A 276,780-nucleotide genomic window follows, 5' to 3' on the forward strand; every position below is an offset into this window, starting at 1 on the left:
GGGAAGTTCAAATATATAATTCAACTTAAATATCTTATATAATTAAGTATAACAGTTTTGTCATCCTATTTCATATGATTTCCCAAATACCAACGTTTCTACATAATTTTAATTTCTTTTGCTTTCAAATTAGAGACTATGATGCCTTCTTCTGCCTAATTATACATGTATAATATATAAATTATTAGACTATAATTTGCACAGAGTAGGTGCACAGAGAACATTAAGGTTCAAAACTACAAATTGACATGGCAATTTGTTCTTGCAAATAATATACAACTTGTGTCAAAGGAGGAAAAAATGCACACAGTATTTCACTAAATAACAATTATCTAGGAAATGTTGAGTTGTTATTATTCTGTATTAGTTCTACTTGCATTCATGTTAAATGAATAAAGCTGAATTAAAAGGTGACATTTGGGCTCTTTCCTAAAATAATGTGATTTCTCAGTCTTTAAATACATTTCCTTGGCTCATGTTTTCATCTAGGCAACTCCACTACTTTAATGTTATTTAAAATTAAATTTGTTCTTTGGTTCGTTACAATGCTTAGCAAGTTAATAAGTTTATAAATCATAATTAACTACAACTTTCTGTTCGGTTGCCCTTCTGAATTGCTTTCTTTTTGACTTTTTTTTTTTGTTTTTTTCTTTTCCCTATGTAATTTGCTGCATGCATACTTTATTTTAAAGATGGGTAGACTTCATTTTTATGGTGATGGGTTTGGCTTAACTGGAAATGTGTAACCATGTCACGAGTGAAACACACGTGAATGTGCGAATGCACATGTTTGCACATGTGTGAAGATAAATGTGTACATAAATGCTTAACTGACTTCCAGGGAGCATCAGTTCTCTACCACTTGCTGGGTGCAATTCTTGAAACATGTTGATTCCAGTATTCCATCAGGGACTCCTTATTTCTGTACAATAAAGGGAAGTCAAATAAAGTATAATGAATTTTCAAACACTTCAGAAAAGCTTTAAAATGTTCAAAGAGAGAGCCAAAAAGCCTCACTCATTAGGATTCTACTTGGGGAATGTGGGTGAGCTTCATTAGAGTGTGGAACCACAGGGGGCAGAAAGGATTCTTGCAAATGCCTTTTTCTTCATTGTATCGTATCACACATCTTCCCTAGTGGCTTATTTAGAATGAACTGTGATTTTAGCAAGACAGGGTGCAGAGGTAAGTGGTAATAATTAAGGGAGCATAGGCTTAACTGTGAAATTCTTTCCCACCGCCCTGGCCAACTGCACCCTCACAAGCATTCCTGGTCACCTGTACGTCAATGTACACACGTGCTTATCCATGTTATTCTTAACCTAAGACATTTAGATTTTCCTCCCAAACCTCTACCTTTTCCTCTCCTAGTTGTCACAGGTTTCTTTGTTGTCTTCTTTTCACTCTCATGCAAATATTGTAAGTTTTATACCAATGCCAAAAAATTTTAACAATTTTATATGTTGTCAAATGCGTGTAGTTGACTTCAGGCTGTCTTTGCTGTTCTCTTATATTTCTCACAAGCACTGTTTTCCCCTCTGTAAGATATGAGGACAGATGCCCCTTCTTCCCTCCAGCCTTTTCTCTAGTTGCTAAGTCTCAAATTCAGTTCTTGGTTGATTGAGCAGCCTGGTCTGGGGCATTTCCATAGCATGAGGTCATCCTCTATAGTGATCTCTTAATTGATGCCACTACAAATCCACAGCCTCCAGCATTCCCTTCGACCCTGCAGAGCTGAAGGTCACACATCTCCCACCTCTGGATGACCAGGCCAGTTCAGTACCCAGAACAGCTCCTTCTGTGCCTACATTCACAGATAAAGACCTTTAAAATAAAATGTACTATGCTGACCCTTTTTGGCCCTGAAAGAACTCCACTAGATTTTACCTTCTCTCTTTGATCTTTGGTCTGGTAGAGTTGGTTTTTGCCCTAATAACTCCGCACGTAGATATTCACCTTCGAAACCCTTATCACCGAGAATTCACTCGAATACTCTAACTTTCCCACTCCACACTTTCCTTGTGATATAGAACCCCTTCTTGTCTGCATATTATAAAATACACCTGCAACTGAATCCCTGATGATACCAATTATAAAACTGGCTCAAAATATTTTTTGTGCAAAGTGGAAGCCATTCAACATTGTAGACCCAGGGAATCATCAGATAAATGGTGTTATAGATGAGTAGGAAATAACACAAACCCAACACTTACCTGTCTGGAAAATTATTTCTTCTGAAGTAGTCTATTATGCTAACACTGAGGTAGAGAGTACCTGCATTCCGATACTAACTCTCTCTCGAATCTTAAATAAATAATTTTAAATACATCTCACTTCATTGAAATTTAATTTTCACATTTTTAAAAGAAGGAAACTTTTTTTTTTTTAAATAGAATTTCTTAGCTCTTATGTGATATGGAGGACCTGCCATCTTCCATTGCCAAGGCATGGTGCAGCATAGGGAAGCATTCATCAGCATTTGTATAACCCACCACATCACATCTCAAGGTTGATGTGAGACTTGGAGATAATGAAGTATAAAGTGCTTACAAACATAATAGATGTTCAATAGATTTTAGTTTTATCACACACAAACACATAATCTATTTGTATTAATAAAGCACATCATAAATTAAATGCCTACATAAAGTCATCATAGAACACATTAAATATCCATTTTTTACTATATTGATTTTTAAATAGCATTACAACTTTTTCTTCCCTCTAGAGACAGGATGGAGGAGGTAACTTCTTTGAAGCCTGTATTAGGTAGGTTACATTACGTTATGCTAAGAAAGTGCCCCCAAATCTCAATAGTTTGTGATAGCCAAGGATTATCATCATCCAGTTTACATGACTCTCGTGTGTTGGATGTGGCATGCATGCTATTTTTATGCTAGGACTCAAGCTGAGAGAGAAGTTTCTATTGGGAATATTGTCATGCTTATGGCTGAGGGTCCATGCACCTTGGGACTACACGATGGTGAAGTTTCTGCTGAAATGCGCTTATGTCCTTTCTGCTCATATTCCATTCCCTATGCAAGTCACTTGGTTAAACAAGAAGTCAGTAAGGCCAAAATATTTCACCCTTCCAAAGCAAACATAATAGATATTTGAGAGTCTCATTTCAAAGAAAGCAGACACCTTGAAGGATTAGAGAAGAGAATTAAAACCTGCACAAACATCTACTAGATGAAAAGCATTTGGCACCAAATACCAATATCCTGGTCCCTACTCGGTCATTAACTTGGTGTGTAATTTTTTTTTCTCTTTCTTTCTTTTTTTTTTTTGAGATGGAGTTTTGCTTTTGTTGCCCAAGCTGGAGTGTAATGGTGCGATCTTGGTTCACTGCAACCTCTGCCTCCTGGGTTCAAGAGATTCTCCAGTCTCAGCCTCCTGAATATAGGCACATGCCACCACGCTTGGCTAATTTTTTGCATATTTAGTAGAAACGGGGCTTCACCATTTTAGCCAGACTGGTCTCGAACTCCTGACCTCAGAAGATCTGCCTGAGTTGGCCTCCCAGAGTGCTGGGATTACAGGCGTGAGCCCTTGCACTCGGCACTTGGTGTGTACTTTTAAGCAGTTTACTTAATCTTTTAACCTTAAATGATTGAGACCATTTTTATTTAACATAGAAATGCTACTAGTCTCCTTGTCTACTTTCTGGAATTGGTAAGGGAAGACACTAAGTAACAAAAGTGTCAAAGTGTTTTACAAATCAAACAAAACCTAAATAAACAAAAGTCCAGTGGGATCCAAGTATCAGATGCCACCAGATTTATTCACCTGACAGACCAGGGATTAGTCTAGACAGGTAGATGTGCTATGCTACAATCTGGCAATATCTGTAATATGGAGCAGAAAACAGGTACAGATTTGCTTCATTATTTGTACCTTGAAAGAGTTATAATTTACACTATTACTTTCAAAGAGATGTTCAAATATGGAGAAGGAATACTCTTAGATAAAAAGTCTGCTCTTTCTTGATCAGTCTTCAGACTTTGATGTGAACTGGACATATTATAACAGGGGTCTAATTATGAGGGCTTTTGTACTCTGCACACTGCACAATAATTCTTCTTTAAACAATGATGGTAACAAATCTTGAATAGCTATCAGTCCCCAAAATTTAATCTCTATATATTAGAATGATGGAGAACTATCACTTAAATATAAAACGCTTCCCTACTCTCTTCTTGAATGGAATGCGAGACCGACGGCCAGGAGTCAGAACTCCTTCATTGGAGGCCTGTATTAGTTTGCAGACAAACTACCAAAAACAATACGTCGAATTACCATTAACTGTAGGGCTTAGAACAAGAGAAATTTATTGTGTCATAGTTTCAGAGAAGACTGATCAAGATGTTAGCCAGGCCATGCTCCTTGTGAAGGGCTTAGGGAAGAACCTGCTCCAGGCATCTCTCCGAATTTCTGGTAGTTTCTTGGCTTATGGAAACTCAACTCCATTTTCTCATGGTGTTCTCCCTGTAAGTATTTCTGTCTCTGTGTCCCAATTTTTTTTAACTGTTACTTTAAGTTCAAGAGTACCCATGTTCAGGTTTGTTACATAGGTAAACTTGTGTCATGGGGGTTTGTTGTACAGATTATTTCATCACCCAGGGATTAAGCCCAGTACCCATTAGTTACTTTTCCTGATCCTCTCCCTCCTCCCACCCTCCAGTTGGCCCCAGTGTATGTGGTTCTCCTCTATGTGTCCATGAGTTCTCATCATTTAGCTCTCTCCTACAAGTGAGAACATGCAGTATTTGGTTTTCTGTTCCTGTGTTAATTTTCTAAGACTAAAGGCCTCCAGTTCCATCCATGTCCTTGCAAATGACATGATCTCATTCTGTTTTTATGGTGGCATAGTATTCCATGGTATATATGTGCCACATTTTCTTCATCCAGTCTATCACTGATGGGCATGTAGGTTGATTCCATGTCTTTGCTATTGTGAATATTGCTGCAATGAACGTGCATGTGCATGTGTTTTCATGATAGAACAATTTATATTCCTTTGGGTTTATAGCCAGTAATGGGATTGCTGGGTTGAATGGTACTTTTTTCGTTAAGTCTTTGATGATTTGCCTTACTGTCTTCCACAACGGTTGAACTAATTTACCCTCTCACCAATAGCGTATAAGTGTTTCCTTTTCTCTACAACCTCGCCAGCATGTTACTTTTGACTTTTCGGTAATAGCCATTCTGATTGGTGTGAGATGGTATCTCGTAGTTTTGATTTGCAGGTATCTAAGGATAGTAGTCATAGTGGATTAGGGCCCACCCTAATAACTTCATCTTAACCGGTTATATGTGCAATGACCTTATTTCCAAATAAGGCCGCATTCTCAGGTACTGGAAGTTAGGACTGCAACATATGAATTTCTGGGGATACAGTTCAACCCATAACAAGGCCTAACCTAACATACGGTGTTGTTTTAATTAAATTGTTTTGCTCTCTGTCCTTCAACAGTAGATCTTTAACTGGACACCTTTTCACCAGAAAATGTCAAAAGCACCCCTGTCTTCAAGATTCTAAGACCTTGAGATGCTAGACCCTAAATTAATTTTGTCAATAATAAAATTAACATATGGGACCAAAAATACATGACCTGCTTATTTCAGTATTGACAAGAGTTATTGTTCTCCCCCAGAAAGCCTTTGACCTAGGGGAAGAACTGTAAAATGACCAAGTTTAAGGAACCTTTCATGGTCATCTAAAGGAAACTTCCTTCCTATCGTGTTGTTGTTTTTTGTTTTTTTGTTTTTTTGATGGAGTCTCGCTCTGTCACCCAGTGCAGTGGTGCAATCTCAGCTCACTGAAACCTCTGCCTCCTGGGTTCAAGTGATTCTCCTGCCTCAGCCTCCTGAGTAGCTGAGATTACAAGCACATGCCGCCACTCCCATCTAATTTTTGTATTTTTAGTAGAGACATGATTTCAAATGTTAGCCAGGCTGGTCTCGAACTCCTGACCTCAAGTGATCTGCCTGCCCTGACCTCCCAAAGTGTTGGATTACAGGTGTGAGCCACTGTGCCCGGCATCAAGTGGTTTTTCTTATCTTTGCATAAATGCTTCCAGTAGCAGGAAACTCCTCTAAGTCTGTCTTCTTCATGTTAGGGCACTTGGGCTGGTCAGACCTGCTTTCTGGTGTTGGGCTAGTTGCACTCACACATAGGTTCAAATTTAACCTTCTGTGACTAGGCTGAGCTGATACCATCTATTTACGGTCAATGTCAGTCCCCTTCCCTGCTCATGATCCTTATTTTGACACCCTCAGGATAACTGTTTGAAGCTATAGCTCCCAGAGAGAGGAAGACAGCTTGAATGTTCCTGGCTCCTCTTTTTTTAACTTCTAATTTAGGTTCAGGGATTCATGTGGAGGTTTGTTATACAGGTAAATTCATGTCATGGGGGTTTGTTGTACAGATTATTTCCTTAGGCAGATACTAAGCCTATTACTCAATAGTTATTTTTTCTGCTCCTTTCCCTCCTCCCACTCTTCACCCTCAAGTAGGCCCCAGTGTCTGCTGTTCATTTCTTTGTATCCATGAGTTCTCATAATTTAGCTCTTACTTGTAAGTGAGAACATGTGGTATTTGATTTTTTTTTTTTTCTTGCTGCATTAGTTTGCTAAGGATAATGGCTTCCAGTTCCATCCCTGTTCTGGCAAAAGACATGGTCTTGTTCTCTTTTTACGACTGCATAATATTCCATGGTGTATATGTACTACATTTACTTTATTCAGTCTTCCATTGATGGGCATGTAGGTTGATTTTTGGCTCTTTTATTCTTCAGCATAAATTCCAGGTTCTTTAGCTCTTCATCTGAATCACACAAAAGCAAAAATCATGGCCCAAGCAATCCAGTGTTTGAACCACTCATTGAATCAACAGGAAACCAGAGTTAGAAATATCTATGAGATAAACATTAAGCTGTGCCACTTTTACCATAGCAGCTAAAGTGATTTAAAGAAAAAAAGACCTTTGTACTACATTTAAGACAGATTGTGTCAAGCTTAGAAACAATTAATATGTATGGATACCTATCACATCATTATTCAAACCCACACATTCACAAGAAAAATAGAAAAATTCCTGTTAGAAATTTACATATATAAATTTGAAAAGTTCCGCCGGACATGGTGGCTCACGCCTGTAATCCCAGCACTTTGGGAGGCCAAGGCAGGTGGATCACGAGGTCAGGAGATCCAGACTATCCTAGTTAATATGGTGAAACCCCATCTCTACTAAAAATACAAAAAAAAATTAGCTGGGCATGGTGGCGGGCGCCTGTAGTCCCAGCTACTCGGGAGGTTGAGACAGGAGAATGGTGTGACCCTGGAAGGCAGAGCTTGCACTGAGCCGAGATCACACCCTGCACTCCAGCCTGGGCGACAGAGCAAGATTTTGTCTAAAAAAAAACAAAACGAAAAGTTCCTTTCTAAACTCTGCTATGATTTATACAACCACATTTTGATAATTTGAATTATGTATTAAACACATATTCTAAATATACTTGTCATTATAATATGCTCTACACAACAATGTGCCATATTTCTTGCTAAGAATTCATCATATATATATGGTACATTCAAATGTATCAAGAAATGTATTTACATTTATTTGTAAAAAAATTAATGAAGCATCTGTGAATAAGATTTTAATTTACTGTTACCTGAAACTTAAAAAAAAAAACAACTTAAAACCTGATTTATAAATTTATCAAGATGCTAAAATTAGATTTTTTTCAGAATGGAAGAGAAAAAAAATTAACATTTTTCTACTTTTTATTCCTAGCACAAAGCACAATTTACTAAAGACATCAATATAAATATGCCATTGCAGTGACCTACAAAATAAAAGCAGTCAGGATCCAGCCTAGACAACGTACCAGGAAAAATTGTGTGTGTGTTTGTGTGTTTGTGTGTGTGTGTGCGTGTGTATGTGTGCATTCTATGAAATTGACCATGATAGCTTCAAGAAAACACAGAGAGGTGAGACAAAAGAGAGATTACCAGAGAATAAAAACATAGAGTACAAAGAATGCTAATTGGAGTATTATTTAAAACACCATCTTCTAAAATCTCAATGAATCCTAATGAATCAGAGGATTTATTTGAGCCTAATAATGGCTAAATACTTAGAGATTAGCATACAAAAAAATTAAAGGGTCCATCTTCAGCTTAAAAGTCAGGAAATAAGAAGCATTGCATGTCAGGACAGTGGAGAACTTGAAAATGTGTTCTGATTTCACCAACATATTTAACTCTCTCCAAAGCTGAGTCTTTGTTTCATAGTCAAGTCATTAGATTCCACCCTTGGCAATATTTTCTCAGCTCCTAGCTCTGCATTCTGTTATTTATTTCCCTTTCTGCCACATAGAAATGGGGACTTAATAAAAGCATATTTTATTTCCAATCTGCTATTTCATGGTTCTTGCCCTGATAATCATTACTTTTCTTTATTGCAAAACAATTTCTTTCTTAAAAGACATGCATCTCGAATGACCATATTTATATGCTGGCTGTTCCCTAAACGATAGCAAATGTCCCTTTATCTTTACCAGTTCTCTGTGGGTTGGGGACCAAGGTGGATTGAGTGATTGATGGGCTTTATTGGTGAGGGAGGCCCCTAGCTTGACTCCCTTAGGCCAGAACTGAACAGCATAAGCAAAGTGGAGGGTTGATAAATTACTCAAATATTTTTGCCCAAGTTACCCTTGAAGCTCCACAACCCTAAACAGATCTGAGGAGAGAGGAAAAATACTGATGATTCCACAGAACCCAAATCAAGTTCATAGTCCCATTCCCCTCTGAAGCAGAATAAAGCCCTCCTTTGCCATCTCCCATGGAAAACGCTTGTGGTGAATATCAGGAAACTTGGGATCAAGTCTAGATTCTGCTATAAAACCCCCATAACATCACTTTGTACTTTAGTTTCCCCACGTGTAAAATGTGACTTCAGTTTTTCATTTGATCGCTGCCAAATTAATGACAATCATGTCAGCCTGCTTTCATGAATGAATGTATGTATAAGGGAAACGAGAACAGAAAGATTTAATAATCTGTCCTCAGGTCATATAGATAGCATGTGACTGAGCCAAAGTTCCAAACAATTTTGGGGGCCCCCAGTACATAATACTGTCTCTCTAGGGATTTTGACCGAGAAATGTTGCACCAAAAGGTTGGAAGTGAAAAGAGGAAGACTTCTGCCCGCCCACGTCATGAAATTCTCTTCTCTAAATTTTTCCTTTTGTATTATTCCTTGAACAATCCTTAATTCACGCGGTCTATGCACATAGTATAATAGTTTAACTTACGTTCAACTTCTTTTCCTTTTATTTGTCCTGGTGCACCCTTACCTGGTCATCCAGTGACATCTTACCTACATTATCACTGCTGTGTTCTTAAACTTTCCATCCAAGCAGATGGAACTTTCCTTCCACACAGATGGAACATAACCAGAGACAGCCAAAATACAAACAGAATCACATCTCAAGAATTGCCCATGGGAAGAAGATGGAAGTCACATCAGATCATCTTGGAATTACATTTCATTCCCCTATATTTTTTATTCCTATGGACGTAAACACGCAAATATAGGTTAGGAACCCCACTTAAGAGAAGCCTCGAGTTTTTATATATTTTTTCACATCTCTGGCCAAACCTTCTCCTGATCACCTTACCTTGTAATCAACCAGGAGTCTCTCTCCCTTTTTACAACATGCAATGAATCCCAAAGCAGGAAAAACAACCACAGAAATAACTATGAACTGTGATTCCTCTTATGTTCTGTCGGCAAGGCTAAAGTACAAAGCTCTATACCTTGCTTAGAGTTATAACAACAAGAAGGCCTAGAAAGCCTGGATCCCCACTTTGAAAATTAAGACCTATCTACGTCAAGTACATTATTACATCTAGTTAAGAATACTTCCCTGGCTGGGCACAGTGGCTCACGCCTGTAATCTCAACACTTTGGGAGGCTGAGGTGGCCAGATCACTTGAGGTCAGGGGTTCATGACCAGCCTGGCCAACATAGTGAAACCCTGTCTCTACTAACAATACAAAAATTAGCCAGGCGTGGTGGTGCACGCCTGTAATCCCAGCTACTCAGGAGGCCTAGGCAGGGGAATGGCTTGAACCTGGGAGGCGGAGGTTGCAGTAAGCCAAGATTGTGCCACTGCACTCCAGCCTGGGGGACAGAGCAAGACTCCATCTCAAACAAACAAACAAACAAACAAAGAATACTTCCCTAATTAAAGAAAGTAATTCTGGCTCCTGTGATAACATTGAATTAGCAAGCTATCCAGCCCGTCAAACTTACTTCTTTCACTGAGTTGCAACTTTCCATGAGTAACCTTGCTCTGCCTCACACCCAGTGCCCTTAGAATTCTAAGAGTCATCTTACCTTTACTGTATCAGCATATAGCAAATATATTCAACGATAAGGATAAATGGTGAGGGAAGGAGGAACTCGCACCCTCCTCCCCTCACTATTTATTATTTTCCAAACAGCCTCAAGGAGCCTCAAGGAGCCACACACTTTAAGACCCTTACTTGACATATTGTTCTAGTCATCTTCAAGTTGCCATATTGTCACCAGAATGGTCTCCTTAAAAATATATCTGTAGAATGATGCTTACCAAAGTCTGAAAAGGGGTAGAGGGATGAAGAGAGGTAGGTTAATGAGTACAAACATAGAGTTAGATAAAAGCAATAAGTTCTAGTGTTTGATGGCACTGTAGGGTGACTCTAGTTAACAAAGTTATGTTACATATTTAAAAACAGCTAGACGTGAAGATTTAAAATGTTCCCAACACCAATAAATGATAAACATTCAAGGTGATAGATGCGCTAAACTTCCTGATTTGACCATTACACATTGTACGCATGTATCAAAATATCACATGTACCCCATACAAATATATAATTATTGTATATCAATAAATTTGTTTTGACTATGATTATTTTCCTTGCTTGTTTGCAAACTCCAAGTGGATAGTTCACCTACCCAGCCTTATCCTTGTCATTCACCAATTGGTACCCTCTACCCCGAGACCAAGTCCCTGAAAGTAGCCTCTCAGCTCTATGCTGCCTTCTACTTGCCAGCCTATGCTATTGCAATTGCAGCAACCCGGCATGGCTTCCCTGCTTTATCCAGGGAGTCTCCAGCTTTCAGCTCATGCCATCTCCTTTGTGAGGTGAGATTTATTATATTATGAGATTATATTATATGTATTATATAATATATATTATTTATATTATATATTATATAAATTATATATAAATATATTATGTATAATTTATATATTTATATTATATATTATATAAATTATATATAAATATATTATGTATAATTTATATATTTATATATAATATAATAATATATTATATATTTATATATAATTAATAATATAATAATAATATATTTATTTATACATAATATGTATTATATATAATATAAATTATATATAATATAAATTATATATAAATATATAATATAAATTATACATAATATATTTATATATTATATGTCATATATGATATTTAATATATATTTAAATATTATATATGCATTTTATATAAAACATCAGATAAAATGGCATACTTGTAACCTTTCCATGTACTCTAACACGGCACCTCTACCATCACATTGAATTTATTTGTACAGGATTTGGTTTCCTCCATTATACTGTGGTTTTCTTGGCATCATGCCTCATCTTACTTTGTATCTTTAGTGTCCAACACAGGGTCTGGTATTTAGAAAGTATCAAATAAATATTTGTGGAATAAACCAACAAGCACAACTCATTTGCCTCATTTCCTGTCATCTGCCTCGGAACAACCCTTTCAGATATGCTAAAGAATTATTTTCATTGTCTTAGATTCTGCAATAATTCAGACATCCTGTCTATAACACTTATTAATCATAATAACTTTGAAATAATTTCTCTGTGCAAATATTCAGGGGCTCATCCATAACTAAGTGAAATATAGCCTGAAATAATCAATCATTATTTTCTAAACCAAAGACCCTGTAATTAAGGAGTCTATCAATGTGCCAACAACTTATGGGACTAGAAATTAATTTTTGTTTGTTAAAGGACCTTAAAGACAATGTAATATGAGTCCATTGTGAAATGGATTAATAAATTGCTTGTCTCATTTCACTTGTTCGTTTCTATTTAAATTCTGCAAGAAAGAAGAAAAGTTGTGTAGTTTTATTTCTTTAAAAATTTGACATGATGCACACTTTGTTGCAAATCAGACGAACCGTCATTGTATTTGTCAACTGTGTGGAAGGAGGAAGTGAACACCTGCACACTATGTCCCATTATACAGATAATTTCTTTCTGCGCTTTGCTGAGTTTATTCTTTAATGAAGATGCACTAAGTGCCCTCTTATACGGCATGCACACATTGCTATTGCTTTTGTGGAGATGATACAAGTTGAAGCCTGGAGACTGGGTCTCAGTTACCCTAGGCTTCTCATTTAGTAACAGGCATCATCAGAATCAGAACTCAGGTTTATCTGACTCCAGGTCCCATGTCCATTCTTTCACACCTTCAGTCATTATGCATTTGATTCTAAGGCCCTATGTGACATATTGTTTGCTGCTTTTTCTTTGAAGCAGTTAAAGGCAAGTTGAAGGAAATCCCACAGAGGCCAACATTCTTATGAAAAGATCCACTTGACACATAACTAAAGCATCTGAGCTGAAACAGGACTTGGAGATCATCTCCTTGATCTCTTTCATTTAAAGGATGAATTAAATTCATTTAAAGATGAATGAACAAACATTCAATGTGTATCTTCTATAGCCCATTCATTTATTTTATTTGCTCAACCAATATTCGTGGAATATCTACTGTATGAGACACAGTGCTAAACAGGGGTTAAAATATTAAACAAGGCCAGGCACCGTGGCTCAAGCCTGTAATCCCAGCATTTTGGGAGACCGAGGTGGGCGGATTACCTGAGGTCAGGAGTTCAAGACCAGCCTGGCCAACATGGTGAAATCTTGTCTCTAAAAAAATACAAAAATTAGCTGGGCATGAAGGCAGTTTCTTGGGAGCTACTTGGGAGGCTGAGGCGGGAGAATCACTTGAACCTAGGAGGCCAAGGTTGCAATGAGCCGAGATCGCACCATTGCACTCCAGCCTGGGTGACAGAGTGAGATTCCATCTGAAAAACAAACAAACATTACACAAGACAGACTTGTTTTTAAGTGCTGATGGAACTCAAAATTTTCATCAGAGTAATGGGATGAGAAAAAGTTAAGCAGAAACCCCCTGAGTTACTGTAAATGTAGGGCCCTTGCAAGTCCACCCTCACCCACCTTATCTGAGTGACAGGGTCCTTTAGCACATGCGTGCATCTATTGTTTGTGGAGGTAAGGTGAAATGCCCATTGCCTCTCCTAGACTTCAAGCTCCCTGAGGTCAAGAACAACGTCTTGCTCCTAAGGGAACATCAGGAACTCCTTATGTTCTCAATATGGTGACAACATGAATGAATACATGAAAACATTTGCCATCCATTTTGGAGGAAAGCGAGTTTCCTTTTCAATGCTAAGTTCCATAAATTGAACATTAATGACAGTATCCGCAAAAACGAGGGATTTGATGCATAGAGTGACAAGGGCTCTGATATAAAAGACTCACCAGCTGAATGCAGATCAATGTGGAGAGGAACAAACAGAAGGAAATCAGCAGAACTTAGGCAACACACGAAAAGGTAAGTTCAAAAGAAATTTCAGTGGATACAATTGTCCCTGACAGTGCTTGCTGATGGGGTTGAATAGTTCTCTGATGAATAGGGAGTTAAAAGTTTATATTAAGAATATAATCAGGATCTCTTATGGGTTGCTTTACATAATTACACTTGAGATAATGATACAGTAAACTGTACGTAGTTCTTACCTCAATAGTCTTTATCTACTCAATCAACAAATATTTTAAAATTGTTTACTGCCTGTTAAACACTGGTATGTATTAATAGCAGTGCTTCTGAGTAATGGATTAAGTAATTTTTGACTAAATATTTTACTGTTGCTGCACGTATCTGAATAAAGCAATCTCTCCAGATATTGTTGGAGATTGGCATGTGTATTTTGAGGACCCTAGCTAACAACTGGAGCCCAGATTGGACAAAACTAGTTAAGTCACCTTGCTTTCAGAATGTTACCTTTGGACAAACCCTGTATCTTGTGTGGGTGTGCCAGATGTTACCATTTCTCATTTAATCTTGACATCATTTCTCCCTACGACAGCCAGATTTATCTTCCAAAATTCATTTGCATTTTAAAACCGAGGTTTTATTTCTGAGCATAAAAATGAGATGCTCACTATATAAACTTTAAAAAGTACAGAAAACTTCACAAAAAGAGAAAATTATTGCTTATAGCTTACTATATGTCCAGGTGATTTCCTTTTTTTTTTTTTTTTTTTTTTTTAATATAATAGACTTCTCAAAACAGATCTTAGTATCCTTTTATTAATTTAATTATTTACTTTGATTCTATAATAACTTCCTTTTACTTATGTTTTTAATGGACAATGAAGATTGTATGCATTTACTGTGTACAACGTATTGTTTTGAAGTTTACAGATATTGTAGAAAGACTAAATCTAGCTAATTAACATGTAATCAATAAGCATTTCTACATGTTCACATCATTTTTAAAATGACTATACATAATAAAGATACTATACTTATTAAGCAGTTCCTACTTGCTGGAAACTATTCTAAGGGGCTGAAATTTACTAATTTTTCAATCCCTAAGACAAAGCTATGAAATAGGTTTTTCATTTTATTATGAAATTAGCTTCATTTTACAGATAGAAGAATTAAAGCCATGAAAGTATTAATAAGTTGCTCATTTGGGAGGCCGAGATGGGCAGATCATGTGGTCATGAGTTCCAGTCCCACCTGGCCAATATGGTGAAACCCTGTTGCTACTAATAATACAAAAATTAGCCAGGCATGGTGTCATTGCCTGTAATCCCAGCTACTTGGGAGGCTGAGGCAGGAGAATCGCTTGAACCCAGGAGGCGGTGGTTGCAGTGAGCTCATATCACACCGCTGCACTCCAGCCTGGCGACACAGTGAGACTCCGTCTCAAAAATAAATAAAATAAAATAAAATAAAAGTTGCTCATGGTCACACAGCTCGTTAAAGGTATAGCCAGACTATGAATCCAGATAACACAACTCAGAGGTTACATCTTAACCACTAGGATTCATTGCCTTCTATGTACGCTAGCCTATGATACTGATAAACCCTAATTGTGCAAAATGTATGCATAGTTTTTTAAAAGAAATCACATAGGTCTATGAGTAACAAAATTCAGCAAACCTTCCCCAACCTGGCATCTTCCTCCCAGAAACAACTGTTCACAAATCCCTTAATTGTTTTCACCAAGTGTTTACCTTTCTATTTCTAAATAATATGCTAATACTTCTTTTCTTTTTTTAATCTTTTCTATCACCTATCAATTTCCTAGCATGAAGATGAGGTTCAGTTCTTTTATACTCGCTGCCCCCTGTCAAACATTCTTTCTCTCCTTTCTCTTCCCTCTTCCCGAGCCCTCCCCTTCCTCTCTTTCTCTGTATTCCTAAAAATATAGTATTTTGTGTAAGTCAACATTGAGTGTTTATTATGTTTACTTTTGAATGCATATATACAGTGTTTATAACTATCACAATATATGATAAATATACTTCCTTTCTTGAAAAATACCCTCCCCCCTGGAAATAATAGTTGCCTGTTAAAATTTTGAGGGAATTGTCATTTCGTTTTCTGCCTCTTTACCAATGATCCATCTCCTGAATCTCTGACAAAAAGGCAAAATCTCCTCTCGACATGGTCTAGACCATCAGTTCTATCTTCTTTTCTGGAAGACAGCCTCGCTGCAGCCTCCGTCCTGTTCCAATTCGGACTGGTTGCTCTGAGAGTTCTCTATGCAACTGTGGTTTGAGACGTCTCTTCAGCATCAGACTGGATATTCCCTTGCCTCTCTCCTGTTAGGTGTCTGCCATCTCCTCTACATCAAGTCTTCATCTGCTCGACTCACTCTCTCACACTGGTGGTCTATCTACATCAAGTCTTCATCTGCTCGACTCACTCTCTCACGCTGGTGGTCTATGTCCTCCAGAGGCTTCATGAGATGGTGCATGGCACATCTCATATTTTAAGATTGCATGTCTAAAAATATCATCTTAAAACTGCCTCACACTTGGTTGCTGGTTTGCTTGGATATAGGATATTAGGTTGAAAATCATTTTACCTTAAAGTTGTGAAAGTATTTCTTCTTGCCTTAAAGATTCAGCTGCTGCTGAGTTATTATTCCAAATTCCTTCTGTGCTCCTTTTCCCCATCTCTGTAGTCTTTTGGGATTATTTCTTTAGCCTCATAGTATGAAATCTCATGATGACATCTCTTGTATTCACGTCCCATTAATAATGCTGGGCACTCAAGATAGCTTTAGATCTGAAATAAGTCAGCTAGTCATGAAACATTTTCTTAATAATTTCTTTAATAATTTTTCCAGTTCGTTTTTACTCTTAATTCTTCTTAAAACATCTACACATTAAATATTAAACTGTGTAAAAGAACCTCTATTTGTATCTTTTCTCCCCCTGTCCTCTGAAGGATCCTTAACTCTTCCAGTCCTTCTAATTTTACTTCTGATGTGGTATTTTTAATACAAGATATTGTTCCCATTTATGTGTATTCCTTTTCTGTAGCATCTAGTTCTTATTTCATGAATTCATTATCTGCTCAGATCTCCCTGATGATATAAATAATGAATTCTTAACTCACAGCGTTTTTCTGTTTGCTTCAAGTGCACTATTTTCCCCCTACATATGTTTATTTATCTGGTGTCTGTCATTCTTGTTAGTGATGTCCCTAAAGTGGTGATGTTCACTAACAGTCATTCACATCTTAAAATGAGAACCAGAGGGCTAATTAAAAGTTTTGCATACTGGGGGGAGATTAATTTATGAAAGCCATTGTATGGGTGATAAGGTAGAAATACAGCTATTTTGTTGAGAGGATTTCAAATGTCAGAATCTATTTTATTGTGTTGTGTTGTGTTGTATTGTATTGTATCGGATCGGATCGATCCTATCTTATCTATCCATCTATTCACTCATCTATCTATCCATCTATTTATTTACTTTTTTCTTTTTCTCTTGAGCTGGTCAGTTTTTCTAGTCAAAAAATAAACTCACCCGGGTGAGGTGACTCATAGCTGTAATCCCAATATTTTGAGAGGCCGAAGCAGGTGAATCACCTGAGGTCAAGAGTTCGAGACCACCCTGGCCAACATGGTGAAACCCCGTCTCTACAAAAATATTTAAAAATTAGCCAGGTGTGGAGGCGCGTGCCTGTAGTGCCAGCTACTCTGGAGGCTGAGACAGGAGAATCGCTTGAACCCGGTAGGTGGAGGTTGCAGTGAGCCAAGATAGCACCATTGCACTCCAGCCTAGGTGACAGAATGAGACTGTGTCTCAAAACAACAACAACAAAAACAAACAAACAACAACAACAAAAAGAAACCCACCTCATATCTCCAAGAATTCTAAGACTGCTCACCAAAATTCTAGGAGCCAAGCAAGGAAAGGGGGTTGGAGGTGGCATCCCACCTCTCAAGTCTATAGAGATTTACTTACTCTCCCTCTTTTTGGTGTGATGCCTCATTTATACACTTGTCTGTGCCTGGTGGCCCAAGGCTGGAGTTTCTGGTTCATTTTCTCTAGGTATCAAACTTACAGTCTTCCACTGAAGTTGGTAAGTGTTGGTTACCTGGTATCCCTAAATGGTAGAGGTGACTTGAGGATCTGAGCAACTTTATATAAAGTCATATGAAAAACTCCTGTGAGTTCGATTCTGCAACTCATTCTGCCTTCAGAGACAACTGGAGTGTCTAACTTCAGGGGCTTTCTTAAGTTCTCAGACACAAAGGGGCTTGCTCTTCCTGGATTCCCCGGCTGCCTCCATTTTAGGAAGTCAGTTTTCACTCTTTCATCAGTTTTCTATATTCCAAATCTCTGTTTTCATCACTTTTCTACTTGATTTTCTGTCTTGTTCTCTTTGACTTTTTAGGCCTTTGCCTCTTTCAGGCTTTTTTTGTCATTTTAGTGAAAAGTTGGGAGGGATCAGTGACAAACCCAGGTGTTCCTTCACCGATTTTTAGCTGGAAATCCATTAACAGCATTTCCAGGTGGAGATTATTGTCCCATTTCACAGACAAGGCAACCGAGGCAAAGAGAGTTTTTAGCATGCTCAAGACCATAAGTTGAGTAAATGAGCTTGTGAATTTGGTGCTCTTTCCCAGGGAGTAGCTGACACTTGCCTTAATCCTGGGTTCTATCCAGCTGAGAAGTCATTATTCCCCTTAGATCTAACCAACAAGCTCCAGCATTAGATTTATGAGTCTGCTCTGAATGTTAAAGTCTGAAGAAAGATATATGTGATTTCCAAAGTTTCATGCTCATCCCTCAAATAGATCTTTAATTTATTTCCTTGAAATCCAAATAAATAAAATATTGTATATGAATGATGTAATGGCTTAAGGCCAGAGTTCCCTCTGATCCTGCTACAAATTTTGGGTTGGTGTTGCCATAAAACGTCCCTGCCCACACCTCAAAACCACACATAAGCTGTCATTAATCTCTCAGCTTACGAGTTGTGTTACTATCTCAGATTGATTCAAAAATATTTGGGTGTGGGTGCATACAAAGAGTTCATAGCATTGTTATATGAACTGTAGTAGATGTTTAAAAGTAAGGATATGAAAAAAAATGAGTTAATGCTGAATATCAGAGTCCAGGGGATCACACTGATTTCTTTGTTTACATTTAGACATTCTGCGGTCAATCTTTACTTTTTACCTTACTTTTTTCTCCCAAACATTTTATCTTAAAATTTTTCAAAAATATGGCAAAGTTGAGAGCATTTTACGGTGAGCACTCATCTCTCCCACCTACTTTCTACCATAAATATTTTACTATACTCATTTTTAAAATCACGCATCTATCTATCCCTCTATCCATCCATCAATTCATTTGTAACACATTTCAAAGTAAATCTCAGATACCTGTACACTTCCCCTAACTACTTCAGTATGCACATTATTAACTAGAGTTGATTATTTATTTACAATATTTTTCTTTCATGTCAAGATTTATACGTTACACAATGCAAAAATCCAAAGTGTCCATCCATTGAGATTTTACAAAAGCATTTATTTCCTGGTCTTTCATTTTCTCTTGTAGTCTATGCATTTATTTAATTCAATAGATGTTATTAAACACATTCCATGTGCCAAACATTAATAACGACACATATTAATATGATGTATGCTAGACAGAGGAAACGGTGGCTAATTCTTATGGTGGAATTCAGGGAGTTAAGCAACAGAGAGAGACGTTACAAAAAGCATTTGTCACTGAACGAACCCCTGAACAAAAGTGAAAAGAATGAGAAAATACGGTGTGTTTAGGGCAGAATGCATTGTCTTTTCTAGCCTGAGTCTAATGAGAATATGCATGTGTAGGAGAGTGGTGAGGAAGAGACATAATAATTTTAAAAATTCAAAATTCATAAACAACATGTATTAAAAAGTTGGCAATAAATGAAGTGCTTCATACTAGAGCAGTGAGCTTATGAGAGAGCCTGCACTTCCTCAGCTGTTCCTTCTTGAACCAAAATGACAAACTGGCAACTCAGATTTCAGCCTGTTTTATTTCATTGATAAACTGCTAACATTTAGATTTAGTGCATGTTTGATTTCTGACTTTTGAAATTTGTTTGAAATGTTTGAAAACTGACTACACATTTGCTCCCAAATGTCTTAATATAAATGTTTGGGGAAAACAACCAAGTGAGTATTCTAAAGCGTGAAAAGATCACTATGAAAAACGCTTCGTTATTTAAATCAAACTATAAATGCGTTTGCTGCAAGCTGGAAAATAAGGAGAAATATCAAGACTCAAAATAAAACCTTAAAATAGTAAAAAAATTAATAAATGAAAAGAAGAAAACTTTTTCTTAAATTCGTGGATTTATGACCATGAACATGACATGGTATGAACCTTGTCATCATTCATTCATTGATCCAATATGCTCTGATGACAGATGCATAAGAGGGGCTGTGTGTGTGTGTGTGTGTGTGTGTGTGTGTGTCTTTCCCTAAAGAGGCCACCATTTTTCTGACTCTCCAGTTAATTCTCTGACTTCTCTGTACTACTCCTGGTTCAGGATCTCACATCAGGCAACATTCTCCACCTGGTCTTCCTGCATCATTACTTTATCCATCTATCCTGAGTGATTTGCATTTCTATGTTAATGACTACCATAATGTACTGCTATATAATATGTAAAAAAAAAAAACAAAAAACAAAAAACTTCTTGAGGGAGAAAATGAGCTTTGGTTATTTATTTATTGAGAGACAGACTCTCACTCTGTTGCCCTGGCTGGAGTGCAATGGCATGATCTCGGCTCACCGCAACCTCCACCCCCCGGGTTCAGGTGATTCTCCTGCCCCGCCTCCCGAATAGTTGGGATTACAGGCATGCGCCACCACGCCCAACTAATTTTGTATTTTTACTAGAGATGGGGTTTCTCCATGTTGGTTAGGCTGGTCTCAAACTCCTGACCACAGGTGATCTGGCCACCTTGGCCTCCCAAAGTGCTGGGATTACAGGCGTTAGTCACTGTGGTAGGCCTGTTTATTTTTAATCTTGAAGTTTTAACACCATCCCTGGTGCAGAATATACATATGTGATCAGTAAATCTTTCTTATACTGATACATATTATTCAGGCAGTGAATATGAAATTAGTTCAGAGAACAACGTATGTTATTGAAGAGGGAGTAGTCAGGGGGAGTTTTTTTTTTTGGGATAAGAAAGGATGAGTGGAGAGCCAGAGTAGGGGCTAAAAATCAAAGATGGCTATAACTGGACATGCAAGGGAATAGGGATGTACATAAACATGGTGCATTTGACATCAGCAGGAATGTTCCCTTTTGGCACTGATGTAATTTATTTTACTTTAGTCCCTCTTTCAAGCCAGAATTTCAGTTTTCGCCTCCTTCTTTCTCTTTGACATTGAACAGAAGGGAAAGAGGAAGGAATTCAAGATAACTGGCTAGAGGGTACTGTTTTCCATCAGACACACTCATCCACTCATCCATAAATCCATTCATTTTTCCCATTTATCTCATCCAATTGTCTACCTATCAAGTCAAACTTGTACAAGTAAACTTAGTCTCATCCAAAAGAACAATGGATATCTAATTCAAAAAGGAGTAAAAATGATGTCTTCTGGCTGGAAGATGAATTGAAGAGTTAAATTAGCTAGACAACAAAGAGTTGGGAGAAAGAGATACAGTCGCCAGGCAATAAATGACTCTACCAATATCAATAACAATTAATGTATTGAAGAATTTGCAAATAGCTATAATTTGAAAGTGCCAGATCATTCTCCATGCAGTGAGAGAGCACAAAGAGTCTAACCACTCCTTAAGACACCTCTGCCAGCCCAAAGCCTTCTGATGTCTCCCTCAGATATTACTGATGTTCAGTCACAAAACTTTACTTGGAAAAATAATCCACCATTATGATAGGTTACACAGACCTCCATATGAATAAAGAGCCTATTTATTCAGCTACTGAAATTGATGCTGGAAAATACCTTTCAGCAACCAGTTCTCTTTGGGAAGCGCCTTGGCCGAAGAGTACTGCCTTGCCCAACTGGGGCAGCATGCATCCAATGTCTGGTTGACACAGGAGTGTGAGGACCTATTTCCTCACTCCAACTCTAAAAGGCCATCCCAGCTTCAGATGTCCTCACGACATCACTGGAATCCTTAGTTGAAACTACCTTGCATCTTCATCACTCCATCTACCCAATTCTTCCTTCCCTGTCCTTTCACAGGTGTTGATTCCAAGAGTACTCTATAATAAAGTAACTACAGCATTCATCTCCATCTCAGGGAATCAAACCTGAAAATGAAGACCTACAGGGGAGATTTCCAAGGGAAGCTCAGACAGATGCAGATGATCCACCGAGGCCCCGTAGTCACATCCCGCCTATGCAGAAAGTAATTCACAGTTCTCTGAGATCAGTCTAGTGAAAGCCGCACTAACAAAATGGCTTCATTCAAAACTAGCTCATAAGCGGGAGGCTCAGAGAATCAGCACTCCAAGACAAGGGTGATCATACCACATTAATTAATCCAATGTCTTTAATTTATTATGAGGAAATGAAAGTCCATAGGAAATCACTGATGAGGCAGAACAATGAATTCTGCCATTAGTTTTATGATCCTTCAATATATCTTCCTGTTTTATGTGTACTAGCTAGGCAATTGTTACTCTTAGGATGTCAGGAACAAGGGGGAGTATAATAATTAGGGCTTGAGTATCACTCGAGTCTTCACGCCATCATGAGTAGGAGCTCACCAAAGGAAACTGTTTAGTATCTCAGGCCAGGTCATGGAGGAAGTTAGCTAAGTTTTTCAAATCTTATTCTGTAAGACATACTGTAATCTGGTAACTATTTCCTCATGTGCGCTTCTATCAACACATTTATATTTCCACCTATTCTTTTACAACTCTTTCTAGATATGATTGTGGGCAATCATTTGAATTCGCATCAATATTTTCTTGTTACTACACCCATTTCCACCTGCTTTCCTCACCACATGTGTTACTGACAGTTCTTTATATTATTTAATGATATTTGTTCAAAGATATTTAGCAAGGAAACCTGATCTGGAACTAGTACCCAGAACTTCCTGTCCTGAAATTTTGATTCCAGTAAATAGATGTGTAAACCAAAGGCACAGGTAAAAATAAGAAGTTAGAAAGGGGGCCAGGCGTGGTGGCTCAAGCCTGTAATCCCAGCACTTTGGGAGGCCTAGGTGGGTGGATCACGAGGTCAGGAGATCGAGACCATCCTGGCTAACACGGTGAAACCCCATCTCTACTAAAAAAATACAAAAAACTAGCCGGGCGACATGGCGGGCGCCTGTAGTCCCAGCTACTCGGGAGGCTGAGGCAGGAGAATGGTGTGAACCCGGGAGGCGGAGCTTGCAGTCAGTGGAGATCGCGCCACTGCACTCCAGCCTGGGTGACAGAGCGAGACTCCGTCTCAAAACAACAACAACAACAACAAGAAGTTAGAAAGGGGAGGGTTTGATTAGAAAAAGAAAATAGTGCAGTTTTACATATACAGGTATAAAGCAGGGGGATATATTGTAAATTATTTTTAGTGTAAGACTAAAAATTGGAAAGTTAATCTAGTGTTCAATGGTAGCCAATAAGTGTTTCTGAAGGCCATGAGAATCTGTTGGCAGTATGAGTTATTGGAGAAGAGAAAGTTTGGATGTGGAAAGTGAGCTAGGGAGATGGTTGCAAGTGGGTAGGAATGAAGTTATGGGGATTTGCAGAGAAAATTAGAAGGAGAGAATGAATGTTAGATGTATTTGAAGGACTGATTCTAAAAGAAGCAGAGTGGTTAAGTGAAAAGGCTCTCGAATCTGACGTTACAAAGGCATGGATTTGCAACATACGTCCACACATTTGTTTTGATAAACATCTAAACTTCATTTTCCCTAATAAAGTGGGTATATAAGACTTAATTCACATGGAAAGTATTGATACCCTACAAATGCTGGTTCTAACACTACGGTTTTGAGAGAGGGCAGGTAGGGGATCCAGAATGATCCCCAGGTGTCTCCCTTAGATGAATGGATTGGTGAAGATGGATTTTCCTGAAATAATAATAAGAATAAGCTGGGAAGAAGGATTGGGGAGGTTTCAATTCAATTTTGAAGCAGTTGGTTTGGAGGTACTTTCACAACACCAACTGGAGATGCCTAGGTATTGATTGGATACATGAGTGTGAATTAGAGAAGCATCATCTGGCTGAAGAGACAGATTTGGACAATAACTCATAGAGATAAATAAAAATGGACACCAAGTAGTGACTGGCAGAATAAAAGATGTGAATCCTGAAGTCTAAATCTTGTGAAACCACAAGGATTACAGTTTGGGAAATGGGATGGAAGGTTATACATAACCGCCCTCATCCCCCACCCACACACATGCACACATAGCGAGAGAGCCTTTAGAAAGATATTAATAGAACCAACAACATAGATTATGAAGAAACACAGAGATGAAAGAAAGAATGCAAAAACAGAATGATATGGAAGCATGTGTGGGTGCATAGGGGTGTAGTCCCAAAATTTCTAAAACTGGTCTCTACGGAACACCAGTCCCATTAATTAGCTCAATGAAAGAAAGTAGAAGGAAACTTTGGGTGTTGCTTTATGCTCTGACAGTCTCAGAGATTCCTAGAGTAAAATACCTTATTAAAGAATCTCAGAAATTTAGCAGTAAAGCAATTTGCTTAAATCAAGTGATATGATTTGGCTGAGAACCCCCAAATCTCATCTTGAATTATAGTTCCCATAATCCCCATGCACTGTGGGAGGAACCTAGTGGGAGGGAATTGAATCATGGGAGAGATTGTCTCCATGCTGTTCTCATGAGAGTGAGTGAGTTCTCACGGGATCTGATGGTTTTGTAAGGGGCTTTTCCCTGCCTTCACTCTGCACTTCTCCTGGCTGCCACCATGTGAATAAGGATGTATTTGCTTTCCCTTTCATCAGGATTGCAAGTTTCTGGAGGCCTCCCCAGCCATGCTGAACTGTGGGTCAATTACACCTCTTTCCTTTATAAATTACCTAGTCTTGGGTATGTCTTTATTAGCAGCATGAGAACAAACTAATGCATCAGTGTTTTAGAAATTGCTTCTCATTTTCCTACTCAAATATCTTTCATCAAATTAGAGTTATTTAGGACAGAGTGCAGTGAATATTCACCATATGATCAAATTCCTCTAGAAGGGGCCAAAGAGTCACAGGCCTCAAGGAAAATAATTGGAATGAATTGGTAGAAGGGAAATGAGATTATAAGTGATAGAAGTAATGCCTGAGAGAAGCACGGGAGATAAGTGTAGGCTTTATTTCATGGAATAAAATAATAGTGATCATTTGTAGGAGTACTATGCTCAAGGGAATTTTTATTATGTTTTTCTTTTTATTTTGAAATAATCATAGACTCACAAGAAGTTGCCAAAATATGTACCAAGAGGTCCTATACAGCCTTCACCAAGTTTTCCCCCAATGATGACATCTCGTATAACTATGGTACAATAACAACATCAGAAAATTGACATTGATATAAATCACAAGGTTTATTCAGGTTTCACCAGTTATATATGAACTTACGTGTGTGTGTGTAGTTATATACAATTTTATCACACGTGTGGTTTTGTGTAACCACCACAACCACCACATTCAATTCAAGACACAGAATGTTTACATCGCCACAGACTAGGTTTCTCCCATCCTTTTAATCCTTTATATTATCCCACCAATCCACTACACCAACCCAAAGGTCTGGCAATGGCTAATCTCTATCTCCGTAATGTTTTTTATTTCAAAAATGCTATATAAGTGGAATCATACAGCATGTAATATTTTGAGACTGGCTTTTTCTCATTCAGCATAATTCCCCTGAGATCCACCCGAGATTCTGTGCGTAGTCGTAGTTCACTCTGTTTTTACTGCTGCATAGTAATTAATGGTATAGATGTACCACCGTTTGTTGAATTATTTACCTGTTGAAAAACATTTAAGTTGTTTATAGGTGTTCCCTATTATGAATAACGCTACTGTGAACATTTATGTACAGATTTTTATATAAATTTAAGTTTTCATTTTTCTAGGATAAATGCCATCTGTGAATCCTGAATTATAAAGTAGTTGTATGTCTAGTTTTCCAGGAAACTGCCGAACTGTTACCCAGAATGGTGGTACCATCTCACATGCCCACTAGCAATGAATGAGTGATTCAGTTGCTCCTCCAGATTTTCAGCATTTGTTGTTTATTCTGTTTTTACTATTGTCATTCTAATAGGTATGTAATGATATCTCATCGTGGTTTTAATTTGAGTTTCTATAACAGCTAGTGAGGAACATCTTTTTGTGTGCTTATCTGCCATTATTTGCTCATATCTTTGGTGAAATGGCTCTTAATGTATTTTGTCCATTTTCTAATTGGAATGTTTCATTAATTTTTTTGTTCTCTTGAGTTTCAAGAGATTTTTATGTCTTCTAGATACTCATCTCAAGAGATTTTTATATCTTCTAGATACTCATCCTTTTCCAGATACATGGTTTGCCAATATTTTCTCCCAGTGTGTATCTTGTCTTTTCATCCTCTTGATAGGGTATTTCACAGAGCAAATTTAAAAAATTTTGACAAGGTCCAATTTATCCTATTTTCCTTGGCTTTTGCCTTTAGTATCAAGTCTAAAACATTTTTGTCTAACCCTGATTTTAATGATTTTATCTTGTTTTTCCTTTTTTTTCCAAAAGTTTTACAGGTTTACATATTTTATTTAAGTTTGTGATCTATTTTAAATTGATAATTGCATAAGTTGCGAGTTTGAAGCCCAGATTTAGTAGATGATGTTGTTGTTTTGCCTGTGGGTGTCCAAATGCTACATTTGGACTTTTTTTTTTTTTTTTGGGACAGAAACTGGCTCTCTCACCCAGGCTGGAGTGCAGTGGCATGATCTCAGCTCACAGCAACCTCCGCCTCCCAGGTTCAAGCAATTCTTCTGTCTCAGCCTCCCGAGTTGCTGGGATTACAGGTGCTCGCCACCATGCCTGGCCAATTTTTTTTTTTTTTTTTTTTTAAAGAGTTGGGGTTTTACCATATTAGTCAGGCTGGTCTCAAACTCCTGACCTCAGGTGATCCACCCGCCTCAGACTCCCAAAGTGCTGGGATTACAGGTGTGAGCCACCACACCTGGCCCATTTGAACCATTTTTAGGCAAGGCTACCCTTTTGTGCTTTTGTCAAAAATCAGTTGGGTGTATTTATACAGGTTTATATCTGGGGTCTCCGTTCTGTGCCACTGGCCTGTGCCCTTCTCTCTGCCAATACCTAGCTGCCTTGATTACTACTGCCATAGAATAAGCCTTAACACTAGACAGGGTGACTCCTTTACCAACTTTGTATTCTGTCGATTCTTCAAGGAAATGTTTTAAAATATTTTGTTTTAATGAAGAGACTTCAGCAGTTTTAGAAAGTGAGGGATTCAAAGGGGTATGTGTAACTGAAGTGAGTCACTGAGGAAACCGACAGCAGAGGCTTGAGGGCTCAGGTGGAGGGGCTCAACTGCAAACTCCAAACACTCAAACCAACATAAACTGGAAGAGAATCCCAGGGAACTCACTGACCAACAGTGAGAAGAAAGAAGCTATACTTGACCTTGAAGCCAGTCTTCCAGATTGAAAGGGAAATGGAGACTCTATCTAGAAAACCACATCCAGTTCTCATCTCCAGCGTGGCGAGAAGACAGAATGAAAATGTCTCTGAGAACCCATGTGAACAAGGCTCTGCAATAAATGAATGGCAGTTTAGACTGAGAGAAAGAGAGAGAGAGAGAAAGACAGAGAGAGAGAGAGAGAGAGAGAGAATGAATTTAAAAATCCTGCTGCTTGCTGTTCCAAGAATAAAAGCTGTAGGTGTGGCCTCAGGGGCTTCCCAGTCTTCCTTCCCTTCCAGTATTCTGCCTGAATCCATCTCTAATGCAAGAGATCACAACTCTCCATCTTTGGGTTTTGCCCAGAGGCACCTGCTGCCCACCTTTACTACCTGAGGTCATGTCCTCTAACATCGTGTGATCACCTGTCCGGAATGACTCTCCTCACTCTCGTAGCCATTCTTCCTCACTAATAGTTCCCACCTATACTAATCCTGGCCCTGCGTTACACAAGCTGCTTAGCTCACCTGCTGATACCTGGCTAAGAGCATAGTATACCTTCATCCATCAGAGAAATGACTGAAGAGTTCTGCAGAGACATGCCTGAAATAGGACTGGTGAGATACTGATCCACATATGGAAGTACATGTAGGCTTTCTGGTGGAAACTCACACTCTTTTTTTGTTTGTTTTTTTATTTATACCCACTGCTCCATTTGCATCAAAGGCATAAACCTCCACCTGCTACCACCCACCCCCCCCACACAACACTTCCTAATTTACAGATTGCAATCTCCTGGTAGCTCTCTCATGTTTCCTTGGTAGGTTTAAAAGCTTGATGCCACCAACTGTTTCTCCCCCATCTGCTTTTCTGTGTTTCTTCTGAGAAGTAAAGCACGGCCTCTTGTTGCACCTAAGCCCCTCCACATATCAAGAAGCCTTTGGCGAACAGTCTCAGGAATGCGAGTTTTGAAGTGATGCACTCTGGAATGGAAATGCCAGTCGCACCACTGCACACCTTTGCAACCTTTGTCACTTTTCTCTGGTGCGCCATCTCTTCATCTGTAAAATGCAAACAAGAACTCTTACCTCATAGTAGTGTTGATGGGAGTCTGTGAGATGATGTGCTGGAAATATTCTGAACATGGATAGTGATGATGGTTGCAGATTGTGGTATGGAAACCACCAAATCGTATTCTTCAAAATGATTAAAATGGTGAATTTTATGTTATGGGAAGTTTGTCTCCAAAAAAAGAAAAGGTTAAAAAAAAGTATTTAACACAGAACCCCATCGCCGGAACATATTCAACAAATCTCATTACTCCTCATCAGATGAAAAGTTGAAGCGCCTGACAGGAAGCCTGGGGCCTTTTGCTTTAGACCAAGTGAAAATTTTAGGAGCTAAGTCCTAAAATCCGAGAGGATTCATTGGGAGATACATAGGGGTAGCGCTGGAAGAACTTTCCATGTCCACTGGTCATCCCAACAGCCTGCTCCCCTCAGCCACGAGGTTCAAGAGGCACCCTTGGCCTGGACTTTCCTGGCTCTCTCTTCCCTCTTAGCCCTGCCCTTGTCCCCAGGGCTCTTCTCTCTGAGAAATGATTGAAGAGTTGGCTTTCAGACGTTGGTCTCCAAAGAGCTCCAGAAGCAGCTGCAAGATTTCATGTGGATGACGATTGTTCACACTTCGAACCATAAAAAAAAAATTAAAGTAAAGCGTGGGAGAGGATGGGTCAGTGAAAATAAATGTCTTCTCTGAAAGACATCCCACAGCTGTGTGCTGAGGCAGCACAGTGCGGAGGTATTGGAGCTTCCAAAATGCATAGTTGTGGTTAGGAAGAAGAAGAGAAGACGCCGGTTCATAGGTCCTCACAGCTTCATGGTGGCTCCAAACCAGGAATTAAAGGGACCTTTCCTTAGCACTCAGATATGTCAGATGCTGAATGCCATCAGCATTTCAGATTCTATTCAATTCCTTTCAAAGGTGGGATGACACCAAGAGCAAGTTTGTGGTCACTCCATGGAAGCCTGAGTTGGATAATGTGTTGGGGTTCTGGGTCAGGAAAGTGCACATCAGAATCATGGCTCCATCAGCCTGGGCAACATATTGAGACTCCCATCTCTACACAAAATAAAAATCTTAGCCCAGTGTGCTGGTGCATGCCTGTAGTCCTAGCTTCTCAGGAGGCTGAGGAGGAGGCTGACTTGAGCTCAGCTGTTAGAGGCTGCAGTGAGCTGTGATCATGCCACTCCACTCCAGCCTGGGTGACAGAGCAACACCCTGTCTCAAAAGCAAGCAAACAAGCAAACACCATGGTTCCACCACTTACTGATGACCTTCATCAAATCATGTGAGCTCTCGGGTCCTCAATGTCGTAATCTCTGAAATGGTTTACCTTGTTGTTTCCTTGGGAAGACAAGAAGTCTTATCTTATGTGTCTGTCCCATATGAGACCCTCTATTCATGGTAATAATAGCAGCAGCAGCAATGCCAATCATGTTGATATAGTTAAATCCCCTGATGTTTCATCATCTTTTACCACTTTGTATAACAGAAATGGTCCCAGCAAGGCAGACTTATTTCCAGCTGATGTTTGTAGGCATTGTTAACCAAGACAGAGGGAGGGACACCCAGTATCTGGCAGCAAACCAGATTAAAACTACCTGCCATTTAAAGTTTGCAAATAAACTTCTGTGGAATAATAACAGCTATAATAATAATTATGTTGTTGTCAATAGGATGGTACTCCAAGATACTTGTCATGCCGCCCAGAGTTTTTATTTTCAAAGAGAGATTATCAGAATAATTGCCAATAGTTATTATAATTTACTTAAAAATTAGCCAGCTCCTGCCTCAGTGATTTCATCAACAGCTCCTTAGAATATATTTCTGTGCTTCACCTTGAAAAGACATGTGTGATTCAAAGATTAAAACCATAGGATAAAATCACCTTCAATCTTACCCATCCTAACTTGGGGACGATTGTTCAGGCTCAGCATTATCATGGAAATAAAAATCCCCATACCACAAAAGGGAGGGTAAGTTGAGCTTTGATATGCAGGAAGCCTTAGGAAAGACTCTAAATCTTAGAAGAGATAAAAATCAAACAGAACGGAGGTGAGTTCGGTACAAGAACTGCCCAACTGAGAAGGTCAAGAAGGCAGGAAATGATGAGGAATCATGACTGGGAGCCAGTGACCCAAAATGAGATCAGCAGGAATGGGGCTGTGAAAATGCAGTCCTGCAGGGATGAGTTCTTTTGAAAGGTCTTTATGCCTGACATTGGGGCTCTCAGAGTAACACTAGCAACCTGGTATTGGACCCAGATCATAAATAGAAATGTCCCCTTGCATGTCTCCACTCCCTAATTAGTGCTTAGCGGAATCGATTAGGTAATGAGTGCAGGTCATCAGGGAATCAAGCACCATGTGCCCTGACAGGGACATAGAAATACGCCTTACAGCACTTGCTACTTCCTTCCAAGATAAACAGAGTTAACAATTTGATGTATGTTCCTCAAGACCTACTGTATTAGTCTGTTTGCATGCTATTAATAAAGACATATCCAAGACTGGGCAATTTATGAAGGAAAGAGGTTTAATGGACTCACAATTCCACATGGCTGGGGAGGCCTCACAGTCATGGTGGAAGATGAATGAAGAGCAAAGGGACATCTTAGTTGGCAGCAGACAAGAGACAGCATGTGCAGGGGAACCATCAGATCTTGTGAGACTTATTCACTATCACGAGAACAGCACAGGAAAAACCCGCCCCCATGAGTCAATCACCTCCCACTGGGTCCCTCCCATGACATGTGGGGATTATTACAATTCAAGGTGGGATTTGGGTGGGGACACAGAACCAAACCACATGATCTACAATGCAGTCTGAAATTTAAAGCACTATATAAGGCTCCAGCGTTCCTAGGGTTCAGTCTTGTCTCTGCCACTAACAGGGTGAGTTTGGTCAAATAACTCTCTGTCCTGATTTCCTCATGTGTAATATGGGGTGATACTGCTCTGCTACTCTTTAGCAATTTTATGAAGATTTAATAAATGGATCAAACAATCCAAGTAAAGAAAGAGGAGGAGCTTGGTAGATTGTATAGACACAATGGCTATTTCCCACATAAGAATATAGATGAGACCATTATTTTTAACCACTCTAGAATATTATATTTTATGGATGAAACATGGTTATTTAGCCAATCCCATATGTAAGCATATTATCATAACTTCCATTTTTGTCCTTTCAAACAATGCTAAAATAATCACTCTTGTACCCATTGTCTTTATACCTTTACATAAATATTTTTGATTAATAAATTCTTCAAAGTGTAGTTCATTAAATATCTATCATCAAGTTATTCTCTAAATATTCTTTGAGTCTTGGTGGGAGAATGGGGGTTGTCTAGATGGACCAAGACCTGTTTGTGAAAGGAAGAACTCTCTTGAGGGGATAATTTTATAGACTGTAGAAATACTGTATATAAAAGTGTGGAGGTATAAGAGAGTACAGGTGTCACCCTGTGTTTGAGTCCTAGAATGAGAAAGATGAGGCAAGGCAGGGTTGATCGGCAGGAAAGGGAGCAGAATAGAATCTAAGCTGGCTGGGTGCGGTGGCTCATGCCTGTAATCCCAGCTCTTTGGGAGGCCAAGGTGGGTGGATCACCTGAGGCCAGGAGTTTGAGATCAGCCTGGCCAACATGGCAAAACACCTTATCCACTAAAAATACAAAAAATTAGCCAGGCATGGTGGTGGGCGCCTGTAATCCCAGCTACTCAGGAGGCTGAGGCACGAGAATAGATTGAACCCAGGAGGCAGAGTCTACAGTGAGCACTCCAGCCAGGGGCAACAAGAGCAAAACTCCATCTCGAAAAAAAATAAATAAATAATAAAATAAAATAAAAAAAGGAATCTAACCTGCACCCCCTCCTAGGTGCTGACGACTGATAAGCTCTTAAAAGGTTCAGGCTTATGAAGTGATATGGCTTCAATATAAATAGTAGCAGCTGTCTACTAAAGAAGGATTTTTCAAAGCCTGGAATACAAAACACCGACAGTGTTAAAGATGAGTGTTCACGGTAGTATGAGCACATGACGTTAAATATTAGATGATGTAAACATGTGATATTTTAGTAATCAGTCCAGTTAATGAATTTATTGGTAATTTGTCTTTAACACCTATCTAAAACCTTCCAACTTCCCTCTAAACAACAATAGTCACAAAAGAGTAAGCATCAGAGTCTTTCGGAAGCAGTAATTTCTCACTTTGTTTTATGTTCATTGTATGCATTTTAAAATGTATTTCACATTGTATTATATGTTATATATACAATTGTATTTAAGATATTTGTTGTATGACATTTGACTTGTGGTGATAATGGTTTTTCATTTATGAGAGATGTATGCATTTCCTTTATGAAAAAAATCTAAAATGTAAATTAATTTTAATAATGGAATTTTGGAAAATACCCAGCTAGCGTAAGAGGGAAAATGTAGGAAATGAACCTTGCCTAATTTCTCCAGGATCAGCCAGTCCTAATCATTGCAACTTTGGTTTTACCACCAAAATCATTGAGTAGAACCAACTCTAGGCCTTGGTCTTGTTCAGGTGATTCCAGAAATTAAATCAGCTTAAAGCACCTATGACTCAAGTTAGCATGGAGCTCACCACGGGAAAGTGATTGCCCTCAAACCCTCTCCCATCAAAGTTCCCATGACTGTGACCACAGCCCAGGAAGCCAGCCTGAGCTCTGGCCTTTTGTTTAAAAATCCATTCCTGGAGTAGAAAGAAAATAACTGAAGATGTTTTGATGATTGGTGTACCAAATCCTGTTTGGGGATTGGTTTACTGGATTCAAAGGGTCACACCCAACCTCAATAAAAAGTTTTGTAAATTCATGCTTGCTAGCGTCCTTTGAAAAATAAACCCAAGAATAGTTTTATTCCAGTACAGCCCACTCTGAGCACAAACATGTGGCAGATGCTAGAAACTGAGGAATCAAATCCAAATTGCAGACACACATCTTATTGTACTCCACAAGGGGGGAAGCATACCCAGAATTGGCCTAATTTGACTAATTTTTTTTTCCTGAATCCCACAAGTGAAACTACATATTTAGGAATTTTTTGCTCACATAGTATTTATAGTTATTTATGATTCCTTGAGATTTTGAAGCGTTATAGCTTTGCACTAGGTTTTCCAACTATTGTTTTTGTTTTCTCTTCTAAATGCCAAGTAGGCTGAAAGCTATGCAGGAAAACTAGTGGGGATTAGCTGTTTTTTAGGTCACAAGTTAGAAGATTCCTAATACTCACAGACATTCTACGTCTAGGAATGTTTGTTAATTTGAGCCCCTCTCTCTCCTTGTGTATCTTTAATCTCTCAACCAGCTGTCTCCCATAAAAAGATATTTCTGTTTTTAGTTACAAATCTGTTTAGAGATAAAACTCACTCATAAATACACAACCACATGCAAAGGTTGGTGGGTTTTTTTTGTTTTTTGTTTTTTTTTCTGCTGACAGTATAGAAATAACTCCAGATGAAAAATATTAAAGTTTGTTTAGAAATATAAAATGCATTCTGCCTTCCTCAGTGGGGGCCCATGTTTTACAGATGCTCAAGGTCCTTTTGTGTCCCTGAGTGAGCCTCTCTTGGAAGCACAATCTTCTCTTACCTCTGTGATTTAGTTCTTTTTCAACCAGCAAAAATTGTTGGGTACGTTCCTAACTGAGGCATTAACTCCTTGCAAAAGGCAGGTATTGGCCACCTAAGGAAAAGAAGTAAAGCCGAGAAACAGCTTCTCGTGCATTGGCGTCAGTATGTTTACTGTTACTCGAATGACCGATTTAACTCCCCACTCTTATTTCCTTTTGGGTTGCTTACGCTGGAAACCATCAGATGAAATATTGTGTTTTCTTCTCTTGTCTTCTTCTATTCCTTTTAAGACCTAGTACTGTGCCTGCCACATAGAATTCAATAGATTTTTCAAATATATTGTTTGCTGTTCATTTAATTGGTATAATTGTGTTAGACAATAAATTATTCAGAAAAGAAAATATTTAGACTTGGCTTCTTTCCCAGTTCTTCAGAGTTTCAGATGCCCTTCCTCCCTCGTATTCATCACCAATTAATTAGTCAAAAAAAGACCGTTCTAGTTCCTCCTTCTCTGGATTGTTGTTGCATTCTGAGGAAACCTCTCATAACCATGCCTTATTTTTCGTTGAAGCTCATTTAATAAAACGTGATACAGTGTAACATAATCGGCCGGGTGTGGTGGCTCACACCTGTAATCCCAGCATTTTGGGAAGCCAAGGTGGGAGGATTACTTGAGGTCAGGAGTTTGAGACTAGGCAACATGGCAAAAACCTGTCTGGGCAACATGGTAAAAACCTGTCTCCTCTACAGATACAAAAAATTAGCTGGGCATGGTTGCAGGAATCTGTAGTCCCAGTTACTCGGGAGGCTGAGGCAGGAGAATCGCTTGAATCTGGGAGATGGAGGCCGCAGTGAGCCGAGATCATGTAACTGCACTCCAGCCTGGGTGACAAGAGCAAGACTCCATTTCAAAGAAAAAACAATAACAACAACAACAACAACAACAACAACAGTAGCAGCAACAAAAATGTATCATGATCCATACAATGAACACTAGCAAATGAAGACAGATGCTTTGTCAACCATGTAAAATAGCTACTCCGAGCTCTATTTTATGGTTGAAAAAATCGAATTTCCTAGAACATGAATTACTCAGATTCACCAGTATTTGACTTCAAATCATCAACTATTCCATCACTTGAGACTGCATCCTCTAACAAGAATAAAAGGAATAACTTCAAGTAAATACTTCTGTGTGTCAAACTCCAAAAGTTGTCATTTTATTTATCTTCCCTCATTGTATCTCACTAAAATCTGAATAGATTAGTATTGGTAACCCCATTTTAGAGCTAAGGAAATGAAGACTGAGATAATTTTTGCAAATTGCCTAAGGACATAGGACTAGCTCATGGATCCATGTTGCAGAGATCTCACCATTTTGGGAAATGGGTGTGTTTGTTCAAGTACTGTTACATAGCTCAAGGACACTGAGAACACAGGCTAGGAACTATTTAATTTAGCATCCATTTCCATTATAGTATTCAAAGATGCAATATGCCCTGAAGCATTAACCCTGGCTTTCAAATATTTCTATGTAGAGCTTCATGCTGCAGATTCAAATCACCAGCTTTCAGCTAACAATATAGCTGCTGCTTGGTGACTAGAAGGCCGCCTCGACAATAATTGTGGTTGCAAGAGGTCACACATTCTCCCTCTATCCCTATAAAGTCCTGTCTTCCAATATTCTAATCTTAGTAAAACCAAGATCCTGGAGGAAAAGGCATTTGTTTAAAGTATCCCTCATGATCATTTATTCACCCGCCCAGACATATAAGTCAGAAAATTAAAAACCTGCTTTTCTATTTTTTCCCACAATCAGTTGATTTTTTTCCATAGGATTGCCTTCCTGTGGGATTCCATTCTCAGTTTAATGATTACTCTCTATCCTCACTCTGATTTTTCTGTTTAAAGCTCGTATGTGTGCCTTGTATATATATATATACATACAGACACACATAGGTTTTTGTATGTGTATATATATAGATATATACATATATATTGTGTATATATATATACACAAACATATATATTTTAAATTATAAATGTAATATTTAAGTATATATAAATTACATATATATATATATGCTATTTTTGTTGTCATTCATCACTCGAGATTTTAATCAGCTATCATTTGGAGAAAGGCAAAGCTTGCCATACTACTACAAAATGATACAATGGGAATTTTTATTTGTGAAACAAAGTAGACTTAAGGCCAAGCTAAGCCTGGCTGCAGAAACCACTGGGGAGAGGATCTGGCAGCTTAGCAAGCCAGGTTAAGACTTGAATTTTATATATATATATAAGATTTAAAATTCTGGACTACTATAGCAACTTCTTAACTGGTGTTTTGTTTACTCCTGTCTATAATAATTTCTGTTCATCCTTCACAAAGGCTTCTGGAGTGAGAATGATTCCTTAAATATCATCTGATTGTTCCAGCACCTCCATGTCCATTTCACACATGCTGATTTCTTGTCTCTTAGGAGAGTAAGAAAAACTCTGGAGCAACAAGAGCCTCTTAATGTCATTCTCAACATCCTCACCTGACCTTATTCCCCATCACCACCCCTTATACTCCAAAGACTCCAGCTATGCTGAATTTCCTAATACTTTCTACGCAGCTCAGACCCTGTAGTTGCCTCTTTCACTTTGCACATGCCATTCCCTCTCTTGAATGAATGCCCTTTGAGGGGCAGAATCAGGTTGAACCTATGTCTCCCATTGCCCAGTGACTGCTGTTGGACTATGGTGCTCCAAGCAAAATTAAAAATGCAAGATTCTGTTAAAAAATGCTCTGAATGCTCATCAGAGTTGGGGGCGGCCCAAGACCATTTGCCATTTCCAGAGTTAGATGCTGCAAGTGAAAAATGAGCTGACAAACTTAAAACTCTGCAGAAACCACTGGGGAAAGGATCTGGCAGCTTAGCAAGCCAGGTTAATACCTGAATTACAAGGAGTTTGTGAGCACCCACAGTCTCAGGACTCAGCTGTGAACAAAAGTCTTTGAAGTGGGCTTCAGGTGCCTGCCCTGCCGCCACCTGACTGTAAGCAATGGGCAGCCGGGTTCTTTTAGACTCCATCAACCTCCAGGCTCTGGGGAATCACTTTTTTTCTTATTTTAGTTTTTCAAAAGCATCCACTGGGTCTTTCCCAAGGCATACAAGGGAACAAGAACAAAGGCCAGTAGCCAGGCTTAGCTTGGCCTCAAGTCTACTTTGTTTCACAAATAAAAATTCCCATTCTATCATTTTGTAGTAGTATGGCAAGCTTTGGCTTTCTCCAAATGATAGCTGATTAAAATCTCGAGTGATGAATGACAACAAAAATAACATTTATTATACTTCATAAACTGAGTACATCGCATATGTTGTCTTATTCTTAATTAAAAAAAAATAGGTAACATTTCCAGTTGAGGAAATGAGTGGTCAAAGGGTTTACATAATTTACTCGAGAGTATATAGCTTGCCAGTTTATATCATTTACTCCAGGGTATACAGAGGCAGGATTTGAACCCAGGTCACTGTGATCCATGCTCAGCCCACCTTCTTCCCACTATGTTAGTCTTTGCGCCTCCTCTGAAGCTTTCTATAACAAATTTGGATCCTGAAAGATTTAAGTTAGGAGATAAGAGAGGCCAGAATATGAGTATTAACATTATCGTAGATGAAACCCTGGGCAACCCAGGAGACCCTAGGCAGCTTGTCTGAGGTTCAGGTATCTCATCGAGGCTCGCTCTTAAAGCACGCAGTTTCACTCTTTAATGGAACCCACCCAAAATGCCCTTCGGTGACTTGCCAGGGAGTAAAATCCTCACACAGTGGGATGTCCAGTATCTTTTGAAGCTTTTGGCTGAGAGAGACAACATTCTTGGAATACGGCCTGGAGTATATTGAGTCCATCTATTCCTCTGAGGACTCTAAGTCAACTCTGGATTAAGCCAGAGCATCAGCCATCAGTACCGTACCTGCAGATGATAACATTCTGTCCACCCATACCCACCACATTGTGCTCTGGAAGTCTTCTCCTGGCCTTTGCTGGCAGCTGAGACAAGGTCAGGAGCCATGCCAAGAACCTGATTACTGGGTTTTCAGTCGCGATGACATCAATATGTGTTTTGTTACTTTTGGCTGATAAGCATGTTTGAATCACATGCAACTCTCACCGCTTTAAAAATCAGAGACAGTTGTAACAATTCTGAACAATTAATTTTCTTGCAATTTACGGGTAACAGGAAAACCGAATCACATAGTTGATTCTTTATCTTCCTTTCTTCCTCTCTCCCTTTCTTCTTTCTTTCCTTCCTTCCTTCCTTTCCTCTTTCCTTTCTTCCTCATTCCTTCCTCCCTCCTTCTCTCTTTCTTTCTTTCCTTCTTTCTTTCTCTTTCTCTCTCTCTCTTTCTTTCCTCTTTCTTTCTCTCTCTTTCTCCTTCCTTCCTTCTTTCTTTCCTTTCTCTTTCTTCCTCTTTTCTTTTCTTTCCTTTTCTTTCTCTTTCTTTACTTCTTTCTTTCTCTTTCTCCTTCCTTCCTTCTTTCTTTCCTTTCTCTTTCTTCCTCCTTTCTTTTCTTTCCTTTCCTTTCTTTTTCTCTTTCCTTCTTTCTTTCTCTCTCTTTCTCCTTTCTTCTTTCTTTCTTTCCTTTCTTTCTTCCTCCTTTCTTTTCTTTCCTTTTCTTTCTTAGTCTTTCTTTCCTTCTTTCTTTCTCTCTCTTTCTCCTTCCTTCCTTCTTTCTTTCTTTCCTTTCTCTTTGTTCCTCCTTTCTTTTCTTTCCTTTCCTTTCTTTCTCTCTCTTTCCTTCTTTCTTTCTTTCTCTCTCTTTCTCCTTCCTTCTTTCTTTCTTTCCTTTCTCTTCTTCCTCCTTTCTTTTCTTTCCTTTTCTTTCTTAGCCTGCCTGACTTTTAAAATTGTGGCTGGAAACTTATAGCTAAGTGTGAAATACAGCTTTAGCAAGTGTATGTGACCTTATTTCTTTCAAAGTAAATGGGTTTCCTCTGCCCCAAGTCATGTTCTAGGACTTAAGGAAATAAATGCACAAAAACAAATACAGCTTCCACTTTCATGGTGCTTGGAGTCTAGGGGAGGAGAGACACATTAACCCACATATTACACTCATGAATGTATAATAACCTATTGAGATAAGCACTGTAAAGGAAAGGAATATAGTCCAGGTTAAAACAAAGAGTCTTGGTTTAAAGTAAGGGCTTCCCTGTGGAAATGGCACATGATTTAACTGGACAAATACGGCATTGGAAGTGGTGGGGCAGGGGTTGTACGTCATATGTTTCATAGTGAGAAGGAACTGCATGTTGGCAAAGGGCTTGCGGCAGAACAGAGTATGGCTCATTGAGGAACCTGGCAAAGGTCACTGCAGTAAGAACTTGGAGGCTACAGAGTGAATGCTACTAATTGGGCCTAAAGAAGATGGTGGAAGCCACAACATGGTCGTTCTTGTAAGTCTGGAGAAATACTATCTTCCGAGGCCCCACCCCAGACCTACTGAATCAAATCTTCTTCTGGAGGAGCCCAGCAATCTGAGTCCCAGAAATCTAAGCAAGTTCTCTAACAGATCCTGGTGCCTGCCAAAGTTGGAGGGTCATGGCAGAGAGTGTCAGACAGAGAACCAGGTCCGGTGTGTCTGGGTGGAGTCAACATGGTGTGCAGTCAGCATCCTGAGACGATGACTGAGGCTGATAGACGTCGACAGATTGGAGAGGACTTGGGAGCCTCAGGAAGGCATGTAGAGGAGAGAGTGAATAGTGATGTGGACTGATGTTTGGGTTCATTTTGTGTCTGTCCTTGTTTTCCCTTTGACTTGTCGTCTTTATCTACTTCCAATGTACGTTTATATACACATGTGCATGGATAGATGTACATATTCAGTTATATTTAAATGTTTCTTAAACCTGTTTTGGAGCAGGTAGGAGATATAAAAAGCATATATATTTTTTATTTAATTTTTTTTCAAATTTTTTTGAGAAGGATGCTCTCTCACCCAGGCTGAAGTGCAGTGGTGCCATCTCTGCTCATGGCAACCTCTGCCTCTCAGGTTCAAGTGATTCTCCTGCTGCAGCCTCCTGAGTAGCTTGGACTACAGGCCTGTGCCACCTCACCTGCCTGATTTTTGGACTTTTAGTAGAGACGGGTTTTCGCCATGTTGGCCAGGCTGGTCTCGAACTCCTGACCTCAAGTGATCCACCCGCCTTGGCCTCACAAAGTGCTGGGATTACAGGTGTGAGCCCCAGTGCCCAGCCTACACTTTTTAATTAACAAATGGAGATTATGCATTGTGAATGCTCCTTACCTATCTGAGAATACTAGTACAGGCAGTGGTGCCACTTCAAAGGCAAGTTAGTAAGAGAGCAGTCTGTTCTGCATAAAAACATTCGCAAAACTTTTCCCCTCTCCCAAATCCAAGCGGCATGACAATGGAACATGCTGTAGTCTTGCCAAACTAAATTCTTAAATAAAAGTAAATGGTATGAAACTACAATTTCAAAAATGGATTCTTTCCCAGTTTATTTCTGCTCTGGTTCATTTTAATGTAGTGGGCTTTTTCTTTGTTTTTAACTGGAATTCATGATATACTTTTTTTTTTGGAATCTGGCAACAAATGGAGGAAAAGCAATGGAGGAAAAGCAGATATGAAGGGATGTGTGAAAATTAATTGAAAATGTTGCAAGTGCAGGAAAGGCAGGTCCTTCGAGTTGGTTGTATCGAGGACACCTGTTCTAACCAACACCTTAGTCAATCTCTAGGTTTGTAATTTAGGTGACTTGTGGTACGCCTCGAGCATCATTCTATTTAAAACCCCTCCATCAATATTGATCCAGAGTTGAGAACAGCCATACTTACAGACATAGAAAAGGGTAGGGCATAAAATCCTCTGAACATGCAGTGGAGTTTGAACTTGTTTGCAAAAATATCTACTCAAGCAATGGCCTGGAAGATTTCGTATTTCAGAAGGAAAGTCCTGAACTTAAAACCAAAGATCTGGCCAGGCGCAGTGGCTCACACCTGTAATCCCAACACTTTGGGAGGCCGAGGCAGGCAGATCACCTGAGGTCGGGAGTTCAAGACCAGCCTGACCAATATGGAGAAACCCTGTCTCTACTAAAAATACAAAATTAGCTGAGTGTAGTGGCACATGACTGTAATCCCAGATACTCAGGAGACTGAGGCAGGAGAATCACTTGAACCTGGGAAGCAGAGGTTGCACGGAGCCGAGATTGTGCCCTTGTACTCCAGCCCGGGCAACAAGAGCAAAACTCCATCTCGGAAAAAAAAAAAAAAAAAAGCCAAAGATCTGTTTTCAATATTGAGCTTTAAAGCAGCCTGCATCACAATGTCATGACACTGGTCCTTTGGAACCACCTGGAAAGCACCTCTTAGAAAGAATTGATAGAGATTTCTCTCTATAATGTTCACCTGCATCCAAGTCACCCAGCGATATTTATTGAAGAAGTAGTATCTTGGACTCATCCCAAACTTTCAGGATCAAAATTTTTGAAAATGGAGCCTCTGCATGTAATTCATAAATTATTCTTGTATAACTTTGAAGTCTGAATATAATTATAATAATTACCTGCTAATTCATTCACTCAACAACATTTATTAAGTGTCTATTGTGTGTCTGAAACTATACTTCCTGTTAGATTTATAGTCATAGATAAGATAAGACTTGGTTTCTGCCCTTATGGATTTTTCAATCTAGTCTTCTGCCATTTTCCCCCTCCTTTTCCAATTTCTAAATCCACATGTAGGTAAATTTGGTTTACCTACTTTTCTTTAGCTTTATCATTCTGCATGTGCTAGTTAGAAGCTTAGGTTTAATAGAGATTCTGGCATGTTAGAAATATAATCACGTTATTCACAAAATCCCAACTGCTTGGGTCTATCAAATCCTTGTTCATTCACACCTTAATTTGTTCACTCATTTATTTCACTTTTTAACCCATTAATCTATCCATATGTACATCCATCCATCCATTTATCAGCACTGGAGAAACCTTTATAATAAAATAATATACTTGAATAACTTCCAGTCAATTAAATAAATGAAATGAAGTCTGTTTTTCTTATTGCGAGTTTATGCTGGATCTGTCTGAGTAGAATCTACGATTCTTAGATCTCATGTTACTTGACAACTCAGTAATCACATCTCAGGGACAGAAACGCAAACCCCAACATGTTCATTTTGGCGAGAATATTGTCATAGGCTCCTGATTGGAGCATGCTACTGAGAGCATCCGTTTCTAGCAAAACACAAGGTTTGCCTGCCATCCTCAGCGTGATTGACTTGCTCTTGCTTAATGATAATTCCACCATTCCTAACGACCCGTACTCTACGCAGCTCTGTTAAGAATGTCAATTTCCTTGAAAACAAGGCTTAGGTTTTATTGCCACTTATGTCTCCTAACTCCTTCCGTTAATGATATTGGTCCTAATGAGGATTAAACGGTCTGACTCCTGGCAACGAGGACTGTACGAACCTTAATGGTACTGCAGCCATTTCTTGCATGTCTTAGTGGCTAATGTTGCCATTTTTGTGATTGAGACATTTTCCCAAAAGGTGAAATGTGCAACATGGGAGACCTTACCGCAGCAAACTTTCCAATGAGAGAGAGGAAGACAAAGAGCACGCAAACATACAGAGAACTTCTAGATTCATGACTTAATTCACAACGGCCGAGGTTGAAAGTAGAACAAGATAGAACATGTGTTTCCCAGACGACATGTGATTTTTGAAAGTTGCACAAGAGACAGAAATGGTAAATCAGGCAATTAATCCAGCTCATCTGAATCCAGGCAACGTGTTTTTTACTGCCTGACTATCCAAAGTAGGGTCCATAGTTCTGAAGAATTAGTATTAGCATCACTTGGGAGCTTGTTGGAACTGCAGACTCTCAGGTCCCATCCCAGATACACTGAATTGAAATCTACATACATTTTAATTAACAATAGACACAGGTTTATGTATGTAAATATGTGAGAAGCACTGCACTTAGTATATACTATGGCTTCCTCCCCTCTGTCCTTCAAATGACCACATCACTCATACTTATCCTTGGAAGTAAGTGGGGAAAAAACCCCTCTATATTGAAACTTTAAGAAGTACTCTACTATGAGGAAGATGTTTATAGACAGAGATGCTCATGAAACAATTTAAACGCAAGAGGATATTTTGGTACCTCCAAACACAACATTTACTACCATTGTAATTATTTAAAGAAAGTGTTTTTCATAACAACGGTGCATATATTTTTAAATAATCAAAAATATATAAGAAAATATAAAATAAAAGGTAAGTGTATATAAAATAAAAAGAGAAAAACACTTGAGGGAAATATGAAATGATTTTAGTTATTGGTTTTTTTACCATAAACTTTTCATGTTAGAACAGTTTTAAATTTACCAATAATTTGTAAAGGTAGTATTAAGCATTCTCATATACCTCACACCAAGTTTCCTCTAATGTTAGCATTTTACATGAGTATGATTCATTTGTTACAGTTAATAAAGCAATATTGATATATTATTATCAACTAAAATCCATACTTTATTCATATCTCCTTAGCTTTTACCTAACATCTTTTATGGGTCCCAGGATCTTATTAAGTATACTCTATCGAATCTAGTCATTGTTTCTGTTGTCGAATCTAGTCATTGTTTCTGTTGGGTTCCTTTGGCTGTGACAGTTTCTCAGAATTGTCTTGCTTTTGATGATCTTAATATTTTTGAAAATTACTGTTCAGGTGCTTTCTGAAATGTTTTTCAATGGAAAATTTTTTGATGTTTTTCTCATGGTTAGCCTGGAGCTGTATGTTTTTCAGAGAAATACCACCGAGGTAAAGTCACATTTTCATCACATCCTAGCGGGACTGCACATTCTCAGTTGAATGTGGTGTTGCATCCCTGCAGTCCTAGCCACTCCAAAGGCTGAGGCGGGAAGATCTCTTGAGCCCAGGAGTTCAAGATTACACTGAGCTGTGATTGTGCCACTGCACTCCAGCCTGAGAAGCAGAGCGAGACCCTGTCTCTAAAATTAAAAAATAATAATTTCAATAACACACAAAAAAGAGTGTATGTTCTCAAGATAATTTATCACTGTTGATGTTAACTTTGGCCACCTGGCTGAGGTCATGTTTGTCAGGTTTTTCTACTATAAAGTTACTCTTTCTTCCCTCTTTTTTATACTGTTGTCTTTGGGTGGCATCGTGACTGCCTATTCATGACGCATAGCCCATACTAAAAGGGTGGGAAGCTAAGCTCCGTCTTCTTGGAGGGTGGAGTATCTACACAAATTACAGAGAATTCTTCCGCATAGAAACTTGCCTATTCCTCCGCATTGATTTATTTATTCAAGGACTTATTTGTATCAGTATGGACTTATGAATATTTACTTTATACTCAGTTTTAATTCAATACTACTTTATTTTGTTGCTCAAATTGTTCCAGCCTTGGCCATTGGAAATTATTTCCATTGACTCCTGAGTCCCTTTGACAGACTTTCATTATTCACTTACTTTTAGCACTTACTTTGTGGCCATACAACATACTCATCCTGTATTCTATCCCAGTCCTGGAATAATTCATTTTCCCAGGAAGCCCCATCTTTTTTACTGGAGGATGGTATTAGAAACAAAGTTAAGGACATTAGGTGCGTTCACTGCTACTATTATGTCATTGCTTCTTGCTTCTAGGCCTTCTCAGCTGGCAGAGCCAGGAAATATATGTGTGTATACTAAAACCATGGATATACACGTATGTCAAATATTTTTGTATATAACCATTTGTATCTATAGTAAGCTAAATGCAATTTCTTACTATCTTCGACTATAATCCATTACCACACGGATCATTTCAGCCCTCTCCTTGCTTCTCTGTAGCATTGGGAAACCTGGCAGCCACCATACACCACTATTTACTGAATTGTTCAATTCCAATACACATGTATAGTGGTATCAGAATTAATAACACATCCCCCATGGAAAACAAATTTATTGACTAGAGAACAGTGCTTATGTACTGCTCCTTCTGCCTCACAGACTTCACTCATTTTCAAAATTTCTTAGGTCACTATCCTTTCCCCCAAACTCTTCAGTGAAGTTATTTCACCTATTTATAAAGTGTTTCAATTCTTTGACCATATTATTCATTCCATTTTGCGACCTCCTAAACCCATAAATAATTTTTTAAATTCTATATGTTAAGCCTCTCTCTGTGCTGTAAAGTTCTACTGGTTTTGACAAATGCATAGTGTCATATATTCATCTTTGCAGTATCATGAAGAAGGGTTTCATCACCCTGGAACATCCCTTGTTCTTCACCTATCTGACCCTATCCCCCTCACTCAAACCCTTGGCAACCATTGATCTTTTTCCCTTCTCTACAGTATTTTTAAAATTTATTATTTTTAATGGATACATAATTTTTATACATATTGTGGTACATGCAGTACTTCACTAAATGTGTAGGACACAAAATGATCAAGTCAGGGTATTTGAGATGTCCATCACTTTGAGTACTTGTCATTTCTATGTGTTGAGAACAATTTAAGTCCTCTTGTCTAACTACTTTGAAATATACAATACACTGTTGTCTATTCTGCTGTTGAACAATGAACTTTTACCTTTTACCCAACTGTGCTTGTGCTCATCAACCTATCTCTCTTCACACTTCCTCCCATCCACCCTTCTCAGCCACTAGTATCTATCACTCTACTTTCTATCTTTGTGGGATCAACTCTTTTTTTAGCTCCCACTTACGAGTGACAACATGCAATATTATGTTTCTGTGCCTGGCTTATTTCACTTAACATACTGACCTCCAGTTCCATCCATGTTGCTTCAAATGATATTTCATTGTTTTTATGGCCAAAGGTGTTCCGTTGTATGTACATACCACATTTTCTTTATTCATTTGTCCACTAATGAGCACTTAGGTTGATTCCATATCTTTGTTATTGTAAATAGTACTGCAATAAATATGCACATGCTGGTATCCCCTTAATATATTGATTTGTTTTCCTTTGGATAGATACGCAGTAATGGGATTGCTGGATTGTATGGTAGTTCTATCTTTATTTTTAAATCTCCACACTGTTTTCCAAAGTGGTCGAACTTACATTCCCATCAACAGTATATAAGAATTCCCTTATTCACATATCTTTGCCAGCATCTGTTATTTTGTGTATTTTTAATAATAGGCACCCTAACTGGGCTAAAATGTCACCTCATTGTGTTTTTTATTTGTATTTCCCTGATGATTGGTAATTTTGAGCGTTTTTTCATATCCCTGTTGGCCATTTCTATGTCTTCTTTTGAGAATAATGTATTTACTTCCTTCGCACACCTTTTTTTTTGGTATATATTTTACTTTAAGTTCTGGGATACATGTGCTGAACATGCAGGTTTGTTACATAGGTATACATGTGCCATGGTGGTTTGCTGCACCTGTCAACCTGTCATCTAGGTTTTAAGCTCTGCATACATTAGGTATTTGTCCTATCACTCTCCCTCCCCACCCCTCACTCCCCAGCAGGCACTAGTGTGTGATGTTCCCCTCCCTGTGTCCATGTGTTCTCATTGTTCAGCTTCCACTTATGAGTGAGACCATGTGGTGTTTGGTTTTCTGTTCTTGTGTTAGTTTGCTGAGGATGATGGTTTCCAGCTTCATCTATGTCCCTGCAAACGACATGAACTCATTCTTTTTTATGGCTGCATAGTATTCCATGGTGTATGTGGAATTTCTCTTTATTCAGTCTATCGTTGATGGGCATTTGGGTAGGTTCCAAGTCTTTGCTATTGTAAATAGTGCTGCAATAAACATATGTGTGCATGTGTCTTTATAGTGGAATGATTTATAATCCTTTGGGTATATACTGAGTAATGGGATTGCTGGATCAAATGGTATTTCTGGTTCTATATTCTTGAGGAATGGCCACTGTCTTCCATAATGGTTGAACTAATTTACACTCCCACCAACAGTGTAAAAGCGTTCCAATTTCTCTACGTCCTTGCCAGCATCTGTTGTTTCCAGACTTTTTAATGATTGTCATTCTAACCGACGTGAGATAGTATCTCACTGTGGTTTCGATTTGTATTTCTCTAATGACCAGCAATGATGAGCTTTTTTTCGTATGTCTGTTGACCGCATAAATGTCTTCTTTTGAGAAGTGTCTGTTCATATCATTCACCCACTTTTTGATGTGGTTGTTTTTTTCTTGTAAATTTTTTTAAGTTCCTTGTAGGTTACAGCTTCCCTTGGCTTGGAAAGGGAGACTCCCCCGCCTGTGCCTTGGACTTCTTGAGTGAGGAGATGCCCCACCCTGCTTCTGCTCACCCTCCGTGGGCTGCACCCAATGCCTAACCAGTCCCAATGAAATAAACAGGGTACTTCAGTCGGAAATGCAGAAATCACCCACCTTCTGCACTGGTCTGGCTGGGAGCTGCAGACCAGAGCTGTTCCTATTTGGTCATCTTGCCAGCAGCCACCCACCCACTTTTTAACGGGATTTTTTATTTTTTTAATTGTTAAGTTAACTTCCTTGTATATTCCTGGTATTAGTCCCATGTCATATGAAAAGTTTGCAAATATTTTCTCCCATTCAACAAGTTATCTCTTTACTCTGTTGATTATTTCCTGGGCTGTGCAAAAGCATTTAGGTTTAACCTAGTCCCATTTGTCTATTTTTATTTTAGTTGCCTGTGCTTTTGAGATCTTAGCCATAAAATCTTTGCCTAGACAAATATCCTAATATGTTTTCCCTGTATTTTCTTCTGGTATTAATAGTTTCATAATTTAATGTCTTGCATTTAAGTTTTTAATGCATTTTGAGTTGATTTTTACACACGGTGAGAGATAGGGGTCCAGTTTCATTCTTCTACATATGAGTATTTGATTTTCCAGAGATAGTTTATTAAAGATGATGTCCTTTCAACAATGTACATTGTCGATGTCTTTGTCAATAATCAGTTGGCTGTGAGAAGTATTATGATATAGTAGGAAAAAGAACATTAGAATCAATCTGACCTGGTGATATATACATTGCAATGTCTTTTTCTGATTGAATGATCTTGCCCAAGTAAATTTCATCCCCCAGTTTCCTCATCTATAAAATGGAGCATAATAGCATCTCCTTCCCAGGACTGTCAAAAGGATCAAATGAGATATTTAATGCACCTGGCCCAATGTCTGGCCCCAACTGGACTCCCTGTGGATGACATCCCCTCTCCCTACTCAGTCCCAAGGTGCTTCACTTGTGTCTGTCTCACAGCACTCACTGGATTTTCCCGCTCTGAGAGTTAGTTGCTCACCTATTTGTCTTCCTCATAAGACTGCCTGCCCTCCAGGTCTAGGGAAGTGTGCTTTTCACTTCTGCCTCCCCACAGCCCTGAGTGTGATACCTGGAGCATAGGAGATGCTAATTAAGAGTAATCAAGTGATGCTGAGGCCGGATGGGCCAGGTGTTTTCATTGGGTTCCAGACTTTCAGGATTTTAGTCTCCTGCCCTTTTCAATTTGTCAACATTTCAGCCTGAGGGGTTTCTGATTTACAAACTTCTCCTGAGTGCCAGGAACTGTGCATCATCCCATTTCATCCTTGTTTCCTCACCTGTAATTTGGGGCAGTAATAATGCCTGTTGCCTAGGGTTCATGAACTCAAGGAGATGATGAACCCTAGAAGATAGGCATTATTACTGTTTCCAAATTACAGAGAGGAAACAAACTCAAATCATGCACATAAGATAGAAGTGGGCTGAAGCCTGGCCAACTTAACCCCCAAGCCCAATCGTCTTTACAGTGAGATGTTACGGTTCAATAAAAGCTAACATTCTGAAAGTACCTACTTTTTGTCTGGCACTGCACTCAGGTGCACACATGCATTATCTCATCTGATCCACTAGACTGCATGGTTCTAACAGGGCAGGAGTCTTGTGTCTGTCTTATTCTCTGTTGTATACCCAGTACCCAACACATTACCAGACACAGAGCAGCTGCCAAGAAATATGTATGGAATGAATGAAACATTATACATCAACCCTCGGAGACAGATGCTGTTATTATCTCCATTTTACATCAATTAGATAAGCAACTGGAAACTGAAAGTGGTTAGTAACTTAACCATGGCCACACAGTTAGTAAATAGAGACCTAGTATTTTAAATGAAGTCTGTTTGACCAAGGACTTAACCTGTTCGTTATCCTGCCTAAGGAAAGACAGATAAATATTTATGAACAAAAAGAAAGAGAAAAAAAAGTGGCGTTATCATTCTTCCATTAGCTCTGTGTATGGTTACAAATTCTTCAGCAGGCAAAAGAAATAATGGGTCATAAAACACTTCTCAGCCATTGCCCCTCACCTTTCTTTGTTTGTATATTGCTACTTTCAAAATCATTAAGCCTGTCACTGTTCCTGGGGTAATTCTGAGCATATGACAATTGCCTCTGAGTCACCGGCTGTATCCCTACAGCTTAAATATAACAATGGTAGGTTCTTTTCAAAGGGTACATTTTCCCTCACAGCTGTCAGCTCTGCTTTCTATACAAACTAAAAATAATGATCTTTCCATTATGGGAGCACTAGTATTGTTGCTTTCCCTCTTAGCTTATATTAGTGCTTAAATTATACCCACTCCTGGTCTCCAGGGATTTAAACTTGGCTGGGAAACTTTTCCTGAGGCCAAATAGTGGTGTTAGCTGGTGCTCTAGCATGAGGTTTCTCCTGCAGTCTCCTGTAGAGCCTGGGGCGGAATTATAGTACCCGAAATGGCTTCAGTTATCATTGTTTGCCAGCTATAAAAGGTCACTGATGGAGTCTTTGTAGTCAACTCCAGCATTTTATAATGGTGGCCCTGCTCTTTTTCTCTGTCTGTCCTACTCATTAAAGCAAAGCACTAAGTGACCTCTCCTCATTTGCCAAGGCTACAAAAGAAATCTGTATTCAAGTGTTTGCATATCGGGCTTATCTTTAAAGGTGGTAAATACCCTGGTGCTTTTTTTCAGAAGCAGGAGAGCAACCTTGCTCTAGTACAGTCTGACTCATGGTGGGAACCTGGACCACTGTCCTTAGATGAGTACTCCAGTCTCCAAGGCAATGGGTTGTGGCGTGAGTGGAAAGAGAAGTGGAAATGGAGTTTGAGGCAGTGAAGCAGTGGAGAGGGGAGGAGAAAGTTATTTTGATAACTTAGAAAGTTGTCTCCAAATGATTTTGTCACATAACTCTCAAGTCTTGTAACCTGAGAGCTAATAATAATTAATAGTGTTCTTCTTCTCCTGGAAATATTATGGAGCAAATAATGAATGTATTTTTCTTGTTTTCTTCTTTATTTTTACTTACACATGTGCATTTGCTGTAGCTGATCTACTAGGAAGCATTATGGTGTTGTCACACATTTAAGAAAAGGCTGCTTAATATTTTGCCAGTGGCAGAGCTTACCAGTCAGCACATATGAATCTTGACTTTGATGGTCAGTTAAGGTCCACTTAGCATAACTCCCTGTCTATGATACTCTCTGGAGGAATCCTTTAATTTCAGACTTCATAGAGACAATAGGATTAACTGAAAATGATTGAACCACACTCTGGAATGAGGAACAGACATAATTTAATATACTTAACTGAGGCATAATTCCATATAACACTCTATAGAAGGCATCCTGAGGGTTTCTAATACTAATTTCTAACTCCTCTTCACCAGAGAATTCGTTCAACAGTTGTCTGAAAATTGATCTTCTTAGCTTGCCCATCTACTGAAAATTCCATTCCGTATGAGAGCAACCTTGCTCTAGTACAGTCTGACTCATGGTGGGGACCTGGACCACTGTCCTTAGATGAGCACGGCAGTCTCCAAGGCAATGGGTTGTGGAGTGAGTGGAAAGAGAAGTGGAAATGGAGTTTAAGGCAGTGAAGCAGTGGAGAGGAAAGGAGAAAGTAGCCTTGGCAAATGAGGAGAGGTCACTTTGTGCTTTGCTTTAATGAGTAGGACAGACAGAGAAAAAGAGCCGGTCCACCATTATAAAATGCTGGAGTTGGCTACAAATAGTCTTCCAGGTAGATTTCAGCCCATGTTAATTGGTGCTGCTAGGGTTGACTTTTTCCATCAACCCTTGTGTTGAAGCCCTGTGCAAGGCTCATTTAATATACCTTCTTGGCAGTTATACTGCTAAGGAGTCTTGTTTCTATCCAGTAGGCTTTGCAGATGACTGCCACCATCCAGTTATCTTAGGGAAAGTCTGTTCTCTCTTCTTTGAGTCTTGAGTATTTATTTTTCAAATAGCAGAAATGTGGATTCAGGACTCTGGGATCTTCCAGAGGTGTTTCCAAAACTTTGACTTAAACTAGAATTTTAAGATTGGGTCCAAGCTGAAAATGAATCTTCCATTAGACACAGATATAGACATGACACTTATTTTGACATTTAAAAAACTCTTTTGACTGCAACCTCACAAAATATTCTTCTTTAAATGTTCCACAACCCATTGTTCTACGGGCCCTTTAAAAACTACCAAAAATGTTCATTAAAGAAGAAAATATTAACATAAAGATTCAAAAGCTGTTAATGAGGTTTACTCTAGCAGCTTTTTTTCTCTTTTTAATAAATGCATGTGCTTATATTAAATATATTTTTCAGGCAAAGAGTACAGTTGGGTTTTCTGCGGAGAATATTCTTCTCTTATGTGAGAACGTAACCACAACGATATGTCTCAATGTTCTGCAAAGACTGACATGAGTTCTAGGTTTTCTATCACTAGAATAGGTTTGAAAATCATAGGTTTACAGATTTATGTTCTATTTTACAAGACTAAGAATGACAAAATCTGAATTTTGTTCCTGGATGTCCTGTTACTTATCATAAGATGTTAAACAAAGACTTTGCTCTCCCCTAACCTTAGTCTCCTAAACTATAGTTAGAAAGGGGAAATTGGAAGATTCCCTAAGGGATCATCTTAATTTTCCCAGCCATGGTTCTACAATATAAGCTGCTACTTCTATTCTCAGCACCACTGCTATTATTACTATTATTACTATTAATATTACCACTGCTGCTACCCTTATTGGTGTTACTACTACTGATAATGCTGTTACTGGTACTACTTACTCTTGCTGCTATTACTACTTGTGCTACTACAAACATCGTTATAACTTTCTTAAATTTCATTTACAAAGAGGTTTCATTTACAAAGACTCATCTTATCTATTTTCTGCTTTAAAACTACAAATTAAATATGGCGTGAATCCTGGGGGAGGAGGTGACCAGTTTCATAGATAAAAGACCATTTTCTCTTCTGTAACATATTTTTTCCTCAATCAGTCACCACCTCAATGAAATGTTCCTTTAACTGAGTCAAATTCTATATTCTTACAGCTTAATCCCAACTAAAAATAAAGTTAATTTGATTCTGTTGGATTTCCGTATGTTACATATGAATTGATTCAGTCTCATTGACTACTGCTACTCCAGCAAAATACCATATTATTTTTATATGTTATTGTTGTCTTACTGATATGGTTTGGCTGTGTCCCCACCCAAATCTCATCTTTAATTGTAGCCCTTATAATTCCCATGAGTCCTGGGAGGGATCCAGTGGGAGGTAATTGAATAATGAGGGCAGGTCTTTCCTGTGCTGTTCTCATGATAGTGAATAAGTCTCATGAGATCTGATGGTTTTATAAAGGGGAGTTCCCATGCACACACTCTCTTGTTTGCCACCATGTAAGACATGACTTTGCTCCTCCTTCACCTTCCGCCATGATTGTGAGGCCTTTACAGTGATGTGTAACTGCGAGTCCATTAAACCTTTTTCTTTATAAATTGTGCAATCTCGGGTATGTCTTTATTAGCAGTGTGAGAACAGACTAACACACTCACCAAATTCAAATATTCTTACCTGGAAATTGTGGTATTTGATTATCTCCTCTGAGGGACAGATAGAATTGATGCTGTTTGCTCTCTTGATTATTAATGACAACCTTCCCATAAATTCCCCAGTTATCAGAGATGAAAGACAAGTTTAGCAGCCAGATTTCTGTGTTACTCTGTTTCCCCACAGTAGCTTATGCCCCAGTGTCATGAAGTAGTAAAATGACTCCCATTTATGGTGAGACTCAAATTTATAGTAAGCAAAAGTCTGCTGCATAAGAGGTATATTATTTAGGATCATATGATCATTTATCACTCCTGTAGGCTTTTAAAAATTTTGGCCATAGTACTTCTGAAAACTATATAAAAGCATCAACAACAATAATTAAACATATTTTTAGTTTTGGCATGGGGATGCTTTTGGCTCAGAGAATCTCAGGCCTATTTATCAGCTTCATGGATGCCCATTGACGACATGGAAGCAGTCCATGTAGTACCAGAACTCTGGCTCAAAGGAGTGCACTATTCTGAAGTCCAAAATCTTTTGTCCCAAATGCAAGATTTGCATAACATTTCTCTGATTTCAGCTGTCTTCCAATACATAGAAATTCCTATTTTGTGCCAAGAAGTTGGATGATTTCTGAGACAAGTAGAAAAGGCACAGCTTCCATTCATGATTTGGAGACCTTCGTCCTCAGTGACCTTATTTTCCTATGGTGGAGTAATTAATCCACAGAGTCTTGTGACTCATAGTGCAAGCCCTGACCGTTAGCACTGAAATACTTTCAGATAAATTCAGGCCTTCCTGATACCTTGACCCCAAGGGCAATGCTTGATCCCTATTGTTCTGTGGGCTTCCCACTGGTCAGCATCCATTAAACAAATGACTGTTTCAGTTGTATAATTCCTACCTCTCAAACTGGGTAAAGGGAAACACAAACTATTCTAAGAGAAAAGTAATGATCACTGGTGTTCCTTTCACCAATCAGGAAATTGAAGAAATAAAACAATTACACCAGATCCCACCCCGAATGTCAATGGGAGAAAGAAATACTGGTCCCCACACGTTAGTCTGTGACCTTGCCTCAGACAGGTGAGAGCCCAGTGTAGTTTCTACTAATTTCACTAAATGCTCCCCCTTGATAAGTCTGCTTCTGCGAAAATCACCTATGTCACAGAATCGCAGCAAGAAGTAAATGAGACTTGCCAGCTGCTGTGATGTCACATAGAAAATGCTGGAAAATGGCCGGGTGCAGTGGCTCACACCTGTAATCCCAGCACTTTGGGAGGCCGAGACGGGCAGATCACGAGGTCAGGAGATCGAGACCATCCTGACTAACGCGGTGAAACCCCGTCTCTACTTAAAAAAACACAAAAAACTAGCCGGGCGAGGTTGCGGGCGCCTGTAGTCCCAGCTACTCGGGAGGCTGAGGCAGGAGAATGGCGTGAACCCGGGAGGCGGAGCTTGCAGTGAGTGGAGATCCGGCCACTGCACTCCAGCCTGGGAGACAGAGCGAGACTCCGTCTCAAAAAAAAAAAAAAAAAAAAAAAAAGGAAATGCTGGAAAAGTAACTGATCCATTGCACAACCACCACAATACCACAATTCAGGCCTGACTGAACACTTACCACTACATGTGGGAATAACACTCCTTTCATCATCTCTCTGTCTCTCTCTCCTTTTTTTTTTTTTTTTTTTGAGACAGAGTCTCACTCTGTCACCCAGGTTGGAGTACAGTGGCGCGATCTCGACTCACTGAAACCTCTGCCTCCTGGGTTCAAGCCATTCTCTTGCCTCAGCCTCCGGAGTAGCTGGGATTACAGGCGTGTGCCACCACACCCAGCTAATTTTTGTATTTTTAGTAGAGATGGATTTTCACCATGTTGGCCAGGCTGGTCTCAAACTCCTGGCCTCAGGTGATCCCCCTGTCTCGGCCTCCCAAAGTGCTGGGATTACAGGTACGAGCCACCGCACCTGGCCTTCACTTTCTCTCTTGAGGAAAGGCAACATGGTTCTGAACTGGCATTTGGCACCTTGAGTTGTGTCATTTGCGCCCAAGGGAAGGTAGGGCAAGAAACCTTTGGTGATGGCCTGTGGTGGGTTGGAGACGGGAGTAGAGAGTGAGAGACAGTAAAATGAAACCACCCAGCATCTGTGACGGAGCTCCGATTCTGGCAGGATGTGAAGAGTTTGACAGAGCTTTTCAGAAATGAAACATTTGAACTTTATGTGAACACCTGGAGTTTTCTCCGTTCAATATGTCACAGGGAGAAATCTCAGACACACTGTTTCTTTGCATGTTAGCTGAACACTATAATCACATAAGCTTGACGCAGTTCGATGGTGAACTCCAGGATCCCATCTGTGAAGATGGGGAGATCAAGACTCTGATAGAATTATGTGGTTAGATGTCCCCCAAGATAGCACAGTACACTAACAGCAGATTTAGTTTTGGAGAAAGGAAGTTGAGACTCCAAGCTCAGGGCTTCTGGTTCAGGGTTTTTCTGCTTGGTGCCCAACAAAAAAAGTTTTGCTCTTTTTCAATAAGGTCTGCATCCTTCTCCAACTAGTGGGCACTGCGCTCCTGGCTCGTTTTTTGTGCTTTCCTTATGGCATTTAATGATCACAAGAATCACTTTCTCTCACGTATTTCTCACCCTTTTAAAAAATATCATGTAAGAATATTGAGATTCTAGAGGTCCTAAAACGTTTAGACTCAAATTTAGAGATAACAGCATACAAACCAGTGCAAAAGCAGATATGCAAACAATAATTAGGTAAAAAGGGAACTGGGTACGGATTGCGCAGGCAGAAACTGTGTGTGTGTGCTTTTCTACATGTGTGTAACCTACCTGATCATAGTCAAATCACAGTGAAAGCGTCAAAGTGACTACATCTATAACACAATTTTTAAATCTCCCTCCCCAAATTCTTCAGCTCGGTAACACACATACTACTAAGATCTCACTTATACACGGAATCTAAAAATATAGAATTTATAGAAACCGAGTAGAAGGGTGGTTACCAGGGGAGTGGGGAGATGTCGGATAAAGGGTACAGTGCTTCCATTAGTCAGTTAGATGGTAAGAAACATTCTGGAGATCTCTCTTACATCATGGTGACTATAATTAAGAATAATATATATTATACTTGAACATTGCTAAGAGAATAGCTTTTAAATGTTCTCATCCCAAAAATGATAACCATGTGAGTCATAGATATGCTAATTAGTTTGATTTAATCATTCCACGGTGTGAGTCATTCTTGAGTCCTCTCTTCCATCCTTTTGTGAGCCAGCCTTGTGAGCTCCACTTCCCAAAATATATCCCGTTTTTGTCTGTCTATACCTTCTACCACCTCATTCAAGCCATCATCATCTCATGTAGGCTGCTACAATAGCTGCCTAACTAGTCTCCCGTCCATTCTTGCCTCCCTGCAGTCAACTTTGCATGACAACTGGCTTCTCCAAGAGACCTCCCTGAATTCTACTCTAACTAGCACCTAATCATGCTCTACTTTCTTGCCCTGCTTGATTTGTTTTCTTTGCCCTCACTATCACCTGGTGCTATGTTACTCATTTGCTTACTTATTTATTATCCATCCACTAGAGTGAAGGTCCCTTGAAGGCAAGCTTTATCTTTCTTGTTCAAGATTGTATCCCTAGAGTTTGCAATTAGTAGTGGTACATAATAGGGAATAAGCAAGTGTTTAACAAACAATAAATGAATGAATATAAGAATTTTTGTATGGTGGCCACACAGAGAATTTAAATATTTTATCACCGTCCTTGCATATTTTATGATACATTCGATATTTACATCTGCATTTTAGAAATGGTATTATCAATTATGATAATTAAAAATAAATTTGGCCATAGTAGCCTTTCGCTGGTCGGAATGAGAGCTTTGCTCCTTAGCTGGCGCAGATACATTTTATGAAGCCACATGAAGCCGCATGAGCTTCTTTTCAAGGTCATATTATTTTGGGAAAACTGCAAGTGCATGTTGAAATCTGAATCTTTTTACATTTGAAGAGATAAAACTTACTGATAACTTACTAGCTTGTAACTAATATTTCCACAATCTAAATAAACCATTTACATGCTTTCCCCTTATTTGTGACTGGGAGATGAAGACAAAAACTTAACAAACTCGTTAGGAGACAAAGCTCTAAGATCATCTTCTAGAAAAAGTCAACGTCTCTTCATCTCCCTGGCCTCAGGTTCCTCATGTGTAGATTGGGGCCTCTGTAGCACATGCTTTCAGGAAATATCTGTTTATATACGTTATTTTCGTAGGAGGTTTTCTTTGAAGGAATGTTTACCTAATTCTCAATGATGTCTATTTCAGAAGGGTTCATTTCTGTCCACAGCTCCTCAAACAAATAGATAGACAAAAAGAAAAATAAAAGAGAAACCAAAACCAAAATCAAACAGAAACCATTTCACTGACCAAGATGGCGCCTCAGGTTTCTCCCAGTCGACGTCTCTGCCTCTCAGGAAGTGTTGCAGGAGGGTGAGGAGCCGCAGGTGAGCGAGGTTGCCAGAGACCTCTGCCAAAGCTGGTGCTCACAGCAATCTTGTTAATATAGGATGGCTGTTCTGTGTCCTGAGCATCCCTTTCTCTGCCAGATGGATGGGCCTATTGAACAGGAAAAATGAGGAGCTCAGACAGGCTCATGAGGAATTTTTAAAATGGATGTTGAAACTCTTGGAATGAATGAGGTGGTACATGGAAATGAAGAGGTGAAGGATGGAATTGTAGAATACCATACATGTAAAGGATGATGGAAAAAGCTAGGGTTGGAAACAGAAGGAAAAGACTAAAGAGAATAAAATACAAGTATTTCCACTCTGCCATCCAGACAACTGTAGTGTCCATTTGGTTTTTCTTCACCTTTCTTGAGCCACATCCTCCTGGGTTCTCCCTATTTTTTTTCTGTCACTTTCTTCTCTTTCACTGATAGCAATGACTCATATTTTAGCCTTGCTGTCCTTTGGCAAACACTGCTCATGAATCCTAGCCTTATAGACAGAATCCCTGTTATAAGAGATCACATGCTCTTATAACTCTTTCTCAGATGAAATACACCTTCTAAATCAGTGTTTCTCCATGTGTAAGCTGCAGTCTACCTGGGAGAGCATCACTTGGGATGTTTGTTAATATGCAGAGCTCTGGGCTCCACCTCAGATCTACTAAGTCAGAATTTCTTGGGCCAGTCCCCTCCCTATTTAAAAATGTTCCCCGGATGATTCTCATGGCCCTTGTTTATTGATGCTTTCCAAGCCACGGGCATCATCCTAGGTAATGGGCATTGTTCAAGGTCTCCTTGAAGTTCCTGACTTGGGGATGGGGGAAGGAAGAAAGAAAACAACCATTTATCTGTGTGTGTGAGAATCACAGGTGATATAATTAGATAACAAATAAATTCATTAGAGACTTCAGATTCAGTTCATTAATTGCAAGATAATAATCACTACTGTGTGTGAGCTTCTGAGACTGGGACTTAGATTTCCTTTTCTTTGTTTTCTCAGCATGTGGCTGAGTGCCTGGCACAGCAGGCAATCAACCAGACTGTGTCCAGTAGAGACAAAACCAAAATCTTGCTTTACCATCTCTTACAAATGTGACCTTGAATGCTATCAATGGTGAAAAAACAATTCTTGATAACTACACAAGACACCAAATTACCTGGAATTTCCTGATGATGTTGATGTCAATGGCAATAATTTAATCTAACATTCATTAAATGCTAATAGCCAATTTCAAATTCACTATTTTTTTTTAATTTGGTAACTATTCATTGAGTGCCTACTACGTGCCAGGAAATGTTCTGGGCATTTGGGATAAATTTTTGGAGAAAGCAAATGTACATTTGTAGATTTCTTATTCTATACGATGGTGGAGAAATAAAGCATAAAAATAATAAGTGCATTGTACAGTATAATGTGATAAGTTCTGTAGTAGAAAATTGTTTACAACGAGCAAGGTGAAAGGTGTCAAATCGCAGTAGGAGGTGGGCTGCAGTATTAAATAAGGAGGTAATTATCTTATTTTGTACTCACCAAGTGATGTGGGCATCATCATTATTATTCTAATTTTTAAGAGTAATGGACTGAATTTTACACATATGTGGGTTATGCCATGATCACACTGCTCGTAAAACTTGAAGCCGGATTCAAACCCAAGTAATCTGGGTTTTTATATATTTATAATTTATATATTTATATATTCTGGAATTTATATATTCTCTCCCATTGGTAAATGATGTATATACCATTTATGTTTAGGAAAATATGGTAACCACAGCACTGGGTCAGCTGCAGTGGTCTTCTAAGGGCTCCAGGGCAGGAGTAAGCAATTCCAACTTTCATAATCCCAGGCTTAATTACTCAATGGGCAGCGGGAGCCCTCAGTCACCCACAGAGTTGGCTGTTCAAACAAGACTCATGATTGTAATAAAGAATCAATAATGGAAGGGCCATTGCATATTTTCTCACTTGCTGGATGGGGAGGGACTCACTGAGGTTATCACACAAGAGTAAAAGAGAAGGGAACACAAAGAGGGTCACACATTTATTTTTAGTTTCAATTAATAACTTTTGCTGAGCCATTGAGTCTGAGGAGACTTTTTAAAAACTTGCAGTATAATTATTTTCTAATTGCTAGAAATCAGTAGACATTGGAGTGCAATATTCTTGTATTTTTTTAATTGTAAAATTATTGAACATTGCTTTACACACTCTGACACCTTTGTTATTACCTGAGAGAGAAATAAAATGGTGTTTGGACCATGGGTAGTGTATGTGAAAGGAGACCTCAGAGATGGCCTTGCCCAAATTCCTTATTTTAGAGATAATGAAATTTAGAAGCTATAAGAAGGAAAGTGTCTTACTTGAGACCCCTCAGAGTGTCAAAGAGATATCATATTTTAAAATCATAGATTATTAGCATCGGGAATCATCTTTCTTTTCTTTTCTTTTCTTTTTTTTTTTTTTTTTTTTTGCTGTCATTCTCTAGATAAGGAAAATTAATCCCAATACAAGTTGATTGGTTTTTTCATTGGAGTCTTCCACTCTCTAACACATCTTCTTTACAACCCGCTGATTTTCTTTAATGCAAATATACAGATTTTATTCACTTAAAACACTTCAATGATTCTCTACCATCGTCAGAATAAAGTTTAATTTTGTTAGTATGCACAAAAGGTTCTCCAGTGTTTATCATTTAACCGCGTTTGCAGGTATATCTCTTAATGGTCTCCTATTGTACTGATTCTACCAACATACACACTGTACTCTGCTCAATGCTCTCTCCTCAGTGTGTCTTGGTATTTTCTACTTGCAGGTTTTGTTTTAGGTAGCATATCACCCAAGGTTCTCTTTCTGCCCACTCACATTTTTGGGTAAATATTTTGTTTTTGTTTTCCTGAGCACGCCTCTTTTAGTTACTATGTAAGTCTTAATATTTTGTTTATATTTGTCTTTCTCATCACTGGGAGTCCATTTAGAGCAGGGATTGTGATTTTACCCACCGCTGTATCTTCACCCTTTGGTAGCACCATGCCTTGCACATGGATAGCCTGCTATAAATACTTATTGAAAAAAATAAATGAGTAAAATAGATGAGTAAATAAATAACTTATGGATTGGTAAAGGTTACGGATTTCCAATAAGATTTTTAAAAATATGTTTCAAGAAGAAAACAAAAAAAGTAAAAACAGAATTTTGACTTCTTATTGAAAAGTCTCAAGTAAATCATATCCGTGTAGAATTTCATAATGTAGATTGAAATTATAGATGATTAATTTAAAAATATTTTATGTAGACATTTGTGGTTGTTATCTAAGCCTTAGTTTCTCCCTATGTAAATCTTGGTGCAATAGCAGCCAACCATTCCATATAGCTATGGAAAAAATTACCAAAATTGAGAAAGTTAAATTCTGAATCCTTTATTCATTTCTTTAAGAGGGTAATTGAACTTACACTTAATTTGACAATATGCTCCAGAGAGGGATGAACAAATGAATCAGATAAAAGGATCTTATAGTCCAGAAAGAGAGATAAGAAGCACCATGAATTAGTTTATATCCACAATGACTATACTTGATGTCCAAATTGACATGAAAAGGGCCAGGGGAGTTCAGAAGAGGTAAAAGAGTATTTATATTTGGGTATACTGGAAAAACTTTACAAAAAGGGATCATTTGAGTGAAAACTTGCAGAATTTTGACAGGAATTTTAGAGATATGTGAATAGTAGAAATCCTCAAACTATCTTGGATATTTCTTGAAACAATAATAACATGAACTTTTCTTGGGGCTAGTCTTATTATTTTGCTATTGAAATATTTGGACTTCATGATCTCAGGAATAATAACATTAGTATTATTTAACCTAGGTTTTTAGTCTCCCAGTGATTGTTTTAGAATAAAGAAGGTCACCAGGTGCTAGCAAGGTAAATATGATTTAGGTGGCAAAACCCAAAGAGAAATTACAGTTAATAAAATCATTGAACATCGACTTTATTTATTCAATAAATATTTACTAAAGTCCTACTATGCGGTAGGGTTATGCTATTTGCCAAAGACAGAGAGATAAAAGTGCATCACCTCTGTTCTCAAGAACTTGAAGTCTAATGAGGAGTCAGCCATGAAAACAAACAATAATAAGACCATAGCATAATTATTTTTCTAATAATATGCATGACCATGAGCATCATAGGAGGCTCCCCAGAGAAGGCATTAGTTGAGTTGATGCTTGAAAGATGGGTAGGAGTTTGCCAGATATTCTGAAGCAGAAGTAGTCAGAGACAACATATATTAATAGGCACAGGAACAAGGAGAACATAGTTTGTTGTTAGACTGAGTATTTTTTTAAGTTTCAAATGATCTCTTTTGTTTGCTTGTTGGCAATACCACTTTTTCTTTCCCTTTTTTAGTGATTGTTTTAGTGTTTGTAGTAGTTGTATTTTATCTTACAAAAGTATTCTTCCCTTTACCCTTTCTTGCCTTTGTGTCATTGTCATATATTCTACTTCTATATATTTATAAACCATGTAATAATTTCTTTTAGCTTGCTTTTGGAGGTCAAGTGTCTTAAAAATGATTTTCCAAAAATAAAAAATAACTTTTATTATATACTTATTTGTTAGCCATTACTGGCCTCTTTCATTCCTTGTGTAGATTCCCTTTTCCATCTGGTTTTATATTGCTTCTGTTGGAAACAATTCCTTTAACATTTCATGTAGAGCAGATCCATTGTTGATGGGTTATTTCAGATTTGGTGTATCTAAAAGAGTCTTTGCTTTTTAAATTTTTTTTCTTCATTTTTCAAAGGTACATTCACTGGGTGTAACATTCTTGGTTGATACTCCCTCATATTCACTACCACAAGTAACTTGGCAATGTTGTGCCACTGTCTTCTAGCTTGCACTAAAATACAAAGTTCAGAATAAAGTTGAATTTTGTTTACCATGCACAAAAGCTTCTCCAGTATTTATCCTTTACCCATATTTCTGATCTTTGCCTTATTCTTACCTTTGTTCCTCTGGATGTACACTGTTTTATATTCCTCTCTGGATGTTTTAAGATTTTTATTTTTATTTTTAAGCAATTTGATTGCATTAGTAATGTTTTTCATTTGTGTAATGATGTGCATTGGTGTAATGTTCCTCATAATTATTATTCATTATTTGTTGAGCTTCTTAAATATGTAGTTGGATAATATTTATCAAATTTGAAAAAAATATATTTAGCTATTACATCTTCAAATAGGACCCTTATCACTTTTTAGAAACTCCAATTACATGTATATTACACAACTTACTGTTTTCCCACAGATCTCTTCTTGATGCTGGTGGTGTTTCAGTGTTATTTTCCCCTTTCCATTCTATTTTGGATAGTATTTATTGCTATCTTCAATTTTACTGGTCTCTTCTTCAGTATCTAATCTGCTGTTAATCCCACTTGGCATATTTTTAATCTTAAATATTATTTTTTTCCCAGTAGATGCTCAATTTGGGTCTTCTTTTTATATCTTCCACATATTTTCTTAATATGTTCATACTTTACTTCTTGAGTATATAAAATATTTCAATTCTTTTCGTATATGGTAATTTCTTATTGGAAAAAAGGATACTGTAAAATTTACCTTGTTAAGTTGGATATTTTTGTATTCCCTAAAATATACCAAAACTTTTTTTCTGGGGTGCAGATAATTTAGCTGAAAACAGTTTTATCCTTTCTCAGCTTTTTTCCCCATTGTGTCTCAGCTTTGTGTGGCAGGTTTGAAGCAGCCTTTAGACTAGGGCTAAGTTTACCAAACTATTGAGGCAATACCCTTTCTGTGTTAACTGATGCACTATGTAGTCTCAAAGATTTACTTACTTATGTACTAATTGATTTGCACTCTGGTTCATGGAAACACAAACTATTTCCAGCCCTGTGTGAGCACCAGGGATTGTCTGAATTATTCTTTCAGGTGGTTCTTTCCCCAGGTTTTTACATGTATGTATTGATCAGTACTCAGATGGAGACCTTCTGCATGTCTCCGCATCTCTCTTTTTGTTCAGATGTCTCCTCATTCTATGGCCATCTTCTTTCTCTTTGCTGTGAATTCTAATCATCTTTTCCCCCTACACTAAACTCTCAACTCCATCTTCTCCATTTAGGAAGGCCAAGAGTTCATTTGGGTTCCCACTCTCTTCACTGTGTCCTGGAAACTCCCCCAGACAGTTAGTTCCAAGTAATTGTAGAGCTTGCCTCATTTGCTTTACTTTTTTCATAAATAACTTATTTGAGCTGTCTTTGTCCAATGTCTGAAAACCATTGTTTAATATGTTTTGTTTTGTTGTTTAACTGCTAACAGTATGCTGGAAGCACAAGTTATCTTTGATGTGTTATTGGAATTCATGTAGATCAGGATTCCTTACTAGGAAAATAAAAAGGGTAGAGAAACAAAAGTTAAGTACGGATGGCTGAACAGAAGTCAGATAGCAAGCACCTTTTTATCATGATGATAACTAGGAAGCTTTATGAGTTATGCACAGATTTATAATTAAGGAACATTACCTAGTGATATATTCAAGCCTAGATTGAGTATGGTGAAGACAGAGATAGAAACCAACAAGAGGTTCTGGCAATAGGCCAGATGAGACACTATGAGAACACAGGTTGAAAATCCCAAATTTGAAAATCTGAAATCCAAATTGCTCCCAAATCCAAAAATTAATGAGCACCAACATGATATGTAATGCAAATACTTCAAAATCCAAAATCCCAAACACTTCTGGACCCAAGCATTTCAGATACAAGATACTCATCCTGTATGAGTTTGGACAGTGATGGTGACCACAGAGTTGAGTGGAAAATCTAAGAAATATTTGCATCTCAGAGTTGACAAAACTCAATGTCATAATATATGTGCTTGTGTGAGGGTAGCTATTAAAGTGGAGAGAGATTTTAAGAATCTGTCCAGTTTTAAGCCTTAGATTAACTGATAGATGTAGTGCCAGAGGGCCGAGAGAAAAGGGACTGCAGGATAGGAAACAAATATTGTGGACAGGATGGTCAATTCAATTTGAGCTTGTTGAGCTGAAAAGCCTGTGGATTACTCAAGTATGGCTGATCCATTAAATAGTCAAGTACAGGGATAAGGATAGAGATAATTAAAAACAAAGTATCAGGATTTTTAGTATTAAAGTAGAAATTAATGCTACTCAGCTACATCCTTCACCCTGTGGCTCCCATGAATTATTTCACTACTCATTTTTGGTGGAAGGCATTATTGGCTGTCTATCCAAGAGCTATATCTCTGTCTTCATTCTTTGCTACTGGCAGAAACTCACTTTCATTTGAGAGTCCACTATCTTAAGTCAAGTACTTAAAAGTGCAGAAATCAACTCTTGGCCAAAGTTTGGGTCATGTTTGGTTACACCAGTCATGGAGATGTGTCAGTAATGGGCTTAAGCACAGGAGACAGTCAGACAAAGTCAGGTTCAACTCCCAGTTCTCACTTACAAACTGTGTCACTTTTGGTCAAATTACTTGACCTTACTAAGTGTCAGGTAATTAATTTACATGAGGGGATAATAATAATATTATAACTCACTAGCATACTCAGTATTGTATGATTTCTCAGTTCCACACACACTCTGGATGCTAAAGAGAGGGTGGTGATGCACACTCAGTCATTGCCTTCATGAATTTATTGCCACTCCATGAGTACAATGGAAAAAGTAATGACAATAAAGAAAGATAAATAAATGTGTTGAGCACAGCTATCTATTAGAATTTATATTTATTCCAAAGAATTAAGGATCAAATTAGATAATGTATGCACATCTCTAAATGCACTGCCTGGCACACCATAATTGCTCAATAAATGACCAACACATTGCATTGAGAGTTAGTAAATGGTTGGATGTTTCACTGTTAAAAGACAGGGCATTAGTAAAACTCCATATCTCTGTGGTCATAAAATGTGAGATACTTGGGAATCATGGTGATCAGCATATTTAATTGGAGCATTAAATATAATGTAATACATAATTTAGCTGATCTGGCAATAGAGCTTAGCATTTGGTCATGGAGTTATTTGAATGGCAAATAAGAAATGCTTTAGTATAAGAAAGTTTTGTACACTGCACACACATACATTACATATATATACACACACACATATACATATATATATATATATCTTTTGCCATTTTCCCTTAGCTTGATAACTTTTACAAAGTAGCTTTGATCAATCTCTAACCAGAAGTGTCATCAGTGAATAATGCCATGAAAGTCTTATTAAACATATCCTGCACAAGTATATCCGGAGCAAAGATAAAGTGTCGACAGGATGATGGAGTTTAGCCTGCAAAATTGATTATTTTTACTTCCCAACTCTCTAACCTTTAATTGAAATGGATAGATTTGACGGAGCACCCTTGGCCTTGGCCACAGTGTCTGGCAGAGTCTGAAAACTGACACCCTGACTTCTGAAGGCACTGAGCCAGAGGTTTCCGTAGGTCAATTCTCCCTCCCCACTCCATCCCATAGCAGAGGATGGGATCAATGGGAAACTGGCCAGGTCGCCACTCTGACGCCTTCCATCCTCAGTGCAAGAAAATGGAGCTTACGTTACCCCAACAGCAGGAAACAAAATTAGACTGTAGTGGTCAATAAAATGTTCCACCACCCATCAAAATCACTGTCACTGAGGCTGAGGGAGGGAAATAAAAGTATTCTTGCAGAAAAAAAAAAAAACTCTTGGAATTGTTCTTCCAAGATAATTAACGAATTTTACTTTAGCTAAATTGGAAACTGGGCAGTGGGTGAGTGATCCTAACACAGTGTGTTTAAGGTTGGTGCCACAGTTTTTACAATGATTATCTTTGGAAGCACCAGGAAAATGAGGCAGACTAGCCTGAGGAAATGTGTGGCATGGATTAAAAAATGCAGCAGTTGAAAAGGCCATTAGTTCCATGGAAAGATATGGGACATACCAGGGAACAAAATAGCTAATTGAGCAGGTCCCATTTGCTTGAAAAAGCAACTTAATGATTTCAGAAGCCTTATTAGCGTGCACCTTTCTTATGAGTTTCCTTGGTGCACTTGTTCAGGAATATCAACTTAGCCTGCCTTGAACTTTAAAACAAGCACATGTCGGCAGCAGAGTCACCCCATTTGATACACTTGCATAGTAGACAGAAGAACTGTACTCCTCTTATTACTAAAGCCTTATTAGAAGTTTATTGAGGGGAAATAAGACTTAGAGGAAAATACGAGTGTGTGTGCATACATCTACACACATAGGAATAATTACATTCTGATAAATGTCATTCAGGCTCCATTATCATTCAATTGTATAGTATATTCTTAGCATTATTGGAAAAACAAATCAAACGTGCAAAAAAAGCCCAGTGCTTTGGGATAGATTACTCTTGTCACCTCTTTAGTTAGTCAATTATCTGTTCTTAGAGGGCTTTTAAGATTGTTAAGAGATGAATCCTACCAGTTGCTTTCTTCAACACTTTATGTGCAAATTTTTTAAATCATTTTATTTCCAGTGACAAAAACATGAGAATGTAGTTGCAATATATATCTCCAAATATAGTAGAACAATTAATAAATTATAGGGCATTTAATAGATGAAATGTTAGATAGCCATTGCAATTTTACATATGAAGACCTTCTGATGCTGTGGGGCAATGTTAAGATAAATTCGTATGAAGAACTGCATATATACCAACACACAATACACACCAGATACTTATTTGCATTTTTACATGAAGAGAACTCAAAAGAGCCACATAAAAGTTAACGTTTTCCCAAAAGTATAGTAGTGGTTATTTCCAAGCTGAGGAATTATGAGTATTTTCTTCATACACTTTATTATTTTTAAATGGCTATGCATTGAATTTTAAAATAAAACCAGAGTCATTAAAAAGAAAACTTTTCCAAAGATAAAGAATCCTATAAAGTCTCTTAGTTGTCAAAATCACTGACCTTTTTTCCTAAACCTCAGGAGTTCATTGCTATTATCCCAGTATCCACTGAGAGAGAATCCAGATTCCTCAGAGGGTGAAATAACTTGCTAGGGTACAACAGTGACTTGGTAATGAAGTCAGTTCTGGACTCTACCCAGGAACACTGAAAGCTGCTGTGAATAGTTTGGGGGTCTTCCACTTCTCTCGTTCAACTGGCTGCTTTATGTTTTGTGACTTGTGGCTCAATAGCCATTGTAAATAACTGCTTCCCTCTCCATGAGAGGCTTTTATTGGAAGCATTAAGAACCCTACCGGTATAGCTTACTTCATGACATTTTCCAAAGTCACAAGGAATACGACATGACATTTGACAGGGTTGTGATTTTGCAAACATGTCTATAAAACATTATAAAGTTTCGTACTAAGCTAGACTAATTTGACTGGGACAATTGGTGGTTTGGAAAATTTGTTCCTGCATCACAACTAGGTCCTCCAGTGACTGATTCATGCGTTTATCCTCTGACGAGGCTTTGCCATACCATGCGGGCCACTCTGCTTTAGAAGCCAATTCCTTTCAACTTCTCATTACATTTGAGGAAAGACACTTACTTGTGCCAAGACATACTTTTAATTAAAGGGAAAAACGGGGAGGGATAAATTTCTGCAAATCTAGAAAGCCCTTTAAAAATTTAAGATTTACCCAAACGGATTTACTAGTAATGAGACTCAGTTAACTATAGATGGAGCATTGATGAAATTATATGAACTTATAGCAAGGTGTTTATCAAAATGTGCCCTGATTAGTGTTAAAAAGGTATTACACAAGCAAAAATATGTGGCCAAATGCATTGGGGAACTACGAGGGTAAGCAAAGTTGTACACATTTATTTACTGTAGGATTCGTCAGGATTCTTTTTTTTTTTTTTAACTTTTATGCTCAGGGGTACCTATGAAGGTTTGTTATGTAGGTAAACTCATGTCATGGGGGTGTGATGTACAAATAATTTTGTTACCCAAGTACTAAGCCTAGTACCCAATGGCTATTTTCTTTTTGGATTATTTATTTATTTATTTATTTTTGGTCTTCCAGGAGGAGCCCAGTGCCCTGTAATAGAGGTTGACATCTTTACTGTAAGTTTGGTCTTTTTTCTTCTGGAAGCTCATTCTGTCTTCTGACCCTAGGAGTGAGCACATGACCATGCCTGGTCAATCACAGAGTCCATATAATTTCTTCAGCAGTAATTGGTCCAACGGCCAGGCATATGAATCACATAGGCCAATCAGAGCCTTCCCTGGGATTCTATAGAAATGATGAGAGAAGAAACATTCCCTTTCCTTCAACCCCACCCTCTCCAATCCCTTTTCTTGCTATATTTTTTTCTCCTAACATTTAATATCATCCTGCACACTATGTATGATTTTATTTATTTTGTTTTTTTGTCCATCTTAACATGTCCATCTTAACATGAGGGCAGGTGTTTCTGTCTATTCTGTTCACTCGTGTATTCAGTGTGTGGCAGGTAGTAGGTGCCCAATAAATATTTGTTGCTGAATCTTGACTATATCAAGAAGTATGCATAGAGTGTACTGTTTCTCAATTTATTTAAAAATAAAACACCTTATCTTCAAGGCATTTGGAGATATTAGTTCTTTGTGAAAATCTTTGTGAAACACTGTATTTATGAGTCCCAATTAAGTGTCTGAGTAAATATGGGTACTTTACAAATGAGTAAAATAAGACATTCAGAGGTTAATAATTGACCTGAAAGTCCATACTGCACTTGAAGTTTTTTGCATTTGAGCTTTCAGTTCTTCCACATTGATTATGCCACCACACAGAGAATGCACACTACATGCCAGACTCAGTGATGGGTCTGTCTTCTCTGGCACACTGTCTAACTAAAACATCAATGTGCCCAGAGGGGTCAGTATAGAACCCCCCATTTTGTCCACAAAACTGAGGATATGAGTTCTCCAAGGTTGCACTGCCACATGCCCAGGCTGTTCCCCAGTTCGCATTTCTAATGCAGAGTAAACGCTGCCTCCAACATTCATGCCACCTCTTTGGAAAGATCTGAATTTTCCCCCAAAGTTATAAAAATTATATAACTAATAAACCGAAAACATGTCCTGAAAGTCTGTGTCAAGCAGATGTTACAGGCTGCACTTTCAACACCCATTCAACCAATATTTCTTGAGAACTTTCTAGGTGTCAGGTAATAAGTTAGGCACAGGGGCTGCAAAACAGGCATGGTGTCTTTAATGCAAAGTATAAACTCCAGCAGAGGAGACAAAGAAAAAAACACTAAATAAATACAATATACACTTTGATGATTGTGATGTTATAAAGAGAAAAACACAATAGAAGATTTCTAAGGACCTCAGTTTCCGATGGGCGTCTCTGAGTAGTTTTGCTGTTCTGCTCATCAAAGATAGGTAGATGCACGAATGCAACGCTCAAAAAGAGAAAGAAACTTCAACCACGCTACCCCAGCCCTTTAGCCTTTGGGAAACTGAAAATATGATTGATTCTATAGTTGATTTTTTTTCCTTTTTTCATGAAATAACTTGGCAGCATCAAGGAGCCCTCTGAAAGGACAGGGCCTTACCACCAAACAGATTTGCTGCTGAACTGAACCTCAGATTTCGATGGGAAGTGCTGTGTTGGAGGTGCATGCCAAGTGCTTTCTGCATGTAATAGCACTGTTCTTCATTATCCATTATTTATCAGCCTGGGGAGACTGGAGGAGAGAGAGCAAGACCCCTTAGCTTAATGTGAAGTCTTTATCTTTCAGTTTTTTGAGCTCAAATATGCCAACAGAAGCTGTTGAATTGCTGTCAGTGAGCACACACATCAATGGCCTGCCAGCTCGCAGCCTGAAATGCTCAGGGCCTCAGAGATGAAGCCACAGGAAATTCAATCAGGTTCTTAGGGGAGTTGACGTTGGCAGAGATTTTAATTGTAGAACCATGGGAACAGGTGAGTGGTGGGCTTTAGGACAAACATTCTTCCTCTGAAGTATTCTAGTCCTTTATTCACAAAACAGAGGTTCTCAACTTTGGCTGCACATTGGTGTCACCTGGAGAGCTAACAAACAAACAATCAAAAAATCTGATGTCTGAGTTTCACTCCTAGAGAATATGCTTTGTTTGATCTGGGATCGGGAGTTTTCAAAGCCACCCAGGTGATCCCAATGTGCCGTCAGTGCTAAGAACCACCTCTAAAGATGTAGGCATTAGAGTGAGGGGCAACTTTGATGTGTGGTCACCTTGCCTTTCCAGCCTCCACCAAAGATGAATCAATCAATAGATTTTATTTCACGTGTTCTCATTCCACCATTTTGATAATTTAGTCTCCCTGGTCAATTTACCAATGTTTAAATCACAGAAATGATAAGGTTTCCAGTTGTTTACTTAACACGTGGGCTTTCTTAGTTGTCTGTTCTAAGGGGGAAGGATGCTACACCAGTGTAAGAAGGAAGTCATGTAGCAATTGTGTGTCTAACCTGGGTGTTCTCCAGAAGGGTAGAAGAGATGGGAGCCTGGGGGAAATGGGAAGAACAGAAGGATATTAATCCACGATGAATGAGAAGAAACCATCCATGCAGTCGTTCACAAAATTTTTCAACAGGATTGGTTTTTCAACTGTATACCCTATAAATTTGATGTTGAAATACTTTTCTCACAGCACAAATGCATTTTCCCACCAAATTATTTAAGTATGGGCCTTTCTGTCTGCTATGTAGAGTTTCTTTGCAGAAGGATATCATCACTGATACAATTCCAACCCAAAGCAAAGCACCTCAACTTTGAGTGTGTTCTCTCACAGGAATTTGCCTGAGTGATGACTTCTGCCAAGCTTTTCAAAACATGGAAAGTGCAGGATAGACACATAGGCATATTCAGAGACCCCTAGGCCCCCAGAAAGAAAGAAGATAGCCAACAGATATTAATCACCTATCACGGGCCAGGCACTTTGTTAAAAGACAGGTAACACCATCCTCATTTCATGGGTCAGGAAATTTGGCCTCTGAGAGATCAAGTTATTGGCTCACCAGTCCCAAGGCAGTGAATGGAGCAGGGATTCAAATTGAGTTCTCTATCTTTCTGTGCTGTTTCTTCTCCTCCATGCTAACCCCTGTGGGAACTTCTGAATTTAGACTTTCATCAGCAAGAGAGACTGCTCCTTGGCCCCTAAGGAAGCCACTGTTATTAGGTCTCTCAGATTTCCTCCATCTATCTCTGAGAATGATAGCCTGAGATTATAGGCCCAATTAGGAAGCTTTTCTTGCTTCAGCTCTGAATGCTTTCGAGTGTGTTGGTCAGGGGAGGAGGTCTGGTTTCGGATTGTCTAGGATGTAATATGGCTCCCTAATTCACCACTTGTGCTGCCCCTGACCACTCACTCACCCCTCTGAGCCTCAGTTTCTATCATCTGTGAAGTAGAACAATAATAGTACCTATTAAATAAGGTTGTCATGAGGATTAAGAGATAATCAAGTGGAACACTCAGCACAGCACGTAGTAAATGACCAGTAGATGTAACCGCACCCTTATCACAATCCCCCTCCACCAGGGCCTGGGTCTCCACTTTTCCTCATACTGGCAGGCAGAGAAACCAATCACTGGCCCCTCTGAGCTTCCCTTGATTTGAGGACTTAGCCTGAGCAGTGCACTGCCTCCATCACTGCTGTTTCAAGCTCCTGCCCTCCTTCTGCATATTGATCCCATCACCTTGCCTCCTCGGCCTCCATTCATATGGAGGTAATGCAATTGCTTATTTCAGAATGAGAGCGAAGCAAACTGATTCCTCCACTTTGAAGAATAGCTGAAAACCCCTCAATTTTATGCGATGTTAATCAGGCCTGAAAGAAGCGACAGAAAGCCAATAGCCAGGCTTGGAAATCTGCTAGAAAAACACACAGGAAGGCTCATTGGTTTCCTGTGCATAAGTGAGAGTCAAGAGGTTTCTGGAGAGCTTCAGAAACTGTGGCTTTGATGTCTGCCCAACCTGGAGCTGGGTAGAAGGGGATGAGGTCCCAGCTCAGACCCCCACTGTCTCTGTCTTATTGTTGAAGAGGACAACTGGCTTAGCTCAGAGGTGACTGAAGCCCATGCTCTGTCCCTTGGAATGACTTTTCTAGAACCTATGCCTAGATACATCGACATGCCCTGGGCTTGAACACACAGGTCCAACTTGTGTCTGAGCATAGTGATGCTTCAAAGAATGCCACAGATGTTAAATTCTAATTAAGACACCAAATACTCAAATCAAGGTCACAATGTCTACTCTTTCGATGACAGGTTCTATATAACAGCAGTATCTGCACTGATCATTCCATGTGTAAAATACATCACTGTATACTGTCTCATAAATGGAAATAGCAGTGATGAGAGGGAGATGTCCTTACTTAGATAAATATGCCCCAGTTATTTTTATTTGATGTGATTTATAAAATAAGAGTAGTAATTTCTATTTCACAGAAGTATTGCAATGATTAAATGGGGACTTTTCTTTTAATATGTAGTAGCTATTAAATTATATGTCCAATAGAATCTGAACTCAAGGAAACCAACCTTCATGAAAATCTCATTCCAGTAGTGGCAAGACTCCATCTTGAAGGCAAACTTTCAGACATCTGCTTACCTTAGTCAATGACTGAAACCCTTGTTAGGATTTTACGGGGCCAATTTATGTGTTATTCCTACAAGGCAGCAGGGGCAGGAGGGAAAGAGATGCCTGACAGAGAGGTCTTGGAAAGAAAAGTCTCAGGTGTCAGCATGTCCAGGTTTGAATCACGTTGCATTTGGCACAAACTGTGTGACCTTGAACAATTCACTTTTTTTCTGAGCCTCAGTTTCCAAATATATAAAGTTTCATAGTAATATTTGCCTTGCAAGATTTTTGGAAGGTTTAGGTGCAACAATGTGTGTAAAGATACTCTCAATACTGGGCACACGTAGAACAACAGTGTGCCCAACTGGAGAGTTCAGTGAAACGATGGGAAATGTTAGGTGGAGCAGAAGGGAAGCGTACACATGTGACCTCTCCTCAAGGAGAGAAGAGAAAGACATAGCCCAAAGTCATGCCACTCAGTATGCCCAAGTCTAGATCTTCATCAGCTGCACAGATGGAGCCCCACTGCCAACTAGAGTGGACATCAAAGGGGAGGCAGGCTGCTCCCTAGTTAACCCAGACCACACAGCTGCAAGATCCATGGTGATCTGACCCCTAGAGAAAAATGCAGTCTTAGTACTCCAGGAAGAATTCTGAACCTCAGTTTCACTGTCTGGAAGGTAAGGGCAATCTCCATCCTTCTTGCAAGGGTTGAAAGAGATAACCCATGTAGATTGGACCAGGCTGACCTCAGTACTAGTCTAGCACATAGTCCATAAAAATATATTTTTAACCTACTTTGGATACGTCCTGTCCTTACTGGAGGTAGGCATAAAACAGGCTCTTCTTAGTGTCAGCTAAGGCTTAAGCTCCAGCTCTGTTTCCTACTAGCCATATAGCCTTGAGTGAGTCATTATATTTCCATAAGACTCCGATTTCTCATTTCTAAAATGGGATTAACAAAAACAACAACCATATATATATATATATAAACATGGGGATGTTGGGAGCCTTAGGAAATACCCCAAATTATTTAGCACACTAAATATAAGGATTTATAATGCTACAGATCTTTAAAATACCATATTACATCTAATATAAATATGACTAATATGTTATTTTAGGTATAATGCATAAGGAATTCAGTAGTTCTTAGTTTTGTTTCTGACAGTTTGAAACAAGAGGCTTTGAAGTTGTCCTTCATTAACCAGACAGTATGCTTACTCAGACAATTCCAGCCCCAATAACCAAAATGTAGAAGCAGGGGGGATCTCTTGACACACTCAGAAAAGGAGATAAAGACAGATACCTGGAGCCCATCAGAAGTCAAAGAGAATTGGGTTAAAACTTGGAGGGCAGTTGCTGTGTCTATTAAACTCCTGGAATCAAATAATGATAGCCTATTGAGGATGAAAGCCAAAGGAATTTTCCATGATTCTAGTACCAGATGGGATTTGGACACACACCTATTTTATTATGTCTAGTACCACAAAAGTAAAATGGGAGCATAGATGCCACATTCTCAAGGATCGTTAGGTCCTCTGTCACCTGGCTACAGGGCTTGGCATGTAGCAAGCTCCTGGGCCACAGGAAATCCTTCAGCATTTTCAGAGAGTTCAAGGCTCCTCTGAGCTCACCGAGGGGGAGAAGGCTTTGTGAGCATCTATAGAGCCACAGCAGAGTCTTAACTCTTATCTATCTCTAGGGTAAACATATTTAATTGGCCCTGTTTCACCTCCACACAGACAAGAATCAGTCCTCTCTGTGCACTTTTGATTGAGATTCAAAATACTTTTTCCTGTTTCAAAGAATCATAGATATTGAAAGATAGTCTGCCTTTAACTTCTTGATTTACAGAGAATAACATTTTTCCAAAGCTTCCTAGTGACCCAAGCCATTGGCAGAAATACCTCATTTGTTCCTGATATGGACCCTACGTGACAAATATTATCAAGCAAGAAGGTGAGGATAGAGTTTCAATATTGGAGACAAACTCATGTTTGTCCAAATCCTGGTGCTTCCACTTTCAAGGTGGATTAATTCATCTTTCATGCCTTAGTTTCCCCATCACTACCCTAGGCACTGGGTATATAATGGAGCATGAAATGGACATGGCTTCTTCTAGCACGAAGCTTAAAGTCTAGCCAGGACAGATGAGCCATAAATAAGTAAACAAATATATAAATCTAGAGTTATAAATTGGAGAAGTACTCAAACCATAATAAGCAGATTGCTATGATTCAGATTAAGGGAGAAGACAATCTGCTCTGTTAAGATCTCCCTACATGAGACGCAATATTGAAACTGAGACTTGAAGAGGGAAACAGAGTCTGCTAGGGAAATGCTGGAGGATGCTCGCTGGCCTGCCAGTCTGGGGGTGGAGAATGACCCTACATAGGATACATATGCCAGTCCCTAGCGCCCCTCCTGACACAAAGGTCTGCTCAATAATCTGAATAATAATAATTGAATCTGAAATTTATTTTCCAATCAATCAAGCGTAGACTCGGAATCGACTATGAGAATTACCCAGGCTTAATAATTCATGGAGGAGGAGGAGAAAAGTTTCCCACCCACTCCTTCTAAAGTCAAATCCCACTGACATCACCACCAGTGTCAGTTGCCCGGGAAAGTGTCACACCGATTGACAAATGTGGAGTTGCAAAGCAAAGGAGATGGGGAGACTGGACCCCACCTGGGTTATCCTGACACCCGGGCTGCAGTTCTCCAAGTGCCCTCTCCCAGGGATTGCAATTCCTCATGGCAACTCACCTTCTTGGAGCAGATCCTCCGCATCACCGTCCGCCCTCCCACCTTTTTAAAATAAAGTCTTCTTTTTCTTTCTACTTTTTGTCTATTTCAACCTGAATTTAAGTTGACGAAGTCTAGGCTGTCCTAAAGCCCTCTGAGCTGGGTTTCATTCAGGGCCTGTGGAGTGGGGCCTGGGAGAAGAAACTGTTCCAGTGTAGAATCAGAGACCCTTCGGGATGCTGGGCCTGGGGTCTTGGAAATCTGGTGGTGGTGTCGGGGGTGGCTATGGTGTAGATGTCTGGGTGCTGAGCGCAATGCTGACTCAACCAGAAAGAAGTTGCTGCTAGAATGAATTATGTGTCTGTGATTTTGCAGAGGCGCCATAAACCAAACAACACCCAATGGTGTTATGGAGTCCCTTTAAATTTATAGCCTGCTCCCTGTGGAGTGCTCTACCAGATTAGGATGCAGGAAGGGAGAGAGAGTGAGTGTCTGGGTTTTGAGAGCAGAGAGACAACGAGACACAGCAGAATTGTGAGAAACATGAGGAACCAGAGAGAGAGGAGGTGCCGTGACAAAAAGAAAAATTACAGTGAGCGAGGGAAAGAGTGGGATAGAGGAAAAGATTGAAAAATAGAAATAAGTCTGAAACACAGACAAAAATAGCCAGACAAAATGACAAAGTCAGAGAAAGTGAGTAAGACGTTAAAGGAGAGACAGACAGAGAAAGAAAACAGAAAAATGGAAAAGCATTCCTAAAAAAATTCAGTTAAAGAAAAAGAGAAAAACTGAGAGTCAGAAGGGAAGGGTAGAGAAAAGAGGCAGAGAAAAGCAAAGAGGAAAGAGAACAGGAGGAAAAAAAAAGAAAGGAAAAAACTACACCCTAGAGAGAGATGGAGAAACAGAGTCAGCAACAGAGAAACACAATTACAGAGCTACAAAAATAGAGACTGAGGTACAGATGGGAAGGCTGAGCAAGCATCAGTGAAACAAAGGCACCCAGACAGACACAGGAAACTGCAAGGAGGAACAGGCAGTTACAGGGGGAGAGACACACTGAGAGACACCGGAGACAGACAGACCCCAGAAGACCCCACAGCAACTGCAGAAACCAGTGCTGACAACGTGTTTTTGGGGTGTGCAGCTGCTGAGACCCTGAGTTGGTCCCGGCTTCTGCTCTGGCTGGGAATGGCCCGTGTGGGTTTGCAATAACAGGATTCCTTTAATGAAAAAACTCCAACTCATAAATGGTGTCTACTAAAAGGGCCTCTTTTGCTTTCTTGGAAATGGAAGTGGGAGTTACTTGATATTGCTTTTCTGAGAAACAGGTATATGTGTCAAAAAATGGCCCTTTCCAGCATCTAAAAGAAAACCCCAGCCATTTTCTACCTCAGATGATTCTTTTTTTCTTTTTATGATTACAACTCGCTACTCTGAGTGGACGTGTTTTGAATGTCTGTAGCAATTCTTTTCCCATTAGATTTTTGGATAACACTTCCCGCAAGGGAAATGCAATTTTTTGGCCTGTGAATTGTTTATGTCCTCATCAAAATGTGTCTTTAACAACACCCTAGGAGGTGATTTTCAAAAGAACTTTCCAGTGTGGAGATTTTTAAAAATCCCCTCTTCTGTCTCTCCAGTTATCAGTCAAAAAAATAAAAATAAAAAACAATCCCCTCCTAAACTCTCTGCAGTCCCTAGAAGGGGAAAATAACACTGACTTGGGATAAGTTAGCTCACGAATTTTGTGTTTTCTTTAATACATACAATACATATTTACCGCTTATTAAATTTTAGTCCTGTGCCAGGCGCTTTGCAGAAAGTATCAAATTTAATCTTTCCTGCAATATTGGCAGAGGTATTATTCTCCCTATTTCACAGATAAGGAGACAGAGGTTCAAAAAGGATAAGTAACTAGCTGGAGGCCATGATATTAATAATGACATCTCTAACATATGCAATAGTAATATGGCACGCATGTATGCAATACTGCGATATTAGATACCATTGCAATATATGCAATATATTGCATCTCTAATATATGCAGTATTATTACTATTGCATATCATTATTATCTATTGCATATATTAGAGACATCATTATGATTAGCCCCATGGCCTCCAGCTAGTTACTTATCCATTTTGAACCTCAGTCTCCTTTCGACCCAAAAGACTTCTTGTCAGCACTGGTTTCTGCAGTGACTGTGGGGTCATCCGGTGTCTCTCAGTGTGTATTTCTCTCCCTGTAGCTGCCTGTTCCTCCTTGAAGCTTCCTGTGTCTCTTTATCTGGGTACCTTTCCTTCTTTGTCTCTTGTCTGTACCTCAGTCTCAGTGTTGTGACTCTGTAATTGTGTTTCTCCGTTACTAACTCTGTTTTTCTGTCCCTCTCTGAGGTGTAGCCTTTTTTCTTTCTTTATTCTATGTCGTCTCATGGGCATCTCATAATCTTTTGTGATGAGCATTAGGATACCCATTTCATAGATGAAAGCTCTGAGACTCAGATAATCGATGTAAACAGCCCAAGACCATGTAACAAATAAATGGCAGATCAAAAACTCACACCATGGCTTTGTAATTCCAAAGTCTGTGTTCTCAGTCGAAATGGTTGTTGTCTCTCATTGCTTTTACCAGAAATCACAAACATCTCTCAACGATTTGAGCTCAAGGAAGGCAAGGGAGTATTTTCGTGACCAGTATGTTTCCCCCAAGGAATGTAAGCTCCATAAGAGCAGGTAACTGTGTCCCCAGCACCAGTAACAACGTTGGCATTTGTAGAGGCTCGATACATAGGTGCTGAATAAATGAATCTCTGATCCCAAAACCTGTTGTCTTTCTTGGCACATGATTGGTGCTCCCTTGTCTGATAGCCTGCCATCCTTCAGCAGAACCACACTGCTCTGAAGCTCAGTGGTCCTCAGTGTGCTGACTCGTATAATATTTTTGCTGCTCAAAGAAAACAATTTCAAAGTCCAGCACATTTGCCCTAGGGATGCAAATCAAATGCCTTTACCGAACAAGGGCCAAAAACAGGGGCTTTTATTAAAACCCTCACTTGGAAAACTCAGGATTTGAAAAAAAAAAAAAAAAAGGCCGTTGCTTGGTCATCTATTCCTTTGGCCTGCTCAGACTTCGGCCTCATTTTTAACTTTCAAATTGTAAGACAGGACTTTGGTTCACGTTCACCACTACACGAAGGAGGCAGCGACACAGTTAGTTATTGCTTTCATTAGCAGGCTGCTCTGATCAGGCTCGATTCACACCCTGACCTTGTTCTGACTTTAATTTGCAGGGTAAAAGCAAATCTAATTTAATTACATGGGGGCTTTTGCAAGCTGGCACCTAAGAACTTTATGGTGAATTTTGGTTCATATTAAATAAGAAACACGAGTCTATAAGACCCTAGGAAAAAGATAGGGTGAAGAAGTAAACTCCTTGAGCCACAAGTGTTTTCTCCTTAGTGTCTAATGATGAGAGCAATCTATGCTGTTGCTGGATGCCAGATTCTAATTGATCTCTATTTATAATAAAATATAAACTCAGTTAGGGATAGAATTATTGATTAATATTTCCACAAAATAATGGATCTTGGATATATGCCCTTCTAAATAAGAGGCCCCTATAGACATGTCATTTTTACTTCCTCCTCCAGCTGTTTTTCCCGTGTTGGTTAATGGTGAATCAGCCGATGGCTTGATCCAACCAGCAACCTTGGAGTCATTCTTGACTTTTCCGTTTCTCATGCATTTCCCAATGCAGAAGGCCATGAACTGTATCCATTTCCCACTTGAGTTTCCTTGGATGCCATTTATTTCTCCCCTTTGTTACCACCTTAGCCCTATCCTGTCTCTCGGGGAAAACTGACATAGCCTCCTACCTGGGCATCTCCTGTATTACTCTCTAATAAAGATCCACAGAGAACAGGGTTCTTCCAACAAACCAGACATCTTGATAGTATGATGGGAACAATGGTAACTACCAGTTAGTTACCATAGGAAGCATTTACCCTATGCCAGGCCATTCATTCAGTGCACTGCATGTATTACCTCATTAAGTAGTCACTTGGTTTTACAGATGAGAAAACTAAAACCACCGAGAGGTTGTATAAATGCCCTAACATCAATAAACTGGTACGCAGTAGTAGCAAGATTCAGCCTGGTCAGGCATCCTGTACCCTTGGCCACTCTCCTGTTCTGCCTCATCAAGCCCTTAAGTTAAATCAGCCTTGTCTAGAAGCCCAGCTCCAAAATGAACTGACCCTATCACCCAATGTAAGCAATTTTAGATTCTGAGCCTCAGTTTTCTCATTCATAAAATGAGCATTATAATATTTGCTTTGGGAATTATTTGCTAGGATTAAATAAGCTAATGGCTATAAAATCCATAGCAGTGGGTCATGCATGTGCATAAGAAAACAAACAAAAAAATGGAAATTCTTTTCTTCTCCCCTAAACAAAAGATTTGAATGCAGCTTCCTCAGAAGAGGAAAGATCATTTCTTGGCATATGTATGTATTACATATTCTCACCTACGTACAGGAAGGTTCTAGGGTGGAATACTGTATTCGTCAAAGGAAATTGGGATTCAAAACAACATTGCTTGACTTTTCGCTCTCCCCCAAACCCCCCCGAACCCCTTCACAAAATATGGCCTTTCTACATTAAAAAGAAAAATCTCCAACAAAAGCAATCTATGAAAAAATATCTCTTTCTATCATCTTTCTGATCATTGCATTTATCCTAATGCCTTTGCTCAAATTTTTCTGCCTACTGCCTACAATGCAAAGTAACCAACCTTCTTTGTTCTAACACCACATCTAGATGTTGGGGTTTCTTATGGGCAATTTGAGGTTGGCAAATGATGATGGAATGTTCAATCACACACTGAACTGCCCTCCTGGAGTGAAATACACCACACAACGCTTAACTGTTTCCTTGCTGGTGTTTACTGGGGAAGCATTATTATCTCAGGTATGGAACAAGCAACAGAAGGCAGGCTGCAAAGACTAAGGTTTCCTGCTGCCTCAGGGAGCAGTGGGATCAGTTTACCTTTCGAAGGATTGTTTTGTGCATCAATTAACAGGGTCATCATAAACCCCTTCAACACAGAGCAATCAGCCAGCTGTTGTAGTGGAAAGAAAGGTGAGTATAATACAGAGTCCTGGCTCACCTGGACTAGGCCCAGCTCTCCCTTCAGAATATTGGAATCAAGTGTTGGGGGAAAAATGGAGGGAGGTTCAGATATGCACCCCGTTGCCTTGCAGCATCCTTGGCATGGGAGTATAATTGCAGGCACCCTGAATACCACCAGCAGCCAAGAGGCTTTGAACCTTTAACTGTGACCTTTCTGGCCTTGTATCTGTTTCCCCCAAATCTCCCATCTGTTCACTAGTGAACCCCTCACTCTGTTACTCATCCCTGAAGATGACCTGCAGGGGTACCTTTGAAGTTGAAAGGGCTCTTTTAACATTTGCCGTATGCATGTGTTCACTTGTTATTCATTTGTTCGTTGATTCATTTATTTACAGCAAAGTTTTACTCCTGCAGTGTGTTTTCATACGGGGGAAGGGCCATCAACAGGGCAGAACCCGTTAGAGCTCCTAATGTTGAAGATCACCTGTGAACAGTCAGATAGCAACAAAGGGGACACAACTTTTTAATCATCTCAGGTCCTCTTAAGAATGAGTCATCAGGTCAGCCCCACCATTCCCCAAGAGGTTGATGGGCCCAGGAAAGAGTGGGGAACCAGGACTCCTGTATGTGATGAACACTGTCCTTGGTGCTAGAGACACAATGATGAGTCCATCAGTACCCCTTCTTCAAAGAGTTCAATCCAACACACACTACTCAGAGCTGTCTGTAGGGAGGAAAAAGAGACTAGAACCTTGAGGACACTGACCACATTTACCTTCCCATATCAAATCAACATTTGAACATGAAACGACAGCAAAGGACATCCCAGAATTTGAGAAATGAGGTCATGGGAAGTAGCAAAGACAGCATGAAGGAATTGAGTAGGGGTCAAGCAGGATGCTTCAGTCCAGAGCAATTGGTTATTCTCCTTGAGATGAGGAAGACAAGGCAGCCAAGGGTAGGGAAATCTTGGAAAATCAGGATGGGTGAGAAAACATGAACACAGAACACAAGGAAACCCCTTGAAATGGGAAAAAGGAAGTCAGAAAAGGACCTGATGGAGGAAAATAAGGTTCCAAACAGGAGTTCGTTCTCTGCGAATACATATGACCTTGTCTTCATCTGAATCTGAATAAAGTGGAGAGGAAGTAAGTGAACTCCTCCGTTGCTTTATTTAGAGTTGGATTGGGTTTAATGTCTGAAGGAGTAGAGAGGAGAGTAATCACCATTACTGTTCAACCTTATTCATAGTGGCCTGTGATGCATGGTTTTCTCAGGCTTTACCAGGTCATTCTGCCGTGCAGGAGGCTCCAGTGCAGGGCCTGTAGCAAGTGGCAAGGCAGGTAATAGTGCCATAATTTCAGACAATTGGGAATCAGACCCCAGAGAGAAATTTGGCTTTGATATTCAGGTCCAGATACCTAGGCTGTCAGTAAGAGAGTAAGATTTAGTAGAGGTCTAAATAGAAATACAAATGCTAAAGAGGAAAACTGAGGCAGAAGGCCAGACATGGTGTCAGCTCTGAGGAGGAAGGGGAAGAACGAGAGTGGATTTGATGCTCAGAGTTTTCCCAGAGCCTTGGAAGGCTGGGGCCTATGGCAATAAGACACCTACTCTTGTGGCTGTGACAGACAAAATGTCTGGTCAGGATTATCTCAGGAGGAGAGCAGAATTGAGGCTTCAGGTCAACATCATCAGTAGTGGCAGCTGAGGGGATTTAGCATGGGCATAGTAGGGGGGCAGAACAGCCTAAGAGACTAAAATCATAACTCCCTGGCATTCCAACATTGCAATAAATGAAAGACTTGAGGACGGCAAGAGAGACGACTGTGGAAGAAAGAATAAATACAGGCTTTGAAGTCCATCAGTCCTGGATTTTATTTCTATCTCTGATAAGGATGATGATGATGGTTATGACAATGATGGTAGTGATACTGATGATGATGATGTTGATGAGTACATTGAGAGTAAGTGAGATAATGAATAACACATTGTTTGAGCATGGTAAGCAATCAACCTAGGTCAGTTCTTATTGCTAAGAAGACATGGAATTTTCCCTGGATCAACCACATTCCTATCTCTTCACATGACAGCTGTTGCCTGACACTTTGGTTCTAAGTCCCTACTTCCGCCAGAATAACTACCACCGCCACCAGCACAATAACAGTAATTAAGAAAAAGAAACTAACATGTGTAGGGGAATTGTTACACGCACATCATTCCAAGTGTTTTAAACAATATTGTCACTTTAAATTCTCAAAAACAATTCTATGTGGTTGGTACCATTATTACTATCTCCGTATCACAGGTTTGGAAATGTAAAGGTGCAGAGAATCACATTCACTTGTCCAAAGCCACAAATCCAGCTCCTCACAATGTTTGAGGCTTTGTTTCAGAAAGTTTTGTCCTCTAGTCCTTCATCACATTATTTGAAGCCCTGACCAGCCCCTTTGTGTGGCCCAGCGAGCTACAGGACCCACTTTGATGGCTCTGCTCTCAGAACAGGGTGGGGAGCACTGGTGGGGAATGTGGCATAAATCTCCACCTCATAACCCGAGAGGCTCCACTCCAAGGCCATAACTCCACATCCATCAGGCTGAGGCCTGGGAGTGTTATTAGAGAAAGCACTGGGGATAATTCCTTCCAGGAAAGGGCTTTTTGCTCCGTGATTCATTAAAGACTCCCCCTCTCCAAGCTGCCTCTTGCTGAGGAGCCAGCGGCTCATTTTCACAGCAGTGAGAGAACATTTCTTTGTCCTCCGACAACAGGGGTTCCAGTGAAGACTTTTGATTTCCATTTCTCCCTGTAAGAGGAAGGCCCAGAAGCAAAATTCTCATTAAATATTTATTGCCTCCTCCCCACCCCTTTCTCAGTGTGTCAGGCCCCAACAAACCTCCTTAATCACAGGGCAATCAAGCCCTGAAGAGCTGGGCTCGCTGGCTCAGGAGAGGTGCTGGGCACCCAGCAGAGAGGGGTGGAAGCCTTGGTTTCCTCTAGAGTGGGATGGAATTGCACAGTAGCCACGTGGCCATGAATGGGACTTGGAATTGAGCAAATAACAAATGTTGGAGAACAAATTTACTCTCCTATAGCTATCACTCACCAACACCATGTTAATGCACACACCATGTCTTCCTGCCCTCTCCAATGCTTCCCTTCCAGTCAGTTGCTATTGATGTTTTTTTTTCTCTGGTTCTACTGGATCACATCTCTCAAGGAGTTATCCAGGTTCTAGCTCTTGACTTTCCCAGATGGTCCCACCAGCTGGGAACTCACCGTCCCCCCTACTCCTGGTACACTGTGGCAAGGACAGAAACAATATCCACAGCCCACAAGAATGTGCTGAAGGCTGCTCTTCACAGGCACAGAATTAGTGTGTCCATTCTGCCCACGTTGAACACCCTAGTTCTTCATCTTGGAGACTCACACTTGATCTTAGCTTCTTTTGGGTGTGATAATCTGTGTATTAATTGGGTCTTTGACTTATTTGATTCTGACTTCACAACTGGGCCTAACCTCTGGATCCTTTTTATCTCCCACAATTGCAGAGGAGAGGTTTTCTCTGCCAGTATAAGTCTTGTAGAACTACTCAGCAAGGCTGTATCTGAAGAGATGTGACAGAAATGAGCCCAGCCCCAATGTTGGGGTCTGGGAAAAGAACCAATTTTTGCTGAGGGGGTTGGAGGCCTGAAACTCCAAGGTTGACGTGGGTGGTGACTAGACCAGCAAGCCTCCCTCCCTTGATTGAGACCCCTGCCACCTCTGACCCTTCCTCGGTGAGATGTGATCCCAGCCCACAGAGCCTTTTCTCTACTGTGGCCTCCACAGGAGTGAATGGGTCTTCACCTGTTGCTGCCAACTCCCACTCCCCAACTCTTAGGACCCAGTTTTTTCCAGCTACTCTGAAACTAGATTGATGAGACTTACCATTTGGGGATTGTGTTTTAGTTTGAAGTAGTGGAGTTTAATGGTCTTTCTAGGTCTAAAATAGTCATTTTTTTAACCTAAACAAAAGTCTACCTAGAACTTTCACTGTAGATAAAGAAATGAAAACAGAGAGGCTACTGATCCTACCCTTTGAAACAGCCAGTCAAAACAAACCTGGAAATGGATGAGCCATTGGCACCCAGCAGAGGCTTTCAAAAGTCATTCTAAACTGTGTTTCTCTCTGACATCCTTGTTTAGGTTTCTTATCAACACTCCTGCAAAGAGTATCTGGAAAGAGCTGCTTAAAAATGTGAAAACCATGCTCATAGCAATGGTCAGAGGTGAGTGAGGGGGTTGAGAGGAAAGAAGAGGCTCAGGCACCAGTCTATTAGTTTCCCTAGAATTCAGAGCTACTGGAGCCCCAGTAATTTGAGAATCAGTTCTCCAGAAGGGCATTGCTAGGCAAAGTTACTTTAGTGTTAAATAAATAGAATTTGCCTGTTCAAATCATCACCTGCAACTCCGCTCACTGTATGTATGTGTTTTTAACCAATCTCAAACATAACTAGGCAAATAAAGGAAGAACCATAGGTACAGCATTTGAGATGTACGAACAGAATTTGCAACCCAGGCATTTAAGGCAGCAGCAAGAGAGAATGGAGAATTTTAGTCAGGAACAACAGCAGAAACTATCCCAAAAGGGCCTCTTTAGTGTGGGTGAGCACTAACTTCAAGCACTAGCCGTGCTATATACCAGTCTGATGAATCACAGCAGACTAGTTATGTAGGCTGGCAAAAGTCTCCCCTAGGGGTTGGGTAATGAGAATCTTGTTGGGTTGCTGGGGCTACCAAATGGTGCTCACACAGACTTAAGAATACAGGGTTAGAAATTTTTCCAATTTTTAATAGCTAAATCTTACTTCAAAGGGTTGTGATCAGCAGTGACCATATCCTCAAACCAATAAACCAAGAGGTTGTGATGGTTAACTGTGCTTCTGCATCTTCAGAACTCAAAGGTGGTCTTTTTACCAATATCACTAAGGAGGAAGTGCTAGTCTTTCCAGTTCCCCAAAAAGACTGTTACACAAAAAGACAAACTCACCCTAGCTCCACCCCTGACTTACTGTGTGCCTTTAAGGAACTCATTTTGCTATTCTGAAACCTGAGTTTCCACCTCTGGAAAATGGGAAGGCTGTATTAATGAGTTATCTCACCCCTTCCAACTCTAACATTCTATCAGTTTGCAACAATGTAAGCTGTGCCTTGTTGGTAAGTGCAGTCAGGTTTCCTGTCCTTGGAACATCTACCAGTGAGTTATTCTGAGTTACATAACTAATGAGGTTTTCCAGATTACACTGAAAGCCAAAGTACCCATTGTCAACACTCAGTCATGACACCAAAAACCGGGAGGCTACTGAGTCTTCAATCCTGTGCTAGAAGCTACTCCAAAAGAACCAAGTTGAAGGGTGTCCTGGAGATGGACCTGGAGTTCTCCAGACACTGACTCCATTTATAACTGAGCCAACTCCCTGAAAATGCCTGGCTCTTGCCAAAGACATAAGAAACAATGGGCTTTTCCTTTGCAAATGTTTCTTCAACTCAAAATATAGGACCCAAAAGTAACCACTCTGAATTGGGCTCTGAGCAATTGAAAGAAATAATTTTCTTTTCTTTTCCTTTTCTTAAGTCAGGGGCTCACTCTGTCACCCAGACAGTGGTGGGATCACAGCTCACTCAACCTCCACCTCCCTGGATCAATCAATCAATCCTCCTGCCTCAGCCTCCTAAGTAGCTGGGACTACAGGTACGCACTACCATGTCTGGCTGTTTTGTTTGTTTGTTTGTTTGTTTTGTATTTTTAGTAGATATGGGGTTTCACCATGTTGCCCAAGCTGGTCTTGAACTCCTGGGCTCAAATGATCTGCCCACTGCAGCCTCCCAAAATGCTGGGATTACAGGTGTTAGAAATTGTACCCGGGATTCTATTTTTTGTTTTGTTTTAAAGAAAACTTTCTGATTATAAAAGGGACACTGAAAAAAACCCTCAAATATGGTATTTCCAATTATTGCAATGTGTATAGTATATTTTCTAGATGTGCAGAGTCTTCAACAGTGCACTGGAGATAACACAGAAATAACTAGAAAAGACTTGTACAACTATAGTTCTTTCTGTGAAATGGAAGGGAAATCAGGCATTTGATAAGAGCCTTATACTGCAAGGGAGACTTTGCATCTTAGTTCCTTTTCTAAGTTACCTTTGGTTAAGTCAGTGTTCCTATCTGGCCTGCAAATCCCAGATATAAAACAAAAAAATTGAAATTCAATTCAATGTGTCTTTTTTTTGACAAAGTCACTTCATCACCCAGGCTAGAGTGCAGTGGCAGAATCTTGGCTCACTGCAATCTCCATCTCCTGGGTTCAGGCAATTCATTCGCCTGCCTCAGCCTCCGGAGTAGCTGGGATTACAGGTGTGCACCACCACGCCCAGCTAATATATATATATTTTTTTTGAATTTTTAGTAGAGATGGAGTTTCACCATGTTGGCCAGGCTGGTCTTGAACTCTTGACCTCAAGTGATCTGCCTGCCTTGGCCTTCCAAAGTGCTGGGATTACAGGCATGAGCCACTGCACCTGGCCCAATGTGTCTTAACCACCTTATTTCCTTTATGTATCTTATTTAGGGCTCTTTTAACGATGAGTTACAGAAATCCCAACCCAAAATGCTTTAAGAGAAACATAAATCATAAACTCCTTAGTGAACTGAGGAGTCCAGGCATAGATCTAGGCAATGTAGATTCAGGCATAGGTGGTCCTGGGACCAAAGATGATGTCATCAGAGGCCAGGAACTTCCACCCATCTGTTAGTCTTTCCTTAGGGTGTATAGGTTTCTGTTCTAAATCCCATAGGATGGGCAGATAAGCACACAAGGTCCTGAGCTTTCATCTATGAAAACAAGGTTTCTCACTCTCAACAGTTGGAAAAACACTCTGTGGGCATGAATCTTATTGTCCTTAATTGGATCACATGGCCAGTCTCATCCAATCGCTGGGTATAGATAAATGGAAATCACCTTTGGCCAATCAGTGTCCTCCCCTAGAGGAATGGTGAACTCCCTTCAAACCAATGGGCTATGTGTGGGGAATGACTATTTCCCAAAGAAAATTCTAGGCACTCTTTTATCTGAAGAAAAGAGAATCATAGTCAGAAGAAACAACAAAGGTTTAACCACTGAAATTCCTGGGAATCTGAAGAAAGTGTACATTTTCCCAGAAAAAAAAAACGAACAAACAAAAAAATAAATGTACTAACATAAAAATAATAATAGTGAAAAACAAAGGTTACATAAGTAATCAAAAAATTAAGAGACTGTAAAACTTGCCCACAGATCCCAGCTACTTATAGAAGATACTTCCTTTAGGAATTGTTCTCAAATCATGCTTTTCCCGCTGAAAACTCACTTGACTAGAAAAGGCAAATTCTGATGTTCTGTTTGAGCCAAGGCCACAAAGGAGCCCCTCACATAAACCCATCTAACCGAGATGCCCTCCAGTCTATGTTTTCACATATTCCACACGCATTTCCGCACATTCTGGCATGCATAAAAATAGCTACAGCCCTTTTGGAAGACAATTTCACAATATGTGTCAACAGCATTAAACTACCAAAGTCCTTTAACCCAGAAATTCCACTTTGGGGAATGTAGCCTAAGAAAAATCACCAAAAATACAAAACAGCTTTATGCGCAAATATGTTAATTGTCTCATTGGTATAATAAAATGAAAATGTGAGTGTTCATCAATGGCCAATGGTTAGGTAACTTGTGAAGCACACATTTGCTGAGCTGTCATACAATCATCAAGCACTCCGTTTAAATAAAGAATGTGACCCAACACAGGGAATATTAGCATTTTCATGTGGAAAGACAAAATCCAGATATGAGGTTAGATAAACAATTTATGCAATTTGGTTGTGTACAGGATTGTGCAATCTAATGATTTATACAGAGGTATTAAAATATTTATTAAAAAGAATGGAATTAAGCTGCTCTTGGGCTCAAGTAGTGAGTTCATGTTTCTTTTCCATCTCTGTTTTTTTTCATTCTTTTGTAAGCATAATTCACTTCACAATGAAAAAAGCCAACTCTCTTGAAATTAACAAATAAATTATAAACGAATGAGATGGCGATGGTTGGTAAAATGTTCTCTCTCTCTCTCAAATAAAGTATAGGAAAGGGAACACAAATGGGATGAAACAAAGTAAAGAAAAACTTTCATTGAGTTTTTCTTCATTTAGTAAAGGCAAAGATCTATCACCCTTGACACTTTCCCAACGTGTTTCCATGTTTGCTGTAACAAACCTAACCTAACTCTAACCCTAACCCTAACCCAACCCTAACCCTAACTCTAACCATGTGTAAAATTAATGAATTAAATGCTTGTGATACTAGCAAGTTACTGGGTTGAGGTAGCCATTGGAGAATCAAATGAAATCAGGAGGATTTGAAAATTTTACCTCAATGGAAGAGCTTTGTTCTTTGAAATTCTTGATCTTGGCTTTCTGGGAGATGCTGCCTTTGCACACATTGCTCTGGGTTTAGAGGATCCAGAATATAAGGCTAAAAGGGGACTTGCAGGACATGTTTTCCAGCAAGTTTTATCCATCCGCTGTAAGTTCATCACACACAGTTTTCTATAGACAACACCTAACTTAGCAAATTGAAGAGTATTCAGGATGACCCTTAGGTACCCAGAAACTTAAATAGTATCACCGGCATTTCTTTTTAGGGTGACAAACCATCCCTATTTGCTGGGACTGAGGGGTTTGCCAGGACATGGGACTTTCAGTGCTGGAACTGGGACTGTTGGTTGGTCTTCCAACCTGTCAAATCCATCATCTGGTGCTTCACACTTTACATATGTAGCATGTTCCTATTCCAACCATACCTCCCTTGGCCGTTTCACCATCTTAGTCCTTTGCCACAGTGCTAGCTTTGGAAAGCATGTCTGATTATGTCTATTCTCTGGTTCAAATCCTTGAAAAACTTACTACTTGTAGAAAAGAGACACATCAATTACATGGCCCTGTGTGGCCATTCCCCTGCCTGCCCTAGGTCTCCTCTCTCACCATCCTTCCCCTAGTCATTCCCCACACACCCTTGGCTTCCTTTTGTCCTTTGTATTTACCCTGTGCTGATTCATTCTATATGTCAACTTGGCTAGGCCATGGTACCTAGATAATTGGTTAAATATCAATCTTGATGTTGCTGCAAAAGTATTTTTGGATGAGATTAACATTTAAATCAATTGGCCTTTGAATAAAGCAGATTACCCTAATGTGATTGGGTCTTATCCAATCAGTTGAAGGCTTTTGCAAATAAGAGACCTGATTCCTCTAAAGAAGAGGGAATTCTGCCTCCAAACTGCCTTTGGACTCAAACTACAACATCACCTCTTTCCCAGGTCTCCAGCCTGCCAGCCTATCTTGCGGATTTTGGACTTGACATCTCACGCAGTTGTATGAGCCAATTCCTTAAAGTAAAAATCTCTCTCATACATCATATTGGTTCTGCTTCTTTGAAGAACCCTAATTAATACTTGCCCATATCCCAGAAAGTGGTTTTCCCATTGTGGTAGTTATTCCTGACCTCCCTGACCAGCTAAAATCATCATGCTATACTCTGTCGAAATACCTTTATAAACCAGGCATAGAAGTAGTACGTGCATTTATACAATTGTTGACAGGTGTCTGTTTCTCTACTAGAAGAAGACATTTTTGATTTACGATAGTAGGTGCTCATTAAATATTTACCATATGAATAAATGCGTTCTGAATGAGCTACAATGTGTATCTTGGGTCAATAAACACTGAAAAACACTGATTTATTCCACCCCTTTTATTTTACGGATGGAAAACTGAGGCCCATAAACTCAAGCATGTGCTGGGACCATATCAATTGGTTTTGCAATTATATCCAATTATTACTTTTGTGTTTTGAATTATTTTTAAAGATTACACAGTACCTTAAATAATCAGTAGTTGTCAATCTTAACTGCCAAGCAATATGAAAAATATAATTATCCAAACTCATGCAAAACCACTGTCATATCTTCATTCTGTCTTCCAGAGGAAAAATATTAGAGTGTGATCTACAAAGGGAAAGAGAAAAGGAGACTGACTAGTAATTTTTTCCTAAGCTAGATCCTTAGAATATGTATGAGTTTAAAAATCTGTGCAACTGTCCCTTTGCTTGCATTTGAGAAATGAATCCAGAAGTCCATTGCCCACTTACTCATGATATATACTATTAATATAGGTATTAAAATAATAATTACAGGATATCTATTATATGGCAGGCATGTTACTAGACACCATGGGGGAAAGGGCAGAAATGAATTAATTAGGTGGGTACCACCTTCAAGTTGCTCATAATCTCTTAAAAATGATAATATGTTCCCAAGGCAACAAAGAGTAGCACATTCCAATTAAGATTCCAAGTTGTGTATAGAAGAGTAAATTCACTTCCTGCAGGATATTTTGAAAAGGTATGATGCAGGATGAGGTTTTGGAATGAGGCTTTGAAGGATGAGTGGGAGTTTGAAACATAGACCTACAGGAAAGATCATTTAAGGTTGAAATACCAAGCAAAACAGCAAACACAAAAGCCTGAAGGCTAGAAAAACATTAGATCTGATTCTATTTTGTTTTGTGGCCTAGAGTATAGGTGAATTTTTATCTTTACTAATTTGTTCATTTTTTTCCATTCATCATTTATCTATTCATTCATTCAAAAAAATACCTATTGAGAGATCCCTCTGTGCCAGTCCCCAGTTTAGGTCCTAGTTATAGACAGAGGAAATCACAATTATTTTGGTCCTAGTTTTGGGAGGTTTTCAGTCTAGTGCGTGAGATGGACTTCAGCCAGAAATTTACTCCCTCAGTTGTACAACTGCAGGCTGAGGAAAGGGCTGTGAAGTAAGGAAGCAAGTATCGTGAGGACAGATAACAGAGCGTCCTGATGTGGTGGCCTCCATAGGGAAAGAGACCTTGAGATGAGAGCTAGGAGAATGAGAACTTAATTGAATGTGGAAGGGTGGGTGAACGTGGGAGCTGAGGAGCCAAGCAGAAGGAATGGGCTATGCAAAGGCCCTGTGGAGAGAGGAATAGATAAACAGCCATTGCCTACCTTATTTATCTTAGGAATTTATTTTTTCTTTAGTCCTGTCTGTAGCTTTAGGGCTGCCAAAACGGGCAGTTTTTCCACATAGCAGTAGGTTCCAACCAGCTGCAAAATAAAATTACTATAAGGGGTGTTTGTGTCCTCCTTCAAGCTACCGACCCGTGACCCCTCTCTCAAAATTCTGATTTAAATGGTCTGAAGTGTGGCCTGAGCGTTGGTATTTTTTAAAGCTCCCCAGGGTTTTGTAACACGCATGTGGATTTGAAACCGCTATCAATCACCAAGCTACTAAGTGATCAGTTCACCCAAATCACGAATCAACTGCCAATCGGTTGAAGGCGGTTAACCCAGTTCTTGAATACAGTTTAGCGACTCAGAGTTAGGGAGAGAGAACTTGAAAATAAGAGGCTGCCAACATCTCAGACTTGTTAAAACCTACCCGGCTGCATCCAGTTTTTTCCTTCCTGGCTATGTGCTCACCAGATGGACTTGACTATATTCTAAATTAAATCTCTAGAAGCTTTCCATCAATAAATAAGCATGATGCTTGACCTCTCTGGCTTTCCTAGGAAGACAGAGTTACTTTCTTTTGTTTCCTGCAGGACTTCGGGGTATCTGTCTTGGCACTTCTGCCTTTTAATTGCTCTGTCTCTTCCCCCAGCCCACAAGGGACTACTGACCCTTTAGTAATTAGAACCCTTCTTGGTCTTCCTTACACAAATTTCTAGAGCCCAGCACTAATGTCTGCATTTAGTAGATGCTCACAAACTGTTGGAAAGGCATGCATTCCACAGAAGTCTGGGACATGCTATTTCGAACGCCTGTACATCAGGGACACAGAACATATTCAAAGTGAGCCATGGCTCACTGGGAGGTGCAGAGTTAGACAAAGACAGATCTGGGTGTATACTCTGACTCCACCCTTTACAAGCCGGGAGACTTTATTGTTACTTATCTACTTGGAACCTCAGTCTCCTCATCTGGTAAACAGAGATAATTAAACTTAATTTTACGAGTGACTGGGAGATTTAAAAAGGCAAAGTATGTAAAAGCCTCTGTACTGGGCTGGAAGTTAGTAGGTCTATAGCAAAATGGGTAGGTTGAATAGATAATAAAAAGAGGCGACCATTCCTAAATCCAGGAGGTGTCGCATTGGTCTAAGTTGAGAATTTTCCAAATTCTAGCCTTGCTCTCCCTCCAAGAAAATTTAGTCTCCAGCTGCATGTTCAGGGACACTCCTCCATACATTTTGTACTTCTGTTTATTCATCTATCTCCCCTCCTACCCAACTCTTAACACAGGGCAGGCCGATTATAAATGCTCAGTAACCATTCGGTGAACTAATATACTTGCTTCATCTGTAAAGTGGTGGCAACACCACCTGCCTGAAAAAAGCTGGCCCAATGCCCACTTGGAGGCCTTCCAGCCCTGGGATGGATGGTGAGTGGGGGTCACCGACCTCCCTGAACGACAGTTTCCCATACGTGCATTGTGGACCATCTCTGTGGACTCTCCCTCCAGCCGCTGCACTATAGTTGTTCAAGAACTGTTCTTTCTATACCTGGTACTCTGGATCAGGCCCACCAGAAAGGGATAAAAGATTAATTCTTTCTGGCTTCATCTACTGGGCCAGGGCTTCTTTTATGAAATTAATTTGAGCTCATCAGCCTGTTTATTTGTTCATTCATATACTCGTTTACCCAGTATTTACTGAGAATCTGCAATGTCATGTTTATTTCACGACATCTTGTAAACACAAAGAAGAATACAGCATTGTCTCGGCTTTCAAAATGACAGAAACACATTGAGGAAGACAAATACATGAACCCACAATTTTAATAAAAGAGCAGCTCTTGCTCTTGTTACAGCAGCACTGTGAATGTCTCCAATGGGGTGAGCCATGTCCGTGGACTGGTTTTCTCTGCTCCATTTCTCAGTGTTGTTTCAGTTGGTCGGAGGGTGCTCTCACCACAGGTAGAAAAGGGTGGAAATGCTACCAATCATCAGCAAGCCTCCTTCTCCCAGTCAGGCTGCATGAACAGACATTAGCCGGCTTTAAGCTGAGTTCTACTGTAGTACTGGGAGTGTTCCAACAGAGATTCCCCCAAGGTGTAGTGACTGCCCTTGAGGGAGGAACTAAAGCCATTCTCATCTGAACAAGTGGAGTGTTACGGATTATAGATTAATGAGACCTTTCCAGGTAAAGTGCCATATTGAATAAATCTTGGAGAACTTTTTTTTTTGAGATAGAGTCTCACTCTGTTTCCCAGGCTGAAACACGGTGGTGCGATCTCAGCTCACTGTAACCTTCGTCTCCCGGGTTCAAGTGATCCTCCTGCCTCAGCCTCCTGTGTAGCTGGGCTTACAGGCATGTGCCACCACACCTGGATAATTTTTGTACTTTTAGTAGACATGGAGTTTCACCATGTTGGCCAGGCTGGTCTTGAACTCCTGGCCTCAAGTGATCTGCCCGTCTCGGCCTCCCAAAGTGCTGGGATAACAGGTGTGAGTCACCTCGCCCAGCCAAATCTTGGAGGATGAAAAGATATTCTTAAGTTAAAAAAAAAAAAGAATGGGAAGGAAAGTGGCATAAGCAAGTATCTTTAGTAGCACGGAGCATTCTGAGACAGGTTAATACAGTTCTCTGTGCTGGCACATAGGATGAAGGTGTTGGAGGAACAGGAGTTAAAGTAAGAGAGTTGAGCAGACACCAAATCCAAAAGGCATCCTGGCTCCTCCTGACCCTGAGTAGCTGGCTTGACAAAGACCAAGCCTCATTCAGGAATCAGCAGCACTTTGGAAAGGAAGGAAAACACAATTTGCACCCTGGGATCCATGCCCTCTTTCCCACGCTGGGCGAGTCCCAGGGCTGACTCTGGTCTATGTCCACAGCCTGATGTGGGCGTCGCCTTCACTGTAACAGATTTTCTCAGCTCCTTATCACAGCTCCTGCTCTTGTTATAGCAACGCTGTGAATGTCTCCAGTGAGGCAGGCCAGGCCCTTGGACTGGTTTTCTCTGCTCCATTTCTCAGTGTTGTTTCAGTTGGCCAGAGGGTGCTCTCATCACAGGCAGAGGAGGGTGGAAATGCTACCAATCGCCAGCAAACCTCCTTCTCCCCCAATAAGGCTCCATGAACAGATGTTAGCCTGCTTTCAGCTGAGCTCTAAGAGTGGTGTTTTATTTTTCATGATCCTAGATGTGGAGGATGAATTGACAGGTAGCCAACCAGAGCAAACTACAAAGCCTTGAGATATAACGCCTCGTTACGGGCTTGTAGAGTCACTCAGACCTGGGTTCATATCCTGCCTCTGCTATTTCTTAGCTCCGCATCTCTACAAATTAATTACATTCTTTGGTCCATAATTTCCTTACGTGTAAAAGGAGGACTGTTAACACCTGCCTTCTCAGCTTAGTTTGGAGATTCAAAGAGGCAAGCACTTAAAGCACACTGGGAGCTGTCTGACACATGACAAGCACATAATATGTGTTAATAATAATGATAATATTAATCCAAAATAAAATGCAATAAATCAAGTTGACATGCCACAAGTTCAATAAAAGCAAATACCTGATTTCTTTTTTTTTTTTTTTTTTTTTTTTTGAGACGGAGTCTCGCTCTGTCACCCAGGCTGGAGTGCAGTGGCCGGATCTCAGCTCACTACAAGCTCCGCCTCCCGGGTTCACGCCATTCTCCTGCCTCAGCCTCCCGAGTAGCTGGGACTACAGGCGCCTGCCACCTCGCCCGGCTAAGTTTTTGTATTTTTAGTAGAGACAGGGTTTCACTGTGTTACCCAGGATGGTCTCGATCTCCTGACCTCGTGATCCGCCCGTCTCGGCCTCCCAAAGTGCTGGGATTACAGGCTTGAGCCACCGCGCCCGGCCAAATACCTGATTTCTGTTTTGGCTGCCAAAAAATTACAGTGGGACTTTGAACAGGTATTAGACTTCCTCTTGCCCCTGTTTCCCTTCATAATACATGACAGAAGTAGATTTGATGAATTATCTACGAGCATTTTTAGTTCTGATAACCTATGGTCCCTGGAACACAAATGAAGGTGGCATGTACACCGCTTTTCATCTAGATGACTATCCTGTGATGTTCCACATAAAAATACAGTTTCGATGTCTTTTATTAAGTACCCAGAAGGTTTGGATTAAATAACAAATGACCCTCCTAAATTTTTTTTGAAAGCTTTCACACTAACAACTCTTCCCTCAATTCAGCAGCATGCACATATGTGGGCGACCCCATCAGAGAATCCATTACATAGCACCATCAAGGATCTGAAAAGAAAGGGAGTTCTTATTTCCTGTTTTCTCAGCCCCGTCACATAGCATAACCCACGCTGAGTTATGTGCACATATTTACTATGCACATATTTATTAGCTGAATAAATAAAATAATGACTGAATGAGTCAATGAATGAAGGAACACACCCATCTAATTGCTCTTAAGGTTTGCAATAGGCTCAGAGACGATGTAAGTAAAAAATTTCCAGACACCTTAACACGTCAGAGACAAGAGGAATTTCAAGTTCTTTCTCTTATGGTGCTGGGAAGCTGTCCTCAATATTCTAACAATGCATGTCTATGTCAAGGGATAGAGAACCCAGGGCCTCCCCAGGCAATGTGTTTCATCTTTGGGCAAATATAACTATGAGAGAGTCTTTCCTTCTATTATTAAGCCTGAGTCTGTCTCATGCTACAATTAGAAGAAGTGCCAAGCACAGATATGTTTCATCTAGGGAAGTTAATTGGCCATACAGACAAAATCAGTGGTGTGTGTGTGTGTGTGTGTGTGTGTGTGTGTGTGTGTGTAAGCAGCAATGTCATCTGATGGAGTCAGCAAAGTCCAAGGGATTGTCTTGTCTTCGGCCTTGTGATGACATCCACAGCTGGCCATACCTAGGAAATTAATTTATATTCAGCCAAGTTTACAGGATACCAATGTATAAGCTTGATCATAATTTAGTCATTTCAACTGTAGAATCTTCTGTCTTCATGACCAAGAAGTACCTATTCTAGGCATGTGGAAAATCAACCTGAACTTCAGCCAGTAGCTTAATGAGATAATTTTGAGACCTGTTTCTCCTAGGCTGTAAGAGGTAGAAGAAATCCTCCACCACATCAGAGGACACCTCTCAGAGTATGGAATGCAGTACATCCTCCAGGTCAGTGTCACTTCCACAGAAGAGACCCACTGCGTAACACTGCCGTCAGTTTCCCTTTTCTGCTCAGGACCACATTCTGTCTGTTGCAGGATATGGGAACTTTGTATATTCAGTGCGATATGGAATAAACAAGGCCAATGTTTCCCACCTTTTCTCACTGTCTGTGACTGAGTTAGGTATTTGTTTCCAGTGATGGATCACCCTGTGGCTTGTGTTTAGATTTTAGATAGGTCAACACAGTTAGGTCATTCTCAGATACGCTGCTCATCCTGATAAACTCATACCTTCCCACATTCCTGCAGCCTCTCATTTCCTGACTTTCTCTTGGGTTGGGCATGTTTACACATGGATGACATCACTCATCATTTGAGGATTTTATCAAGGTTTCTGTCAAAAAGAGGAGCAGAACCCATACGATGGTTGACAATACTTCTTGTCCCCTTCTCCACATTGACTTCATCTGCCATATAGATATTTCTCGGGCTCCACTGGAAGTAGGGATGTCCACATAACACAGTTCTGGATGATGAGTTGTGGGAAAGCCTTCGCCCTTCCTGTCCCACAATTTCCTCTTCCATTCAGTTCTAGAACTCTCAGCTGTGTCCATTTGGCTGAAGAGAAGGCATAGAGCTTGGGTAAAGGAGGAGGGCGTATGCTGCAGAAATGCAGTAGCCAAGCCCTTCATTTCTGGAGATGCCCAGGGTGAACAGCCTGGGTTCCTGACTCAGCTCCCCACTAAACTCTGTAGATTGTGCAATATTACAGCCAAAAATAATTCAAGCCTACAGGATTTTGATCCAAGATGTCACCTGGAGCTTTGCAGGATTGTTCCCCCTGCCTTTGGGATCCTCCTTGCCTCTCCAAGGGAACTCAACCTCAGTATCTTGAAGATCTGAGCTTCTGTCTCTCCAGCTGCTGGAGTTGTGGGCCAGTGTGATCTGACCCCATCCTTTAAGAGAATAACTCGGCAGGTGCTTCTCTTGCTTGATTACTGGTAGAAGAGATGGATGCGCAAAATCATAGATCAGGAAATGTGTGTTGATCTGTGAACTTGACCAAAACAAGTAGAAAGAGGCAATAGATAATTTCATTCTAACAAGCACAGGCACAACAAACAGAAAAATGCCTTTGAATTCTGAAGGCATGCAACTTTAGCTTACAAGTCAGTTCTGTTTAGACAGTAGTCTTCGGAGACAGGTCAATTTGAGTTTGAATCTTGATTCTAACACTTCTTAGCTGTGGAACTGTGGGCTGCTTACTTAACCTCTCTAAGCCTCAGTTTCCCCATATGTTAAATGGAAATCGTAGAATAATCTAATTCCTAAGATTAAAATGAATTAAATAAAGCAATACATGTGAAAGCACTTGGCAATGTGTCTGGAATCTAGAAAGTGCATTATAAATGACAGCTGTTGTTATGATCACTGAGGTATTAATGATTGTAAAGTTGTTTTATTTATAAAGATATTAACAGTTATTAAGCCTTAATTCTTTATATAGTACAGAAAGTTGAAATTCTATATCTCATATTTGATAATTAATAGTGGCAAGGCCTATAAGATTAGATGGGGAAAATGGGTTGATTCAATAGGTTATTAATACGAAGCGACAATGAGAAACATTTTCGGCATTGTTTGCTTATTGGGCAAGATGTCAGGAGCTGATTTTCTTTGCAGCTCAGTTCCAGAACTCTCAGCTGTGTTTGTCTGGCCAGGGAGAAGGCACAGGGCTTGGAAAATGAGGAGGGGGTATGCTCCAGAAATGCAATAGCCAGGCCCCTCATTCCTGGAGCTGCCCAGGGTCCACGGCCACCTGGGTTCCTGGCTGGGCTGCTTCCCTGACTGCCATGGGGGATCTTCCTTTCCTGTTCTCTGTCTTAGACAGATAGAGCTGGAATGCTTCTTAGAGATTATTTAATCATACTTCCCCTTGTCTCACATGGGTAAACTGACACCCAGAGAAAAGATACGATAAGCAGAAGTTATGCACACAATTACTCAAATTATTATTTTCTGTGTTTTATTCCCTGGTTATTTTTTCTGCTGTCCACTAAATGCCTGACTACTGATGTGACCAATGCCTGCTATAAACTATGAAAATAGCTATTCAAAAGTAGGAGATGATTAATCCTGAACTCCAATTTCCCCATGGAAGAACCGTAACAGTGTATGAGAGTGGGTGTCTACACTAACAATAACTCATACATACGCTGAGACAAGAGATCCTGGTATTCTCCATATGTCATCCAACTTTCCTTTGCCCTCATTTTCTCACTGGAGAAAAGGGTGTATGCTTCCAGCTGCTTTCCAAGATAACTTGTTGCTTACAGAATCTGATTCTAGTTTTTTTAGGGAGTTTCTTTAAAAAAAAAAAAAAAAAAAAAGGCTGTGCCTAGTGCCTAGTGTGGTTTCAAAGGGCTTCCACGCTGATGGAAAGGGTGGACATCTGGCTCTAACTGCCGAGTCCTCATGGCCACACCCTCTTGGGTGGATCCTGGCTCAGTCCAGATGGGAAGAGGTGTGTCTGAGGCCTGGTTTCTATCCTGTTTTTTCTGGGGAAAAAATTAGCTCTTATTTTTGGCCTTCCTTGGGCAAGTATAGAAAAAACTCAGAGGGTGGTGAAAAGCCCAAGCGTGTTCTGTCTCTGGTTTCTGAGGCAATGCATGCACACATTCTTTTTTCAGTACTCGTGTTTCTCTCAAATTGTCCACTTCCTGACTCTGTTTCCTTCTTTCTCCAGCTCATCCTGAGATCTTCTTGTTTCCTTTCAACGACGTGGCAAGGGATGTTGTAATTTCTTTATGGAGCGTGAAAGACTCACAGAGATCAGTAGCCCAAACACTACATTTTACAGAGCAAGCAACCAAGTTATGGAGACCTGGCTTGTCTTCAAACTCATAGTAGCAGAGGCAAAATCTAGTCTCTGGGAGTCCTACCTAAAATGATTTCTTCTGTGCCCCAGTGAAAATAAGTCAACTCTGGATATCACTGTCATATTAAACCAGGCTTCCTGGAAATCGACTTAGTGTGACAGAAAAAGAACAACCTGTGGATTTGCAACTGTGCCATGATTGGAGTTGAAGGCTTCATCAAATTAATCAAGTTCTTTGCCCAGTGTTTCTGTCTGGTTATTATTTAAGGCTCGAGTGAGAAGTCAGTATGATCATGTGGGTCATATATCTGACCTTTATCCAGTGGGGAGAGTCCGTGAAGGAACTGGTAACTGACTATTCTGGCTAGAGTGGAGAGTGCATTAGAGAAGGTGAGGAGAGACCAGAGACACATCGTGCTAACTCACATGAGACATGATGGTCTGAGCCAGAACAGTTATCTTGGACATGGAGATCCCATCCTCTGGATGGGAACAGAGGAAGAAGCATTTTGTGGGTTGATGAGTTCCTTTAGGGCTGATCTCAGTTAACTCCTCCAAACTCCTTTTTGAACCTTGAATTAAAATCTTGGTGTAATCATCTTTGATCCTCCCAGTAATGTATCCCCAATGCCCATCAATTTCATTGCTAATCATATCAGCTCTGCCTTTACAGAGTTAATAATATCTTATTATCTATTGTGTTAGCCACCGTGTGAGAAGATGAAGTCGAATAAACAAGATTTCACAATGGATTCGAGTTGAAGGATGTCAAGTTTCAGCAATAAAATAATTCTGCCTTTTAAATCTGGTGCTTTGGTGGAGAGAACACTGGAGGAGAACACTGAGTTTGGTGAATGGACTTTGAGCTTGGTTTTAGCCACATTCAGAAGTTCAAACAAAGATTCCAAGGAGAGAGTTAAAGAAACTGATTCGAACCAGGTGCTTTCAGCATGACCTTGAATAAATTGCTTATTCTTTCACAAACTCGGTTTCTTCATCTAGAAAATATGTAAACTTACAATATTTCTTAAGAGTATTGTTGGACCTAAATTATATCTCTATAAAAGCATTTAGTATCATAACTAGAATCCTGTAAGTGCTCAATGATTGGTAGCTATAGTATTAGTTTGCTAGATCTGTCATTAAAAAAAAAAAAATTACCCCAGGCTGGGTGGCTTAAATTATAGAAATGTATTTTCTCATAAGTCTGGAGGCTAAACATCCAATATCAAGGTATTGGAAGATGTGGTCTCTTCTGAGGCCTCTCTGTTGGCTTGCAAATGGCCACTTCCTTGCTGTGCCTCACATGGTCTTTCCTCTGTGTGCACATCCTCAGTGACCCTTTCTGTGTCCAAAATTTCTCATCTTATGAGAACACCAGTCAGATTTGAGTAGAACACACCCAAATAAATGGCTTCATTCTAACTTACACACTCCTTTAAAGGCCCTGTCTCTAAATACAGTCACATTCCAAGGTACTGGAGTTTAGGACTTCAACACATAAATTTTTGGGGGAGTGGCGAATATAATTCAGCTCATAACAGCTACTGTTTCATTATTTTACATTTTACTAAGTCACAGTGATAGGAATTTGGGGCTCATTTTTGTCTATAATCACTTTACAGTATTTGTGCTTCTCTAACTGGAGAAGCTCATAAAACATTATCATGTGGTCAGGATGACAGGCATTGAAATCAGACACTAAAGGAGACATCAGCAAGAGCATCGTCCATATGCCCTCAGCCCCATGTGCTCGTCTATTTTACCCCTTCTTTGCATTAAGCACTAAGGCTAAATGATTTTGTCATCAGTGGCACTTGCTGTGCCAGAGTGAAATTAATCTATGCCCAGTACAAGACAGGAAATGCATTCTGCAAAACCACAAATCATGCCTTCCCTTCTTGTTGGCTGTAGGTGATTGAATTCTCTGAGACAAGTATGCTCACTTCAGGTAATGAAAATAAAATGCCTAACTAATGTATCTTATTTTTAAAGGAAGCATCAAAACCTTCCTCTGTCTTTTTCTGTCCCAGGGGACAACTGAATCCCAGGTACTGATGCTGAGTGAATGGGGATGGGGATGGGGGTGGGCAATGATGCCTTGAATCACTGCTGATACACAGCAGCGCCTCTGTACATTGTACTCAGGGTCTCTGGCTCCAGCCTTCCCTGTATCTAGTGTCTTGAAGGATATTTTCCTTTATAGGAAACTAATCTGAAAATGAAGATTCTGTAACATGGGCTCAGAACCACTTTCCTGTGCAGAGTATAACCCTGAAATAGAACCTCAAATTGGAGACAACCACAGGAGAGGTGACTTTTCTAAGATGAGGTATATTCTAGGTGAAAAATAACCCCAAGCAATGAGATTTGAGGGGTATGAAAGTCACCCTGCATTTTGGGATTATATGCATTCATTTATTTATGTGTCCATTTATTCATATATTCATTTAACAAATCTTTATCATAGTGGTAGGGAGTTAGAGGTCCAGCTTTGAGAAAGTAAGGAGGAGGAAAAAACACAAAAACTTAATGTCAATTTTCAGATATCATTTAAAATCTTCCCAGAAATATTTTGAGGTGTGTCCTTTTTTATGTACTTAATAAATGAGAAAATTACGCCCTGTTCAATATGATTGATAATAATAACAGTGATCAAAGATTGAACCCCTAGCCTATGCCTGTACTGAGAGCTTAAAAGGATTCTCTCATTTAAGTCTCACACTAGCCTTTTGAGGTCATTGTATTAGCAGAACCCATCCGTTTCTCCTTGCCAGCATCTGTTCTCTCTTTTTCGCCTCATAAAAGAGATCCTTGCTTTGGGAAATTCTTTTCTCTCATTCTTAGCCCATATGATTTCTGTAGGGCTGACACTACTGTAGGCTTTAGGTGTAGAGACATCATTCAAGCACGGCCTAAAATGTAGACTATCTACCTGGATTCAATATGTCACCCAGGGTTTTCTTTTATAATTCAAAGCTTTGCTAAAACTATTGGCGAAGAGCCTCTCTCTCTTCTACAGAGGCTAGGCACTTAAAGAATAGTTAAGTCTGGACTTGCCATGTACCATCTTGGCTACTTATAAATAGAAATTAAATGGAAATAGAGCTGTCAAGCGGATATCAGAACCCAGAGATGAATAAGAAATAACGTTATTTGAGTGGTTACATCAAACCACATATGACACTACACAAAGCTCCTTGACTTTTTGGGTATGTGAATAAATAAATTCCCTTTCTGGTGGAAAAGAGTTTGTGTTGTGTGGCAGTCATTTTCAGGAGAAATATAGGTGATTACAGAGTCATGAATTCATTAGTTTGTCCAAGGCCACACAGATAGTAAGAGGTGGAGTGGAGCACTTGCCTAAATTTGTCTGGATTTGAGGATTGTTGTTATCCAATCCTCCTTTCTGAAGTACGTTTTTTTCTGAAAATAGGTATCTATGTTGAAAGCTGATCGAAAAAAGACTCAAGCTTTTTTATCTAAACTACAAGCAAAGAACAATAGCTTCTGCCTCTCTACATGGATTATTTTAGGTTAGGTTACTCCAGAAACAAACTATGATATAAAGATCTGGTACAGTTTGAGGTAGAAAACATGTTTAACAAATGCTTACAAACATGCAGTCCTTTCTCTATGAGATCTTCCAAATTATGAACCCCCCTGGGCACCTTGGTTACCACTGCCATGCACAGGCTCATCTAAGATATGTGTATATGTATATGTATATCTGTGCATAACCCAGAGGGTATATCCAAGATACCCTCTAGGCCTCACTAGGGCTTTGGAGCTCCTGAATGACTCCCAGAACTTGGGTTCTGGAGATTTTAATAGGGAAGTCTTGGAGGCTCTGAAAACCTCCTCTGGGTTCTTGGGTGAGATATTTGTAAGTGCCAGCCCTCATTATAATTGTTTTGTAGTTGCCAGCTTCTGATCATACTTTTAACTTTGCTGGCAGTCAAACATGGCCTTATGCTGTCTCTCCCCAAGTGGTCAATTTGGTAGATAATTCAGGAAGCACTGATGGAGGATGGGGGAAGTAACTCAAGAAAGGGAAGACGATAAAGAACACGTAATTCACCAGCTTACTACTGAGAGAAGTTGGGATAAATTCTCCCTGAAGAACTCCAGATACAGTGTAAAACAATCTTCTGTGTGATCTTGAAAGGCGAGAAAGTTGAGATATTTTTCCACTAAGCCCTGTCAGCCATTGATTGAGAATTGCTCCCTTCACAGTTAATTCTGCAGTACTTCTGGCTAGTAGAACAGGCACCAGTGGCTCTAGTGACTAGAAAAAACCTTTGAGCAAAGAGTTGTAGGTGCTAGCAATAGGAAGCCATCCACATGAAGAAGGAGAGTGTTGAGGGGATATAGGCAGAATATGAACGGTATCTTTTAAAGTTAGAGTTAGGTATTGACAATAGACTTATGCCTTGATAGGCTATGGGATTATAATGGACATAGAGAAAGGAGACACAGGATGGATTTATTCTTTGTTGAACAAGAACCAACAGACAGGGACACAAATATGATTGATACGGCTATGAATGAAGTTGGCTGGTGGTAGTAAGTGGGAATTGTCTTGCCAATGTGACCCAAACCAGAACACTAGATAAAGTTTGAAACACTTTGGTTCATGCTCAGCGCTCAGGCCTTGTCAACTTAAAGGCAGTATCAGTCTCCACACTGTTTTGGAGGAGGTTTTATTTTAATAGTAGTTAAAGATAATCTCTCCCCAAATTTGCCTAGAAAATTAACGTAAAACATCATGTTTCAGTGTAATCTTATTGTGCAGATTGTAAGTTTCTTGAAGACCATGATTCTGATCAAACTTGCCTCTATATACATAGAACCTACCTCACTATTTAGTACACAGACAGTGCTTGAAGCATTTTTGTGAAATAAAATAATTAAGGACTCTGAATAGATGGTTTATAGCACCCATACCTCTATCGAAACAGTCTCTCATGCTGAGAAACTCCTTTAGCACATCAGAGATATCTCTGTTCCACCTATCTGGGGGGATCTGAGGGAAGATACACACAGAAGATTCTCAGCCACAAATCTTGCACCATGAGCAATTACACTCAGAGTATTTCATATTAGGAGTGAGAAGTGATAAATGTTTTCTATAGACATAGGATGATCTGGAATGTGAAATAAGTTTGAGGTTGTAATACTGATAGAAATACAAGGACCTTGAAAGGAGGTTTCCACATATTTTTATCTCTAGTAATACCCCTCATCTTGAAATCTGCTTTGACTGATATTAACACAGACAATCCAGATTTCTTATGTTGTTTCTTTCATATATCTCTTTTTCTTCCAACCTTTTACTTTCAACCTAACTGGGTCTATACATTTAAAAGGCATCTTTTGTAGGCAACATATAGCTGGATTTTGTATGTAGTCAGACAATCTCTGCTTTTTAATTCATATTATTAGTTCATTTACATTTAACATAATTATTAATAGAGTTGAATATGAGTCTAATGTCATGTTTTTGTTTTTTATTTGTTGCTGCTGCCTCCTGTTCCTCCATTCTTGTCTTCCTAGGAAGATTCTACTTTTTCCATTATTTTTAATTGCTATATTGCTATTTAGCTATTTCTTTACTTTTTTGTGGTTGCTCTAAAAATTACAATAGATATCTTTATTTCATCCAAGTCTATGAATAATTAATTTTATATGACTTCATGTAAAATGTAAGAAATTTACCACAGTGTAATTTTATCACCTCATTTTGGTGCTAATATCATTCAATATTTCATATGTGCATATGTTATAAATCCCTCCAAATGTAGTTATTTTTTAAAATTTGTGTCTTCAGTTGTCCTTAAAAAATTAAGGAAAGCAATAAAAAGAGCAATAAAAGATAATCTTTTATATTTATCCAAATTTTTACTATTTCTAGTGCTTGTCATTCCTTTGAAGTTCTAAAATTCTATCTGATGCCATTTCTGCTTCAGCCAGAAAAGAATTCTTAAGCAATTTTTCTGGTGCAAGTTTACTTGTGACAAATACTCTCAGCTTGTGTTTTTCTGAAAATTTTTTTATCCAATCCTCATTTCTAAGGTACTTTTTTTTCTGAATATGGAAATCTGTGTTGACAGTTGCTTTTGGAGAATTTCAACAATCCTGCTTCATTGTTTCCTGGCTTCCATTCTTTCTGATGAGAAGCCAGATATCATTTATAGTATAGATCTCAATCATATACTAAATGTTTTTCCTCTGGCTATATTTAAGATGTTCCTTTTCATATTTGTATTTCATCAGATAGACTGAAGTTTCTAACCATGTTTCTTTTTGTATTTATCCGGCTTGGGTTCCAAGAACTTGGATATGCAAATTAATTTCCACCATCTTGGGGGAAATTTTGGCCTTTATTTCTTCAAATAATTTTTCTCTTTTATTATCTATTTCTGGTACTTCAATTACACACGTATTAAACCACTTGACATTGTGTCATAGTTCACTGGAACTCTGTTATATAACATATTAATTGAGTTATAATTTGCATATTATAAAATTTACTCTTCTAAACTATGCAATTTGATAAATTTTAGTCTATATGCAGGTTTTTGAAACCAAAACCACTCTCTAATTATAGAACATTTTCATCAACTCCAAAATAAATGCTGTGCTCATCAGCAACCACTGTCTATCCTCCTTACCATTCCCCCTGGACTTAACAATTATTAATCTACTTATTTGCCTCTATAGATTAATGTAATTTGTTTTTATAGATTTATAGTAACTGTCTCTATAGATTTGTCTCTTCTGGACATTTTATATAAGTGTCATTTAATATGTGGTCTTTGGTAACTGACTCTTTTCATGTAGAAAAATGTTTTCAGGTTTTTGCCATGTCATAGCATGTATCAGTACTTCATTTTTGAGGAAGGATGGGGTTCAGTAAAAACCAAAAAAAACTGTAATAGAGCTTTAACACTCATAATTCATTTTTTAATTTTCAAATAATATTCCCTTTTATGGAGGTACTCCATTTTGTGCATCCATTCATTAGTTGAAATATATTTGGGTTGTTTCTAATTTTTATCTGTTTGTAAATAATATTTATATAAGTTTGTGTATTCATTTATATGTGGATGAATGTTTTTATTTCTCTTGAAGTATAATACTTAGGAGAATAATTTCCAGGACATACAGTAAAGATATGTTTAACGTTTTTAGGAACTACCAAAGTGTTTCTCAAAGTGGATGTACATTTTTACATTCCCAGCAGCAATAAATGAAGGCTCCAATTTCTCCACATCCTCACCAGCACTTGTCATTGTCTATCTGTTTTTATTATATTCCTTCTAGAGAGTTTGAAGTGGTATTTCACTGTTGCTTAGATTTGTGCTTTTCTAATAACTAAAGATGTTGAGTATCTTTTCATATGTTTATTAGTCATTTGAACATCTTCTTTGGAGAAATATTTTTTCAAATTCATGACGCATTTTTAAATTTGTGTTGTCTTTTATTGTTGAGTAGTAGGGATTGTGTATATTCTAAATTCCCAATTCTATATTCACAATTCCCTTATTAGATAAATACTTTGCACATGTTTTATCTTATTCTTTTTGTTGGCTTTTCAGTTTCTTTATGGTGTCCTTTGAAGCACAGAAGTTTTTAATTTCAATATAGTTCAATTTATCAATTTTTTTCTCTTGTTGATTTTGCTTTTGGCATTGACTTCAGAAATCATCACTCAATCCAAATTTATAAAGATTTACTCTGAGAGGCCAGATGTGGTGGCTCACACTTGTTATCCTAGTATATGGGGAGGCTGAGACAAGATAATCACTTGAACCCAGGAGCTTGAGACCAACCTCAGCAACATAGTGAGCCCCTATTCTAAAAAAAAACCCAAAAAACCAAAAAAAATAAAATTTAGCCAGGCATGGTAGCACACACCTGTAGTCCCAGTTACTTTGGAAGCTGAGGTGAGAGGATCACTTAAGCCCAGGAGGTTGAGGTTACAATTTGCCTGGATCGTGCCATTGTACTCCAGCCTGGACAACAGAGTGAGACCCTGTATCAAAAAATAAGAAGAAGAAGAAGTCTTATTCTTATTATGTTTCCTCCTAAGTAATCTTTAATTTTAGTTCTTACAGTTAAGTTCAATTATCTATTTTGAGTTAATTTTTGTATATGGTGTGAGGTAGAGATTGACTCTTTTGAATGTGGATATCCACTTGTCCCAGCACCATTTACTGAAAAAAATATTCTTTCCCTATTTAATTATTTTGCACCTATTTATTAATTTTAAATGATTTTTAAGGGTCTACTCATGAATTCTATTGCTTTGCCTTCAAGTTTACTAAGCCTTTCTTTTGTAATCTCCAATCTACTGTTAGCCTATAGAGTACATTTTTTAAATTTCAGGTACTGTATTTTAAGTTCTAGAATTTCCATTTAGTTATTTTCTATACTTTTTTTGTTCTTTACTAATACTACTTCCTATTTGTGCACTCTTTACAATAATCTTTCCCTCACGTCATTGAACACATGCATAATACTTTTAATTTCAATATCTAGGTCATCTGAAGGACAATTTTTAACACTTACATATTTGCTTGATGGTCACTTTTTTGCTTCCTATGTCTAATAATTTGTTAAAATATACTGGACATTGCAGATGAAACATTAGGTGTCTGGATTATGTTATCTATCTCAATTAAAGCTTAAAGAATGCTTAATTTTATTCTTGTACAGAGTTAAAGTTTTGGTGGATCCTTCTGATACAACAGGTTGATTTTATTCTTTATTAGGGAGGATAGATATATTGTGGTTTCTCTTTAGTCATACAATATGGCTCTTACTTAAGGCAAGGGCCTCAGCCTAAAAAATGGCATTTATGGGCTCTGAACTAAAAGCCTGAGCATCAGCAAAGTCAGTGCAGCCTCTGGGGTCTTCATTCAGACAGTTCTGGAGCAGCTATTCTCTACTGGGTCTTGGAGTTTTGCCCAGAATGACTGAGGCCAGTTCATGGACAAGGATCAGGGGTGAACCCTTGTCTATAGCACAGCTCTGTCCTCTCTGATAACCTGTAGCAAAAATTCTAGTTACTTCAGGTCCCTAAACTCTGATTGTCTTTTCTTTGTTCAGCAAAACTAACCTTTCTGCTTAGCTTCTACTTCTCCCTGACATGGTTTGGTAAATCCCAAGGAAAAAATCCAAGGTTAACATGGGCTAATCTCACATGTCTATCTTCTCTGAAGGATCACAGTCCTACTCTATTTTCTAACACCTGATCATATTTGCTCCATTATCTTGTCTAATTTTATGGTTGTTTACCATGGGATGACAAACCTGGCACCTGATACACTATTATGGCCACAGAAAGACTGCATCCATTAACAAAAATAATAACTGTGCGAGATTTGCCAATTTCTCTGAAATACTTGAATAACATCTGTGAAAATCCTTGTGAGCAGTATGTGACTACTGTCCAAAAGAAGAGTTAGAATAAGAACTTGAGCAAAAATCTGAGTTTGCAGATTGAAGTAGCTGAACTCTACAGAAGATAAATTTGTTTAAAAATGTAAGTAAGATGTTTCTGGTTATGGCTCAAACTAACCCTATGATCTTAGGTAAGTCACTTCAGTCATCTAAATTTCAGTTGTCAAATGGGTATTGTAGGACATATTCTAAAATAACAATACTAATACTATACTAATAGTAATTTTAATATCAATTTTAATTATAATGCTAATAGTTAACACTAATAGCTTTAATTTATTAAATGCTTACAATTTCTGGGCACATGTTTAATTTAAATGTATAATCTCTTAATTCTCATCAAATGCTATAGAAATTATTATACCTCTTTTTGTAGGTGAGAAAAATAAAACATAGTTTTGCCTAGGTGACAAAATTCATGGTTGGTGGAACTAGTATTTGAACCCAGATCTATTGGATTCCAAAGCCCACGTTCTTTATCACCATGCACTTTGCCTTCTGTAACTGTCACATAGACTGATTGGGATTACATCAGACCATAGAGAAGAATGCACCCTTACTAGTATGAACCCAGCCACAATTTCTGCTTCCCTTGCTGCTACTCCCTTTCTTTCCAGCTGTGCAGAATTTAGGACAAGAAGAAATCCAAAAACTAAAGTTGTACACATGAGTCTTGCTAATGAATAAAACCTTTAGATGATGGCTTTTGGTCCATTATTACTTTCTCTAATAATGTCTAATTTATACATTTCTCACAGGTTCGGTAGGTTAATTTACTAGGGGGGAAAACTGAGTAAAAACCTATTAGTCTTTTTTTCTTTTATCTACCTCAAAAATTATAAACTTGGATGTTTCTGTGAGGCAATATTAATAATGCATTTATCATTTCAAGCCCTTAACCTCTTAAGTTCTTCAAACAGTATTAAAAGAATCCTGAACTACTAAATAATTGCATTATGCCGCTGAATGGAGAGAATGAACACCTTTAAAATGACACTAATGTATTTATTCTCCTCCTGAGAGCTTCACTACTCAGAGTGGGGTGGACGCTGTCACTACACTTTGCCTCACAGCTTCTTTGGAATTTCTCCTCAATTAGGCACAGACACTTCTACCCCTAGCCATCTCTAGACTCACAGCCGTTTCTTCCCCAAAACCGAAGGCCATACAAATGAAGTGCAAGCATAGTTAATTGCACAGCTTCTCCTTGTAAACACATTGCTCTTTTTTTTTGTTTGTTTGTTTTTCTCTTCTCTGGTAGTTATTTGAGGCATGAGGACATATCCATTGAGCTTGTGCTTCAATGTATGTTATTTTGTCAGTGCCTTCTTGACCTAATCTAGCCTAGCCTAGTTTCAGCAGCTAATGACTTTCACCTCAGGGGCTTACTTTGCCCACTTTGGGGACCAATGCCACTCAAGCTTCAGAATAGCTCACAAGACTCATCGCCGTATTCAATAGAGTCTGGAATTAGTCTTGCTACCCGAGAGTGTGTATCTAGAGCACAATCCTGACTCATTAATATTCACTCTTTCACAAACAGCTGGTTTCTTTTCTGCATCTTCCAATCTCATCTTATCTCTTCTCCATGAACAAAGGTCTACTTGGTTGACATTCTAACTTCTAAGCATTTACCAAGTCCTGACTTGTTGGGTACTAAAGACCATCTTTTCTATCCATCTCACATCTGACTAATTGTAGACACTTTCTTTCATTCATTCAAAAGCTGAATAAGTGATTTCATAGATGATTGCCTGAATGCCATCCTACCCAGATTCTCTATAAAATGATGGCTGGTGAAGTATTTTAACTTATGAATACAAGTACAACTTTGCAGGGGGTTCTCCAGTCAGAGTACAGGGCCTTTCCTCACTGCCAATATTGTACTTTATTCAACTGATCACTCTATCTGGCCTCCCTATTCCCCTGGCTGCCCACCTGCCTGGTGGCCAAGCCCACATCTATGGTGATAAATTCTGAAGAGTCATTTCATGATGCCCATACATTTGGATGAACATTGCATGTATATCTAATTAGAAGAATGAAAGTCTTATTAATAGCTGAAATGCTTCTTTCATCCACAAAGAATCTACATGTCTACAAAATATGCTCTTTCACATTTTTTATGAGTTGTCTTCTCAGTTCATACAGATCCAGCTCAGATAAATAGTCCAAATTCTTTTTCTTTATCTGATTTTTCCCTCTTCTCCTCTGCCATTATTACTCTAAGCCTTATCCTATGCCTCTGTTTATATCCCAGGATACTGACTTATCCTTAAGGTGTAAGTCTTTCAGAAACCCCAGACTAGAGTAGCTGCAAGACAAACTCACCTTTCTCCTTTTAATGAAAATGGACTCTTATAATTAATTTCCATTGTTTTTATCCTAACAAAGTCTCTACCATTTTATTATTTCTCCCCAAAGAGCACCTCCACGCAAAGCTTGGGAGAGTAACAATAAAGACATGAGTGGGCCAACTTGTAATCCCAGCATTTTGGGGAGGGCAAGGTGGATGAATCACTTGAGGTCAGGAGTTTGAGGCCAGCCTGGTCAACATGGTGAAACCCCGTCTCTACTAAAAATACAAAAATTAGCCAGGCACAGTGGAGGGCATCTCTAGTCCCAGCTAGCAGGGAGGCTGAGGCAGGAGAATCGCTTGAACCCTGAGGCAGAGGTTGCAGTGAGCCGAGATCATGCCACTGCATGCCAGCCTGGGTGACAGAGACCCTGTATAAAAAAAGAAAAAGAATAAGAAAAAAAAAAAGACACGAGTGATAGGTATAGAACATTCTATTTGCCTTCTTGGATTGTCTACCAGGGACTTTGTGAAATTTGCTTTGAACACTATTCAAGATTAATCACACCTTCTGTACTTTCTTCTCACTTTATTTCTGGATAACTAAAGTAGATGGTTGGACACTTGGGAAGGACACAGGGGTGTTCTTATTTTATGAAATGACTACCCGAGGACAACTAAAGTTAGACAATTCATCGAAGGTCCCATAAAAATAGTATAATTTCAGAACACTAGGATTATCTTTTTTTATTTCTTTTTTATCTTCTTCATAGGCAACCTAAGTTCTGGGGCAAGAGTAGAGTGTGGTGTCAGCTGTCCAAGCACTTTCTCCTCTGTAGACTCAAGGCATACACACACGGAAATTCCCCCCTATTTCAGACACTGCAAGAGTGTTTTATGACTGTGAACTTGAGGTTGGTCCTACCCTTGACAATGCAGATTCTTAAATAAAGGCATAAGAAGTTCTACAGCACATGTTCAACTTCCATAGATCTCACTATCTGGAAACAAACTTTGTTTTAGTTAAGATTCACCTTGTCCTGGTGCCAATTCATTCTACTTAACTACAGAAGAGTGACAACAGTATATTTCCTCAAGAATTCTCTAATAGTTGCCATCATGTTTGTAGTGCTATTCATTCAGTTTCCAATTTTTCCTTGAAAAAAACTATCGGATTATCTACATTTGACACATAAGGACATAAAGGCTTGGGAAAATTTATTAACTACTTCAGAGCAGTGTGGCTTATAAATAACAAATGATGACTTTAGAATCCAGGATTATCTTATCCCAAAGCTGAAGTGTTTCACTGAACTACCTTAGAAAAAGTTATTTTAGTTTCCATATATTGCTATTTTCATAGTTTATCTTAATTTTTTTTCTTCATTTTGCTCCATTAAAGAAAATATTGGAAAAAAAAATAGGGGAAAAGGAAAAACATACACACACACAAGGAGAGAGAGAGAGGCTTCCTATAGTCTCTACTTCCAAACCAAAGCATATTATTGTTTTTAGGATAAATCCTAGCTGTTTGATAGGCACTAAATGAAACCACTTCCATTAGAAACCCAAGAGCAGTGATTACAGGTGATTGGAGAGCATTCTCATTGGCTACTGTGTTTGGATTGCTCTTCTGTCTTAATCATAAACGACCTGACCATTGAGTGGTGAAATTCTACTCCTAATATGAGCCGAGTGCGTCTCATATCGGCATATCTTGTGAAGCGAATTAGCCATCTAATAGCTAACAGGCTGACGTGGAGAGAAGTCAAACGTAACATAGATTTCCCAGGAGGCTTCAAAGTAGATCAAGTAACACTAAAATAAAATTGTCAAACTAGAAAATGATTCTCGTCAGAAAAATTTTTCTCCCCTATAAGTAAATGGCTTAGACCAGTTTAAGAATGATCATAAACCGTGGAAGACCTAGCATAGTGTGGTTTCCCAAAGTGATTGTTGCCATTTTCTATAGTTGTCCATAACATGTGGCTGGTGATTTGAAGACTGGGAACTCATTTATGCTTGAGAATTCTCCCCATTCCATGTCTGTTACCCATCCCTTTCAGAGAGGCAGAAATAACAAAGATAAGACTGGCCCCCAGCTTCTTGCAATTCTACTGCCTGGAGAATGTTTAAGAGACTTGTCCTAGAACTTGCAAGGTTGCTTTTGCCCAGCTACTGGACTTTCCACCTTGTTCAGAGACTCCCAATCATAATCATATGGGAAAAAATAGCAAGTCCAATAATTACTAAGAGTACTTGCTACCCTATCATCTATGAGGGAAATCTTGTAAATCATGTTATCACGAACAATATATTAATAGCATTCAGAGTCATATAGACCTTGGCTTGACTATTAGCTATCTGTCTTTGAAAAAGCAACTTCCTTTTGAGTATTAGTAACCTTACATATTTAATAGGGTCACAAAATTCTTAATTTTGTTATTAAAATATTGATACAGTTTTAAAGCTAACATTTACTAAGTGTTTGCTCTATGCCAGGCAAAACACTGAGTACATAACATGCACTCTCATTTGGTCTTCACAAAAAACTCTTTTATATTACCTTTATCCTTTTTTACATGAAAAGCTGAGATTTGTTTTGTTTTATTTATTTTAGATTCAGGGGGTGCACGTGCAGGTTTGTTACATGAGTATATGGTATGATGCTGAGGTTTGAGCTTCTATTGGTCCTGTCACTCAAATAGTGGATATAGTACCCAATAGGTAGTTTTCAACCCTTATCTTCTCCCTCACTCTTCCCTCCAGCAGTCTCCAGTGTCCATTGGTCCCATCTTTATGTCCACGTGTACCAAATTTTAGCTCCCACTTATAAGTGAGAACACGCAGTATTTGCTTTGCTGTTCCTGTGTTAATTCACCTATGATAATGACCTCCAGCTGCATCCATGTTGCTGCACTGGACATGGTTTTGTTCTTTTTATGGCTGCATTGTATTCCATGGTATGTATGTACCACATTTTCTTTATCCAATCGACCATTGTTGAGGACCTGGTTTGATTCCATGTCTTTGCTATTGTGAATAGAGCTGTAATAAACATATGAGTGCTGTTGTCCTTTTTGGTAGATTAATTTATTTTCCTTTGGGTATATACCCAACAATGGTATTGCTGGGTCAAATGGTAGTTCTATTTTTAGTTCTTTGAGAAATCTCTAAACTGGAGAAGCTGAGACTTAGAGATGTTAAAGTTAGAGATTATGTATGGTTATTGTGCTATTTCGTGGCAGTGCAATAATTCAAACTTTCATATTCTTGCTCTGTAATTCTTTAAACTCTGATGCAATTAATTCAATATCATCACTTTGCAAATTGATGGGGATGTTTGAAGAATTAGGTTTAAAAGATTAGCTAGTGAGTGGCAGAGCCTTGAATTGGACTGGGATGGCCAAGGCTAACCAGGGTTTCTGACTCTTGGGGAATCCCTAAAACTAAATTTTTCTTTCACTCTCAAAATAATTACATACCATCATGATAGACGGGAGTCTGTGGCATTAACTGGGATGCTGAGTTTTTCAATTTGGGGAAGAAGGATCTGCAGCTCTGAATTTCCTAAGATGGTTGGACCATCTGGTCTAAATACATATTGACATCACAAGGCGTAAAACCTGAAACACAAAAGAAATTATTCCCTTTGCAAAGCAAATGCTAGAGGGAGAAATCGCAGAGTAATTCCACCAAATTTTGCAACAAGTCTCACAAGACTGTGCATGTTAATTGCTTGTAGCTGCGGGTTAATACTGCCAGTTCCTATGTGGCAGCTAAGTGCCAAATGGCAGGCCCTTCAATCACAGAATTATTGACATTCGGGGCTGGAGATGCCTCTAATACCAAGGCATCCTGTCCATTTTCCACCCATACAGCCCATTTCTCAAGCCTAGTCTTAAGTCTTTTTGGCTAGTTGAGTTTGAAGTGGCTGAGTGTTGGGGTTTGTCCAGGGAAGTCATTAGTTTATTGTAGATTTAACTGTGGGGTGATGCTTTATTTGTTTCAAACTATTGTGTTATTTGCTCAGTTTCACTCATTAATTCTAGCTTCTCTTGAGAATGCTTGGTCTCTAATCACACGTATTTAAGCCTTTGGTTTGGTATGCCAAGTCCACCACTGATGTGAGGGATGACCGTAGGAAGCTTATTTCTTCTCTCTGGTCCCTCGTTGTTTTGCCTGCAAAATAGAATAATTGGAAGGGATGATAGCTAAGGTCTCTGTGTCTTTCTTTTTTTTCCTTTTTGTTTTTCCCTTCATTTTTTATTTTATTTCATTTTCGTTTGTTGGTTTGTGCTCCATCTCTGCTCTTCTCTCCTTCTTGCTGTATTCTATAACTATATTGAAATGGTCAGTTCCTCATCCTGTGACCCCTAGTTACATTGGAGCCAGCTCCTACCAGCTTAGAAAAGCCAAGTACACTCATTTCTTCCAAACTTTGTGACCAGCGATGTCTCCTTGGTAGCTTGAAATCAGCCAGTATGGAATTCAGCAAACTGCAGCTGGCCCTCCTCACCTTTTCCAGAGAGCCCATTGTCAAACACGTACCAGCACACCCTTGCTGTGAACACTTTCTGAATAGAGTCTTGGCATAACTAACCCTCTCTAAGTTAAAATAACTGTGAGAAAAATACATTTTTTAAAAAAACACAAGCTTAGATTATCCAACTTTAAAGAACTCACCTACCTCCAGGACTTGGTGGGTGGGGGGGCGGGGAACTTATATTGAAAGAAGGGGTCAGTATAGGCAGGGGAAGGGTTTATAACAGGTTTTGAGCATTTTCTATGTACCAGGAATATGTTTTCTTAAGCAATCTTCACTACAGCTTTAAAAGTAGGTTTTAGCTTTCATTTTACATGTGAGGAAACTGAGGCTCTGCACGATTAAGCACATTGGCCAGACTCACAGAACTGGTAAGTGACAAAAGGCTGCTGCTCAGCGACAGTCAGAAAGCTCAACACCATTTATGTTTTTCCTCCATTTAGCAAATGTCAAAGGTGTAGAATAAAACCAAACATCTTTGAGTTCACACAAGATCCATCCAGAACCATTCAGAGAGAAACAACTAGGGATAACTAAACATCCCATAGATACAGACTCAGAGAGGATTTCAGGCTCACCTTATTTGGGATTTTGGAGGCAGTCCTTTCACAGATGAACGTAAAGTTTAGAAAAAGAAATTAACTTGTAGACTTTATATTTGAAAAGCTCGAGTCCATATGTCTAGAATGGTCAATTGGTTTTAATATCTTGAAGTACACTCAAGTTTTCTTAATTACTACTTTCTGCTTTAGAAAACAATGTTAAGGTAATTTGGAGCAGGGATCTTACTCAAAATCCTCTGCAGAGCTCTCTGTAATTTCACCTGCCCTAAGCTTAAGGTCACTGTGACTTACACGTGGAATAGTTTGAACTCAAACCATAATATATTGACTCTAAATCACACAGTTTTTCAGCCACCACACCAACATGCTTTGCCATTATGGAAGGGAAATCGTTGCCATTTTGATTGTAAGTGCAGTAATATCTGTATCTAAGACACTCTCATCTGCAGCAACATCCTCCATACTGGTAAATTTCAGCACATCCCAGAATAGGGCATTAATTTGCTTCCTCCTTTTAACATTTCGATATTCTCCCCACTGCTAATGGGAAACAGAAATGCTGGTCACAACAGGAAACCTCCAGGCAGAAAATGGGTGTACTCTTCAAAGGCATGGAGAAGGGGGGCCTCAGAACCCAGCTGGCCCACAGATGGGGCTCATTATCCACACTACCCTCCCACATCGAAGGGAGGCCAAGTGAGAGCCACAGAAAATTAGAGGCTTGTGCTGGAGAGGCCAGATGTGGAGACAACAGGGACATCCTGTCTCCATTGGCCTGGTCAGTGGGTTTGAGTACTCTTTGGTGTGGTGGACAATGTGGGTTTTTTCCAGCATAACATGAAGGGCATGCTAGGAAGGTCTGTTAAGTTAAAAAGTCACAGGAAGTAGTTGCAAAAGAAAATGATAGCATCATTTCTAGGAGGCTCACCTGTGCAGATACAGAGGGACCCCCCAAGCACCCGAAGGGACTGACACTGACTGAAGCTCCACTGTGTGAATAACTGTACTTTGACACACAGTAGAGTGGTAATTCTAGTTTTATTTCTTTCAGAAATCTCCAAACCGGAGAAGCTGAGACTTAGATATGTTAATTCCTGCCATAGGCTCAGGGACGCTGTGGCTCGGGACAACGTTTTGACCTGGGGATTATTTTAACATTTTATAAACAGCAGCAGTAACAACAATGACAACAATAATACCCGAGTACTCAAAGGGTGCAGTGACTTGGCCAAAGCCACCTGGTTACAAGTCTCAAAGGTGGAACTTGAACCTGTGTGTTCTTAACTGTGAACCTTCCCCCTTTACATCTGTGCTCCTCAGTACAGCCCTTGGACCAGCTGTATCAGCATCACCTAAAAATTCATGACAAATGCAAATTCCCAGGCCTCATCCCAGACTTGCTAAACACCCAGAGATGTGCGTTTTAACAAACCTCCGAGTGATTTGGATTTGCACTAACATTTGGGAACCACAGCCTTCCACCGTGCTACTGCCCCCTGAAACAGCCCCTAACACTAGTCTCTGCATGTTTCTAGTCTCCTCTAGTCCCTTTGGATTAAGGCTCTAGTTTTCAGGAACAGAAAAACAGCTCTTCAAGAGTTCTGGGTAGGACGCTGTGAGATTTGGCTGTCTTCAGTGACAGCAAATCACAGTGGAATAACTTTGCACATGGCTCAGCCCAGCTTCCTCTGGTTCAGTGGCTGCAGGTGGTGAGATGCAAAGAGGCAAGGGGATGGAACATGGCAAATTGCTTTGAGGCAACCCAAATTCTATCCTGACTTCCTTAGTTCCTGACACAGTTGGTACAATGTGCATGCTGGCTTCTCAGTGGATATAATGGTGAATGGTCCTGGGACTTGGCTCACACAGAAATAAATCCTCCAATAATCTTTCATAATCCAAATGCATGCTCTCCCTCCTGGACTATAATTAATGAATTAACACTAATTGACCCATGGTCTGGGTCATGTCTGTCACTATGACAGGCCCTGCTTAGGCCAGGTGGTGTTCACATTGTTCATTTATTTTCCTACAGTTGTTTTAGGCCTTCATTAAAATGCCAACTCCAGAACATGGGAGTTGGCAGTTTCTATAACCAAACATGGCAAATTGAATGTTAAAAAGGCTAAAATCTCTTCCAGAGTGTTGTACAAAAGGCATTGAATTAGGAAAGTAGAAATTTGAGTTAAAATATCTCAAGCATTCCCTGGATACCAGACGGTAACCAAGCAATGGTCAGTACCAAATCCTGTGAGGAAATGAAAGTTACAGAGTCATTGTACAGGCTGAGATTCAGGGAGATAATTTGAGGAAGATATACCATAAGGGCCATTGGCCCTGTGCATATAATCCCAGGAGATTATTATGATTGTTTCATAGGCACAGGCTTCCTGGGGTGATTGTTACAATGAAAGATACTGACTATTTTTATAAGTTGTCATTTATTTACTGATAGGACCACTGGAATAACAGGATGAAGGGGTTGGGATGGAGGAACTACATTCCCCCATATGCTCTGGGGTTGGTGCAAAGCAGATAGAAAAATAAATGAATGTGATAACCCTGGTCAGCTCCCAGGTTACCTACTGTGTTTATTCTGAGTTCCATGTTTTCACGAGATGTTGATAAGCTGGATGAAATACAGAGAAGGAAATTGTACCTCATGAGAGGCAATGGCAGGACTTGGAGATGTTTTGACTGGATAACAAATAACTTAAGGAAAACGAGGAGCAAAATCCCTTCTCTTCAAATGCTTCAGTCCTAAGGTATGTCCATCATTAAAAAATTTAAGAAAAACTTTGGCCATGTTTGATGGTATCTGTAAATAGGTAACGCAATTCCTCATGGTTTCACCATCCCAACACATGGCCTATTTCTATATTTTGCATATTGCCTCTTAGAATTTCCAGTACTTCCTTCTCTATGGCTTCAAAAATGCAATCCAAGGATGAGTGGTGAAAATTCCAAGGAGGCCATGTGTATTGCATTACAAATAAAAAGGTCCACATGTTTAGCGCATTACAAATAAGAGGGTCTGCATAACCAGAGCCATGTAACACTGCAGTCAGACACTATGCTGGGGATGAGCTCTTTCCCTTTGGGGTTGTTCAGGCATGAATGGAGAGGGTGTCTGTCAATAAGGCTGCCAGAGGGCTTTCTAGGTGGAGTCAGTGTTTGCTCAGGATAGCTTTTACAGTGGCTTCCTACTCATAAGTGTACATGGGTCTGTGGTTCCAGTATAGCTATAATACTTCCTTTCCTGAATCATCATTTCAGAAAGTAAATGGCAAGAATGGAACAAACATGTTTTCATGCCTATTGTTTGCCAGATCTATCCTTTTGGCTCCTTTACATTAGCTCTATTCTCAGGACAAACTTTATGAAACACCTATCCATTATTTTTATATTGTAGATGGGTGTCTTAGGACACATTAGCTCCTAAAAATTAGGACTATGACCAAACTGATCCAAAATTCAAAAGACTCAAAAGCTGGAGAGTAGCTGAACTACAGAAATCCTTACCATGGACAAGAGCCAGTGAGGCTTCAGACACTTCAGCATCAAGAGTTGCTGGATGTTGACATGTCTATTCCCCATCAGTAAGACTCACCTACCGCAACTCTTGAGATGCCTCCTTGTGCAAATTATTTTTCAGAAGAATTTTATTGGTTTAGTTCAGCCAGTGGACCAGTTTGCCTTGGGTCAGGTCCAATAACCTATGATGAGGGTATGAATTTGCAAAATGATTCACGTGAGATGCCTTGGTTTGCAACATGTGCAGGTTGTGGTGGCAGGGATAGTGGTGGAGTTTTCTTAGAAAGATGTGAGTAAGAAGCAACAGTCCTTATTTCTGAGAGAGTCTTACAGTTGCCTAAGGTCTCATAACTACAGATCCCAAAGCCTATGGTCAGAACAAAATCTATCTGGATAGGAGGTCCCTGATCTTGCTGACATATCTGGTAAAGGCAGTATAAGGCTGACTCTCAGAGAAGCTGATCTCTTGTTCAAGGTCACAAGGTCAGTGGGAAATGCAAGCGAGTGCTGTTCACCATTGATAACTCTCTGTCCAACACTGGAACATGCTGGAGAAGAGCCCACCCTGGCATTCATTTGAATCAGTTGTATTAACAGAGTTGCAGAATCTAGCTGGGTTCCATAGTTAAACTGATGTGGATTCAGGTCCAGAATCTGCCTTTTGTCAACTGTGTGATATTAGGCAAGTTAATTAACGGATAAACAAAGTACTAGTGGTGGGAATCCAATCCCTGGATTCTAGGAACCTCAGTTAATCTGAAATGAGGATTTTCAACTATAACCTCTCTCAAAGCCACTCCAAATCTCAAATTCTGATGAGGGTCTTATACAGGAGTTGGCAAACTATATCCCATCAGTCAACTACCCATTTTTGTAAATAAAGATTTATTTGAACACACCCACACTCATTCATTTGCATACATGGTTGCTTTTGCGCTACGATGGTAGAGTTGAGGAGTTGCAACAGAAAGTGAATGACCTGAAACACATAAAATATTCACTATCTGACTCAATACAGAAAAAGTTGGCTGACTCCTGGCCCAAAGGGAAGTCATTTATTTCTGCCTTCAGCTCCCATGCTGTTTTGCCCAGTTCTTGCCTTTCCTCGGTATTGTTCCCCTTCCTCTAATGAAAACTTAGAGACCAATCTTTGAACATATTCTCCCTGGGATCAAATCCCAGCTCTGCCACTCATGAATGGTGTGAGCCTTGGAAAGTCCCATTAATTTCCTGAGCTTTAGAGATCTCTAGAAAATAACATTAGATAGATATATGCCATGGTGTTTTTTCTGGGACTTCAAAGGGATATTCCATGGAAGCTGCTTAGAAAGTGCCCAGGGGATGTTAGCTACTATTACAATGACTGTTCTCTTCTTTTTTTAAAACAATTATTTTTATTTGCACAAGTTAATGGAGTACATGTGAAATTTTCTTATATGTATATAATGCAGAGTAACAAGTCAGGGAACTTAGGGTGTTCGTCACCAGTGTACAGGGCATTTGTCTTAACTATAGTCACCCTACTCTGCTATCAAATATTTATTTTATTTTCTTAATTAATCACACTGGGCAAGTTCCCATCTCCATGTTTCTTCCCTAAAGAGTTTGACACTTAATACCTGGTAGCTCATGGTTAATACATGGTCTGGCCCACAGTAAACACAGTATAGGAAAAAGAGATGTCTATTTTAATCCTCACAATGTTCCTACTTTGGTGACATTATCATTCTATTTATCTCACACAGGAGGAAAATCAGAGTTAGGAAGGTAAGTATCTTATCCCAAATCCCGAACCCTGTGAAGATCACAACCAGGATTCAACCCCAAGGTTAAGGCTGTACTCTACACAGCCTAGAAATGCCAAAGTTCATAAGGAAACAATAATCCAGAGATTTACCTTTCAGCACAGTGATTCATTTGCTTCCAGCTTTTTTCTTTCTTTTTGCTTGATTTCCTTTTATACATAGTTGATATATGTTTGTTTATGAATAAGTATAACTTTATATCTTGCTTTTTTAAAAATACACTATTATGGACATATTATCATCAGAAACTCTTGGTAACCATAACTGTAAATGACTTAGTAGTCTGCATAGTATCAGTACAAAGTATGAATGTGTACATCATAATTTATTCACACCAGATTTCCAGCCAATCACGTGTTATACCCCTCTTAGTGCAGGAATAGGTACAAAAGCCTGAGGTCTACAAGTGCTGGGAAGATTCACAGGATGCCTCCACCCATTCTTTCCCCAGAACAATGAGTCCCAGACAGTGCACAGAGGCCCAGATTCCTGAGACAGCCCAGTCCAGGCAAGAAGTTAGGTCTCCCAGCCACCCTCCTTAGGTTAATCAGAAGCAGGCACGCTCTGCTGAACTGGCTGCTCAAAAGAGAATACAAATGACTAAGTCTGGGGGATAGAAGGTGGGCTCCACTAAAAACACACATGCGCCCTCCCCTTCCTTTCCCCCAGCACAGGAAGCTTCAGGCTAAAGGCCTATATGCCTTTCATGCATCCATATTCTGCACCTCCACCCCCTTCCCCAGCCGTGGGGGTTGAAGTTTCATTACATATCTCAGGAGGGGTTGTCATTCTTTTTCAATGAACATCTGGCCTAAGAGACCTCCTAATTAGAACTACCAACTAATTATTATCACCTACTCTTTCCACTTATTGTTTATGATTTCTGTGTACTCCCACCTCACCCCCAAAACATATGGATTCCTTCAGGAATGGCTAGTCTCTCTTAGCTCGCCCCACTCCCTTCAATAGGCCTTATGTCCCAACCTTGTTTCTCAAGGAATTGAAGGTCTGGGGCCCTGATTACTACCAGGGTTTCCAATTGCCTTTTCTCCCCCTGGCCTTTCTGAAAGGATCTATTGAGAAAGAGGTCATGATTAAAGCCCTCGGAACAAGCAAAGTGTAATTGAAGCAGTGCCTGGCGCCTCTCGGCTTAACCTCCCTCCCCATAAACTGCAGCCAAGCACAGCAGGCTGCAGACCCCCTTCCTACATCTCTACAAGGGAAAAGTGAAGTGTGAAGCGGGGGCAGGGCCATCCCAAGTCTCTGCAAGCCAAAAAATGCAGGAAGCTAAGAGGAAACATCTTTGACACGTGATGAAGATATTTGGGGAAATCTACGCAGCAAAAAATTATGTCAGACTTGTCACAAAGAGAGTGAAAAATGTATTTATATTGCATACACTTTGGGTTCGTACATGCAATTGAGACATTAAAGGTTTGTTATGCGGGACCTCTCAGGAGGGTGGTATGATTTGGTAGAAGGAGGCTGTGCTTCTGAAATGTTCTGAATCTTCAAGATGCCCAGTATGCCCTGGCTGTAAAAAACCTTGGAGTAGTTACTTCATTTTTAGCTTCATTTTCTTGCAAAACTCCTGCTTGCAAGGTACTGGGGAGGACTCAAGAAGCTGACTTGAGTATCTAATACAGTCTGTGCGTAAAGCTGCTTACTCATTGTAAATGTCTTTTATTTCAAGTATTAGGCACAGAGGAAAGGAGAGCTGGGAGCATTGCTGTGTGACTTGAGCCACGATCGACATCATCATGACAGCAGCTAACGCTATACAGTTTTACTACGTGTGAGTGCACACACACATGCATGCACGTGTGTGTGCACAGGCACACTGGAACTCCAACAGTTATAAAGCATATAAGCCAGGTACCATTATTTTAACTTGAGGGAATAATTGCCAAGATATGGTTACTATTAAGAAGGGAATCAAGCCTTGCTTGGAAGCTACCTCAAGAACTCTTAACATATTACTACTCTTGGACGCTGATAAGTGCACTATGTTGCATATAGAAAGATACTTATTGCAGCATCATTTATAGTCCCAGGGCAATTAAAGCAATAAGGGAAATAGCTGAAACATACACTCAGAGTTTACTGGTGTGAATAAATTATGATATACACATTCATACTTTCTACTGATACTACGCAGACTATTACATCATTCATAAGTATGGTTACCAAGACTTTCTGATGATAATATGTCCATAATGGTATATGTTTTAAAAAGCAAGATACAAAGTTATACTTATTCATAAACAAACAGATATCAAGTACGTATAAAAGAAAATCATGCAAAAAGAAAGAAAAATACTGGAAATGAATCACCGTGCAGAAAGGTAAATCTCTGGATTATTGTTTCCTTATAAACCTTGGCATTTCCAGTTGGTGTACTGTGTGGCCTTAACCTTGGGGTTGAATCCTGGTCTGATCTTCACAGGGTTCGGGATTTGGGGTAAGATGCTTACCTTCCTAACTCTGATTTTCCTCCTGTGTGAAATAAGTACAGTGATAATGTCACCAAAGTAGGAACGTTGTGAGGATTAAAACAGAAAATGCATGTAACATGTTTAGCTTGGCATATGAAAATATAATGAACCATAATATGTTTGGCATATGAAAATATAATGAACATATTATAGTTCATTATATTTTCCTGGTTAAAAATAAGTTGGAATAGAAGGAGTAAAAGCCCAACAGAGACCAGGAGAGTGGAACTTCGCTGACAGAGGATGCAGTTGGGGCCAGACCTGCCTGGTGCTGAGCGGGGGTGCCTGACAGCAGTGGCCCACCCCCTATCTCTTTCCACAAACAAACAAAACCCTTCTGGAGTGAAACTCCACACGGACCATCTGTGTTCATTCAACACCCACATTCACCCTTTTCACCCCCTCCAGGTTCCATTTTCAGCTTTTCCTTCTCTTTGATGTAGATAAAAATCTGCCTGGAGCAGCCAAATGTTTTAAAGTGGTAAGATTTAGACTCCAGGCTCCTGTCTGTGTCGGAGAACATTCTTAGCTGTGTGGAGAAGGAGACAAGATTGGGGTCAGCAACACCTGGCGAAGGGGCCTGGTCCTTTCCTATGCTAAGTACAACACCGAGTCAGCCCCTGGCCGGGAATCGGCATTGGGAATAGGGGCTGTGTTCTGATATCACTCAAGAAACCATTAAGTGGAAGACTGTGAGTTTCCTCTTCAAACTCTGTCCCTGCTTTCTCTCTCTCTCTCTCTCTCTCTCTCTCTCTCTCTCTCTGTCACACACACACACACACACACACACACACACACATTCCAAGATCCTTTTTAGGGCCCTAAATGCTTCCCAAGAATTTCTGTTATCCATTCCTATTCCTGCAGAACCACACATACTTCTCTAGTGCACAGTGGATACTATTTTTAAAGGACTCATATCATCTCGGTTTTCTCAATTTGGTGAACATTTCACAAAGGTGGGAATTGTATCTGATATGTTTGACATTGTATCACCAGTGCAATACAGTCTGGCAAGATAGATAGTTTGGTACCCAAGTGAATAAAATGAGTGAATATACCAGTAGAAAAGCTCTAACTGAATTTAGGAGCCCTGACTAATCAGAGTCTTGAGAATTCCTGGCTGTGGAGAGGCAGGGAAGGTGATGCCATTGGATGGGACAAGACTGGCTGAGGGATTCCAATGGTCCATAGCTCACTTGTTCTTTCTGGCTTGCTAAGAAGCATGGAAACTCAGGGCCCCAACTCTGTTTCTTCTTTGTCTGTGTGTGTACATATGTGCTTAGAGACTTTTGAGCTTAGTAATCATGACCTTGGGGGTAGCTATTATGATGCTCTCACTGAAGCTGTTTTCCTCTGTAGTCAGTCGTGTGCATTTCTGAGCTCAGAGTACAATGTATGGCATGCAATAGATACTCAGTTAATGTTTGCTGCTTCTTAAAATATTAGAGTGTGCAAAGAAGACTTGGAAACTAAGAGCAGGAGGCTCCAAAGACAGGTTTATTTTTAAAAACAAAACAAAACAAAAAAATAACTCTCTTGTTTCATCCCAAGAGAGGTTTAACAAACCCGTGTGCCCAGTTAGTTTGTTCAGGGAGGATCAGATGGCTACCTGGTGTCTTAAGAGAACAGCAGCAACCTCACAGGACTCCTGGGGGATGCCATCGTCTTTGGCCACGGAGTTAAGTCTCATGGCACTGCACGATGGGGCCATGATTACAAAACCAATCAGCAGCTCCAAACGTGATCTCACAGCCTTCAGACACAGCTCAGGACTCCAGTCACTTCTCTGTGATGCGAATGCACATACCTTGTCTTTGCCCCTTTGGTTTGCATATTTCAGTTTCATGCTAGGAATTGGAATTTTTGTGGAGCTGACTCTTTAGTTCTTTGGGGACCCCTTAGCTTTGTAGTAATGCCCTGGGATTGCCTTGGCTTTGTCTGTAATCAGAGTTACACAATCAAGGAAAAAGCGAGCTCGGGGCTGTCATTTCAAATGGAGGAGCAGCAGGGAAGAAAAAGTTATTTGGTTGCATCCGCAGAATGACATTGAACCCTTCGAGAGGGCAGTGGCTCCTCCACCACCTCTTCCTCTGCTGTGTTCCCTTTGGGTTTCCTACAGAGGCAGCGGCTGCCATTTACAGCACCCCCAGAATTTCTGTCCCTATCATCATCCATCCAGCTCTCTGGCAGGGGTACATTCAGCTCCCCCGAGGTAACCTTGAAGGCAGTGTCAATGATGGATTTGCACAACTTCACTTCTGACTTCTGAATACATTTTATCTGCATGACACTGAGGGAGGGGTGAGGTATAGCGCTGGGCTGCAGCCACCTAGCTCTCTGTCTGCCTTCATTTAAAAGATTGTAGCCTGGAACCGCAGGAGAATCTTAATGCTTGGCAATCGTGTGTGTACTGGAGAGAAAGAAAAAAAAAACAAACAAAAAAAACCAGTAATGCCTGCACTCCCCAACCTGGCCCCCTCGCCCTCTATCCCGCACTCCCTTTTATTTCTCTTTCTAGCTCTCCTTTCCTTAGCACAATATATATCCTCACCTGTCCTCCTTCCATCCTAACATTTAAGGCAGTACTTTGTCTTTTTTGTTCTCTGCTGGATCTTTAATGCCAGGAACGGTGCCTGGCATATAGCAATCAGGCCCTGAATAAATATTTATCGAATGAATGGACTGGACCTGGTGACAGCGTGGGTTTGAGATGAAACAGATGGCAGCGGCAGTTCTGGTGCTGACAGAGAACAGCTATCTGCTCCAGCGCCAACAGCTCCCTTCTAGGAGCCTCAGTTTCTACATCTATATAAGGAGGGTTGTAATTACCCAGACCTGCCAGACATCTTGTGAAGACGAAAGGGAAGGATTCATGTGAAAGTGTCTATTAGGCTACAATGTCCATGTGTGAGGCATGGTTTGTTTAGCCCGATTGTAGTGTTTTGATTGCATTTTTTTTTTCTGTCAGGGACTTAAAATCCTTTTGAAAGTACGTAGAATATAAGTGATTCAGATACAAAAAGAAAGTAGATGAGAATGTTTCACAAATGAGCATGTAGCATTACTCACAAAAGTAAAAAAAAAAAATGGACAAGTGGTAAAAACACTTGTAAGAACAATTGAGAATCAGCCCATTGATGAGAGAGGTGACTTTAGAAGTAAATTGGTGATGATTATACACACACACACTCTCAGTGTGGGCGAGAGTCCTATGAGATGACACTCATACGTTCCTGGAGAAAATAGAAATTCTTACAAAAAATAATTTAGCATCAAGCATCAAGAGCCTTAAAATATCAATTTTTTTAAATTAACTAATCTAACTCTTTGGAATCTATCCAAAGAATGAATTGCAGGTAGAGTTGCATGTATAAGATAGTTCAACATGATGTTGTTGCTTATAGTAGAGAACTGTTGGTAATAGCCAAATCCCTGACAACAGAGGAAAATTCTAAAAACATTTCCATAAAGAATAATGCACTGAAATTCATCAGTTACAGATATTATGCTCTAAGAGTATGTAATGTCAGGGGAAAATGCTGTCAATGTAATTTCAAATAAAAAAAGAAAAAAGCTGTATATATGGCATTTTCTAAGTTTTCAAATGATAGCACATTTATATACAATAACTATTTCAAGTGTACAAATATAGAAGCAAAATTACTGGTCCCCTATAACATATGATAGGTACTACATATTTGCAAATTTTACATATATGTATGTATATGTAATTCATTTTTCTATCAATGCTTTTTTGTTGTTTTATGTTGTTCTTTAAGTTTTTGTTGATATGTAATAATTGTACATATTTGTGGGCACATGTGATATTTTGTTACATGTATAGTATGTGTAGTGATCACATACTACACATACTATACACAGTGATATTGGAAGTATCCATCACTTTAAGTATTTATTATTTCTGTGTTGGGAACATCTCAAGTCCTCCCTTCTAGCTATTTTGAAATATACAACACGTTGTTGTTAGCTATGGTCACCACACTCTACTATGGAACATTAGAATGTATTCATTCTATCTAACTGTATGTTTATACCCATTAACCAACCTCTCTTCACTCACTTCCGCCACACCTTTCCTAGTCATTTTCATGCTATTCATAATAACAAGAAATTACTTTTGAAATGGAGAATAACTATTTTTCAAAGTTATTTCAAACTCTAATTTCTAATCTTCATATTACATGTTAATAAATGTACTAGTTAAATTATTGCTAAACCTGAAATGTTAAATAAGCAATTGCTTTTTATTGCATAACACGATTCTCAATTGGGGAAAGACCTGAATTAGACAAATGAGGCTCCAGTCATCCCAGGGAATGAGACCAGCCCTGTGTATCCCGCCCTTCACCTTTAGGCCTCCCTTTTCCTGTTGAGAAGGCAGGGGCATAATCAGGGAAGAATCCCAAGTTGATTAGGAACTGAAATAGCTGACCTTCCCTCTCCCTGTCCTTCCTGGAGAACTAAAACCTCACCCAGAGGCCCCTCCACTGACCTCACCTCTCCTACCCTCCAACAATGCAGGCAAATCCCTGGTCACTGTCTCAGTATTCCAGGCACCTGCTTTTCAGATTTTGAAATTGTTTCTCCTGTAACAATATGTAAATTTTAGCAAGATTCAAAAGTCACACGGGCTGAGGTCCATGTTAATTGGGCAAATTATACAGAAACATTGGATACAGAATTCAAAATGCCAAGCACATTGAGATTATACACCAATTATATACAGGTGTATCCCACACCTGCAAAGATGGAAAGCAAAGAGGTAAGGATAAAAACTCACACATTAAAGCAATGAGACTGTAGATTTCCTTTCTGTTTTCCAAAATTCTATCTGAAGTTCATCTTCTATGGCTTATGCAGTAAAATTATTTTATAAAAGGTGATTCTCAATAAGGAAATAGATTCAGAAACTTTTAGCAACTTCCTCAAAGGCACACACACAGGAGGTAAGAGACAGAGCGAGGATTCAAATGAAAGTCTGTCTTGATTCCTCCATTCTTTTTAATCCCTTATGGTTTTTCTGTGAAATGAGATCAACCATCACAACAGCTGGCACAAGTCACAAAAAAAAAAGTTTACACAGAAACAGAAGACAGATATGTGAATGCGGATGGAAGAATATGTATTTTTAAAAAGAAGGAAATCAAATAGGGACTATGCAACCAACTGCATCGCTGTTGCTAAATTGAGCTTTAGAAATAGCTCAGATTTTGGGGTCAGAAAATTGATCTCCCTCCACTGCTTGACATCCCTAGTTAATTCAAAGTCACCCACTTAGACATTCTCTTAGCACTCTGAAAAGTTGTTTTAGGGCATTTATCTCAGTTGCAATTTTACCTTTCCTTTTGCACTTATTTATGGATTGCTTTTCTCCTCTGTTAGACCCAAAAGTGCCTAAATGCAAGGCCATGACTGTTTTCATTCACTCTGTACCCCTAGAATTTAGAACTGAGTTTGGCAGATAGTAAATGATCAATTAATGTTTGTTGGATGAATGGGTGGATGATGAATTTTTATCTGTCCTCATGTTTGAGCTGCTTGCCCTACTGTCCGTGTGTTTTTCCCTTGGATGTGCTGACAGCTGGATTTCAGACCATTCTTTTAGCATCACTTCACCATTCTCAAGCTAGGCCCTACAGAAGGTACCAAGTCAGTTCTTCCACAGCTAAGTGCTGTAGCGCTCTTCATCTGCTCCTTCTACACTGAAGCCCTGGTTTGAGGGCCAGAATTTAATCTCAAGAACCAACTCTAGCTGAAAGAGGAAGGATTGCTTTACAAGTCTGCAAGCTCCTTTTGTGAGGCCTCAACTTTGTGTTTCTTGTCTTTGCATCAAAACATTTACTTCTCTTCTCCTTTAGACTTGGGTTTCTTGAATGCAGTATCTGTAGGTAGTATAGATGGAATGTTTGTCTCTCTCCAGGTTCATTTGTGGAATCCCTAAGTCTCAATATGGTGATATTTGAAGGTGGAGCCTTTGGTAGGTAATTAGGTTTAGGTGAGATCATAAGGGTGAGTCTCCCTGATGGGATTAGTACCATTATGTAACGGGATGACTAGACCAAAACTCTCTCTCCACCATGTGAAGATACAGTGAGAAGCCAGCTGTCTGTACACCAGGAGGGTGGGCCTTGCCAATAACCTGACCATGGTGGCATCCTGATCTCAACTTTCAGCCTCTAGACTATACGAAATAAATGTCTATTGCTTAAGCCACTCACTTTATTGTGTTCTATAATAATAGCAGCCTGAACTAGCGAAGACAAGTATTCTGTGCTCAGCATAGAGATCCACTCACTCTTTCATTTTTTAATTTATCTATTTATTTGGTAACTTTTTATTAAGTACGTATTTTGTTTCAGGCCCTGGGGCTCCAGAAATGTTAGTAGCCTGTTTAGTGAGAAAAAAAAAAAAAAAAAGAAACAGAGAAGGCTAGAATTCTGTTCCCAAGAATGAATGTCATGTTTCTGAAATCCCCATTGTTCATGCTTGAGGAACATGACAATCATTTAATTAACAGTGTTTCATGTGTGGAAGCTCATATTTAAGATAGAGAACTCAGTTAAGGTGGCATTAATACTACAGTCTCATTTCAATAATTTAAATGGATATTTATTTTTCACTTACAACTCTTTCCATACAATGTTACCGAGATGCTTTTAAATTTATTTTGCTTTGTTACGAATATGCTTATTAAGAGAATTAAAGAGTGTGCCTCATCCATCAGCCAAATATCTACATCCCTTTGATTATATGCAACACAGCTGACTACCATACCCTTGGCCAATTAGGGTTTAAGGGCTATAGAATAATTACAACATTTTGTCAAATATATTTAACAAGTTTCTAGGACTATTTTTTAAACTCCTTTGAGTAGTTGCATTTATTTCAAATCCTACTTTCATGGTTTTCTTCTTTTTTCTTCTTTAATATCATTTCCCCACAAAGGAGTTAAATCACTGTGTATTCTCCAGTGTAATAAATAAGGAAACAGTTTACCAAGTGCAAATTCATATGCCATAGTTCCTTCTAATAGATCCCTAAGACTGTGGAGCAACTCATAATAACCAATAATAATGGGAAAGTGGAGTGTTAAAAGGGGAAGCTTTGATCGAGACAAGAGACATTCTAGAGTTGGAAAATTAAGATGTTAGTTATTAAATGACTATATCATATGAAAAAAATGGGAAATTAAAGGGGGCAGATTTTAGGGAGCTGTTAGCAGACTGAGTGTCCCTGACTCTCCACAATGGAGAGGGGAAGAGGGTAATTCCTTCTTTCAAACTTCCACAGGTGGCCTTGGAAGTACTACTCTGAACATTCAATGTATGTCTCTTGAAATGTTGGTGGCACAGCAGACTGGTGTCTGACACCTGCCTCAACAACAAACATAACAACAAGAAAAATACATGCTAGAAACTTTTATAGTGGAGCAAAGGTGAGAATGGCATGTTGGGAGGCCTCTACTCCTAAAGTTGACCCTGCAAATGGTGTATGAGTGCTTACTATGATTTAGAAGAGCGATACTGCTCCTCTGCACCACCACACACACACAAGAAGAGGAAGAGATCGGCATGGCATCTTATTGGACTGCTTCCAAACAGGGCTGCCTGGAGGGTTGAACAGGTCCCAGCAGAGAATCTAGGTATCTGGTGACTAAAGAACAAGTCATTGTCCAATGAAAACAGAGATACCATCTTCCTGGGAAAAGAACAGTGGGTAAGAGGAGGGTGAGGAGTCTTTAAAGAAACAAACAAATGATTTGGAGAAAGTCAGTTCTCAATAGCACATCACCTATGCCACACTGCTACGTGACTACCAGCCACATAACAACTTCCCTGTGCTTCTTCTCATGATCCCATGCTGATGAGACTCAGAACCTCAGTAAATGAAATAAAAAGATGTCAAAGCACTGGGGGAGAAGGAAGAGAAGAAGCTGTCCACACACAGGCTCTCCTCCTGAAACTGCAGTTTTCACGTCTGCACTGGGGCACAACTGGGGAGGGAGAGAAATCTCAAACTAAAAAGAATATTGAAGTTTGACCTTTCCATGGGATTAGATATTATACTTTCTGAAGAGAGATTGCTTTTGGTGAATTGACCTGAAAACTGTTCACAGGGGCTGAGAGTGAGGCATAGGGTTCAGGTGCTTGCCATATTTGTCTGGTAGCAGGGAAAGACCTTGCACTACAGGGATAGCTTTGGAGACGTGAGAGAAAGGCAGTCCACCCTATGAGTTTTTCTCATTTGATGTGATGGTTACAAATGACACAGAAACATTACGGAATTGAAAGGGTCTAATCTGACGTGAGGGATGAGAGAAAGTGTCTTGAAAGGGCAGAAGTCTGAGATGAGCCTTAAACAAGGAGTGAAAATTGATAGATTGTTGAAGTTTTTAATATAGGAGCATCTGCCAGACCAAATCCACACCTCATGAGGTCACTTAGAAATAGTAAGAAACAGGCCGGGCACGGTGGCTCTTACACCTGTAATCCCAGCACTGTGGCTGAGATTGGCGGATCATTTGAGGTCGGGAGTTTGAGACCAGCCTGATCAACATGGAGAAACCTCACATCTACTAAAAACACAAAAATTAGCCAGGTGTGGTGGCAGTCACCTATAATCCCAGCAACTCGGGAGGCTGAGGCAAAGAATTGCTTGAGCCCAAGAGGTAGAGGTTTCAGTGAGCCGAGATCATGCCACTGAACTCAAATTTGGGCAACAAGAGTGAAATTCTGTCTTAAAAAAAAAAAAAAAAGAAAAGAAATAGTAAGAAACATCGGAAAAAGAATGTTCCAGCTACCAATTTCTGAGTGCCTACTGTGAGTTGGATCTTCTGGTAAGAAGCATTTTGCATATATCTCTAATTCCATCCCAAAATGGCAAGGGAGAGGTTATTACTTCTATTTTGTGGATGAGGAAAATGGCCCTAGAGGGCTTGGGTAGAAATCCAGCACTCAGTGCATGAGTGGTGGAATAGGATTTCCACTAAGTACTTTCTGGTCCCAGGGCTGGTGCCCATTACTGTTCTTTATGTGGTAGGTGAGTTCATTCTTTAACTTAATTCTCACAACAGTCTTCTCAGGAGAGCTATCCCTGACACCTTTAAACAGCATCCTGAAGTTCTTTCCTTCCCTTGCTCCTGTAATCTTTGTCCAACTCTTGAAAATGGCATTTACCTTATTACTGTAAAGATTTATTTATACACCTGTCTCCTGTTAAACTAGAAGATTCCTAAGTGCTGAAATGGAGCTCTTGCTTTCTGCAATCACTAAATATCTAGGCCAGCTTTGCACACAGTAGGACTTCCTAACGTTATTGAATGAATAAATATATCATTTATCATACATGAAAAAAGGGAATTCAGAGAGTTGAGATAATAAACTTAGGTAACACAAGTAAATACTTTGGGGCCAGAATCTAAATCCCTGTCTCTTAATTTCAAATATAGGGCTCTTTCCCATTTATTTAAGTTAAGATTAATACAATTTTCACAGTTGCTTTGGATATATTATACTTGACTACCAAGACAGAATCAGAAGGGTATATGTGTATATATACATGCACACATACACATATAGAAACAGAAATCAAAATTTTTTTCTTAGTTGAATAACTTGGGCCATTAACATGCTAATTCCTGAATTAGCCTGTTTACCTTAATTCCTATTTTGTTTTGTTTTGTTTTTAGAGACAGAGTCTCACTCTTGCCACTTCACTCTCACCTAGGCTGGAGTACAGTGGCAAGATCATAGCTCACTGCAGCATTGAACTCCAGGGCTCAAGGGATCCTTCTGCCTCAGTCTCCAAAGTAGCTGGGATTGCAGCACCACTATGCACAGCTAATTTAAAAAAATGTAAATGTTGGGTCTTGCTACATTGTCCATGCTGGTCTCAAACTCCTGGCCTCAAGAGAGCCTGCTGCCTTGGCCTCCCAAAGTACTGGGATTATAGGCATGAGCTACCATGCCTGGTATTTTTTTGTTTTTGTTTTTGAGATAACATTCCACAACTTTCATTCAAAAAATATTCATTGTGTACTTACTGTGTTGCAGGCAATTTGATATGACCAAGGAGAACCCAGACTATAGATAGGCTTGGGTTTTCCTTGCATATATATGTATATGCAACCTATATATATATTTACTTTGTATCTCCATATATATGTATATATAGGTATTTATATATACACACACACAAAAAAAAAATATATTTACTAATCTGAGTTCCAGTGATATGAAGGAAAAGTGCACAGTACTTTGAGAATATATGATAGAGAGCCTTGACCTAGGCTGATTCCTCAGAGGAAGGGTTCCCGGGGATATGAAGGCAGACCTGAGGGCTATGGGAGAGATGAGATATATGTCAAGAGTAGATACATAAAGGGATAGGTTTCCATGGACTTTGTGGCAGGTAAAAGGAGGCTGATGTCGCTGAGACACACAGATGGAGATAAGAGTTGCACGAGAACATGTAGACCTGGGCAGTGGTCAGGTCGCACAGGACCCTGCTAAAAGAATTAATATTTTGTTACTTACTCTAAAAGCACTACAAAGGCACTGAAGTGTTTTAGCTGAAGAACGATATAGTCAGTCTTGAATTTCTAAAGCCTCTCTGTTGGATGTGAAGAGAATAAGCTGGAAAGAGATAAGAATGGAAGCTGGAAGTCCACTTACGAAGTGATTAAGTAGTCAGGTAAGAGACAATAACAATGTATCTGAATATTCTATAAACTCCTGGGCCATCTATCTTGGCTTCTCTACATAAAAAAAGAGAAAGTTCAGTCCTCTGGTTTGGGCCATAAAGTACTGAGAAATTTCCCCTAAAGAATACTGCCATAATTTTGTTCTACGCAACTCTCCCAAGTGTCGTTCAAAAGCACTCAGTGTGGAGAAAAGGTGTGCTGGTATTTTCTGATCTATGTTTGTTCAGATCAACTGTCTTTTAGATGCTGCAAGATCTTTCTTCACCAATCAAATACCCATTGTTTGTGGCTGAGCCTTTCCTTGTGAAGCCGGTGATGACCTGATCTTGAGAGGCTCACATCTTCGACTAACCTGAGGGTCCGGTTGAATTAGTTACTCTCTGGATCCCCATGGTTACCTAATTCTCTGTCTTGTCTGTGCCTTGAGTAGAGGGAAGGGTGTCTTCATCTCCAGTCTTCCCCTGCTTTGTCTTGACTACTCTCCCACTCAAACCTAATGCCCGTGGAAGCTTTCTTCCTCCTCTTTCTCTTCCTCCTCCTTCTCTGCAGCAGGAATGCAATGGGGGAAGGGGGGGCAGGTGGATGGGTGTTGAAGTGGTGATTTGTGCCATTAACCTTGATCTGTAACCTCAGAAGTTCAGAAAATGGAAAAGGAGAGTGGAGCATCCTCTGGGCTTTTTCCTAACCAGTAGTCATGCATTTCACTTGCAGAGGTAATGCCAAATTAATGGCTTTGTCTACCTGATTAAATCTTTTTTATCTTCTCTGAAACTGCAAAGGAAAAAAAAGCCCACCTCAGCCATCACTACACTAAACCAGACCTAATATTCCCATAACCTTTTACCATGTGAGGACTAGTGTTCCCTGAGGGCTCACCTAGCATGCCTCCTCAAATGTTACAGTTTGTAAAACTGATAAACAAAGAAAATAAATTCATTCATTCACCCAAAAATTTGTACAAAGTGCTGATTGTATCCTTGGCTTTGTGCTTGGATAGGGAATCAGAGATGTAAATGAGTAAAAGTCTCTGCTATTGAAGAGCTCACTGACTGTCCGGTAAACAAGTGAATTAGCCATAACCTTGTGAGAGCTCTAACCTTGCAAGGGACTGATAACTCATGGTGAAGGGTAGGCCAGAGTGGTCTGGCCCTATGCCCAAGGCTCCTATGAAGGCTAAATCAAAAGTTCTGTCTCTACTGGGAAGTTTTGTTTTGTTTTTTATTCCAGAAAACATCTAATTTGGTCAGCCTTGGAGTTAAACACATTTTTTTTCTCCTTATCTTGTGTTTTTCAAGCTGAGAGTATTTCAATTACAACCTTATTAGATAGATAAATGTATATTTTACTGCTTTAATTTGGATCCAGAAAAAGATAGACAATCTTGTAAAACTTATCCCAAGGCCATGGATACTGCAACTATTTAATATATTAAGTGCTGACTATGTGCTGAAAAATAAGAGTCTACCACTCTCTCATTTGTTGGTTAGATGTAATGTCCAATTAACTTATACCAACAGGCACAACGCAATTTAGAATAAGCTGTCACAAGAGATGAACCAATAGTGAGGATTTAGCGTACTTAGTGAAAAACAGAACATTTGCATTAGGCCTAAAAGAATGGGCAAGTTATCAACAAGGGTTGTATACTGAAGAAAGTCCTACCAAGTATGATCCTATATAAGGTATTTCACTCAGTTGAGCCTGAAATTTCTCAACAATGAAGAAAGGAACATTATTTAACAACACCTATCTGCCTCATGCAGTAGAAACTAAACAAAACATTTAATATAAAACCAGACTCTAATGCATAGTGATAATGGTGATGATATGGTAGTGGTAGTGGTGATGATAATCGTGAGTGGTGGTGACAAAAATGGTGATGGTGGTGGTGATGATGATGGTGGTCGTGGTGATGATAAAGATGTTGGTGATGGTGACAGTGATGATAATGGTAGTAATGGTGGTGATGGTGGTGGTGATGAAAATGGTGATGGTGGTGGTGATGATGATGATGGTGGTGGTGATGGTGATGATAATGATGTTGGTGATGGTGACGGTGATGATAATGGTAGTAATGGTGGTGATGATGGTGGTGGTGATGAAAATGGTGATGGTGGTGGTGATGATAATGGTGGTGGTGGTGATGTTGGTAGTGATGTTGGTTGTGATGAAGAGTATAAGGATAATGATTGCAATGGTCGTGGTGCTGATGAGACAATGATGATGAAGAATTGTACCACTTTCTATGAATATCATCCATAACCTTCAATCATCCTTCAGGGTTTTTTTTGAGACAGAGTCTCGCACCATCACTCAGGCTGGAATGCAGTGGCATGATCTCGGCTCACTGCAACCTCCACCTCCCAGGTTCAAGCAATTCTTCTGCCTCAGCCTCCCGAGTAGCTCGGATTACAGGCTCCTGCCACCACGCCCAGTTAATTTTTGTATTTTTAGTAGACATGGTGTTTCACCATGTTGGTCAGGGTTGGTCTTGAACTCCTGACCTCGTGATCTGCTCAGCTCTGCCTCCCAAAGTGCTGGGATTACAGGCGTGAGCCACCACACCTGGCCTCAGGGTTGATAATACTTACTTTTTGTAGGACTGATGTACTCCGATTAGAATGACAATTTGCTTAAGGAATTGTTCAGTGATTCATGAGGGCCCAAAAGACAGAGTGGCATCTCCCAAATGGCAAAGGAGGCTATGGACCATGCCTACTCAGGGGTGTTGCCAGCCAATTATAGGCAGAAGGCAGACAGCTATCAGGATTTCCAACACAAGAAATTTCTCTCATCTTTCAGCAGAAAGTTTGTTTTCTAGGGGATGAGTTTATTTCCTTGTTTTCTCTGGGAAGCAGTAAAGAGCACATTCCATTTCATTGTTTACAATGTCTTACCAATAACAAGATTGCCTCTCTCTGCCTTTCTTATAAGTACCTGGGTTCAAGGTCCTGTTTATAGCTTCTCTAGTCAGGAGATTCCTTTGACTCTGAGGAAGAAAAGCAAGGTGCTTGAGAGAAAGAGATTTCCGGAGTTTGAAGGTTGACTTCCTCACAGATTGGCAGTGTAGCATTAGGCAGTTTTCTGGAACCAGCTAAGTTTAATAATACCTGTTTCCTGCTTTTTGTCTCCCTTCCTCCATTCTCACTCCTTTCTTCTCTGCTCCAGTCTTTCTCATGCTGAATGACAGTGATTTCAAGACACCCAAGACTTTTGCAGTGAGCTCCCAGGGCTGCCTGATGCTCTCTATAGCTGAGTAAGAACAGGTAGGGGAGAAAGGCAAAGCTCTGATCCCACATGCTCAATGAGTCCTAGCTGTGGAGATGCTGCTCTTCTGTGTAGAGGAAACTGGAACTTTCAAGGTGCTCTAGAGATGTAGGTAAAACAGAGAATGTCATACTGAAAGAGTTTGTGGAAGTGTTCACAGAAAAGCATGTTGCTTAAAAATAGTCTACAGCTCCATTCTGCAAATCTGCCCTCTCCCCCTCATTCTGATTCTGCTGCAGTCTATAATCAAATGTGAGTGAAAGCAAGTCTACCTAGCCTTGAGATAAAAGCTTTCTTAAAAAAGAAAAGATAGCTGGTTTCCAGTATGGCATGCAAGGAGCTTAGAAGCCTCTGCTCTGTCCTCACAACAGGTAAAAAGCTGAAGAAGCTAAAAAATCAACAACTCCTCTTATACCCATCAAAGAAGTGAGGTCACAGGGCAAACTGCTGCCCCCAAAATTGAAGATGCAGGTGGATACAGAGAATCACAACTTACAGGAACAGAAACTTATGAGCAGAAATCTCCGGAGGAGCCAGTGCCAGTGTAGGAAAACCTACAGTGTAACTGATGAATTGCTGAAGGCTCAGTGTGGCCGAGTCCAAAGGTCAAAAACTCCAGGGTTACCAAGTCATAAAAAGGTCTTTACACTTTTCTCAGTTTCTCAGAGCTCTACCAAGTCTTCACAGTGAAGATAGAAAAAAAAAAAATCCCTTCGTGCTGCTAGAAAGGTAAGGAAGACATCTTAAAATGTGCCAGAACATTCTGTTCTACTTAACAAGGTCTGTTCTCGGGAAAAACTACTTAAACAGAACCTAATCTGCTGGAGTTTTATCAGATCCTAACTTCCATAGGGGAAGGAAAATACCCAACTCCAGTTCACTCTAGTCATCCTGTCCCAGGGAGGGAAAAACACTGAGAAATATTTTAAGGTTCACAGCCCAAAGGTCCAAGCCTGCTAAAATGCTGAGACCTAATAATAACACTATGGAATGTTGTCTCTCCCTCCATATCATACCACAACATTAAAAGGGCCTAGTTACAGCAGCTTCTTTTTACCCAGTACAGCAAATACAGCTATCAACAAACAATTTTAAAGCATACAAAAAACACAGTTTGAAGAGACTGACCAAGCATAGGAGTAAAGTCAGATATGGCAGGGATGTTGGAATTATCAGACCAGGAGTTTAAAAGAATTCTCTCAGGGCTCTAGTGGAAAAGTAGATCCTATGCAAAAACATGAAAACATACAGATGGAAACTCTAAGAAAAAATTTAAGAGACTTGCTAGACATAAACACACAAACACACACACACACAGAATGACTTTGGAGGGCTCATTAGTAGACTGGCCATGGCTGAGGAAAGAATCTGAGCTTGAGGAGATGACAATAGAAATTTCCAAACTGAGAAGAAAGAAGAAAAAACAAAAAAGAAAAAAACTCCTGATAAAAACGGAGCAATATTCTAAAATCTGCGGGACAACTCAAAAAGAGCAACACACACATAATAAGAATGCCAAAAGGAGAAGAAAAAGAGAAAGGAACAAAAGCAATATTTGAACCAATAATGACTAAGAATTTTCTCAAATTAACATCAGAAATCAAACCACAGGTGAAAGCTCAGAAAACATCAATCAGGATAAATACCAAAAAAACTACACCTGGGTATATCATATTCAAGCATCAGAAAATCAAAGATTCAAAGAAAAAACTTGAAAAAATTGAGAAAAAACTTTCTCTATAGAGAAGAAAAAATAAGAATTATATTAAATTTCTCCTCTGAAATTATGCAAAAAAAATAGAGTGGAATACTTGAAGCATTAAGAGGAAATAAAAAGCAAGTAAGAATTCTCCACCCTATGAAATTATTCTTCAAAAGTGAAGAAGCAGTAAGGACTTTCTCAGATAAACAAGAATGGAGGAGATTTGTTGCCAGTAGTCTTGCCTTGCAGGAAATATTAAAATTTTTCCAGAAAGAAGAAAAATGATATAGGTAAGAAACTAGCATTTACATAAAGAAAAGAAGAGCATCAAAGAATGATTAAGTGAAGGTAAGATAAAAAGCATTCTTATTCCATGGGAGAAAATATTTGCAAACTATACATCTGAAAAAGACCTAATATTCAGCATCTATAAAGAATTTAAACTTACAAGATAAAAACAAACAACCTCTTAAAAAGTGGGCAAAGGAAATGAGTAGACTTTTTTCAAAAAAAGACATACATCCTGTCAACAAGCATATGAAAAAAACCCTCAATATCCCTGATCATTAGGGAAATGCAAATCAAAACCACAATGAGATATCATCTCACACCAGTCAGAAAGGTCATTATTAAAAAGCCAAAAAATAACAGATGCTAGTGAGGTTGCGGAGAAAAGGGAATGCTTACACACAGTTGGTGGGAGTGTAAATTAGTTCAATGATTGTGGAAAGCAGTGTGGTGATTCGTTGAAGAGTTAAAGACAGAACTACCATGTGACCCAGCAATCCCATTACTGTGTATATACCCAAACAAATAGAAATCATTCTACCATAAAGACACATGCATGTGAATGGTCATTGCAGCACTATTCACTATAATAAATACATGGAATCAACCTAAATGCCCATCAGTGACAAATTGGGCAAAGAATATGTGTTACCTACACACTGTGGAATACTATGCAGACATAAAAAATAATGCGATCATATCTTTTGTGGGAACATGGATAGAGTTGGAAGCTATTATCTTCAGTAAACTAATGTGTGAATAGAAAACCAAATACCCCATGTTCTCATTTATAATTGGGAGCTAAATGATAAGAACATATGGAAACATAGGGGAGAACAACAGACGCACGGGCCTACTTGATGGTAGATGATGGGAGGAGAGAGAGAATCAGAAAAAGTAAATATTGGGTACTAGGCTTGGTATCTGGGTAATAAAATAATCTGTACAACAAACTCCCGTGACATGAGTTTATCTATATAACAAATCTGCACATGCATCCTTGAACCTAAAATAAAAGTTTAAAAATTAAAATAAATACATTTCAAGGAAAACAAACACATCCTTAATTGATGTGACAGATAATAGTTTTTCAAGATAATAATCACAACAATGTATTCAAATATATATCAAATATATAAACATATATTTACACTTACATATAAGTAATGTGAGTGACAGCAATGATACAAGGAACACAAGGGAAATATTAGGGACATTTTGTAATTATAAGGTACTTGGACAATCTTTGAAGTAGTATAGTGTTATTTGAAAGTGGACTTGAATTAGTTCTAAATGTATGTTTCAAACTCTAGGGAAATCACTTTAAAAAGTGAGAAGAGTAGCACAATTGATATGCTAAAAAGGAGAAAAACTGAATTATAAAATCTCATTTGAAACCATAAATAGCAGTTAAAGTGTGGGAGTCTAAAAAAAAAAAAGAACAGGACAGCAAATATAAAACAGTAACAGATATAGTAAATATTAATCCAACTATATTGGTAATCAAGTTAAACATCAATGCTTTAAATGCATCAGTTACAAGATAGATATTGCCAGAGTGGTTGAAAAATAAAAATCCAACCTATATTGTCTGAAAGAATCTACTTTAAACACAAAAGACATATCGGTTGAAAGTTAAAGATGGAAGAAAGGTATGCCATGCTATTAATAACACTAACCTAAAGAAAATGGAAGTAACTATGTCAATTTCAGACAGCAAAAACCTCAGAGCATGAAAAATTATCAGGGATAAAAAATAGTATTACACAATAATAAAGAGGCCAATACTCCAAGAAGATATAATAACCCTTATTGTATATGTGCCTAACAACCAATATCAAAATATGTGAGGCAAAAGCTGATAGGACTCAAGGAGAAATAGATGAATCCACTATTATAGCAGGAGACTTTAACACTCCTCTATTAGAAATGGACAGATCCAGCTAGTAGAAAATCAGTAAGTATTTTCAGCAGCAGTATCAATCAACTGACTATAATTGACATCTACAGACTACTTCATCCAACAACAGCATGTTACACGTTCTTTTCATGCTTATATAGAGCATTCGCCAACATAGACTGAATTCAGTTCCATAGAACATGTCTTAATAAATGTAGAAGAATAGCTGCCATGCAATATCTGTTCTCAAGCCACAGTGGAATTAAACTAGACATCAATAATGAAAAGATAGCTGGAAAATACCAAAATTCTTGAAGATTAAACAACACACTTCTAGATAACAAATGGGTCAAAGAAAAAATCTCAAGAGAAATGTTAGAATATTTTGAATTAAATAAAAGTGAAAATACAACTTATCAAAATTTGTAGATTCAGCAAAAATAGTACTTAGGGTGAAATTTATAGTGCTGAATGTATATATTAGGAAATAAGGAAGATTCAAAATCAATAATCTAAGCATCCATCTTAAAAAACTAAAAGAAGAAGAGAAAATTAAATCCAAAGTAAACAGAAGAAAAGAAAGAATCAGAATTACAGGAGAAATTAACTTAACTGAAAATGGGAAATTAATAGAGTAAATCAACGAAACTGAAAAAGACCTTACAAAATTTTAGTAAAATTGGGAAGCCTCTAACCAGGCTAAGAAAAAAAGGGACAAGAAACAAATCATTAATATTAGAAAGGAGAGAAGATACACACTATAAAGCCCATGGAATTGAAAAGGATAATAAAAGAATATTATAAACAACTTTGTGCCCACAAATTTTATAACCTGGATAAAATGGATCAATTTCTTAAAATACGCAATCTGTCAAAACTCATGTAAAAAGAATAAATATATAAATAGGCTTATATCTACTAAAGAAATTGAATCAATAATTGATAACCTTCCAAAACAGAAAGCACCAGCTATAGATGGGTTCACTGGTGAATTCTGCCAAACATGGAAGGAAGAAATTATACAAATTCTCTACAATCTCTTTCAGGAGATTAAAGCAGAGATAATACTTCTTAACTCATTTAATGGGGTCAGCACCAGACACTAAAGAAAAGAAAACTACAGACCAATGTTTATCATCAACACAGATAAAAAATTCTCATTAAAATAGTAACAAATCAAACCCAACAATGGTTTTTAAAAAGAGAATTATATATCATAACCAAGGGGATTTATTCCAGATATACAAGGCTGGTTTCACATTTGAGAATTAATAAATGTAATCTGTCATATAAACAAGCTAAAGAAGAAAAATCACATAATCATATCAATAGATGTAGAAAAAGCATTTGACAGAATTCAACACCCAGTCATGATAATATCTATATATAATATAAAATACATAATATATAAATATATATATATTATATATACACTAAATAAGGATAGAAGGGAACTTTTTAAACTTAATAAAGAACATTAGTAAAACATTACGCTAACATTACGCTTAACATTAAGAAACTTCAAGCTTTCCTGCTAAAATCAAGAACAAGACAAGGATGTTTCCTCTTACCACTCCTTTTTAACATTACACACAAAGTCCTAGCAAATCCAATAAGAAAAGAAAAGGAAATAAAAGGTTATTAATATCAGGAAGGAAGAAATAAAACTGCCTTTATTCACAGATGACATGATCATCTAAACAGAAAATCCAAAATAATCAACAAAAAACCTCTTGGAACTAATAAACAATTGTGGAACATTTGCAGAATACAAGATTAATACAGAAATTCATTTGCTTTCCCAAACTTCTGCAACAAACAAGTGAAATTTGAAATTAAAAACACATTGCCATTTATATTAGTGCCCCTCAAAATTATATACTTAGATATCAATCAAACAAAATAGATATGCATAAAGGATTAGTTTCAGGGCCGTCCACAGATACCGAAATCCAAAGATGCTCATATTCCTTATATAAAATGGTGTAGTACAGTTGGCTCTCTGTACCTGCAGGTTTCAATCCAAGGTTGGTTGAATTCCTACCTGCGAAACTTTATGGCATATCGACAACACACAAAACATGGAAGCAACCGAGATATGCTTCAGTGGATGAACAGATAAATAAACTGAGGTATACCCAAACAATGAAATATTTGACTAAAGAGAAATGAGCTGTCAAGCTATAAGAAAAGAGGGAGGAAACTTAAATGCATATTACTAAATGAAAGAAGCTAATCTGTAAAGGCTACATACCATATGATCCCAAGTATATGACATTCTATAGAAGACAAAACTGTGGAGACAGTAAAAAGTTCAGTGGTTGTCAGGGGTTAGCAGGGAAGGAAGGGTGTGTTAGCCCATTTTCACACTGCTATGAAGAAATACCTGAGACTGGGTAATTTATAAAGAAAAAGAGGTTTAATTGACTCACAATTCCACACAGCTGGTGAGTCCTCACAATCATGGTGGAAGGGGAAGGAGGAGCAAAGTCACATCTTACATGGTGGCAAGCAACAGAGCATGTGCAGGGAAACTCTCCTTTATAAAACCGTCAGATCTCGTGTGACATATTCACTATCACAAGAATAGCACAGGAAAAACCTGCTCCTATGGTTCAATTACCTCCCACTGAGTTCCTCTTATGACAGGTGGGGATTATGGGAGCTATAATTCAAGGTGAGATTTGGGTGGAACAGAGCACAGAGGATTTGTAGTGCAGTGAAACTATTCTGTATGATACTATCATATATAATAATACTACATGATAATACATGTCACTGTGTATCTGTTCAAAGCCATAGAATGTACCTCACCAAGAGTGTGCTATGGACTTTGGGTGATAATAATGTGTTAATATAGGTTCATCAATTGTAAAAAAAAAAAAAAAAAAAATGTGCCATTGTGGTGCAGGATATCAATAGTGGAGGAGGTTGTGCATTTGTGGGGGACAAGAGTAGTGTAGGAACTCCTTACACTTTTCACTCAATTTTGCTGTGAACCAAAAACTGGTCTATAAAAGTAACAATTCCTAATTTAAAAAGGAAAATACAGTATTAAAAACTGAGTGCTCTCCAGAAAATGGTCATAGCAAATACCAAAAAGTTAAAATAACAGCAATTAAAATAAAAAAAACAACTAAGTGGTTAAACATTTACTCTGCACCTGTCTCATTAACTCTTTATAGGCATTATCTCATCTAATTCTCACATCAACCTGATGAGGTGTGTACTAGTATTTTCTTAAACTTGCAGACAAAGAAACTGAGTCACCAAGAGGGTAAGTCACTCCCCCTAGATGCGTAAGTTACAGGTAGTAGAGTCAGGGTTGGCATTTCGTTCCTCTACCTTACGTTTTGTCCCAAGACACATGCTAATGTCACATTTGTTTTCCAGATCTTGGTTAGAATGGATACATAAAAGTGGCCAGGACTACAAAATACAGAAGAACACTTGTAGTCCTAGATGGAAGAGGGGGGCTTCCTCCACCTCTGCAGTACTGACATTTTAGACCTCATATTTCTTTATTGTGGGAAGCAGTCCTGTACATTTAGAATGTTTTGCAGCATCCCCACTTCTACCTACTGTATGCCAATAGCACCTCCACCTTTAATGTGACAACCAAAAATGTCTCCAGACATAACGATTATCCCCCGGTGGGCAAATTCCCCCAGTGGAGAACCACTGCTTTGCTACATGTCGTCACTCCAGGTCTTGATATCAATCACAGAACCAGGCTTAATGTTTCTGTAACTACCAAATACCTGGGCCTTCCCTCACTGTGTTTTGTCAATCTGACCTTTTCTAGCTTCCAACGATCTCTGTCCCAGCTCGATCAACAATAAAACGTAGATAATACTTTGCAGAAATAATGTGAATTTAAAGCACGACCTTCCTCATAGATGACAACGTCAAATAATGTTTACTAAAAGACCAAGAATATAATGATACTCAACAAATGCTGTTTATCTTCACTTTGCCCATCTGACCTAAAATGCTACAGTAAACAAAACTGAACCCCCTCTTCTCCCCTAGTGAAATAATCTAATCACCCACAGACACTCTAAAAGAATGGATGCATTTTTTTAAAATGTCAATTCCTGAATTTGACGATTTTGCCAGTATACATTAAGTAGACATTTGGGAACATCTGAATAAAGAATGGCATTCCTTTGTTTTTATCCATATGGCTGTGCCTCTCAGACACAACCTAAAAATGACTTTAGTTAACTATGAAAGCTTCAATGGGCTATATGTGGACTGAGTTCATCCTTCCTTTTGTTTAAAACAGACCATGGTGTCATAGATTTATATAACAAAGTCTTAGAATCTCATGTGGCGTAGAATTTATTTTACTTTTCTGCCATAGAATTTCATTTTAGTTGAAAAAAGAGAGTTCTTTCTGTGTGTGTGTGTCTGTGTCTGTGTGTGTCTGTGCGTCTGTGTATATACATATATGATGTCGGTACTTTGTGTTTATATGTGTAAGTGTATGTTCATATATACTTTTACGTATATACATAGTTATGTAATTCCATGCATCAAGAGGAAGATTATATTGCTGACATAAGGCTATCTGTATCAGATGAAGATGGAAAAAAGAAAGTTTAACATATTGGCCAATCTGCATTGAGAGCGCATACACAATTGCAGCCCATCTTGGAAGGCAAAAGCAGTACTTTCTTGCTTCTAATGGCTTGATAATAGCCATTATCGGCAACAATGTAAATGAAAAGAAAATAAAAAGAGGCATTTTTATGCACTGCTCATTAAAAGCAGCATGCATATAAACTCATGAACTTGGAAAATAAATAAACGGACTAGTTGCTAAGCAAAAGCTTGATTTCATTTCCAGTCCTATCGATGGACAGTTTGTCATTAAAAAGATAGAGCTGTTTAAGCTGTCCCAAGGGAAAGACTTAAAGTGGGATAAAAAAGAATCCAGTGGAGTATGCAGACCTGAGCCAATTTTAAATAATTGCCATTCCACCCTGAAGCCAGAGATTGTGTTAAGACGTGGCCCAGCAGCCACCGGGAGCAGGGCCTTCCTACAGGAGGTGCCACGTACCCAATTTGTCATACCATGGAGCCCCATGGGAACAACCCCAAGGCAAAGATAGAGAAGTCCCTGCCTTCACTATGTGATAAAATGACGCTTAAAGACCTGTATATTTTCCTTGCTGGTTTGTCATGTGGCCTCATATATCTTTGGAATAGTGTCTGTGAATCGTGGAATGAAACTCAAGAGGTCATTTGGTTCAGCTGCCTGTCGTAACCTCTCTAAGTCCATTTAGCTCCGTAAGTCCCATTTATATCAATCCACAAAAAGGTACTAACTTTATTTCTGGGTGCATTAACTCAGTAAATGACTTATCATACATGGAGTGTATAATAGTGCCTGTGCATAATAGACAGTCAATATATGACCATTTCTGCTGTTCCTTATATTTAACATGTTTTTTAAGTCTGCTGATGTAAGAAACTTGATTGCCTTTGAAATTAGACATAGCTACATTCCAATTATGACTGTGTGTTCTCGAGTGAGGACTTGGCCTCTATGAGCCTTAGTTCCTTAATTTATAACACAGGGATGAGGATACTTCATGCATTTCATGATTGTTGTGAGAATTAAATGAGGAAATCCTTGCAAAAGGAGGGCACATAGTAAATTCTTAGTGGATATTAGCTATTATTGTCATCACTGCTGTTATCATTTGCATCTCAATAGATGACATTCTGTTGCTGAAACTACAGACGTCTCTGGGATTTAAAAAATGAATGGTACTCTCTTCTATTACTTATGCCTTAGAGTAATGTCATGTATTGAGTAATTTTCCTCCTGAATGGAGCTGACTGCAGAGTTTTATGAGGAATGAGAGAGGGAGAATGGTGAAGAGGAAGAAAGAGGATGAAGATCAAGACTGAGAACTTGGACTTTGTGTGAGAAAGGAGATCTGAGTAGCGACTACTGTCCTCGAGGATGGAAAAGAATATTCAAGAGTGTTCAAGATCTCACTTTCATACAATCAACTGAACTATGTTCAGGGCTGGGGTGAGACCACAAACAAAGCTAGCAAGTTGCCTGGCTTAGGGAGCTCAAGGTCTAGTCAGGGATAGAGGAACATAAATGGGCCGTTACAATACAAGTCGCAAGTACTAGCGTGGCTTAGAAACTCAGAGGTGGTGGTACTGAACCCTGACCCAAGGCAATGAGGAAGACTTCCTGGAGGCATATACATCTTAGAGGCTTCTGAAGAGTTCAGAGGACACAGCAAAAGATAGCAATTGCTCTGCCATTTATAAAATGTAGAATAGAATGCTTAAACTTCAGTCTTGAAGCTTCAGTCTTGTTTTTCTATAAAATGTGGCTAACAGAATATGGACTATGGTGATTATGGACATTATAGCATACATTATATTTATATCAAGGTGCTTCATCAAAATTTCTTATTTATTTATTCAATGAATGCCAGCCTTTATTGCCAAGATGAGGAGCCTGGGCCAGTTACTCACCAACTCTGGTCTTCACTTTGCAATTGGCAATCTCTAAAATCGCATTCTTAGGGTGTACAATTTGATGATGAACAAGGCAAGACTTCTGACAGAGCAAACATTTCCCTCCTCTCTCTCTCTTGCTGTCTCTCTCTCTCATGCTCTCTCTCTCTCTCTCTCATGCTCTCTCTCTCTCTCTCTTTTCCACCCCTCTCTCTCCTGCTATTCAGCCCCTCCTTAAAAAGCTTCAAACCCTGCTGAGTACAAGAGGGCATATTTAATGCTGGGCGCACACCCATCGAGGACCACTTCCCAGACCACAGCTTCTCCCTTCATAATTAAAGTGGAGGCTTTGAAATGTTCAGTGCAGTTTTCTCTGAAGTTGCAGCTGACCAGTTTCTCCTGCTGCCTCTCAAACCTTTAATTTGTCAGTAAAATTGTTCGTTTTTCTTATGACTACTTGGGGTTTTTCATTCTCCTGTGGCTGCAGAAATGGACCCCGGTGAGCAATGCCTATTTTTATGAGAACTCCCTTGCACAGCATTTGGGCTATCTCTGGAAACTGTTTCAAAGGGAAATGGATGAATGATTTCCTTCAAGGGCACCTGGGTACCTGGGGAATTTAAGTTTCCATTTTTTTTTTTTTTTTATTTCCTTGAGGGCTAAGGATATATGTTGCTTTCTCCTAAACAGCCAGAGCTGAAACTCAAAACCAAAAAATGCATTTTTCTCTAGGCCATTGTTAAATCTCAATTTTGCCTTTGACCAGCTGTACAGCTTGGGTAAGCTACCTGAATTATTTGCAAGCCTCAGTTTCCTCATTGGTATAATGGAGATTAAAATGTGACCTAATTGGGATGATTTGAGAATGATAATTACCAGCTCACTCTACATAGCTATGGTACAAATGTTGACAGTTTCCTGGCCTTCACAAATAAACACAATTTAGTGAGAGAGGCTAGAAATTTGTGTGGGATTTTGGTGCCCAAATCCCCTCCTCCATTGTAGATTTGTGGACTTAAGGGGCTACACCCACACTGAAGCCATAATTATGGGGAAGCATAGTATCAATTATATTCTTAGTTCAGGCATTACTCTATAACTTCCTTTATAGCACTAAGGAGACTGTGGTGGAGCTGTGGCTGTCTTCCTCATCTCTCTTCTTTAAATCTCTAATAGAGGCCTGAATGGTCCTCTTCCCAGATCAGCTGCATGGATGAGGCAGGCTGGTCTGAACAGTGCACCGATAACTAGATGCTCATTACTTTTTAGCACAGTGTGCCCCATCCATTAGGGAATCGTGGCCCATTGAATGTTAAGCAGCTCCACTGTTTGCTCCTGAAAAGGAGTTAAGAATGTGGTAGGTAGGGAGGGGCAGAAGCACAGAGCACAGAGGGTTAATAGTGTTGGTCTGTTTGTTTTTCCACTGCCCATACACAAGGCTAACATACAACGTCAAGGGACTGCATGAAACAGCCCCTTCCTGACCAAGCAGGGGAGACATATATAGATCAAAACAGAAAAGTATGAGTGCAACTGGCTATATTGTGTAATCAAGGGTTAGAAAAGGGCTGACTCTTTATTAACCCAGTCACAGACACTATGTATATAACAAAGAATCAGGAAGAACAAGGACGAAGTTGTCTTAGGAAGCAATCAGCTCTTAGAGAAACTGCTCTGTGCCCTGTAGGTTCTTACTCCTGCTTCATGTGTAGGAATTTATTTCCAGCTGGGAGCTCTGTAGGCCTTTTTCTGGGTGTCCACCTTTTAAAAATTCAATTTGGCTAAGCTTGTCTTAGTACCTACCGTATACAAGGGTATGGTAGGTACAGTAGGAAAGATAAAAATGCAAAGTCCCAAACCATCTAATGGTCATCTGCTACAGAGGATGAAGAAGGATCTCCAGAGTAAGACTCTTGGAGGAGGGTTCATCATGTCACTGGTACTTGCAAGCTGAGTATTGTTAGGCAAGTCACTTCTCTCCATGCCTCAGTTTCCTCATCTGCAAAATGGGGTTCATGAAACCTATTTCTGAGGGCTGCTAATATGATTCACATAAGCAACTGACACACAGAAGTTACTCAGTAAATATTAGTTTCCTACTACCCACAGGAGAACTTAGATACTGGGCACCATCCTTAGAGAAATGGGAAATGTGGGGATAATAAATCTCAACATCTGCTTGTTGGACCTTTTATCTGTACTTGGAGACAGGGTGTTTATGGAGACAAGGTAGATTTGCAGTGATGCATTATTAATAGTTTGTGATACGTTCCGGGTGATGGATATCTACCTCCCAGACACACAGCGACAGCTGCATTCCCTCTCGGGGAAAAAACAGCATCAAGCCCGAGCAGAGAGCTCCCAGGGAAAAAAAGAACAAAAAAACCTCAGATGCCAATTATAGTCCATGTTGCCTTACTTTGGATTACTAGAAGGATCTCTCCCACCTCCCACTCCATCAGCATCATAAATCTTTTGCCTTGAATTCACAGCACTTCTGTTTAGAAGTTCTTGCTGGCATAGACACTACACTGACAAGATTTACAAAATATCCCCTTCTTTCTGGTTGCTTTATGATAAGGTTTAGAGACTCACAGTACATCACTACCTCCTGTCTTTTCTGTGCAATGTGACAAAATACCTGTCCTGAGTAACGATTGGTTGTCTCTGCAGCAGCTCAGTCAATGGTGATTTCAGAACACAAAAACATGGAGTGATGCTGTAGAATTAACAACTTTTTAAAGTGGCCGGAGGGATTAGAGATTGAAGAGGTTGTTGATCCCCACCCTTCCTATACCACAGGTAGGAAGTGGTAAAGGGTTGTGCCAAAGGTTGCATTGGAAATTAGAGGCTAGAGAAAGGATAAGAGCTTTGGGTTCAACACCATGCACTCGCTCATATTTATTAGAGCTGGTCCAAGATCTGATTTTATGAAGATGCAAAGTATATCTGATCTTGGGAGCATAAGCAAGGACACATTGCTCTCCCATTCCACACTGATTTTTCTTTACTTACTCTCTGATTCCTGCAACATCAGTTACAGGTGTGACACCGTTCATTCATTTACATCAGGACAGAATAATACTGTAGACACTTGGAGACAAGCTAGTTGCATTCTTACTGTAATCATGGAGAATATACCTAAACTCTTTAAATTTTTTTTCCACAAGTAAAACATTTAATAACAATAGTTTCCCCCAATCTAAAAGTTAATTTTTTTTTGAGATGGAGTTTCACTCTTGTCTCCCAGGCTGTAGTGCAATGATACGTTCTTGGTTGACTGCAACCTCTGCCTCTCGGGTTCAAGCAATTCTCCTGCCTCAGCCTCCTCAGTAGCTAGGATTACAGGTGCCCACCACCATGCCCAGCTATTTTTTTTTTTTTTTGTATTTTCAGTAGAGACGGGGTTTCGCCATGTTAGCCAGGCTGAGTTAATTTTATTTTTGTGACTCATTCATCTACTATTTGTAGGGCAACCGCCAAATGCCTGGTGGTATCTCTGCGCTGGGACGTGTATGAAGTGGAATACAACACTGTCCCTCTATTTTAGAACTTTGAATTCTACTGCTGGTTCTGCTCTGACCAGATTCTAGGATTCTATTTTTTTGGTTTTGTTTTTAATTTTTCAGTGATCTGAGAATTTGTTATCATGGTAAAGAGTTTATTACCTTTTGAGATGGCCCCATTAAAGGATGATTTCTGTTTACTTTGAAGAGATGAATGTCAGTAGCCAGGCCTAGGCTTGACTTTGTAGCAGGTATTAATAGAAGTGAGTTTATTGGGAAGATGTGCCTGGTTGTACATTTGCAACTATTAGGACCAAGGCATTCAGGCTACTACCTCCCCTAATTGTTCTCTCCTTCTTTCATCCTTCTCTCCCTCCTACTTTCAAACATTCACTTTGTGTGGCCTTGATCTCAGCATTATAAGAGCTACCAAAATGAATTACTCTTTACTTATGAAGCCCATCATCTAGATGGGGGATGTTAGGATTTATCCTAGGAATAGTCAGGTGGCAAGGGACATGCCAAGCGTGGATATTACTTAAAATGTTGACATCTTCAACAACATGATAGGAGAGCTATCACCCTTTGTGATACATTAATCTAAGGCAGAAGCTTTTAGAGCTTATAACTTGATTGTAGCTAGGTTGTGATGGCTGAGAACATTTCTTGTCTACGGAGTTACTCAACTTCATGAGTGAAGATGACTTGCCTGGAAGCCCATGCCTTCATGGAGGTATGCCAGCTTTCTTCTAAAAGGTCCAGTCTTAGATGAACACTTCCTGCGTGTGCATGGGCGTGTGTGTAGATGTGTAGGTGCAGGCTGTGGAAACACACATTGACGGGCCATTACTGTTCCACCTGGGGCATGTTTCTAAGACAGGCCTCTACCTTTAGTCTGTACATCAGAACACTGTGCTCTCTCAGGAGGCAATGGTTCCATCATATGTTTACCCTTTACAGGTGGAATGTCCTCTTAGAAAGATGTGTTGAATATTTAATGCAGACAATTAAGTTCATAAGGACTTTAAAATATCCTTTGGTGTTTTTTTTTGTTTGTTTTATTTTGTTTGTTTGTTTTTGAGACAGAGTTTCGCTCTTGTTGCCCAGGCTGGAGTGCAATGGCACAATCTCGGCTCAGCGCAACTTCCACCTCCCGGGTTCAAGTGATTCTCCTGCCTCAGCCTCCTGAGTAGCTGGGATGACAGGTGTGCACCATCACTCCCCACTAATTTTGTATTTTTAATAGAAATGGGATTTCTCTATGTTGGTCAGGCTGGTCTCGAACTCCTGACCTCAGGTGATCTGCCCACTTCACCCTCCTAAAGTGCTAGGATTACAGGTATGAGCCACTGCACCCAGTCTCCTTTGGTGGTTTTGATGATGGTCATTCTGAGGAGAGAATGCCCTAGGGCCTTTATTTGAAGAACTTGTATCACTGTAGGGGGGACATTTAAGGCCTTGTGTTATCTTGCAACAGAGTTGAGGGTCACACTTAAGGATCTCATCTCTGTCTGAAGGAAGCTTTCTCATTCTCCCTGCTTCCTTCTTGCAGATCCAGACAACCAGCCCTGAGTCATTTCCACATTGAAACTGCCACCTCCCACATTTCCCACTTTCTCGTGGCTGAATCTGCTGCCATTTTTAAATTTTTCTGATTCTCTTGGTTCACCTCATTGAACACTTCATTTGTTTGTATTTAAAACTAGAAGTCTGGAGGAAGAAGAAAGTTAACTATTATTAATTAGTCTTAATTTTTTTTTCAAATATGACTTTAAAACAGATTCATTTCTAAGTCCTTTTTCTGAATTATTTTATTGAATGTTGCTGACAACACTATATGTAAATATTATTTTATCTCCAAGTTATGGATAAAGAAACTGAGGTATCAAAAGATTAAATGACTTATCTAATATTACACAGCCAGTAAGAAGTTAAGCTTTTTTAGACATGATTACTCACATGCTTGGGGAAATAGAGATGAAGTAGAAAAAATTATAAAAGCTGAGAATTATGGAAGTTACCAAATTCTTGAAAGAATTTGAACTTTTAAAAAATCGAACATTTTTTTGGTTGGTCCCTTTGGTATAAAGCTCTTCTATTCTTCTCTTCTTCATTATCTTTATGTCCTCATCCTTTACCCCAAGGAAGGTCAAATTATGTCATTCGTTGGCAAAAGCTGTGTTACTATAATTGTTTAAAAATGCATGATATAGTTAACTTCTCAAAATAGTTCAAAGTTTTGAAAATGAATCATGTTTCAAACAGTCACCAACTGTAGGCCAATTTGCCTGCCATTAAGTGGTTTCCTAGATGCAGAATTTACCAAATGATTTCACTTTCTTCTGTCATTTATTCCCGAAAGCGCTTAAGAATCACGAAGGAACTGAACACATCTTGAGGAATTCATAATGCTAACAATCATGGCTGTCATTTGCGGAACCCCTTTATGCTCCAGACACTTTCTTAAGCTCTTTGTACCTGCTGCCTTATTTGACTATGATGGCAACTCTTTCAGCTAGGGATTACTCTCTCAAGCTTTACCAATGAGGATGGTAAGGCTCAGAAAGGTTAAGTAATGTTCCTAGGGTTTCTACAAAACAGGCAATGAGCACAGCAGGAGTAAGAACAGAAGTGTCCATGCCTATGAAGATCACACAGATGGAGGAAGCTGAACAAGTCTTCCATTGTGTGGCCAGATCTTTCAGACAGTCCCTTTAATGACCTACTAACTATAACCCAGACAATATCTCATCATAGGTAAAGGTCTTAAGGGGAGACTTTTCTTCTAAAACTTGAGTGAAAATAGCACGAGCTTGTCCAATTGGGGCGATTTTCCATCTTCACGCAATAAAATGGTGAGATTTCAATCAATACACAAATGGCTCAGTCAACACTATACTGACTAATTGGACTGTACTTTTGGGACAGTTGCAAAGTAGACTAATGGGAGCACACCCACATTAGACACAGAGCAATAGTACAATCCTCGTAAAGTTGTTTCATTTAGCAAGAAGAGTAATTGAGTATTTCTGGAAATAGTCACTAATTTTCTCTTTGACATACACAGGATACTTTTCTTCTTTTCACCTTTTTCCCTCTGAAAAAGTATGTATGTGATTAAAGGAGGTCTTTGAAACATGCAGATTTCTAGGACATTGTTTTATATCTTTAAAATAAAATTTACTATGCTCACTACCAGGGTGATGGGATCCATACTCCAAACCCCAGCATCAAGCAATATTCCAATGCAACAAATCTGCACCTGTACCCCTATATCTAAAATAGATGTTGACATTTTCGTAAAATAATAATAAAAATATTTATTTTCCCATCACAACTTTTAAAAGGAAATCAGTTTTAAAATAGTGTGAGTGTGCATGCCCATGTGTGGAGTTAAATTGAGTACACGGCAAGGAATGTTGGCGAGTTCTCAAGTTGGAATATTTAACATTGAAATATTTGCAATAGTGGTGTTCTGAGGGCTTATTATGTGTGTCAAACATTTTGTGTACATTACTTCTAATAAAGATATGTGATAGAATAATGTTTCTACTTTACAGATGAGCAAACTGAGGTTTAGTGAGGCATATATAGCTTGCTCAAGGTCAACCCTTTCATAAGCCCATATGGATCTGATGCCAAACTATTCCTTTTTTAACTGACCAGACTGCCTCTCTAGCCCACACTGAAGAACACATATCTATCTAGTGCTAGCCCACATGAAAGGAAGGTCACCATCCTGAGGCAATGTGATCCAATATCAGTCACATGTTCAGTCAGACACAACCCTAGAGTCAAACCAAGTTGCAGCAAATACAAAACCAAGAGACTTGGTTAAATGAAGGTGCTTTCTTCAGTGAGTCTCTATAGACAGTGAGGTCCTGGAGAACCTGAAACCGTTTTAGAAGATAGGTCAGTAAGACAAAGACCAAAACTCTGATTCTTTGTGTTCCGCAAGTGACACACATGATCTTATGATTCTGATTAAATAGTACAATGTTCTTTTATCCCCAAGTATGTTCCAGCTTAAGGCAGCCTCTAGGTCCCTCTGAGTAGGCAGACTTTGCATTCCAGTGACAGACATTATTAAGAAAATGTTTCTACTCTCCAAACTAGAGGGAGAAGAATGCTGGAATTTATTATCTCCTTATACGTGTGTTAAACACATCCCAGAGCAACTTAATAAGGCAAAAATTCCCCCCATTTTACAGATGAGCAAAGAAGATTATGCTTTCCCCATGGTTCCAAGCTAAATCTGAAATTCTAAACCTGTCTCTCTGGACTCCAAAGCCAGTCTTATTCTAACACTGTTCCTTCCTGACTGGTTCCTTTCAACATTCAAATCGTCTTGGTGTTAAGCCAGTGAAGAATGGCTCTCCCCCCACAAGCTGAGCATAAACTCTGAAGAGCTTAGTTTAGCCCTCTGGGAGGTATTCTCTCTTGGATCTCTGATGCAGAGTTCGGTTGCAAAGTTGGATCCATGTATGAGGGAATGATGCTGCTGGGGATTGGTGGAGAGTCCACTGGTCTGACGCCAGCTGGCTCAGGGGACCATCTCTCCTCCCTTTCCTGGAGCAAGCAGTGTTACGTCTGGCCATGCTTCTCTGCTTCGATGCCCATTTCCACAGTCATTTCAAGTCTTCCCACTCCTCAAACTGAGCATTTAGACTCCCATGGATCACCCCTTTGATATTTCTAGCCACGTAGCTTCAGCTTCGAAAACAAATCAGGAATGACATTCTGTGACTATATTTTCAGCTATAGCTCATAATTCGGTGTAAAACTTGTCATTGTCTAAGAAACATATCCCTGTGCAGAGAATCCGTTGGACACCCAGATGAAATTGACTAAATAAAAGCAGTTCCACTGAACAATTTGCAAATATCACTGCTTCTTGCCAACCCTTTTTGGCAAAACTGTCTTCAGTGACTCGAGAGATTTTCGAGCCAGAAAGAAATCTGAGTTACCTTATGCTTTCCTCTCTACATTTTTCTGATATAATACTTTCATTAAAGCCACATGTCTCAGACAATGGAAATGTCATTTAGCAAAACATTAACATTAATTTTGCAGGAAATATTATTCAGGTTTTTGTTGTTGTTGTTGTTTGTTTTGTTTTGAGACAGAGTCTCACTCTGTCACCCAGGCTAGAGTGCAGTGGCGTGATCTTGGCTCACTGCAACCTCCACCTCCCAGTTCAAGCGACTCTCCTGCCTCAGCTTCCTGAGTAGCTGGGATTACAGGCGACCACCACCACACCTGGCTAATTTTTGTATTTTTAGTCGAGATGGGGTTTCACCATGTTGGCCAGGCTGGTCTCAAACTCCTGATCTCAGATGATCTTCCCACCTTGGCCTTTCAGAGTGCTGGGATTACAGGCATGAGTCACTGCTCCAGCCTCAGTTTTTGTGTTTTTTGTTTTTTTCCATAGGAATATGTACCTAATTTTAGAGCCAAAAGCAATATTCATTAAAGACAGTTTTGCACAGCACAGTTAAAGTATGCTTGCACTCGTGTGGTGATAGGCAAGAAGGAGTTACTTGAGCCATATTTCCTGGGGAAAAAATGATGAGGTATTTTCTATCTCATTAAGGTTAAAAGGGCAGAAAGGGTCTTTGGGATAGGAAAGAAATAGGGCAGGAAGTATTATTGTGAAACTCCTGGCATGGACATCAACAGCCAAGGATTCTAGTTTAAATCTAACTAACAATGGGTAGCATTTTGTTGTAAATTAAATATGTAGATATGCACACAACATTAAGCAAAATTAAGTTAAAATTTAAGAAAGAATGGAATTTACGAAAAAGAAAAGAAAAGAAGAACTAGACAAAAATCACAGCCCTTGTGGAGCTTACATTATTTCTTAGACGAGTTACTTGGCTAGTTTAATCTTTGGATTTTTCATCTATAAGATTGGGTGAAAATGAAGAAGAACAACTGAAATTACTACTTCCATGACTGTGTGCCAGATGCCACACGAAACTCAGTATGTCATTAGCCCAGTTTTCCACTTGACAAACACCATAGCTCCTTCATTTACTCATTATTCTGAGACCTATTTTAGTGGCACTTATTCAGGGAAGCTGCCATTAAGGAAATAGAACAATCCCTTTCCCTTTCTTTACAGAGTTGCTAGTCTACTGGCTAAGATCACATGTGAACAGCTGGACCAGGAAGTCCGGACTCCTCCCAGTGCCCTGTTGTAGTGAGGACAGTCTCCGTTGATGCCTGATCTTCAAGCATAATTACTACTGGCCGGTGTGCTGGTTTGGATGATCATTTATATGCCTACCCTCCTCAAGGTTCACAGGGTTTCTTCCAGAACTTAGAGCTAGACTACTTTTTAGGAGACCCAAGTGAAACCAGGGCAAGACAACAGCCAAAAGTTTCAGTCCAACAGATTCTTTAAAAGTTTCTGGAATAAACAATTTCCTGACCTGTAGGAGACATACAAGTTTGGAGCTTTTAAAAGGTGCTTATGAGACAATCTAAGCCAGAATGCTCAGCTAACAGATGAGAGGAGAGGCCCAGCTCAACATGAATAAACAGCAGACCCAGGGCAATAACCAAGTTTTCTAACCTCCTGTCCATTCTTCCCTCAGTCTTTTTAATGTCTCTATTTGAGTGTGGTCATGAAACGGATGCGTATGGTAATCTTGCAAGATGGTGCTGTTGGTACTTCGAGGACATTTCTGCAGGGAGAGAAAGAACCAAACCTCCCACTGAAGAAGAATCTACTAGACTAACTTGCTTTCCTTCGTTCTTTCAGATCACTTTTTTTTTGGTTTTTTTTTGGTTTTTTTTTTTTGACAGAGTCTTTCTCTGTTGTCCAGGCTAGAGTGCAATGGTGTGATCTCAGCTCACTGTACCCTTAGCCTCCTGGGTTCAAGTGATTCTCCTGCCTCAGCCTCCTGAGTAGCTGGGAATACAGGTGTCTGTCACCATGCCCAGCTAATTTTTTGTATTTTTAGTAGAGACAGGATTTCACCATATTGGCTAGGTTGGTCTTGAACTCCTGATCTCAGGTGATCTGTCCACCTCAGGCTCCCAAAGTGCTGGGATTACAGGCGTGAGCCACCATGCCCAGCCTTCAATTTGCTTTTAAATTATTAGTTTTTTCTTTTGTAAAAGTACAGTGAGTTTTTTTGACAGTAGAATACATACTACAAAGTAATTATATAGATATACAATACATATCAAAACTCTAATTCTACCACAAACAGATAAGCCTCATTAAACTCCTGGGAATATATCCTGACAGGCATTAACTATGCTTACATATACTTTCTTTGTTACTATAACAAGATCACACTGTTCATATTATTAGGCAGTCTCTTTTTTTTTTTTTTTTTTTGTTGATTGGTTTTTAAACCCATTTGACCATATGTCTCACCTTACTGGTATAGTTCTTTGAGTCTTTGAGAGGCGATTTGTGGAGGAAAAGAAAGGCTTTGTAGGCACTCCCTGCCCCCATCCTTGGAATATCCTTTCCCCGATCTTCTCCTTGCCAGGAATTCCATTAGCGAGTCCGCATGTATGTTGATGCATGGATTAGCAGGCAGATGCACGCAGGAGAGGTCAACATGAGGCCCTAATCAGTAATGGAAATCATAGCCAGTGTAGCTGATGGGATCCTACTCAGCAGGCAGCTGGAGAGGAGGTTTCTGGCAGGAGGGAGAAAGGACCCAGAATGGAGCGTGATTTGTGTGTCACTAGGAGGTAAGTGAAGCGAGAGCTCGAGATGCTTCTCCTCTGGAAGCCCAGCAGGGGAAGGTGAAGTAGCTACAGGAAAGATCTGAACTTAAGAAACTCCAAAAGGAGGAGCCCAAGAGAATGCAGAGTAGAGGAAAAACAAACAAACAAAAAACCCAGAAAACTCACCCTGCCAAGAGGGAACCTTTCATGAGTGCCCTCAGCTTTGTTATTAAAATTGCAGTCATAATAATATTGCTGTTCATATCATTCATTCATTTACTCATTCGGTGGTTTATTTGCCACAATTTATGCAAAGCCTGTGGTGTGCCAGGCATTTCCCCATATGCTGGCTTGAGATAATGAGCACAGCAGACACGGTCCTGCCTCATGCCATGCTGACAACCCAGTACCGGAGCTGGACTTTTAACACATAGACACACAGATAATTACATAATTAAAACTCCTTATAAGTGCTAAGGGTAAAGGAGGGAAATCACAGTGTCTTATAAGAGAGAATAACAGAACAAGACATAACTTAGACTGCAGGGTCAGGATGGCCTGTTGACCCAGTGATATTTAAAGGAAATCTGTAGAATGAATAAGAATCAAGCAGTCAGATCCACAAGAAAGGGCTCTCCAGGATGTGAAGAGCCTGAACAAAAGCCTGCAGGCAGGAAAAGAGTAGAGCTCAATGGAAGGTCAGAAAGTCTGTTTCATGTGGCTGGAGTTTCTCCATCTGTTAGAGGGGTAGGCAGGGGTGAAGGCCCTATATGCTTTCCGTTAAGGATTTTAGGTGTTTGAAGAATTTTCTGCAGAAAAGTGACATTTCTCAATTTATTTATTTTTAAAATAATTCTAACTATGGAGAATGTTTATCCAATACATTCTTAACTTTTTTTTTGTTCATTACCATTCTATAAGCAAGATAAGAAAATAAATACCTATTTCTAAAAAAGACTAGAATGTGGGTGTTACCTCTCTGAGTTTAGTCATTACTCCATGGAAATTTTCTGAAGTTCTGTAAAGGTCTATTCTCAGCAAGGCCAAAGTGTTCATATTTCTGGAACACTTATTATTTGCTATGTGTTTTATTAAGAAATTTGTATAGATGTTTCTCTTTTAATTTTTTAAAATGAAATTCTTATAGCAACCCTATGCAGAAAATGTGATTATTCTTATTTGACAAACGAGTGTCTTAACAGACTCACTCCATCCCCACAATGAACCGGAATTGGATCCCTTTACCAGAACGCTGTGCTACTGCTAATTTTGTTTCAGGCTACTGTCCCAGGAAGCCCATGGGTCCAAACGTCTCAGGCACTCTTAAAATAGTTTAAATCTGGGCTCAAATAATTTGAGCTACAGGTCAGACTGTGGACCTTTAAAACGGCTTTCTCATCTGTCTAGAGAAAGTACTTCAGTATGTGAGAAGTTTCCGGTGTCTAGAAAACCTTATCAGGATTGGGGGATGGTTATCAGCTGCTTTTGTCTGCTGCTGCCTGGGCTCCAGTGACAGCTGATGTCTTACAAAGAGATGACGTTGGTTGGGGATACTCACTGACAGCAGCAAGATTGGCAGTAATCTCAACCTTTGAGCTGCAGGGCCCTCCTAGGAGTATCTGGTCCAGCCCTTTGCCTTCAGACTCGAGCAGACCTAATCAATCAACCTATCCATCAACGTATGGGTACCTGTTAGAACATTCAGATCCGGTTGTAAGGTAATATTTAAGTTCAAGAGAAAAATATCCTTTCCTGATAGCAAGGCAAACATTCTTACAAGGGAAAATGAAATCAATTTATAGTGTTCCACTTAACAATAATTAGAAAAAATATGAACAGCAAACAGTAAATTACAAAGCAATTCTAAAAAGACAATTTTAAAGAAATAACTGGTTTTTTTTTTTCAGTGTTTCCCACAAGATCTCTGTATTTGTTGTGCATACACACACAGATATGCAGACAAGCCGACGGGATCTCAAAATGATCTGTATAGATGGTCATCTCTTCAATTCTATAAACTTTTTCTTTTTGTACAAATCAAGTCTAGGGGGACCCGTAAAACATATCAGTTGTTTGGGTGACTACTTTTATTAATAACATTTATATATATTCAATTATAGTGCAAAAATAGTCTGGGATAAGTTGAAACAAAGATTTTAATGCCCTGCCTGACAAATACAACAGATTTTGCTATTCTGGAAAATTGCAATTTTTTTTCTTCATCATATTTTTTGAACCTTTATTGATTGTTGTTCAAATAGAATGTTCGTTCATAAATCAAAATTCAGAGAAGAGTGTAAGAACAAAAGCTGCAACTAGATCAAAATGCAAATAAAGCTATTGACAGAGGTAATATATTTTCTTTCAGTCTCTCAAATCTATGCATTTGTTAATGTAAGCATAACGGTATATAGATAACTTTTACATTTGGCCACTTATCAACTTTTATTACATTGACAGTTTTCTATGTTGTTACAATGTTATTAAAAATATCCTTTTAGATATTAGTCCTTTGTCAGATGTATAGATTATGAAAATTTTCTCCCACTGTCTGTTTACTGACTGTTTCTTTTGCTGTACAGGAGCTCTTTACTTTAATTAAGTCCCACCTATTTATCTTTGTTTTTGTTGCATTTGCTTTTGGATTATTGGTCATGAAGTCTTTGCCTAAGCCAATGTCTAAAAGGATTTTTCTGATGTTATTTTCTAGAATTTTTATAGTTTCAGGTCTTATATTTAAGTCCTTGATCCATCTTGAGTTAATTTCTGTATAAGGTGGGAGATGAGGGTCCAGTTTCAATCTCCTACATGTGGCTTGCTAATTATTTCAGCACCATTTATTGAATAGGGCGTCATTTCCCCACTTTATATTTTTCTTTGCTTTGTTGAAAATCAGTTGGCTGTAAGTATTTGGGTTTATTTCTGGGTTCTCTATTCTGTCCCATTGGTATATATGCCTATTTTTATACCAGTACCATGCTGTTTTGGTGACTATGGCCTTACAGTATAGTTTGAAGTCAGGTAAACTCAAACTAATTAGCAAGAAAAAAAAATCTCATCATAAAGTGGGCTAAGGACAGTTCTCAAAAGAAGATATGAAATTGTCAACAAACATTTGAAAAAATGCTCAACAACACAAATGATCAGGGAACTGCAAATCAAAACCACAATGTGATACCACCTTACTCCTGCAAGAATGGCCATATTCAAAGAAATTAAAAAAAAAAACAACAGATGTTGGTATGGATGCAGTGAAAAGGGAACACTTCTAACTGCTGGTAGGAATGTAAACTAGCACAATCACTATGGAAAACAATGTGGAGATTCCTTAAAGAACTAAAAGCAGAACTACCATTTGATCCAGCAATCTCACTACCGGACATGTACCCAGAGGAAAAGAAGTCATTATATGAAAAAGATACTTGCACACGCATGTATATTGTAGCACATTCGCAATTGCAAAAAAAAAAATGGAACCAGCCCAAATGTCCATCAATCAATGAGTGGATTATATATAATATACTATATATTGTATATACTATATATACAATAATATATATACACACACACACACACTGGAATACTACTCAGTCATAAAAAGGGACAAGTTAATGGCATTCGCAGCAACCTGGATGGAACTGGAGACTAGTATTCTAAGTGCAGTAACTCAGGAATGGAAAAGCAAACATCATCTGTTCTCACTCATAAGTGGGAGCTAAGCTATAAGGATGCAAAGGCGTAAGAATGATATGATGAACTTTGGGGACTTGGACAGAAGGATGGGAGGCAGGTGAGGGATACAAGACTACAAATTGGATTCAGTGTATACTGCTTGAGTGATGGGTGCACTAAAATCTCACAAATCACCACTAAAGAACTTATTCATGACCAGGCGCGGTGGCTCACGCCTGTAATCCCAGCACCTTGGGAGGCCGAGGCAGGTGGATCACGAGGTCAGGAGATTGAGACCATCCTGGATAACACGGTGAAACTCCGTCTCTACTAAAAATGCAAAAAATTAGCCGGGCGTGGTGGAGGGCACCTGTAATCCCTGTAGTCCCAGCTACTTGGGAGGCTGAGGCAGGAGAATGGGGTGAACCTGGGAGGCGGAGCTTGCAGTGAGCCAAGATTGTGCCATTGCACTCTAGCCTGGGTGACAGAGCGAGACTCCACCTCAAAAACAAGCAAACAAACAAACAAAAAAACTTACTAATGTAACCAAATACCACCTGTTTCCCAAAAACTTACGGAAATAAGATTTTTTTTTTAAAAAGAAAAAGTATCTCATTTTAGTTACTTAATATGGTTTTATCAAGTGGGTGAACAAAGGAAAATTTACTCCTCTATTGCTGAGGATGTAAGTAGTTTCTAAGTTTACATATTTATAAATAATTCTATGATTATTATATTTCTATGGAAAATATGCCACATATATATTACTTTCCAAGAAAAAAAAAAAGAAATGGCATTACTGTGAAGAAAATAATTAACACATTGAGTGACTTTTAAATTAATTTGCAACTGTAGTTTACTGGTTTATCATCTCTTGCAAGGGTTTTCTGTTTTCTGGGTTTTTTTTTTTTTTTTTTTTTTGAGAGAGTCTTGCTCTATCCCCCAGGCTGGAGTGCAGTGGCACAGCATCAGCTCACTGCAGTCTCCAACTTCCAGGTTCACGCGATTCTCCAACCTCAGCCTCCCGAGTAGCTGGGATTATAGGTGTGTACCACCACACCCAGCTAATTTTTTTGTATTTTTAGTAGAGACAGGGTTTCGCTATGTGAGCCAAGCTGCTCTGGAACTCCTGTCATCAAACAATCTGCCCACCTCAGCCTCCCAAAGTGCTGGGATTACAGGTGTGAGCCACTGTGCCTGGCCAGCTTCTTAATCACACAGAATATTATTATTTTTTAAATGGTTCTAGGTTTAAAACAGTTAAAGTAATTCATATTTCATAGATTATTTTTCATTACTAGTTGCTGAACTGTGCTTTCCATGTGCCTATTTATGCTTATTTTTAACTATAAATAATTGGTGTGTGTCCCTTTTTCATTGTGTACTGAGGTCCTGTGGTTTTTTATTGGCTTGGTTAATACTTTTGTATGCTAAATATCAGCTCTTTGTCTACTGTCTACATTGGGAATACATTTCTAGTCTGATTTTTTGCTTTTATTTTTAATTACCTTTATTTCTCACAAGTTTTGGGTTTGCAGAAAAATGGCAGATATGGTGCAGAGTTCTCAAATAGCCCTCAACCAGTTAATATCTTACAGTAGGATGGTGCATTTTTTACAATTAACAAATCAATATTGACATATTACTACCAATTAAAGTCCATCCTTTATTCAGAGTCCTGTAGTTGTTACCTAATATCCTTTTATCCTTTTTCTCTTCCGGAATTCCATCTGGGATACAACATTACATTTATTTGTAGTGTTGTCTTAGGGTCCTTTGGCTGTGATAAGTTTTCTCAGACTTTCCTTGATTCTGATGACCTTGAGAATTCTGAGGAATATTGGTCAATTTTTTTTTTTTTTTTTTTTTTGAGACAGAGTCTTGCTCTGTCACCCAGGCTGGAGTGCAATGGCGCCATCTCGGCTCACTGCAACCTCCTCCTCCTGGGTTCAAGCAATTCTCCTGCCTCAGCCTCCTGAGTAGCTAAGACTACAGGCGAGCGCTACCACGCCCAGCTAATTTTGGTACTTTTAGTAGAGACGGAGTTTCACCGTGTTGGCCAGGCTGGTCTCCAACTCCTGACCTCGTGATCCTCCCGCCTAGGCCTCCCAAAGTGCTGGGATTACAGGCATGAGCCACTGTGTCCGGCCCAGACAATTTTTAATACATTGCTCAGTGGGTCTGACTAGGCTTCTGGAGAGGAAGAACACAGAGGTAAAGTGCCATTTTCATTATGTCATATCAAGGATACAGACCATTAACACGACTCAACTTATCACTGTTGATATTGACTTGATCACCTGGCTGAAGTAATGCTTTTCAAATCTCTCTCCTGCAAAGTTACTATCCCTCCATTCCCTTCCATACTGTAATCTTTGGGAGAAAGTCACTATGCACAGACCACACCAAGATGTTGGAGGTTATGTGCCACCTTCTAAAGGATGGAGGATCTATATACATGTTTTTTTTTGGGGGGGGGGATTTTCTACATTGGAGATTTATCTTTTCTTTCTTTCTTAATTTTTTATCTATAGCAGAAAGAATTCATGGATATTTATTCTATACTTTGGGCTACAATCTAATACTCCTTTACTTAGTTGCATAGATTGTTCCAGATTTGGCCATTGGAAACTCTTTTAATTGGCTCCTGTGCCCTTTTGACATTGGGTCTCTTGCTTTTTAAATTGGGCTGGCTTTTGTGCATACCTGTCAGTTCATTTGTGAAATGTGTGTGGAAATTTTGCCTGTGGATGTGTATGGGTTTTAATTTATCATTTTACTGATGTTGATAATGTGATAGACAGAGAAATCATATAAGAAACCTTGAAACAATATGACATCAACTTTATTTGATGGGTAAAGTAGCTTTCACTGAAATCAAACAGACCTAGATTTGAAAACCACTATGGGAGGTTATTACAGTAATAGCCCTCAATAAATTATGCTTCCTAAAATCTGTTAGGAAAATCACTGTCCCCCGCCGCCCCCCCTCCCCAGCAGATTGACTCTAGGCTTGATAATGTAAATTTGTTTGGCTAATGAGATGCAAGCTAACTTGACACAGACAGGCTTGATAAGCACTTGCACATAAACTTGGAGTCTTGGAATTCTGTTACCACTTTGTAAGAACACTAGGGCTATCCTGCTGGAAAAGACGTGAGAAAAAAGACAAACATCCCAGCTGAAATCCCAGTTCATTAGACATGTGAATGCAGCCATCTTGCAATAAAGAGCCTCACTCACCATCTAATAACTATGCACATATACTCGACCCAAGGAGAATTTAGCAGAAGAGCTGCTTAGCTGAGCCCAGCCCAAAATGAATGTGCAAATAAATCGTTGTTTATAATTCAGTATGTTTCTGTTAGTTTGTTATACTGAAAAGGTTAACAGGCATGAGACCTAGTTCCAGAAGTGGACTTTAAAAATATGTAGATAAGGAATACTAGTTTTTGTAATTTCAGTTTACTATTTTGGCTCCCTGAACTTCAGTTGTCCATCTATTGCATAGGAATAATAATACCTACCTACTCTTACCTACTCTTTTTTTTTTTCTTGAGACAGAGTTTCGCTCTCATTGCCCAGGATGGAATGCAATGGCACCATCTTGGTTGACTGCAACCTCCGCCTCCCAGGTTCAAGAGATTCTCCTGCCTCAGCCTCCCAAGTAGCTGGGATTACAGGCATGCACCACCATGCCTGGCTAAATTTTTTGTATTTTTAGTAAAGACAGGGTTTCTCCATGTTGGTCAGGCTGGTCTCAAACTCCTAACCTCAAGTCATCCACCCTCCTCGGCCTCCCAAAGTGCTAGGATTACAGGCATGAGCCACCACGCCAATGAAATCATGCTTATCAAGTGTCCCACCCAGAGCTGGAATGCTGAAGTGGCTCAGACCTTATCCTAAGCCATTTCCTAAAATACAACCACTAAAATGTTCCTTCCTTTCCCAAACATGCTGTTAGATAAATCAGAGTCCAATTGTAATAAAGAAGACTGCAAATTAAGCTTGTTCAATGCAGCAGGAATGGAATATGAACCACTGCCTCATCCACAAAAAAATGTGACCCCAGAGGTGTGCCACCTGATTGCTATCTGGGACATTTTGACAGGCCTTCTAGTGCCATTTCTAATTGGAACCATCAAAGCACTTTATTCCAGATATCTGAAGCCAAACTCAGCCTCTCCTCCTCATTTCCCATCTCCTAGAAATATTTCTGAAGGCAAGGTTGTGCTTTAATGTGTAGATTTTATGTGAGGAAATATGTGTCTTGAAAACAAAGATATATAGGCATAGCATGAGAAAATCCAGCATTGCAGAAGAGCACGTGTGACTAAGAGATAGGGACAGAGACTCAACACTGTTCTTTCTGGTGAGGGGAAAGTTATGCAGAAAGTATCTGGGTTTAGTTATGGTTTTGTACTAGCATTTAAGACTGAGGCTCATCATTAACTTACCTCTAATATTTTTTCTCTATCATTCTATTATATATAATTGTCTCCAAATAGACAGATTGAATGTAATTGGTTATGTCTCATGACATATTAAGAAAAATGGTATTCAAATTTTGACCCACCAGCAAAGTAATTATTTAAATTATCAGAGTCATAGTGCTTTTTCACCTGCCAAATTTGCATTAGGCAACTTCATTTCTTAAATTAGACTCAGGGTCTTAACATACACGTATGGCACATCCACACTTATAAAGAAACACTGACACATATGCATGAATAACCATGCATAAGCACTCGCCCGGGTAGACATATGAAAACACACATCCTCCTTCACAAATACAGACATTTCCATCATCACCATCACTGCCATTACTGAGTGACTGCAGGAGTTTTATATAACTTTCTCACATCATTTTATCTAGCCTCACCCATGTGTAAGACAAGCTGATGTGGCACTGCCAGAGCCCACAGTGAGTACCTAGATGTGGGCATCTGGGTGGTGAGCATCACAGAGCACCTTGAGGGAAGGGAGTCCAATGTTCATTGGACTCTACTTGTCCTTTCACTCTCCTCCATAAAAATACGCCATATTGACTCTCAAAAGAGGGCAACCAAAAAGAACCAGATGTCACAGGTTCTGGTTCTACTTCTTTCACTACCTTTTATTGTGACTTTGTACAAGTCACTTTCCTTTCTGGAACATTAGTTTCTGGTGGGGACTTCCAGTTCCAGCCAAGATGGAGTAGGCTCACAATATCCTGTCTCTCCTACTGACTATAACTAAAACCTATGGATAGAATGCAAAAAGCAAATACCTACAGTCTCTGAGAAGGATACAGGTTGATTGGGAAAAGAAGTCAGAATTTGAAGAATGACCAATATCGCAGAGGTATTCTTTTTTCTTCTTTGTTTCCCAGTTTTGATCTAAGAACAAAACTGCACAGTAGATGTGGATAGCAAAACCTTTGAGAGAAACTCTAGCCAGAAAAGGGGTTCCTGTGTACCACAGAGTATGGGATCCCTGTGAACAAGATAAATACATTTTTTTTTTCTCTCCAGGTAATATCCAGAGGCCAGCTTGAATTGCTGTGTGATGGTGGCAGCAGTGCAGAGGGTGGAAAAGTAAAGCCCCAAAAGAACAATCCATCTCTGCGGGCAGGTAATCTGTGCTTTGAAGAGTGTGTTTGTTAGTGGGGGAGGCCAGAAGCCATATTGTTTTTTCTCTATTTTTTTCTCTGACTGTATTGCCCCAAGGTCAGTCTCAGATATGTGGAAATCCCCAAGAATGGGCTCTCCTAGTTCTGTGTATTAACCATCAGAAATCTCAAGTTCATGCCTGAGGTGCGCATGCACAGAACAGATCTAAGAAGCACAGCAAAGGCTCCAAGAACTGGGTTAGAATATCAACCACCACCCCAGGTTAGTGACAGTTTACACAGTCAAACTAACTCCTGAGGGGTGCAGGAATGGGTCATTGCCAAAACTTTGGAAACAGAACTTAGGTTGGATCCTCCGAAGGCAAGGCAGAGCTTGTGATCTGTACCTAACCAAACCTGTCAAAACAAAACACACCAATGTTTTCCAGATAATTTTAACGGGAGTTAGAGTCTCACAACATAATATTTAACCATCCGTGATACAGTCCAAGATGAATCGACATAAAAGGAACCAGAAAATTGTGAAGAATTCTTAAGGGTAGACCTTGGTACACTATAGTCCATGCAGCAAATTTGTACTAGCACCAGGATTACTATGGCTCTGAAGATAAGGATAATTTGTACATTTCTTAATGATTGAAAAAATCAGAAAACTATTTATAAAACGTGAATATTTTACGTCATTCAAATTTCAGTATCTATGTCTAATGTTTTACCGGAATACAACTACACTCATTCACTCATGTGTTGTCTGCTGCAGATTTCACGCTGCAATGTCAGAGTTGAGAAGCTGCCACAGAGACTATATGTCCCACACAGCTAAAAACAATTACTATCTGACCCTTGATAGAAAAAGTGTGTCCATCCTCACTATGGAAAAACAGAACCCCAACAAATATCCATGCTTGAGATGACCTAGATGTTAGAATTACCAGACAAAGACTTTAATGTAGATATCATAGCCACATTCAATGAGATAAGGATTAGCGTATAGAAAGATAGAGGTTCTCAAAAACAACTATAAAAACAGAACCAAATGGAAATTTTAGAATTGAAAAATGCAGTGTCTTAAGCAAAGATATTCATTAGGTAGAATCAATAATAGAATGGAGATACAAGAAGAAAAAGTAAGCTTACAGATACATCAAATAATTATTCAAACTGAAGAACATAAAGACAAAAATGAGTGGGGGTGAAGGAGAAAGAGCTTCAGAAACTTGAGACAATACAAAAACATCCACTATTCTTGTCACTGGAGTCCCAGAGGAAGTGAGAAAGAGATTGAGTTAGAAAAAAATTTGAAGTAATAATTATTTTCTCCCACATTTGGTGAAAGTTTCAAGAAGTTCAGGAAACTCTAAACAGAATAAATTCAAATAAAATGCTGCCCAGACACATCACACTGAAGCTCATGAAAACCAAGATAAAAGGGAGGGGTTGAACCAAATAGTTACTAAAATACTCAATTAAATACTACATTAAATAGATAAAGAGGTTTGTCACAGAAAGGAGAATTTGAACTAAATACAGAAAGTTATGGTTGTGAAAAACTAAATATTTTGGCACCTTAAACCCTCACACACAGCATTTTTACCTGAGGAAAATTAAGGCCAGGAAGATTGAATTACTTGGGCAAGGTATTAACAACTCTCAGGCAAACGGGAAGGAAGAAAAGAGGGAGAGAGGGAGGAAAAGAGGAAGGGAGGAGGAAGAAACAGAAATCTTTGTTGAGTGGAGGAGCTTAGCAGGAATCCTAACACTGACTCGTTTACCATATGCTTTTCCTTAGAGGTAAGAAGAAAATGGTGAACTTCATAAGATTAGTATTTTAGCAGAAAGCAATGCTCTCTGAAGCAACTCGGTTAGGACATCCAGACATCCACCGCCCGGACAGCGGTCAGAATCACAAAGACATGGTGCAAGCTTGTGAGGAACTGTAGACAGGAGCCCATGAAATATTTTTGCTTCCTTGGACATTTTTGCAGAAGTGATGTTTAAATGGGTAGGGGTGGGGAACAGTGTCTTTATTTTTACACAAGGACAAAACTGTTGGAAAATTCAATCCTAAAAGATGTAGCACTCATTTCAGTGCCCAGAAAAATTAGATGAACTGTTTGTGGATATTATGTAGGCAGAAAAAGAAAAATGAGACAATGGATTTTTGGCTAAACTCACAAATACTTTGGCAGAGTATGGTTTCTCCTTTTCCTCCACATCCTCCTCCTCATTCTCTTCCCCCTCTTGCTTCTTCATTTATTCCTCTTCTTCTGCCTTTTATTTTTCATCTTCTTTTTTTAACTTTTATTTTGAGCTCAGGGGTACAAGTGGAGGTTTGCTATATAGGTAAACTTGTAACGCGGGGGTTTGTTGTACAGATTATTTTGTCACGTAGGTATTAAGCCCAGTACCCATTAGTTATTTCTCCTGATCCTCTCCCTCCTCTGACCCTCCACCCTCCAATAGATCCCAGTGTGTGTTGTTCCCCTCTAAGTGTCCATGTGTTCTCATCATTTAGCTCTCACTTATAAGTGAGAACATGTGGTATTTGGTTTTCTGTTCCTGCATTAGTTTGCTAAGGATAATGTCCTTCAGCTCCATCCATGTTCCTGCAAAGGATATGATCTTGCAAAGAATATGATCATGTTCTTTTTTGTGGCTAAGTAGTATTCTATGGCATATTAAAAGGTGGGCAAAGGACATGAACAGACACTTTTCAAAAAAAGACATACATGCAGCCAATAATCATGTGAAAGAAAGCTCAACATAATAAAAAACGCAATTAGATACCATCTCACACCAGCCAGAAAGGTTATTAATAAAAAGTCAAAAAATAACAGATACCGCCAAGGTTGCAGAGAAAAAGGAAAGCTTATACACTTTTGGTAAGAGTATAAATCAGTTCAGCCACTGTGGAAGATAGTGTAGTGATTCCTCAAAGACCTGAAAAGAGAAATATTCAACCCAGCAATCCCACTACTGGGCTTACACTGAAAGGAATATAAATCATTCTAGAATGAAGACACATGCATGCATATGATCACTGTGGTACTATTCACAATAGCAAAGACATGGAAGCAACCTAAATGCCCATCAGTGGTAGACTGGATAAAGAAAATGTGGTACATATTTTTTTCTCTTCTTCCTTCTCCTTCTTCATGCATCACTTTCAAACACACACACAAGCACACACACACATGCACACACACACACACCCTAATGAGGATTCAAGGGGGGGCTTTGATGGACACACCCGCATTGGAGACTGTAACATACCAGAGTGGTCCAAAAGAAGTCCACATTTCATGAGGAACTACTTAGGTCTTCTTGAGGAAATGTTGAGGAAGCTTTTCAACCAAATATTTGGAATCTAAAACTGTAGGGCTTCAGATAACAAAGAGGCAGAAGAGATTCAGTTTGGTGAAAGTATTCTGAGATCCTGTCAGCACAGAGTGAAATCTTGTCAAGGTCCCTGACTCTGTGTTAGTGACTTGGGACTCAACTGACTTTCAGGGAAGACCCAGAGTAATTTATGTAAATATCTTAGGAGTAGTGAGCAAGACATCTGAAGGAACACTCTCACTTGTTGGTGGGACTTTCTTACTCCTCCAAGAGTAAAGAGGAAAGAGACTCTGCAAAGACAGCCAAGGAAGGCATTAGAAACCCTGGCTGCACAAGGCAGGCATCAGAAGCCCCTGGTATGGCAACTTCCATTCATGTTGTCAGGTGGCTGGCATCACTCTAGGCAGGGAGAACAAGAGTGGAATGGGTGGCAGGTATAGGACGTATTTAAATTCAGTCAAATAAAATATTTCAGGTTCTCAGGCTTCTTCTAGAACAACAGACAGAGCATGACATCCTTGAACCTCCTCTGATTTGTCTTTGTGCAGAGATGGTACAAACTTCCCTTTGTAGCCCTGCTTTAAAATATAGGCATATCCTTGACGTTGTTGTTTTGTGAGGGAAAAAAGGATCAACTCTGTATCACTGTTGCCTGCATAGAATAACTAAAACAGAATGCCTTATAGCATGTAAAGGTATTTCGAACAAGAACAGTATTAAAAAAAATTCTCAAAGCCTCCAGTTTATTTTTCCAAACCTAGGTTGATCTGGCCTAATCTTTTTCCATGTGACATTTTCCTCTGTTCTGTCTTTTTTGGCTCCAGCTCAATATAAAAAAATATATTGTTTAAAAAATGAAACGGATGGCTGACATCATAAGGAAAGACCCGAGGGGGTTTCTGGAAAGGATGTAGAGGTCCAAGGATTGTTTTGAAAGTTCTCCTGCTCTGGTCCTTGAGGACAAAAACTGGGAGGAAAGAGGTGGAGAGGTGATATAAAACTGATTAGAATTTGGCAAGGGAAAAAAAAAACACAAACTCCTGAAAGATAGGCACATTCTATAGACTTGGCTGAAAAATCTTGTTCCTTCAAGTTTGCTGAGATATCCAATATAATTTTATCTTATTTATTGTCACTATTATTGTTATTATTGCAGGAAGCAGAACTAGAAGAACTTGCCTTGAGTAATAATTAGAAGAATATAACAAGATGCTTCTCTACTGACTTCCAGAGAGAAGAGTCTATATAACTGTTCTATTGACAGTGTTTTGAGAGATGTGACGCTGAAGAATAAAAAAGTCTAAAAATTATTAGGCATGATTGCTTGCCAATTAGATGTTAATTCATTCTAAATGGGTTGATCAGCTTCAAAGGAAGTTTGCAGATGCACATTGCCATTTCATTGATTTTGTGCTCAGTATTGATTAAGGAGGATGGGACTTAATGCTCTGTGAGGAAAGATACATTCAGCACCATCACAGCAGCCATTGGGAATGAAGAAGCCCCAGCTGATGGCTTAAGAAAGGAATAAAGATGATCCCGGAGAACGAGCTGGTGAATAAACAACAAGTCTACAGGCCGCAAGGCAGGTGTCTGGTGAAGGAAAAGCAGAAAGCCTGTTTTGAGTTCCAACCCACAAAAATATGAGCATCAGCAGTCCTTTTTGTAAAATAAATGAGGTGCCAGGGCTCACATGATGTTAAATTATGAAATGTCTTCCTGTCTCCTCCTCTCTTCCTATATTCCTCTTCCCCTCTTCTTTATTCCCATTAACTTGTGAACTTCTTGTTCTTGCCAGAGGAGTCAGTAGAGGTGGGAATGTTAATTTATTGAAGGTCTTCCCGATGAATGGTGTTTGTAAGCTGTTGGTAAGTTGGTGAGCTGAACAGATGTACATCGTGTAAGTAATCTTCTAGAGAAGGGAAAATGGAGTCACAAACTCCTGATTTCCTTTCAATTTAAATCAATTTACTAAATATTAATTAGTTACTGATCTGTGACAGGTAGCAGTTGCAGCTGAAAAGGAAGCAAATAAGGTAGGATGTGCTCTCAGGAAACATAGTCTAGGATGAAGACAGACAGCAAAGGCATCGTCATGCAAAGTGATGAGTATCATTCTAAGATTCTTAATGGATAGGCACAGAAACAAGATAAACTAGTTGTATACGGTGATGAGATTGCTCCGGAAAGTCTTTTTTAAACCCTTAAGATTTGAGTCATTTTTGAAGAGGAGAATAAAATGGGTTTACATTTTAAACAAGGGGGAAGGTATGGAACTCCAGGAAGCAGAAGCCACATTTGCAAGGCACAGAAGTGAGAAATGTCTGGTGTGTTATAAAATAATCCAAGCACTTTGATATCGATAAAGTGCAGAGTTTTGTATAATCAAGTAATGAAGTGCAGCTCTGCAGAAAGTCATCAGCCAGCAGAATTTCTCCAAAGAAAGAAGAAACAATGGAGTTTGGTGAACTCCATCGTGAACTAGCAGGGAGGACAGGAGCTCAATGCAGCTTCTAGTTCCATCTGTGGAATTAACAAAGGATAAGGATAATGAAGTGTCCAACACCGGAACTTCTGATACTTTCCCATACATGTTAATCTCCTCTCGTTCCCTCAAAATAGTTATTAGTGAAACTTTAAAAAGAATATGGGTCTTTGGGCATTTTTCTTCAAGAGAAGCAAAACAAAGAGGAACTGGGAGACTACTACACAGGCAGGGGTGCAAACTTCCCCAGGGAATCAGAGTAGGTTAAGGCAGCTACAGGGAAAGAAAGCCAAGTGGGCTACAATAGTAAACTTCATCACAGAGGGGGAATGGGTGGTATGCATGAAATACCTCTTGGAATCTGAGAAAGGGCCCAGGGTTATGGGACAGTTACTAAGAAAGGATGTTTTTTTCCTCACATATAAATCAGTCCAAAGCATGCTTTTTCAATTTGAACAAGAAGTCTCCTGGCCCCAGGAAAAGACATGAGGCTGCATTCAACACCATACCAAGGTCTGGAAGAATCAACAAGCTTGCTATTCTCTGCTTTGGGTGCTAAATAATAATGACTTGAGAATCTTGTCTAAGAATAGTGTGGGTTTCTTAATTTTGATAACCAAAGGAATCAGCCACTTTGGAAGCAGAGTGAAAATATACAACTTATTTTTTGGAAGCAAAACTTAAAACCCTTCCAGAAAAAAAAGAAACATAACACAAAACTATACACTCAGAATCGTTAGATTCTGGAGAGGAAATACAATATAGAGATTAGAATCTAAATGCTGCGAAATAAATGGAATTCTCTAAGCCAAGCACAGCGAGGTACTCCTGTGGTTACAGCTACTGGGTAGGCTGAGGCAGAAGGAGCACTTGAGCCCAGGAGTCCAAGGCTGTTGTGCACTATGATCACGCCTGTGAATAGTCACTGCCTTCCAGCCTGGGCAACACAGGGAGACCCCATAACTGGAAAAAAAAAGAAAGGAAAAATAATGGAAATGGAATTCTTCCCAGTCTCTCCTATCTGATGGGTACATACATGGTGGAAAGATGGACTGCTTCATGTGCAAAAAGGAGTAGCCATGCTACCTATCACATGGTATCACATGGGGAGCTCCTTACTGAAAAGTCTTCCTTCTCACGTATCTGACATACAGTAGCTTCTCCATATTCATGCCCAAGGAGGAACAGCTAAAGAATGTACAGTGACTAATGGTCTCCCTGTGGGGGCTGGGGAGATCAAATTCATGAAATTATTTCCTATTGATTTAAACTCATAGTGTTGGAATTAATCATTTAATTTCAGCAAGATGTTTCAGAGGCGTGGGATGTTGGATGTCTATTGAATAATGGCATTCTAGAAAAGTGGTAAGGTCTCAGTACAGAGACACTTATCTCTTCTTGACATCGGCATTGAGATGTAGGTTTAGCAGCAGGCTCACAGATGAGGAAACTGAGGTTGAGTAACTCAAGCTTCCATTGCTACTAAGTGGAGGAATAAAAATCAATAAAAAGGACTGCCTCATCAAAAATAATGCTCTTTTCAACAAAGATTCAGGGATAACCGGATATCCATATGCAAAAGAATGAATTTAGACCCTGGCTCCACACCATGCACAAAAATTAACTCAAAATGAATCATAGAATTAAATGTAAGAGCTAAAACTCAAACTGCAGTGACACAAGTTTACCTATGTAACAAACCTGCATATGAACCCCTTAACTTAAAAGTTAAAAAAATTTCTCAATATTTTAATGTGTGGATAAATAAAAACTAATTTCTCAGTAGTAAGAACAATGGTCTTAGAGGTAATAGGAGCTGTGATTGCCTTCCAGGTTTACCAGTAAATAGCTGTATACTAAAGGTTCTATTGCCTAACATGGTCAGCTGCTCAGTAATTCAATTATCCGTTTATTAGATGTCTAATATATAACAGATTCTGAACAAAGTAACAGAAATTATGTGAAGAACAAAACAAGAGCCGCCCCTCTCTGATGGCGTCTACGTGCAGTTTGAGGGAGACAGATGCACATTAAACAATTGTTTTTTCAATCTTTGAAGAAAACCTAACGGTAATATTTCATGATCTTAGGATAAGCAATGGTTTCCTAGATAAGACACTAAAAGCACAAGTGAAAACAGGAAAAAAATAGATAAATTGAATAACATCAAAATTAAATACTGTTGTGCTGCAAAATGTATTATAAATGAAAAGACAACTTACTACTCAATAATAAAGAGACAACCCAATGAAAACATAGGAAAAAATTGAATTGACACTTCTCCCAAAAGGTATACAATGGTTAATATGTAAATAAAATGACGCCCAACATTCTTAGTCATTAAAGAAAGGCAGGCCGGGCGTGGTGGCTCATGCCTGTAATCCCAGCATTTTGGGAGGCCAAGGCAGATGGATCACGAGGTCAGCAGTTCGAGACCAGCCTGGCCAATATGGTGAAACACTGTCTCTACCAAAAATACAAAAACTAGCCAGCAGTGGTTGCAAGTTACTGTAATCCTAGCTACTCAGGAGGCTGAGGCAGGAGAATCACTTGAAACCAGGAGGCAGAGGTTGCAATGAGCTGAGATCACTCCACTGCACTCCAGCCTGGGCGACAGAGCAAGACTCCGTCTCAAATTAAAAAAAAAAAAAAATGCAAATCAAAATGATAATGAGTATCACTTTATACTCATTAGGATGGCTAAAATCAAATGGGTAGACCACAAGTGTGGGTGAGAATATGGAAAAATTGGAACCTTTCTACAAGACTGGTAGAAATGTAAAATGGTACAGTCACTTTGGCAAACAGTTTGAAAGTTCCTCAAAATGTTAGAGTTATCATGTGACCCAGAAGTTGCGGCCTTAGATATATACCTATGATAACTGAGAATGTACACCTGCACAAAAACTGGTACACACACACAATGCATAGCAGCATTATTCATAATAGTCAAAAGGTGGAAAAAACCCGTATATCCACCAACTAATGTTAAGATAAATACAATGCGATGTAACCATACAATGGACTACTATTCAGCAATACAAGTGAAGTACTAATACATGCTACAACATGGATAAATCCTAAGACATTATCATAAGTATAAGAGCCAGTCACAGAAGACCATGTATCCTATGATCCCATTTACCTGAAACATCCAGAATAGGCAAATCAACAGAAACAAAAAGTGGATTTAGTGGTTGCACAGGACTGGGGATGGGGAGTGACTGTTAATGGATATGGGACTTCTTTTCAGAGAGGTGTAAATATTCTAGAATCAGGTTGTGGTTATGGTTGCGCAACCCAGTGTATTTACTAAAAATATTACATGTTGAACTTGAAACGATTTGTGTATGGCAAGTGGATTACCTCAATTAAGCTGCTTTAAAAATACAGGTAAATAGTCAAACAAACAAGTAGAAAACCCATGTTCTTTTACTATGTAGCATTTAAACAGTACACTATACTCCCGGAGTGGGATCTAGATTCATGCAAATTACTTCTTTTTAAATTATTATTTTTTTTATTTTTTATTTTTTATTTTTGAGACGGAGTCTCGCTCTGTCACCCAGGCTGTAGTGCAGTGGCCAGATCTCAGCTCACTGCAAGCTCCGCCTCCCGGGTTCATGCCATTCTCCTGCCTCAGCCTCCCGAGTAGCTGGGACTACAGGTGCCCGCCACCTCGCCCGGCTAGTTTTCTGTATTTTTTAGTAGAGACGAGGTTTCACCGTGTTGGCCAGGATGGTCTCGATCTCCTGACCTTGTGATCCACCCGTCTCGGCCTCCCAAATGCTGGGATTATAGACTTGAGCCACCACGCATGCAAATTACTTCTAATCACAGTTCTATCACTCACTACCTCTACCGCTTTTGGTAGCATACCTTCTGAGCTTCAGTTTTTTCCATCTTAAAGTAGAAATAACAGTGCCCATGTCCTGGGATTGCCATGAGGATTAAACAGCATACGTAAAATGCTTAGCAGAGAGCCTGGTACACCTAAGTACCTTGTTAATTGTTGCCTTTTTTTTCATTCTTCCATTTTGCAAAAGGGATCCAGGCTTAGTCATGTCTGCCATTTCCTAACACCTGCAAACACGGCTCCCACCTGAAGAGCAGTCACCATGTTTTATGACTTTGTTTATTGTTGATGCTTGGTGTTCACACATAACACTCAACCAAGCAGCAGAATGTATTGAGAAGAGCACGGACTTGTTCAAGATAGAAATAGGTCCAAAATGTATTTTTTGTATGATGGTTTATGAACTAATCTTTTCAAGCTTCAGTTTTATTAATCAATAAATGAGTCAATAATGTCTGCCTGGGAAGGCTGTTATAAGGATCAGACACTGTGAACTGTGGTAAGGTGGAAAACACCAAGCACAGTACTTGGCACTGAATAGACACCATTAATATGAGCTCCCTTCTCTTTCCTTGCCTTCCTTGCTTTCAGCCTCAATAAAATAAAATGATCTAATAAGGGAACAAAAATCCTCTTGACATGACAGAGAAATAAAAACCACCTTGGCTGATATTTCCTCTGCCAAAAAGATCTTATCCCGAGCTTAAATGACTCCAATTAAGAGGTATTTTTTGAAGACACACACGTACAGGGTTATTTTCCCCTTCTTTTTGCAGTGATCAGGTTAGACAGAAAGAAATAGACAGACTACTTCAATTTCACATAGAATTTGATGAAAAATTTAGAACTCTAACCACTCCTGCTCCCCAAATTGGCATTTATTAGAGTTATGAGGAGAGGTTGCAAGAGAAAACTACATCAAAAATATGCACAGGGCTTTTGGAGAGGTACTTTCTGGAAGTGATGATGTCTTACTGTCAGTCTTTGAAAGAAATATCAAAAAGGTAATGTGAGCTGAAGCTTAAGATTTCTCAATATGTCCATTTGAGTTACAAAGGATTTTTATGCTCCATTTCAGACATTATTTAAACATTGTTATTCCTGCAAACATGCCACACAGAGACAAGGTTTTGCTCTGAACCACATCGAAATGCAGATTGGTCTAGAAAGTCAGTTTCAAAGTGCCTTTTCTTGGAGGTAACTGTTTACTAAGCCTTGGAGAAATTTCAATTGCAAACCTTTAGTGTTGTGGGGGGCTTAAGATTTGTAATATTCTTTTTAATCATGTGATTCGCACAACACTGGTACAGTTATAATCTAAATAGAGTTGCTGGAAACATCAGGGCATTATACTGTAGCTGCTTCATTTAATCTAATGGTCCACATTTAGGTAATTTCCATGTATTTTAATCTATTTAACGATCACCTGTCTTGGGAGATTTACAGCAGCTGGGTGTCAGGGTCTTCTCTGGTACCTAGGAGCAATCGCGGCACAATAAATAGTAGAAAATGCTACTGGAAAATGCATGGTTTGTGTATATCTGCCCTCATTAAACACCACAGTGATAGTTGCTGAGGACCCCCAGGTGTCTCACAAGATTTAATAATGAGCATTTTATAGGCATCCAAAGAACAAATTTGATCTTGGTTATTTTGTTAAATAAAGTAGAATATGTTGACATACTGGATTCTTTGGTAGAACAGGTGGACACTTACTTACAGATCGTTTCCCTAGATCAGGGTTTTCCTGAATGTTCTATGAAAGATGAGCAAATGTAGCTCCCTACAGTCTAGGAGAATTTAGAGTTAACTGTATTCACTCATTCATGGTTCTGAGAAGTCCTGCAAAGGGATGTATTTTGCTTGTTTGTGTAGTCTAATGTTTCCCAAACCAAGTTAATTATAGAAACTATCTTCACCACGTAACCTCTTTCAACATCTTGTAGAACATATTTCAGGAAAGAGAGCCTTAACCTATACCTAATATCAGATTTTCACTGGAAAAATAAAACATAAATTTGGAGACAGACGTGTCTCGGCTTCTGTCTGGAACTTACACGCATTGCAATCTCACATCATAAGCTACTTCAGCTCTCAGAGCTTTACTTTCACCTTTTGGAAAAATAAAGATAATAATAGCTACCTTACAGTATTACTGTAAGGTTCAAGTGAGAGTACATATGCCAGATGATTAGGAAAGCACCTGGCACGTAGTAGGTTAAATTCACCTTAGCGGCTGGGTGCAGTGGCTCACGCCTGTAATCCCAGCACCTTGGGAGGCCGAGACGGGCGGATCACAAGGCCAGGAGATCGAGACCATCCTGGCTAACACAGAGAAACCCCGTCTCTACCAAAAATACAAAAAATTAGCCGGGTGTGGTGGCGGGTGCCTGTAGTCCCAGCTGCTCGGGAGGCCGAGGCAGGAGAAGAATGGCTTGAACCTGGGAGGCTGAGCTTGCAGTGAGCCAAGATCGCAGCCACCACACTCCAGCCTGGGGGACAGAGCGAGGCTCTGTCTCAAACAAACAAACAAACAAACAGAAGCCGGACGCAGTGGCTCATGGCTGTAATCCCAGTACTTTAGGAGGCCAAGGCGGGTGGATCATGAGGTCAGGAGATCGAGACCATCCTGGCTAACACAGTGAAAACCCGTCTCTACTAAAAATACAAAAAAATTAGCCAGGCGTGGTGACAGGCGCCTGTAGTCCCAGCTAGGGAGGCTGAGGCAGAAGAATGGCGTGAACCCGGGAGCAGAGCTTGCAGTGAGCTGAGATCGTGTCACCGCACTCCAGCCTGGGAGACAGAGCAAGACTCTGTCTCAAAAACAAAACAAAACAAAAAAAAAGAAAAAGAAAAAAATTCACCTTAGCTCCTTTCTTCACTCCATTCTATTCTATGAAATCTCTAAAAGGCTGGAAATATAATCATGAATAAGATGCTTCCTGCTTTGCAGAATCTTATTTATTTTTTCAAATGAAAGCCTGGTCTGTTTTAGAGGGCCCTCTGGACATTTTGGGAAGCCGATAAAGGAGATCCCACTGTAAATGAGCACTTAGCATATGCCCCATGTAAAGTTTGCAGTGCCTCATTTAAGCATCACAGCAACGCCATGAAGTGGGCATTTCCTACGAGACAACTACGTTTGCTAGAAATATGTGACATGTCTGAGATCACACAGCCAGAACTGGAAAAGTAGAAAATAAACCCAGAATTACCTCATTGAGAAGAACCTGTTCTCAACAACCACTGGGTCGCTACTTATCATTAAGAACTTGTTCTTAATCCTCCCAGTCTGGAATAAATGACCAGTCACAAGGCACTTAAAGAGAAGAGGAAAAAAAGAAAGGTTGAAAGAAAATTCAAAGGAAAGAAAGTCACAGAGCAAGAACACAAATGAGACGTGGGGCAACTGGATTGTGTGTGACAGCCAAATGGGGCCTCAGAGGATGCTGCCGTTTGAAGAGAAAGAGAAAGAAGAGGAAAAAAAGAAAGGTTGAAAGAAAATTTGAAGGAAAGAAAGTCACAGAGCAAGAACATGAATGAGACATGGGGCAGCTGGATCATGTGTGACAGCCGAATGGGGCCTCAGGGGATGTTACCATTGGGCAGTAGTCTGCAAAATATTGGAAATCTGTCAGAACTTGGCAAATGACATGTCACATTAGCCAGTAAAGCTCAGAGTGATTAATGCAGATTAAAATATTATTTCATGTGCCAGGATTTTGTCTATCAGGTATATGTACAAAATGGTAGAAATTTCTCTACACTCCCAACTCAGTGGCCTCAAATGGTCGTATTATTTCTCCAGAAGTTTGTGGGCTATAACTTAGACTTTTGTGAAACACTATCAGTAAAGGTGAGAGGGATTACAAGAGTTTAATTAACTTTGAAGGAACAGAAGAGTGATGATGAGAATATGATGTTTTAGTGACATAAGTTTGGAATTGAAGATGATTTTGAGTGGATTAAGAAAAGCCTCTGAGGACCCTGAGTTCAAATAATTTTGAAAAGTGATGAAAGAGTTATCTTTGAATATTTAGAATGGACTTATCTTAAACAGTCAAGAAATCTGTACTTTTGAACATCTTTATCCATAATTATAATGGTTAGGAAATCATTTAGAAAGTTGGTTTATGTCAATAGAACTATGTTCATCTAATTTATTTAATAAATTAACATATATTCATTCAATTTATATCTATCATGGATTTCCTAATGCCTAGAATTGGGATGAACAAAGAAGATATAAAGATGAATGAGCCCTGGACATCTGCTGCTGCATGGAGCTCTCTGAGGGAAAGACATGCGAAAGTCATACTAGCTTAGTGAAATGGGTTCCAGGAGAAGACCATGTTGGGAGAATAACCAGTGAAATGAGTCATCTTCATAAAGGAAGAATTAAAAGAGGATATCCACAGGAGGTGGTGTTCAAGTTAAATGTTGAAGAAGGCTAAGACTTTGACTGGGTGATGATGGGCAAGGAGAATCCCAAACAGAGGAAACCCTCAAACAGAGGAAACTTTTAGGGCAACGTCAAGAAAGCAAGGTGTGAGGTGGCTATGCATACTTCAGAATGTGGCTAGCCTGGAGTGCTAAGTTCATGCCCCCAAGAGGACATTGCCTGAACTGAAACTACTGGGCAAGAAGGCTCCCGGTCCTTGTGGGCTTCAAAGGTCATGTCTATGACTTCCCATGGGGAGCAGAAAGCCACAGAAGGACTTCAGCAAGCAAAGATGAACGCACATTACGTAAAAGACAACCCCAGCATCTCCATGGAAGAGACTCTGCAGTTAGGTAAAGCATCTTATGAGATATAAAGACATTGTGGAATAGTCAGAAAGGGCCCCTTGGGCATCTTTCTAACATGCAGCCATCCTTACCGAAATCTGCACTGTGAACAAGAATGATTTAGTCCCTCCCTTCCGTAAAGGATAAAATCCTCCTATATAACCTTTGCATGAAATCTCAGATCCTTTAGTAGAGTTTTGAGTCATATTGCATAAAATAGCACGGCTAAGGCAAACTTTGACTTCTACACATTTTACATGGTATATTTCACAGAGTCAGAAGTTCAGGATTGAAAGTGTTATGCCCAGACCGTTTATTCCCCGAAGAAGACCACCAGAGTCCAGAGTCAAAGCTAAGCAGCAAGGATCTTTATTACAGGTTCGAACCTGGAACTCTCCCTCGCTCGTGAAACGAGACGGGCAGGAGAGCTCCCCCACTCAGCTCCGAACAATGTTATATAGTCTAAGAAAAGTGGGCATAGAGTTATTATACAAATCAGATATATGATTGGCTAGTGTTTGAACAAGGCGATTTGGCTAACTATGATTGGTTCCTGCCATTTCTGATATTTTGGTTCAAACTTTGAGGCGGGAGAGCAGGTTTATGGCAGCAAGAGTTTATCTTACTTAAACACGTCTTGTGACCTTGCCTCAGAACTTACAAAATCTCTGGTATGTGCAAAACAAAATCTCTGGTACGTGCAGAAAACCAGGTACTCACAGAACTTATGAAATCTCTGGTATGTGCAAAGATTAGAGAGCAGAACAAGGGTGTAGCGGGTGGGGGGCGGGTACACATCTATCTTTGTGTCCTTTCAAAAGAGGCATCAAAGATAATTCAATTTGACCCTTCTGTTGATGCTTGAATCACTTCTATGAGATTCCTGTTACCGTTTGCCCAGCCTCTGTCTGATAATGTAGACCAACAGGGAATACATTATTTGCACAAATAAAAGTACTAATCAGGCTAGTGGGGACAGGGGCACAGGATGGACTGAGACAGGGTAGTGAACAAGCAGGAATTCAGTTCTTGCAGGTAGCAGGAGTCAGATCTGGAGAAGGCAGAGTACATGCTGGGTGAGTGCAGGGGTGATATCCAGGTGACCCAGAGACCACCTGGAGCTGGGGAAACTTGTGGAAATCTCAGTTGATGGGGAAGGGTTGTGTATGCATATCAGGAGTGTCTTTCTGAGCAGCAGTCAGCATCTACATCACTGGCACTCATATGCAAATGCTGGAAAGTTAAGTAGTGAAGTAGTAGGGCTAAGTGTTATGGATTTAAGGGCTGGTTAAATCAACCTCCACCCGACACAGGTAGAGGTTAGGGTCTGTGATTTCAGGTTGATCGCAGGTTGAGATTACAAGTCCAGGGCTGGTTACCGGAAAGGCTCAGGAGAAAGACCATAAAGTTTGAGAGTCTTTGGAGCTGGTTTTATGAGTCGTGTCTACAGAGATAAGGTGGAGAATTTAAAAGAAGTAAATGAGACCAGGCATGGTGGCTAGCACCTTTAATCCCAACACTTTGGGATTAGGAAGGAGGAAGGGGGCGGAGGATTAGGCTGAGGAAGGAGGACTGCTTCAGCCCAAGGGTTTGAGACCAAACTGAGCACCACAGTGAGACCCTGTCTCTGAAAAATAAACAAAAAATTAGCCAGGCATTGTGGTGCATTCTTGTAGTCCCAGCTACTAGGGTGGCTGAGGTGGGAGGTTGTTTGAGTCCAGGATGTCCAGGCTGCAGTGAGCTGTGATCACATCACTGCATTCCAGCCTGAGTAATAGAACCACACCTTGTTTCAAAAAAAAAAAAAAAAAAAATTGTAGATGAACCTAGACAGAGCCCAGATGAATCAAAGACAGTAAAGAGTATTTGGGACTCCTCTGAACTCCAAATTTGGTGAGTTTCTACTTATTCAAGGTCATATGGTAGATGTGACTGCCACAAGAGTGGACAGGACAGACTCATCTTTACCTGCAGGGAGTATATAGTGTACCTCGTCTATTCATAGCACCCATGGCTGAGATTTGGCTTTATGCACCCTGGTTTGACTTTAAACCCCACTGTGAATTCCTTCAATGTGTAAGCCCCTCTCCATTTTCCTGCTGCTGCTTTAATTTTAAACACATAAAAATGCTGGACGAGAACACACTGCTGGGTAATAAGAAGAAAGTGCCTTTTAGCAGTGGGGGGAGTAGGCTTTGTGTTTGTTGGGGGATAGGGGGGCAAACAACATCCCTGCACTGATCTTTTTAGGAAATTGGAGAATGAAAAACAAAAGACAGATTTTCAAACTAGATTTCCTCTCTGAGAGAACATCCTGAGACATTGCTATTAGTCATAGATACATAATTTAAGGGTTCAAAAGAAGTGTCAGAAAACAATTTTCATGCCAATTTTTCAAACTCAAAATGGAGGGATGAAAAATATAGGCGGCACAGAGGTCGTGAGCGTGCATATTTTTCAGGCTTAATGCCTCGATGTAGCAATTATAAAAATCTGGTAATTGGGCAGTTACTTTATCAGGACACTTGACGTGAAATCAGCTGGGCAGGGGAGAGTCTGGGAGATGGTTTTGAGCATAAATTTATTAAATAAGAATTTTTTAGGGCAGAGCTAATTCAGGAAAAACAGTTTCTTCTGTTATGCTATGGAACAACTTTACAAGATAAAAACAAGATGGAAGCAAATTAACTTATATTCTCTCTCTCTCCTCCCCCTTTCCTTTTTTCCTCTCTCTTCCACTCACTTTTGCTCTCTTGCTACACACACATGTGAGTACACACCTTCAAGAGAGCTATTTTAGCCTTGCTAGCATAACTAGTCATTGAACATCAAGATGTAGGAAGAGACACATAGTAGTCGTGTATTTGCAGACACAAAGAAACAAGAAAAAGTAATGAATATCCAAGCCTAAGTCTTCACTTGGCTAGGTAGTGAGCACATCAAACTCAATATCTCTCAAACTTAACTCATGCTCTCTATGGCAACTCTCTCCATTTCTTCTTTTCCCAAATTTGGTAGATAGTACTAACATTCATCTACACCTGCAAATCAAAAACATGGGTGTCATCCTTTATACCCATTTTCCCTCTCCCTTCTTTTCCAGTTAATGTCTATATTCTATATAGTCCAGTTCCTGAAAAGTCCTTAAAATCTATCACTTTTCCCTCTCTCCACCACCACTATCTGTGTCTAAGGTACTATTGCTCTAAATGGTTGTCTCAATCTTGGGTTAGTACACGTCCCTTTTGTTCCCAGTTGAATTCACTGTTTCACCGACAGCTGCCCACATTATCCTTTCAAAAAGGTAAATCTAATCATGCCCTTCAACCTGTCCCATTGCTTAGCAGTGTCTCATTGTTCTTAAGAAATCCTTAATGAACTTACATATTCCTTTATAATAAGACTCTGATTTATCACTGTAAGTTTGTCTAATAATACTAGAACAATATTTTTTTCTTCTTATGGTATTAATATGTGTTCTTGTAGATCCTTGGATTTGCCATGCTTCTTCTGTCTTCAAAGTCTTCCTTCCTACATGCCTTTCCCTTACTTGTTCCTTAAAACGCAAAGCAATTTTCCTATTACTTAGAAATAAAATGTCTACAAAAGAAGTTTCCCCATACCTCCTAGACTAAGTCAGGCTCCTATGATAAGCTCCCCTTATACCATTTTTGTCATGATTGTTGAAATTAGTTGTTTAATAACTAACTATTCTGCTAGAACTGTAAGTTCCATTAATTTAAGAAAAGATGTATGCTGGCCAGGTGCCATGGCTCACGCCTATAATCCCAGCACTTTGGGAGGCCTGGGCAGGCAGATCACTTGAGGTCAGGAGTTCAAGACCAGCCTGACCAACACGGTGAAACCCTGTCTCTACAGAAAAATACAAAATTAGCTGTGTGTGGCACGCTCCTGTATCCCCAGCTACAGGGAGGCTGAGGCAGGAGAATCTCTTGGGCCCAGGAAGCAGAGGTTGTGGTTAGCCGAGATCATGCCACCACACTCCAGCTTGGGTGACAGAGTAAGACTCTGTGTCTGTCAAAAAAAAAAAGAAAAGGAAAAGATGTATTCATGTATTCTGTTAACCAATGTATCCTCAGAGCCCGAAGTAGCATCTGAAACTGAGTAATCAAAAGGCACATATAAAATGGATAAATGATTATCATGGACGATCTTTGATTTCTTATAATCACAATGGATTGTCCTGATGAATCAGATGGGCCCAAGTAAATATAAAGTTCTGAGCCCGAATCCCAAAGATCAATTTTCTGAGAATACATGGAGGAATATATATATATGTGTGTGTGTATATATATATGTATGTGTATATATATATATTATATACACACACACATTCAAAAATCTGAATAACTCTCATGCTTGTAATGAGAGTGTCCATGTGGCCTAGAAGAAAGAGACAAGGGCCCATGGGTGGATTTTGGATGGAGACAAATGATGGATTTCTGTTTGGAGAACAGTTTTGACTAAACGTCCTGAACTGTGATATAGGCCTTGCCCCAGACTGAAAGAACATTCTAGAAGCCAATATTTTGTGGGAGTGGAATGGACAAACCTGGAGGATTGTGAGGTTTCTGCCGCTGGAATTGGTCAAATATAGACTGGCTGGCCGCAAGGTGCTGATATTCAAGAACCATCAGGGATCAACCTCATCCTGATACTGGCTTCATATTTAATTGGCATTTATTTAAAAAGATACTATGTCCCTAGAATTGTGCTGGACTATTTCACAAATGATGACTCATATATTCCACAACACAGCCTCATAAGGTAAATACATGCTTTTGTAATCCTGTCTTGCAAGGGAGGAAAGTGAGGCTTAACAAACTTAAGGGACTTATTTAAAATGGCATAGCGGCCGGGCGAGGTGGCTCAAGCCTGTAATCCCAGCACTTTGGGAGGCCGAGACGGGCGGATCACGAGGTCAGGAGATCGAGACCATCCTGGCTAACACAGTGAAACCCCGTCTCTAATAAAAATACAAAAACTTAGCCGGGCGAGGTGGCAGGTGCCTGTAGTCCCAGCTACTCGGGAGGCTGAGGCAGGAGAATGGCGTGAACCCGGGAGGCGGAGCTTGCAGTGAGCTGAGATCTGGCCACTGCACTCCAGCCTGGGTGACAGAGCGAGACTCCGTCTCAAAAAAATAAAATAAAATAAAAAATAAAAAATAAAAAAATAAAATGGCATGGCGGGTAAGTGATCCTTCCCACATCCTTATAAGTGATCCTTTCCAGGTCCTTCTTTTTTTTTTTTTTAACTTTGAAATACTATGTCACTTTTTAAAAATGACACTTAAAGGCCCTTCCAGGGTTTATGTTCTCTAATTCTACCACACTGGGCTTGACACCGAACATAGCCTGCACACTTAGAAACCTAACCACAGTGTCAGTCCCTATCCACAGCTGAACAAAAAGACAAGGGTCCTCAAAGTGGGTCATTTCTAATTACCCAATGTAGCTAAGATTGCACAGAATAAAGCAAGGGGTGACAGTGGCAGAGTATTTGCGATATAGGGCAGGATGGTTTTCTAATTTAATATTTTATTTATACTTCTAATAGGTGAAAGTACTAGAGTTGGCAACCAGAGAGGTTATGACTCAAGTCATTGAAGAGGAAACCTAAAAAAATCACAATCAAAACTTTATTATGCTCATAATTAGGCTAAAAATAAGAGCATATGGCAGTTAAGGGAAAACATAAGCCACAGATATTGGATCTCTGGTAGACAAAGTTGAAGAGGAATGAATATGTGGAGTAATATTATTGTAGGTGAAGACAGGAAAGAAATGGATGGAGTTAATAACTTAATGCATCTGGAAAAGTGGGAGCGCTGTTCAATGATAAATCGAAGTAGAAGTAGAGGGGAATAAATGAATAAATAAAGCAAAGAATAAATGGCCAATAATGCAAGACACTAAAATCCTAAGCTGCCATCAAAGATATAAAAATGCAGAAAAGGATGTGTAAAAAATAAAAAGGCAAGAATGAAATGCATCTGGTAAAAATGAGGATAAGTAATGTTTCAAAACCTCGTAAGAAATCTCTAATTGGTGAAAAGCATGTAGTTCATAAAACCCTTATGAAATTAGAGTGGCAAAAGGGTAGCCCCAAAGGCAGGGATTAGACAGACATTTAAAGCAACCTGACATATTGCCATAATATAGCAGAAAAAGAAGAAGAGAGATGTTATATTTCAGATTCCAGGGATTTTTTTCTTCTTGCAGGATGACAGGCAAATGATGTAAAGAAGAGTGATCAGGCATAGTTAAAAGAGCATAGATGAATTTTGGGATCATATCATTGGGCATTATGATATAAAAATTACAATACAAAGAAAGTGTGCCCTTTGCCAATTTTTCTAACCTTTATACCCTCAGTATTTTCTTTGTTGTGTGGGAATACTAATACCTACTGTACAGTACGGTTATGAGCATCAGATAAAAAAAAAATGTGTGTAAATGGCCTGCCAAACAGCTCCCTACATGGAAGCTATTCCAATTTCAAAGTAAGGTGGCAACGTGGAAAGAGCTATTACAGAAATGAACTAGGAGGGAGGGAAGGAAATTAACCTTGACTGAGCCCTGGCAGTGTTCTGGGCACAAACACACGTTAATTCTTTCAATCCTCCCAACAACCCTATGAGAGTGACACTAATTTCCCCCAAATGGAGGTACAGAAGGCTTAAATTAAATATCTTGGGTTTTGCCACTAATGATTGATAAATCCGGAAATGAAAGCCCAGTTTTTGCATTACACCAGTCGATTAAAATACGTGGGCCATTTTAATTTGCCCCGTTCAGATGCCTGAAAGCTATGACCTTATTCTTACTATTTAGAGTCTTGGGTTCTCTATTATATTCAAAGAATTTGCTTTTACTGTCTTGTTTTCACCTCCCATCCGTGGGGTAGAGAAAAGACCCTCAAGACATGGGATGTCTTAGGAGTTCCCGAAGTTCAAAAACTACTCCAGCTCCAGTTTCTCCAGCCCTCCAACCCAGTAAATATGCCATGGAGCAGGAGACGCAAGGAGAAATTACAGACTCCTAAAGCCACTGGCAGCAAAGGAGGAAAGCAAAGAACTAGTAGCATGCCTGAGGGGATGCTTAGGCTCCATCTTTCTATCAGTTCAGCCAGTGGATCTTTAATCTAGTTTGAAAACTTCAGCCCCAGATGGACGTGGGCAGCCTTTAGAAATGTATTCTGAGCAAGGGAGGTGTCAGGATGGATTCATGAGAGGTATTTCATGCCTCACAAATCACCTTGAATATTTCATGTACATTAAAAAATTAGTAGACAAAACCGGAGTGGTGGTGTATAATTTACCTAGATTTGCAAGATGTTTTTGATACAGAGCAGGGCAGAAGATTTATCTGTGAGCACATTAAGCAGTAGTTGGAACAAAATGCATTGGCTCTGCATTAGTGTCCATCAGAGAGGGTAGCAAAGAGCTACGTTGTGGTGAAGCAGTAAATACAGGCATAGCAAAGAGAAATATTAGCTTCATTTTTCTTTATCTTCTGCAGAGTGGATTGGTGAGTTTCTGCTCTCTGAAGGATGAGATAGCATTGCCCGCGTATGAATGAGTTTAAAAGGCATAAACAAGGGAGTCTGATGGCCTAATTTGGAAGGGTCCAGCGGGAATCTGCCTCCTTGCAGATAATGAGATGGTATTTGGAGTAGATATGCCACCAAGGGAGAAAATGAATTTAATAGAAATATCACTGCTATTTACAACTAAAGAAACATTGGCAAAATATGCTGAAAAGCGAATGAATTCATGGTCTGGGACCTTTTTTATGTTTGGAAAAGCACTTAGTATGTGACCCTCATCCTGTGGATAAATGTAATATGAATTTATAGCAATTCAAACCTCTGAGTTATATTTAGCTAGGATCGAAAGAGTTTGAAAATTCAGCCTTGAGCTACATTTACTAACTGAAGAATCAGTGTCTTGCATTTACTTTCTACCTTTCTAGGTTCTAAAATTCTCAGAATTTGGCTCTAGTCTGTTGGTTTGTTTTTTTTTTTAACTGATGATGTGTCCCCAGTTGACGATACAAGGACACTCATTTGTGTGCAACTCAGAACAGTGACTGTATCTTGATCGACGATGAAAAGGAGCATTTCTACTGCTAATGGAAAATCACACGAAGATGCAGAATTTTTTTTTTCTCTTTTTCTTGGTCCTTTGGCTTTCTTGCATATGGGGGTATATTTCCTTAGAGACCTCATGATGGTAATGAATTCAGAGTTTATTGACATACATTTACAGAACACAGATTAATTTCTACAAATAAACACTAACGTTGGTGTATTTACAGGGCAGTCTTGGACTGGAAATTGCATGTGCCCTCGACTCTGTGTAAGCTGTTCTCCCTTGAATCTAGCTGCTTTGGAAAATTTTGGAATTGGAACATAGAGTAACTAGTTTTTTCTTATGACTGTAAAAAGTAGAAGAAGGAGAAACAGTGAACTAGAAAGGGGAGTACAACAGGAAATGCAAATGACCATGGTCCTTCTGGTTATATAACCATGACGACGGTTTATGTTTTTGAGTTACCCACCTACTTTGGGCACATTTGCAGGTTGCTTCATTTGAGTTACATAACATATGGGTAAAATTTACTTCCATTTTTCAGATTAGCAAACTGACTGTTGGAGAGTTTTAATGACTTCTCAAGTCACACAGTGTTTAAACTGGAGAATTAGGTTCTGCACCTAGGATTGACTAGCCACATGTCCAGGATGCTGAGTGAGGCTCAGAGGCCTGGGAGAAGTAGAACTCTAGGCAAAGCCACAACCAATCAGGCAGGCTTGAGACTTGCCCCTTCCTTCCAGGTACCCGATTTCCTCTTTCTTCCCTAGTGAGAACCTAGGCTCTTTTTATGGATGTGGGAAATAAAATGAGATGAATGAGCCTGAGACTTAAATTGTTATAAAACTATTAAAGAGAAATCTGTCTTAAGTTATCACCTAAGGGGCCAGTAAAAATTGGTCGTCATAGAGGTGGATTTTTAAATAAAGGTTGAACAAAATTACACTCAGATCCTTAGGGATGCTTCTAAATAATATTTTAAAATAGGGGGTTACACAGTGAGGTGACCTTCCTGTCATGCTGCCTGTATTATACCAAGATATCCTATGCCCAGCAAGGCTCAAAGAACGCACATTCACTCTTAGGAAACTTCAGCGTTCCCTGGATCTTTTATTGTCTTGCCCAGAGTAACACTCTGATCTTGGGGAGAGGGAGAGTCAAGACCTCCTTCAAAACTGGGGACTCACCTGAAATTTCCACCCTTGAAAATCCAGTATCCTTTGGAGAATATTTTATTTCTGCAAATGCATCTCCATTCCTAGCCCTCTCACCTCCACTATATCACTGCTTTGCTTGAAAACCAACGATGCTTACCCTGGCTTTCATGGTGCATTATCAAATCTATCAACATCATTTCTCCACTTTCTTTGTATGTTCTATGAGTATATACCTAAAGAGCACCACAGCAATCACCTCATATGTTGAGATTTTCTAAACCCAGTGCAACAGAGATACGTTTTTGCTCTTTTATACCCTGAGCTCACCCTACCATCAACTCAACTTGTAGATTTGTGTTTGGGTATGGCTGAGTCTATGTGTTTGGGAGAATTTTAAGGGCAAAGACTGGCTGAGCATCACTTCCCTCAAGCTTAGAAGAGTATTTGACCTGCTGGATGGAGACAGTGAATGTTTATTGAATTAAGGAATACAAAGTGAATGAATGTGTGAGTGGAAGACTTGTTCTAGAAAGGCAGATGGAAGCTTCTCTATTCCCAATGTACATCTGGTCATTTTCATGTCTTCTTCCTCTCTCTCACACTTCTCTGACTGTTCAAATCTCCCCTGCCCATCAAGACCAAATCTACAGTGTATTTCCTTTCTGAACACATTCCCTTATAGCTCATTAACCTTATAGCTGTTTAGTCAATGAGTCAACATTTGTGGATTGTTCAGTGGGTGTTGAAATTGATGAGAAGGAGAATGAGCTTCAGGGAGGTTTGCATCTGAGTGACTACGTTTAAGTGGAAAGACCTTTTCTTTCTTGACTTAATTTTCAGCCATCCTGAGCAAAGTGAAAAGTGGTAGACAATGAGAATTTAATGATTTTAATAAGGAAGTGCAGGTTGGTGAAAATCACCTCCCAGATATTAGAATTGAGCCACAATAGGTGGGTTCTAGGGAACTCAATGCCAGATGTGTTTGCCTACTGAAGGGGATGGGGAAAAAAGCCCATCTACCCACTTCAGAGGGTGCCTGTACTTAGGTATGCGTGAGATTTACCTGAAGGGTGAAACTCAGACCCTCAGAGAGAAAAGGCAGCCACAGAGATGAGGCTATAATCTGCCATTGTTCTCCTGGAGGTAGATATTTCACATATCAGAGATCTCAAGTCTGCTGAAAAACACTTTGAAAAGGATTCAGTCTAGGTATGCAAAGATGAATAAGACTCACTGCATCATTCTGTCTACACCTGCCTAAGAAGGACATCGCTTCTAGGCTTCAGGCAGGATAATTGATCTTAGTCCTGAAACCACATTATATCAAGATAAGGCTTTTGTCAGAAGCTCTTTAAGACCATGATTTCATTAAGCTTTCTTATACTTTGTTGTAGAGAAACATCTTGCTTCCTTTACAGATGGGCAAAATGAGGCTTAGAAAAACGTGATGTTTCTGCAGAGGAAGTAGAGGGTGGGAGTTTATAGTGCATCCTGATTCCTAGCTTACCTGGCAACCCAAGCTCAGCTTCTCTCCCTGAATCATTTAAAAATCTCCACAATCAGCCAAAAGATTTATATTTTCTTATTACCTTAGCAGCTTCTTCCGAATAAATCTTTTTTTCCCGGCACAAGGAATGAATTTAAAGGAATATATTAAATTTCTAAAAAATGGGCTTGCAAAGCAAGATTCTGCTTTGACCCTAATATCTCCCTTAGATTCCCTCCTGCACACATACACCCTTATCAAACATGATTCACCTTCTCTGGAAACAGGCTGAGATTGAAGTCATGGCCAAAGGCAGGAATGGAGGTGTGGGCATTTTCATAGTATATAATGAGCAAATGAATGATGGCTATGAGGAATTTTGGGTGTCAGATCACTAGTTACCAACAGTTTTCAAAGAGTAGAAGAATTTGAGGAGAAGGTGATTTTTAATATAATTATATGCAGAAATATGTTTTGAGGAATGAATTTTTAAAATTGCGGTCATTGATGTTTTTGCATTTCTCTTCCATTAGAGAGAATGAAAACAGTCTAATTAAAATTATAGCCTGATGCTAGATCATCTTATTGGCTCCATGAGATTTCATACATAGGCTCACTGAACATCTGGAATTCAACTCCATTGCCAACTTTAAAATAGATACCTAAATACCTACAGATGCATGCATATGATGGGCACACACTGCTTTTTTTAAAAGTTGGAATACATTTTTTACATGAACTTGATCTCAAAGGAATGACATAGAAAAGCTAACATGGTAAGCTTCTTGTGATATTCCAACCTGATTCAAAATCACATCCAGTTCACATGAAAAATAACTTATTTGAAAAATGCAGGTTTTTTTTTTCTCCTGATGAGAATGCACAATCACTTTGAGAAATTTGGGAATGGCTGCAAAAAGTAAAGAAAACATAAAGCACACATAATCTCACCTCTCAGAAGTAGCTGTTCATAGTTTCATAAATTCTGTCTTTCTTTCTTGAATTTGTCATATTTTTTCACCTATCAGGTATCATACTACCCATGGCACTTACATTGTCCTGTTCTTGTTCATACTCACTGATACCCATTTTCCACAATGATAAAAATATTAGTAAGCGTTTGAAATAGTAAGTCAATTTTATTATATAGTTACCTTTATTTATTTATGTTGTGAATATGGGTTCTTTGAATGCATTTCTTTATGAAGGAAAGTATAAGCAAAGTGAGTTGGAATTTAATTTGGAAGAAAAGTATATGGCATTATAGAATGTTAAAACTAAAAGTAATTCAGGAGCTCGTGTCCAGCCACCTCATCTCATTTAGAGATATGTAAATACACTCTGAGGGAAGAAAGACTTTTTCTAGGATTACAATGTCAATGAACAATGAAGGGACGACTGGAACTGAGATCCCGGTGATCTTCCCAGCTTCTCATCCTTCCTCTGGAAAGCATTTTCCTTCCAGAAGGATGATGTTCCGGTCCACTCTTTGAGAGGGACTGCTTACAAAATCAGCACCTGTGTCCCCACAGGACGTAAAGATAGGACTAGATGGCGAGCCAATAGAGGAAAGAACACCTGTTGTTTTTTCAGGTTTAAACAAGGTCTTCTGCCAAACCAAATCAGGGTAATGTGCTGAGAACACCTGGAAGAATGGGCTTCAAAAATTTCAGATGCCAACATCAGAAAGACTGCCAATGATACCATGTTCTGGGACACTCCCTCCCCACAAATCTCACATGCTCCATACCAATGTTTCCTTATTATAATGTTCAAGCAAGGAACATATTTAGCAATCTTATAACCTTTGCCATATATGTGTGTGTGTGTGTGTGTGTGTGTGTGTGTGTGTGTGTGTGTGTGTTTCCACTGCATCCTTAAAATCAGGTAAGCAGTTGAAGGAAAAGCATTCCATCCTATTGGTGCTATGGAACCAGGGAAGATATAGCAGAGGGTCGAACTTGAGCAGGGGTGGGGAGAACCCATTTCGGCCAGATGTTTGGGACAGGCGAAGACTAAGATTTTTCATTCCTAGATGGTACAAGTAGAAGGAACATCAGAGCAATAATTTTGCTTTTTTATTAAAATTAATTTCTGAGCAACGAAGAAAGAGACAGAATGGGGCAAAGTTAGAGAAATAGAGAAGGATAGTTTAGAAAAAAATAACAAAAGAGAAATGGATGGGGGAAATAAGTGAAAAAGAATACATCCTTAAATGCTGACAATGCTAATAAATATGTCAATTATAGGTGCATAAGAATGCTAGTTCTTGTGGTCATTTTTCTGCAGGGCTTACTGAAAGGGAGCAATTTGGGGAGCTTATCCTAATACCAACCCTGTCCTCCTTGATTAAACAAGAAGATAGAATTCAGGTTTGGGGGAAGTCCAGTGTTCTCAGGAAGATGTTATGTTATCCCTTTTTGTGGAGGAAGAGAGAGGGTCTTCTCCTTGGGCCACAGAAAAGAAGATGGGATGGGGCCAAGACAACTGTCCATAAATACTGGGCTGACCACCAAAAATGTCTCCATATTGAAGCCTTAGTTGACCTGTTTCCCTACCCTTTAATTACCAGGGCAGGAAGCTAGACACAGGGTAGATGGTATGCTGATACTTTCAAGTAGATGAGTGCAGCCAAGGCATACTCTTTATCTTTCCACCCCAAACCTTGCTTTCTGTTTCCTATGACCTTATGCTCTACTGGCCTAAAGGTCTTAGTTCCAAAGGGAGGAGTGCTTCCACCAGGCCCAACAATGATTCCATTAAACAGGAAGTTAAGATAGCCACTAGGTCACTTTGGGCTCCCCTGCCTTTAAATCAACAGGCAAAAAGGGAGTCACTGTGCTGACTGGGATGACTGCTTATGACCACCAAGGAGAAATGGAAGCACTTCTGCCCAATGGAGGTAGGAAGAATATGTGTGGAATACAAGAAATCCTTTAGGGTGATTAAGGTCATGCCCTGTGATTGAGGTCAATGAAAACCACCACAATTCAATCCTACTGATGGCTCAGACTCATCAGGAATGAAGGTTAGGGTCGCCCCACCAGGCAAAGAACCACAATCAACCAAGGTACTTGCTGAAGGCAAAGGAAATATGGAATGGGTAGTGAAAGAAGGTAGCTATAAATCTCATTATATCATACCAGTATACTACTGAGTATTATAAATAGTAATGTAGTAGTCAGGATTCACCAAAGCGACAAAATCTTTGCAATGTATAGATATATAAAAACAGATTTATTATAAGGAATCAGCTGCTCTCTTCAGGCCTCAAATAGATTGGATGAAGTCCACTCACATTAGGGAGGGCAATATGCTTTACTCAATCTACCAATTTAAATGTTAATCTCATCCAGAAACATCCTCAGAGAAATGTTTTACCAAGTACCTGGGCATCCCATGGCCCAGTCAAACTGACACATAAAATTCACCATCACAGTAGAGAACCTGATACATAAATAGAATGTTAAAATGGTAGATCTTATTCTTATTACTTTTAATATTTGAGATTGCCTTATTTTGCCTCACAGTTTCATTCATGAAAATGCAAGCAATTAATAAATACATTCTAAAGGATAATGAAGGATAGAGATGGCTTTAATAATACCTGAATTGCAACCTAGAGTTGGGCTAGACTGAGTTTTGCAGGTTGCAATCTTGAATGCTTAAGCTTTGTGTTTAGTAAAATATAATACACGAAACATTTTGTAGAAGTTTTAAAGTAAGATTCTTCTGTGAGTCACCTATAGAACACACTTTAAAGGTGTTGGTTAACAACCTCTGTGTATTTCTATTCATAGATATACAACTGTACATCTGAGTCTGCACAGATACTCATATATGTGTAATCCTAAAGGTTTTTGATAAATGTGGAATAACTTAACCAACTTTATGAATTTAATTAAGCTTTTCCCCACATGGTGTGTTGGAAAAGACAGCGGTTCATACAAAGACCCTTATCTGAAAAAAAATATTTATTTTTCAAAATGGGAACCAGGTCCACAGGGCAAATGGGACATTTTACTTGTCAGCAAAATAAATTTATTCTGAATTTATAAATGGATAATAAGCTGCCTTTTCATAATGATTAATGGTAATTAACTTTTTAAAGCTCCATCACTTACCTAGCCATCTTTGGCTGTCAGTCCTTGAACACAGGAGAGAATGCTGATGGTAAAAAGACCTTCCTCTGGACTCCCAAGGTCCTGTAAGGTAGACACCATCATTTTTGTGTGAAGATGTGGCAACTCTGATGCAGCCCTAAATAACTTCAGACAAAGAAAAAATATACACATGCTCTGTAATGGAGAGAAGCTTTCATCCTGTGGGGACCACTGGTCTAGAGGACAGTCAGTCAGCTCTACTGCTTGAAGCCACGTGACTTCAGCAACATCTTTTCACTTGTGTGCACCCACCTCCTTTACCTATAAAATGGCTGAGCAGTGATTTTATTAACAATTAGCATTTTAAGTGAAGGATCCTGTTGGCTGGCATAGGAAAAATGCAAGCCCATTTTAAAACAGTTAGTATCATATTAAACCTGTCTCTCAGCCAGTTGGCACTTGTCACACATCCTAAGACACTAACCTGGACCCAAGATATGCTCCATGTCTTTGCCTATTCCAGCCCCCACCACCTCTGACAATATGAACATCAAAGATAGCTGGGAAGTAGATTCTGGAATGGGCTTTAACACAAAAGACGTTTATCAGGGGGTATCCTTAGAATCAATACCTGTGGAAGTGAGAGAAAGTAAGCAAGATTTCAAAAAATTCAAGATGTGATGCAGACAAGACAGACTTGGCTGACCCCAAAGAGAATCATGGAGTTAGAATCGTCCATCAGAGTAGTTCTGAATCAGAGTCAATGGCCAAGACCTTATGCTCCTACAGTGGTCAATTCTTGACTGCAGGTTGCCCCAGTAAGGACCATGATCTTGACCAATGTGGCTGTCCACAACATGAGAGAATCCCTGCAAGGGCGAGAGCTGAAAGTCATTTGCAGATGGCACTCCTAGTTACTGAGACCACCAGAACTTCACAAAAGGGTGGCCCATTACAGTATCTTCCACATTTATTGATTGATTGATTAACTGATTGCACACTTATTGAACATTTACTACGTCCCAAACAGACTACACTGGGGCTGCTACCTGCTTTATCGCTTTTAACTCTCATCACACCCCTATCAGATAGGTATTCAAACACACTTTTTCACATGAAATGAAGGCTCAGTAAGTTGTGCAATTAGAATTCAAAACAAGGCGTTAACTTGCGTGAGTCCAAGAGTTTGCCATAAGCTGAGAGACAATTTGCACTTTTATTGTGTAAATTACTAATTGTTTTCAGTGCTTATCTGATTTTTCCTTGGAGATTGGTTCTACTTTCCCCGTTTCAAATTTTATTTCTCTGTAGAATTTATTCCAGACCGTAACACATACTTCCCCAGCCAGGTGGAAGTAATTGTTTCCTCATTTTGTTTTCAGAAACTATGGCTGGCTCTGGGAACTCACGGAAGTTACTCATCTTCCCTGTGTCTCTGGTTCCATCATCTGTAATATGGGAATAATAGTAACACCTATCACATCAAACTTCTAAGAAGATTTTAAAAACAAATGCATAGGTATCACACAAGCAAACGCCCAGTGTTTGCTCTTATTATTTGCATACTTCATGAATAAAAATAAATCAGTGTATTACTGTTTTTGTTCATGTATCATATTCATATATAGGTAGATGTATATATCATAAAACTCACATGTTCATTGATCTTCTTGTTAATTAGAATCCTAAGATAGAGATTGTGTGATAGTTACCTGGATATACTTAAGACTTTGCATAATATCTCATACCAGTAGGTTTACCCAATAAAAAGCCATTAAATTGAATTACATTTCAACAACAAATAGCCAAGTTTTATCTATCATAAATCACAGACATCTTTCAAAATTGTTCATTTCTCTTAGTGTATTACCCTAGCCCAAGCCACCATCATTTCTTCCTTCTGATTTAAAGTTATACAGATTTGGAATCAAAGTAGACGGACATTTGTATTTAACTAGTTTAAGCCTCTATTTCTACATCTGTGAAATAGGAACAGATAGAGAACCTACTTCATGGGGCTGAAAACAGAGTTAAATGAGATATATAAATAAAGTAGTTAGTTCAAGGCATGACATATAGCAAGACCTCAGCAACTGCTGGTTTTAATCATAACAATGACAATCACAACCACCAACCCAAGCATTTTTCTTGTTGTTGAGTTTATTCTATACTGCTTAGCCTACTGTGGAGATAAAACACCAGATTAGAAGTATAATTACATTGTACAAAGAGCAAACGCACTGAATATGGTTTCATCAATTAAACTTGTTCTTAACTTCGAACAAGTAACATAATCTGTTTTAGTCTCGCTTTTTTCATTTGTAATATGGGAACAGTATTAATGCATATATCATAGAATTTTTAGGGTAAATGATATAATCTACCTGAAGCATTTACAGATCAATGAGACCCAGTCGACCAGTACGAATGTTAGCTTTGACTCATCCTATTAGCATATATGCAAAATGACAATTCATGGTGGCTTTAGTGGAGTTATTGAGAGAGCTGGGTAATTCTGGCACACAGTAGGTCCTCAGCACTCATTGAAGTCTTTCTATTGCCTACATTGTTCTGTCCTGAGAAGAGACAGCTGGCTCCTCACACTACATCCTGCACAATGCACAGGAAAATGTTAAATGGTGGGGAAAACACTCTGACGAAAGCTGTTTTAATGAGACATCCCCTTAGCTCTGGCTGCTCCCAGGTCAAGCTGCCTGTGTCAGGGCAAGAACGCTAATGGACTAGGTGGTCGTGTCTTTCCGTCTGACTAGACTCTGGGTTTTTAATAAAGCAAGCAACCCACACACTCAGGCAGCTTGGCTGTGTGGATGTGTGCCTGTGTCACCAATGATAAACAGTTTTCATCCTAAAAAAAGACTGGAGAAAAAAAACGACAGGACAAGAAGGCTCAAAATGTCCTCTGATGCACCAATCAGAGAGAAGCTGACCAAGAGCTTCCTACACATGCAGATGACCCTCACACAGGGCACAAAGGAATGAAAAAACAGGCTGCTTTTCCAGGGGGGCTGTAATACACTCAATAGCGTTAACAAAGAGTAGTGTCAGCTGCCTGACTTCTTAATGATGAATAATTCATACACATCAAAGCAGCCCTCACAAAGTACTTTTTCCCGTGGCCTCAAAGACAATGAAATAACAGCAAAAATGCCAAAAGGGGAAATTTTTTTCAAATCACATCATCCCCCTATCTCTTCTCCCTACTGGGTAATATCCATTCTCTGGACTTGATTAAAATCAATTACGATATTAGTTTATAAACACATTATTAAATCTTTTGATTTGCTTCTTATTCTGCGTAATGGCAAACTCCTATTCAGCCCTCAAAGCCCAGCTCAAAAGCCATGACTTTTTGAAGTCAACTCTGCCATCCACTTTCCCAACAGTCAATCTAATCAATCCCCTTAGGTTAAACATATTTCCTTTAATACAAGTGTTACTAAGACCTTATTCCTTTAAATCTTTGGCTCAGACTTGGAACCTGTTAAGCTTATGTATTACACTGTCTAATGTATTACAGAATAACCAGCACTCAATTTAAAGCCTGGGGTACAGTAGACACTCAATAAATGTTCATAGAAAATTGGAATGAATTGAATTCTTGAAATAAATAAAGATCATACTTAAAGAGAAGCATTGGAATGCTAATATAGATTAAGTCTATGAAAAGGAAAATTAGATGAAAAGAGTATTTCCAGAACTTCACAAACATCACTGAGGATTATTCTTATCATTTAGCATTTACTAGGCTTAGAAATGCAAGAAGTGGGGGGATCTGTTTGGAGGGCTTATCAGCACTCTTTAGGAGGACAAGAATGTTAAAGAGAAATATTTATCAGAACTGAGAAAAAATTAAAATGGCAGAATCACAATCTAGGTTATTTTTGTAGTTTGTCTTAAAATATAAACTCCTTATCCTCCCTTTCTTTTTGATCACCATAAATGACAATTTACTACAGACATACACACATCAAAATGCAGATGTTACCCACTTTTTGTATTTCTCAATTGGCTGCTGCTTCAACAAAACACCATTTCAATGTCAGGAGGGAACACATTTCTTTTTTGGAGTAAATGCTTGTTATCAAAGGAAAAAAGATATATTTTTAAGCTAAACTCTTTATTCACTGAAAATACTATAATGCTTATAATGTGGCAGGTGTTGTACTAATCATGAAGGGAACATTTGGATTGTAAGTCATCGGTCTCACACTCACAAACCTCTTAGTTCATTAAGGTAGAAAGATGCCATGAGATAATTATGAGGGGACCTCAAAAATTTTATAGAAAAGGCATATTACAAAAAAACTATGCATTGATTTTAAAAATGTTTGCACCAAAATAAACTCATACTAACTTGTTATAACATAACATGTTTGAAGGGGATCTAGTTTGAGGCACTTAGAAGGACAAGACATCAATTTGAAAGGAACCCCTCTCTCAGCAACATGAATCCTGCTAAAATTGAAGCAAGAATGAACATCAAATTTATGGTAAAGTTTGAGTGGAACAATGGTCAAATCACAGACGTTTTAAAAAAGTTTATGGGGGCCGGGGGTGGCAGTTCACACCTGTAATCCCAGCACCTTGGGAGGCCAAGGTGGGTGGATCACGAGGTCAGGAGATCAAGACCATCCTGGCTAACACGGTGAAACCCTATCTCTACAAAAAATACAAAAAATTAGCCAGGCATGGTGGCAGGCGCCTGTGGTCCCAGCTACGCTGGAGGCTGAGGCAGGAGAACAGGATGAACCAGGGAGGCAGAGCTTGCAGTAAGCCGAGATCACACCACTTGCACTCCAGCCTGGGCAACAGAGTGAGACTGTCTGGATCCCTTCCTTACACCTTATACAAAAATTAATTCAAGATGGATTAAAGACTTAAATGTTATACCTAAAACCATAAAAACCCTAGAAGAAAACCTAGGCAATACAATTCAGGACATAGGCATGGGCAAGGACTTCATGACTAAAACACCAAAAGCAATGGCAACAAAAGCCAAATTTGACAAATGGGATCTAATTAAACTAAAGAACTTCTGCACAGCAAAAGAAACTACCATCAGAGTGAATAGGCAACCTACAGAATGGGAGAAAATTTTTGCAATCTACTCATCTGATAAAGGGTTAATATCCAGAATCTACAAATAACTCAAACAAACTTACAAGAAAAAAAACAAACAACCCCATCAAAAAGTGGGCAAAGGATATGAACAGACACTTCTCAAAAGATGACATTTATACAGCCAACAGACACATGAAAAAATGCTCATCATCAATTGCCATCAGAGAAATGCAAATCAAAACCACAATGAGATACCATCTTACACCAGTTAGAATGGCAATCATTAAAAAGTCAGGAAACAACAGGTGCTGGAGAGGATGTGGAGAAATAGGAACACCTTTACACTGTTGATGGGACTGTAAACTAGTTCAACCTCAAGGATCTAGAACTAGAAATACCATTTGAACCAGCCATCCCATTACTGGGTATATACCCAAAGGATTATAAATCATGCTGCTATAAAGACACATGCACACGTATGTTTGTTGTGGCACTATTCACAATAGCAAAGACTTGGAATCAACCCAAATGTCCATCAGTGACAGACTGGATTAAGAAAATATGGTACATATACACCATGGAATATGCAGCCATAAAAAAGGATGAGTTGAATTTGTGTCCTTTGTAGGGACATGGATGAAGCTGGAAACCATCATTCTCAGCAAACTATCACACGAACAGAAAACCAAACACTGCATATTCCCACTCATAGGTGGGAATTGAACAATGAGATCACTTGGACACAGGAAGGGGAACATCACACACCGGGACCTATTGTGGGGAGTGGAGAGGGGGCAGGGACAGCATTAGGAGTTATACCTGATGTAAATGACGAGTAAATGGGTGCAGCACACCAACATGGCACATGTATACATATGTAACAAACCTGCATGTTGTGCACATGTACCCTAGAACTTAAAGTATAATTAAAAAAAAAGTAGTTACCCAAAAAAGGTAAGGCAAGGAAACTTACACAATAGATATTAAGTAATTTGAAACTCCCTAATTTCGAAGATTTAATTGCAAATAGTGAAGAAAATTACAAAGACGTTTATTATTTATGCTTCAATAAAAATGCCTTTATCCTCCTGTTATTTTTATAACTGACCAGATAATTTCAGAGTAGTGATAGAAGCAAACAAGACTTTTTCCCTCCATTTCCAGAACTGCAAACTTTGCTGGACAATATCAATGTTTCCTATGAAAATTTTTAAGACAAATTATACATTTGTATATATGTACATACACTTTGTCATAGGGTATAAATTTCAATTTTATTAAATATGACAGTGTATGAAAATATGATTTTGAATATTAGGAGAGTTGATATTTACGCAGCCAACAGACACATGAAAAAATGCTCATCATCACTTGCCATCAGAGAAATGCAAATCAAAAAATGCAAATCAAAACCACAATCAGATACCATCTCACACCAGTTAGAACAGCGATCATTAAAAAGTCAGGAAACAAGAGGTGCTGGAGAGGATGTGGAGAAATAGGAACACTTTTACACAGTTGGTGGGACTGTAAACTAGTTCAAGCACTGTGGAAGATAGTGTGGTGATCCCTCAAGGATCTAGAACTAGAAATACCATTTGACCCAGCCATCCCATTACTGGGTATATACCCAAAGGATTATAAATCATGCTGCTATAAAGACACATGCACACGTATGTTTATGGCAGCACTATTCACAGTGGCAGAGACTTGGAACCAACCCAAATGTCCATCAATAATAGACTGGCTTAGGAAAGTGTGGTACATACACACCATGGAATATTGTGCAGCCATGAAAAAGGATGGGTTCATATCTTCTGTAGGGACATGGATGAAGCTGGAAACCATCATTCTCAGCAAACTATCACAAGGACAAAAAACCAAACACCACATGTTCTCACTCATAGGTGGGAACTGAACAATGAGAACACTTGGACACAGGAAGGGGAACATCACACACTGGGGCCTGTCGTGGGGAGGGGGAAGCAGGGAGGGATAGCATTAGAAAATATACCTAATGTAAATGATGAGTTAATGGGTGCAGCACACCAACATGGCACATGTATACATATGTACACAAACCTGCATGTTGTGCACATGTACCCTAGAACTTAAAGTATAATAATAAAAAAAAGAAAATGATAAAAAAGTATGGGACGCAGTGCCCCAAAGATATAAGCAGTTTGCAAATGGGTACAAGAGGACAAGATGACGCTGAAGATGAAGCCCACAGTGGCAGACCAGCCACATCCATTTTAGAGGAAAAACTTCATCCTGTTTATGCCCTAATTGAAGAGGACTGGCAATCACAGTATAAACAATAGCCAATACCATAGACATCTCAATTAGTTCAGCTTACACAATTCTGACTGAAAAATCAAAGTTGAACAAACTTTTCACTCAATAGGTGGCCAAAGTGTTACACCCAGATCAGGTACAGAAAAGAGCTCAGCTTTCAGTAGAAATTTTTAACAAGTGGGATTAAGATCCCGAAGCATTTCTTCAAATAACTGTAACAGAAGATGAAGCACGGCTTTACCAGTACAATACTGAAAACAAAGCACAATCAAAGCAAAAGCTACTGATATGGTTTGGCTGTCCCCACTCAAATCTCACCTTGAATTGTAGCTCCCATAATTCCCATGTGTCATGGGGGAGACCCATTGGGAGGTAACTGAATCATGGGGGTGGGTTTTTCCCGTGCTGTTCTTGTGATAGTGAATAAATCTCATGAGATCTGATGGTTTTATAAAGTGCAGTTCCCCGGCACACGCTCTCTTGCCTGCGACCATGTAAGACATGCCTTTGCTCTCCTTCACTTGCCACCATGATTGTGTGGCCTCCCCAGCCATGCGGAACTGTGAGTCCATTAAACCTCTTTTTCTATTTCTCGGTATTTCTTCATAGCAGTGTGAAAATGGAATAATACAGCTACCAAGAGGCGGAAATGGTCCAGTCAAGGCAAAAATGAACCAGTCAAGAACCAAGATTGTGGCAACAGTTTTGGGGATGCTCAAGACATTTTGCTTGGTGACTTTCCAGAGGGCCAAAGGGTTTCTTATGAGTGTGTTTTGAGAAAATTAGTCAAAGCTTTAGCAGAAAAATGCTCAGGAAAGCTTCACCAAAGCATCCTTCACAACCATGGCAATGCTCTTGTTCACTCTCTCATCAAACCAGGGCAATTTATCAATAGTTTCTGTAGAAAATCATTGGGCATCCACCTTACAGTCCTGATCTGACTCTTTCTTTCTTTTGTTTATTTGTTTTGTTTGTTTATTTGTTTGTTTCCTAATTCAAAAACTCTGTAAAGGGTATCAATTTTTCTTCAGTTAATAATATAAAAAATATTGCATTGAGGTGGTTAAATTCCCAGGGCTCTCAATTTTTTTAGGGTTGGTCCAAATGGCTATTATTGTGGCTTATAAAAGTGTGTTACACCTAGTGGAGCTTATGTTGAGAAATAAAGTTTATGTCTTTATTTTGTAACTTTTAATTCCATTTTCCATGAACTTTTTGAAATCCCATTGTGTTTTAAAATATTTATTTCTGCTTTATGTATAGAGTTATGGTTTTGCAGAAGGTGTGATAACTGATTCTTTCTGGAAAGTCAGAAATGGCTTCAGAGAAAATATGATTTTTAAAATCTTATTATTATTGTTTGTAGACAGGGTCTCACTCCAGTCACCCAGGCTGGAGTGCAGTGGCATAATCATGGCTTACTGCAGCCTCAACTTTTTGGGCTCAGGTGATTCTCCCACCTCAGCCCCCTGAGGAGCGGGAACTATAGGCATGTGCCATCACTCTTGGCTAATTGTTGTATTTTTAGTAGAGAGGAGGTTTTGCCATGTCACCTAGGCTTGTCTTGAACTCCTGGACTCAAGCAATCCACCTCCCTCAGCCTCCCAAAGTGCTGGGATTCCAAGTGTGAGCTGCTGCACTTGGCCAATCTGATTCTTGAGGGGCAGGTAAAAGTATATTTTCCACTGGACCAAAGGCAGCTGGATCTCATCAGGAGTTAGTAGTGCTTTCAAAGTTCTGGAGTTGTAGAAGGTATCGGTGGAAAGTTTTGTGTAGCTGGGGTACCTAATTCAGGGCATGGGATGAGGCAGGTGAAGAGAGAGAAATTGGAAGATGACCATTGCTTGAAGTTACAATTTAATAAGTATAGTTTTTGTTTTGTTCTGTTTTAAGATGACACTGTCAGCCTCTTGGGTGGTAGAATGGGAAAAATTGCCTACTAATTAACTATTTTTTTTTCTGCAGTGAATAAAATGATGACAGTTTGAACCAAGACTGTGGAATGGAATGAAGAAAAATAGATCTGGTCTTTGAATGTATCAAAAGCTTTCTGGGAATAAATAAAATGCATATAAATTGAACATGAAAGTAAGAATGTGGAGGAATCAAGAATGGCTGAGTAGGGATGGAAGAATTTTTTTAATGAAATGAGTTAATAGTTATATAATTTCAAAAAAGCTAGGAACGTAGACTAGTTCATTTAAAATGGATATGTTGAAACCAAAGATAAAAAGACTATTGCAAACTGAGACACTGTACGTTGTGAGTGAGGGGATGAGGGAAGATGACCTGGGCTGCAAGTCTAGTCTGTTCTGGCTGCTCAATAACAACATACCATAAACTGAGTAGCTTATAAACAACAGAGATTTATTTCTTACAGTTGTGGACACTGGGGAATTCAAGATTAAGGCACTGGCAGATTTAGTATCTGGTGAGGGCCCACTGCCTGGTGCATAGACAGAGACTCCTAGCTGCATTTTCACCTGGTAGAAGGGGAAAGGGGGACTCTCTCTGGCCTCTTTTATAAAGACACTAATCAATTCATTCAGGCACCACCCTCATGATATAATCACCACCCAAATGTCCCACCTCCTAATACCATCACCTTAGGGGTTAGGCTTTCAATATATGACTTTTGGGGAGACACCGATATTCAGACCATCCAATGAACCACAGCAGGACTCACACCTGTAATTAGCTTCCAGATCATGAACCCTTGAGTTCCTTACCCAATCAGCAACTAAGATGTTGTTATTCATGATTCTATCCTCCGTCCTTCATCTCTTGCAGAATCAGTTGGGAACAATGACTGCCAAAGGTGTCCAGAGGAAGTCTGTGGGACCTGAGTCTCACCTAGGTGGAACATTCTTTGAAATCAGGTAACAGATACAGTTTGGGCTAAAGAGTGGAGTGGGTATGGGAGGAAAGACGGAACAGAATCATCTGTGGAGGAATCATGGCTATGACCAGGAAGACACAAATGGAGTTAAACTGATACCCCAGGCATGTCAGGGGAGCCTGCAAAAAGAGGTCAAAAGCTTTTAAAAAATGAGAAAGTAAGCATAGGACCATGTGGGCAGCTTAAGAACCAGTCCTCCATTAGCCTATACTTCTCACCTAGATGAGTTTAGTCCATCTTTGATCATTGCCAGTTTATGTCTCACCCAGTATTGGCAGGAAAGGTGCAATATAGCTTTTTAAATAACCTGGCATGGTGAGGCAGGTGAAGCCCTGTCTCTTGGTAAACATGTAGAAAGCCTGCCATTGGTTAGACTAACTGAATATATAATTTTAATGCCTTGTCAAGCAACTAAAATTGTTTCATATCTATTTCTGAAATACAAGGTGCTGGCTCTTCATTCATTAATTTTTAACAAATATTTACTGAGTGTATACTATGTGTTAGGCATTATTCATAACCCTGAGGATGCGAAACAGCAAAAAAACAGATGTAATTCCTGTCTCCATGGAATTTTCAATCTCTTGAGGAATGACAGACATTAATAAAATAATCACAAAGCTAAATAATTAATTAAAACTGAAATTAGAGCTCAAATAGGAAGAAACACATTTCTACGAGAGCATGTAGCAAGCAGACATGACTTAGACTGAGAGGTGATATAAGGCTCTCCAAGAAAGTAAGACTTGAGCTGTGAACTGAAAGGTAAGTGTGGTAGACCCAAACAGCAGGAGCAGCACTTGCAAAGATCCTGTGGCCAGGGGTCCTGAAAAATTTCTCTTGTGGCTGGGACTACAGAGAGTAGGCATGTTCTCAGAAAAGGCTGAAAGTCAAGGGAGGAACTCTACAGATTCCTTGCTAAGGTTTTGGATTGTTCTCTTTTTTATTCTTAGAGCAGCAGGTTTCCATAGACAAGTAATTTCCATGATTGTGTTGCTTCAAAATGCATACTGCTTTTATATACTTACCTCTTCAAAACCACACTTCTTGGCCTGAGCTATGTATCTGTCTGAGAAGGAAGCCAGAGATGGAGAAATAAATCAGACAGGTTTACAACCCTCGAGAAACCCAGCGTTCAGAAAAGAGGGAAGTAGCTAGATAATGATGCAACAGTGAAAATAATGGCAGAAGAAAGAAAAGCCTGCAGAGGGTAATAGGGGAAGCCTCCTTACCAGCCCTCAGGAAGCAAGGACAGGTTCCAAGACTAGTAACATCTGAACCCAAAGGCCAGAGAATAATAGCTCATATCTGTTAAGTGCTTACTGTGTGCCAGGCACTAGGAAGCGCTTTTCATCTATATTTAAGGTAACAAAAGCCATATGAAGTGTATTCTATTATTATCCTTCTTTAAAAAGATGCAGAAACTGAGGATTGAAAACTTGAAACAATTTGTTCAAGATCACACAGTCGGGACAGAGGAGGGCTAAGATTTGAACAAGGATGCTGTTCTCTAAATGTAAATGCTGGAGGGCAGGGAGATTGAATTGTATATTTCAGATGAAAATATTAAAACATGAGATGTGTTGATTTAGAATAATTACAGCCTCTTTGAGAAATGTTTGAGGCCTTGTAAGTGCAGCTATCTTTGCCCAAATTTGGGGATAAGAGCTTAAGCCAAAATAACACGAACCTCCACTCTTAACAGAGTAGAACCTTTTGTGCGGCGAGTATTTCAGAAATGAGAAATTCATATGCATCAGAGAGCGCATTAGTACTTAGACAATCCAAAAAGACCTGTTTTTATATCATTTGACTTTTCTTCTTTCCTCCTGTAATTACTTCATTTCAGTGAAATCACGCTGTATTATGATTTAACAACTGGAACAGTCACTTAAGCATTGATATTTTGCAAGCTCATTTCTAATGTTCCCACCCACAATCTGGCCTAAAAAGGGAGAACAATGAGAGATCACTTAGGGGCCCAGATAAACCACGTAGGAGTGCTCACTGGTCAGTTTTGCTGTTTGAATCCTGCCCTGATTATCAGCTGCCAGTATTTTGTCAGGAAACTCTAAGCTAGAATAATCCTGGGATGAAGCAGGAAAGAGTTGCAATTTTTAAAGCATAGAGAAATTGGCATGGGGTGAAGATGCTGTAACTACAGGTTGCAACCATACTTCCTCTTTTAAAATTGACTCTTTCCTTCCACAATATTGTAAGTATATTTCTTTCCCCAGCCACCTCCGGATAAAAAGACAAAAATGCCTCCCAAAGCTACAAGATGAACCACGGAATTCTAATTGCTCCCATGCTTCCTGAAGATTTGAAATTCCAGCCTGTGCCTCATTCCCATGCAGTTCTTATTAACTCCAAACATGGGTAAATAATCAAAGGTATCTAGTGGTCAATGAGTGTTTTCTTTGTAAAATGTGTATCTACTAGGATTAGGTAGAACTCTGAGCACAAATAGTGACTTTTCTGAATTACAGACTTTTAGCCCCAGGGAAAAAAAATCTTAAAGACTGCCTTCTAGGCCCTGTAGTTTGATAAATAAGGGGCTTTAGTCCTGATACGGATGTAAGCTGCCCAAGCTTGCAGGGTGAACTATGGGCTTCCTGATCCTAAGCTGCTGTTATTTCAACTACGCTGCCCTGACCTAAAATAGCTTTGCATTTCATACTAAGCAGTATGTCCCCTTACTTCCTAATCAAAGGCGTAATCAATCATCATTTGCAAGGCATTCATTTTGAGAAGTAGGAAATGAAATTCCCCAAATGTGGTTGCATTCTAATTTGCAGGGAACCACTGATTCGGGAAAAGGAACTCCTTTAAGGGAAGGTCACCAAAATGTATACTGGCACATATTGTGCCACTAAAAATTACTGTGAATCTAGAGCAGGGGTCGGCAAACTTTTTCTGTAAAGGGCCAGATGGTAATTGCTGTAGGCTTTGTGGGCCAAATTGTAGTTACTAGCAACTCTGCTCTGTAACAAGAAAGCAGCCACAGATAATACAGAAAGGAACAGGCATAGCTGTGTTCCAATAAAACTTTATTTATGGACACTGAAATTTGAATTTTACATGCTTTTCACATGACATAAAATTTTATTCTTTTTTTGATTTTGAAAAATAATTTTTAAATTTGGAAAATATTCTTAGCTCACAGTCATACACCAATGGGCAGTGGGCTGGCTTGCCCCTCCTGCCATAGTTTCTGGTCCCTAATATAGAGGAATTGTAGCTGTTTCTCACTATGGTTTGTACCATTAGAAAATATACATATGATGGTAAAAATAATTATTTTTAGTACAAATCCTGTTTTTCATTGCATTGAATGAAAAAAAATCTAGATGTTTCCCTGTAGAGAAGTGTCCAAAGCATTTAAATGTATAAAGTAAATTCCTTTACTTCCTAGATTATAATCTTCATCAAATAGGGATATATTTCATTTGTCCTCAAATAACCGACATCACCAGCACCTAATAAGTGATTCTTTGCCAGAATAAACCATGTCAATGCCCTCTTTAGCATCCTTCAAAATCTCCTTCTCACTGTAGATTTCATGGTTCCCAGAGCAGTTTTAGTGTTCTTTTGAATTTTCATTCATTCATCTGTTCATTTATTCAATAACTATCTCTTGAGCGCCTATATAGTGGCATTCAAGGCTCTCTATGATATGATAATGGCCTGATTCCGATCTCATGTCATGACATGCCTATATACACATTCATTCACTTATTTAATCCACAGATACTGACTGTTTAAAATCTGCCAGTCACTGTTTGAGCTACTGAGAATAAGTAATGGACAAGCCAGTTAGAATTCCAGTCCTCATGGAATAATACCCCTAATGAGGGTATTATTAAAAACAATCACAATGGGCCAGGCGCAGTGGCTCACGCCTGTAATCTCAACACTTTGGGAGGCCAAGGCAGGTGTATCACCTGAGGTCAGGAGTTTGAGACCAGCCTAACCAACGTGAAGAAATCCCATCTCTACTAAAAATACAAAATTAGCTGGGCATAGTGGCACATGCCTGTAATCCCAGCTACTCAGGAGGCTGAAGCAGGAGAATCACACGAACCCAGGAGGCAGAGGTTGCGGTGAGCCGAGATCCCACCATTGCACTCCAGCCTGGGCAATAAGAGTGAAACTCCGTCTAAAAAACAAACAAACAAACAAACAAACAAAATCACAACGAATGAATGAGTTGCCACTTTGACAAAGGCTAGAAAGAAAAAGGACAAGGTGCTGTGAGATCACGTTTGTCTTTATTCCAGTCATGCTGAATCTCTTGTGAGTTCCAACACTATCTGTGCTCACCCATGCAAACCCCTCTGATATGGTGTCCTGCTCCTCAAATTCTGGGTAACTCCAATCATCCACATTTAAAGGTCCCAGACTGGGCTCCTTGCCTTGCAAGCAGCCTAACTCCACCTGCCCAAGATGAGTGAGCCATACCTGCTGCTGTGCCCCGTAGCATGCTGCCCTACTGTGATTGCTTCCTTTACGTCTCCATCTTTTATTAGACTGGGAACCCTTCAAGTAATCATAGAGGTCTAGCTCAGCATGGTCAGCTGGGCTTCTGTGCCCGTTGCCCAGCACAGTGTCAGGCTCAGTAGATAGGCAATGTTGAACAAATGCATTAATAAATGAATTCAAGCATCCATATATCATGGTAGCAAGTCAAGTTCATGATACATGGAGAGTCACTCACTGGAATGTTTATACTGTGCATTAAAAATAAGTCAGCCTGGCCGGGCGCAGTGGCTCACACCTGTAATCCCAGCACTTTGGGAGGCCAAGGTGGGTGGATCACGAGATCAGGAGATCCAGACCATCCTGACTAACACGGTGAAACCCTGTCTCTACTAAACATACAAAAAAATTGGCCGGGCGTGGTGGCGGACGCCTGTAGTCCCAGCTACTTGGGAGGCTAAGGTGGGAGAATGGCGTGAACCCAGGAGGCAGAGCTTGCAGTGAGCCGAGATGGTGCCACTGCACTCCAGCCTGGGCCACAGAGCGAGATTCCTTCTCAATAAATAAATAAATAAATATAAATAAAAAATAAGTCAGCCTTCATCAGACACTTGTCCCTCTTTCCTCTTCCCCTCTCTACAGACACATCTTTATTTTCAAACAACTTTATCTAGTATTTGTCCTTTATTCCTGAAAACTCACCTTTAAAGTGGAAGGTCAAGTTGCTTTACTCTCATTTTTTTAATTAAAGGGCCTGTCATGTTACATTCAGTTTGACTCCACACTCAGCAATTCCAGAAGAGAAGTCTCTCTTATTTGAATGGGGGCTGGGAAGACAGCAATAATTTGCAGAATCCAACAGAACCAGGCTAAAACATTTTTCTCCGTCAAGAGATGACACTGTTTAACCCCAATTAACTCACATCTCAGATTCGAGCCTTCTGGTTTACTAACCTGAATCAATATCCTACTCTATCAATTATGTAAATTCAAATCAATGACATTCCTTGACATTTTTTGGAATTGGTGTTAAAATCCTGCCAAGTGGGGCATCGTTGGGAGCTAGATTATGATCCTGTAGGAAAGTATTGTAGGTGGGTCATATTTTAGTTTTTTGGGGGTTTTGTTTGTAAGATTGAAAAAAAGAATGACTGGTTTCCTGAGACAGTGAAGAAGACAAAACACACATCAAGATTCTTCAAACTTCTTCTTAGGGCTGTCATTTATGAAAATTAATGAAAACCATTTAAGAGGGTATAAAAGAGCAACTAATAGATTTAGAAATCGACTCTCACTCACTCTTCCTTTTCCCCTGAGAGGAGGCAACAGAGTCTAAAGAAAGAGGGAGGTGAGTAGCTACATTAGGGAGCACAACCATTGAATTTGGACCAACCTGGGCTCAAATGCAGGTCTGTGCATTTCTTTATAGCCAAAGGCAATTCATGATATCTCTAAAAGCCTCATTCACTTCATGTATAAAATGAGGCTATGACTCACTTCAGCAAAGATCTTTGCAAATATTACGCACAACCTGTACCATCATCTGTGGAGTGCCTGGAGCCAGGAACATAGTCAGTGCTCAATAAATATTGGCTAGCATTAATGTTACATCCACAACTAGACATTTTAATGTTTCAAGAATCCCAGACTGGTTTCAGTGCTGTCTTTGAATTTTCTTTTGTTCAACCATTCATTCATTTGTTCAGTAAATATCTGCTAGGCAGCTATAAGGTCCTTGGAATTGCATTACATCCCTGGGGAAGAAGAAATGAATGAGCAAGCCACAGTCCCCCTTTCTCGTGAAGCTCACGGTGCTCCCTAACCTGTCACAAGTAAATATGTCACTTTTCAATCCAGATATTCAAACAATCTCAAGATTTCTGATGTAAGCAGTTAATCTGCCAAGAACTTTCCTTCTGTGCTTGGCACATTGTAGTTGCTCAGTAAATGCCAATTAAATGAATAAATGTCAGCTGAGTGAATACAAGGGTGATGGTAATGAATGTCTCCTATTCCAGAACACTGATGTGTGAGTCAGAGGACATAGTCCCTTTTTAATGTTTTCAAGAGATTGTGTGTGTGTGTGCATGCACATGCTTTTCTTAATTCACTCTCAAAGAAAATGTTTTGTGGAGATTTTAACATATTTAGGTTCAAGTTCTGGAACTAAACTTTATATCCCGTTGTCATGACAACTGTGTTTTTGAGACAATTAAATCCCAATCTGAGTATTCAGAAGGGCCAGTGATTTCTGGAGAGAGCTTTGGTTGGAGGAGGAGAGTTCTATTCAACTCTGGGCCCTGCATTTTACAGTCACTCCTCTCAGAAGGAGGTCCCAAATCCATCACCCCTTCTATATTAGTTTGCTAGCCCTACTGTAACAAAGCACCACAAACTAAGTGACTTCAACAACAGAAATTTATTGTGTCACAGTCCTGGAGCCTTGAAGTCCAAAATCATGGTGTCGGCAGGGTTGGATCCCTCTGAGAGCTGTGAAGAACAATCTGTTCCAGGCCTCTATCCTTGGTTTGTGGACAGCTGTCTTCTCGTTTCACATGGTGTTCTCTCCGTAACATCATACGCCTTTCCTCTATAGGTATCTCTGTCCAAATCTTCCTTTTTTTTTTTTTTTTTTGAGACAGAGTCTTGCTGTCACCCAGGCTGAAGTGCAGTGGCATGATCTTGGCTCACTGCAACCTCCACCTCCCAGGTTCAAGTGATTCCTGTGCCTCAACCTGGGATGGTAGCTGGGATTACAGGTGCACACCACCACGCCCAGCTAATTTTTTGTATTTTTAGTGGATACAGGGTTTCACCATGTTACCTAGGCTGGTTTTGAACTCTTGAGCTCAGGCAGTCGCCCATCTTGGCCTCCCACAGTAGTGGGATTACAGGCGTGAGCCACCGTGCCCAGGTCAAATCTTCCCTTTTCATAAGGACAGTGGTCATATTGGATTAGGGATCACCCTAATGACATCATTCTAATTTGATTACCTCTGTAAAGACCCTATGCCCCAATAAGGTCACATTTTGAGGTATGGAGCTTAGGACATCAACATATGGAATTTGGGGAGGGCACAAATTGATCTATAACACCTTCTCACTGGCATGAGAGATTGGACCTTGTCAGAATGCTATATATATCCTCCAAGGTAAAACAAAGATGGCATCAACATTCCCTTTAAAATAAATTCCATAGGTTTTTGGGGAACAGGTGGTATTTGGTTACCCGAGTAAATTCTTTAGTGGTGTTTTGTGAGATTTTGGTCACCCATCACCTGAGCAGTATACACTGAACCCAATTTGTAGCTTTTTATCCCTCACTCCCTTCTCACTCTTTCTCCCCAAGTCCCCAAAGTCCATTGTATTATTCTTATGCCTTTGCATCCTCATGGCTTAGCTCTCACTTATGAGTGAGAATATACGATGTTTAGTTTTCCATCCCTGCGTTACTTCACTTAGAATAAGTCTGCAATCTCATCCAGGTTGCTGCGAATGCCATTAATTCATTCCTTTTTATGGCTGAGTGGCATTCCATTGTACATATATAGTTTACATTCCAACCAGCAGTGTCGAAGTGTTCCCTTTTCACCATTTCCATGCCAACATCTGTTTTTTTTTTTTTAATTGGCATTCTTGTGGGAGTAAGGTGGCATCACATTGTGGTTACATTCCCATTTTATAGAGAGGAAAAGTAAGACTCAATGGGGTGAAGCTACTTGCCTCAGGTCAAATAGCTAAGAGAACAGGACTATCCTGGTCATAGCGTGACGCTATGCTAATACCCATATTTTATCCCATCATGTCTAGATGTTTCATGTTCTCTTTAATGAGGCAGTCAGAATCTCAAGCAGAACAGCTACTGTAATTTTAATGCTCAACTCCATTAGGAGGGCAAAGTCTTCTAGATTCCTCCAATATCAACTTAAAATTAGTTTTGTGCAGCCCTGGCAGGCATAGCAATAAAAGAGGTTCAAGGTGCAGTAAACCTATATGACCACCAAAGCTGTCATTTTTTTTTTTTTTTACCTTCTGAAAATGAAATGTTAATTCTCCCCTTAAGAGCCTCCACAGATTTAGTTTGTAGGCTAATAACAGTTCACTTAAGAACAAGAGAAATGTCATCCCTACTTTGACGTGTGATCACAAAATAGAACTACCTTTAAATTCCCTTCAAAAGGGGCAATGTTTATGAATCCACTTTCAGTGGGGGATATAAAGGGATTTGTCAAAACCTGGTGTGATCTCAGTGATGCAGAAAAATGGTGCTGCATTCACTGAGCCAGCCCAAATGTGAACTCATGAGTGGCACTGTCCTTCTGTATCCCTGGCCTTAGGGCTTGGGGTTTTCTCAACCTCCTGGGCTTCTTAGGACTTCCAAGGCATTCTTTCTGTTTCTTTTTGCTTATTAATATATGTGTTTGTCCCTTGTGACCTTGATTTGAAAACTAAAAAGTACAATGGGAGACTTTTCACCCACGTCATCCATCACAGCTCTGGCTAGGTCTTGACACCAGAAATGCCAAAGATATTGAGTTGCCTGGCTTTGTCACTGGGGCTTTACTTTCAACATCTATGTGAAATCGGCAACTGGATTAGATTTCCTAATAAAGGCTTAGGAAGTCTTCACAGCAGCTGAGTTTCTTTCGCAGAAAAGATTGTCAGCAATAGAGGATAAAGCAATGTCTTTCAAAGGCAGAAGAATAATAAAATGTCTTTATTTTTATGTACTAGTTATTTGTTGTCTGATATATAATGCTCATCATTTCATATTGCATTAATTTTAAATTAGGGATAATATACCCATTTTGCTGACTAGGAAACTGAGACTCAGGTGAGATAAGTAATTTTGGCAAATTCACACAATTAACTTAGGCTCCAAAGTATAGATTCAAACCCACACTGACTTGACTCTTCATACCGTACTATGATTCCATCTATTATGAAATATCCATATTAACCCAAACATCTGCTCTCTGGTGGTTTGTGCTACCTTTGTGACAATGAAGCCATTCACTTTACAAATGATGAAATATGTCAGTTCTCTTAATAACGCCAAAAGAGATACAGGTCCAGAAAGTTTGACAGTTTGTTAGATGTCGCCTCATTTAGGATGAAGCTTACTTTTATCCACTTTAGACCCTTCAAGGACAATTTCTGTGAAGCTAATTCTTTCAGTGAAGAAAATACAAAGAGCTGACGTCTAACTTCTTATGGGCCTGACTGTCATTTAACATCTCCTGGAGAAGAGTAGTGGGGTAGAGATAGTACAAGCCTGCACATCAAGAAACTTGAGGTATTTGTTTTCATTCTGCCTTTGACTGGTTGCAAGACCTTTGACAATTCCCCCAAGTCAAGTCATAAGATGTTGTTTGTAAGATGAGTAAAGAAAGGGTGCACTATTTAAACATACACACACAATATAAATATGTTTAATTATAAATACTCAATTATTAGAAGGATTGTACTAAAATTGGCTTCTGTACTAGGGCTCTTATATACTATAAGCATTAAAGTTATTCATCTTAAATAGATGAGATGATTAAGGGACCCGGAGATGTAAAGAGCTTCCATCCTCATACAGTGATGCAGTTGCAAATCAAACTCAGTAGTGTCTGGTTCCTAATCCATGTTCCTTCTACAATATTCCTTTATCTAGGATCATCTGAAATATTTTACTATAAATAAAATACATTCAACTTTGAACATGAAGTTGAGTCCAAAGGAAGCTCAGTGTATGATCCAATCTTCTAACAGGGTGTCTGTCTAGGTCCAGAGGTGCTTCTCTGGACCACAGGAGGACCAAGCCCATGGGTGTACATGGTCATTCAATTGGACAGAGGTCTCAGTCGACCAAAGACCCCCTGAACTTGAAGGTGATCAGGGAGAGGAGGACAGGCAATCATTAGACTCATGTACAGATCTGTTTCCATTCTCAGGAGTAGAACAGAATATTTCATCACCAACCACTCCACCTGCCTCGAGAATCTGGCTTGTTAGCCATACACCTGCTATACAAATTTTCCATTTCCCATTTGACTACAGTTCCACTTTTTTGGCTATGATTTCCTGTGAGGGAGAATTTATGACTTCACCTAAACAAACAACTATGACCACAACCTGCCTTTGCTACACAACTGGGGAGATTAATCTTTAAAATATGGGGTGGGGGGCATTTTGGCATCCTCATTAGTTGTCATATTCTATTTCTATTCCATTTTAGGAATATATATATTTTTATTGTAAAAACAAAACAAAACAAAAAATAAAACAACAACAAAAGGAGAAGGACTCAAAATATTTAGAAATAAATAAATACTGATTAAAGATACAGGGTAGGTTCCACTTCCAGACCCAAACCACCCACCACCACAAACTGTTCAAATGATCTATATCCATAATTCCAAAAATTATTTCATTTTCTTGTTTTCATCTTTGTCACATGCCCAAGCTCTCCTCATTTTACACTGCAACTGAAATGCTTATTCGATAATTACAAATCAAGCACTTACTAAGAGTCAGATAAAGTGGTCAGTGGGACAGAGACGCTGCTAACCTCAAGCTCGTGGTGTGAGAGACAGACATGAAAAATTGGTTAATACAATATAATGCAAAGAATAGTGGCCTTCTCTCCTGATGGGATGGAGATGTGAATTTAGAGGTGGCTTATTTTACTTAATTTAACATTTTCTCACCTTCTCTGCCACACTTCACATTTTAGTTCATTCTGGAACTTGGGCCATCTTCCTTAAATACTGATCCAAATATATTTTCTCCAATCTCTGTTAACCTACTAAGTTGTCAAGTGCTCTCTATTACCTGTATAACTGAGACTAAATCCTTAGAGTATCCTCTATGTTTTGGGCTCATGTTATGTACATTAAGACTTATCTTCCTCCCTCTCCATGAATACTGCAATCCACGTAAGCGCCTTTCATCATTCTCCTCGCGTTCATAGGAAAACTCATACTTACTCATAACCTTTGCTTTTGCTCTTTCTCCTATCTCACTTGACCTCTACCTATGCAATGTCTAAGCTTCAGGTAAGCCCCAGCTCTGAACTCAACTCTCTCCTAATCCTCCCCAAGTAGGCCAGGGAATCTTAAAGATAACTAGATCATCTCTGGGCACACTCATCCCAGTTGAGTAATTTTGTTGCCCACCTCTAAGGTAATGAATAATATTGTCCCCACTCTACGTTTAGTGACAAAATGGTCTCTACATTTTTAGGCAGCTATCCTTCCTATTGAATTATTCTTATCTCTAGGAATTTTTTCATACAGCCAAAATTAACTTCTCTGAAACAACACTTTCTTTGGCTTTGCTCTGCCTTTTGGAAAAGAACAATTCTAACATCTTTCTTATGTATCTACCAATCACATGATTGAACTCAGTCATTTTTCTATTATCATCATTCTGCTTAGATCTTTTCTCCAGCCTAAATATCTTAACAGCCTCAACTCTCCCGAAGGTGGGGGAGATGTCACACTTTTTCAACACCCTGTTCAAATGCAATACTCCAGTGCAGCATGTGACCATAGCTGCAGTCTTTATAAAAGAAGATGGTTTACTTATCTCTTCTCTTTGTCATTGATTTTTATTAGACTAAGTTCATGATTGCTTTTTCCAGCAGCTATTTTATGCTGCTGGTCATGGTGAGCATGAGGTCAATCAATGCAGACCATTTTTCTGCAGGGACTGCCATTTAGATAGGGCTTCTCCATCCAGTGCTTAGAGAGTAGAATTTAAAACTTGATCTCCATAAGCCCATGCAGTTTCCACCCCACTGTGCTCTGCCTCCGTAAAATAGTTTGCCTGCTTAGTGAACTATGATTCTAAAGGATGAAAACATCAAACACATGGGCAAAAATCACAGGTATTGATAACTGGCCTAAAATATTTAAGTCTCGTATAATTCCAACAGACCAAACTGACAGTAATAATAGTGGTGTTTTATACATCAATGTAATAATACTTAATAATGATGCTTTGTATTTATCTACTGCCTTTCTTCTGGAAATGTTGGCAGAGTAAAGTAAATCTAACATTGATATTAAAAATAAACCCCTAAATTAATACCAGTGTGATACCCTCTTCAAAAAAAAAAAGTCAGAAAGCACAATATAAGGCTCTCTGAGAACGTGGAAATGAATGGTTTTGCAAAGCATAAAAAATCTGGCCTGTAGGATGACAAGAAAGTCATATGTCACCTGTGACTAGTTCTAACTCCTACCCTCAGGGTGGGTGTTGGTTTAATTTTGACTCTGGAGAAAAGTAGAGCAGTAAAAGGTATAAAAAAAAAATGGGCAAGTTCACATCCCTCACTTGTCAGAGATATAAAGCAAAATCAAAATTATTTTCTAAGTCTTTGGACACAAAGTGATTATTTCTGGGGAATGTAAACAGTTGCCAATTCGAATACATATCAGTGGAATCCAGGTCAAGGCTAAGGGACCAGCAGGGTCAAGAGAACAGGCTGGCATCTGGATAAACGAGTTATTAGGTATAAATTAATATAGGTAAACACCTCTTTTGAAACTGAAATGGTTTGGCTGTGTCCCCACCCAAATCTTACCTTGAATGGTAATAATCCCCATAGGTCAAGGGCAGGGCCAGGTTGATATAATGTAATCATGGGGGCAGTTTCCCCTATACTGTTCTGTTGGTAGTGAATAAGTATCATGGGATCCGATGGCTTTATAAATGGGAGTTCCTGAACTCTTTCAAGTTCTCTTGCCTGCCACCATGTAAAACATGCCTTTACTTCCCTTTGCTTTCTACCATGGTTGTGAAGCCTCCCCAGCCATGTGGAACTGTGAGTCCTTTAAACCTCTTTCCTTTATAAATTGCCCAATCTTGGGTATGTCTTTATTATGAGAACAGACTAATACAGAAACAATGCATCAATTACCATAAAAGTAATTTATAGAGGAGCCATTCTAAGGGGTAACAATGTCTTACACATAAGAAACACATTTCTAATGGTAAAATTTTAAAGATAAAAGTAAACAGAGAGAAAATAAGATATTGAACCTAATTATAGGTATTTCTATTTCTTCAAGTTAACTATGCAGTATGTGGTGAAAGAATAATTTAATATTATCAGATTGGCCAATATTTCTTAAGCTAAGAAGGAAAATACAATTTATTTTTCTCCCTGATTCTCTCTTTTATACACTAATTCCCAAATACCTATATCTGTTAAGTAGTTATCATGTGCAGAAGGAAACAAAACATATGATTTTTAAACAGCCTCTGAGCTCAAGAAGTGAGTAGAATCAACAAGGAGATAAAACATCAACATAAATAACCAAAATCTAGGAAGGAAGTAGCTGGATGACACAATGTGCAGATAAAGTCTCTGTAGGATTATTGGGAGGATGACCTCATGGGGATGGCAACAATCAGAAGTAAGACCTTGGAGAAGATTTTGTGATCTATGGAGATAGGGAAAGGGCATGCAGAGAAACAGAACTAATAGGATATATAGATAAAGATTTATTACGAGGAATTGGCTTACATAACTATGAAGGCTGGGAAGACCCAAAACATACCAAACATTAGCTGGAGGCCCAGGAAAGCTGGTTCCAGTCCAAACCCAAAGGCCTGACAACCAGAGGAGTCAATGGTGTAAGTCCCACTCCCCAGTCTGAAGGCCTGAGAACCAGGAGCACTGACATCCAAAGGCAACAGAAAGTAGATATTCCAGCTAAAGCAGAAAGAGCAAATTCACCCTTCCACATTTTTGTTCTGTTCAGGACTTCAAAGGATTGGTTGGCTTCTACCCACATATTATCAGATTGGCCAGTATTTCTTAAGCTAAAAAGGAAAATACAATTTATAAATATAAAATACATGGGGAAGAGAAATCTGCTCTACTCAGTCTACCAAGTCAAATACTAATTTCCTCTAAAAACATTCTCACAGACATAGCCCCAAGTTTTACCAGCTATCTGGGCATCCCATAGCCCAGTCAAGTTGAAACATAAAATTAACTATCACAGCATCCTAGGATGTGTAAGCATCCATAGCAAAGACATCTAAAAAGAAGAGGAGATACAGTGGTTTTGGTCTAGGCCACAGGGGGCATCATTGACACTATTTTGTGATAACCTATTTCATCGTAGATGCTGTTACTTTAGTTAGGGTTGTCTCTATGAGTTTTTAATCTTCAGCATAATTCTATTGTTCAATATCCAATCTGTCATGACAGAAAACTTTTTATTAAGCAGTTACAATATGAGCACCTTTATGCTAAGCATTTTGAATTTTGTGGTATTTTTGGCCAAAATTATTGACTTCCCTGTAGCTGTGGACATTGCTGTAACTTTGTAACTGCCTTTCTGATTTGGGGCTTGTTTTATGGCAGAGATGTTGTTATACTAGATCTGAGCCGAAGGCTCAATAGGTTTTGAATCTCTCTTTCTCTCTGCCTCCATCTCCCCCTCTCTCTCACTCACTCTCTCTCTCTCCCTTTGCCTCTTTCAATCTCTCTCTCTCCCCACCCTCTCTCTCCCCCAGAACTTTGTCCAACCACTATAAGAACAACTCCAGGGCAGCCTACAGAAGAAAGAAAACCCAGTGTTTCCAGCAAAGACCATTCTAGAATCTTGAGCTAGCCAACTCCCAAAAACGTGAAAGAACTCAGACAGGATCAGCAAAGCCACCTACCCATCTTGTAGCTGACCATACAAGCAAAAATGGCCCAGGTAAAACAGAAGAGCTGCCCAAATCACCAGTAGACTCACGAGCCATAATAAACAATTACTGTTTTAAGCCATTGAGTTTTGTTAGTTATGCAGCAACAGCTAGCTGATATACATATACTGCTCACAACCAACTGTGAAATAGGTACTGTTACACATCCCCATTTTAAAGGTGAAATAACTAAAGCTTTAGAGAAGCAAAGTCACTTGTGCTAGGTCATGTGTAGCTAGTATTTTAGTTCAGATTGTCCTTTTTCTAGAGCCATAAGGCTTAACCACTTGCTGATACTGCCTATCCATATGATCCAAATGTTGCAGTTGTGTTTGGAACAAGTAAAATCAGGCATGTATTAAGAAACAGAAACAAGATACAGAGTCAGGTCTGCCTCACCCTAAACTCACATGCTTATTGTGCCATCCTATCCTCTCTCACACAAAAGGGAAGCACTGAAAAATAAAGACCATGATAAAGGAAGATTGAGGTCAAATCTACAGGCTTTTGGACACCGGGGCAAAGAGCTTTTCCTGCTTATGTTTCGAAGATAGTAAGCAGTCCTACAATTATTTTAGCAAAGGTAGTATAAAAGTGCTTACCTTATTTACGCAGTGTAGGGGTAGCAGGAACACTTTCAAACACGCCATAACCCAAGAATGAATTTGGTATTTGTGTTTTCTGCCAAGCAAAATATCTCTCCGCAGAAAAGGGCCCTCTCTTTAGCTTAAAAATAAATTCAGGATGAATAAACCTCAAAAACTTCAGGGGCTAGGTCAGAAACATATCTTCCATGCAGAACATAAACACCAATTTTTTGTAGAGTCATGAAGTATCCATATTTTTTTAAATCATAAAATATGTTGGCAAACTTTGCTTCCATAAGGACCCCTACCATGAGGATAACCTTAATCCAGCACCAAAGAAAAATATTTACAGGAACTGAGGCCGGCAAGTTGTTCTCCCCTGTGTGATGTGATATACTGACTACCCTGATTATGCGACAGTTTGATGGGCATGGTAGAAAAAAACGCTTAGGAGTATAAATATTAATGCTTAGGCAGTGATTTGTATAAACTGCATAGCGAAAACAAAAGTACAAATATAAGTTTTTCACATATTTTGCCTTGTCTACAGCATATATTATTCACCCCACATGTTTTCCATCTCTATAGCTCTTCTGAGTGACTGGAAACCATATTTCTCAAATACTGAATTCTCATAAAAGGTTTTTTGTTTCTCTGTCTTTTTATTTAACTCTTGAATCAGATGAGAATTGTACCTGGTTTGCAAACTGGCATTAAAACATTAAAACTGGGTTTTAAAAGTTTCTTTTGTGAATATTATAGGATATCCAAAAAGTTCAGCGTGGCGATATCAAACAGCATCAAAATATTTCTAAACTGTTTTTAAAATATCCTATTTTATGTCAAATGATGCGGTGTTCATAGAAGAAAAATCTCTAATTCTCTATGGGCATGATCTGTAAGTTAGGAGGTAGTGGAGTTCTTCCTTCCACTCTTAGAATTCTACAAAGCAGCCCTTAGTAGTGACATGGGAAAAGACGTTCTTCCTTTTCTTTGCTAGAGGTGGAAGCGAAGCTGCATTCTTTCTCCTGTGCTCTGCATAATATACCCTCCACTAATACCATTACTGCTTATACCTGTTGTCCTTGAGAAACACTAATGTGATCCTCTGCTTCTTTTTTCCACCAAATATCTGTTCTTAAGTTACAACATGTAGCCAAGTTGGGAATTCACATACTGTGACCCAAATAGATTTCATAGCTTACCTGGCTGATTCTAGTGAGCCCTATTGAGGCAAGAAACTCCTGACCAGGTTACCATGTTAACCTTGCACAGTTAATAGCACATGAGCTGTGGAGCATCATACTCAGCCCTAAGAGTTTTCACCCATCTAATTAACAAGTATTTCTGGAGCATCTGTCCACTGTCAGATCTTGTGCTTGGTGCTGAGAATATAGCAGTGTGGAATGCAACGAGATGGGTATGGCCCCTGGAGACAGTGAGAGAGAGATAATAAGAGTGAAAAAAAGAAACAAAGTGAATATTGATTGTGATACATGCTCTAATGGGAATAAACATGGTGGTACCATATACAATAAGTCTACTCTGCAGAGGAGGACTTCTATAAGGAGATGGCATTGGAGTTGAGACTGGAGTGATGAGACAAAGCTTATCATGTGGAGATGGGCAGAAATACATTACAATAAAAAGAAAAAGGAAGTACAAAGGGCCTACAATGAGAATAGCTTGGCATGTTCAAGGAAATGGAATAGGTAGCAAAAGAGGAGCCCAGGAGATTGGGCAGGATCCAGATCACTTAGTGTATTAGTCCGTTTGCATGCTGCTGATAAAAACATACCCAAGACAGGATCATTTATAAAGAAAAGAGGCTTAATTGGCTCACAGTTCCACATGGGTGGGAAGGCCTCACAATCATGGTGGAAGGCAAGCAGGACCAAGTCACATCTTATATGGTGGCAGAGAAGAGAGAGAACTTGTGCAGGGAAACTCCTCTTCATAAAACCATCAGATCTCATGAGACTTACTCACTATTATGAGAACAGCATGGGAAAGACTCGCCCCTGTGATTCAATTACCTCCCATGGACTCTCTACCATGAAACATGGGAATTGTGGAAGCTACAATTCTAGATGAGATTTGGGGGCGCACGGCCAAACCATATCATTTAGACACCTGCCAACCTAACAAGAAGTTAGAATTTTACAGGAAGTAGAAAGTTTTTGAAGGGTTGCAAGTAGAGATGAAATATGATCTTATTTATATAGACACTCAGGATTGGGACTTCCCTCCAACCATTGTTTTGTAGGGAACTTTCTCATAAGGAGGCTTCTCTACTTCTTCTCTGGAGTCAAAACTCCATCCTCACCACAGGGTTTCTGTTTACTGTCTGGGCTGCTACTTGGCTACCCCTTCTTCCCTCTGATGCTGGTAGTGTTGGCTATCTGGATATCTCTTCTCCATTACTCTCCCATCACTTCCACATGCTCAGAAAATTATCCCAGCTAGGTCTGAATTCAATGTGTTGCATCTTGGCAGACTGAGGGTCGAGCTACTGTTGAGTGTCCACTCAGGAACCTAGACAGGTCTTCATCCTCTTCCTATTGTAACCAGTCACTCAGATCCTGGCATGCCTTCTGAGAGCTAAATCTACAATTCTAATGCTTAATATCCCCGAGCAGAAATAGCTCAAGGCAGATGTCTACAAAACAGACATGTTTTATGCTTTGTCCTGTTCTTGTCATCTGAATCTTAATTGAAATAAATACACAGTATTTCCCAATCCTAATAAGATCATAGTTCCTTCCTTATTTTTCCCTTCCTTCCTTCCTTCCTTCCTTCGTTCCTCCCTCCCTCCCTCCCCCCCTTCCTTCCTCTTTCTTTCTGTCCTGTTTTCTTTTTCTTCTCTACTATCTCTCTCTATCTTCTTTAGTCTTTGGTTGTTCTCTATCATCTTTCTTTTTTCATCCTTTCTACTTCAATAACTAAAAGAAAGATGAAGTCCCTTAAAGGACTTATGAACATGATAATCCTGGTAATAATACTAATTATGATGATAATAAAATTATTGTAGCTAACATTTATTAAACATGTAAATGCACCAGGCATGGAACCAAGCTCCTTACATACATATAATCTTATAAATCCTCACAACTCTAATTGGTACTATTAATATTGCTATTTAAACATGAAGAGCTTGAAACCTGTAAAGGTTAAGGCACTTGTCAAGGTCACAGAGGTGGCATAAGACAGAACTGGGTGGCCCAAATGCAAAGGTCATGTATGCCTCACCATAGCGTGTATTGTGAAGCATGAGTGAGCCTATATTCTGTGTTGAAAACTTTGTAAAATGTGCTGTGGAGAGACACGGCATTTTTAACTATCATCTGAAATAAGATAAGTGCAATTATATAGAGGGCTGTTCGATCCAGTTCTGATGTTGACCTCTCATTCCTCTTCCCAGAAGTCTGGTAGAAATGCTTAACAACTGTGTCTGATGGACACACAACTGGAAAAAGTCATATTGTGGGTGTCTGTGTGTGTGTGACACCACTTTCTGCCATGAATCCTGAACCAATCCAGATCTCCTATCTCTCAGTTAAGTGTATACATCTGTAAGGGTACGCCTCCATTTCTTTCCGCTTCCTTCCGACATGCTTCCCACTGATATCTGTGCTTATTTGAGTATTCAAAGGAGCTCTCTGTTTTGCCAGCCTGAATGCTGAATTCTGCCCCTGCCCTCTCTGCAGCGGTGGTAGTGGTGGTGGTAGCTGTATTTAGGGGTGGGAGTCATTTTACCACTGTGGTTTACGAACAAATGTTCTATATGCTTTTCTAAGGAAACAGTTAATTCCCATTGGGGGGTTATGGCAAAATTAGATTATCCTTTAGACAAAGACCATCTTAATAACCCTCTTCAGCCCGATTAAGTATCACCTGTCAACAGGTTCAGCACTACCTCAGGGTGTGACAACATAATCTCTGTATTCCCATTAGTGGGTTGGGTCAGTTGTATCATTCACATTCGGAAGAAGTACCACTCCAAGATGACTTATTTATAAATGAATGTAATTTAAAATAAAAAGCCAGAAGGTTTCTCTGTTTAAAGCCATGGATCACCAAAGAAACTGGTCCTATTCTCATTTGATTTGCTCTATCAGATTAGACATCATTGCACAAAAGTATTTATTTGCTTTTCTTTTTGATTTTTGAGGCAGAGTTGCATTCTGTTACCCAGGCTGGAGTGCAGTGCTCCAGTCTCAACTCACTGCAACCTCTGCCTCCATGGTTCAAGTGATTCTTGTGCTTCAGCCTCTCAGGTAGCTGGGATTACAGGCATGTGTCACCACACTCAGCCATTTTTTTTGTAGTTTTAGTAGAGATGGTGTTTCACCATGCTAGCCAGGCTAGTCTCAAACTCTTGGCCTCAAGTGACCTGCCCACTTCAGCCTCCCAAAGTGCTGGGATTACAGGCGTGAGCCACTGTGCCTGGCCAGAAGTATTTATTTGACTATACAATGTATACAGAGGCATGCACACGAAATCATCATGTACAATATTCTCCAAGAAATTAGGGCCTGGGATAAAATATGCTTTAGGAAGTCTCTGTAACCTAGAGAACTGTTTCTGAAACATATACCAAAACTAAAATAACAGCCACTAAGTTGCTTTTGGTTGTCTTGTAAATTGACTTCATTTTATATATATATATTTTAAATACGATAGTCATTCCTTTTCCTTGGTGGTTTCGCTTCCCAGTTTCAGTTACCTACAATTAACCATAGTCCAAAAATAGGTGAATATAGTGCAAGATATTTTGAGAGAGAGAGAGACAGACCACATTCATATAACTTTTATGACACTATATTTTTTTAATTATTCTTTTTATTACTAGTTATTGTTGTTAATCTCTTATTGTGCCTAATTTAAAAATTAAACGTTATTATAGATATGTATGTATAGGAATAAAAAGTGTATATAGGGTTTAGTACTATCTGCAGCTTCAGACAGCCTATAGGGATCTTGGAACGTATTCCCTACAGATAAGAGGTGACTACTGAATGGTGATATTGTGTGGATTTGGCCAAATGAGTGAGTATACTTTTTCACATGAATGAATTTTCCAGATAACTAAGACTTAGTATTGATCCCAGTGGTAATTGCTTATGTTAACTAGTTTTAAAAGAAACTGTAATTTAATGTATCACATACCTCTTGGCTTTTTGAAACAGAAAACATAGAAACCAAGCTAACTTTTTCTTGATGTCACAGTCTGCCATTATCAATAGCTGTTGCAGAGAGAAAAAGTGCTGGATTTGAAGTTATTTGATACTACATGCATATTTACACTCTGCTTCTCTTCACAAAGAATTTGAGGGCAGCTTGCAAAATTACATGTAATACAGAAGAAAAAGGACAAATAACTGAAGGAATCAAGATGAGGATAAAATACAGGACAGCAAATACAAAAGCCAGGAAAAATATTAGTGAGCCAGGATCCTGACTTAGCACTCTGGCTGCAAGTGATGGAAATCCAGCTTGAAATTGCCTGAGGACCAATGAAGAATTAATTGCTGCATATACAATACTGCAGTAGTAAACAATGGCAGAAATGGCCTTGAGGTTGACCAGAAATAGCTTCTGAACACTGTCAGGACTCTCTCCATAGGTTTCTCATCTCTGTTACTCTGTGCACCGAGTCCTCACTTTTCCATTAGTTAAAGGCAAGGAGATGGTCTGACTTACTGGAACATCTGCATTTCTCTACCAGTTCTTAGAGTAGGACCCCAGTTGGCACAGCTTGGGTCCCATGGACATCTCTGGACAATTCATTCTGGCTGGGAGGATGTTTATGATGATGGAGCCAGTCTCATTCCAATGTCATCCCTTGTAGTTGAGTAAATGAGTGAATCTGTTTCCTGATTAGGAAAAGGAACGACCCCCAGAGAAAAGCAATAGCCACTATATAAGCATTCTACATGGCCTCATGGAAGCCTAAATACTGGCCCAGATTTTCATTTAAGCTTCCAAAAACGCAGGAAATACAATTGTTTACACAATTCTTGATTTCTGTAACACAACAGGAAAGAGGGGCTTGGGAGAGACTAGAAAAGAAGAGCTGGTATTTTCAAGCTTAGCTTTTCCTTGCATTGATACCAGAGATCTCTCTCACCTGGTGGTTCCTGAGTTAGGGAACCATAGAATACATGAGTGAAGTCAGAATGGGGGATTCTAAGTAGCTCTGGCCCGAAACATGGCTTAGAATTAATTGCATTCTTTGTGCGAGCATTGACATACAATTGTTTCTTCTCACCTCTCAGTCCTCTACTTGATCTCAGTGGGGTCTTGGCAGCCTGCTTTTGCCAGGATTCAGATCTATCCTTGTTGCAAACCACAGCAAAAATAAACAAATGAAATGACCTGTGTCCTTTGCCCACAGCAGGGAACAGAGGTCCACATCCTGGACTCAGGAATTTGCACAGAAGGAGACACTCCAAGCCGTGCTCTGACACACAAGAGGCCCCAGGAATTCAGAGACCTGAGTAACCCCAAGGAAGCCCTGGCCCCACTCAGGCTGCTGTTTTCAGACATAACTAAACAACTCATATCAGTCCAAGCACAAAGGATACTCTCCAAGGATCATGGTCATGGATGTTTGGATTGATTTGCATTCTTTTGCCAAGGAAAGCATTAATTGGCCCTTTGGGAAGTCCACCCCCAGTCAAAGGCTAAAAGCTTTATTGTGTATGGAGGACAATCTGCACTTCCGCTCCTTAGGGACTCACCTACTCTCATGATAATTCCATGCCAAACCACAGCCTCCTAGGAAATGGATCTGACTCTGAGTCAGAGATGCATTCCAAGTCCTACGGCTATTGGCCCCGCCAACTTATATCCGTTTCACCCCTTGACTGCCAGTTCTCTCTTTTGCCAATACTGACACTAATTGTAGAGTTCCCCGACTCCACATTGACACTTGCTTATTTCGTTATTATTGCTCATCTGTGTGACTATTTTGGAGAACAGAGATTCCTAGGTCTCTGTATCTGGATCTTTCTCTAAGCTGGCAGGTAACCTGCTTTATCTAACCTTCCTACTGTCAGTGCACCAAGTAGTAGAAGGCACCTCCCTAATTGTCTTCGATGAGTTGGAAACCAGGTAAAAAGATTTATTAGAAATATGTATAGAGTTAGAGCCTGAGTGTACTGAGTGAAGTTCTAAAGGCTCCTCCCATAGTGTATATGTGTGTATGCATATGTGCGTGTGTGTGTGTGTGCATGTGTGTGTGTGCGTGTGTGTGTGCATGTGTTTAAAGGGCTTTTTGAAAACAATCTCTGCCTATTGCAAGCCCTTCTCACTTATTTCTAATTTCAGGAATACATTTTGGTAAAGTTGCTAGAAGTCTGGCCTCTAGGTAAATGGGGCATCATTGCTCATAAAAAGACACCAAGTATCCTATGAGTCCCAGGCTCTGCATCTCTACAATGACTGGTGGACGTGTTTTGCGAAGAGATTGGGAACTCAAATGAATTGTGCCCATGTTCCAGTGAGAAACATCATCGCCCTGCTCCCAAACAACATACTATTTGCAAAAGAGAGACAGAGACCTGAAGCTTCTCTTTCTGAGGGTGTGTCTGTTATGGATTTGGAGAGAACCACAACATTTCCTACACATTATTGCTCAGATGAGCTGCCTGCATTCAGAAGAAGGAAGTGGGGGTATGGCAGGTAGTTGCAGAGGTAGGTTTATGCCCAACTGGAATGGGAGTCAGCAAATGGCACAGTTGTCCTGGGGCTCCAAACAGCTTCTCATCAGGATCCCCTGGAACTCCCCCAGCTTTGCCTCAGATGTTCCGAGCTCAGTTTCGCATATGCAGTTACATCTCCCCGCCTTCCTCGGGGGACTGGCTTTAAGTAAAGAGAATGAGAACGTGAAGTTACAGAGCCCAGCTTGCCAATCCTCCACTAGAGGAAATCACGGGGCAGAATGACAAGATCACTGCTTGGGGTCTAAGTACAAAGAAACAAGCCTTCCTGCCTGTGCCACTCCCACTCCCAAGGCCCACGCGCCACATGCACACGGTGTGACTTAAGGCAAATTGCTTAATCTTTTCAGACCTGTTTGTTCCTCTGTCAAAGGAGAATAGCAATGCCCAGACTCTAGCCAGCTGGGGGCTACAAGAATTATGCACAAAATGCCAAACAGTGTCTCACACGTAGTCAGCACTCAATCTTTCAAAATAAAAAATAAGAACAATAATTATATGTCTGCCTAGCTACTCTCAGAGTCAGCTCAGATGGTCCTCTCTCCAGAAAATTCTGGTAATTTCTCCAGTTGAAAGTCTGCGCTCATTCTCAGGTTTCATCCGTGCTTTGCAGGCCCCCGGACAGGCACATCACATTTTGCTTTGTATTTCTGCTTCTTGGTGTTTGGGTGTGCACATGCGTATGTGTCCTGCGGTCTGGGTGTGCATCTAGGTTTCTTCTTGGGTCTTTTCAGTTGTTAAATCTACTTGTTCCAGATAGGAAATGTGACTTCATCTCTCTCTCTCCATGTGCTCTGTACACAGAGAGGACTTAATAATTTTGTGACAAGTTTATTTATTTACCACCAAGTGAGAGCTATTATTGTGTTCCGGGCTACTTACTAGGTACTTTCTACATGGTATTTCATTTAATCTCCATAACAGCTCTAGGAGATAGGTTTTATTAACTGCATCCTTTTAATAACTATTTATACAGTCAGTAAGACTATAATGACTTATACTCCTACTGAGCAGATAAGGAAACTGAAGCTCTGAAGAGTTACAGGACTTGCTCAGTGTTGCACAACTACCCAAGTGGTGGTCCTGGGAAGTTTTCTGTGACTCTCATCCAGGCTCTGAAGTCTTATTATCCACTGGCTCTTAAAGTGTGGCCCTCACACAGGCAGCAGCAGCATCACATGGGAAGTGGAAGTGAGAAATGCACATTCTTGGGGTCTAGCTCAGATCTACTGAATCAGAAACTCTGGCAGCGGATTTCAGCCTTCCAGGTGACTCTAATGCACGCTCAGGTTTGAGAGAGGATCCTTGCCCCTAAAGGGATCAAGCCAGGCCAGGAGAGTGCAATCGTAGAATCCATGTGTCCTGCCTCTTGAATCCCTGAGTTCAAATCCCAGATCTTTCACTTTTTAACTATACAACTCTGGGAATGGTATTTATCCTTCCTCTGCCATAATCTTCTTATGTGTAAAATGTGGATAATGACAGGAAAAATGTTGAGTTGCCAGGAGGACGAAAAATATTAATGCGTGTAAGACACTTAACCCAACACCTGGCACACAGTATAAGGACTTGCTAAATGCTACTTGTCGTTATTATGATTTAATGATTTTAGATTACTTTTCCAATGTATTTCCTCACCATCCCACCCAAAGTCTGAACAGTTTTGTTTGTTTGTTTTTTAATAGAAGGAAAGCACCTTGGGCCTGGTCTTGATGAGGCTCCTGACTTTTCCTGCCTGTGATACGGTGGTGTTCTGAAGACTGGCAAGTACCTTTCTTGTTTCTCTGCTGCTATCCTGAAAATGTGACTTCAGTGCATTTGGGAGAAAAGTGTGCTGCCTGGACAAGTGCAACGTAAGTTTAGAAGGCAGGCTTGAATCTGTCTGCGCATTTGAGTCAGGTGAGCTTGGGCATGCTCTTTAACATCTGAAACTTTCCTTCTCCTTTTATGCAAAAAGGGAGAAAATCACCTGGGTCCGGGGTGGAGGAGGTAGCACTAATATTTACTGAGCATTTACTATGTCCCAAACATTTCTTCTTCTCAGTGCTTTACATGTGTCATCTTATATGAGCCTACAGTTACCTGTGAGATAGACAGTAACATCATCTGCACCTCACAGACAAACTGCCACAGAGAAGTAACTTGTTGAAAGCCACACAAATAAGATTGGAATCCAGGAAGTCTGGTTCCTCGGCCACCATTCTTAACCATGACTGCCCTCAGTGCATTGAGAGAAATAACTAAAAAGATGAACGTTAAACACAAAACAGTGCCAGGCACATAGACGTGCTTATTAAATGTAGCTGAAACAACAAATCATCATCATCCTCAGTAGCAATACCAATAACAAGGATGGAAAGGCAGTTTTTCCGTTTGTTACAGGTAGAATTTAATCTCCTGAGAACTAGGTAAAGAGATCTTCACTTTGCCCATAAGTTCAATCAGTACTTGGTGAAGGATTCCTTCTTTCTTCCTAAGCCGTCCTTCCCTGGTGAACCACTGGTGTCATTAAGAAACAGTTAACACACATCATCTTTCTTAGCTATTTTTGCTGCCTGCCATCTGGAGTGCCTCGGCTCTCTTGGATGTGTTCACACTAAATCAGCAGATGAAAGCATTAACTAATTTCTCCATTTCAGATCCGCTCATTTGGGTAACAATGACCTTTAAAACTAGTGTCATCCACCTCATAACCATGTGCCATATGTTGGATGTCGGATAATAAAACATATTTAAACTTAGCAGGCTCCATAACACCTTATGGCTGGTTGGTGATTAATTAATAACTTCCTTACCAGCATCTTCCCAGTTAAGGCTGACAAGGCGTTTTGTTTGCCACTTAGTGTCCGTTTCCATTGGAACCTTTTCAAACGTACTCCTGGAAGACTTCATTGTGCACTGAAGCTTTCTCATCCACTGTTGGCATATGGGGCTAGCCCATTTTCTCCCCCAGATATTTGGTTTCATGCAAAAGCATAATACCAGACGCTGATCCCTTAGTGCCAGACATTGATCCCTGAGTGCCAAGTGCCAAGATCCCATTTACTATTCACAAAAGCTCCACAGGACAAGGGTTTCTGTGCCCATTTATATACAGATGAGAGTGTGGGTCAAAGAAACCCAGCAAGTAGCACAAGTTCATGGAAGGGCTGAGATTTGAACCCAGATCTCTGTCCCCAAATGCCATGACTGTATTTTTATTTATTTATTTTTTGCTAAAATGCAAGACAACATGTTGGGTGTTTTGTTTTCTTCCTATTCAGGGAATCAAGCTATTCCCTAGTTCATGTCTTCATTAGAATGGGAAGCTTTAAAAGTTAATTCCCAGCCAGGCATGGTGGCTCACTCCTTAATCCCAGCACTTTGGGAGGCTGAGGCGAGTGTATCAGACCATGAGGTCAGGAGTTCGAGACCAGCCTGACCAACACGGTGAGACCCCCGACTCTACTAAAAATATAAAAATTAGCCGGGCATGGCAGCACCCACCTGTAATCCCAAGTATTGGGGAGGCTGAGGCAGGAGAATCGCTTGAACCCGGGAGGCGGAGGTTACAGTGAGCCGAGATCACACCACTGCCCTCCAGCCTGGGTAACAAAGAGAGACTCTGTCTCAAAAAAAAAAAAAAAAAAGTTAATTCCCAATATTTCATCCAGTGTCCTCCCAGTTTTACCCTTCCACCACTCTGATGGTTCACAGAGTTTCTGACAATCATCTTGCCTAGGATTAATGTTTCTTCCTGTAGCTATTCATTCACAACCTCGACCAGTAAGCCACGCTGGACTCTTCTGTGCCTCATGCAATTCCTCAAAAATCTTGTCATTCTATTACATGAACCACAGTAAGAAACAGAGATTACACTACTTACCTTTTCTGAACCTTACATTCTCAGGGAATATATCTGATCCCAAGGAAAGTAGCTTTCAGTCTTTGGAGGAGGTTTTCAAAAGTGATTACCCAGAAAGAAAGGGGAACAATGGGAAAAAAGATATATGTAAATACTTGGTAATTCATGGATGTTGTGACTGAGGAGATGGTTCTCCATCCCTAGTAGAGGATTAATTCTGAAGGGTTTTTTTTTTTTTTTTTTCCTATCTAAGTTCTACCCAAGTCAGTGGGAATATTAGGTCCCTTGTGATTCATATAAACACTTTGTGAGCATCCTACCTTTGGAACTCTAAATGCCTCAACACACATTATTCTCTTCCTCAATCTTTTCTGTATACATCCCCACAATTGGTTTTACATAAATCAGTATGTAAGACCTGCTACCACCAACAAGATAACGTATGCATCAATCTATATCTTTCCATATTTTTCTCCGTGCTCTTAAAGTGCAGCATAGGCTAACCTAATGGTGTGCTTTTCCTTAGTTGTAATTTGTTTTACCATAACGGCTATTATACACACATTGTTAAACTTCACCATACTCATTCATTTGAATAAGTATTATTTTCATGTTGTGAGTATGTCACAATTTATACACCTGTTCACTGATCAGTGGGTATTCTCTTTCCTACCCCCTACTCCCATCATGAGCATTATATATAGGTGCTTTGATTTCCAGGCTCTTGATTCCCAGAAATGAGATTATTACCTCAAAGAATAAATGTTTTTAAAGTTAAATTGCTGCTGCTAGATTGTTTTCCAAAGGCAGAAGTTCTTTGCATTTCCACCAGCAATACTTGAAGTAAACTTTCTCCATTCAAGCAGCCGAAATGGCTATTTCAGTCTGATGGAGGTAAAGTAGTATTTCATTGTTACTTGAATTTGCATTCCATCATGACTAGTGAATGGAGCACTTTTAAAATGTATTTGTTAGCCATTTTGAATTGCACTTCTGTAAATCAAATTTTTTGTCCAATCTTTCTGTTGTACTCTTCGTTTTTTTCTTGGCAACATATAGAAGTATTTGTATACTACAGACATCACGATTTATTATCAATGATGCAATTTGATTTTTTCCATCTCTATTAATGTTTATTGGCTTTGTTTCTGCTTTTTGGTTTTTATTGACATATGTAGACTTTACCTTTTAACTTCCGTGTTTTCATTATTGATTAAGAATGTGCTTCCTTCTTCTAGATTGTAAATGTAGTTTCCTGTACTTTCTGGCAAAATTCTTATTGCTTCTTTTGTTGTTGTTTTAAATTTAACTCTTTAGTCAAATCTTCTTACATGGTCCTTCTTTGTCATATTTTTTGGATAATTTCAGACATGTATTCTTTGAGATAAAATTTAAGATTTAGAAATTAATCATAGAAACTAGACTAAATATACCTACTGAATTTTACAAACATATTTTCAGCACAATTGGATAATATATATCATTTTTTCTCTTAATTTGTGAAACAAATGATTATGATAATAGATTGGTAATATTATACCATCTTTGAATTCCTGAAATATATCTAACTTGGCCAATAATTTTATTTTATAAATCTTGGAAAAATTAATTGTTGTAATGCTTACGTTTTTAAATTAAAGAGCAAGTTATTTCAATTAGTTGCAATAGCATTTTCTCTTTCAATAAGATATAAGCACTTTCTTGACAGTTTCTCTACTATCTTGTACAAGATATTCATATATTTGTTTACAATGTTAAAAATGAATTATTTTTCCCATTTTAATTTCTATATACTGTTTTCTAAAACAGCAGAAGCTATTCTTTCCTTTCATTTTTCACATTATAAAACCTGTTCAATAATTATATTTTTTATTCTCTTGTATTTTAAACTACTTTTCAATGAAAGTTATGTTATACCCCTCATTCTTCAATATTTATAATAGTCGCTTAATTTTCTTGTCATATTGCATATGCTAAAACATTCAAGAGAGAAAAGGTAATTTGATGACAAATATTGCCGTGAAGTTCATGATTTGATTTTGAAGTTGTCTGAATATTTTTCTCTTTGGGATGTATTTGCTACCATTTTTAGTAAACATTATTTATTACATATAGCTGATTTATTTTTCTTATTCCACTGAATTTAGAAAACATTTTCAAAATGTGGGGATATGATATAATAGATCTTGCTAAACTTACTAATATATTTGATTATGACAGACTATTAATACTATATTATGTCTAATATATTTCTATCTATCTATCTTTTTAATTATTTGAACTACCCTTGTTAGTTTTAAAGTTAAAGTTATGCTTGTTCCATAAAGCAAACTGACAAACTTTCCATCTTCTTTCATAGCCTGAGTTTATTTAAATAACATAAAAATTGTCTGTTCTTCAAAGCCCTCTAATCTTGGTACATTTTAAAATTATATTCACCTTTCCAATTTCTTCTATGTGTTCCTGGGATGGCTGTCTTGTGTGCGTGACTGTGTGTATGTGTATGTTAGCTTTCTCATTTCTACCTTTCAATTTTTTTTTCTTTTATTAGTTACTGAGGTTATGTCAAAAGACAAAATTACAAGATATTTTGTCATAGATTTAATTGGCTTTTATTTGTGATTCATAAATCAGGGCAACCTCCATTCTACAAAGAAGAATGAGAACACCCCCTGGGAAATGGCAAAACGGTGGATTTTATAAAGTGGGAGCAAGAACACAAAACAATAGAAACAAAAAAAGGCTGATCGGTTAGCATCAAGTTACTTTAGGTTACTTTTAGGTAAGGGATAAAGCTGAGGACACTTTCTTATTATAGTGCCTCAGGCAGACTAAAATTTCTTGTTTTCAGGGAACACTGATCTGTTTGGGGAATCTATCTTTTCTTTCAAGTTTCAGTTTTATTATGTGGCATTTAGCATGAGTGACTTTGGTTCGGTCTGGTCTGTTGGGGTCAAATGTTAAACCTCTGTTCAAAACAATGGCCTCCTGGCCAGGCACAGTGGCTCATGCCTGTAATCCCAGCACTTTGGGAGGCTGAGGTGGGAGGATCATGTGAGGCCAGGAGTTTGAGACCAGCCTAGGCGACGTGGTGAAACCCTGTCTCTATTAAAAATATAAAAATTACCCAAGCGTGGTGGCACGTGTCTGTAGTCCTAGCTTCTTGGGAAGTTGAGGCTCGAGAATTGCTTGAACCCAGGAGGCAGAGGTTGCAGTGAGCAGAGATCACACCACTGCACTTCAGTCTGAGTGACAGAGTGAGACTCTGTCTCAAAAAAAAAAAAAAAGGTCCTCCCATAATTTTTGTTTAACAGTTATTGCTTAGTCTCCTTTGGTGTTTTTCTTCCACTAATAATTAATTAAGGTTGGTGAGAAAGCTTTTACTGTGTCCTGTAATTTTCATTATAAAGTATTTTTTCATTGTTATCCAGATGATCTGCATTTTCACTTTTATATCTTCTCTGATTTCAGTATCATCGAGGCGGGTACCATTTAATTTCCAAGAAGCTAACATTATTGAATACTGATTGATTGATTTCTTTGTCTTAGGATGAGAAACAGAGAATATGACCTTTTTTTAACTTTAAGAAATGCTGCTTATAAATATCCCTATGATGGGCCAAGCATGGTGGCTCACACCTGTAATCCCAGCACTTTTGGAGGCCAAGGTGGGTGGATCACCTGAGGCTGGGAGTTCGAGACCAGCCTGACCAACATGGAGAAATGCTGTCTTTACTAAAAATACAAAATTAGCCAGGCATGGTGGTACATGCCTGTAATCCCAATTACTTGGGAGCCTGAGGCAGAAGAATCATTTGAACCCAGGAGGGAGAGGTTGTGGTGAGCTGAGATTGCACCACTGCACTCCAGCCTGGGCAAGAAGAGTGAAACTCTGTCAAAAAAAAAAAAAAAAGAAATCCCTGTGATGAAGAGCAATGTATATTCTCTATTTTCAGAGTGATGTGTTTCTATCTATCTATCTATCTAATCTATCTATCTACTTTACATTTATTTATATCCGTCTATATTGTATTTGTTATCTATTAATCTATTTTTTGTTTCATTCTCAAAGCATGTGTGGGAAATCACCTTATTTCTGACTCTCAATTATACCCAACTTTGGAGGCAGGGAAGACTTAAGCCACTCATTTAACTCATAGCACTCAGGGACTTGGGGGTTACCAGTTGCATTCAGTTGGGTTGATGTCAGCTCTTCTCCCTGAGACCCTCAGAGTACTAAGTACCAGCTCCTGTCAGTTCCTGTTGATTTCTTATTCATGCCCTGGACTTATTGCTAGTTCCAAGCAGAGAAAGCTCAGCACTAATCTTTCCTCCATGCTGCAAGAATTCCAACAAAAGTAAGGCCTCAAGTATATCCAGCTGCCTACGGATCCAGACACTCTACTACTCAGGTGGAGCCTATAGAATTAGAGAGGAACTGAATGGCACTTATATTCCCAAAAATCCCCCATAAGTCCTTGTCATTAATGATTTTTCTAAGTGAGGTTAAAAGAGAACGACCCAGGACTCTCAGGATTATAACCTGCTTGAGTCCAGTCATAGCACAGTGGGAACTTCAGTGGAGCTACTATATAGGTCAAGATAAGGATCCAGTGGAGAAGGCAGGATGGGAAGACTAGCAAGGCAATAACATCAGTAAGAGGAGTCCAGGAACCCAGGTCACAGTGTCCATGGGAATGGGACAACCTGGAGTGGGAATCAATTATTGCCAGTGTCCAAAAATCCTTTGTGGGAGAAGGTGGCCCAGTACTAGTCCCAAACTGCTTCTCCAGTTAGAGCAGATTATACGCCTAGTGGGGCATATAAAGTGATGGGGACAGCACAGCAAGTATCCACTTGTTCCTAACTTTTCTTGACCACTTGTAAAATATATTCCATATTAAAACCAACAGGAATATAGAAAGGAGCAGTAACAGAATTTGCATGAAACATTATTTTAAAACAAGAAGTGTTGAAGAAATTTGCTCATTTCAGTAGACCGTTTGAGGATGTTCTGCCAGAATTCCCAGGCTAAGGCTTTTCATTTACTCTCCAAGAGGCGTGAAGAATTTTGAGGAATCCTCATGTTGCTCGCCTGCCTTGAAAACCTCACGTAAAATTCTGTCAAAAGGCCTTGTAGGTTTTTGTTGTAGAATTTATCACAACCTGAACTTATCTAGTATATTAATCTCTTTAGTTCATGGTTTGCTTCTTCCAATTTAAGTGTAAGCTCCAGGTAGTCAGGGACTTGCCTGTCTTGTGCACGGAAACACAAAAAGATAATTTCATCCACATAAGCCCATTTACCCATCCTGGAGTTCAGGTGAAACGCCTCTGCTGTATGTAATCTTCACATCTCTAAAACTGACATTGTCATGGCCATTGTTAGCAGCAAAGGTGTTTGATGAGCAGGCATAAGAATATCATCCAGTGACTGGGATAAAAACAAAGGAAGTTAACCAATCATGGCATGATCAGGACTCCCATCCTGGAGTGTACCAATTCACCTGCTTGTAGTTCTCAGTAGGCTTTTCTTGAGATTGACATAGAGACTAAGTGAGGCAAGGCTTGCTTTAGTTCCTTAATACCTCCGAAGAGTGCCTGGGAGCAAGAACAGACTGACACTAGGCATTAGTCTAAGACCCTGCTGAGATTTGATAGGGCATGAGGGAAGGGAACCTTGATGGCTAACAGGGCCTGCCTATTCCCTACTACACTGGTTCATAAAAGGAAATGCCACCTAACTTCTGGTGAGAACTGGCTTCCTCCCCACAGCCTCATCTGAAGCATTTAATTAAATCCAATCATACTGAAATGCTGCGTTTGAGATTCCACTTTTTACTTCTTCACTCACTTTCTGGTATAAAGGCGCCCTGGGTTTTATTTAGTCAAATGTCTAACTAGAAATTGCACTTTTCAGAAAAGATAAAAAATAATGATCATCTAATTCCCCATTTTCCACAGAGCCACTTAACTTTCAAGTGCTTAGTAGTAATCAATAAAAGCCTTTCATCACAAAACCCAATAAGCAAGATCAAATTCAAGGGAAATGCTCAAAAGAGAGCAATGGTTGGCACCCAAACCATTTTATGAAGTCAGAATCACTTTTCTACATGAAGCTAATTTCTACTCACGGCCCAAAGCCATTTCACCTCTTGCACTCTGACTTCTTACTTTCCAAAGCTGACTCCACTGGGCCTGCTAAGAACACAGGTGCTGCTATGAACAGCATCCAGAGAAAACCTCACACTGGAATTGATACCAGCCATGCTGTGATCCCAGCTCGACGCCCAGTTTGAGGGTTACTTCTCATTCAGGAGAACCTGCAGGCATTGGTTTAGAGACAGAAGCAGCAGCTGTGAAAGACAATGTGAAGATTCAGAGTCGTTCTGATGGTGTTAAGAGGACTTTTGGACCCAGGATTTGGGGGCTTATTCCCTAGACCCTCTCATTTCTCCTCAACCTTTCCAAGGAAGATAAACAAACGGGAAATAGCAGCAAACAGAAGTGGAAATGTCCTCGTTGTCAGTTGGGCTTGGGCCCCACATCTCAGTACAAACAGTTCTGGTGACTTGGTGCAGTTCAGAGTCAATAATGAACACCAAAAAGCTGCCTGTTCCACCAAGTCCCAGCCCAGCTTTTGAACCTTCTCATCCTGCATTCAGACTCCTGAGAAGAAAAGACAGGAGAATGAGAGAAAAAGATGCTGGGTCAACTTCCTGCTCTCACCTCATGAGTTTAAAAGAAAGAATACCATGGGCATCAAAGAGATACACATTCTTAACACAGGCAGCCATATCCTTGAACGAATGCCAACCAATCAGGTAATAAGAATTTGCCTATTGATGTTAGGATTCAACTATAACCTCTATGCAAATAATTTTTCTTAAATATAGGTGGCACTTGATAGATGCTTATTAATGGATGAGAGAGAGATTACATATATAGATAAATATTCCTCACATATACTACTTTAAAGCTAAATTGGAAATATTCTTTCACAACCAAAAAAAATTGAAAATTTATTGAAACACATCTGAAACACAATTCATCATTAAATAGATTTCTTTGTATATTATATTTAAAAGATACTATCAAAGGTTGTGGAATTCTGCTCTAAATAAGAGACCTTCTAACTGTGGGTATCAGCAAAAATATATGTAGGTAAAATCTGTTACAATATACATAGTGTCACCAAATGAACATGCAAATAGTCCATAATTGAAGGTCAGATGCCAACATAATAGGAAAAGCAATATAGATACTTGGAGAATTTTTTTAAGTTTATGCTCACAGAATTCAGGAATGGGTTATTGAGAATCGTAATACAAAATACTTGAAAATTATACTAGGTCTTAAGCTAGTTGGAACAGTTTTCTTCTTCAAATAAGGTCTAGAAATCAACAGAAGAGGAAGTGAGCTATGTCCTAATACCCCACACCCAGAAGCTCATCTTATTTATGACAGAAGAAGCCCACGACTGTGTTGAACTTGCCCTATGTTTGCCATTGAGTTCAAAACCCCAGCCCTTGCTAAGGAGGCGGTGGGCTGCATTTCAGCACCCCTCTAAGATGATCAGAACATCCCTGATGTAAATCCATCACAAGCGCTAGATTTGGTTTGGAAACAGTTCACTGGTTTCTCTCTGAACTTGAGCCTATGCACCAGAAAACCAACATTTTCCACAAAATTGGTACCCACAAAGTGAAACTCTGGGAATCCCAATTGTAAGAAACCAGAACTATTGGGCTCTCTGACCTCATTAACATATTTACAGCAGTGAGGTTGTCAGTTCCTTAATAATTGCAAAACTTCACCAGCCTTCCCATGCCCACACCAGACATCAACCAGAGGTCCTTGTTCTGACAAATGGCTGTAAAATTGGACTCAGCTATCTGTAAAGAAGCCTTCTATTCCTGGGGCTTTGCCTTGTGAATGGATACCTCCTCCAGGTCCTTCCATGTGTCAGATGTTTGTTAAGCAAAAAATAAATGAATAAACCAATGAATTACCTTAAAGTCAGTAGGAAGGGTGGAATTCATGGGAAAAAGAAAGAAAGAAAGCGTCCCTTTCACAGAAAGATGTAGGCCTTTTATTTTGCAGAAGCCGAAGCTGGATGACTTGGTTTTGTAACTGAGGACTATACAGTTTCCCTCCCACACCATAAAGGACTCAAGTCTCACCAGATCTTATTTTGACTTGAAATGTTTCATGATAGGTTTATGGTATTAATTTCCTCCTGTTATGTGCATGGCCCTTATGTGTGTTTTCTTCAGAAGATAAATCAACTTGCTAGGGTGAGACAGATGAGTGTTGTATATGCGACTTTAAGAAATAATCCTCAACAAACAAACCATAAGGGATTGTGGCCCACCATGGAATATCTATTCTGCCAGGTTTTAATGCTTAGAGCCCCCAGAACACATAAGTAATCTGCTTTTTAAAATAAAGGAGTTTTAATTAAATGATTTCTCAGATCCTTATTGCTGACACTGTCACTTCTATTTCTAATGGATTTTGAGACTTGTTGTTCAGAACTTAATCCTGTTAATAAGATTCGATTTTCCTCTTGCCTTAATAGTGTACTTTGAAATACTTATGATGAAGCCAGGGCATATTTGGTGTGCAGTACTGCTGCAGTTCTGTGTGTAATTTTGGCAAATAAGACTAAGAAGAGAATGACTGGAGAGAGAATGGAGATAACATGTGAAAGACTGACTCCTCTGCAATTTAGGAAAGAAAATAGGTTGCTGTTTCTTTCTGTATGTCTAGTTCGATCTTGCTCAATCTGTGATGCATGTATTACAAGCAAGGGCCTTTAACCTAAAGGGTACCAGCCAACTCCTTCTAAAAAATCTGACTATTTAATAACTGCGTAAATGGCTGTACACTTGATTAAAAAGAAACATAATTTATTGGCATAAAGCCATCCTGCTTGTTCTCCAGATTCTCTTTTGGCAAAATTTTCCTAATGAGCTTTAATATTATTTTCTTTTTAAAACCCTTTTTGCCTACCTTAGAGATATAAACTCTATGGCTCTTCAATAGAAACCAGAAACAAATGTCTTTTATTCATTCTTTTGTCATTGATATGCTATTAAGAATCTATTATGTACGAGAAACTAAAGAGCTTACAATTCAACCAAAACAATTTTAGAAAAATAGTTTAAAGGGAAGCATGCCCATTGCGGGCTGCTTTAAGCAAAGAAGAGATAGTGTTTGTTCAGCAGATATTCAATGCCATCTATTCTGAGTCAACCTATGTATTGACCCTGAAGACATATGGAAATTTACAATGTCGGCATGTGGGGCAAGGAGATAAGTAACCAGGGCACAGATCAGAAGGCAATGTAATGTCATAAGAGAGGCAGGCATCGAGGATGTGCCTGCATTTAAGGATGAAGTGTGGAAAGCTTATATAAATGAAGATGGTAAGGCTCTTGCATGCCAAGCTGGGAAAACATGGTCCCTCTCCTGTAGACCGTGAGAAATCATGCATTTTGGTAGAGAGGGCAGTGGGAGAAATTTATTGTCATGGCTGGTACTTGAAAATTCCAGTCAAAATTTTGAATTAGAGAATATTTTCTGATACTTTAAAAATACTGTTCCCTAACTTTCCCAGAATTATAATATCTGGTTATTGTTGATGCTCTATTGAACTGAAAACTTTTATTAATATTTGTGGTTTCATTTTATAAAATTATCATAACTGACGGATTTACGGTTCTGAAACAGTAACCAGATTTTAATAATGAAGCCATTAGTACATACCTTGGCTTGAGGGTATGATATTTGTGACAATGCAATATTTGCTCTGAAAGTAGCAATCCCCAAACTAATATATTTATATCTCTCTGTAAGTTGCACGAATGTCTCCCCAGCTAGCAACGCATCGTGTTGTCTTGACAATCGGAGTTCCTTCACCAGTGTTGTTTCTTTCTTCCTCTTTGCTAGGAAAGAAAAAGATGTCTAAAATACATTAAAAAATTAATTATCAAGATGATCTTGAGACACTTAAAAAATAATCTAAGAAGGAATTTCAATTTCCAAAGCTCACTGTTTCTGGTATTTTTCTGCAAAGGCTGTGAATCCAGTGTGTGTGTTTCCTGAGACTCAAAGCAGCATTTACATTTAAATGAAAATGCAGACATACATGTTTGACAAAGACCATATACTTATGCTCCTTAAAACCATTCTTTCATAAAAGAAACAGAAAACACCCTGCTATGCCAATATGCCAATTTATTCTTTAAGAAAAATAGCATATTGTGCATCTGTTGGGAATTTTTATTATATATACATATAAAATATTTATTAGATCCATATATTTCCTGAGAATCAGCCTCTTGAAGAAATGAATGGATAAGTGCTGTGTTCTTTTAATTACTGAAAGTTACGACCCAATAAAACTTGAAGGTTTCTCCTGTTCACACCTTACACCTCCCACTGCCATCATTTTTGTTTTCATGAAACCGACCGATGTGGTCCAGTGTCTTAGCCTAAATTATGCACAAAATGCCTGAGCTGGGCTTTGAAATTAAATCTCTTAATTCCTTACCCAGTGGTCACTTTTGACATGTTTTTTGCATGCTCACCTAAAATACTTATTAAGAAAATGCTAAAAGTTTCTGAAAATATTTTTTTTAAGAAAAAGATTTCACCCACTCAATATTTCCATGCCTGCTGTAAGCCACCCAATGTACTAGGTTTAGGGATACAGGAATTTGAGGATAGGAGGGATTAGTACTGACATCAGAATTAATCCTGAAAACGTCGGGATACGTAATTACTTCCTTAACACGTGTTTCTGTATTCTAACTCTAATAAACTAACATACATAATATCAGTGTCTGCATTATTATCTGCATTTTATATCATGTGAGACTTGGAGACATCCAGTTGTTTAATACCACACAGCTAGTAATGTTCATTGCAGAGATTTGAACCAAGGTCATTTTGCAATCAAAGTCTATCATAATCTTTTTGATACTTGAAGTAATTGCTTCTGCCCAAAGAACTGTAGCCCAAACCTGTCCTCACAAATCTGCCAACTTCCCATCCAGCTGTACAAGTGGCCCCCTTTATTCCTAAAGTCCATATTGATATAATACAACAACTGAACGAAGCTCCAGGAGCATGCATGATAGTAGAAACACTTATTTCCACTTAAAGCCTCTTGAGCCTTCAATTTCAGATATCATAGCAAGACTTGCAGGTACTATGTGAAGATCTTATGGAAATGACTAATGCTGTAATGTTGGTATAAAGCACTTTGGGAAACTCCCAAAGCTAAATTACTCTCCTGACTCAAAAGCCAAACTTCCCTTCCAGGAAGGCTAAATTGTAGTCGAGAATCTACTCATTTCCAACCCTTGGGGCCAAGTTAATCCAAGTCACTTACTTTTGTAGGATGCAAAAATGTTTCTATGAATGAGATCTTTTCAGTTTTATTTATTTACTCATTTATTTATTAAAGCAAATACAAGTACAAAACTAGTGAGGTGGACACTTGCATGAAAAAAAGCCACATCCTTGGTAAAGTATCTGGAACTAAGATAGAGGTGTAGGTGTAAATTTACTACCTGCTCCATGCCCTGGGGAAGGCAACAAAACGAACATGGATGAATAGGAATCCTAGTTCAGCTACCCACCAGCTGTGAAACTGAGCATCTTCAGATTGAACCCAGAGACTGGCAGGAGTTAGTTTTAAAGGAGCAGAAAGCAAACATCAAAGGAAGTGCATATATAGAGATAGATGCCTAATAGCCACCCAGAAGTAAAATTTCTGTGGAAGAACGGGGAACTAATATGAGATCTAGACAAGTCAAAGATGGGATGAGGCAAAACAAGGAAAAGAAAGGGAGCAGACCCTGCCCTGGACCCGCTCACAGAGTTTTTGCAACCAGGCTTGTTGCCACTAGCTCTGGTTTCCTTTGGGGCTGTCATAACGGCACCATTAAGAATTTAAAATTCACGGAGAGATGTGTCTCAGCATTGGTTCCCCCTAGGCTGTGAACTCCACCAGGGCAGAGAGTATCTGCTTTGTCCCTTGTCATGCCCCAGACTTTGATACCTTGGTTGGCATCCGGCAGGTGTGTCCTAGAGGTAATGGTTAAGGTTATTAATAAAGTTGTTACTATTTTCCGTATTCAGCTTTCTATAATGAACTAATATTTTTCTATAATGGTAGCTTAGTTCCACTCTACCTTCTTGGGTGTTTACATTTATCTGTCGAATCTTGCAGCTGCCTTTGTGGTTTTCATTCACTTTCATCTCAGTTCTTAGCCAGCACCTATTCCCCTTTCTTGTTCTTCACCTTACTTGGACCATCCCTATGTCCTTCCCCAAGGCACTTCAAGTGTCTGAGCCCCAGTTTCTTCCATTTTAAAACAGAAAGAACCAAAAGATCCAGGGCAATTACATTAAAAGTGTGTGTCACGTTCCAGCAGGGTATTCAAGAGATACTTATTTACTCTCCTGCTACAAACCTTATGACTCATAGTGGGCTCCAAAGCCCGTTCTGCTTGGACAAGAGCTGCAGGTATCTGTACTTCAGCCTGGAGAAATGTGGCCATGGGAAATAAACATTTGGGTCATGCTTCGTTGTGTAGCTTTTTTTCTGTGTTGTTTATAAAGGTGATTTTCAGTAATGAAGAGATTCTTGTGCAAATAGAGAAAAGTAGAAATGTGTACCTGCTGAAGTCAAACTGCACTCATAAGTAAAGCCCATTGCACCTAAGAACATAAAATTAGTACAGATAAAGCTGAAATATATTTCACTGAGAAAGAGTTAGAAAAAAAAATGAAAAAAAAGAAAGATATCTGGACAGAGACAGGCATAAGCAAGAGTTCATGTTCCCAGTGGCCATTATGCTATGAGACTCATAAGGTCAAATTTTACAATTACAAATTTTTGCATAGGTCACTTATTTCGCACAGGGGATAATTCTTTCTGAGACATGCTCTCTCTTTTACCCTAGCTCTCTGTGGCCTGTCACACTCTTTGGGTGCAACATTACAATTCAGCAGTGTAAGAGATTCTAAATTTGCCCTAAGCCTTGACAAAATTAAATGTGCCCTAGCTAACTAAAAATCAAAGTAAGTTTTCCATTGCTCCTTTCGGATATTTGTGATTTTACGGGGAAATGAACATACGAATAAATAAACTAATTTGTGTATCTCAAAATGGGCTCACCTCACCCGCCTACATATCCAAACATAATAATAGATAGCTTTAACCGTAGGCAACAAAAAAGTAAGTGATATAAATAGAAATGTATGGAATCAAATTGTATGAGATATGCATACATCAATTCAATTCGTAGTTGAATGGCTGAATGTGCTTTCTGTAAATTAGGATTTATTCAAACAGTACAAACTTTTGCTCTCAAAAGATTAGGCTAACCATATTATTGAAAGATGGCCTAGCCCAGAAGTTGAGAAGAAAAGAGAGATTAAGAAAAAGGGGGACTGAGTTTGAAGCTGCAGTGAGTTACGCACGTGCCATGCCACTGCACTCCAGACCGGGCAACAGAACAAGACCCCTTCTCTTAAGAAGAAAAAAGAAAGTAAGATAGAAATGAGATAAAGGAAGGAAGGAAGGGAGGGAGGGAGGGAAGGAAGGGAGGGAGGGAGGGAGGGAGGGAGGGAAGGAAGGAAGGAAGGAAGGAAGGAAGGAAGGAAGGAAGGAAGGAAGGAATAAAGGGAGAGAAGATCTCACTAGATGATTGGCCAGTATATTCAAAGAAAAGATAAGAATGTCCATGGGCAATAGCTCAATAATCTTTTTTTTTTTTTTTTTTTGATATGAGTTTCGCTCTTGTTGCCCAGGCTGGAGTGCAGTGGCGCGATCTCAGCTCACCACAACCTCCCCCTCCCGAGTTCAAGTGATTCTCCTGCCTCAGTCTCCCGAGTAGCTGGGATTACAGGCATGCACCACCACACCTGGCTAATTTTGTATTTTTAGTAGAGACGGGGTTTCTCCATGTTGGTCAGGCTGGTCACAAACTCCCGACCTCAGGCGATCCACCCATCTCGGCCTCCCAAAGTGCTGAGATTACAGGCATGAGCCACCGCGCCTGGCCAATAATTCATTCTTAGTGCAGGCCACAGACTGATGTCCCTAAGTATCTGTTGTCATCTTTTCGGTCTCCTACTCAGTAACCTTCATTATTTCCCTATAACATACAGGGAAAGACCAACCTGGTAACTTGGCATTCAAGACCCTTGCCAGTCTGTCTCAGCCTCCCCATTTACATTTATTATTCATTCCTTTTGGTTAAAATCCAGCACTTACCCAATCATGCCTGAAGCTTGTCTCTCGTGGAATTCCTTGATGGGTGTCTATTCCACTGCCTTTCCCACCTCGGTGTCTATCTTGGCTCCTCTTTAGCTAACTTAACCCCACCCTTCCTGCAAGACTCAGAATGGGTCCTCTCTAATCTGAAACCTTTCTTGCCCTGGTCCTTCCCAGCCCGCATCATCCTTGGTGCTGCTCCCATAACCTGGTGGGAAGCCCTAACTGCAGCCCCCCATCTGTGTAACACTGTGGGTGTGAGTCACAGAGCACCAGGCACAGTAGTACTCACCAAATACCAGTTCAAATGCCAATCACTAATATATATTCTGCTGAAGATGAGCTGTGAGCTCTGTAGGCAGGGGTTGTGTGTTAAGACAGCTATTTACTCAGATAAAGGTGTTCCATCCCTGTAAGCTAGGAGGTTCACCTCTCCCTCAGAGATTAAAAATGAGGTGTAGAGGGAGCATGGTCTTGTCCAGTCTTACAGAGTTGGCCACCTTGTTCTGTCTGATTCCACTGCACAGGCAGATTCCACTCCAGCATACTCTCTCAATACAGCTCATATTTAGTTTTTTGACTAGGACACCATAAGATTGTTTAAAAAGGCACAGTAGCTAAAAGTCTAGGCTATGGAGTCATCCATATCTTGGTGACTCCTCCATTACAGGGTGTGACTTGGGGGCGCCTGACTTATCCAGCTTAACCCCAACACCTCTTGCATATGGGATGATATGAAGTCTCACATTAGAGTTGTGGAAACTAAAAAAGATAGTACAAAGACTCATGGCAAATACTCAGTAAGAGGGTTCATAACTCCTTTGCATACTGGTTCCGAATTTTGGTTTCCTGGTATTCCCTTAATAATTCTGATGAACCCATCTGTGCTAACAGAAAATGCTGAGTTGCTAGGTTCATGGGTCACTCCTTCATAATACATTTTAATAAGGAGATAGGAGAATTGCATAGGAAGTTTACTGAAAAGGGAGATTTCTCAAATTCCTTTTGTGTCCGTTAGGCTAGAATTAGTCCAGGAATCTGTATTTTTAACAAATACTCCAGCTGAGTCTGATGCAGAAGTCTAGGGAACAAACATGACCTAGTAGATACTTACTCTAAGATTGGAAAGTTGAGCCATCGTATTTAGGATCATTTGACATATATGCTTTTTATTACCAAACTGATTCTTTCTGTGTGTATGTCATTGTAGTGATGTGTCATTCACATAGATCAAGCTACAGAAACTTAATGTTTAGATATACATACCAAATTACGTACACGTCAAATCAAGGCATAAATCATTTCCATGACTCCAGAAAGTTTCCTTATGCCTCTTCCCAGTTAATATCAACCACCCTAATTAACCACTGTTTTTAACATGTATCATCATAGCCTAGTTTTTCCTGTTATTGAACTCAATATAAATGGAATAAAGCAGTATGTATTCCCAGGGATGCAGGTGTTCTCAACATCACATTTGTGAATGTCATTTATGATGTTTTGACATAATATACATTAAATCTCTCAAACATGCTTTCTGTCTTTTCCCTGATGAAAGCTACCTTCCTCCACAGTATCTAGAGTTGCCTAGAGGGACTGACCTTTCTGATTCTTGAAAACCACAGCACACAGCCCACAAGTTCCAGGCTGACTCACCCGGCAAGTTTCAAATGTGACCTTTGGGAAATGATGCCTCCTCTGACACAAACACATGTTTTTCTATCCAGGCCAATCTTTTACATTCAATACTGAGAGTGGGCTTGAGGGGGGAGGCGTGTCCTGGCCACCATCTGTAATTAAAGATGACATTTTTCTGAACTTGGAAAATAAACAACCTGCAGACTGAATCAGGGCAGAGAGTACCATCGATGAAATAGGCCAAGAAAGGAGCAGCCCATTTTTAAATCACATACCCCCTTGAATTACATTAGTAATTCAGTGTGTCATCTGTTATTCGGCCAATTTTAGAGAAATTATAGAGAGATTCAGTCCTAATTAAGAATAATCTGATGGTCGGGCTTGACCCAGTTAAATTCTTATCTTTATGACATCAATCTTTTATAATGCTTCCAGAAGCCTTGGAAAAGCCTCCAATTTTATAAGTAAAAATTAGTTAATTGGGACATTAAATTTGAAAGATGCTTTCATCTTTTCCCTGGTTCATGTCTTCACAACAGAAAGCAATAATTAACAGTTTTATTCAAATATATAAAATAATTCCTTGAAGATTTCTAACCACTTTAAGTACTGCAGGAATCAAATGATATGATGTCTAGATATCAACAGACAAAAGAAAGTGGTTTTTTTTTTGCAATTATTTTATCGAGGGAGTTCTTGGTGATCACTTCCACTGGAGTAAGACAGATGGCCTGTTGTGAAGTTGACTTGGCACTGAAGTCGGCTGAAAAAAAAAAAATCTAACACAATTTTTAAGAAACTTTTCCTTTTGAAGCTTTTTCTCTGGAAAATTATCCTAGCTTAACTCACCTAATTACAATGACATACACACAGAAAGAATCAGTTTGGTAATAAAAAAGTATATACCTCAAACGATCCTAAATACGACAGCGTAACTTTCTAATCTGAGAGTAAGTCTCTACTGGGTCATGTTTGTTCCCTAGTTTGTTCCCTAATAAGAAAATAAATTCTTAGCCCACATCTAGAAATTATGATTTGAACGCATCGTCATAAAGTTAGTATGGAATTTAGTTTTCCATATAGGTTCTATTTATTCGCTCATTCATTCATCATGTTTCTGAGTACAGCACATTTGGAAGAGAAAGATTCAGGAGACCACATGAACTCCAGGAGGTTAACAAGGACTCCTGGTGGAACGAGTCACTTCACCTGATGGAGACTGGTGGGTCAGGCTGAGGAGCAGCCCCACTTGGTGTGCCCCAGCACTGTGACCTGCTTGAAAGTTTTATTAAAAACTTGGAAGGAGCTGGAGAAGATGAACTGATTCTTTCAGATGGACTAATTGATTCAGATAACATGAACTGAATAATAACAAGAAACTGAGCAGAGAGGAGGAAGCCAACTTATATTTCTGAATAGGGACAGTGGCAGGCAGTACAGTACACTGTTCCACAAATTCTAGTTTCTTGCTACAGAAAGGGGAAAGGTGGGTTTAAGGTCGTTAAGTAGTTTGCTCCAGGTGGCACTGAAGTACACATTAAAGCTGGCTACCTTCTCAAGTATGTCTGTGGGGCAATTTTATTTCTTCTTTTTTATTTTATTTTGTATTTATTAATGTTTTTAGAGATGGGACCTTACTATGTTGTCCAGGCTGGTCTTGAACTCTTGGGCTCAAGCAATCCTCTCATTTCCACCTCCCAAATTACTGGAATAACAGGCATGAACCACGACACATGGCCTGTGGGGTAGTTTTAAAATATGGTCATGAATTATTTGATATATGTCATATTATTACATGGCGTGTATGTCCCTGTCCCTTGAATGTGGGTTGAGCTTAATGACAGGTGGATCAATGAAGTGTGGTAGAAGTGGCACTGTGTAACTTCTCAGATGAAGTTAGGGAAGGTCACACAGCTTCTCTCTAGTTCCTCTGGGGCACTTGCCCTTGGTACCCAGACATCATGCTGTGAAGAAGCCACAAAAGCCCATGGAGAGACCCATATTGAGAGAAACCAGAGCCCATGGCCCTGACCCACAGTCCCATCCATGCTCTCAGCTAACAGAACCAACTGGCCATCCATGTGAATGAGCTATTTTGCAAGTGGATCTCCCACTCCCTAAGTGAATCTGTCCTGTTGAAGACACATGAAACAGAGATAAACTATGGTTCTTGAGCCCTGCCCAAATGGTAGATCCAAGAGTAGAATGAACAACCATTGCTGTTTTAAGCCACTACGTTTTGGTATGGTCACCTATGCAGCGTAGGTAGCTCTATATTTACACTCCTACCATGTCTGTATATTGTTTCCTGGAAAGGAAAAGTCCTTAAGGACAAAGTGGCAACCCTTTTGAGGCATGGGCAGAGAATATGGTTCACATTGGTAGGAGTATATGTGAAAGTGTTCAGTATCAATTGCATGAGCTTGAGCTCTAGGAGAACAGAGTCTGGGCATTTAACTTGGATTTTTCAATTGAGTCCACACGTCAACTGAAGAAGCAGCTCAGCAGAAGGTGCATGTGAATCTTCAAATGCAAGGTTTGCAAATCCCATCTCATCCTGATCACAGCCGACATATTATTCTCGGTTCTGAGAGCCACCATCAAAAAAAAAAAAAACTTCGAAAAAGTTGACTTGTGCTTGTGTTCAAGGAAGGTCAATCAAGTGATGATGGTCTAAACATTGTGTCCTACATGGAAGACATAATGGTACCACTAACATCCAGCCAGCCAGAACCAGGGAAGTGTGGACCAAAGTGTAAGAATAAGAGCCAAGATCCAGTACAAAGATTCAGTGACTGTGTAAGGAGAAAATACCCACTCTGAAGTCAGATGACAAGGTTAATCATCTCTTGAGCCCTGTGATCTCTGGAAAGTCCTAGGCTCCCAGTCTCTTTACCCAATTGCAAAAGAAAAGAAATAATATCTACTATTCTCATAGGCCTAGGTGCAATATTAGAATTATTGAAGATAACTTGCATAAAAGAATATTGCATGGGAGACTCTCAATATTTACTTACTGTTAAAGTCAGAGTCTTCGGGGTTCAGAGTTTTGCTTTATTTTAAAAGCAGATGTCCATCAATGGAATGCTTGCCTTGGAAAATAGCAAGTCCCTATCTTAAAGTTTTCTTCCAAAAGCTGGATAGTTGGTCTTCAGGGAATTAGAAGGGCATCCATAGGGACCTCTGAGTTCCTTTTGGTTCCTAAGGAATTGCACTGACAGCTCCTTTCTGTAAGTCCAGTGCTGTGTTCTTTAATGGCCTGTGTCATCTAGAAGCCCAGCACGGACCAGCTTTCACACCAATAAGCACTAACATTTCTCTAGAACAGGAGAAATCTAAGTGAATTAGATGGCCAGAGGATTACTCTCATTCAGCCTTTGAGGTTTTGCATTCAACTCTCCTCTCTCCCCTCCACCACCAATATAAAACTCTTGGTTGAGATTTAGAATATTTTCAAAATTCATGTATGCAGAAAATGTTGTCTGTCAGACAAATGCTTGCACATTAAAGGAACTATGAACATTTAATATTCTACACCAAATGCTGGAACCAAAATTCAAGGGCATTTTGTCCTTTGAATCAGAGATGTTGTCATGCATCTTCCTCCCTCTTCTACTGTTGTGTTTAGAGTTAGCATTAAAGAGCAGCAGCTAGTTTTTGATGGGATTTAGTATGGATTTCCAGCTCATCCCTTGCTAACTCTGCAATCTTGGGCAAGTCACTTAACCTCTCCGAACTCAAGTCTCTGAATACAAAATGGAAGTAGTAACAGTTTCTTCCTGGGGATGTTGTGAGAATTAAATAAGATAAAATGCGTAAATGCGTGTCTTTGCCTGGGGCAAATAGGAAATTAATACATATTTGCTCCTTTCCTGCTGTTTCATTTCTTTAGGCTGCTTCCATGAAACAGAGAAGGAAGCATCTTTCCCCCCTTTCTTTCTGTCTTTCTGAGATAGATATCTGAAATGCAGTTATCAGGAAAAATGGCACTTGGGGGCTGGAGTCTTTATAGAAGAGAGAAATCCAACTCCTTTCGCTTTCATTTTTTTTGCTATCTATTTTCCCTGAAAGCAGTGTCTGTTAGTCGTCATCTCAATGCCCATTCTCTCTGAACTCCTTAATATCAGAAGTCCGATTTGGGGTTGGAGGGAATCATTGCCTTCTGTCGTTGTCCCTTCCAGATGCCATAACAAAATACCATCGACTGGGTAGCTTATAAACAACAGAAACTTATCTCTCACATTTCTGAAGGCTGAGAAGTCCAAGATCAAGGCTCCAGCCAATTCCATGTCTGGTGAGCATCTGCTTCCTCACAGAGAGCACATTCTCATGGTGTCTCCACAAAGTGGAAGGGGCAATGAGCTCTCTGGGGCCCCCTTTTTTCATAAGGGCACTAATCTCATTCAAGTGGGCTCTGTCCTTTATGACCTAAGCTCTCAAAAGTCCCACTTCCTCATACACTTACCTTGGGGTTTAGGACTTCAATATAACACATTTTGGCAGGGAGCAAACATTCAAAACATTGCACTCCCTTATAAACAACAAACAAAACACAAAACAAACAAACAAAAAACACTCAAATTTTCAACCTCCCTTTTAGCCAAGTATTGCTGTGTGCTTACATTCTGTCCAAAGGGTGTATATGGAAATGGCACACATCAATTCCTGCTTCGGGGGAGCCACCTTGGCTGGGGGATGACCCCATCTTGCTCTCTTGCCATTGCTTGTTCTCTCAGCCTGAAATGTGTCCTTGTGGACTACAGTGCCAATCACAATCATAGATCATAAAGTGACCTTGAAGATGTGATGGAACAAAAAGATAGGATCCTGGGTCTCTGTAGACCCAAGGAAAGGAGCCACCAGGACCACCTTACACTGCCAATGTTAACACTTCTTTTACTAAGGAGCCAGATAAGGCTCTACGCTGGGTTCAGCCATTGTTGTCATGTTTCTCTTTTGCATGTAGCCAGGTCGAATTCTGAGATACATGAGAGAGGTCCCAAGGAGAAGGCGGTTGGAAGTTAAGCTCCTGCTCCACTCTCCCTCTGGAAGAGTCAGGCAGCTTTCCTCACAGGGGGTCGTGGGGAGCAGTGTGTGTAGGGCACATAGGCAGGCAGGATTCGAAGGTGGTACAGTTTCTCGCACCATGTTCTTTTAAACATGTTCTTTTAAACTGTTTTTAAGAGAGAAATTATAGGGGATTTAATAGAGGTCCTTTTCTTTCCCCTTTCCTTCTTTCCCAAATACCATTGACCATCTGCTATGTGACAGGTAGTGACACAGGCACTGAGGATAATGAATCTTGATCTCAAATCAATCCCCAGTGGGTGGAGGCAGACAACTCAAAACATACATCAAGAACTGTCACAGGATACTGATGCTCCTGTGGATGCTGTCCGTGTGCAGACCTACAGCGATTCATCCAGCTTGGGCTGGGGAAACGGAATTCAGGAAGGCTTTGCCAGGGAGGTGATCAGGCTGGGTATGAAAAGGTAATGGGTTTCAGTCAGAGAAAGAGGGGATCTGCATCCCTGACTGCATTTCCCACATCTGGCCGCTGAGTCCCATAACTTCTCTCCAGCCTGGAGTTTATCCACATCAGCCACAATTTAAACCTGGCTCAGAGGCCACTCAAACTCTCAGCCACTCAGTGTTGGAAACAGACAAGTGAATACTTTGGGAAATCTGCATGAGGTAATTACCAGTTTAATCTCAACAGCCTTGTGATTTGGGAAGCAATCTTCCATGTAACTGGCAAATTAGCTGGAGAATTGCTCCCATCCGTCCTGTGGTAGGTGGGGGCAAGTGCCTGGGGCACAGGAACCAGACAGAGGCTCCAAGGACCCTGCCAAGATGGTGGCCGTGGTCTCAGTAGGCAGAGTCTGAGCCCTATGGCCAAGGCGGCCAGGGCAGGAGAAGCGCCCAAATGGGCGAAGTGAGTGTAATCAGGCAAGATTGCATCTGCTCTTAAAGACTATATTATGTGTATTTACTACGTGCCTGTAGGAAATGAACAGAAACATCACAGGAAGCAAGGGTTGAGGGAGGCAATTACGGAGCACCTACTATATGCTAGACAATTATTTTAGGCATTTAACATCCATCGTCTTATTCAGTCCTCACGTGAACATTTTTTAAAAATATATTAGAACTCATATTTCATAAGTAAAAGTACAAAGAAGCCTGAAGGATAACAAAAGCCTGTCCACGTTCACATCGACACTAGAAGATTCAAGATTTCACTTCAACCCACCTGTCCCAAGCCCACATCGGAGGCTGTCCCTCACACCAGAGTGCATTCCATATCAGGGTCCAATTCAAATCAGCTCCATGGGGCACAGACCACCCTTTTATGAGTGAAGCTAGGGCAGGTTGGAGGCTAATAATAAAGACAGATCAGCTATTATTTCTCAGTGTCTCTGTGCCAGGAGATGGAGACGTTTTCCTTGGTAAAGAAGAACTACTCAACAAGATGTATTCGCTGTAGATATTTTGTAGTTTCTTCCCAAGGGATGTAAGTAGTTTCTGGTCTCTAACTAGGAGAAATAATTAAGTGTGTTCCATGTTTTTTCTCTGCCCAACAACATTTGCCAAGCTGTTTGCTAGTTACCCCAGAACAACAGGTTCTCAAAAGAAACTAAACAGTGATCTGTTATCTAGGTACCATTTCATCCTAACACTCTGGCTTAGAGTGGAAAACAGAAACACAACATATATCTTCACTTAATGGGCAACCAAACAGATGACTTGGCACCGAACAGGGAAAGGGACAGAAAGATCCTCTCTATGCCACAGGAAACACATAAACAAAAACAAAACTCAATATCACTGTCAAATGCTCCTGGGTGCCTCCCTGAAGGAGACAAACACGCACTCCAGGTTTGGCTGTGTTATATACTTGAAAGCTTTCTTTCCTTTAACTCTAAATTATCCAGAGCTATTTCATCTCTCTTCCTGAGAGTAATGTTGACAACTCCCTTGGCACCTGGGAGGTGACTGGGTATATATGGAGAACATGGAAGTTGAAATCATTAGACAGAGATTAGATCTGGCCAGCCACTTGCTACCTGTGTGACCTCAGGCCATTCAATCTGGGAGTCTCACAAGGTTATGGAGAGGAGCAAATAAGAAATATATGTGTAAGCATTTTTGCAAACTGTCAGGCTGTCTATAGTTTTTTTAAAAAAAGTAAATATTGGCATGTAGAATATGAAAGTCACAGCAGAATGTTAATGATAGATAGAATCACATTACCCAATCATTGAGCACTTACATTTGCCTGATATTGGGACAAAAGCCTCCCCTCCTCCCAGGAGGGTGCCATTTGCATACCCGTTTCACAGATGAGCATACTGAAACTCAGAGAAGGTGATTCACTCAACAGTTACACAGCTAGCAAAGGAGAGAGTTAGGATTCAGATCCTACTTTGTCTGATCTCGAGGCCCAAGCATTTTTCTGCTGTACCACACTGGTATTTTCATCACAATTCAAATACAAATCCAATGTCAGCTGACACCAGTGACATATTATGAAACAAATGATGCTGAATGCCATCAGCAACTCTCAACAGCTGGCTCATTTCCTGACTATGGCACACTTCTCAGATTGCATGGAGGCTCAGATTAATTGCTCTTTATTTGTCCATCTCCTGTCCAAATGCCACCCTTTGAAGTAAGGTCACCTCCACAATGGACACAAGAAGAAAACCAACAAGGACATTGGCCCTGTAAGGAAATTTTAGCTTGAATTCTGAACTTTTTTCCTTCTTACATGCTCTACAAATGGCTACACTTAAAACTCTCAGGTTTAAAACGCAATCATCATGAACAGAGACAAAAATGACCACATGTAATAACTGGTGATGTCAAAGACAATCTGTAGACTGGTAATTATATTGGACCAATATCAATTTCCTGGTTTATATCCTCCACAACAGTTATGTAAGATGCCACCACAGAGGGAAACTAGGTGATGTAGACATGGGATCTCTCTGTACTATTTTTGCAACGTCTTGTGAGTCTATAATGCATTCCACATAAAAGTCTTGACAGATGTCTTCAGTGAGGTCACTTCGTCTGATGAAGTAGGGCGCCCCTCACCTCCAGAAGATATCACACACATGGGGCACGATTTCTTTTCCTCCCCCTTTACATATATTGAGTTACCAATGTGCGCCAGACATCCCAGTGGGCATCACTCCCTCTTATTTTATTTAGTCTCCGGGATAATTCTGTGAGGACAGCATTGTCAGAGCAGTATATAAACAGAGACATTGTGGATGGAGATCGTACAATCAATAAATGTCCAACTCTGGCTCCTTGGAGAGGAATTCGGTGTGCTTTCCACAATCTCAAGCTAGTTTCAATGAATATTTGATGAGTACGTCCTATGTGTTGAAAATATGACATGTGTCCTGGAAGGCAAAATGAGGTATAAGGCTATTTCTTAGCATTTAATGTAGCTAAACGTGAAAGACAACAGAATATTCTGAAAAGTGCATCATGTGATAAAGTGGAAGAAAGGTAGGAATGTAACTCAAGGATTTTGATTCAAGCCTGTGCTTTACTTCTGACTACCTATAAGACCTTGACCCTATTTGCTAAACATCACTGAGAGGCTGTTCTCTCATTTGCAAAGTCCCTGAGGTTCCTGCCAGCTCCTATCTGTGGTTCTTTACCTATACATGCCAGAGTGACAGCCCCAAGTGGTCTGGGCTATGATGATCCAAGATAGTGATGTGGAGAGAAGGAACTCACAGGAGAAAAGTTACTCCAATGGACACAGGTGCTCAGGGAAGGTGGCTTGGGAAGATCTGGCCTGCAACTGTCTCTGAAATTGGGAAAGATTTTTACAGTGTGAGAAGGGGACATTTCAGGCACAGGATGCTCCTAGAGTTGGTACTATGACTAGTCAGTACTCGTAGGAGCATTACAGAGATTGAGAATGCGTTTATCTGGAATGCCCCAGAAAAGGTGACTTGAAGTGAAACCCCAATTCACTCAAAAAACCACCTAAGTCTATTAACAATTTTCTTTGTTGACATGCCCTACATAAACAAAAGCAGCTTGCTTGACTTGAAGAGACTGCTTAGTCAAGACCACTGCTGTGGACATCTGTAGTTCTCAATCAGCAGACATATCCCTCCTTTCTCTTCCTAACAGTGCCCCATTTTTTCATCAAGCATTCACCAATTCCTGGAAGCCCACAGGCTCAGACTCACTCTGAGCTCCAGGGGTTTGTCCCTACTGGTATATTACACTAGCACAGCCCATTTACCAGACAGTGGTGAATGATAAACAACAGTAATTGTTTTCCTGGCAAACTTATGACCTGGGATAATTCACATGAGACTTGAAATTCTGTTTCTTGCTAGAGGGGAAATTTAGTCTTTTGTTTGTGGAGAGAAGAAATGTGTGGCTTCAAGAACTCAGAAAATATTTTGCAATCAGGATGAGCCAACATTAATTTCAAACTAAAACCACAAAGGCAGAGCAGAGACATGGGAGTAAAAACTGTGTTTGGTAAATTGTGTAAACTGCTGGATCAAACTTATCCTGAAGTTCATAAACCTCTGAAATTTCTGGTTATGTGCTCTAAAAATTCTCCTGTATTTTCAATCATTTAATGTTGGACTTTCTGACACATGGAACCTAGAGTCAAATTAACAGGCATAAATATATTTAGTCATCTTTATGAGGCTTAAGGAATCCTGGGAAGCCTTAAGAATAGAGAATAGCAATGTTGAGAATCCTGACTTGGTCCAAAGTCCTAGCTTACCAGTCGAGCAAAATTAAAGCTGTGTTCAACTTCACCAAAATTCATCAATCTCCTATTTGAACTTACTGAGTAATCTGTGACTTTGATGTTACTTTTACCCTCTGAAGACTGATCTGCTTCCCTGCCCACAACCCCATTTTGATTTGACTGGCCCAGTCCCCTTCACCAATCTCAAAATATCATAGGCACCTTGATTTTGGTATTTAAAACACTGTTTTGACATCTTTGATTATCTCAAATGTCCTATTGCTAGATTCGGAACTTTTAGAAGTCAGGGATATTTCCTTGATGTCATTGTTTTCCAGGTAACTGTGTAGAGTTTGTTCCATGACTATTTGTGGAATATATGGAAGAATAGAAGAGTAAGCTATAATACATATAGGTAGCTTGTTAGTAAGAAACCTATGGATAGCTCACCAGAGAGACATAGGGTACAGCAGTTATAGTTTTAGGGGTCACACATGAGGCTCATGCTGTTCCCAGAGGCCCACCTCTGCAGGTCATTTCAGTTACCTGGCCTGTCAGGTGCATAACAGGAAGCACAAATGGTAGGAGCTGCAAGTAGGTAAAAAGCCTTTCTAACAGGCAGAGTTCCACCAGAGATTTGTGCAGCAATTTTCAAAGTGAAATAGAAGGGAAAATGGATGAGATAAAATATAAAATCAAAGAGAAAAAAAAGTTTTCCTTCATATTGTATGGACTCTTGCAGTTACTGTTATTGCCAAGTGAATGTTCCCATTTTTTCCGGAAGAGTCATATGGTACTGGAATGTCACCGAGGTGCAATTTGATCAGCATTAAGTGATGCTGTCGAGTTTGGGGTCCAGAATGGAATTTTAACAGGTATAATAAAACAGCAGTCATGGAGCTTTTCTAACTTCAGGTGAAATATTGATCCTGAAGTTGAAAATGTGGCTCCAAGATCATCACTGTACAATTATCCAGGTTTCTAGTGATCAAAAGAAGCCCCAGAACAGTTGATGAATCTTGGGTGCATTCTAAACCATATTTTTAATGTGTTTTATCAATACTCAGACATATCTGACATCGTTTATTTTTCCTTTCACATTTTAGCATTTTTGAAATCAGAATGCTATTGACTTGGCAGACAGAAACCTTAATGTAGTTGTCATCACCTGTATATATGCATGAGAGTTACAGAATGAAGATTAGTTGCTTGAGGGGGGCAGAAATCCCCGTTACAGTAATGGGACACTCTCTTGAGAAATGCTGTATTTAACTAGTCGGCTTGGTGTGGGAAAAACCAGTTATAATAAGCTCTGAGTTGAAAAGTGACCATGAAAGTTTCAATTCTGAAGATGAAGAAGTTGGATTAATGCTTTAGCCAATTTATTTCATTTTTAAAACTAATGCATGAATTAGAGATGACAAATTTGATGTCTGAATAAGTCTAAAATTGAATTGATATCGAAATAAGTCTAGTGAATTTTAAAAACTCAAAATGATAAGAAATCATTATGTCATAGTTTAATTGGCAACAATTTTCTTTTGTCGTACATATAATAATGTCACACCTTAAAATTTATAAGATACAATGAAATAAGTTGTGTTTTGGGTTCAAGGGCTATAATTCAAGTTTATAAAACACATCCCCAATCAGTTAGGCAAAACCAGTTAAAAGGGGTGACTTACGAATGTTTTCTGCAGACAATTACTGTCAATATCCAATAATTAGAAAGATAATTTTTAAAATTTCCATTTTTTTTGAAAATAGAAATTTAAATGGTATAGGGCAAAAGTGGAGATAACCCATGTTTCATAGAAAACTCCAATAAAAAGTTAATAGTATTTTGATGGATACATCTCTATTGTCCTCTGACAACATTCATGCCTCTGCTGGAAGAAACAGTCAGTGGTTTCACTAACTAGAATTGCCTTTGAATCAGAATCTTTGGCCAGGTGCAGTGGCTCATGCCTGTAATCCCAATACTTTGGGAGGCTGATGCGGGTGGATCACCTGAGGTCAGGAGTTCAAGACCAGACTGGCCAACATGGTGAAACCCTGTCTCTACTAAAAATACAAAAAGTAGCCAGGCGTGTTGGCATGCGCCTGTGACCCCAGCTACTTGGGAGGCTGAGGTAGGAGAATCACTTGAACCCAGGAGACGGAGGTTGCAGTGAGCCAAGATTGCACCATTGCACTCCAGCCTGGGCGACAAGAGTGAAACTTTGACTCAAAAAATAATAATTATAATAAATACTTTTTAAAAAATAAATCAGAGTCTTCAAGTTTCAAAGGTGGAAAGGCACCCAGAGCTCTTCCTTTTACAGGTGAAGCAACTGCCTGAAGGTTGGTTCTGATGCTCAAATCACTTAAAAGATTGTCTTCAGCCTAAGACTGTGGTTACATAATGAAGAACATGAAAGAAAAATAGGAGAACATAAGTATCAGCTAAATAATGAATCAGCAAATGACCTTAACATCCATTGAGTGTCTTCTGGTGGTAGGTACCTTGCCTAGAGTAGCTCAAATAACAAAACGCTCACAAACCCTATTGTTCAATTTCACAGATGAGGAAACTCAAGCTCTAAAAGTTAAAGATTAAGTTCTTTGTCCAAGGCCACGAAGCTAGGGAAGGGGGTGGGAATCAAATCAAATTTGTATGATCTGCAAATTGCCTTCTTTCTGTCTTGACACACTGCCTTGAGGTACAACCATGATGAAATGTTGTGCTCTTCTGAAACTGACACTTTTGGGAGAAAGACAAATATAAAGATTCACAGCATTTGATTGGCTGCTTCAATAGAAACCTGGGCACCAGAGGTCTATTGCTTTCACTCTTTTGCGTATGGTTGATGTGGTCTCCTTCCCCAATCTCTAACCACGTTTTCCATGTTCGACTCCTGCTCATGAATTTAGCTTCAGCTCAGTCATTGGTTCCTCCAGAAAGTCTCCTAGGCTGAATTACTCACCTCCTCCTCTCTGCTCCCCCAGGACCTCAATATTTCCCATTATCATTGCATGTATGTCATTGCATCTCACTGAGGACAAGGAATATTCTTTTCACCTTTAGATCCTCAAGGCTGGCACAGATCCTGGGGCACAGATGGCACTAATACAGGACTGTTGAATGAATGCATGCATTGTCATTGTGTAGACTGTGAAGATTCACGACGTCTCCCTCCATGATCAGAGACTCTTAATTGCCTAAAAGAATAGCTGTAGTTGAAATCTTTTAAGTGGAGGCTCCATAAGGAAGAAGGAAGTTCTAGGCTTCTTTACTAAAAAGTTCCATAACTAATCCCCCAAAACACATAATAGAAACTAGGTAGGGGGCAGATTGTAGAAGGCAATTAACATAAGCTTCTACGTGTCACGTAGCTTAGAGAAAGAAAAGAAATCAGGCATTGACAAATCATTGAAAGTTCTATTCCCAAAATGTTATATCCCTCTGTTGTTGGGCAGTGCCTACATTTTGGGGCATCACTCTCTTCTAGAATGTTTTGGCATGGCAAAGTGGGAGCATGCTGTAGAGACATTAAGGAATGGTTAGGACTTGGTGGCTGATGTGAGTTCAAGAATCCAGGGTCTTCACACATTTCTTTCCTGTTTCTCTTAAAGCTCCCAGTAGCCCAAAATATATTTTAAAAGAAAAATCCTTAACATGTAGCTTCTAATTGTTTGAACTTTGGATAAACATCCCATCAGAAAATATCTCCCAGGTATTACAGGACTGACCCCTGCCTATTATTCTGGCTTCTTCTCCCTACCAAATCTTCTTCCCTTGTTACACCCAGACACATCAGCTCTCTCCCCTTCCTGATCATTCCTGGGTCTTTCTGGCACATCCCATTTACTTTATTTATTTATTCATTGAGACGGGGTCTCACTCTGTCACTCAGGGTGGAATGCAATGGTGTCATCATGGCTCACTGCAGCCTCAGGCTCCAGACCTCCAGGCTCAAGCGATCCTCCCACCACAGCCTCCCAAGTAGCTAGGACTAGAGGTGTGTGCCAGCATGCCCCACTGCTTTTTAAATTTTTTTTGTAGAAACGGGGTCTCACTATATTGCCTAGTCTGGTCTCAAACTCTTGGGCTCAAGCAATCCTCCTGCCTCCACCTCCCAAAGTGCTGGGGTTACAGTCATGACCCCAGCCATGCTCTCCTCTTATTGGAGCTCTTTACTTTTCTCTTTTCATCTGCTCAACTCCTTCTCTTTCAAATCACAGCTAAATATCATTTTTCTCAAGAAAGTCCTACCTGATCACCTGGGTCCAGGTAGGATCCCCTGTTATTTGTTCTTGTTGCAACCCGTCTTTCTCTATGGGAGAACACATTACAATTGAAATTAAATAACTGTGTGTAATAATGAGTTTGAGAACTGTCTTCCCCATCCGGCAGCTCCCTAACGGCAAGGACCACCCATTTTTTTTTTTTCAAAACTATCTTCAGCACATGACATGGTGCCATTCATACCCAAAAATACGCATTGGACAAAAAAATTTAAAAAACAGAATACGCAAATGAATGAATAAATAATGGTTCCTCAGTTTCTCCCTTGGGATTAGGTGGGTACCAGGCAGGACAAGATAAGCCACGTTTGCCATTCTACCCTTTCCATCCTGCTGTTTTCCCACTCTGCAGCTGCTTTCTCAAAGAATCTCTGAATCTCCCCTCTTTAAATTGTGCAAGCTTGCTGTTGGGAACACCCACAGATGCACTGTACAAACACACAACTCACTTTGAGTAATCATATTGATTCGGAATTAACGGCCATTCAAATACCTCACTGAAGATGCCATCTGGGATGTTATTGCTCTTCAGAGGTAGATCATATTCTGAGAAAATCTGTCAAAATGTAGAAATAACTCATCAAAATGGCCATTGCAGAATCTAGCTGCACTTCTTAGGGAAGCAGACTGATGCTATGGGTTTCATTGCCCCTAAGTGAGATGCTGAAGGAAGAAGGGCTGTTTCTTTTCTGTTTTCAGGAGTCATGAGAAATTTAAAGTTCATGAATGTGCAAGTTCAGAGTGTTCCTGGACTCTTTTGCTCATTCGGAGATATCTCACCAAAAACAAACACTCCTCAAGGTTGTCTCTGGTCCTGGAGGGTATGTGCTTAAAGCAGAACTGGGTTTCAGTTCTTCCTCAGCCACGTGTGACCCATGAAGCCATGGGCAAGTTTCTTAAGCTGTTGCAGTCCCAGTTTCCTCACCTGTAAATTTTGAATAACAAAGTCTACTGCATAGGGTTATTACAGGGCTTTAAAAAGATAAAGATTGTATAGCTTAATATATAATGCCTGGAACTGATTAGGGACTCAAAATATTTACCAAATAAACTGGATTAAGCCACGACAGAATCTTAGATTTGGACTTTAGACAAAGTAATGGCATAAGGCACCTTTGACTACAACTTAGTGATAGGAAAGATAAAACCATTCCAAGTACCACTGGCAATGGTATGCCAGCAAACCAGCTCCAGCAGGGGCGGTATGGAGTGTTTGCCTATTTCATGGTGTAAATACTCCCACCATGGCCTGTTTCAAACAACCGACACATCAAAAATTAGCTCCCCAAAATTCTGAATATGTAACAATCAGATCTTGGAAGCCAATAAAAGCCAGTTTCATCAAACCACAACAGAAACATGTTGGTCTTGCCTCTGGGTTGCTGCCAATCCTTGACTATGCCTGGAGAAACCCAAAATGTAAGCCTCTCAGTAGATGCCTGCCCCCTCGGCCATTCACGAGGAACACCTGGTGCTATCCCAGGTGCTCTCTGCTCCACATTCTTCCTTTCAGCTCTGCAGCAGAGCTACCCTCTGCCCTCCGTGGGAGCATGCCATTGTTGTACTAGGGAAATTCAGTATTATTCAGCAGGCACTTTTGAATTGAAAATAACATTTAAAAAGGATTATCCCAGGCAAAGTCATCAACTGCTGTGTACTCACTGAAGTTAAAACAATGCAAGATTGATTATTTTTGTAGACTATGCAAATTACAAATGGCATTGGTATTAAATCCTTGGTATTTGACTTCACCGCCAAGTGCTTCACAATTAGTGTTTTCAAATCAAGACCTGGAATTTTTTTTTTTTTTTTTTTTTTAGAAAATCAAGCTCTATATATATGTATTTCCCTTCCAGAAAAACAAAAGCAAAGGAAAATAATCACATCTGAAGGGTATTAATGATTCTAATATGAAGAGAAAGACAAAATGCTTTGTGAAGTGACTTCAGCTCTCTGTTGCTTTCTGACCTCCCCCATGACACCAAAAAAATAATGTCATGTCCTTGGTGGAGGTCTCTCATTTCTAATGGAATGGTTTTACCTTTTCCCACCACTATGCTGAATTCAACCCTCACTCACAGCCTAGCCTAGTTGATTTAATCACTTTCACATCCACATTAGACAATATCATGGATGTTATCATTAATTTACCTAATAGCCTTTGATATACACATAACACCTTAAAGATATTAAGCTGTAGGACATCAGATACAGATAGGGGTTTAAGAGGCATTATTTCTTTTACATGGTCTAGGGGTTAGAGGTGCTAACATTTGCATAACACTTACTAAATACCCAGACAGTACGCTGGACCATTACATAAATTATGGCAATGTATGATCACACCATTTCAGGAAGACAGATGTTATTTCCCTCGTTGTACAATGCAAAAACAGACGCTGAACAGTTAACATTTTCCAAGGAGGCAAGTGTAGAAATGGACAAGGCAAGATTAGAACCTGGGTCATTCTAGCTACAAAAGCCATTGCTTTCTCTGCTGCATGACTCTGCCTGATGAATTTATGCCCCAAGAGCCGTCTGAAAGCTTGTCTCATTCCCTTCATCTATTTAAAGTCAAAGCAAAAGCACATTCTGTCTCCACCTTGTCTAAAACCTGAACTTGAGATGATGTCATGGGGATAGTCAAATTAGATCAGTACAGATTCATCAAGGTCTTACTTCATTGGCGATGCTGTGCTGGGTGTAGAGTGACTTCAGAGTCCTTCCCAGTGGGAAAGCCGGCTTCTCTGCGCAGAGAAGATGGCAAGTATGACAAGATGAAACCTGGTTACAGCCAGACCTGAGCTCCGCCCCCTCATCTCATAGGCAGGCTTGCTCTGCTCACATTAGAGCCATCCTCTCCACCTCCCTGCTCCTGTGCACTCCCCACCCAGTTCCCAAGTCATCTGAAGCCCACATATTCCTTAGCTCTGGGATCCATCCATACCTTTTCATTGTCCCCACCATAGCTGCTGTCACTGCCCCTGCACTTGGCTCCATTATCTCTTGTCTGGACTACTTAACCAATATAAGCTTTCCTCTTTATGTAATCCTACACAAACTCCCAGATTAGTCTTATGTTTACATATTCTGCTTTTATCATGACACTTCACTACTCCAAATAATTTCTAGACTTAAGAAAAATTAAGAAAGTAATAATTAAAAGCCTAGATAATAAAACAGATGACAGCAGATTATCTTTAGTTTAGACTTTAGTTGAGGGTTTTTTGCCCTCTGCATTCCGTCTCACCCCGCAGCGTCCCTCTGGGGCATCTTCACAGAACACTGGGGCAGTACAGAGCACTGTGAGATCACAGTTTGATCACTTATGGCCAGAAGAATAAATTTCAGCTCATTAGCCTGATAGTCAAGGCCTTTCTGTCTGGAGGACAGGAAGCCACCCCATAGGGTTGCTGCAACATTTAGAGTCAAAATATTCAAGGCACTTAAGAGTATTCCTAGTACATGACAAATGCTCAGTAAATGTAGTTTGCTTTATTGTTTTTTCCAATCCTCATATCCATGTATGAATTCTAAACTTCAGTTTATATGAGCTATGTCCTCTGTTCTCAACCTCCAATTGGCTGTCTCTAGTTATTACCACAGGCTATTTCCAAAGCCTGAAATCTCTTCCCCATGTACTCTCTGTATGTACAATCCTCTCGATCTTCCAAGTCCTACTGCCTCTTGGATTATCCCAGCTAGAAGTCATTGGTCCTACCTCTCAATGCTTGTAGGCTTTTCCCTAGAACTCACCTGGAACCTGGTTGCACCACTCATTGTGTCACTGTATTCTGTCACTCTCACCCCAAAGAGCTTCCTGTGGCCAGGTCGTTTGTGCCCTTGCCACTGTTCCTACCTACCATAGTAGGTTGCTTGTAAGTAATGAGTAAAAGAATGCAACCCACTTCATCCTTTTAAATGGTGATGCAGCACCATTTCCTTGGCACTGCAACTGCCAAGGAAACTGCTCAATTCATCAAGGATACCTATGACTATAAGATACTCCCAACTGTAATGTAAAAGCCAAAACGTCATAGAAGCTGAACAACTTCATTTCTCAAAATATTTCAAACCGATACTCTGCTTGTACATCAGGCTTGTTTTGTACCAAGGTAGGTTTCTTTCCTGTTGTTGATGGAGAGTTTTTCTCCCAGCAGGTGCTGATCTTCATGCTACCATTGCTCCAGCCAGTGGGTCATGACTCTAGTGAATGAAGAATCCCAGACAATGGAAGCTGCCCATGGCTTGGAAGCTGCTTCCATGAAAGCCTGTGCCTCCCTAGCCCAGTTCTGGCTGAGCCGTATTATTGGGTCAGCCTTCTAAGAGCTTCCCTGCCTTAGTTCTTCCCTTTTAGGTCATCCTTAAAGCCCCATGACAGGGCTTTTGTAAAGCATGGATGTACCCACATTCTTTAGTGTATCACTTCTATAAAGCTGTCAATGGGTTTCCATCATAAATAGCCACTTTCCTCAAAGTGTGATCCCCAGTACATCATCAGAAGCTCTTGGACTGCATGCTAACATGCAAACTCCTGAGCTTTGTCTGAAACCTAATGAACGCCAGTCAGCTGCTTTCTTTCAGCAGTGGGTTCAAAGGTGATTTCTTTGCACACAACCATAGGCACCTTAGACTTAAATAAAGGTCAGTTGGTGATTTCGACATTGAAATCTGAGCCAGACAATTTGTCTGGGTCCCCTGGAAGCAGCAGCATCCTTCACATCTGTCTCCCTGCACAGGCTATTGTTCCCTGTGGGCCCTCCTTGCCTTGCCTGTGTGTCACACACACTCTGGGCCCATAATATCCTGCCACTTCCCTCCTGCTGTCTAGGAAATGTCACTGCTCCCACAAAACTCCTTGGTTTCCTAGACATGTTCAGTTATCACCATTCGCAGCACCTTACCTCCCTCCTGAAGCAGTGTTCTGTGAATAATAACCTACCTGCCTGATATTGTTTGGCTGTGTTTTCACCCAAATCTCACCTTGAATTGCAGCTCCCATAATCCCACATGTTGTGGGAGGGGTCGGTGAAAGGTAATTGAATCATGAGGGCGGGTCTTTCCTGTACTGTTCTTGTGACAGTGAAGACATCTCACAAGATCTGATGGTTTTATAAAGGGCAATCCCCCTGCACAAGATCTCTTGCCTGCCACCATGCAAGATGTGCCTTTATTCCTCCTTTGCCATCCACCATGATTGTGAGGCCTCCCCAGCCATGTGGAACTGTGAGTTCATTAAGCCTCTTGCCTTTAAAATTACCGAGTTTCAGGTATGTCTTTATTAGCAGCATGAGAACAGACTAATACACTGACTTTACCCCATCAGTCACCCACCTTCAAAAGCTGGAACCATACACAGATTTAGTTAGAATAATACTTTCCTTAGTATAAACTATAGTTTATGACCTGCAGACACACGTGGTCTGGTTCCTTGCCCTGCAGCTGCCTCTGAACAGCACTGACCACATCACCGCACCTCCCTGAGCCTCAGTATCTTCATCTGAAAATGGCCACAGCATCCCTTCCTAATTTCAACTTTTTTGATAAATGAAATAGTGCATGTGACAGGCTTAGAAGAGTACTCAGTAAATACCAAACACCCTTTTATTGTTAGTAATATCATTATTATTTTATTATCTTGTTATCCCAAAAGTGAAACAAAAATGCCTGCCACCAACAGACAATAAATCATTGTAGACTTTATCTCCTCATAATGCTATTGGGATAAGGTCTATATCCAGGCTGCAGAAAATAAAGAATTTGCTTTTTTTTCTTTCTTTTTCCTCTCTTACCTTATATGAGACCAATGACTAGACTGTGGTGGCTTGTAAACCAGAACTAAATTCTATTAATGGGGCTCCTATGACTTCTGATGATTCTCCCATGGTGTAGGCAGGACAGTGCCCAGAGCAGAGGCACCAGGGACATTGTGTCTTGGCCTTGAAATGGGTTGCTCCAAATTGCCCTGCACATACCAGAGGCCAGGCTACAATGCACAACAAGATTCTACTGGACCCTGTAGGTAATAAAAATAGAAGAAATGAAGCTGTCCTCTTCTACATCCTCATGTAAGGTTGCTTACATTCTTTAAGCATCCTTCTAAGTGCTTTATTCAGTCAAAAAACATTAAGTATCTACTTAAAAAAAAATCCTTGACCAGGCGCGGTGGCTCACGCCTGTAATCCTAGCACCTTGGCAGGCCGAGGCGGGCGGATCACGAGGTCAGGAGATAGAGACCATCCTGGCTAACACAGTGAAACTCCGTCTCTACCAAAAATACAAAAAATTTAGCCGGGTGTGGTGGCGGACGCCTGTAGTCCCAGCTACTCGAGAGGCTGAGGCAGGAGAATGGGGTGAACCCAGGAGGTGGAGCTTGCAGTGAGCCGAGATAGCGCAAGCTCCACCTCCTGGCTGGAGTGCACTCCAGCCTGGGGGACAGAACTAGACGCTGTCTCAAAAAAAACCAAACAAACCACTATTAAGCACTAGACAAAAATTCCTGCACTTGTGAAATTTGCATTCTCCTGGCGAGAAAGATGCAATAAAAAATAAGCATAATAAATTTGATATTATAAGATGACATGTGCTATACCAAAGAAAAACGAATAGATCACAGTAAGGAGGACTTACATGCATTACCTTGATGGTCATTATTGTATAGACAAATGCTTTTATTATTACCCCGATTTTATACATGTAGAAATTGAAGCCCAGAGGGGTAAAATAACTTGCCCAACTATCTGATAAGGGTCAGATCAGAATTTGAATTCATGCCTTCTGATTTCAGAGATCATGCTGTAATTCCAGTGCATGGTGATAACCAATTGCACTAGTCAAGATGGAGCACCTGCCCAGCCCGGCTTGTGTTCAGTCCTGCTCAGTTCCAGGCTACCAGAAGGGACTGGAACAGGACAGCTCACCTCCTTTCACAGACAGGGACCTGAGTATGTCTAGTGAGGACCTGAAAGACATTTTTCCTTTACTCCAGCCAAATGCCTTTCCTCATGGAGCTTAGGGTCACCTTCAGAATTCTCATTGGTTTTTGTCATACATTCAGCCTCCTTTCAGGGAGATGACAATAGTAATGTCCACTTCTTCCAGGGAAAGTCAATTCCTCCTCAGTACTTTATTTGTTGTTCAATAATGTCACATTTTGCATCTCAAAAGCCTATTGTCTACGTTGAACCATGCCACACCCAGTATTTAAGTTTTTCTCCCACTATTTCAATATAATCAGTTAGGCCTGTGCCTGCATGCTCCTGCTACAATATTCCACGTGTCTGCCAACACACATCCAAAGAAGAATGCTCATAACTCTAACAGAAATTGACATATACATAATGAAAACATAATTTTCCCCAAAAGTTACAGAATGACCAGCTACACATCTTTGTAGAACCTGCTCTCTGCCTAAATCACCTACATTCCAGTAGGTCAAGATTTTCATGTACTCCAGGAACTTGGGTGAGGCTTAAAGTTCTGGTATCTAAGAGCCCCATGAAGTGATCTCCCTAGAAAAAGAGACATTGCTACAATGATAAATGCAAATTTAAGTCTGTGAGACAGAAAACAATTTAAGGGTTTGAAATGGCAATTTTCATGTTTCAAAAATCTTAGAGACACTGTCATATCCAGGGCCCTCTGTGATGAGTGCTACTGCTAGGACAGCACAGAACTGCTGAGATTGAGAGAATCTAAATGACTCATCCCATCTATCAATCCATGACAGAACAGAGTAAGATCCTCATCGGTGACAAGAAATCCCCCTCCAAGGAATGCTGTCGAGTGTCCCTGTCTCTGTACACCTCTCTCCTTCCACACCATCCTGCACCCATGTCTCTGTGTGCACCTGCTGTCCCTCTCTAAGAGGCCATTATGATTCTTCTCCACTTCCAAAAAGCCTACCCATGCTATCGTCGTAGCTGGTTCGCGCCTCCTCTATGAAGCTCTTCTCCTCTGAAAACTTTGCCCATGACCGAATCTCCATTCTGCCCACAGATAAGAAATCAGTGATTTTCAAAATTTAGTGTGCATCCACTCTCTCCCCACTACTACTATATCCACTTGATAGAAACAATCGTTCACTCTTCCCACATTTGTCAATCATTTCTATTAGACCAGCAACTATTTCAGCTACTATAGAACTAGAGAGATACAGCTGAGCCATTTGGATCAAGTAGCTGTTTTCATAGAGCTTACAAAAGAGTAATAAAGCAGCCATAGATTTCCCATCTGCTTCACACCATGCATTGTAAGCATTCAATGGATACCTGCTGATTGACTTACTGATTGGCTGAATCATTAATGTTGCTTTGTATTCAACAGCTATGACTTCAAGATCCTAGTTTATACCAACTAGTGTGGGTACAGCCTGCAATTTCCAGGGTGAACATAAAGAAACAGTGTCCACCTTCATGAAGCTTTGAACCAAGTTACTTATGTAAAGCTTAGAGTTAAGTCATTTATTTAAAAAAAAGTAAGTTTGCAGAAAGATTTCTGGGCAAATGTATCTTCTCACCAACAGTTACTAAGCATCCACATTAGTGGAACTGATTTTATTACCTCGGAGATTTTATTTAACCCACACTAAAGTGTGCAGTTGGTATGACTCTGCAGGTGAAGGCACTGATGTTCAGGAAAGTGAAGTGACTCGTCCAAGCTACTCAGCCAGTGAGTTAGCGGTGAACCTGGGACTCCCACACAGATGTCCTGCGTCCAAACCCCAAACATTATCCTTATCCCCAAACATCTGGGAATGCTTTTCTTATTTTTGAAGATCAGAATTCTGCCAGTGGCTTTTATAAAATCAGATATACAGAGGCAGTTGAGACCCTCATGAAGACATAAGTATTACAGAAAAATTAATGAGGGACAATATGAGTAATGTTGGAAAGCAGGAATTTTAGAATGAAAGAAAGAAGATGAAGACATTAGATTGAAGAAGTTAAATAAAAACCTTGTAAAGTCCAGAATTAGACCTAAAATGTATCCTGTCCAAAATTATCCTCATCCCATCCAAAAATCATACCTCATTTCTGATATTTACAAAGATGTAGAAACATCTGGGGATTTCTCAGTTTTCCTGTTCAAAATACTTTTTATCAGTTTAATCTATGTCCAAAGATTTTTTTTTAATTTGATAAAGTAATTTGTCAAAGAAGAAATAGTGACTGGATTTAATTAATTTTATGTAATAACTTGCTTACTGTTCATAAAATACTTTAAGTAATGTAGAAGGAAACTCTACAACATAATGGCAATCCTCAAATTACATCTTCATTTCACAATTATATTAAGACTACACTTCAAAGTTCCTTATAGGCTCATGATAAAGTAACCCAAGTAGTCTGTCTTACAAACAAATGAGATCTTTCTGTCTCTGGTATTGGATAATTACTATTCCAATAAAAGATCCAAGAGTTTGCCAAGCTTTTCCTTGACCCAATGACTAGAGCATTAATAGTAAGAGTAAGTAAGCCTTGTATCGTTACTTCAGCCAAAAAAAAATCTAGTTATTAGTTGTGACTTGGTTTGGTTTTTCCTTGGATTTCTAACTCATTCCTGAGCAGAAGGGGGCATTGTATTTTATGTTAGCAATATTTCTTGTTTATTCTCATAACTCCACTTAATGAAAAATAAAACTTGGTCCAGTTTCTCAGTGTCTTGTGGTTCTTTGTTGAGAACAAATGGATTTGAGACACAAATCCACAGTAGTGGTGTAGGAAGCCATCAATATATTTTAAAGTCAGCGGGTATAGTGGAAAAAATAAAAGGCTGCCAACTCAGCCTTGGGTTCTAGCCTCCTAACTTCTTGTGAGTAAACTTTGGAAAATTATTTAACTGCACAGAGCCTTTGTTTTCTCAGCTATGAAACGGGGTAATCCTAACAGGATCATTGGAAAGACTGAAATAAGATCAGGTATGTAAAATATTTAACATATGGTAGCATCCAATAAGTATTATGTATTACTCTCTCTAGCTTTTGGGTTTAATACTGTAACTTTCTGCTGGATTTTTAAAGAGAAACACCATATCTATGTATTTGTCTGCATACTATGTATATATTTATATAGATATAGGTATAGATATAACCCGAGACATATAAACATTTGGGGTGTGTGTGTGTGTGTGTGTTTGCAGATTTCTACTTAAAACAATTTAAGTCTATCTCTTTCAAATGTGTTGCGCTTTAAAATCCACCTATTTCCCTCCACTTATAACAGTTGAACTTGCATAATATTCTTCTATAACTCACATGAGCAATGCTTCCATGATTCATTGGTTGTCCTCTTTTCCACCTTCCCAA

At 39.5% G+C, this 276,780-nt stretch overlaps 2 long non-coding RNA genes across 2 annotated transcripts; one reads left to right on the forward strand and one right to left on the reverse strand.

Moving 5' to 3' along the window:
* Positions 1–818: 818 nt before the first annotated feature.
* On the reverse strand, positions 819–198,999 carry LOC135968981 (uncharacterized). The gene is made up of 3 exons (XR_010584029.2): positions 198,919–198,999; positions 57,330–57,518; positions 819–922 (listed from the first exon to the last, which is right to left on the reverse strand). It is a non-coding gene; the product is annotated as an uncharacterized lncRNA (long non-coding RNA).
* LOC135968879 (uncharacterized) lies at positions 159,763–174,517 on the forward strand. Its single transcript, XR_010583893.1, has 3 exons — positions 159,763–160,311; positions 169,473–169,572; positions 174,066–174,517. It is a non-coding gene; the product is annotated as an uncharacterized lncRNA (long non-coding RNA).
* Positions 199,000–276,780: the final 77,781 nt, after the last annotated feature.

Source organism: Macaca fascicularis, chromosome 20, assembly GCF_037993035.2.
Source record: "Macaca fascicularis isolate 582-1 chromosome 20, T2T-MFA8v1.1".
Lineage (NCBI taxonomy): Eukaryota > Metazoa > Chordata > Mammalia > Primates > Cercopithecidae > Macaca > Macaca fascicularis.